We start from the raw sequence: 288,358 nt of genomic DNA, 5'->3' as shown, positions 1-288,358 counted from the left end.
CAGCACCACAGCCGATTTCCAGAGCCTCTGTCCATGGCGAAGCCAACGCTGACGGTCATTTCAATGGCAGGCTGCTGGGCTGAAGGAGCCTCTGGTTCACGTGAAATTTGGGTCAGAGGAAGGTTTCCCCCCAAAGCAAGGAAAATAACCGCAAATCAGTAAAGCTGCACACCTGGTTTCAGAGCAGTTCTTGTATCCTTCCAAGGTATGGAAATCACACTATCTGCTCTAGCCATAAGCTTTGACTTTAAGAGACAAAGGGGAATCTCATATCCACATGCAAATACTTATGGCCCCGATCCTGCAATTTATAATGCTCAGGCAGACCGCTGTGCTCAAGTGGAGCACCGTTAACTTCAATGTGGATTCCAGCCATGCATTTTAAATTGCCAGATCAGAGGCTGACATTACATGCACTCAGGGGCAGGTGTTGTCTACTGCATCTTCTACAATGCCGAGCAGATTGTGAGCATTTAACAAAGGATAATAAAAACATTCAAATATCATAATAATAACAATAACGACAGCAATAATAATGATGATGAAAAAGAGAATAGATTATAATGCTGTCTACAACATTCAGTTTCAATTTTCTTCAAGAACAAAAAACATACCACCTTAGATTGGAGAAACTAAGATTTGTGAGCCACGATGCAGCAAGTTGAGCCCAGTTTGAGAAAATTCTTCCTGAAATATTTAATTATTTTTCTGATTATGAAACAATTTTGCACAGAGTTTTTTAAATAAGAAACATTGTTATCCCTCATGCAGCTTTCAAATTGTGATTCATAGGTAAGTGAGGGCCTTTTTCAGGGTTGGAAGGAGTCAGCTCAGATTCACAGCTCTCTCCTCAGCACCTAAGCCTGGTCCATTCACCGTCCCCGGGACATCTGGATCAGCTTTGCCCAAACTCCAGGGGTACGTGGGCAGCCCTGGGTCAAATCCTTCCTCTAAACAATTGAGAAGCAAGAATTTGGAACCATCCCCCTCTGTTGTTAGCCATCCTTACTATTAAAATCAGAGAGTAATTTGAGTTCAGTTGGTTTCAGCATAACTGTATCTTTTTATTGGGTCTTTCTCTGGGAAACTTAAGTGACCTATAATATTCTATATTTTCTCCCCTGTAGGCATTTATACATTAAACCGAAGTAATTTTTCACTATTAAGTTTGGTAAGATAAATAGCTCAAGTTCTTGAAGTTTCTCACTGTACAACATTTCCTCTAAGCATTTTCTGGACCTATTGCGGTATCCAGTTTGCCAATGCTCTTCTCAGATGGATGCAGCTGGACCTCCATGCAGCCCCAGCAATGCCACACTCCAAGTTAGGTTTATCCTCCTGCTCTTATCTGATACTCCTACACTTGCATGTAAGGAACAGCTCAGGGTAAAAGACCTCTTTTTGTGACTGTCCTGGCCAGAGTTTTGTTTTTCACTAATTATTTTGCTTTCCACAAATTTTCGATCATTGTAATGCTACATTTATCTCCAGTTCACTGAGGAAAACATTCAATACATCAAGTATAATCCTGATGCCTGCAAAATTACCCTAGAAACTTTGAGGAAGCAAAGATCCAGAAACTTGTAGAGAACTGTTTTTTTCTGAAACAGCCATGTCCTTAAAAGAAGAACTGCTGTTTTTCAAAGCTGGTCTTAAATAAATTTTTTTCTGATAAAGATCTTAGGAAAAGATCCATAAATTTGTGTCCTCCAGTCTGAATGAATGTAATGTATTCATCTTTGGGCTTCAGAAGAATATCGCGTAGAAATATAAACTAAGACAAAATAGAGAAATCCCCTTTGGCCTGACCTAGTGTTTAAATCCAAAGAAATCTTTCCTTCTCCATCAATACATTTTAGCTTATATATTTACTGGAACTGCTAATAGGGATCACATCAAGTCTTCCAGATCAATTAAAATTTGAAATCCTGAAAGATCACTTTTCTAACCACATCCTATCACAGCAGATTGTGATACCTTATAAGAGACTCTAGATGTGATTGTATTAGGTCTTTCTCAAGTGTGGGATGTAAAAGGCTTCATGAGTCATTATGAAATACTAGAAATTACTTAAATCCCTTAATATTTTACCTGGAATTTCTATTCCCTGCTTGAGCGCTGGGGGCAGGTGTGAGGACTTATATGGAGAGGAATCAGCCAAAATGGGAGGTGGTTATAGTTAAAAAAAAAAAACAACACAGTAAGTGCTGTTAAGACTTCATATTCTTGGCAAAGACCGTGACTCAAGAAGCCACTTCCCCAAGGATGTGACAAGTGCCAGTGCTGCTCACTCTGGGGCAGCCCTCTCCAGCCACTCAGATTTTTGTTTCAGAGATGTCTGGGCTTGTTTTTGTTCTTACTGAGAACTTTAATCTCAGGTTGCCCACCAGTTCATGTTTTTGCAGCTTTCAGGAAAGCCAGGTGTATTCTGTGAAGCTGTTAAATGCTGCCTGGTTAGTATTAATGTGTTTAGTACATGCCAGTTGTTATAAATGTGAGAAAGAAAAACTTTTTTCTAAACTATCTGTAATTAGGGATAGATTATGCTTCATATATTACCTATGGGATTAAATTCCTTGAGGACTATCATTTTTAAATAATATATGGCATTTCCATAGGAACATGTTGCCCATTACATGTCTGTCTTTAAAAGCCATGACATCAAAAAGCCAGCCTAACTCCAGCATATGTCCTAACCTTTGAAGAGAGCAGCATGACCTTAAAGGATTGAAATTATATCTGCCTGCCATTAAACAGACTTCCATAAAAAAGCTGGTTTGATAAGGGCAAGCTACAAGGAAGAGTGCATTTCTATAAGCATAAAAGCAGCACAATAAATACAATGAAATTTCAAAAACAGTGAGGAGGTTGAAGGAGAAGAGAGAGACACCCCTTTCAGTTAGGAACTCAGTCTGCCTGGTAAGTGCTATAGTTTTATATACATCCCAGTGCAAGCATAGTTAGCTATAAGTTTTCCCCTTTACTTAATGACAGCTCTAATTTACAGAACGCGGGTCTGTATTTGGATTACTCCTTCCAAATCACTCAGAATCAATTACCCTCTGAAATACAGACTCTCCGCTCCCTCTCTACACGCTACGTGTTCTTTCCTCCAGATTACTAATGTAAAAGGAAAACAACATACTCTCATACTGATGCAATAGTTGTTTACTAGTAATGTACAGCCACATTATTATTTTCTTAATATTTAAAACCTTTTTACATTTTCTATCTTAAAGAATTGTTTACTGAGGTATGTAGCTGTATTGCCCTGCAACATATTGACTCGGTGAAGTAGTACATGTTAAGTATTGGGAAAGATATATCCATTGCTTTCCCTTAAATAGTTTGCAAATAGCTAGTGAAGGATTCTGCTCTGTTCAGAATTTCATTCTCAATGAAACTGAGTGAGAAATGAAATTTTTTCCATTCTAGACTGGGAACACATTAGTTAGCCAAACTATGACTTGTTTGATATATTACTGTGATTCCTTAGATTAACTCCTTTGTTCAGGGTCCCTGCCTACAACATTCCATTCATTCATTCATTTATTTAGATAATTTCCAGTCCAGTCTTTTCTGAGCCACTAACACTCTCGCAGGCATTGCATCATTGAGTGGGGAGAAAGGCATCAGTTTACAAAGACCATCTACTTCACCCCAGGAAATCTGTTTAGATTTTGCTAAAATACACACTGACAGAAGTCACCACTTCCCTTGTCTGGCTCATTTGGTTCAGGAAAATTTTGACAGCCTGACGAGATGATACTGAAGCAGAAACACAGTAAAAGGGCATAACAGCAAGCGAAATGAGACTGGGATGCCATGACCACCTCTTGGTCCAAACACATGTTCCCAGCAGCCAGCCAGCCCTTAAGGTAAGTGCCATCAGCTAGGAATGGCAAATCTGGTTGTTTCTGAAGAGTTCAAGAGCTTTTAAAAAGCTCTTTTACAGAGTGCCAGGAGCTCTTTGCTGAAAGCCTGTGGCCACACTGAGGAAAAGTGGCAGTGGTCCTGGTGTACTTCAGAGAATTTGTTTCCAGCCTCTTAGATAAAAAGGAAATTCCAAACAAAACGAATATGATTTAGATTTGTGAAGTCAAGTGGTTGAACTTTGTGAAATGTCTGACTTACTTAAGGTAGTCATGCAGTTGTATTCTTTGAGACAGGTGGTATGGAGAGGGGAGATGGTCAGCACATGGCTCCAGAGGTGGTGGTGTGTGCAGTGCTGGTGTGCCATGAGCAGGGCGCAACATTGCAGCGTACAGTGTTGCAGTGCCTGGTGTGTGGTGCATGGTGCCTGGTGTGCAGTGCCCGGTGTGAGGTGCATGGTACATGGCGTGCAGTGTGCGTTCCTGGCAGTGGAGGGAAGTCTCAGGGTGCAGACGGGGCTGCTGGGGCACTCTTCATCTGTCCCTAAATCTCTCTTGCCCTGCAGTGTGGGGTAGTAGACTTCGTCCCCCACCCTTGGGGCTATGTGATACAGGTACAATGGTGCCATATGAAGATTTTGATGCATGACCTGTAGGATCAAGATATGGGTGTTAAACCTATTCAAGTGATTTAAGAGCCTAGGCCTTGTTGACCATTTTTATCACCACTTTAAATTGTATGCCCAGATATAACCTTTCTGTCAGCTTACGCCCCATTGAGTGTACAGGAGGGATATACAAGCAGGGGTTTAAAGATCTTAGTGCTCTGAATGTTGCTGTTCCTATTTCTCATTTAACTTTACAAGCAAAGCAAAGGGCACAGTAGTGCAGAATAGGCATGATGATAGTTTTACTAGTAACCACAGCCTGCACCTTGCTTAGGGCTCCCTTGCATTAAGGGTTGTGCAGCCACAAAGATGGATACAGCCTCTGCTTATGAGGAATCATTAAATATGGCAATCTCAGAGGAGGAAGAATGTGTGAGTGTGATAAAAAGCAAGAGAGGAGAAAGGGACTGAAGTAACAGTAAAAAGGGCAGTGTTTTACCCAAATCCATGGTGTTCTTCCTTGAAATTGTTCCCTATGATTCACATGGCTGTGGCAGTGTGCTCCCTGCCCCACGCTCAACCTGACCTGTATTTCCTGTAATCCTGCTCAAGCCATAACCTCAATCATAATGGGTGCATCTGGTTGTGATGGCTGCATCACTCAACATGGTTTTGGGGAGGATAACAACACAATAGCCAAGGGCTAATTTGAACAACGCGACCACCTAACCACCATGCTGGTCAATGTCCGACTGAAGCCAAACTTGGAAGAAGCTAACACCTGTAGTCCGTATGTAAGTATGACTATGAGTCAGTTACCTTACTCCATTAACAGTGGACAGCCCAGGGCCCACTGAGCGCTCCTGCACGGCAGCGGGCTGCACACCAGGATCTCCCCTTGAATAGGGATGCCTCTCAAGGTTACTCCTTGAGGTTGAGAGATTCCTTATCATGTCAGATACTTGGTAAGTGATTGATAGCATGTTAAAGTTTTAAATCTTAGCTAAGTGATATAAAGGATAGATTGCACATATATAAACCTTTAGACATAAACCGTTGATCAAATCTGGGACTAAGTTTGGATCCAGCCGCACCAGAACTCCCCTCTGAGAAGGAGTTTAGAATGCAAAGGGATCCTTTCTGAACCTCAAGACTCAACGGGAGGGTCTCCCTGATAGTTTTGTCTGACCCTGTCCTCTATGCAGCAAATATCAAGTGAACCTTGCCATTGAATCTTGTTAAACCACTGTTGCATTTACTATCAAACTTTGTTAAATCGCTCTTTTACATCAATAAACATATTGTTACTCCTCTCTTAGGAGTGAAGTGCATCACTCCATCTATGACAATAGCATGATGACCTTTAAACATTGCTTGCTTATTCTGAGTTGAGCAGTGGTAAACCAAAATACCCATGTTTAACGTGTTCCTTTGTCTCTTCTAACAACATCATAAAAGCCCTTTATCTGGTGTACATCACCAGCCTTCCCAAAAATGAGCTGTATGACTACTGGAGACCTCTGGCTACCTGTTACCTCCTGAGCCTCCTTTTGTTTGTTTCAGCTACCACATCTTGCCTTATGCCAAGGTTATAAACCCTTTGGAGAAGAGGTTGTCTTTCCTTTTATGTCTGGATGTTGCCTCAGTCTACTAGAAACTTGAAGACACTGTATTAATGCAAATGAGAATGCTTATTTATTTGAATGTGTTTACTCAGAAAATATTCATCATTGAGCTATAATGTCCTTGACATACTTTTAACTGTACATGAACAAGAGGGATACAAAATAAAAGTTAACTAAAGCAGTAACACTTTATCCTCAGCCCCCACCACTTGGTTATTATCACAGTTTTAAAGGTCAGCCACAAATAGTACCACCCTGTTTTAATTTTAACTTAAAAACCCACTTTCAAGAATGTTAACTTTATCAACAGACAGTCACACAGCTGGGTGTTGCAAAATGTTTGGAAGTTAAACAGGTCATGGCACATCAGACAGTGCGAGAAGGCACAGCTGTTAAAAGGACAGTCATAAAACCCCGTCTGCAACCTCATCATTCTGAATCATTTGAAAACTCTAAAGTAAATAAACCTTATATCCCACTCCTACTGCTTCCCATGCAGCCATTGCAGGTGGCTTTGTTGTTTTGGGGGGGGGGTTGTTCTTGTTTCATGTGACTGAATTAGTTCTTGATCCATACATCTGCTATGCTTTCCTCTTTAATCTAAGGCAGCAGTTTGAGTACAAGAAGCAGTAGGGGGGGGGGAAGAAACCAGAGGTGCTTGTGAGTTACTGGGAAATTGGACTTTCAAAGCAATCATCACTGACACAATAAATATAAGGAAGATGCAAAACAAGAACTTTCGTGTGATGGTGAATAGGAGGGTAAGGAAAAGATTCACGGCAGGTGGGGAAAATAAGTTCGTCTGTTCTCTGAAAGCTGAAGGATGAGGCCATAATTTTGGGAAAGGCCAGGAGGAGGGTAGTGTCTCCAAGATGTATGCAGGTGATGATCTGTCTGGAATTGTTAAATAAGAAGATAGGAAGGACTACAGTCTAGAAAGTAATGGGAAGAAAGGCAAAAGGTAGATATACAGAGCAAGGGAGAAAGAAATGTTAAAACTTGCAGTCAGACTGTGAACTAGTGACAGAGAATGAAGTGCTGATGTGATCAGTGATTGAGAAAAGCATGGGAGTTGGCAAGGGATTGAAAGGAGATCAGTTTCGGCCAAGTTAAATTTAAGCTCATGATCGGATATCCAAAGAAGAAAGAAATACTGTATTCGGCCAAAGAAGACCAGTCATGGTCTCCTTTGTAACAGAATAGTTTAAAAGAAATGCATGTTTGAGGTTAAATATAGTAGTTAAAGCATATTAGGCAGACAATATCATCCAAAGAAATGTCATAGAGTGAGAGCAGTCAGGGACCAAGGGCCGTTCCCCAGAGGGGAAAAGGGGGATACCTGAAAGAAATCTTAAAGTGGTGCTATGGAGGAGTAATACACACAAGAGAAGACAGCACCACAAAAAGGAGGGTCAGCAAGACTTCAGATGTGGAGCTTATTCAGCGGCAGCATCAGAAGGAACAGAGATACAGGTAGGGGACAAGGTGTTTATCTCTGTGAGGTGGTGGTTATAGGCCTTGGTCAGAGGTAGGAAGAGCAGAATGAGGGCTGAGTTGAATCTAGGACATCTGGAGGAGAATGCTTCACAAGCCCAGGCAGGGAGCACATGTTCAGCAAGGTGGCAGCCAGTGGCAGGGAGATTGCAAAGCACTGAACGAGCAGTTCCTAGAACTAGCCTTCTGCTGACATCCTATGCTTTAGGCCTCTCTTTTCTTAAGCATGAAATACTGCACACGGGTACTGTGCTCATACTTTCAAAGTGTCTTTATAAGTGCATTTCCAGATGTATCTGCTACCTGTACCCTCCATGTTCTTATTCCTGCTGGCAGAACTGTGGACTGGACCCACCTGGTCCAGAACCCTCATGGCCTGACAGGTCCTCCATTGCCCAACATGGTCACGTACCATGTTTTGCCACTGATGTACTCTAAAAGTCACTCAAAGACCAAGGTTGTGTTTCGCTGGCTTCTTGATCCTATTTTGAAACATGCTGGGATGCTCACTCAGTCAGATCATTTAATTAACTGTACAAAATTTGACAACTTGAATAAGAAATATTGTAGTTTACATTATTTGAATTTACTGTTTGGTGGGAAATGTCCATATTCTTTTAACCTCTGTAATATATTTTCAATAGTATGAAATAATTTGGGGTACCATATTTATACACTAAGGAGTGTTTCTACAGAAGACATTCAATCTATGAAGGTGTCATCACACTGTCTGTTTGGAAGGTTTTGCTCCACAGGTTTTCTCATAAGCTGTTAATTGCAAACAGGGTTAATTTTCTTTTAAACTCTTTCTGTTGTCTCACAGTGCCCTTTTTTTCCTTATTGCCTCTGTCATCAGCTAGTGCTCTGCTTCACATTCCCCCGTTTTGCCCTGTTGCAAAAGGGGATGTCAATCGCATCAGATGTGTCACTTCCAAATTGAACAACTTTACTTTGTGAAGAGATTACTGATGCAAAGTGCAGGACATCTAACACGCAAGATGACACATTTGTCCATGGCTACGTGGACACATGGGCTACTCACAGATCAGTGAGTGAACAGCTAAAGCTGGTGCTGAAGAGATCCAGCCATGCTGTGAAAGGGACAAAGACTAAACTCGGACTGAGAAGCGTTTCTGAAAAGCTCAGAAACCTCTGACACTGGGAGGCTTGAATTTTAACACTCCAGAAAATGCTTTATTAAAGCGCAAGATTCCTCAGTTATGTACACGTGGCTCTGCTTTCTGAGTAGTCCTCTGTTCAGAGCAATAATTCAGAATATGAGACACAGAAAAGGCAGAGCTGAACAATGGATCTTGCTGAAATCGATAGGAAAACACCTGTTCAATTACAGAGAAGAGGACCTGCATTTCCAAACAAATTTATTGCTGACGTCAGCAATGGCATAGAGGAGAAAATTAATATACCTCGGAAACCGCTTTCCACTAATTTGCTGTTCTTTAGATGGGAGCACTTGTGTATCTTTATATGAAAAAAAAAGAGTTGGTGACCTAGAAAGTAATTAGCAGGAAAAAGTACCATATAGCAGAGTTTGCTTTACTCTTCATTGCTTCCTTCCTGCAATTTCTCCTTCTGTTCTCCCCAAAAATAAATTCCAAAACAATAATAGTGTATTTCAGATAAAAATTAAGCCGAAGAAGGAATTATGGGATAGTATCAATGCAAATGTGCCTCACAGTGGAATAAGATTGGAGAAAGATGAAAAAAGTCAGAAAAGCCAAGTATTTTGAAATCTGAATTTTGACAAGAGATATTACTGTTCTCTGTAATAAGAAATATTATCATATAAATATTTTGTGAAGAGATAAAGTAATTTACTGCTACATATTTCCAAAATTTATTTTTTAATATTTGTAATGCTTCTGTGGAAACACAGGTTCCACAATAGCGAAAGAATATATGAGATACAGATTGAGCCTACACCTTAGTATTCAGATGACTTATGGCAGATTTCTTACTGCAAAACAAATCACAAAAGCACTTTCTCTATTACATAAAAACCATTACTGTATGCCAGTTATCAGAATAATGATCAGGGAGAAAATCTTTAATTGGCTTAATTAGTTGCATTTATGTTTGACCAAACTCTCATTGTGAATATTTATCTGAGTTCAAGCTTTGTGTTTTAGACTAGAAGAATATGACAAGTTATTACCGTGATTCTCTTATATAGTAACCTGCACTTCATTTCAAAACATAAGTATTTTAAAAAAAAGAAAGTGCCTAACACTGTGCAAGCTTTCATGCAACATCAAAATTACACCATGCTCACAAATAAACATTGATTTTTTTTCTACCAAGTTATTATGTCATACTGTGAGGGAGGGAAATATCCTTATTCTGTAGAAGGCACTGGAAGCACTCAAGTGGATTTGCAAAAGCACTGGACTTTCACTCCACTCTTCTTCTTAGTATGCATGTGTTTAGCTGCCTGGAGGCTTTACATTGTCACCCACCACCTTTGTCTCCCAGTGCCTTCCAAATCAAATTTTAAACAAAAGTGAGATTCCTAAAGGGGACTTTGGAAACCTCAGCTTCAGTAAGACAAGAGTTAAGTCAAGTGTCTGTTTCTGAATGCCTCGATCTTATTACAGTACCACTGTGGTTTAGAAATATTTTTGTCCATAGCTGTTACTCTGTTGTGAGACAGTGTGCATTTGACCCCTGCTAAAGTTTATTAGAATTACTTGCAGTTCTCACACATGAGGAAGAAAATAAGCTTCCTTTCTCATTTTCTTATTCCTTGAGCTCTTTAACCTGTCCAAAAGAAACATATGGAATTAAATTCTCATTGGGTAAAAAATGGTGCATTCACATAGTATTGTTTTCTAGCTGCTGGATTAGTCAGAGACAGCTACATGACCTGCCTGTGTCCCACATCTGGAATTCAGCAACAACATTTAATTCAGTGCAACCAGCTTCTTTCCACTGTCTGCCTTGAAGGTCACTGCAAATGCCTTCAAAATAAAGCTTATCGTTACTATCCAAGGTAAAATATTTATAGCAAGAAATACCTTGACTAAAGACATTTCATTTAGAAGAGGGCATTTCATCTTAGTTCAAACACCAGCTTGTGAATTTACATTGAGGGCTTCAGAGCTTTTTGTCTTTTACATCCATCTTCTGTTATCTGCCTTTTTAATATCAGGTGCTTATATTCTGAAAAACTGGTAACACAAACTTGCACTAGGACCCACAAAGGTACAAATGTTGTATTCTTTAGCTGTCACCGGTGATCTTTATTATTTAATCCTACAGGAATACCATGTTTTTACACCTTATCTCTTTGCCAAACCAAATTAATGAAAAGATTACCCTAAAGTCAGAATACCTGGAAACACCACTGGAGAAATTTCATTTCCTCAGCATTTCATTTCTAGTAAAATTGGCTTGGTTGTATCACTCTGCAGCTGTGATTTGTGAAGTAAATGGCAAGGCTAAATGTGCTGAAAATATGACATGTTCCCTGAGCAACAAAGGGGCTGAAGGCAAATGTTACAGTATTACTCACAACACCAGTAGTGCTTGTTTAAGCATTTGCTTCATAAACAGTAAAAAGCAGCATTTAAAAAAAAAACAACCAAAAACCAAAAGAAATATCAAGCAGGCCTCTCTGCTTTTTCTTTCTTCTTTGATTAGCTTTCTTTTGCTGTTTCTCTTTATTGTCCTTTTAATTAAAAGCTCATCTGCAATAGCTGCTTATGAAGCTTGATATTCTCTTCAGTGACACTTCCTTCCACACACCCTTGCCCTTGAAGGTTTTCTCCTTGATATGAGGGAGATTTTTATTATTACTTACCTTGCAATATCACCTCCAGCTCTCAGTAACTGCACAATGAACAAACCATGGGGAAGTTTCTGCCCTGGAGACAGTACATTCTGTCCTGCTGCACCGCCGAAGAGGCACATTATTGGCAGGGAAGGCTGTTGGGTTTGTTTGCTCATGGGATTTTGTGGGGGTTTGTATTTTACCCAGTTCACTGGAGAACTCAGGCAAAGGGACCTGTGAGACCTGATGTCCCATGGCCAAAGTGACCTGACGTACAGCTTGCCCGGCTTCAGAAAATCTGGGAGGGACCTCAGATATCCAGACCCTTTGTCTCCTGGTCTAACCCCAGGGATTTCTTTTCAGATTAAATAGTTCTCTGATTTCTCATTTTCCTCACTTTATATTTTCCATTTGTTTGCATTGCTTCCAGACATTAAATCTTTTCACTTTAAGCAGTCTTCCTTCTCCCATACTTTGATAAGGAAGTGCTCTCCTCTTCTGCGTAAAATCATTACCTGTAATCAGTCCTGGAGGTCCTGCCCTCCAAATCCTTGCAGTGAAAGCACCAGGCACCCTCAGCCAAATCTTCTTGCATCTGCTTTGGTTCTAAATTAGGTTTCCTCTCCTTCTTTCTATCCCCTGTCTATTGTCTTTCCTGCAGTCCTTAATGGCACCCAAATCAAGAGAAGCTGTGACCGTAACTCAGATCTAGCACAATAACCCTATCTTCCCATTTCTCTGCTGTTCTGGTGACCCCTGCTTGCAGATGCCAGGCAAAATCCTCAGGTTTCATGGTATGACTCTGGAGTAGCTCAATCAACACCAGTGAATTTACAGTGTTGTGTTATAAAATTCTAGTAAAGTGAGAGACTTATCCATGTCAAGCATCCTCTGTTAGATTTTATACTGCTTCCATTTCCCATCAGTTCTGTTGATATTCTGTCTTCAGTATCCTTATAGATCTTAATCCAGCTGGGAGTCATGCAAGAGAACATGGGGGAAAGCCTGCTCTCTCCTAAGGAGTTGTAAGCCTGCTAAAATCTAGGGAGTTTTCCAAAGGTAACTGACAACAGAATTTTGACCATTATTTGAAATGACAGAAGGTAGATCTAGTCATTACAAAGTAGCTGTAGTGGCTAAACCTCAGACTGTCAACATTTTGTAAAGAAAGTATGACTACTTTTTCCCATGTGAGTTTTTAAATTTCATAATCAAGAAAAAGCAGTGGCAGCCAAGCATCCATTGGTGGCAACTGCGTACCTGCCTATTTGTACCCACGGGAATAATTAGACTAAGCTGGAACAGTAAACGTCAAGAGTGGGAAGAGATGTACAGAATTTCATTTGGCAATCCTAAGAAAAAAGTACGCTTGTTACCATGAAATAGATTTTTAATGCCCTAAAGGCTTCATAACCACAATGTCCATTTGAAGTGGGTGAAATACAAAAGAAAGAAAAGCTTATGTTTTAAAGCACAAGAAAATAAGGTGAAGGATAAGATATATAATCTTTGAGATGCACTGAGTCTCCAGGCTGGAAAACTGCATTAAGGAGTAGCAACTCTGCTCGGGGTTGGAGCCATGGCCCCACAGATGAGGTATCCTGGGGACACCCAGCGCCAGGCAGCATGGCTCACCCCATGCAATGCTCTGGGCTGGAGGCACCTCCAACAGCTTACAGCTGGCAGGAAAGTGATTTTCTTACTCTTTTTATCATTTTTTAAGAATAAAACTGAGGACTTCTTTTCTTTTCTAGCCACAAGGAGTATGTGTGAGCAAAAGGTTTTGATGGGCAGTGTTCACAAAGAGGGGAGGAAGCAGAAAGCAAAACATGGGCTTCACCCATTCCAGAATGTCCTTTCATAGCATCCTTCTTATATTTCTCTACCAATGGAGAAGTGGCTACAGCACTAATGCAAACAGTAATTGGAGTGGTACGGAGAGCATAAAGTTGACCAAATTAGGTATTATCCCCAAAATGTTAAACCCTAGGAAATCAGACATCCCACAGGTATAAAATGGCTAAATCGCCACAGCAAATCACTACCAAACATGCTGTGTGCACATGGGATTAACAAGTGGCAAAGGAAGGAAAGGCTCCCAGCACTTCCAGTTGCAGAATTCCAAAGCAAAATCAGGAAGAAAGACAGAAAGGCTGCTAGAAAGGCACCGGCCACCGTGTACCTCTCAGCATGCACCGCAAGACCCTGCTGGCCCATCTCAGTTATTTGACTCAATATTTAACAGTGTCCAGAGACACCAAAAGGTTATTCTGGTTTTGTTACAGGTGATAGTCTCTTCACCTCCAAAGACGTGGTTGATATGATATTCAGGATGACATACTGACAACTCAGCAAGCATGGCGCTGACTCTGGTGTGTGAAAGGAATTATCTAATACCAATAACAATAACATGTTTCATCAGTTTATACACCCTATAGACACAGTTGAGCTTCTGACTGGCAATGTTTGTGTGCATGGCCTGACAGTCAGCTCCAGTTCTCCTCCCTTCAGAAAGGACCCCTGGACTTTTATTCAGCAATGGTGAACTAGAAATCCCAGAAATGCTGAGAAAGGAAGGGGGACCAAACTGGACGAATTCAGGTAGTCACCCAAGCAGTAAGACAAAGCAAACAGGAGTCCTTTGTGAATCTCTAAATGTAGCACTTTTTTTTCTTTTGTGCTTGGTGAACATCAGATATGATGATCTCAGTTTGAAGCAACCTCTATTTAAAGATGTATGTGTTAATTTAGACTAATGAATGGAAAACCTACTGGGAATTACAGAATTTGTAAATAACATGACAGCAAAAGAAACAAACAGGTTTGGGGGTTTTTTTCACAGAATCTTAAAAGTTAGAGAAAGATAATACCTGTGTGCAGTAATCTTTCTCACTAACAGTGAAGATAGGATTGTTCCTTACTGAGGCTCTGAAGCATGATGGTAACAGACTAGTTTATATTGGGCTTCCAGTACATCCTGGTGGAGACTACTTAGTAATACTGCACGTTCATGAGGGCAGGGGTCCTTCCAATATTAGCCCAATTTCTAGTTCTGATTGCCACCACCACTCCCTATTTACATGTGTGTAACATGCAAAATTATTCTCACTATTCCCAATGACTGTACTTTTCACATGTTTTCATTTGTAATGATTGCCTAAGCAAACCGTACGTGTTTAGCTCTACTAATCTTGCCTGAAAATCTGCACCACCTTTGCCTGCATTTCTTTGCTTCTCAGGTTAGCCCTAATGATTTCAACTATTTGAAAGCATGCAGTAATATTCTGTAATACATTTTTGACTGTGGGAGCCCTAGTAATATAAAATCTCTGTACTGCCTCTGTTTTTACATTGGTTTCTGCAGATTGAGAGATATTTCTCTCAATATATTTCTTTATGTGTGCCATGCAAAAGCAGAGGCTGCAGTCCAGCTGAGGCCTTGCCAGAAGGGAAGGACTGCTTTGCGTGCCTGACATAGCCCTGGTTTTATATATCCCACCGTGAGATTTGCTTTTTTACAGCATCACGACACCGTTAATTTGTGTTCAGTTTCTGACCTGCTAAAAGCTGCAGATCCTTATCTGTGGTACTGCTGTCTCATTGCCCCACCTCACAGCACAGCAGTTCATTTCTTCAGTCAGTGGGTGGAGACTTCCACTTATCCTCACTGAATGGCAGCCTATTTATTTCAGTCCATTTATCTCTATTCACTGAGATCCTTTTGAATGCTAGGCCTGCCATCTAAAATATTTGCAATTCTTCCCAGCTTAGACTTACATGAAAATACAGCAGGCATTCTCTCTCCTTTATTAACCAAGTCCTTATTCAATAGTAGCCAACACAAGACTGATGCCGTGTCCTGTTTTCAGCTGGAATAGAGTTAATTGTCTTCCTAGTAGCTGGTATAGTGCTATGTTTTTGAGTTTGGTATGAGAAGAATGTTGATAACACACTGATGTTTTCAGTTGTTGCTAAGTAATGTTTAGTCTACAGTCAAGGGTTTTTCAGCTTCTCATGCCCTGCCAGCGAGGAGGCTGGAGGGGCACAAGAAGTTGGGAGGGCACACAGCCAGAGCAGCTGACCCAAACTGGCCAAAGGGGTATTCCATACCATGTGATGCCATGCCCAGTATACAAACTGGTGGTAGTGGAGGTGGGGGGATCGCTGCTCTGGGACTAACTGGGCGTCGATCGGCGGGTGGTGAGCAATTGCACTGTGCATCATTTGTATATTCCAATCCTTTTATTATTACTGTTGTCATTTTATTAGTGTTATCATTATCATTATTAGTTTCTTCTTTTCTGTTCTATCAAACCATTCTTATCTCAACCCACAAGTTTTACTTCTTTTCCTGATTTTCTCCCCCATCCCGCTGGGTGGGGGGGGAAGTGAGTGAGCGGCTGCGTGGTGCTTAGCTGCTGGCTGGGGTTAAACCACGACATGCCCATACAACCCCCCTGTTAAGTGTGGTCAAGCTGAAGGTGATCTGGTGATGGTTGTCCCCTAAGGATGGTTTTCTCAAGACCTGTGTCCTGGCTTTCCACAGTTTCCCCTGGACAACATTGCACTGGTATGCCTAAGAGCGTGTCATGGGAGAGAGTGCAAAAAGACACACTAAAGTCAAGATATATCACATCTCCAGTTTCTCCCTTTACCACAAAGACACTTATACTGTCATTGAAGGAAATTATACTGGTTTGACATGATCTGTTCTTGACAAAGTTACTTACCACTTTGTGAACTTCTCTGTACTTTCCTAGACGATGTACCTTAGGAAAACGCAGGTAGTGCAATCTGGCTGTATCTCAGTGGTAGTGAGTCAAGGGAGGACTTCCAGCATCCTTCTGTTTTCCTGCATTTGTCTTCGCTATCAATATCATCACTCAAAAAGGCCCTGTACCACATTCCTCCTCTCTGCTTGAAGAGGACCAAAGTGGTGTGGCCAAAAATTGTAGTGTGACTCCTCATTTCTCTTAGCTGAATGTGCTCACCCACACAAAGGGCACCTTTACCACTAAGGGCACCGCTATTCTGTGCGGAGAGACTTTTGTGTGTCACTGCTTCAGAAAAATTGCAGCCCACACTCTGATAATTTACAATGTTAATAGTTTGACCGACAACTTTATTTCACTTTACGTATGTTGGGATTGAACCCAGCTGTGCAAACCCTTTTCTGATGGCCTGGGAATACAGATGGGAATGAGGGGACATGAGAAGAAAGGACAGGGTAATAAAATGTTTAGGCACATGAATGTGACAGCAAAACACATGTGTAATGTTGTGCATCATTAACAGAGATATCACAAATGCCTATGGAGGGCACATGAGAAGATAAAAATGGCCAGACCTGTATGTGAAATGCAGAAGTGCAGTGACTGCACACAGCCATAACTCACACTCATATATTTCATGTTAATTTCTTTGCCTATTCAAAAAGACTTGGCCCCAAATGTCTGGCCTTTATCTTTCTGAAGAGAAGAGAAACAACTCCATCTGAACCCTTGTGGTCTTGTGTTTTAACTGTTAACGGCAGACAAACCAAAGTGGGTCTGGAGATGCTCGATCTGCCTTCTTCATTAAACAGAGTTCTGATCCCAGCAGCATAAATGCCAACATGTCAATGGCAGATTATATTATGCTGCAGCTAGTCAGTGAAAGTCCATGGGCACAACTTGCAGGGTTGTGGGCTTCTTAGGCACAATTTGTGTCTTCTTCCAGCTGAGCACAGCCTCAGTGCCACTGTGTGTACCAGCACACCAACAAGAATGAAACAGCATTGCCTCCTCCCCGCTGTCATTCCCCTCCCTAAAACTTAGTCTTGAAAGAGGTCATTTAAATGTGATCCTACTCCCTTAAATGAACATTCTGTCTCTTTTTTTCATCACACTACAGTGCTTTCAACTTCTTCCCATCATTAAGCCATTTGTGTGAAATACTGAACTGATTAATGTGGCATTTTCCACTAAACTGTTTCAGGAAATGCTGCACCTTACCAGTGGGATGCTTTTGAATAATGTAATCTCCTTAGTATAATTAAAACTAAGTTCTGAAGTTAGTACCTTTTTTCCCTGGAGACACTCATCAAAATGTCAAGTGTTCCTTCTAGTGGAACTGCAATCCCATAGTACAAACAAATATATTTATCCACCATTCCTTGTAGGCAGGAGACCTTTGCCTCTATTCTTTGTCACTTCATTTTTTAACGTGAGTAAATAGTGCATGAAATAATAAACAGCCTCTATGCACAGAATGACAGAGTGTTTAAAAAAGCTTGAAGAAATTAGTTACCATAGGTAACAATAGTAAGAAGTCCTTTTTTTGTTTTGCTAATTATTTCTTTCAAGTGTGACTCTTAAAATGAAGTTTAAATGCTAATTTACAAATAGAACAAACAATATGAAACAAAACATTTGCTTCCCTTAGACTTCTCAGGGCACTTTTTTTGCCTTAGAGAAAAACAGGGCTGGGGTGCCACCACCTGGAGAGCTGCAGCAATATTGTTCGCAGATTTCAAGTTCCTGAGAGTCGCTGGGGTCTCCACAGATCTACAGCTGAGTCTTGGGCAAAACTCCAGTTAAAAGGGTGGAAAATCAGTTCAAATTATGTTTGAGAAACTCCACGGGTAGGAAGATACATTTTAAAAATTGATCACATGTATTGTTACATTCACCCCTAAAAATCCTGACTCTGTGCCTTGTGTGCATAGCAGGTCAATGTTTTGCTTGATCTCCTCTCTCACATCACTGAGATGTTCTGAAAGTGAGGACTGGTCTATTGCTGTAACCCACAGCTCTGAGCCACATGACTATAATAACCTGTCCTGAAATGAGGAAGTACCAGGTACAACATAAGTTCACAACCACATTATTTTGCACAGTCTGCCAGATTTTACGGAACCTATTTGAAGTCGTTTGTACTTTTTTTATTTGCTTTTCTTAATTTAAATGAAAACCCAGCTAGAAGTTATGATATGTGTTTAGGAAACTGAATAAATTCCAGCTAAAAACCACATTGTATATGTAGGACTGGCTTCTCTCCAGCATTTTATTATTATTTAAAATTGCTCTTCTTATTAAAGTTGGATGTAGAGTACAGTACACTGTTAGCTAGAGATAAAGATAGGACAGTTAAATATCTGTTGTTAATTAGCTTCCTCCTTCTAAACTGTCACATATAAGTCATTGAAGTTATTATAGGAAACAACGTATGCTTGTGCAATAAGCACAACAAGATCAAAGCTTAAAATTCTCCTATCCTACTTAGGCCATCTGGGAGGTAGGCATCTAGTCTAAGCTACTCAGGTAAGATCCCTCTGTGATCACTGGAGGCAGAGAGACACTGCTAGGGTCCTTCCCCCTGCAACAATTTCCTAAACCTAGGGCACCAAACTACCTTCTGGAAAAGCCCATCTGTCCCCACCAACCCTAGAGACAGCCTGGACATCCCTGTAGGTGGCCAAATGCCTGGAAGTTGTTTTACCCTCACCCTGTTTCTAACATCATAAAAGGACTCACATAAGCCTAGTGGAAGTAATGTCTGGCTTATACATTGTTTAACAGAAATGAAATGAATGAGAGCTATCAGATACATCTTTGGAGGAGAACGTTTCTCCAACCAAATCCATAAACATGTTGGCTTTACCCTCAGTGGTGGCATTTACATATGCATGTATTAGAGACAGCTACTCTGCACTTCCTACAGCTAATCCTCCTGTTTATCACTTCACTTGCAACACTCCTGTTAAGATCACCAGATACTGGGGGATTGAATGTCTGACAACACTGATTAGCTTAATGCATAACATAAATTCATTAGAGTCTTGTAAGGACACTTGATGTTTAAACAGTCCCATTTCCTCATTTACAAACATTTCAAAGGTAGCACATCAATGCCATACAAGGTTAGTTGCTCTTACTAATCCACTAATGGGAACCTATTGCTTTTGTATATAATAGAAAACCACAATAAATTTATTTCTTTCATTTATTAGACCATTAGATCAAGTGTGCATAGTCTTCAATCTGGTAAGAAAATTTTAAGCTGAGCCTCCTTAAATCCTAAATGCTCTTACTTTGTATATGTCCATTACCTGTTAAGACTAAAAGCCACAGCATTCAGCAGTTGCATATGCACAGGTAGACAGACAGCAATGCAGCCACCCAGTCATCCCAAGGCTTCCTTTGGGAGACTGTGCCACCAATACGCACGAGCTTTCTGTCTTCCAGGAAAGCCAAAATTGTCAAGGATCAGTTTGCTGGGGCTTTTTTACCCTTTCTCTAGCTAAAAAATAAATTTCTATGTTTTTCATTGTTTAGATAATCTCGAGGGTGTCAGTCACCATATTGTGAACCATTACAGTGTCCAAGCACCCACAGATGGGACCGTTCTGAGCGGTGAGTTACATGGTTATGTCTGAATTCAGAACTACCACAAAACATCCTCAAAAGTGGAACATGGTCATCTGCAGTGATGAGCTGTTACAAGAGCCCCCAGTGCACTTCTGGCCTGGACCAGCCTGCATCCTCCTAAAGGGCTCCTGGGCAGGTTTGGGAGTCCCTGCAACCACCCTGCTGAACCCCTCAACTGCTCCTGCCCACCCGCACCTGAGCCAGCCCAGGGGTCCAGCCCTGGCTTGGGCATCACTGTCCCACATCTCTTCCCACCCAGAGTGGAGGGGGTGTCTGGGCTGGCGTGGTCCTTTGGGACCAGCCCAGCCAACCTGCCACCATGGGCAGATCACAAGACAACAACCCAAGTGGGGTAGTCCACTGAAATACAGACAAACGCAGAAGAGGCTCTTAATAGTGATTCTTTTCATTACCCAGTTTCACCAGAATGATATTAATGCTATCATTTGATAGCATTTTCTTTAGCTGTAGAATGAGGATTACAGTATATCATACTTACATAGCTTGTGTGGAGACCCAATATGATCAAATAGTGGACATTTGTAAACATATGGTGTGGAAATGATGAATCTGAATTCTGGGATAGGGAACTAGTTACTAAGTAGAATGTTTTCTTCTCTGTGTCTTTCAGCAGTTTGTCAATAGTAGCTGGGAACACTAATCTGTAGCAGGAAGGTTGAAATCCTTTGTCCCCTTTTAATACAAAATGAGTCTTAAGTTTAGAAAAGCCCAAAATAACAACATCACTGTCACTCCAAATTCATGAGGATGTCACTGAATGTGATGATTTAACTGTGATGGAAAATAGCCATCTGCAGTGGGTAGGAATGGAAATACTGATCACCTGCAGTAGTTACACTGCTTTCTCCAGCAGAAGAAATCTGCTTGTTTAAGATATGTCTACCATATTAATGTGAATGAATCTTATCCTTGGGTCTGTGGTGGAGTTTGTAACAGCTGATCCTGCCTATTTTTTTACAGGACTGTACACAAGCTATTAGACTTCTCAGCAGGTCAAATGTACAGGCTTACAGTATGTGAAAAAAAATTTGCTCAAATTGCAAAACTTAATACCAAAAGATCAAGCCAGAGGAAAGACATACCAAAATAAACTAACCATAATTAATTTCATAAATGGACAGTGTATAAAGTACTTTTGGATGTTTTTAGAGCTATTGCTAATATATATTTATAATCACTTAAGTTACAATATAGAATAAGGAATAACACAGGAATAGAAGAAGTTATAATGTAAAAATGCTGAAGGTAAAAATTATTTCTGTGGGTGCTGTGGCCAATATATCTTTAGTTTTTGTGTTGTAATCAAGAAGTATGATATGATAATATTCCTCAGAAAGGACACAGAGAAAGAGCTAGTCTTGACCTTTTCATTTTGAGGGAAAGAAAAAAAGAATTATGAATATTTTTATTAGTACCACTGAAATATATTTCCTCTAGAATCAGGTGAGTGCCTATTCAGCACTACGCAAAATTAATTTTTCATGTTTAAAATGATACTTAGCTTTCACCTGTTGCTTTTTTGTTGTTGGCTTTTTTTTTTTCTTACTGGTATTATTCATTTTTAAGTTTTTAATCTCCTGAGGCTAATTAATGGCCAATTTGCGCAGCCTGCTGGAATAAGCTATGCTGGGGAGCAGTAGGAGTGATGGCAGTGCTCTTGCAGCTGGGAAAAAGGAACATCACCACGGACATAATCCTACCCATGGCCAGACCAGAGAACTGGATTATCACAAAATCTGTACTGGCCAGTTAGGGAGTCACTTTTTATAGACCTTTCTTCACCACTTTGGCAGTCAGCAGCTGGTATATGGTTTGGAGAATGAGTATTTATATCTCATCCAGTTTTGAAACCTCTGTAATGTAGCAATAGATGCTCCCATCTAAGGAAATACTGAATACTTCTTAACTATCATGTTAGTCTTTTCACTGCAGTGGATGTGTGTGTTAAACTAGGGTCTTTTAAACTGGATAGAGGGAAGCAGAGACTTTTACCTCAAAAAGCTCACACATATAATTTGACATAACATTGTACATTTTTGGCATTTTTTTCCCTTGTTTTCTATCCTGGCTGCTTTGAAAAGGTGTTTCCTTTCACGTTGCAGCAACGTCTTCTATGTTGTTTCTTCCCTCCCAAAACATCCCCCTTGGCTTAGAGCTAAGCATGGATGAAGAGTTCAGTATCCCCTGTCCAGAGGACACTAACTCGGACTTGTTGAATCCCTCTCCCCATCATGGCTCCCACACATTGCTCTGTTTGCCTGGACATCCTCATGCTCTCCTCCCTGCCCTCGGCTGCTCTCACTTGCTCTGAGTCACCCATTAGACTTTCACCTGTGCTTAATCATTGCTCAAAGTCCTTTAATTTGAACTGGCTGCCCTTTGCACTGCCCGGCACAGATTTACCTGGGCACAGCCAATGCCAGGCAGCCGGGCTCCTGTACCTGGCACAGGCATGGCTGCTTGCCTGCCTCTATTTAAGTCAGCATTTGCCTTTACGTGCATGCGACAGTCTCCTTGTACTGCCTTGCCCTCCCCAGGGAAGCCTGCAGTCTTCCCATGGTATTAGGTTCTGCCTAAGGCTAGTGGTATGGCTTTGGTTTGTCCCAGAATAATTTTTCTTGTGAAGTTCCACATGGTATAAATCAGTGCTTAAATGCTGCATGGATGAACGCCATGAAAAAATCCCCAAATTAGCATTGAATTTGACGCATTATTTTTTACACATGACCTGCTGAAACTCAAAGCTTATATCTATTCCTGCACTAAAGTAAACATCTGCAGCATGTAAAAGTGCAGGTTTATTATAGCACTGCTCATGAGTGTTTAGACTGATGACATTTAAAAATATTTTTTAATTTATTTTAGGAAAAATAACTCTGAATTTGAGAAATGAAGCTCTGAAAATGAAATTAATTTTGCATGAATGTATTCATGTAAAAAAATGTATTTGGCTTTAACAAAATTAGTTTAATAAGGACATGTACGATTAGGTCATATATCAAGAAAAGAAAGCTGAATTACTTAATTGGCTTCTAAAACTCAACAAATTGTATGATCCTGAAACACTTAAGTTCCCACTGTGTTGCTTTTTTGAGATACAGCTAAAGAAATGCTTTCAACTGTCTATAAACCTAGCCTTCCAAATGTTGAATTTAGCTGTGAAAAATGGCTTTTCCTGAGAGGAATATAGAAGAGTTTCTGAAAGTTGAAATGAGTACCTTTCTCAGCTCCAAGTATAGAATACCATAAGCAAGCACATGTTTGCTTGAGTGCTTAACAACAGCCATCTCATTCCAAATATAAAGCTGAATCAAGAGAGGTCTGACACATGCTTTGACACCAGGTCTGTATGAAACAACTCAAACAGCTCTGAAACACACCTGTTTCCACTCATAGGAGTTTTCACTGGTTCGCCGTGGCTGTGCACCAGCATAACCAGAAATAGATCTTAGCCCCATAAAGTCTATTTTGATTGCAAGTACCGTCCTGTAAGAGGAAACAACTTGAAGTGCTTTTTGAACCAAATTTTTTGCTTGACTTACAAAAAGATTGTCAGATCTTGAGTTTAATTGGTATCATTCAATCTCTCTATGGCCCTATAACTCATTGGCTTAGATTATATCACCAAGGGAAAAAAAAGACCAAAAAGGGTTTATACAACTAGTTCCTGGAAAATTTATTTAAAGAAACACAAGAGAAAAACTGCTTAACTTACCAAGCTTGGACTTGCAGGGTTGGTTTGGATCAGAAAGTAACATAGGATTATAGAAATCAAAAAGGTTTATCTTGGTATATTGTCTTTTTATCTATAAATAGGCGTTATACTAATAAAGGCTAATAATTTTCAGAAGAAAATGCTATTAATAGAGTTGAAAACAAGAGATACAGGTGAATACTGACACAGGGGCTATTTTCAGCCTGGGCCACATAATGCCATCTTCCCTCCCATGAAGAGGAGCCTACACAGTGGGTGATACTACAGACCTGGTACCAGTCCGGCCATGTGCTCCTGCTCACCTGATGCCAGCCCTCATTTGGTTCCCACCCACCCCCTGCAGGGTGGCTGTGGAGTGTGCCTCCAGGAACCCCCCACCCCCCCAGAGCTAGAGACTGCCTGCCTACCAGCATCCCTAGCTCTGTGTGCATCGTCACAACCTGTCCCATGCTGCATAATTTCTCTGATCCAGGTGACAAATCTTGTCACCAGGACAGAGCACTCAGAACCTCATGAATCCACCTTGAAACCATCCCTACAGGCATCAGGGCTTCTGTGAGGGAAGACCATGCTTGGGACTAACTGTGTTTCCACTGCCCATGATTTCTGAGCCTACATGGCACAAGCATTGTTCCTCTGGATGGGTCTGCTCAAGCCCCCATGCGCTTCCCTCTCCCACAGCCTGTCCTTTTCCCTAACCTACTTTCAAAAGTTGTGCAATCTCACAATCCACAGCCAGTTTCTCTTCTTTCCCATACCGCAGGCCACCACTATGCCTTCCTACTGAACGTCTTGCCTCCGCAGTCCTTCTTCTGTAGGATGGCAAGACTGATATTGAGGGAAATGGTAACACTAAGGCCCCAGTAAGGTCTTGAGGGGCAAGAGGTCACCAATGATTCTGACATGAAAAATGTATTAATTCCTTCAGGAACATTACAAAACTGGCCATTTTTGGCCTACACCAAGAGACAAGCAATAAAGAAACTTTAAGGCAACATGCACGCTACAAGCCATCACAGCAAAGTAACAGCAACAAGATAAGGCCACAAGAGGCCAATGCCATCCCCGTAGGTATCTAGAAAACAAATATTTTCTAGGTCAATAAACCCCTCCACCTTTCCCTAAGGAGTCCACGATATAAAATGAAATGTTTTCAGGGCTAGGAGAGGCTGCGTATTGTCTACTATAGCAGAACAAGTCAGTAACGTGAACTTACGTGAGTAGTGCTAATTTGCCTTCAGTAGGTCAGATAAAATCAAACAGAGGCTCCTCACCTTTACACGAGACCAAACAAATCCAACAGTGGGCTCTTAGCCCTTGTTTAAATCCAAAGAAATCAAACAGAACAGGTTTCCAGCCTTTTTGATTTTGCAGATCCCTCTACAAGTTTCCCATGGCTCTGTATACCAATGTAAGATGCCTGGCAATAGCACTGCTTCTCTTAGTTACCTATCAGAGACAAACAGAAGTTACCCAGGGACCATGGACCCACATCACTGACACGTCTCACCCCTGCCCAAGTCCAAAGAAATCAAACAGAGCAGTCTTGTCCCAGATTCTCCTCCAACTTTTTCTAACAGACGTAGCTGACACAAAACTTCCCTTTTCCAGGGTCCTTGTTGGAGCAAGGCTCCGTGGGCTGATGTGATGTTGGGCAAGGTTCATGCTCCTTGGTGGTGTGCTGTTGGCCAGTTCCCTCTGCCCTGGATGCCAGAGAAGCCTGCACGCCATCAGAAAAAGGCCTGTGGCCTGGGAGGGCTGATTTAATTCTTCATCTTAAAGTGCATATCCTCATGCTTTTTCAGTGTCTTCTTGCCCTGGTCAGCCACTGCTGCTAGACACAACCCCTAATTTTCTCCACCATGGCACCTGATCAAGTGGTTGAGCCCCAAGTGTGCTTCTGCACAGAAGTCCTCAAGAGGCAAACTAACATGCCAGTCTCCCATAACTGAAGGAGCTCCTCCATACACCAGGCAGGGCATCAGAATTTCCCTCCTGTGAGACGAGTGTTCTGCACAAAAGTAAGGTTTTGAGCACTGAAGGGTGATTAGTATAGGCGTATAACAGAGCAGGAAGGAGGCTAGAAAGCCAGCCCCCTGCTACAACCAGGTTTCCTCACTGAGGGAGTCAGAGGGCTCACACTGTATCAGCTAAAACTGCAGACTTGTAAAACAATCAGTGATTATGGACTAAAGCAGGAGTTTGACGCAAGCAAAGGTGTGTTAATTGAAGATGTTGACTAAAACTGTGACCTTCTCCAAGTGCAGCTCTCCAAGCCAGACACAGCAACAGGAGCACTTCTGAAGAACCAGGAGGGCTATTTCACAGTTGAACATTGAAGCAGGTCTTGTCACTGCCTCTGAATGCCCAGCCATGGATCCCTGGGTCAGGCATAGAAGACCATCCAGTATTTATTCTCCTGTTCAGAAGGAAACAATTTGTTTCATTTTTCTTAAGATTTGCCACTGTAAATAGGGTGTTACCATGCTACTCCTAAACTGTAGGTGTGAAGAGAAGAAAAGAGTGACCACCTTAGTCATTTTCAGAAGAGACATGTCACTGGGAAGAATGGGTTCTCCAAGCAGGAGTAATTCATAAGCAGTGGAGTTGCTTTTAAGTGTCCATCAGTGATCTACCTTCTTTCTCATGCAATTGTACCATTCACTATAATTCACAGATTATTTTCTTTTTTCCTAACAGCATTAGAGAATGGATTTAAAGCACTAGGTCTTCTCTTCAAAGCAAAGGAATACACTTGGATGGTGTGATACATGTTATTAAAAAGTTTAAATCAAAATAGAACAGTACATTTTAAAGTGTGTGACTGGAGAAATCTTATTCTAGTAGGTGATTTTATTTGACTTTTTGTCCCATACAGAATGAATATATTTTGGAAATGTCTGCAGTTCCCACAAAATACAGACATTCCAGGGTCAGGCTCTCTGGTCCCAGAGTTGCTGTGGTCTGTGCTCACCATGAGATGGGAGTAGAGAGTCCCTGACACAGCATCAGTCTGGGAGGCTTAGATACTGAATGCTTAAACGCAAACACCACTTTTTAAAAATCCCTTTCTAATCTCTCTCTGATGAATATGAGCAATAAAAATCCTAGCTCACCCTATCCAGACGTACAGATATTTTCTTCATGCTGAGCAACAAACGTGCCCTAGGAATAAGCCTACTCCTGTGTACTTTATTTAAGCAATTTCCCATTAAACCAGTTCAGTCGACAAGTGCAGAGTGATAAATCTAACATTAAGTGACACTCAAACCAAATAATTCTGTTGTAATCACCAGCTCTTTTGAATTAATACTTTGTCAACGTTCTTTTGCTGGAAAGACCTTTCCTTGTTTATTTTAAAATCTTTGTTTAAATCAAAAGACAAATTAATCCAGGATTTTTAGTCAGCATCTGCCACTACTGCAGGTCCCATGAAAACACCTTAAAAAGCAACAGAGAACAACAACAGTGATGGGTTGTATTAACAGCTCAGTCAAGTTATTAAAGTTTCCTTGTGAGAAGGAATGCAAGCCTAGTAATAGAGTCAGTTATTTCTTGGAAGTAGGATTGTCCAAGACCCATTAGCCTGAATGTATCACTGAAAACAGAAACCGCTGCAGGAGTGATGGTCTCCTTCACAGGCTAATTTTACAGAAGTGACTATCAGTTTGAACTAACCAAGCTGCCTACACCTGGACCCAAGAAGGGCAGAAAGTCTTAGGTTCTAGATTTTGCTGCTTTTAAATCCTTCAGATCAGTGATTTCCAAGGTCTCTCAAGTTACGGAGCCCTGCCAACACTCAACATTTCTCAAGGAGCTTCAAGGTATTGACAGGAGTCTGTTGAACTTGAAAACTGAACTTCAGCTGTAGACCATTTTCTATGGCCTTCTGCCTGTCACCGTGTAGCCACCACTCTGAGCTCTTGGTATCCATCATAAAAGTGGCAGAGAGGAAAGAACTGTTGGTTTTCTGTCAAGCTAGCCAAGATGATATCTGTCCCTATAACAGTTCATAAATGAACAAAGCATGAAGCTAAACAATAAAAAGGCATTCCCGCAGATGTATGGAAGAAGAACTTGTGCTAGCTGACGCTTAAGGCCTGATAAGTTGAGGTAACATTTTCTGAAAAAAATTCTTGCACTTAATTCACACACATCTGGGACTCATCTCAGCAAGAATAGCAGAACACTTCGTTTATTTAAAAGAAAAGAGTTTAATTACCAAAAAAAATGGATATGCGTCTATATTTGCCCCACTGAGTACACAAGGAAAATGATGGGCACTTTTAAAAGCAATGAGGAGGAAACTGGGCTAGCAGGATTTTCCTGTTAGTCACGCATCTGTTTTTACCAATCCCATGATGTTTCCAGGTGTTTGGCTGAGTTGTTTGGTTGGCCATACAGATGCCAAACACATGTCAAGCGACCTGATTAAGCTTCTTTAAAGAATCCTGCCTGCAGAGCCACGGCCACAGTTTCTCATGCCCTGCTGCTGCTGCTGCTGCGTGGGATTACAGACAGCTCTTTATTATCCGTGAATCACGTCATGATGGGCTAATTGTACAAATGCAGCCAATGTATTGTGCAGTGCAAGTGGATCCAGCTCAACACTCCTTTGTTCTGTGCTCACTGCCAGGGCTGTTGTCCCATCTCTTGGGTGGTCAGCATTGCATACAAATACCTTGCTTTTTCCCACAAACTCCGCAGCTGAATTGCTAAAAACGAGTGCTGAAATCTCAGCTCCCTACAAGTCAATGGGGCTTTTGTTACCACTTTCAAAGGGGTCAGGTGCACTGCCGGATGCTTGTTCCCTACCAGGCAAAAGTAGATTTGTAAAAGTTGCTGTTTGTCAGCTGTCAGTTTCTGGAAGTACCAGTCTTTGTATTTCTGTAACTGTTATTAGCACCTCAAGCATCATTCCTCTATTTCAGAGACCTGCAAGTTGGTCACTGAGACTTCAGAGCATTTGAGAGAACAGGAATGGATTTTTACCAGCAGCAGAGTACCTGAGGGGCTTGGGAGAGGAAACACGGTCAGAGGGAATGGGAACAGACTTCATTTATTAACAGGTAATGTGCTTTGTCCACTGCCTGGTGGCCTTTAACAGAGTCCCTGGAGTCACAGACAGTCCCTGGAGTAAGTTATTTTTTAAAAAGGCACCATTTATTTTCAGTAAAGCTACAAAGAGTTGCTGTAGGGCCTCTGGGTCCCTCTTTCCCAGTGACAGTACTGATGCTGTCCAGTAAAATTGCGCAGGTAGAGCCCTTAAGAGAATTTTTAGGTCCCTTTTTTAATGAAATTTTTATACGCCCATATTAAAGCTGAGTCTTGTTACTTCCAAATCAAGTATATGCTTCACATATATATAAAGCTGCGTCATCCCAATGCAGATATTGGCCCATCCCCAGGGAGATGCCCAACGCCTGGGGAGGGGGCTGCCTCGCCATCCCCTGACCCTGCGCAGCTCCTTGGCTGGGAGGTGGGACAGCCCTGGCTGCGAGGTCCTGCCCTGCTGCCCCAGGAAGTCCCTGTGGTCCCAGCCCCCCAGGGAGATGCCAGCCCCTACAGTGCCCTGCCATGGGCAGGGCACAAGAAAGAAAACCCTCCAGAAAAGCAGCTGTCCATCATTGACCCGTGCCCAGCATTTCCACGCCAGCTTTCTAGCAGCTGAGGTATGAAGAGGCCCATGTGCCATTCAGTGAGGCCAAGCAAAGCACACTGAAAGGAGAGGAGGACCCACCGCTCCAAAATGGATGACGTACTATACAAAACATCATGTCCCCAGCACTGCTGCTCACTCCTGAAGCACGACTAGATCCTCAGTAGGTCAAAGCAGGAAACAGGCATGGGGAAAATGCTGCTCAGGACACAGGGGAAAGGGCTGGAGGCACCTCCCATCTGAGACAGGAGGTGGCATGTGCCCTTCCATCAGTGGTGTCCAAACCCATCCACGCACAGCTACCTCACTACCTGTCCAAGGACAACAGCGGAATCCCAGCCACAGGCCAGTGTCACACTTAAAGAAGGATGGCTAAGGGCAGCCTTCCCAAATTGGCAGAGCCATCCAGAGAAGCGTCACAGAGCCGGAGGATGGGGGGAAAGCCCTTCGGCTCGAGCCCTGCAATGGGCAGGAGCCACACTGTCCTTCACACACACTTGTCCAGCTCCTTCTCAAAGGAGATTTCACAGCACCCAGAGACAGCCCATGTCGGTGTTCCACTGCCATGACTGATGACCTGCAATGGGTTACCTAGTGCCAGGTGGTACTTAGAGATGGATTAAGAAAATTATGGGTTAATTAAAGCCCCTTACTCATCTCTTCTCTTTCTCCTTCCATAACTTGGATGACAAGTGAACAGAAAAGAATTACTCTTGGTCCTTTATTATTGCTTATCCCAAGCAGAGCCTTCTGCAAAGGATTCAGGACACCCGCACATCTTTCAGATGTAGAACTATTGAACAATATTGCCCAATTTAGCTTCACAGATTTTCACCCTTGTTTTAAATGGTGGTAGCGCTCTGACAAAGCTTCTATGAATGCTATAAAATATGGATTTGTTAGACAGGGAAATAAATTATTTACCATTCCTTTCTCATTACTGACAAATCACAACAAGAAGGAAAGCAAGCATTTCGCAGACTTATATTCTCAAAACTCAGACAGAAATAAACCTCCATGAGAAAATATCAGAAAACTTCAAAAAGATTCCACTTCGGGCCTTAAAAAAATCTTACAACCTACCTGGAGTTGCAGTGCACATTTTGCTTTTATGCTTCTGAAGAATGGCTGTTGTTTAAGTTTTTATCAAGGGACTAGACCCTTCTCAAAGGAATGGGCAATCTCTGAAGTAGTAGTGTTACGCAGCACACCAGGAAGGTTTGACATCAGTACAGAGGAGTAAAAGGAGACTGATTCCAGTCACTGGCTCCTCAAGCCTTACATCTTACAGTATGACAACAGAGGACCTCACTATGGCTTTTCACATAGAATCAGCACTGGGGAGTGACGTAGGGGAACAGGTCCCCCTCACTCAGCTGCTGATGCCAGTTCAAGGAAGATGCATGTGATCCATCCCACAGCTGTTGAACTCCAGTGGTGACCAGTAGTGACCAAGTACAGCCCTGCTCTTGCATCTTTCTTCATTAGGAAGTAGACAGGAGAGCTAATAGGCATTGCTGTCCTGCTGTTTCATGTAGCTGTTTTGGACCCTTGCAAGAAGGCATAACCCAACAGGCAGAGCTTTCCTGCCCAGACCCACCAACAGACTTCTACTGACTACAGTGAGTGCTGAATCACAGGCAGGTGTGCTCAGGCACTAGGACTTCACCTCTTCTGGCTGGGGCTGAGTCTGGGGAAAGTAAGCTGGACATCAGACTTTCTTAATGACTGGTTCTCTCCCAACCAACGTACAGAACAATGCAGCAGCCTTACACAATTACTGCCGACACTGGGAATACAGCAGTGAACCACGGAGGAATGAGTTAAATCTTTTTCCCACATAGAACTAAAAAGTCAAGCGGTAAACTCATAGTTTAATCCTCTCTCTACCACAAAACCAGTCCCTCAGCTACAGTTTTGGAGTCCTTTTACCTTTGTGATAAAATGGCTGTTGTTTTTTTGGCATTTGCCAAAAAGATATTGTTACTTTATACCCCCTCTTCAGAAATTAAGTCTTCATTTACAACAAAAGACTCTGACTATGCCTGTGGTAATAAACAGGATTTCCTGCATCATTAATGTCTCCTTCTAACAGATTGCCTCAACTACCAGGTAACAGCTGGTAGTAATAGGCCAGGAGAGGCAACAGTAGTACTCATATAGATTAAACATCATAGATCTCTTCTTCATTCTCTTATACTTATTCATGATTGTGGAGTTTTTCCATATTAATCCCAAATCTGTACAAGTTTTACTTTGAACTTTGTCAGAAAAAAAAAGACAGCACATCAGCAAATAGAATAAAAGACATAAGCAAATAATCAGCTTCATTAAAAAATAAAAAAAAGACAACTGAGGCAAGCTGGAAATAAAACTGTGTGCTGGACCATGTTATTTAAAAAGTCCTAAGAGAGCAAAAACTGTTAATTTGGCAGCAAATTTCAGTGAATCTGAATAGTAAATAAGCTTTAGATAACACTAATTATGAAGATGCTTCGAATGTTACTGCTGCAGCTGCCAAAACACCTTCTATAGCTCTATTCTGTGACAACATTTTTATCAAGCATTTGAAATGAATAGTGTCATTTCAACAGGCTGACTTCAATGTTCATGTGGCTATATTTAAACAGATTTTGTCAAGCTTCATTCCCATAGAAAGTCAAGAATACTACAGAATTCTGAGTTAAAAAATGGAACACATAACAAAAATCATAATCATGGTAGAAAATAAAGACCTTTTTATTGAAAGATACTTGGTAAACAAAGATCCACTGAGATACAAGCATATGGGCATATTTTTGTAATTCTTGGCCTAAAGAATATCTGCCAGGTTAAAATATTCTAACTGAATGCACGTGAAACAAAAAGGTCACTGTAAAAATCCATCTGGGCAACTGGGGCCAATTCTATACTCCATCCACCCAGAAGTTAAATCACCGCTTTATGCAGGTGCTTAACAGCAAAACATGCGTGCAAATCTGTACTTAGAATTTAATGCCCTCTCGTTATATAGAAAATGAACATCTGTCGTTTCTTCCAGTACTCTTTTTCTTGCCGTGTACCAGGTGAGTCAGAAATCACATGCGTTGAGAACAATGAAAGTGAATTCCAAGTTCTTCCTGTCTCAACGGTATTCCAGCAGCTACAGGGAGGTCCTACTTCCTTTGTGCATAAGGTTTGAAGGTTTTAGATTTGATATTTTAAAATAATATAATATAATTTCTGAAGTTGAAACTGATATAGTAGCATTTAAAAAAAAATTATCAAAAGTTCCGCATTATTGACACTAATCTGTCGCTGTAATTATTTCTTTCACTAAACAGTCACTTGCATCAAAACACATTGGAATAACTCAGTGGCCTCCACCATTTACTGTATGGACTCCTGCCATGGTCTAAAGAGAACACTCTCATCCTAAAAGGCTCCAGAATAATGGCAGCACATCCATCTTTCTGCAGAAAATCATCCCTGGATGTTTCAAAATCTATGGACTGACATTGTGTAACTCCTAATTAGCTCTGACAAGGGTAAATGTTTGTATTTTTCTCATATCCTACAGAAAGATTGGGTTTTGACTAATATCATACCTGTAGTAACATAGGAAAACCAACTCAACCACAGTGACATTTTTATTAGACTGATACTTGGTTTGAGTATCTTTTTCACTTGCTATGAAATTGCTGTGCCCACTGAGTTGTTATCTACAGAGCTTTAGAAAAGAAGGGACAGGGAAGCTTTCAAAGTGTTCTTCTTCCTCTGTTTTTATAGGCTTCTGGTTCATTTTTCCTCATATACTCTAAGAAAAGACAGTAATAAAATCAAGTTTCTTAAAAAAAATCTTTATTATACTTAAACAAAATATAATTTCTGGAATGTAAATTCCTGGTATATTTGGGAGCTAGTTATTTAACCACAAGTTTTATTTATTATTATGAGACAGCTAACCAAGGGCAGAAAGCAGGAAATGGAACTTCCAGGCTTCACTTTGAAGATTTTTCTCCTAATATTGTACAAAACAAATTAGCTTCATTCTAACAGAAACAGAAATAGACTCTTGACTATAGCAACCTCATTGTGCTGTGCTTTCAGGGAAGCTTGTCAGCAGCTGTCTGATCAACTCTGATCTTATTTCCCACTGTAAACATCAAAGATGCTTTTTGTGGCTTACCATAAAAATAAGCATCAGACACCAGCATGGGCTCTTTTTGGTTGCCGTCTTCTGGGGATGACAAACTGCAGAAATGCTTTCTGCAGGAGTGCTAGAAGAGATCCAAATAGTTCCTACAGTTTCTGCTTACCTTGTTCCAAGAACGCTTCTTTGCTCCTCTTGTTTCTTTTACCGAAGTTGTACCATTTAGTCTTCTACACGGGCAAATTTATCTCAAAACCTGTATAGTGGCTTGAGTGCCAGACTTGAAAATTTAATATTAGACACGTCAGCACCAGTCCATCTTTGTTTTTATAAACAGTAGACCAGATCTTCAACAGACCCCAGCAGTGCAATGGCTCTAAGGATTTTGTGTCAAATTCCGTACTCAGTTACACTGGTAATGTTCACGATGTTAATCCACCAACATTACAGAGTAAGATTTGCGCTGCTGAGAACGGAATACTTTCCACAACAAAACACCATTTTTAGAATTTCTTGAAGGCTAACAGCTTCCTTGAACATCTCTTTAGCAAAGAATAATTTTACTCCTATGCTTGATCTAGGCAATAGTCTCAGTCCCTACTGTTGACATTTGATTCAGCCCTCAGAGAAGTCAATTAGAAACCTACTTTAGCAACAGTAGAATTGTATCTCTGTTGAAAGGTCTATCTGCAAATACTTGTCTAGGATGTGACTTGCCCTCTCGGCAGGCACCAGGAAGACATCAAGGCCCATTACCTATGTGCAGAACCTTTAGAACAATACATAACTTAACATCATTAGGTTGTTCTCAAAGTAATAGGAAAGCTGTCAGCATCACAGAACATCAAAAGCTTTTTGAAAAGATTAATGGTATCTGTACTCCAAAGACCTGCTCCAAACATGTTGAAGGCCAGTAAAAAGGAATTTAAGAAGGGATTATCCTTTTTTTTTTTATGTGCACTTATGCATAATTGATTTATTATTTTGATACAATTGTCACTTGGGTTAAAGAATCACATTCTGTGTTAAACAAATGGAATATTATATATTATAGAATTTTGTGCAAATTTGTTGAAAAAGTAGTGACTGGCACTTGGCTGGTATATGGTGAGTTGTGACAGTGACATACAAATACAAGTGCGTTTTACACACACAGTGACTTTGCCAAGTTCATTTGTATTCTTGTAAAACATTTAAAAATTAAGAAGATCCATAAATAAATGGCATAGACTTTAGGTATTAGTGAGCATAAACATCTTTAAAACAGACAGAATCCACACATAAAGTGGACAGGCTAGTCAGTGCTGGTGGATTAAAAGTCAATACACCTTTTTGGTACAGTGATCATTTTAGATAACGTGATCCAGATACCCACCATGACCCAAAAATGTAGATGCTCTGAGGGGTTCTGTGAGCAAGCATCTCCATGAAAATCTTGCATTGAGACCAGTCTTGCACTGCAGTGATGGAGCAGTTTAAACATACTCCCTCTGCCTTAGAGAGGATGGCTGTCAGCCAGGTTCCCTCCTAAACCCCGGAGTAACGGGGTGCTCTCCAGCGTGCCTGCCAGAAACACCGCTGGCAGAACAACTTAGCCCAGGAAGCTCCCTGCTCAGCAAGCGGTGGGTTTAGACACTGTCCTGAGCCAGAAACCTTGTGATGACTTTCTGAAGTAAGCAGGAAAAAATGGGTGGCTAGCACAGGTGTCCCTGTTGGGCCAAGTCCCTCAAAGACAGATACAGCAACGACTAATTTCTAGGCACCAATAATTATGCCTTATATACGCATACCATGCTTGTAGGGAAGTAAACAAAACAAAGCCTGTAGCCCATTATCAGACAAAATAATAAGGCAAAATGCAAAGGGAAGAAAGGAATCTTCTTCTGTACCCTTCATGGTATTTTTTCCTGTGTTTTTTAATAGTTTTTGATGTTTGGAGCTCAAAAGTACTGCCGAAACTAGTGCAATTACATTCTATGAAGATATTGCAGCTACATTCATTATTTCTGATTATCAAAAAGAACAACTTTAATCTCAAAACATGTACTGAGTGTTGAGGAAAAATCTAGGGCACAAGAATATTCAGAATAAGTTTAAGCTATGAGGCAATGACAGTTTCTTCTTCATCTACGAAAGAGGATTTCTTTTCATGTATCCAAGATGATACCATACTGTTCAGCTTTAAAATTCAACAGCTTTTTCTTCTCAAAAAAGAATAAAACTCTCAAATCCTTCCCTAAAATATTAACTAGTAAGTGGACTGTCTTAAGGTTCTCTGAATCACCTCTTGGGAGATGCCATGTCTTCCTAAGCTACACTGATTCCAAATATATTTGCCACATGAAAGGGGAACTGGCATCCACACTCAGTAGTGGTATTTCATCAAAATTTATCGCAGCAGCAGTAAATGTTATTCCTTCGGTCAAGCCAGTGTATTGCAATTTAAACATTTCAAACTTTTAAAATGTTAAAACCCACTAATTTTTGAAGATGCTGAATTTTCACTTATTTCCTTAAACTACTTAGAAATACATTCTATAAACTCTTCTTCTACATCTCTCACTTACTTATGCCTCTTATATTGAAGCCATCACTATATCACCTCTCTACTAAACAAAATTCTCTGCCATAGATTGTGTGAACAAGGACCATAATTCTGTACTTTCTACGAATTATTTTTCTTCCTCTTCCAGCCACTGCCATGTTCCTTTCATGATTCTTGCCTGTTAGTGACACCAAAATGGTATGCAACACAGAGATAAATTGTCCTCAATGAGTGCGATTACAGATTTCATAGTATTCAGAAGTCAAATCTAAACACTTCTTTTCAGTGTAGAAAAATGATGCTCAAGGAATGCTGATTATGAGTGCGTTACTCTTTTAAATTGGGCATGTGGAGAACTGCACCAATTTATCCTTCATCTCTCCTTATGCATGGAAATCGCTGTTGATTTTAAACATGAAACTATTGGTATGGTTTGAGTTTAACTCTATATTGGAGTAAAAAGATGCTATTCAGCTTGCCAAAATTTCTGTTATTTTCATATCAAAGGATAAGTTTTCTTTTTTTAATTCAGATTTTTTTTGCTTTAATAGTGCTTAGACTTTGCCTTGCAAGTACTATCAAATTCTTTAAAAGACAGAATTAGCACACTTCAAGGATTAAGTTTGAATTTAAATATTTAGCACTTCTCATAAAAGTGACCCAGTTTCAAAAATATTATCAGTAAAATTCCACATATGGCCACAAAGCTGGCATCATTTTCAATGTATGATTACTTATATCATGAGCATTTTCAGGTCTAATTCGAGAGAATCCATGAGAAAAACTAGAAACATGTTTCTCCACATAAAGCTTTTAGGAACCAATTTAGGGAATTTCAGAACTGCGTAATAATACAGGAAACCTGTCTTTAAAAAGCTTATGAATTCTGATTGATCCTGGGGACTAGACATCTCCATCTGACTGCAGACTCCATTTTGAATGTGGTTTGTGATCCTTTCAAGGACTTACATTTCAGAGGATAGTGATACGTGGTTATCATCACCATGTATCACTAACTGGTTAGAGGTTAACCAGGAAGTATCCCATTCCAAAAAAAGCATCTTTGATGGTGGTCTGGCTGAAGCTAATAAAAACAATTTTCAATTTGAGTATCTAGATTTGAGATTGAAAAATTCTCAAATGACAGGAAATAGAAATCATTGCTCCAGTCTTTAAAAATGAAAATACTGAAGAACATCACGGAACTGTAGTTTTAGGAAAGTACGTATTACATTTACAATGGATTTTGACAAGCACTATTGCCAGGGTCTTCAAAGGGGCTCGTCTGGGCAATGGCTGGAACTGCACCACAGAAGATGGGATGGGATGCCATCCAGAGGGACCTGGACAAGCTCAAGAAGTGGGCCCATGTGAACTTCATGAGGTTCAACAAGGCCAAGTGCAATGTTCTGCACCTGGGTCAGGGCAACCCCCAGTACCAATACAGGCTGGGCAAATGAAGAAGAGATTGAGCCAGCCCTGCAAAGAAGGACTTGGGGGCACTGGTGGATGAAAAACTGGACACCAGCAATGTGTGTGCTCACAGCCCAGAAAGCTAACTGTATCCTGGGCTGCATCAAAAGAAGCGTGGCCAGCAGTCGAGGGAGGTGATTCTGCCCCTCTACTCCCCTCTGGTGAGACCCCACCTGCAGTACTGCGTCCAGCTCTGGGGTCCTCAGTAGAGGAAAGGCATGGACCTGTTGGAGCGGGTCCAGAGGAGGGCCACAAAAATGATCAGAGGGATGGAACATCTCTCCTGTGAGGACAGGCTGAGAGAGTTGGGGTTGTTCAGCCTGGAGAAGAGAAGGCTCCAGGGAGAACTTAGAGCAGCCTTTCAGTACTTAAAGGGGGCTTATAAGAAAGATGGGACAGATTTTTTAGGAGGGCCTGTAGTGATAGGACAAGGGGTAATGGTTTTAAACTGATAGAGGGTAGGTTTAGATTAGTTATAAAGAAGAAATTTTTTATGATGAGGGTGGTGAAACACTGAAACAGGTTGCCCAAAGAGGTGGTGGATGCCCCATCTCTGGAAACATTCAAGGTCATGTTGGACGAGGATCTGAGCAACCTGATCTAGTTGAAGATGTCCCTGCTTATTGCAGGGGCATTGGACTAGATGACCTTTAAAGGTCCCTTCCAACCCAAACCATTCTATGACTCTATGATTCTTTGAAGACAGTGGAACAGACAGTGCTACAGCCCTACCAGAACAAGCTTTGTTGAACGCAGGTCCAGCAAACAGGGATCCAAAGCCGCCAGTCTGGTAAATGCTGGAAATGGGGAGCTCAACTGCTGTGGTGGAAACCTGTGAGCTGGCCTACAACCTGTATGCACAGTATGCACACTAGTCATCCCAGCAGGGTTCCTGGAAAAAGTATGTTTGAGGATTTGGCAAATCACTGTGTTTCCTCAACTAATGCAAAATTGCCTGGAGAGGACAATAATAAGGTGATATGGTATGTTATTGAAAGGACAGGTTGCCAGATCTCAGTCACGCTTTTTCAGGGAAGGAAAAGGCTCTAAATGCACATGAAATAATGACAGACTATAGGGAGGGTAAAATGAATAGGCAAAGAGTTGCTCCTGGTGAGCATCACAGAAAAGGATTGGGGTGACTTCCTGACAGGACATTTCAGGACACTTCAGGACAAGGGTGAGCCTACCATACTTAACGCTGCAGAGGGACTTGTAAGCTGAAAGAAGTGGAGCTAAGAGCTGAGAAGTCATATGTACTGAATCTCTGATCATTTGCTTTCATCTGTTAGGAGCATATCATTAATTTCTATATTTTCCAGTTTTATTACTGATATTCCATAGATCATTTGTTCTCCCATCTAATACCAGTGGCTTTGTAAGGGTTGATAAATGTTTGTACTGTACTTTGGATACTTACGATCCTATAAAATACTAAGTACTAGTACAAATATATCAAATCAGGGGAGCAACATGTGTTATTTTAAAATTATTTTTCCTCTAAATACGTAAGTCCAGGAAATGAGTTTATAAGGAAAATCCTATATATGATAGCAGACATAATTAAAAGAAAATTGAAAAGTTGACAGCCCTGAAGTTATTAATTTACTCTTGAGATTGTTTAAGCAGAAAATGTAAAGAAAGATGTGAGAAGGAAGATCGAGTTCCTTTAAGACTGTTTTAGAACATTTCCTAGAAAAGGATACAGTCCCTTTTAGGAGTAAACCAGGTACATATAAAGATGAAGTAGTGGCAAAGATAATAGCATTCTGATAAGTCCCTTCTTTTTCCTTGGGAAAAAAAATCAAGCTTGTGATTCTTTACTCTTCAGATGACGACAGCTCCTTCTGTTATCTTCCCTGCAGTGGTCTTATGTACATCAGTGATTTTTACATATCTGTTCCTGAGCCAGCTGTGCAGGTATATTCCTGTCCTCTTCATGCCTCCTGCTGTGTTAGTAACTGAGCTATGGGGTAAAGTAGAGGCTTGTAGAGCAAGACCAGAGAGCTTCTTGCAAGGGAAGAGTCTTTTTTTTTTTTTTTTTCCTATCATCTGGTTGAAATCTAAATTTTCTACAGAAAAGTGTCATCATTTGGAAATGCATTCCTGGTGATACACTCTAGTAGCAGTAAGAGAAATGAAAGCCACAAAGAACAAGCTTAGATGAGGATCAAGCTGAAGGTTTACATTCTCAAAGAGACTCAGAAGGAATGTCAGAAAATGCAATTTGTCTGACAGAAATAAATTTTTCAGAGAAATCTTTGAAATGTGGATAGAATTTCAGTTAAAAGGAAGGATCCTATCTTACCTAAATGATACAATATGGCAATGCTCAGTACAAAATGCTGAGCCTTGAAAATGGCATCTCTTGATAAGGAAGAGATAGAAAATGTGAAAAAGCTCTCAGATAATAAATCACAGCCTTGAATCAATAGAGTTTCTGTGTTTATGAACTGGGGCTAGTGACATTCCTTAGTAAAACACAAGCCTATGATGTGTGAGTATTTATCTCAGCAAACAGTGCTGCACTGTACTGTTTCTGTTACTGACGGCACAATACTAGGTTATATCATCACCAGGACAATCACTGTTTTTAACACACACCTTCCTATGTAACAAAGATTCCACACTGAAGGACATATCAACTGGTAGATGAAATTCTATGGCTGCTCAATCCTCAGGACAAACCCATGTAGCATAAGGAATATGTGAAATGCTGGCCTCCTGCATGTACTTGTATTTTCTTCTTATTTGGTGTATTTAGATTGGAGGACTCCTCATGCCTCAGGTTTCCTGGCATATGAGAAACAAATTTGGACCACAGAAACAAATTTAATAATTAGCTTCATTTTTCCAAATGCCAGTTTCCATTAGAAAGGCAAGTTTCTTCTAGCAGAAATAGGACAGCAGAGATAACATGGACGTCTGCTGAATGTGGATGCTCTAGTTGGGGGGCATAACTCTGCACCATCCTGATGTCCTAACACCAGTTAGGATCACTAGTCTAAGTGTCATCAGTCTAAGTGACAATCAACTTGTAGAGGATGTCTTAATTTCATATTTTATCCAGGCCTAGTGAGCACTCTCTTTCCACAGAGCAACAATATTTAACTAGGCTTATCTACCAGGCAGCTTCCTGGATCTGGTGGTGTTGAGCCATCCCTTTGCTGCAACTTGCTTCAAGCTGCCATTTTGTTGCTTATTTGAAATAAGCTTTTCCCATAGTCCTACACTGTTATTATCACAGTCTTCCAGTGTGGCAAGTACTTTGCAGTAATGCAGGTTTTCTCCACAAATTATTCCAATGCCACTGCTTTATGCTTCTGTGTGCAGTGAGAGGTCATTATAAAGGACTATTAAAAATAAACTATATTTGTGTGAACACACTGAAACTTCATGCAAAAAAAGCTGTACATTGTTGACCATGGGTCTGGTAAGTGCCATCATCATCCAGAGTCATTCTGTTTGCCTCCTGTTTGGTGAACACCGGGACATTGTGGAAAGATGTCTTAATAAAGATGTGACAAGCTATAAGATACAATGGAGTTATGAGATAATTTTTTAACTCTGGGGCACATAAAATTAAATATCTAACTATAAGCCCTCATTCTCAGAGTGTTTAGTGCCCACAGTTACCTTAATTAGATCTATAAGAATTAAATACTTCAAAGATATTTTTCCTTCTTTTTTTTTAAAGCAGGATTTTTTTAATAAGTTATCACAGCTGAGAACAAAAAGTTACAGTTCCTGCAAGCTAACACCTGTGAATTAAACACCATTCTCTAAAATGTGTGGCAACTTTGTGGGTTGTAACCTGCAGAGTGGAAGCCTGTATGTCCCCCATTTCATCATTTCTCAGCATGTTGGGTTTTTTCACTAATTCATTCTTCTGTGAGGATGAACAATTTGTGGAAAACTTCATCTCTTCATGTAAATCACTTTTAGAAGGTTGTTAATATAAAGAATTTATAAGTTATGAAGGGAGGAAACTTACAGGATAAGGATTTTATTCTCATCCTAACGGGGTCCTGTTGTTTTCCTATTCACTTTGTATTGATGGCTTTTGTCCTGTGAGCAACAAAAAACAACCTGTCAGGAAAGTTTCTGATATAGGTGTACATGTACTGCCTACCCTGGAATTGCCTGGGTTTGTCTGTTGTTTCTTGTTTCCTTAGTTGAGGTTATAACCTCAGAATTAGAGATGAAAAATGATAGTAACTGTAACAACCTCGGTAATTACTAAGTAACTTCATTTTAATTCCCCTGAAGGGCACTTCAGTGGTTTTGTATATAATTATTCAGAAAAAAAAGCTTCCACCTCTTCTGCCAACATATTGAAAGGCAGGGATTCTCTCTTCAGATGCCTTAGTATGGCACGCCCAAGTTACCACGTAAATCTTATGGGTGGTGGTTGAACACGCAGTATTAAACTCATCGCTAAAATTGGAACAGCCATGAAGTTCAAATGAAATCTGTTAATGCAGGTGGGGGAGAGGGTTTAGGCAGGAGAAAAAGGATTTGTCATAAATACAATAGAAATGTAAGGTTGTGAGGATCTGAAAGAGGTCATATAGCCCATTCTCCTGCTCAGAGACAGGGTATACACCATCTCTAAGACATATTTAATCTCTTCTTGAATCACCTTCACCGGAGAATTATGACAAACGCCCTGTATAATCTGATCCAGGGCTTAACTATGCTTAAACTATGCTTAAACAGAAAGTTTTTTCCTATAATGTACCCCACAATACTCTTCATGAACACATCCAGCCTGCACCAGCTGCTGCTTCTGCAAGAATGTGACACTGGTTTGTATTCAGCATGGTTGTTGTATAAACCAGGGGAATTTTCAAAGCACTGTTATCGCATCCTAGAGTAGTACATTTGAATATCTGACTTCTCATTTGGAAGTATAACATTGTCATTATCACATTTAATCTTGTATTAATTTGGGGGAACTGTAACTTTCTTCCACATGCCCATTATATCAACAGGCTGTTTGTGCTAGACTAGCCTGCCTGCCAGGCCAGCTGACACCATCCAAGTACCCTCATTTCAGCTCCTGTAAGTAGTTGTTTGTGACAAAGTTCCTCAAGTTTGGACAAAGCTGCTCTTTGAGTTTACATTTCTGAGGTAATCACAATACTATCCACACTTGTGTGACTCTTTGAACCGCTCCCTCTTTTCTAACAGCAAGTTAAGGAGAAGAAAACATGGCACTTTTAAAATGAAACTTGGAAAAAAATATGTCTTGTGGATGGGCTCTTCAAGGCACTCTACAGAGTATCGTTATGAGCAAGTCCAAAGGGGATAAAATGAAACTTGCATATCTTTCACAAGCCTTTCTACCATTTGCCTGAATTTTCATCAATGATGCACTAAAAAAGAGAAATATAGTTATAGCTTTGCCAGAGGAAATAAGAAAAGTAAGAAATTACCTTCCTTAGGGAAGGCTCTGGGACTGAGATGACACTCTACAAGTATAGATCCAGAAGTTTAGTAACCAGAAATTAATATGAATACATTTCTTTAAGCTGAAAGAACAACCTCAAAACATTGCCTACACACTTTCAGAGCTAAACATAAAAAGCAGTTTTCTCCCCAATAAACTTTCACTACATGTCTACTACTTAGTACAAGTGTAAAAAGCTTAAATATACTTAAATATATTCCAGTAGTTGGATCCAAAATATTCTAGCCTCATTTCTTCCTTCATGCACTTGATCTAGTGAGCTTGGAAACATTTGAATTCAGTTATGAACATTCAAGTGGAAGAACTTTACACTAGATTCACAGTGTATCAAGGTGTGCTGGTATTTCCAAATAACTCCTCTCCTTTGCCACCAGCAGCTGTCTCTGACCATAGCCATGCCATGTCTTTCAGCCAGGCACCACATCTTCTTCAAAGGCACCTCCATCCACAACTCAGTATGACAGCTTTTGTGCCTGCTCCTTCAGAGAGACCCAGAGTTCCTGACACCTCCTCTGAGCAGAAAAGGACTTGGCCAAGCACTGATGCCTGCTGCAGCCCTTCCACACTGAAGTGCAATCTCAGCCCACTTATATTTTGACCCTGACAGATGTCTATGCCACAGAATCCATTCCAATGCAGCTGATTTCTTAGAAATGGGTAGGATTTCAGTGTTTATCCATGTCACTGGTCATAAAGAGCCTGGGTTCTTTCAGTGAGTTGCCTTCCTACACATCGAATGTAAAGGAACCCTTGATTTCAAATAATCTGAAAGCAGCAGTTCAGCTGAAACTGTACTGACGTTAACATCTGCTTTGACAGGGAAGTTACTACAGTAATTTCTACCAATCACAATATTTCCTTCTCATTGCTTTGGCAAAGTAAGAAGCAGTAAGACATTTGCCTAGGGACTGGAAGGCAGTAGGGTTATTCAATTTTATAAGCTTCACCATTTCTGAAAAACAGGAAAAAGGAACACAGTTTGACTATACCCCCTTGTTTATTATATGTATGGCTGGCTTACAATAGAAGACAGAGCATTAATAACTTTTGGCTTTTCTGGTTATTACAATAAGTAATCACAATGTCGGGGATTTTTTTTACTTTAAGGGCGAAACATTAGGTTTGTGTGCTCATAACACATAAGAGCTCCCTAAACATAAATAGCATTTGTTATGATACTTTTAAAAACCTTTATGCAACTTAATTTGTCAAATGCACAGCTGATTAGAATAGTCTATACATATAATTTCTGACTAGTTTCCAAGGTGAATGGATAGGAAATGCAGTGAGATTTGCAAGGGTATAAAAGCTGATAAATCTTCGAAGGTTTTTTTATTCCTCTGACATTAATGAAGATTAAAAAATGCATGAAATCATTTGCAAGCAAATTTCTTAATTTTTCCAAGGAATCAGTCAAGAAAGAATAAACATCCATTTTAATCAAATTACTAGACAACAAATGCATTTTAAGAAAATAATTTTATTTAGTAGTGATTTTTATTTTAATAAAGCAACTTTTACTATTTCTTTTTGTTTTAGAAGATTCAATGCAAGTTTGTTATATGGAAAAACACAGGGAACAAAAAAGCACCTGACTGCACCAAATTCGCTCTTGTAGGAGCGTAAGGATGAAAAGCACAGTTTTAATTACTTTGATTTAAAAAAAAAAATTGCCTCACTATTTTTACTTCATGAAAGCATGCATCATTATAGTTACAAGTGTGCTCCAGTTGCACAGTCAGGGTACTAGCAGAAGGATATCTACTATCAGAGGTCTGTGCTGGGGCTTAGAAGGAAGCTTGGGTTTGCTGTATCATCATGCTTATTTCAATGCTTTCTATCTTCCAGGATACATGGAATAAAATCCACTGACTGTCTAGAATATCCTTTTAGGTTGAATTTAGGCCCTGACTGCCTCATGACTGAGAAACTGCAAATAGCTCTTTTTGTATTTTTTTTACCTCTGTGTTGTGTGTTGAGGAACAGGCATATTCAGGACTGAGTTCCATGTCTTCTGGGTGCATTACCAAGCACAGTGCCTGTTTGGGTGTTGCGACAGTATTACGCAACGCAGTTTTAGCTAATTACACACACATTACACCACATTTATGAAAGGGCATTAAAAGGGGGAAAATCATAAACAAGCACGTTGACTATCTACATATATTCAAATGTCACATAAAAATGTGTTAAAACACTGTGTGTTAAGACAAAAATACCTCAGGTATGAATGTCTGGTTTTGCTAATACAGTGTGCTAAGACGCAGAAATATATAGACAGCTACAAAATAACTTCTCATAACAAGTAAAGAAACCATTCAATTTTTACAAGGCAGAATACGTCTACATGACTTGCTACAGAAGCCTTACTGGTGATGCAAAGATGGGATGTGATTATTAGATTTAGCTACAAGGTGGATGCATTCATTTTAAATTATTTTCACAGGTAATATGACACAGGATATTTCCTTCTGATAGAAATGTTACATTGGATAGCAGAAGCATGTAGGAAATGTGCATTTGTCACTCAGCTGAATAGCCTGACCGGAACGCTGTTTTATCACAATCCCTCTGAGATTTCCCTTGAAGATTTGGCGAGGAGAGAAAAGGGAGAAAAGAAAGAAGGAAGAGGAAGATGAAGACGAAATATAAATATCCACAGTATAGTAGTTCTGGGCTTACCTGTAGGCAGCAAGAGGTTTGGAGAGAGGTTCATCTTCTTTTGCTTGTTTTTTCTGAAGCTGTTTGCTATCTAGCAGGAGTTCTGTCTGTGTTTCATACAATCAATAGGAAAGCATAATGAAATATGACCCCAGATACATAGCTGCCTTGGGCCAGACACTCAGCAGCAGCATATGGAATGAGTAAGAGAGCACATAATGTACGTGCCAGAACCATAATGACCACACCGCTGTCTACTGCAATAAGCACATCCAGCTTTGTTATTCTTCAGTGGTTCTACCATTTTGTGACTTTTGAACTAGTGTAGTTTTTCTGGACTGCCATTTTAACCTTAGCCACATGTTATGACTAATCCAGCCAATGTGCACAAGTAGCTATGAATACAGGGAAGAGCAAAAGATGTTGTCACTGTGGCGACAAATGCAGAGCTGGAGTGAAGGGCATGGTAATAGAGGGAGGAGTGCTTTTCCCACATGTACTTTGTTTCTCCCATCTCTTCTGCTTTGAAGAGACCAGAATACATTCACGCTCTTCTTCACTTTTGATTCTTCACCTAGTATCTAGCAATGCCGCACTTTTCTGCATGCAAAAGTTCTTTAGGAGTGCAGGTCATTCTGGAATTATAAAGCAATAAGTGAAATAACAATTTTATTTGTATACTTGCATTTGCTTTAGGGCCAAACTTGCTCAATAATTACTTTTCTCCACATTTTTGGCTGGCCGTCCAAACCAGTAGAACTGTACCAAAACTGCTATATGTGGAGTGATGTTCTTCACAACAGCAGAGTTCAGTGAGCCTCACATTTTCTTACTATATTTGGCCTGATCATGCACCCTTATGCCAGCCCTATGCATGTTGCTAGAAGGATTCTTACAGGAGAATCCACATGAAAATAAAGTAATAAAAGTAGCTAGAACTGCAAAAACATACAAACAGACCTCTTTAGCCCTGTTCATGCAGATGAGAGGCTTTTAGAAAACCTGACCTCCTTAGGGAGCATACAGACAAGTGACCAGAAAAGCCATGTGAGGGGTTATCAGAGTGCTGTGGGATGACACTGATGACCAACAAAGCAATTATAAACTTTTGCTTAAATTTGCCCTTTAGCAAAACACTGCTGAAGAACAACTTAACGTTTCCAATTATCATGATGGCATGAGTACCAGTAGCTCACTGACAGCTCTACTAAGGTGGACGTTATGACAAGTATGTTTGAGTTTTACAGCAATAGTTTCAGCATCTGCATTCTCTAATACAAAGAAAGCTATTGTGCTTAGAAATATTTGTTCAAATCAGAAAACCTAACCATCTATGGTTTTTCTAATGTATAATAAGATAATTATAATCCCAAAAGTACTGTCACTCAAATGAGTCATCAGTTCACTTGTTGAAGATAACCAGCAGAATTTGTAGACATTTAATGCAATGGAATCTAGAACACATTTGTGGAAGACAAAAGGTTGGTTATGAAGCTTTGAGTGCCCAGCTTAAAACATTTTGAGTCTCAGATAAGGCAGCTACACAAAGTTATGAATAACACAATAATTTATTATACAGAGGTAGTTACATAAAAATCAGATTTTTATATCTAATAAATCAGTGGGAAATACATTAAAATATTTTATGTCTATAAGTAAGGCGGTTCTCCTCTTTTTATCACTTTCTGATACTATTGTATAGTGCTGCTACTCACGAAGTGCTGTGTCCAGCAGGGGGTAGTTTTAAATAGCCTTACAATACAGATGAAGAGATGCTTAAAAGGAAAAAAGAGCAGGAAAGGATCTGTGAGACAGCTCAGCCATTGCTGTTTTCACAAAGGTACTGAACTGGACAAGAAGAGTCTATCAGTGTAAGTGGGCAACTGGGATCTCAAACTACTTCAGGCACTTCTTGCATATTTACTGATTCTTAAGTGAAAGAAATCATCTATTATTAATTTTGCAAGTTTTTGTATACTGCAACAGGTACTCATGATGACATGAGAAGCTACAGTATTACAGTGGCTCCTTTTAAAATTTTTTTCTATGTAATAAAGACGTTGACTATTTCTTTTAATCTTACAAGTAACCACGTGTTCCTTTAACCTGACTGTTGACTGACCTGCATGCACATTTAATACCAGTTGCATTCATGGAACTCCAAAAGTGTTTTCTGAGTTGAGCTTTAAAAAGAATATATTTCATATCAGTATGATTACAAACATGTACTATGATTAATCATTTGTTCACTAGTGCTGTGAAATAATTCAAATACATAATAATCAATGAATTTTAAGTTATCAAGGTGGTAGGCTGCGATTCACAACTTGATTTTGACGTCAAAATACAGTGAATTAAGAATTTTAATCAATATGATTGCGTCTGTGTGAAATGCAAGCAGATACTAGTGTTTGTTGAAAACTGAAGAATTCCTGCTAACAGTTGAAAAACAAATGGTGCATGATCATTTCCCACTATTTTTGACATCTTACTAATGCAAAAGCAGCCAAAGTTTTGAACTGAATGCCAAAGCTTCAGTAATTGTATTATTTGTCTGTATTGTCAAGAACACCATGTACTGATACATAAAAGTAGACACATAACGTTCTGGGAATTTTGCAAACATTATTTTAGAAAGCACAAATATACTTTCTAAAAAATGGTCAGAGAAAGTCTATGTTAGTGGGCCAATAAAATGGAATACTCTATATAATAAAATTTTCCAGCACCTCAATTAAATAATGTATAGCAAAATTTTGGACTTTAAAGCTTTGTTCTTCTGTTTAATGCTGGATTGAACATGTATTGTTAACCAAAACTGTGAAAAGAGACATATATTTAGAATATTAGGTAAGAAAGACCTGATACTCAGGAGTACAGTTTTGAGTGCTTTTTCATTAAAAAAAGCAACGCTTGCTTAAAAAACCCCCAAACTATTAGAGATCTTTATTTGCGTAAGAAAACTTCCTATAATGCTTTTCCATATTTTAAAAATATTTGAATTTATTTACTGCTACTGGTGTTTATTTTCTAGACACACACAAGTGATTTTCTGGCCTTTGCTGACTTGCTCTATGAAAGCCTCCATGTGTGCTTCATGACAGTAACAAAAATCTCTGTTGTCACAGAGCATAAAACAAAATAATAATCTGGGGTCTTATTTTCATGACTCAACTTCAAATTCATATTTAAAGTTTAGAACAGTGTTAAACAATTTTCTGTACTAAGGCCTAAGTATTTCAAAGACTTCAGGATTAACTCCAGATTGATATGTATTCAAGTTCTATTTTAGAGTAGCACCTGATTTTGTAAATACTTACAGTTGTGTACATGTTTCTAAGATATACCCTCTTTCCTCAGTGGGATGATTTATGTGTAAAAGTAATCACCTATTCCTGCAACAACAGGACTCAAATATTTTTCCAGAAAATTATATATAATTCACCTCTCAAATTTTTCAGTTTAACCTTTATGGAATAGACAGAGCAAATAGTATGAAAAATAATTTACCGTTTCTGATTTAACTATTTCAAATGAGATGCTTTTCAATTACTCTGCACCTAATCTTAGAATCTGATTGTTTTTATTTTTACACTACATAAAAACATCAGAAAAGATTTAATCAAATTGATCATAAATATAACAGTTAAACAGAGATCAAGCAATGGCTATCCAAGTCTATCATGGGTACTTCTCTAAAACAAAGCTGAACTCTAAAAGGTATGTCTATGCATAAGAATTTGTGTAAAAAGAATATTACAAAACATTCAGTTCGAGTCATTGAAATGCCGTGGAATTACAGTGGGTAGAAGAAACTTTTTTTTTAAATTCAAAGCTAGTCCCTGCCTAACACTTATGTAAGTCTAAAACATTGGTTGCATTTTGGTTTTATTTCAAAAACATCTGCAAGTTAAAAAGAGCATATCTTTAATTCCGTTATATTTAGAAGAGGCCTTCTTAAGAGCACTGGACTCTTCATGGTATTTCTTGCATAAGATCTTTTTCAAAGAGATATTTCTTCCTAGTGTTTGTCAGTAGTCTAAATTAAACAGACAGTGACTAAACTAAAAAGCCAAAGTAGTTTTGCTGGACATATCTTGATACCTGTAATATTGTAATTCCACCGTAACCATAGTAAGCAATGCCTTCCATGAATAACATGATTCAGAGCTAAATTTCTCATGTCAAAAACGAAGGTGGGCAAGGATAAGAGAGTAAGACCCAGTTTTTGAAAGCGTTAAACTTTTACTCTATTAATTTTTCCTTAACACTTCATCAAAAGGGTGATTTATACCAGTTAGAGCCAATACAAGTGCAACCAAGTTGCACAAGATGGTTGTTGCTGTTTAACTTTCTGTCAGTTCCACTTCTGGCTCTTTTGTGTGTGTGTATATAGAATCTCAGAATGGTTTGGGTTGGAAGGGACCTTAAAGACCACCTAGTTCCAACCCCCCTGCCATGGGCAGGGACACCTTCCGCTAGACCAGGTTGCTCAAAGCCCCATCCAACCTGGCCTTGAACACTTCCAGGGATGGGGCATCCGTTGTGGCAACCTGTTCCAGTGTCGCACCACCCTTATCATAAAACACTTAGAATCATAGAATCATAGAACCATTTTAAGATCATTGAGTCCAACCGTCAACCATGCCTACTAAACCATGTCTCAAAGTGCTTTGTCTACACGCTTTTTGAATGCCTCTAGGGATGGTGACTCCACCACTTCCCTGGGCAGCCTGTTCCAATGCCTGACAACATTTTCAGTAACGAAATTTTTCCTAATACCCAATCTAAACCTCCCCTGCCGCAACTTGAGGCCTTTTCCTCTCGTCCTCACCAGCTCCAGGCCCCTCACTAGCTTTGTTGCCCTTCTTTCTTATTTCTAATCTAAACCTACCCTCTATCAGTATAAAACCATTACCCCTTGTCCTATCACTACAGGCCCTACTAAAATATCTGTCCCATCTTTCTTATAAGCCCCCTTTAAGTACTGAAAGGCTGCTCTAAGTTCTCCCTGGAGCCTTCTCTTCTCCAGGCTGAACAACCCCAACTCTCTCAGCCTGTCCTCACAGGAGAGGTGCTCCAGCCCTCTGATCATTTTTGTGGCCCTCCTCTGGACCCGCTCCAACAGGTCCATGTCTTTCCTGTACTGAGGACCCCAGAGCTGGACGCAGTACTGCAGGTGGGGTCTCACCAGTGGGGAGTAGAGGGGCAGAATCACCTCCCTCGACTGCTGGCCACGCTTCTTTTGATGCAGCCCAGGACACGGTTGGCTTTCTGGGCTGTGAGCGCACGTTGCCAGCTCATGTCCAGCTTTTCGTCCACCAGCACCCCCAAGTCCTTCTCCACAGGGCTGATCTTTCTCTCTCCCTGCTCCCCCATCCCCTGGAGGAATTGGGAGCCATAATTTCTTGACTCTGAATTGCCGGTATCATACTGATTTCAGTATGAAACCGACAGCGGAGGCAGGGAGAGGACATGAGGCAAGGAGGGTGACAGGCTGGCTGGGAGGGCGCAGCTCTCGGAGGGCTGGCACGGTGTCAGCTGTCATTACGTATTACCCTTTGAAGCATGGATTGGGGGATTATTTTTAATAGGCTGGCTTTGCTGGGCAAGAAGAGGCTGCGTGTTTAGGGTATTTATTGTGATGCTGCTCAAAGTGACCAGGAAGCCATGCAGGAAGAACAATATTAAACTGATGGTGGCTTCATCATGTCAGGAACCGCCCTTGGAGGAGAAACCCAAGGGACAATGCTTAATGAAGCGGCTTGCCTGAGGTACAGGAGTCATTATAGGGAAATGAGAAGCACGAAGTGTGTTTTGGTTTTTATTTAGGCTGTATAAAGGAATGGGGCAGCCACGAGGCGAAGATTGATGGACGCTGTGTGTTGCCAGCGTGGCCTTCCTCGGACCCAAGAGCTGCCGGCAGGTTGGGGAGCGTGAAGATTGCTTCTAAGCTGCTCTACTTGGCACAGAGGAGCCGTATGAGCAGATAGGAGGTAGATAAGGCCATTACATTAAAACTTCAGAGCAGCTCAGTCACCATCTGGTGCCAAAGAGGCGCGCGTGTGCGTTTCCAAGCCGGGGAGATGTCCGCGAGGCAAAGCCTCGCACAGGCCGCCTGCGGCTAGGACGAGCCTCTCCCGGCCCGGGTAGGCGGCAGGGCGGCCAGGAGCAGGGCTTTCCCGCGGGCCGCCGGCCCCAGGGCAGCGGGGGCGCCCATCTTGTGCCAGTCCGGCCGCGGCGCCGCGAAGGGCGGCTGGGAGGGAACAGCTGCGGCGCCGGGGGCCGAGGGGGGGCGAGGGCGAGGCGAGGCGGGCCTCCCGAGGGCTGCGGGGTAAGAACACCGAGCGCCCCCGTGACGTGGGACCCGCCCGGGCCCCCTTCCACCGAGGCAGGAGGAGGAGGAGGAGGAGGAGGAGGAGACCGCAGGCTGCTGACGAAGGCCGCGGCGGCGCCTCCCCCGTGAGCCCGTCCTGCCGTGACGCCGCGGCCAGCCGCGCAGGCGCGTCAGCGCCCAGCGCCTGTTGTATCCGGCCGGCGCCTTTTCTCTCTTCCCCCTCCTCCCTCTCCCCGTCCGTCCCTCCCTCCCTGCCTCCCTCCCTCCCTGCCCGAGCTGCCGCGGTCGGTGCCGCCGCTGCCAGCGCAGCTGTGCGCGCCCTCCCCTCCCCTCCCTTCCCCTCCCCTCCCCGCCGCCTGTGTGCCCGGCCGGCAGCGATCTCCGCGGCTGCCCCATGACGCGATGGCAGCGGCCAACTTCGGCAAGATCCAGATAGGGATCTACGTGGAGATCAAGCGCAGCGATGGTCAGTGGGGCAGGGGCGGCGGCAGGGGCCGGCCCGGCGGAGCGGCCGCAGACCCCGGCCGGGCGCCGCCGCCGCCCCGGCGCGCGGCGCGGGGGAGGGGGTGGGGCGGGGAGGGGGCTGCTCGCGGGGCCCATTGTGTGCGCGGGGCCGGGGAGTGGCCGGGCCTGGCGCGCGCTGCGGTTGTCAGGGGAGCGCTCGCGCTTGGCGGCGCAGGGCGGTTGCGCGGGGCGCGAGCGGCGGCGGCGGCGGCCGCCGCCGCTGGGGACGGGGAGGCTGCGGCAGGGCTGGGAGGGACGGGCGGCGGCGGCGGGGTGGGGGCTGAGCGGGGGGGAGCGGGCGTGTGCGGGCGTGGGGGTCGGCTCGTGGGGGAGGGGAGGGATAAAGGGGAGAGGTGGCTGTGGATGGGGGCGATGGGGGGATGCTGGGGGGAGGGGGCGCGGCTGGGGAGGAGAGCCTGGGGAGGTTTGGGCATGGGGGGTGGGAGGGCCTGTGGGGGGGAGCGGGGAGATGAGGCGATGGAGGGATGAGAGGCCTTTAACGTCAAGAAATAACTTCTTGTTCGCTCTGGTGTACCAGCGGTGCTCTGAAAAAATGGCACAACAGTGTGCCCTGACGGAAACGCTTGATGTTACTATTTCGGACGTTCTTTATGATTAAAATGTGAGAAGAGCGCTTGCTATTTATGCCCACGAGTTCTTACTTCTCCGTTGCGGATCCGGTGTGTCTCATCCTGCCCAGCATCTCCTGGCTGGAGGATGTGTGGTGCTGTCTAGAGATACACATGAATAAAGGAGGCGTGTGTGACGACAGGTTTAGGGTGCTCACTCTTCATATTCGTCTGGTAGGAAGGAACTGAAATGGGAAGTTCACTGGCTGAATCAATCGCAGGTCACCCCTGACTTCAGCTCTTTAATTTGAGTGGGAATATGTCATCTGTTCTTGGCCTCTGTGAGGTCTGTGAAGCCTGCTAAACCAGGGTGGGGTTCTGCTCGGATTTTCTGGAAAGTCTTTTTTTTTTTTTTTTGCCTTTTTTCTTTTTTTCTCTGGGGTTCAGGAGCTTGCTAAAGAATAAGCAGATGTTTCTAAGGGAAGAAGGATCTGGAGGTCAAAGCACTGAAGTTAGCTTGGTTTTGTCGTGGGGCAGGAAACAAGCAGCTGACAAGCTTTATGCAGCTTGTCTTTCTTGTGTCCCATACTGCAGTTCAACCCTGCAATAAAATAATGGTTGGTGTTGGCTGGACACTGTATTATACCTAACCCCTCAATTTGTGCTTAATGGTTTGTGTGTCTCTTGAAGAATCTGATAGGTCTGGCAGTTATTTGCATAACTCCTGCAGATCTCTGTCTCGGGTTTCAGAAAACCTCACTGTAGCAACTTGTAAAACTGTTTTTCTGAGGTCTGTGTGAACTTCTAATAAATGTTATTGTTTGGTTTGTCTGCCTTCGGAAAATAAGGCATGAGAATGCTTTGCTGCTTTCCCCTCCCTCCGCCCGCAGGGTTCTGCTCATTTCTAATGTCAGAAGTGAGGACAGTAACTCTTGAACCTAACAATACTTACTTTCATTACTGTTAATGGTTCACATATATTGCTGTATTGCTTACACATGTGATGCAGCACATTAAATATATGACACATCAGTAATATACCAGGGGGATGCCTTCACAGCAGTTGCTCAGACTATAGGGTTTTGAGCGTTTGTGTTAACTTGGTCCCTGTGTGAGCAACCAGACTGCAGTGTCATACCAGAGTTAGTGGGTCCTGGTTATTGTGAGGTTTGCTTGTTTGTCGTTGGGACTGGAGGAGGAGGTGCCCTCGTTCTGGCTCTGGCTGTTGCAGCTTTGTGTCATTCTCTTCCCATTAAGGTGTAGGAGAAACTGTCCTAGGTATGTGGAAGGGAGCATTTTGAGAAAGATACCGAAGGACAGCCAGTGCTAGATTGCATTGCCTTTCAGAAGGTAGGTTTCCAACATGAGCTGTGGTTGCACTGGCAGTGGAAATTGATCTAGCTGCTCCTGACAAGGGGAGGGTCTTGCTTGCCTGTGCCTCTGTCAGCTGTGTTGTTCCTACAAACTCTCCCATCCACTGTGGCCAATGATTTTTTTTCTTCTGATGATTTAATAAATTAATGGATGATTGGATTCACTAAACACAGTAGGAGACTTTTGGATATGCTAGTTTTCTACTCGATTTGTGAGTTCCAATAGCTCACAGAGGGATCTGTGACCCCGGCAGTATTGGTGTGTAGGAAATGCATGGCCAGGGTGAAGTGGAAGTCTTCACATATGATCTTCTGGTTCAGTAACAGGGAGCTACCTGGATCTGCTCTACCCAGAACGGTGTCCTAGGTAGAATCAGGGCTGTGTATCATACCATCTACCCTTGACTGAAAGCACAATTAAAACTGTTGAAGCAACTTTTGGAGAAAGTGGAGAAAGCAGTGTTGGTCTGGGCTTTTTTTTGCATGTTGTCTTGTCTGTAGGGGGTTCTTTTTTAAAATGAAATACTATTTTGAGAGGTATGTATAGTAGTTCTTCAAAATTTCCTTATTTAGCTGTTTATTTGCTGAATTCGGAGAAGAATAAAGTTTTACTTTGTTGATGGGGTCATTTGAAAAAGTATGCATTTTTTCCCATCTGTCCACCAGTATGTTAAACGCTTTTCTGAATACAGAGTTTTATTCATTCCAGGTAACTCTGTTTTTCTTTAAATAAAAAGAAAACCTAACAGAAAAGCGTTTTTTTGGTTAAACATCAATGTTACAAGTCATACTTGTTCACTACAACAAAATTGCAAAGACAAGCAAAACACAATAAATGTGAGAATGAGACCAGAACATTCTGGAAAGAAAAGTTACATAGTCTGTCATTTTGACAAGTTCTATTTAGGCTTCAAGTGTTTCATGAGAGATTTTTTACAGGACTGAATAGAAAATAGATGTTGTACAAACAAAAGGCATTGTTAGAAATCATGGCCAAAAACACATGAAAACCAGTGTTTGGATAAACCCCAAGATTTTCGAGGACTGGTGCTGCAGAGCTGCTTGCTGTGTATCTGTTTTTTCTCAGTGGGTAAACATTGATATAAATGTTGTCTACAGTCGCGGATAATATTTCCAGTTATAATTGGAATAACTAGTTATGTTCATGTAAGAGCATACTAAGTGGTCAGCTCGCTTGGCTTTTTATAATAATTTCTGATACTGAAATTTACTGTTTATTTCAGCGTAATTTATGCGTGTTGCTTGAAATACGCCTTGGTAATCTGTCTTGGAAATGGGAAGGAAATCCTTCATTTTAGGTTGTGAATTGCTAAGAATGGAGTGCATTTCCAGTTTTGAAAAACGTGCCTTATGACACAGAAGCTTGGGGAAGTGCGGAGGGAGCCAGATGGTACCCGCGAGACCTGCTGGAGTGCTCCTGTCCAGAAGATGCTCCTTGTTGAGGTCTAAATATGGGCATTTGTCTGTTGACAAATTCCCTTTACTCAAATAATAATAGCCCACCGCTTTACACATGAATTTATACCCGTATCTGCACTTCTTGTGAATTATCCCATTAATGATGACAAAGACCCGTATAACTACTTGGAGAAAGAACATCTCACATTTTTTTCCCTATAAATTCAGTCTTTTGCTGAAATAGGATAAATCTCTCATGCCCTGCAGTGCTTTAGTAGGCTGATTGGTGTTTTTCCTTTAGTTTTTCAGTCCAATTGTGTGCTGTCCATTTCCTCCTCAGGCTGTTCCTATTCTCTCTGTCTTTGCAGATCTGAAATACTACTTAGAAAGACAGAGAAATTAATTATATATTTGCTCATTTTGGAAGCGCGGGAGGGGAATACAATTCTGATCTCACTGTGTCAGAAATAATGTAACAGGCATGAGGAGAAAGGACGTTCTTGTAATTGGAAGAGTGACTGAAGATTTGACTGAACTTCCCGGAAAGGAAGAATACGGAATTTTTAGGGGTTAACTATCAAATGGCGTAAAAAAGAAAGATCATGAGTTTGTGCCCATTTTTTCATAATACAAGAACAGGAGAACTGTCTGAGTTTGAAAGACACAACTTAAAACCGATAAAGGAGAGTAGACTAGGTACAGTTATCATGTGGATCTTGTTACCAGAGCAGATGGAGGCTAGAAGCATAACAGAATTTTAAGAAGAATGGTAGGAATATCCAGTTTTACACTAAAAATTAAAAAAATACAACAGCAACTCTAAAAGGTAGTTTCTGATCTTCCTGAGTCTGTAGTTTAAATAATCTCTAACTGACGGGAGGTAGGAAGAAATCTTGCCTGTGGCTGTGTTTTTTTTAATTGCCTACTTAAGAATTTTCTTCACTTGTCTCTGAAGCAGCTGGAACTGGTCATGGTCAAAGATAATCCATCTAGTCGAAAAACCTACTGGCAGCTCCTCTCTCCTTAGGCTTGCCAAAACATCATGGTAACTGTTTCACCTTCAAACACAAATGAGACTAAATTTTTGTAACGGTCAGGGCTGTAATTTTTTTCTTTAACACCCAACTTCTGTGCAATTGATGTTTTTCAGAGTTGAGAGGTCTGTAGCATCCTCTGTCTTCTGGGTGATCCTGTACGATGATCTTGATCTTTACGTACAACTCCCAATAGCAGCAATGATTTTATAGCAGGATAGAAGGTATAATGACGCTATAAAAATTCTGTGCAGGTTTGGGTAGTAACCCTATTTTACAAGCTCTCAAGGATAGATTTAAACGGTAATGTGCTTTTACCCTTTCCTTTGGTGACATACATCTATTGGTTCCCTGTGATTAAGACTTTTTTGTAACCACATTTAAATCATTTGACTCAATTACCTAATCCTTGTATAAGCCATATGGACACAATGTGTCTTTGTCCTTCCATCCTGGCCAGATCACAAGTAGGGTTTCAAGTCTGCTGTTGCTGGTCGAGCTAATGGGTCCAACATTTAGGCTTACTTATCCGGTGTAGATTTTCATATTGTTACATCCAGAGTTTCTGGGCATTGTTCCTACAAAAGTGTTGACCAGGAGGATGTGTTAAATTTTGTGTCCTTTTTGAAATCACTTTTTAAGCATTCAGCTTTTGTTACCCCGTAAGGGGATTTTCACTGTAACTCACAGATTCTCAGATATTTATGTATAATAATAATATGTGTTTTGTATAAATAGCTTTCGAATAATCTTCAGAGAATCTTCTCATCTTTGTTCCCTAAGTGTGTTTAATACAACATTACATGCTGGCAATAATGTCTTTAGAGCTAAATGTGGCTACTAGGATTACACAGCTTGTATTGCATGTTTTTTCCTGTCTAATCATGTTGTGGGGGAATCTATCCTTTGTTTCTGTTTGATAGGTAAAGTTACTGCTCTTTCCACCCACTCTGTGATGGCCTGTTGCCTGGCCCAGTTTTACTTGTCTTTTCTTCTGATGGCTTTATGAACTGAAGACTTCGCCGGGCTGCTGTGGCACCAAGCACGGCTTCCCACCTTGTCGAGGTGGGAAGAGATGATAAATCATTGGGAAGAGGTCATGCCTAACTGAAGAGTAATGTCATTGCAGAAGTATCTCTTTCTGTTTGCTCTAGAAGATAAATTAGCCTTTTGAGTTCTTTTAATACACCCACTTACCATAGTACAATATAGACAAATGAGTATGAAGTATTTACCGGGTGAGCTCCTTTCCTGGAGCACAAAATCTGTAGCATATTTGTTGGCTTGACCTGTGGAATGTGCCGCTGTTAATTTTTTTGTGCTTGAGGAGTAAGTAACAGAATGGGGTAAAGTCGCTTCATTGCTTTGTTCTTGTTTAAGTTCTTCCTTTCTAAATGTTTACTGCTTATATCATAAACTGTGATTTTATTTTTTTTAAAAAACTTTTTTCCCATCTTATTGTTTGTTGAGTTATCTTGTCTTCCTTACCATACTGTATGACTAGACTCAGGATCAGGAAGAGAATGCTGTGGTCAGCCCATGGTGAACACTAAAATGTGGTGTTCACTCAAATTGTTCACAGTAGGTTTAGTCCATAGAGTAAAACAATTCAATAACTTTTGATACATTAAAGGTTTATGTTAATTTTTCAGAGTTAAGTTAAATTACTAATGTAGTGCAGAAAGTAAGATATGGAAGTCAACAGTAAGGACTACCAAGCAGTCTTGACTTTGTCCATTAGTGAGAATGTGTTGTAAACAAAATACATAGTCAAGCATTATGGTGTTTGTAATTTAAAATTGAAGAGTTTTGAAGAAGACATTGGCTTTTAATAGTCAGTTTCTCATTATGCCTCTGTAGCATAGTTAAAATTATTTGGAAGTGTAGATGCTTTCAGTGTGTATTTCCAGATGCAGGGTAGAAGGTTTTTATGGAGCTGTAATACGTTCTTTGTTTTATCTGTTCATCTATTTCAAAAACACGAACAAGCTTTCAGGTATATGAACAATTCTTTTTGCTTGCTTGAAAGCTTATGTATGCTTTCCAGTTTTACCACTTGTGTATTTTCAGAAGTCTTTCTATGTTTTTGAAGGGAATAGTTATAGTTCCTTCTAATGTAATTTTTTAAAATTTGCTTGCAATTGTATATTCCAAACCTCCGGCTTTTATTGTGACTTGGTATTTGGGGTTTTATTTAAATTGTTCTCAATGCTGAACTGAACATAGACACTAAAACAAATGTTCCTAGCTGTATTGTTTGAATGAATTTTTCCTGGGTTTTGGTAGAGATTTTTATACTTACGTAGGACTGTTAAGATGGTTATCATAATTAAGTTAGCTACAGTTAATTTTGACTATTGGTGTGATTCCACAGCTGTTTAAGAGGTTTAATTCTGCGCTGCTGTTGCCTGTCCACTGCATTGGTGTTAGTTTGTAGTTAGATGTGTTGTAGGGAAGTCAGGGAGGGAGGGCAGGGAACTAAAACTGTGGTAATCCAGGTGTAGATTGTCTTAAACCGCTGTTAGCTGTATCGTCAAACCTGTTCATATTGTGTATGTACAGGCACATGTGCTCTTCCTTCTTTTTCTGTCCTTGTTCCTTTCCTTAAAATGTTCACAGTTTTATATTGCTGTTTGAGTAGCATTTTTTAATTTTCACTCAAAAAATTAAAAAGCCTTTAGTTTCCTATAGTGTTCCCAATATAGAGATAGACAGGTGATAGACATGATTTTCCTCCACCTTTGTCCTCTGTACAGGGATGCTTTAAATTCTGTAGTAAGTGTTTAGCTATGAGACAGTACTGACTGTGTCTGATACCCTGGAAATGCATTTTGTTCATGCCCTCAGAAGGTATTTTGGTATAGATTGGTATATATTGCCATTTCCCTGTTAAAAAGTGTTCTATGGAATTAGTTTTGCTGTCTTCGAATTTGGTCATTGCTAAATCTGTAAAACTAGATTTTACATCTGTTAGACAAAAGGTAATAAAGCAGTATGAAAAATTACTTTAGAATTACCTTTTCTGGAAAAGAGAATGAATTTATCAGGCTTATGCTTATTTTTTTTTAATGTGTGTAGTGCACTGAATCATTTACATGAGCAGAACATGCCTGGAAGACTTTTGATAACTCTACTATTACAGTCTAAATTCAGTTGATTCATGTTGCTAGGATCCCAAGTTAATTTTAGAATTGCTTAGTTAAAAGGAGTAGGCAGAGGTTCTGGAAGATAACTGTAAAACTATGTGTCTAACCAAAACTTTAAGTGACATTTAAAAAAATGTGCATTATTAGTTAGATTTAGTAATTAAGCCACTTGATCAATTATTTCTTTTTTTTTCTTTGTTTTTGGTTTGTTTTTTTTTTTTTTGGAATGGAATCTTGTGTAGCAACACTGAGTCTGATCTTATATTTGACTCTTGAGAAAGAAGAATGAGGGACTTTGCTGCTTAAAGGCTTAAATGTGGTAGTAGCGTTTTTTATTTTGCTTTATTCAAATAATATGCTTTCAGTGTAGCTTATTGGTTTTACCTAGTGGCAGTTCTGATTGTATCAGGCATAAGCTGCTTTTAAGTTTCCCAGACTTGTAAAGGGAACAGTTTGCTGCATTCCTTGCCACTTCTGCAACACTGACACTGTAAAAGCAACTGTCCAGTCCCAAGCAGTAACAAAGTGACTTCAGATAACTTGCAGATAACAACAAACCTTTTACTTTGGTTTCATTTTTATCAGTGGGTGGTCATGCTTTTCACTTACAGGAATGTTACTTGCTTTCAAGTTACCAGTAATGCTGTTTGTTTTGGGTTTGTGTGGTGGGGTTTTGGTAGCAGGGGAGGGGCTGCAGGGGTGGCCCCTGTGAGAAGCTACTAGAAGCTTCCCTGGATCCAAGTCCGGCCTGCCTCTGGCCAAGGCTGAGCCCATCAGCGATAGCGGTAGCACCTCTGGGGGAACAGATTTAAGAAGGCGAACCTGCAGGGTGGGAGGAGAATGGAATGTGAGAGAACCCCTCTGCAGACAGCAAGGTCAGTGAAGAAGGAGGGGGATGAGGAGCGGGGGAGGAGGGGATGCCCCTGCAGACCGTGGTGAGACGGCAGGCTGTCCCCCCCCAGCCCATGTGGGGGAGCGGGGGAGCAGATGCCCACCTGCAGCCCCTGGAGGACCCCACGCCGGAGCAGGGGGATGTCCCCAAAGATGGCCGTGACTCCATGGGAAAGCCCGCACTGGAGCAGTCTGTGACTGAAGGACTGCAGCCCGTGGAAAAGACCCACGCTGGAGCAGTTCATGGAGAACTGCAGCCCGTGGGAAGGACCCACGTTGGAGAAGTTCGCGAAGAACTGTCTTCTGTGGGAGGGACCCCACGCTGGAGCAGGGAAAGAGTGAGGAGTCCTCTCCCTGGGGAGGAAGGAGCGGCAGAGACAATGTGTGATGAACTGACCCCAACCCCCATTCCCCATCCCCTTGTACTGCTGGTGGGGAGGAGGTAGAGAAAGTTGGGAGTGGAGTTGAGCCTGGGAAGGAGAGCGGGGTGATGAGAAGGTGTTTTAAAGTTTGGTTTTACTTCCCATTATCCTTGGTTTGATTTGATTTTTAGTAAATGAAATTGATCTTTTTTCTTCCCCAAGTTGAGTCTGGTTTTTGCCCGTGACCATAACTGGTGAGTGATCCCTCCCCGTCCTTGTCTCGACCCATGAGCTTTTCTTTATATTTTCTCCTCCTCATCCCACTGAGGGGGGAGATGTGAGCAAGTGGCTTCATGGTGTTTAGTTGCTGGCTGGGCTTAAACCATGACACTATTGAAGCTTTGTCAAGTGCAAGTTTGAGTGTCTCATGGCTCCCATCAGGCATTGGCAGTTCTGTGTAATCCCAGGTATCAAAAGTGTGAGTATTTTCAGTCTCTTCTTTTACTTACAGCATAGTATGTTAAGAGTTGCCTTCAATGGATGAACACACCGAATGTGTGAGTGAAGGGTGGTGGAGTGTGGGCTTTGTTTAAAACTTTCTCTTTGGAAGCAAGGTGCGTAGTATACTTGTGCCCTTGCTGAGTTTGGCTCTAGAATTTTTGTTGCACAGTGCCGCACATTTTGCAGTCACTAAAACGTCTTACTTTCCCCTTGTGGCTGAACTACATATGGAGTTTGAAGTGTATTTCCAACCGATCTATAAAAGTGTTTGCTAGAGAAGCAGGCATGCATAATGATGTGTTGATGAGGATCTCTGGCTCTAGAAAGAGGGCAGTGGAAATGAATTCAGTTTGAAAAGCACATGCATGCTTAGATTTTGGAACACTCCAAGTTTCTGATTCAATTTTGGGTTATGTTTGCATGTTCTTCTATACTTTTGACGTTTTAATAGGATAGGAATTCAGGTGGTGATAAATGAGGGGAATATAAATCACAACCTGATGATTTTTAAGTTACAGCAAGCTTTCTTCAAACACAGAGAAGACTTAAAATATTACTTAAACTTTTCTTGTTGGTTTGAGCTTTTAGAACCTGACTAAGATAAGGGAAAAATACAAGCTTTAAACTTGTATGAGAATGAAGGCTTCTGACTTCTGACAAGGAGCAACAGTTGGCAGCTCCGTAATAAATTAAGTAATGGTAAATATTCTTGCTAAAGGTAATATTGTAAAGTAAGGGAAATGAAAAAAAACTCACCCAAACAACAAAACACTATTTGACACTGTAGGTCATGAAAGGCAAATGGTACCATTTGAAAACATCTACAGAAAGTGCTGGTAGAAATTTTCTGTGTCATGTGGGCAGCTATTGTTTCTAGGCAGCTACTGTCAGCTTCAGAGAAAGTAGAGGAAATCATGAAAAGGAGGTCTCTGACATTTATTCAAGGAACAAACAAAATGAGAAAGGGGGAAGGGAGAGAGAAGGCTGGCCAAGTCATCTCAATCTTTTGGCAGAGGGTATTTACCACACTGTTTGAATCCACCACAGTCTTAAATCCTGTTGCGAAAAAAATTTAAGCAACCACTAACCCCAATGCTGTTTGAAAGAGATACTTGACTGAATCAATTTTACTCCTACATACCATAACTACATTGAAATGTATACTGAACACAGAGGACTTTGATCTGCAAAAGTATATAGCAAAGTGTTGTAGAGAGGAACTTTCAGAAGCAGTTTTAAAAGATTTTAAAGAAGCTGCCTGCAAGATTGTCCTAAAGGACTCCAGGGAACTGCTGACTAAATACACAAAAAGATGTCAAATTCTGTTCAGTTTTACAAAACTAAAAAAAAATATATATAAGAAGACATTGAACTATTCCTGCAACTTGTTTACAACTTGTCAACTCATAGGAAAGATGTGAATGTCATTACTAGGAACTGAATGAAAACCTTCACTTATGCAGTGGCAGTAAAAGAAAAATGTGGTAGAGGACAGAAAATACTATCATGGCATACATTAATGTCTTGTTCTCATTTGAATAAAGTTTGCAGCTCTGATGGGTTAATCTTCTTTAAATCCGAGAACTGGAGGGGGTTCATATGGGCCATGAAAAGGACCAGCGTTGGAAAACCTTGCAGGAATTTTGAAAATGGGTGGATTATTGTTGTTTTGATTTGGGCTTTTTATACACTTTGGAAGGGAGATTGCTATGTGAATATATGACAAAATGAAGATTACTTTATGAAAAGCAAACAAAAACTTTTTTCCCCCCTCTCTTTATAAGACTTCTGCTGAAATTCAGGTACCCCAGTGGATCAGACCAGTGGTTCATCTAGCCTAACAGCGGTAGGAGAGGTTATTTAGGGAAAGCAGGTCAGCCTTGCCACTGTCTGCAGTCTTTGTCTTCCCCCAGCATCCAGAATTACATCTGGGATATTAAAAGTATGAGTCTGCCTAGTCCTATTAAATATCCATTTATGGACCTATTGTCTGTGAATTTATTGAATTCATTTCTGACCCAACTTACACTGTCTGCCCCCACAACCTCTTGTGGAAGCAAGATTGGAAAGTTCCCTGCTTGCTGTATAGAAAAGTACATTACTACTTTTATCTGCCTGAAACTAATGTGCCTTAAGAGACTGCTTCCAGCTTTAGTGTTGCAGGATTTGGTGGATAACAGTTTCTGCTCATTTTGTCCTTTTATGGTTGTAAAGCGCAACCAAATCCACCTGCAGTATTTTCCTCAAAAGTGAGCAGTCTTACCCACCTTAATATCTTCATTCTCTTCTTTGTCTTCTTAGCTGTCTTTCTTTTTACCCCCTCTAATTCTGCTACATCTTTTTTGAGTTGTGAAGACTAGTGCCACAGTACTTGAGGTGTGGGTGTACCAAAGTTTTATTTATAGTTTGAAAATGACACTTGCTTTTATGTTTTACTGGCTTTTTTTGTTGTTGCAGCTGCATGTTGAGTTGATGTTTTTAGGGAACTGTAAGCGTTAGCTTAAGGATCTCTTACTTGACTTGTAACTTCTAGTTCCAGTTTCAGCATTCTGTACCCGTAATATAGATTATTTTTCTCTGGGTGCATTATCTTTCTTTTGTCTAAGTTTAAGATCATCTGCCACCTTTTTGTGTACTCCCTTATGAGAGGCCCTTTTGAAGTCATGGCATCTGACTACCCAAAAAGCTGTCTTGCCAAAGGATCAGACCCCAGATTCGGTGTAATTCAGAGTGTACTGAACACCAGGCTGGAAGATGATGTGTAAGTTTCTAGCTAATGATTTGAAAGGCCTATATCATAAATGAAAACAGTGCTTCACTTTCCTAGTGACCTCCTTCATTAGCACTTCTTTGTATGTAATCTTCCTGTACAGAGGATTAGAGTATTTCACGGTTTGGACTGTTCTGATTGTGAATTTATCTTGCACCTCATTTTAGTCTAGCGTCCCAGTACCATGAGCATTCTCACTGCACATGTGCTAGCTCACTTTTCCAGGCTTTTATCTGGAGTGAACCAGATGACCTGCCTCCTACAGAGAACCTAAAACTCCTTGACTGGTTCTTGAGGAGAGACCTGAACTGCATTATTTTGGCTATCACTGCTCAGACAGTCCTTCTGCATTTTAGTAAGCATCACACTTTCATATTCTCGTGCTTGTCTCTGGGCATGCAGTTCATGCTCTAAAAACATCGTAGTGGGAGGCTGCAATGTGGTTTTCTCACTTTTGCGTAGGTTAAGGTGAATAACCATAAAAAAAAATTAAGAGGTCTTAGGGCTCTAGGCTTGCAACTTGGGACCACAGGGGTGCACCTGTAGAAGGATTTCAGTTCAGATCAAAAATGGACTTTGGATGTGTCTTCTGCTCATCCCTTATGTCCTCGTGCTTTGCTTTAGTTTGCTTTGAAAGTGGCCTCAGAGCGCACTAAATTCCTTTAGGATGAAATTTAGCTGGAGGGTACACTCCAGATATGTACATGATACTGTCCAACAAGGGGTGTTCAGTCTGTAGCACTGACCCCCACCAGTCCCCTCCAAAATATGGGCTATGAATGTCTGATCCCCAGCACCACCTGCTTTGCTCTGCAGATCTGCTCCTGTTGCAGTATGCTACTTGCTACCATAGGCACAGCTGAGGGACCAGGGTTGAGCACTAAGTGCTGTAGTTGTGAGCAATGTGCCATGAAAGGTGCTGTCTCAGGGCTGTTGTGTACATGAACCCACCTGTACCAGTTGTCTTAGGGTTTCTGTCCATGGTGTGGTCTGGAAAAAACGCACGGTGGTGATCTTCAGGACTTGAGGTTTTTCTATTACAACTTTGTACTGCCTGCTGCTTGGGAATCAGGAGGTTTGTCATGGGTTATGCCATATTTCAGTAACAGCATGACACAATCTAACTTGACAGCAAGTGATAGATCCTATGATCTGTCACACATAGTTGCCTTCCCTTCCCATCAAAAAAAGAAAGACTGTTGCCATACCCCAACCACAAAACCAGCATAACTGAATAAGAGGATTTTAGGTCATGGAGCTGTTAGCCATCACGTTAACATCGATTTCGGAAGTGATTACAGCTCATCCTGCTTGATTTTGCACTAAAACAAGGGGAAAAATTACAAATCTAATCAAAGCATTCTAGGAATGTAAAGTGCCTCGACTAAAATTAGTAGTGAACAGTGGAGGACAGATGCTGAAGTGCTTCTAGTCTCTGTGTCCCAAACTAGTGTCCTAGAGATGGAGCCGGTAAATGCGGCACTGAATCCTGGAGCTGAGCGTGGGCTGACCTGACCTGAGCTTGGCCCTGGTGGGGCGTCAGTATGGAAGAAACTTTGTGCAGCATTACTGGTATTGACCCCTTATGAAGGTCAGCCATAAGTTTCTCTGAATTTCAGTAAAATGTTTCATAGAGTATGAAAAATGAGTCAGATGAAGTTTAATACAAGAATGGTGCTGTATTTAAGACAGGTGATGATAGCGTACCTAGTAATTTCTACCTAATAGTGTGCCTTCTGCAATCAGTTTTGGGACTGGCTGGCTGTTTTTTCCCATCCATTACAGTTATTCATTCCTGGTCATAACACAGAAAGTAACATTGTTTTTGGGAAACTTCATTACTATGCTAGAGTGGGAGTATCATCTCTGTGGAGATGTGTATCATGCAGGAACACTAGGAAGTACAGAATGAAACAGTTGGGGTAAAACATGGCACAAAGTAAATGTGCTTTTGCTATAGATTGGGAGATCATAAACTGTAAATGGCAGGAGAAAAACCTTGATATTCTAGTTAATCACAAAATAAGTGTGGACTACCAGGGTGAAGTGACATGGGGAAAAGTGAGTGCAGTTTCAGAATTACTGTTACTTGGCAGTGAGTGCTCCTGTGGAAGGCAGTCTGGAGCTTCTGTGGGATATTGCACCTTGTCCTGGTTCACAGTGTTGGAAAAGGAGATACTCCTAAAATACTGAAACATGTAGAGATAGGCTCACTCTCCTTGTACAGGTGTGTTTGTACAAGCCATAAAAGAAAACACAGAGTACTAAATGAGTGTGAACACATGTAATCTGTAAATAGTTGGTATATGTTGACAGCAAGGTGCTAGTGCAGCTTTCTGGGGTGAATAGCAGAGGCAGACCGCTTAGTAACATAAAGGTAAAATGTGTTCAGTTTATTGAAGGGTTTCTAGGGGACTTAACAGTAGTGTGTATTAGATATGATTAGACAGGTGCTTCCTTCCAAATACCTCTTTCTGTGGCTAAGTTATATGTGGAGGACTTATCCACTCTTAAAAGTGATAGGATGACTGTACAGCACGGTACAGCTGAGATAACTTGCTGATAAATATCTAAATATCAGTGCATCTGTTGGCCATCATGATGTGATACTTCTGCATGAATTGAGCTGCTTTAGAAACAAGTCTCCTCTCTTGCTCTGACACCTCCAGATGCAATAGGTAGCTGTAGCTTCCAAATGCTGTGGTGGTGAGATGCTGTTGACAACCTTTTGTGAAGCCAGTGGGATGACTGCCATTGATTTCACTGGCAACTGAAGCTTCTGAAAGCAAATAAAGGGAAGATGTTTTAGGAGGAGCTCACTAATGTAAAATAATGCCCTTTGAAATGTGCTTAAAAGAGTATTAGCTCCCCACCCCCAAAAGAAACTGGACATGCCTTGAAGGGAAGTAAGAAACCAAAGTGTTCCTCTAACTGGGGAAACCACAGGAAACGTGTTTTGAATGTGAAGGGAAATTTCGGAGATTCACTTGCATAATGAAAGGTCAGCAGAAAAACCCAATGAATCGCAATGTGAAAGGATTAGAGATTTGGCAATTATTAGAGAAGCAAAAACTGTGACAGCAGTGCTGGGATGCAGCTTTAGGTAACTGCTTTAGAGAAGGTTCATCAGTATGGACAGTTAACAAGTTCAGCTAGACTAAGCATGGCAAATTATAATGTAGTGGCAAGTTCAGAGGATGTAACATAAGCTGTGAGTTTCCTTTACTGAAAGTTGGGTCTGTTAACATTGCTATAGCCTGGACCTGCTAAAAATAATTGCCTGGGTTTGAGCTGACAAGGCTTTGTCGTGGTTTAAGCCCAGCCAGCAGCTAAACACCAGGCAGCTGCTCGCTCACTCCTTCTACCTCGGTGGGATGAGGAGGAGAAAATATAAAGAAAAGCTCATGGGTCGAGACAAGGACGGGGAGGGATCACTCACCAGTTATGGTCACGGGCAAAAACCAGACTCAACTTGGGGAAGAAAAAAAATCAATTTCATTTACTAAAAATCAAATCAAACCAAGGATAATGGGAAGTAAAACCAAACTTTAAAACACCTTCTCATCACCCCGCTCTCCTTCCCAGGCTCAACTCCACTCCCAACTTTCTCTACCTCCTCCCCACCAGCAGTACAAGGGGATGGGGAATGGGGGTTGGGGTCAGTTCATCACACATTGTCTCTGCCGCTCCTTCCTCCCCAGGGAGAGGACTCCTCACTCTTTCCCTGCTCCAGCGTGGGGTCCCTCCCACAGAAGACAGTTCTTCGCGAACTTCTCCAACGTGGGTCCTTCCCACGGGCTGCAGTTCTCCATGAACTGCTCCAGCGTGGGTCTTTTCCACGGGCTGCAGTCCTTCAGTCACAGACTGCTCCAGTGCGGGCTTTCCCATGGAGTCACGGCCATCTTTGGGGACATCCCCCTGCTCCGGCGTGGGGTCCTCCAGGGGCTGCAGGTGGGCATCTGCTCCCCCGCTCCCCCACATGGGCTGGGGGGGGACAGCCTGCCGTCTCACCACGGTCTGCAGGGGCATCCCCTCCTCCCCCGCTCCTCATCCCCCTCCTTCTTCACTGACCTTGCTGTCTGCAGAGGGGTTCTCTCACATTCCATTCTCCTCCCACCCTGCAGATTTCCCTTCTTAAATCTGTTCTCCCAGAGGCACTACCACTGTCACTGATGGGCTCAGCCTTGGTCGGACTTGGATCCAGGGAAGCTTCTAGCAGCTTCTCACAGGACCCACCCCTGCAGCCCCTCCCCTGCTACCAAAACCCTACCACACAAACCCAAACCAGACTTAAACAACTGTACACTGGTCGTAGCGTAATGCTGCCAGGCAGGGTCCTGCTACATTTTTTTGGGGGGAGGAATGAGAGGGTCATAGTGGAAATTATGAACCTTTTTTCTCCATAGCCTGATCCAGAGCCTATGTGTAAATTTTTATTTATTACGGCTCAAAGGTATTTCTAAGACTTAACAAAACTTTTGCGTGAGATGTGTGAGTACAGTGTCTGTTGGGGCGGGTGCACTTGTAATTATGTGGAAGGGTGGGGAATACTGTGGTCTTTTTCCAGCTTTATTTCTTGAGTCACTTGGGAGAGCGCAAAGGGGTTTGAGTCACATGTCAGCAAGTCTGTCAGGCCAGACTGTAATTTTAGAAAACACCACCCATATTTAATACTGATAACTTACGTTTCTGAAAATATTAAGAAGGTGAAAATAACATGGTTTTAGTACTGTCATTGATCACTGCTTCAGAGTTGTGGTGGTTTGGAGAAGTTTTGCAGGTAAGTAATGTTTGGTTTGCTTAGAGGTAAAGATCTAAGTACAGCTTGGTATTTGCGATCAGTTGGCACTGCTACCTAGATTGAGGATTAGTAAAATGTTTAATTTAGCCCTGGTTATTTGCTTTTGCTGCTGCTTCCTGAACCTTGTTCTGCACCAACAGCTACCCTAAGAACTCTTACAATAGAGGGGATTTATCTGCTATTTCTGCAGGTATTTATGCTTGCTTTCTTCTGTTTGTCAAATGTTCATCAGATGACTAGGAAGAGAGGGATTGGAGAATTGATGTTCTTCACTTGTATCAATTAGGGTGAGAATATTGTAATGTGTATTTAAGGTAATGGTAAAGTATTGGCTTCACATACGTTCGTGTTATTTTCCTGTATTTGCAGCAATAGTTTCTGCATGCTTTAGTCAGTAGGAGATAAGCCAGATGCCACTTGTTGTGTGACAGAACATCTTTACACAAATAATAGCCATTTCAAATAACTTCTCCATTAGTTTTGAGCCGTATAGCAACGGAACGACTTCCCAGGAAAAGTTTTGCCTGTGATGTGAATTCTAATCATGTAAGGAGAGGCACTAGAAATTAAAGAAACGCCAAGTGAAGAGTTGGTGTATCAGCACTATGGCTCTACTTTCTTCTTTTGTTTTTGAGATGTGTGCAAAGATAGTCTTTCTTGAATCACTTGTTCCTTTTTCAGTTTGTTGTAATGCACGTTTGTGTTTACATGGACATGTTTGCATTTCAGATTTTGATACCAGCTCTAGAAAATGCACCAGAAATCAGGGACATTGCCTTCAACCATTCTCTGCAGATTGATTTGGCTCTTATGCTTTAGCATTTGCAGCTTGGTCTTGCTTTATATGCTAGACGAAGTTTATGCCAGCCTAATTGGTTGCTGGCATTCCTGAATTTCACAGCTGCTGTATTCAGCTGTGTACTAGAAAAATATAATGGAATACTGTTTGCAGAGAGCAAGAGGCAATTGTAAAGATGTAAATGTGCTTTCTGGCACTTCAATAGCATGTAAACTTTCAGTAACACAAAGAATTTTTAGGAACAAATTGTATGGGTACATTGCCAGTTTAAACGTTATATTATACATTTTCTATTTAAGCTGAGAATATTTGGAAGATGGATGTAACTTTTATTTTTGTTAGTGTTCTTTTTTATTCAGTCCTGACTTTCTTGGCCAGGGAACAGATGAAATCTGGCACGGAGATGGAAGGTTTATTGTGATTCTTTTGTTATGGCATACTGGCTTACTGTGCTTGTGAGAGTGTTCAGTATTTTCTATTCATTCATCAGCCTGCTTTGATCTCCTTTCACTTGTTATGGCAAAGATTAAAACTTTTTAAATTATTATTTGTTCTCTGTCATAAGTAATAGAGCACAGGAGCAGGTAATAGGATTTATATGATGGCTCTGTGACTAATACAGTGCCATAGGTTTCAGCTGTGAATAGTGCTTTTCTTCAAAATATATAGAATTTGGTAACTTACTAAAGATTATCATAATATTGTATAGAATATGTTTCACTAAACTTACATTTTTCATGTACTGTTTTTCTCTTGATTTTGGATTGACAGCTGGGCCAAGCCTTCAAATAGCAGAAGATTATACCAATGTAAGCTTGAGGAATCTTCCAGTTCCCACAGTTTCTGTGTTCTTGTGGTCCTGTCCGGGTTTTGTCTGGAATAGAGTTAGTTTTCTTTCTCGTAGCTGGTATAGTGTTAAGTTTTGGGTTCAGTATGAGAATAATGTTGATAACACACTGATGTTTTAGTTGTTGTTGAGCAGTGCTTACACTAAGTCAAGGGCTTTTCAGCTTCTCATGGTGCCCTGCCAGCGAGGAGGCTGGAGGGGCACAAGAAGTGGGAGGGGGGACACAGCCAGGACAGCTGACCCAAATGGGCCAAAGGGGTATTCCATACCATGTGGTGTCATGCCCAGTATATAAATTGGGGGGAGTTGGCCTGGGTAGGGGGGGGGGGGGGGTTGTGCAAATTGTTGCTTGGGAAGTAACTGGGCATCGGTCAGTGAGTGGTGCACAATTGTGTTGGGCATCACTTGTTTTGTATATTCCAATTCTTTTATTTTAGTTATTGTCATTTTATTATCATTATTATTTTCTTCCTTTCTGTCCTATTAAACTGCTCTTATCTCAACCCATGAGTTTTACTTTTTTTCCCAATTCTCTCTCTTCCATCCCACTGGGTGGGTGGGGAGTGAGTGAGCGGCTGTGTGGTGCTTAGTTGCTGGCTGGGGTTAAACTATGACAGGTCCCAGCATGCTCTTTGTAGAAGTGGCAGGAGTGGCACTGCTACAGGAAGACAGTGGCATCTGTTGCTACTTTGCTGATGGACCAGACAGCTAACTGGAACAGTTCTACAAAGGAGTGTTCTTGCACAAAATTAAGTCCCTAGAGGTTATTAAATGCAGAAAAATTAATGGAGAGTTGTATTGAGGACCTTGCACAAAGAAAGCTTGCACAAAAATGCTTATCCAAGGAAATAAGGTACGAGAGCATCGTGCTCAGTGGGTCTGCTTCAGCCCAGCGACCAGCAGAATTTGGGCAGGGTCCTGAGGGCAGGATGCGTGCCTACATAACGTCCTTTGGGCAAGGGGAAGTGGAGGAGCGCCCATGCATGGAGGGGAGAGTATAGTGGTGGTCCCTGCCCGCACATCTCCTGGCAGCGCCTTGGTGGGGAATGCAGGCCGGACTGTCCCTGCAGAGCACACAGCTGGAGTGCCTGGGAGATTGATGCTCGGGAAGCACAAATGGAAGGGTTTCTTCAGGCAAAACACGGGCCAGGGAAATAAAACCTAGCGAATGCTGGAGGGAAGGAACAAGTGAAGAAAAGGGGGAGGCTTTTTTTTTTTTTTTTTTTTTTTCAGTAAAAAGACTACTTAATCTTCCTTAGTGGTGGAGTGAGTTTTACGCTTTGGGCAAGGACAAGCGTGGAGCTTGTAAATGCGTACATAATGTACGTTGCCGGCAAGGTGAGCACCACGGATGTGAAAGCAGTGCTGCCCAGGGGTGCTGGCTGCTCTGTGAGCCCCCAAGTGCTACGCTTTGCCTGAATTTCAGTTAGTCTCTTCCTCTGCAATTTATATTAGAGTACACAGATTTGCTGTGTGCATGATGCTTCCCCATAGTCTCTCTTCTTGCTTAATTTTAACTAGATGTGAATAAAAGAAATATTAACAGTATACATTTGTTACTTGTGCCATTGGGTGAGATAATTTGGAATACCAGTCAAGGTTTTTCTTCCTTTCTGTCCCTCAGTAGGCCCTAGGAGGCTTAGACTGTGTAAAAACATTAACTTTGGAAAACTCAAATGATGACTGAAATGGCTAAAACAGAAGTTTGAAACAATCAGTGGAGGAGAAAACTGGAGTGAATTTGGGGAGCTGGGAGCTTTAGGAAAGGAGAAGAGAAGGTGCAAGGTGGAGGAGACCCAGACCAGAGCAGAGGGATGTGTAAGGACTGCGGTGTGTTTTGCCCCTAGCAGGTGCCCTAGCAGCAGCATATGCACAGACTGCTCCAGGACAGCTGCTCACACTTTGGGAGCTGCACGTGGCCCTTGGGCACCTGGAGGGTGGTGGCTGGGGGGTTTGTGGAGTGAGGGATTGCTTGTTTGTGCTATGGCTTGTTAAAGGAGGGTGTTAGAGGAGCAGTTGCGTTGGACTCTTCTTTAGAAATCCCAATTCTGGGTATTCTTTCGGCAAAGCACAGATGTGAAATCAGTGTGACACCTGGGTCTTGGTCCTTTTGTGTCATTGCACGGCTGCTCTGCTCTTCCAATTGCTCCTTGCTACTGTGCATAGGAAATAAGACACAAAAAAATTGTGGTAAACTATTATTTAAGAAGAAAAATCCTTATTCCTACTGAAAATTTACTGGTTTTGTGGTACTTTATGGGGCCTTGCTGGCTTTGGGTCTTTCACTGGAGAAGTCAAAGCAATGGCACCTTAACTCCAGCTCAGCTGTCTGTGTAAGCAGGTGTTTTTAAAATGATGATTTGTGTTATTTTAGCAGGCAGTTTAATTTTAGTTGAATTACCAACTGATTGGATGCCTATAAGAAATGGATATCAGAATACAATTTCAGAGGGCTTCACTCCTGTGTTGGGACATGTAATGTTGTATCAGCCTACAGAAGGGGGGCAAACAAGCCTTTGTGGAGCACATCTCAGGAGACTTTACTGCCCATTGGAGACTTGTGGTTTTGGGGTTTTCTTCTCTCAAGAGAAGAGAGTCTAAGTGGTGTGGCTTTCACGTGGTGTTTTGTTTACTTACCTCTCGGTTTTCTGTTCCTTGAGCTTTTCACTTGTATGCTGACTGTCCCATTAGGGTCTCCGCTGGCAGATCAGGTCTGAGCCACTTCACACTGTGTGGCCAGGCATCTTCTATTTATCACCTCATTTTTTTTAACCCTCTTCTTCCTGCCTCTCTCTGCATGTCTCAGTGCAGGGATGAAAATAACTTCTGGAAAATTTTTCCACCAGTTAGTAAATGATCATTTGTGTTTGCATTCTAGGCCGAATTCACCAGGCTATGGTAACATCCCTAAATGAAGATAATGAAAGTGTAACTGTTGAATGGATTGAAAATGGAGATACTAAAGGCAAAGAGGTAAAATTAATAATTTTAGAACTTTTCTATTTTAAAAAATGTGTAATCTGCATGAATATTACTTTGGAATTTGCACTGGAAACAAAAAGAATATATAAATCTTAATTTACTTGATTTTTTAGTTACAGACTGTTTTGCATGGGAGCTGTTGGGCAGATGCTCATTTCTGTTGTATTATATTTGACTTCCTGAGCTCTGTGTTATAACTTTTAAATAGTTCTTTTCATCAATTGATTTTGAACCAGATTACAAAGGCTGACCTTGTTATCCTCTTTTTACAAGTAGAAGAATGAAATTTTTGAGAGGGAGAATGACCTGCAGTTGAGACAGGAAACTAGTGGGAGAACTAGATTAGAATTCTTTTTGTGTTTGTATTATTGAGGAGTTGAACAGCTAGTTTGTTTGCTTATTTATTTATTTTTGCAAATATTTTTCCAGCCTTGCTTTGCTTGAGAAATTGTGTCTTTGTGTAATGCTTCGCTATCCTCTCTTTCTTTAAATTTTGGACCATGTTAGCCATTTGCAGCTGAGATTTGGAGAAGCATCTCAGAAATAATAACACTTCATCGGTTTTGTGAAAACACAGGAAAAAGAAAAAAAAATTGCGAGAAAGTTCTGGTGATCTCATCCCTCTGGACACACAGAATCCATACAGTAGTGAGGTCTTTGAAGATCCAGCCAGGGGAAATCATAGAATCATAGAATCATTCTGGATGGAGAAGACCTTTAAGATCATCGAGTCCAACCATCAACCATGCCCACTAAACCATGTCCTGAAGTGCCTTGTCTACGGACTTTTTGAATACCTCCAGGGATGGTGACTCCACCACTTCCCTGGGCAGCCTGTTCCAATACCTGACAACCCTCTCAGTAAAGAAATTTTTCCTAATATCTAACCTAAATCTCCCTTGCTGCAACTTGAGGCCATTTCCTCTCATCCCATCACTAGTTACTTGATAGAAGAGACCAGCACCCACCTCACTACAACCCCTTTTCAGGCAGTTGTAGAGAGCGATAAGGTCTCCCCTCAGCCTCCTCTTCTCCAGGCTAAACAACCCCAGTTCCCTCAGCCGCTCCTCATAAGACTTGTGCTCCAGGCCCCTCACCAACTTGGTTGCCCTTCTCTGGATGCACTTCGACACCCCAATATCTTTCCTGTAGTGAGGGGCTCAAAACTGAACACAGTACTTGAGGTGTGGCCTCACCAGTGTCAAGTAGAGGGGGACGATCACTTCCCTGCTCCTGCTGGCCACGCTATTTCTGATACAGGCCAGGATGCCGTTGGCCTTCTTGGCCACCTGGGCACACTGCTGGCTCATATTCAGCCGGCTGTTGACCAGCACGCCCAGGTCTTTCTCTGCCGGGCAGCTTTCCAGCCACTCTTCCCCAAGCCTGTAGCATTGCATGGGCTTGTTGTGACTGAAGCGCAGGATCTGGCACTTGGCCTTGTTGAACCTCATACAACTGGCCTCGGCCCATCGATCCAGCCTGTCCAGATCCCTCTGCAGAGCGTTCCTACCCTCGAGCAGATCAACACTCGTGCCCAACTTGGTGTTATCTGCAAAGTTACTGAGGGTGCACTTGATCCCCTCGTCCAGATCATTGATAAAGATATTAAAGAGAACCGGCCCCAAAACTGAGCCCTGAGGAACACCACTTGTGACCGGCCGCCAACTGGATTTAACTCCATTCACCACAACTCTCTGGGCTCATCCATCCAGCCAGTTTTTTACCCAGTGAAGAGTACGCTTGTCCAAGCCATGAGACGCCAGCTTCTCAAGGAGTATGCCATGAGAGACAGTGTCAAAGGCCTTGCTGAAGTCAAGGAAAATAACATCCACAGCCTTTCCCTCATCCACTAGGCGGGTCACCTGGTCATAGAAGGAGATCAGGTTGGTCAAGCAGGACCTGCCTTTCATGAACCCATGCTGGCTGGGCCTGATCCCTTGGTTGTCCTGCATATGCCATGTGAGCGCTCTCAAGACAAACTGTTCCATAATCTTCCCGGTACCGCGGTCAGGCTGACAGGCCTGTAGTTCCCCGGATCCTCCCTCCGACCCTTCTTGTAAATGGGCATCACACTGGCAAGCCTCCAGTCATCTGGAACCTCCCCCATTGACCAGGATTGCTCATAAATGATGGAGGGTGGCTTGGCAAGCTCCTCCACCAGCTCCCTCATGGCAGTATGTAGATAGCAAAGCTCTTTAGGATTTTTAGGAAACCAAGTTACAATAGACCTGAGGCCAGCTATTTTTAAGGTCCTGTCCCTCCCCCCTTACATTCTGCAGCATTATGAATGAGGAACACTTAAAAGAAAAAAATATAGCATGATAAATTCAACATGGTTTCAACTGTGCTTTTATTTTTTGGGTGGTTGTAATTCGTCTGTTTCTTTTGCAGTGTTTGGGAAATTTCAAATAATTGAGACCTCTTTATGTTACAGAATGTCTTTCATATTTTGCAGTAATTGTCAAGTTACTGCAGTAATACTAACTACTTCTGTTTTAATTTAATCACTTTACAAAATTATGAATATCTATTGGTCATTTTTAATTCATCCCTTTTGAAGGGTGTGTTTTCAACTTATACAAAGACCAAAGCTTATGCTGTTTTTAGTGAACACAAAACAAGACAATTCCAGTTTTAGAATTAACAAATTGTAGGGTAAAAACCCTAAATATATTTACTGTTTATTCTCAGACGTAACAGGAGAAATGGAGAGGGTGAATACTGTTTTAAGACTCATAAATGTGTTTTATATTTTTTTACACAGATTGACCTGGAGAGCATATTTTCACTTAACCCAGATCTTGCACCTGATGAAGATATTGAACCTAGTCCAGAGACACCACCACCACCTACCCCATCAGCCAAAGTAAACAAAATTGTGAAGGTTGGTAATATCTATGCAACATGTTCATGTTAAACTTAAATACTCCTATACATGTCGTTATGCTTGAATTCTGAGCTTTAACTTTTGCGTCTGTGGAGCTATTCGATAAGTGTGTTCCTTTATTTTTCCTATGGTGAATAGTGGTTTTCAAACATTTTTTAAGAACAGGTTTGGCAGAGAGGGATTTGGGAACTAAGGTACCTAAATATATCTCAAGGAAAAATATTGAAGAGGTTTTGGAGGTTGTTTTGAAAGAGTATGTATAGTTCAAGCAGTCTTCACCCTAGGCTCTTCAGGGAGAGATTTGGCAGCAATCACCGCTGTATTGCTGATGTCGTGTTATTTTCATTCACTGGAAAGAAGCAGAGGTGGGGCTGCAGTTTTTTTGTTCAATAATATGGTCATCAAATAACAGGGATTTCTTTCTTTATAGAGTCGACGAACTGTGGCATCTATTAAGAATGACACCCCTGCCAGAGATAACAGAGGTAAATGTTATCTCTTTCCATTTCAAGGAAGTTAAAAATATGGGAACATGGTAACCTCCTGCTCATCTAACATTCCTTAATAGTTCTGCATTTCTCATTCGGTATGTATGCATGTGACATGTAAAAGACATGGTATGTCATTCCTAGAATTGTTCCTGTGTATATTTAGGAATTCATACTGTACAAATAGTCTTTATATGCAAGTTTAAGCAATACAGCATTAGGAAAGTTAAGCTGAATGAACTGAAGGTGCAAAAATTTGAAGTTAATTAATTATGCTACATTAAGTCTTGTGTGGATTTTTCCAAGTTAAAGCATCCTCAATTTGCTTCAGGTTAATTTACTGTTTAAATATACACCAAATAGTGTGCTTAAAATTCTTACGCTTTCAATCTTTTGACTTAGGTTTGTAACAGTCTGTGTGTAAACATTCATTCAAAGAGTACTTAAGCCCTATGGGTTAATTCTCACTCTACAGATAATAGTGAAAAATCTACAAAAAATACTGAAACACCACAGGAGGATAGGTGAAAAGTATGTATTGGATGAATACAGATGTAATGTATTTATAACATAAGAAAGAATAGTTACTGCTTATTGTTTTCATTTTCTCTCCTGCATTAAACTTAACTAACTTGTACAGATGATGGTGATGAACTTGAAAAACAAGTGGGCTTGCATATCTTTGCAAGTATTCAGACTCTTCTGGTGGATGATTGGGACCACTTTCACCCTTCTGCCATTTGCCGCTGGAGGTGTTAAACAAATTGAAAATCTCATAAGGCGGGGATAAGTTTTTTCAAACTAGTATGGTTTAAATTTGAGACATTGCACTGATGGGCTTTCCTCGCATCCATACATGTTGTTGTTTGTAGTAAATGGTCTGTTTGGTATGGAATAGCCCCGTAACTTGTATTTTAGTAGGTCTTATGCATCTTACTATTCACAGTCGGCCTAAGTATTTGTTCTTTGTTGGCCTTGTAATTAAGCTTTTCTCAGCACACTGTCTTATTTTCTGTAGTCAATTTGTGCTATAAACTAGAGCTCCTATCATATTTGGAATGATGTGGGTATTTGTGTTGTCTGTCTGTTCCGTTCGATAACTGTTTCCATAGTTGTTTCCTTGTTGCACAGTGAGCTTGCCTTCGTTTGGAGTGTTATTTCTGGCTGCTCATCAAAGCTGATACCTTCACTTTCATACTCTTCTGGCAGATTCTGTTAGGAGTGTATGCAGGAAATGGGCCAGCTGAAGCAGAGCTGCTTGAAGTAACTCTTTGAAAAACAGTTTAAAGCATTCAGCTCTACCAGAGAGGCTTGCATGGTCACTACTCCCACTGCATTCACTAGGAACAGACATCACTGCATCTTCAGAAATTGGCATCCTTAGCACATATAGAATCAATGCATAAGTTTAGACATATTGATATTATCTGTATAACTTCCAGTATAGTGTCAAAAAGGTTTGTTTCTTCCACTCACAGATTGAGCTGCACTTTACTGTCTTTCATTTGTATCCCCTTGCTCCTCCAGAGATCCTAGGCTTAATGGGGTGGGACTATTTTATAACATCTAGAAAATGTGAAACAGCCTTCTTTTCTTACTTGGTTTTTGGGTATAATCACAATATAAATAAAATTTCAGCACTTTAAGCTTCAGGACTGCATATCCCCAAGTCCACACTTTGTTCTATGCACATAATAAGTTGTACTAACTCTGCAGCAGAGCGTTTAAAAATATGCACGTGCAGCATTGGTACTTAATAATTATGTTGTGTTGGTATATAACACTAGGATAAAAAAGGCTGCATACCAAATGTCTTTATTAATAGACTTTCTACATGTATGGCTCCCTCTCACCTCCAATAAATTGCTGTGTCTGGAAATGGGCCTTGTTTTATCTCGTAATAACAAAGCATTTCAGAATCAGATAGAAATGTTAATCTTCTGTGTCCAGATAAGCTTTGTGCTTTTCCTTTGCAGTGGTTGGTTCTGCACGTGCGCGACCTACTCAGCTTCCTGAGCAGTCTTCCTCCTCTCAACAGAATGGTAGTGTTTCAGATATATCTCCAGTTCAAGCTGCAAAAAAGGAATTTGGACCCCCTTGTATGTAAACCGTGTATCAAGGATTCATTTATTCTGGGCGTTACATGTACATTCTCTTGGATTATGTTGTTGTCCGTAAATGACAAATGGTCCACATGCACAGTTGTCTGTGGGCTTCCTTGAGGAGCTTTGTCAGAGAGCTGTGGCTAAACAAATGTACACTTTTGTCATAGTTGTGTTAGTATTTGGAATTTGTTTTTCCTTTATCTTTTTTTAACCATGGCAGTGTTGTTTGTTTTATTTTTTTTTAATTTGCCTGGGCTTTCTTTTAATTCAAACCAAGAGATCACATGTATCTGTCCCAATATTTTTTGAGGGTCAGTGTCCTTATATTTTTGGTCGTGTAATTATTGTCCCATTCCCATTATTGTTTTCTAATTAATTCATTTTATGAATTTTAGAAATAAAATTGCCATAATTATTCTGTTTCTGATCATAATACTGATTTGCTTGAAAAGATAGTTGATATAAATGCATTCTAAGTATTGATAAATTAATATAATTGAAATGTTACAGTGTATACTAAATAAATATACTAAATATACTAAATTCATGCAACACTGAAAATATAAAATTATATCATTTTCTTTAAGCACGTAGAAAATCTAATTGTGTAAAAGAGGTTGAAAAATTGCAAGAGAAACGTGAAAAAAGACGGTTACAGCAGCAGGAACTTAGAGAAAAAAGAGCTCAGGTTAGTATTTTTAGCTTGAATGGAAAATGTATGTCAGCAAGAGAAGAAGTTTGTAAAATAGTTGTGCTTTTTTCAGTCTTTAATAATTTTTATGAACTGTAATAATCTTGAAATTAAATGTTTTCATCCTGTATACAAGTTTGATAAATATTTTGGTGCTTGGTAGCATTGCTCTCATAGCTGTTACTTTAGACAGCTTTCCCCCTCTTTTTCTTCCTACAGACATAACTGCTTACAATTGCTTATCTTGCTGTATGTTCTTTAAAGATCAGGTACTGATGATAGCTATTTCTTAGGGAAGGTATATTGTTGAAAATAATCAAACCTTTGGCTTTTAGATAGGTCTGTTATTCTACAAGAGGTATTATAGCATTATGATAAATTGTTCTTTATGATCTTTGATGCTTTGTAGGAGATTCATTTGAGGCTCAAGTTTGAACAGTGACTTTAGTTTTTGTCTTTAAACCAGTCTGTGCATTTATAATTTAGCTTTGCATCATGCAAGCAGCTTGGGAGCAAATTGTTAGAAACCTGTGTGAAAGAAATGAAGTTGCTAATCCTGTGAGAAAAGTCTCTTAATATTAAATGACTTTCTGTCACAGTAGTGTAAAAGCTTTAGCAAAACTAGTAGTGTAATCTTGTTGGCAGCCCTGTGCGTACGTGTTAGTCTTTAAAGAGATACTACCAATTCGCTACTGACATGAGAAGTACAACCACAAAGTAAATAATTCAGGCAATTTGCTTCCTGGTTTAATGATGTTTCTAAGTTGACCTAAAATCACCTATGTTGAATTAATGTTCTCTAATTTCCATCCATTTAAACAAATGCAAAACATTACTATGTCTTTTTGTGTGAGGAACAAATATTTTTTGGCTTCATATTTTAAGATACTTTGATGTGGTACTACAGCTAAAATTTTCTTTTTATTGCTCCTGTGAAAACTGCCTTTGCATCTGAGTCTTAAAACTTCTGTATGAGGAAGCTCTGTTTGTCTTGTTGACCTGTATGTACCTGTGCTTCATGTTGCTTTGTGTATTCTGTTGTTGTTGTTATGAAATGCAGCAATAATTAGCCAAGCACTGCCTTTAGTGGGCAAGACCTTTAAACAAGGTTTGAAGAATATTAGGCAAACACTTTTTCCATAATAAGCAATACTGCTTTCTGAGTGTTAGAAGGAAAGGTTTCAGCAGGAATGCATTTTGTGTGGACTTACTGTCAGCAGTTTTTAGTTCACGGTAGTCAGGGTGAACAACAGCAAGGTACAGTCAACTTCTGATTACCAGGACGCAATTTTATCTGAGGTGAGGATTGGCTGTGTCACAAGTGCAGACACATGAGCTGGCTCCCTTTCAGCTGGTTAACCCCAATGCAGTGCTTTCTGAGAGTGCCTACACTGTTTCCACAGCCAGCTGTGATCCAGAGGGCGTTTTGTATCATTTGGGGGGAGCCATGCAAAACTTCATAAGGTCTGACCACCAGGGCTGGCTATGTGTGGCATCAGCAGCATGTCCTGAAATGGTGTAAAAACTGACAGTTGCAGGGAGAAGTGACAGGAAGGACACTTGATCAGTTCTGCAGAGAACCAGCTTAGCTCACAGTAGGCTCAGGCTTAGCAAGGCTTGAAGGGGCTCCGTGCATGGCCTCTTACATGTCCATTCACTCTGGTACTGATGGCTCCAGGTTTAGGGATGGGAGGTCTTCTGAGCCTGGATGTAGCCTACTGTGTATGCTTGGGATTGCTTCTGCTTTTTGGGGGGGTCTAGGAGTGTTAGAAGAGTTTCCAATGCATCCAAGTAACTGTAGGAGTTAACTCAGGACCAGGAGTAGGTTCAAGCTCCTTTAAGAGACTTGGATCCAGCAGGGTTGTGTTTAGAGCAGCTGGGGTGCCTGCACTATCCTCTGCAGTGCGTGTTGTACCTGTGTAATGGAGTGTATCCATTCGTCCATTGGACCGCCTTATCTCAGATTGAGAAGCATTGACTGTATAAGCTATCTGGTGTTGTGCAGTGTTCGGAGGTGTTTCTTTAGTGTGAAGATTCTGGCAAAGGCGGGAGTAATTTCTCTTTCTTGAGTAGACTGTTAATGAGTCCTCAATTGAAAAATATTTTCTATTACATGCCAACCAAAAACATGAAGTAGAAAGCATATAATTGTTTTGCTTTGTGATCAGTAAATTAGCTACATCAGAATGGAAAAAGGCATTCAACTTGCATTTGAGACATTTCTGGCGTTTTGGAGAAAAAATAAGATTTCAGTTAATGTGTATTTTTTCTTATAAATAAATGCAGAATATGCTGAAGTTAGTCCATTTCAGGAAGAAAAGTATATTAGAAATTCTGTTGCTTTCTTCCCTAGGATGTTGATGCTACAAACCCAAATTATGAAATTATGTGTATGATAAGAGATTTCAGGGGAAGTTTGGATTATAGACCACTGACAACTGCAGATCCTGTAAGTACTCCAGCAACATGGAAGTTTTTTATCCTTCTGTATTTTTCCTGTGTTTTCAATTTTTTCAATGTATACTGCTGTCTGTAAACATGAAAAATAAGTAGTTTGATATGTATTAGTATTCATTATAATATGGGTTTATTTTTTCAGTAATTTGATGACATTTAAATTAGTAGGTGTTGAAAGTCCTAGGTTACTAAATTATTGTTAATTATGTTATGTCATTTAAATACCTTTTTACTAAAAAATAATACCAATATGTACTAAGTAGTCACTCAGTCTCTATATTGTAAATTTTTCTGGGATGCTAGGGGATGTGCACACAAAACATTAAGGTTCTCTGAAGAACGCTGTTAAGTATAAAGATTAATATTTGATCTTTGAAGGTGATGAGGGCCTTGGTTTGCAGGTAACTCAGAGGAGCAGAATCCTTAAATGATAAAGATTATTAGATCTCTGTGGAAGTCAGAGATTGTGAGGATTTCTGTCAATAGCGTATCTACCCTGTTAGAGCTGGATTTGCTTGCAATACTCCAAGATGTACCTGCTACTCTACAGGATTAGATCACTGTCTGCAGGGAGTTTTGTTAATTATGGTTCCCCCTTTTGGGTTCTTGGCTATTGTGCAGATGCAAGGGGCTTTTACATGTTCAGATGACTCGCTGTCTTGGAAATTTCTCTTTGTTTAAATGATTGGTTAATTAATTCAAGAATAGAAGTAAAATAAAGTAAAATATCATATAACTGGAATTGGGGTATAGTTTACTGAAAGATAGTTTCCTTTGCAGATTGATGAGCACAGGATATGTGTTTGTGTACGAAAACGACCACTCAATAAAAAAGGTATGACCATTGAAGATTTTGCTGAATTTTTTCTCTGAAAAGTTGCTTCTGATAGCGATATAATTTGTCTTAAAGACATCTAGAAATACTGATCAAAGGTGGAACTGTTATACTAGACTATATGTGTGACAGACCCAGAAAATTCATAGACTCATCATAAGCTGGATAAAGATGGGGAAAAGAATAGTGTTAAACTAAAAATGTCACCATTTTATGGATTGGAAGCTGAGGCACAGAGAGACTGCAGGTTTTTTCCAAGGTCATCTAGGATTTATTTAGTTGATCTGGGTATTAATTCTACTGTAATTCTTCAGTATTCTTACATTGCATTAGGATCACCATTCTTTTAAACTATCCTTCAAGTTACCTCCTGAGCTACCCAGTGAAAACTTTCATACGCATTCTTTGTACATGTATTTTTATACTTTCAAGTGGTCTTGAATCAGACATCAAGGGAGCAATTCAGTTGCCTAAATGCTGATGACATTTTAGATGCCCAAACATGTCCGAGACATCCTCACGGGGCTAGTGGATTACAGATAAACTGGAGACTTGTATCCCCTGGAGTTGCAGCTCAGAGCTGGGCAAGATACCCTAGGGCATATGAAACGTCGCTAAAAAACTGTTAGGTACTGGAATGACTCCCTAGTAACTTTTTTTATATGTGATTAGTATTACAACTTTTTTTCTTACTGCCTGCTTATAAGACTGCAGTCTGTACTAAAAAAAAAAAAAAAAGTTCAGGTTTTCAACTCCAGTTAAATCCCAATCTTCCCATGAAGTTCTTTACTTTCAGCAGGAAGTTACAAACGCAAATGCTTCTGGATTGCAGCCTGTCTGAATCCAGTGCTTAAGTAAGCTGCCTTTTGTTTTGAAAGATGTTTCCTTCCTTCTCCTTCTATTATAATTTGTTTAGCTAAAGGAGTCAAAGAGCATCACTCTGACTCTGAAACAACATGGGATGCATTTATTATTTTTGTACTGTCAGAACTACATGCTGAGGATTATCTGCAGCGTATCCATAGGAAAATGGGAGAATTGCATGAGAAAGGGGAATGATATGTTGATACCGGTATATAGTTAGTTTTCGTCTTATTTTTTTCCCTTCACGTTGCTGCTTCCCCTACCTTATTTTTCTCTCCATTTTTACTTTTACTGTTTTCTTATTCCTGTATTTTTTTCTTTTATTGATCTGAAAGCAATGCATAATCTCAAAACCTGGTTAATTGAAACTATTTTCCACAACCTATTTAATAAGGGCATTCAACGTAGAAGTCTGGTAGCAGCTGAACTTCTGTTTCAGCATTGGAGGTTATCTTTAATAAAATATGACTTAGAAATCTGATACATTTGGGGGAAACGTCACTTTCTACCTGTGCTGAAGGTGGACAAAGTGAAATTACAGTAAATGAGAGCAAGTTGTCATGGGACATGAGTTGGGAATCAGAAGTAGGATTTGATTTTGTGGAAGTTGCATATCTGGGGTATTAGTGGTTTGGAGCTATTAAAAAAAAAAATTCAGAGGTGTTTGTAGGAAGACAAGTGTCTTAAGTAAAAATGAAGTTGGCACTAAAGTTATTTTGCATTTTTAAGAATAAACTATAGTAAAAAGGTATTAATGAAATAATTTATGTAGGGGATGAACCATAGAGATAATCTAGTACCCATGATACAATCTTCTGAAAACACACACTTCATAAGGAACAGTATTTCTCATGCCATGTTTCAACATTGAAGAGTATAAGAGAATCAAAGATACTAGTGTGTAACCCCCTGAAGAGGAAAAATAAAATTAGTTTGTTTTGTCAGTCTCACAAACACAATCACCAAAATCTTTAGGTATTCTCAGCACCAATCATTCTGTGGATTGACTTTGCAGGAAGTAGGTGTTCAGATTGACATTTTAAGATTTTATTTCAGTGATGTATATTTATAATTGAGAAATTGTATGGTGGGTTTCAGAGACACTATTTTTTATCAGCAAGGAATACAGGTTGTCATAACAAATAGCTGGGAGCAGGTAAATGTCTTATTCCAAACAATTGTTTAAGGAAAATCAGCTTTTGACTGCTTAAACTAAAAGGCTTTCGCTGCAAAGAATTGACCATGATACATCTCTTTTCATCACTGTTCCTTATTTCTTCTCTGTGATTACTGCAGAATAATTGCATTTTATTTTATTGCAGTGCAGTTGAAAAATTGATTATATAGTGACTTGAATGCATATTTCTGTTGGTGCGTAATGTCATGCAATGTTAAACATTTTACTGTTTGATCAGTATGTTAACCGATGAAAAGATTTCTATCTAATTGTATAAAGCCACATCATATTCTTGAGCTGCATGCCTTAAGAAATTTTACATAGAAATGCAGGTAGGACACATTAGTGATCCTGACTGTACACACAAAGGATCTTTATTTTTGTGCGTATTATGGATCACTGGGTTCTCTGTTTTGCTGACTCATATCTCATACAACAATTAGCAGTAAATTGTAGTGCTGTGTAGTAACTATAACCTGGGATCTCACTGTTGAAATTGCATCTAGATGGTTTTTGTTCATTCCCAGTGATAGGAAGGATCATTAGAATTTTCAGCTTTTTTCTGCTTTCAAGGTAATTTTTAAGAAGGATTATACTTTAGAGAAATTCTATGTATACTTTAGGTTCTAGGAGGAATACACAAATGAAAATGTCTGTGTAGAATGAAAGCAAAATTTTTCCGTTTGAAAGCTGTGAACATATGACTGTAATGTTAAGGATTTGGGGAAAAATGAAAAGATAAAATTTTAAAATAAAGCGAGTTATCATAAGGATATTGATTTCTTTGTATTTTTAAGTTTGACAGTGCAAGCAGTATAGGGCTTTCAGCATCCAGTTTCTCCAGTAGAGAAGTTAGTTATAAAAACTCAAAGGATATGGCAGTAATCTGTAAAACAGTATAGAAGCCCTGAGGAAAAAGAACTCAAATCCATGAAAAGTGTTATTATAGAATACATAACAAGCTACAATGATAGTGCTATAATTACTGATCTTAGTTTTTCTAATCAGCTTTGTACAACCTCTCTTTAATTTCTTGCAATTGGTAGGATAGGACAACTAGACTTCCAAAAGGGAATCTCTTACCTAGCAGATTACTATCTAGGCACCAGAAGCCCAAATCCATTGCAGTGTTGTTACTTGGAGGAGCTGTGTTATCTGAGATGTTATAAGAGTGTAAACAATGAAAAAATGTAAAAAAATAATGATGTGTTGCTAGTTAAATATATATTTCACTTATTTTATAGAAACTTTAATGAAAGACCTTGATGTAATAACAATTCCTAGTAAAGATGTTGTGATGGTACATGAACCAAAACAAAAGGTGGATTTAACAAGGTACCTAGAAAACCAAACTTTTCGTTTTGATTATGCCTTTGATGACACGGCTCCTAATGAAATGGTTTACAGGTATGTGTATATGCTTTTTTTTGTGAATCTTTTTTCTCATGTATCTCTCATGTCAATAACTGTGGGCTTACCTTGGTCATGGACTTTACTCCTATTCTCTGTGTTACCAATTATGTATATTGCTACCTCCATTCTTCTGCCTGTTTACTTTTGTTTTAACTCTTTATTCTGAATTCTTCACCTGCAATGTCATCTCCACTTCCGTTGACCTCAGTCCTGCTCTCAGTCCTCCTTCAAGCCCTGCTGGTGTCCAGGCTCTAGCGTGTATTGCCTGCCTTCTCAGCTGCTGAATATTTGAACAACTTCATGAGCTCTCCATTTGCCTCAGGGTTATTGTCTTATTAATTAGTGTGCATGCAGCACCTGAGGAAGCTGATTCATGGCTTTTGGTCTTCAGGAAACTTGGAAGAAAAGGACAGCCCCGGCCCCAAGGAGCTTGCAGTTTGAATATAAGATAATTAAGAGATGGAAAGTAATCAGGAGAGGGCGGGGAAAGAGTACAAAGAAAGGGAGAAAGGTTATATTGCTGTATTGCTGATATACCTGAGCTAGCTTGGCTGCTGGAAGCAGTCTGGCTGATGTAACACGGAGGTGCATGGAGTGAAGTTATCTTGCTCAAAATGCTGAATCTTTGTGATTTAAAAAAACAGCAGCAATAAAGACACACATCCACTTTCAGCCCCAAGGTATTTGGATCTCCATTTTCTCCTTTATCCTTCTGTTCCACTTCCACAGCTGGCACAGAATAATGCACACAGCACTTTTAAAAACATGTTTAGAAGTAGCTATTTACCTTGTACAAGTCACTAAATGGAGTAGATACAGTAGCAGGCAAAGTTAGACACCATGACAGGTCACATCTTGGTACCCAGTCTAAACTGTGAAGCTTTTTACAGGGAATATTGACACTAGAAAGGAATTCGATTAAGATAATTTTCCTTATGCTTGAAAAGTGCTTCCCATAGCCTTGAGGAGTAGTGACAGAGAAATATCTTAATTTTTGTTTTTAATCCAACAATAAGGAAGGAAAATTTAGCATTGTGTCCTGACTGATGTTGGATGCTAACATCCTGTCAGTGGATAACAGAAAAATCATAGTAAAAGAATTATTAAAAGGCCTTGAAAACTAAAACTTCTGTCTTATGCTTGAGATAATTAGAAGGAGAAGGGTGGTGAAAGGAAAATCTGTATAGTCTGTTAGTTTACACTAACAAAAGACTTCTAAACAGCACAAAATCTACCCTTGGAGATTTCTATCTCTAATGGTTGTCTACTGGTAGCATCTTTCCTTTGTCAATAATGAAGAGCTGCGGGAGAGCAATCTGGCTGGTGATCTGTGCCTCTTGCAATAGTTGTCCTCCTGCTTAACAAGCAGTTCTTCTAATCTCCCTCCTTCCTGTTATTTATCTTTGTGAGCATAGTCTTTAAATGTGAGGGATGTTTGTGGCATACAGTGTTGTATTTTTGTATTGAGTTTTCTCCAGACAATTTTTATTAGTGACATAACACATTAATGGTAATACGGGAAATTATTGAAAGATGATTGTATTCATACTGAAACAGTAAATCTCTAGTCTGCCTAGCAATACAGGCTTTCTCCTTCTCCCTCATATGGCACAATAATGATTATTACTTGAAGGGCAATCTGCTTTGAGGCCTCCTGTAATAACAGAAGAGCAAAATAGGTATCGTCATCTGTTCTCACCAGAACTTCAGGGTCACACTGGGGAAAAAAATAGTGTGGCAAGTTACTCCAGTTTTCTCCAGTACGCTAAAATTACTCACTGTATTTCTATACTGAAAAACATTCTTCAGCTTGAGGGAGAAAAGTAGTACTCTTTTATTATTATTATTCTTTTGCTTAAGCTGTATTTTAAGTATTTTTGAATCCATGAGCCACAACACTGAGTTGCAAGTTTTCATTAATATTAAAAAACCCGCACTAGTTCAAATGGGTATACCTTTTGAGGTTTAAAGGAGAACCAGAGTTTACGTTTCTGAAAGATCAAGTTTGCAAATAAAGGTTCTAGTAAAAGTAAAGTTGGACTTTTTTGGCATGGTATCATTTGGAGTTGTGTAATGCTTTATGAAAACTTCTCTAGATATGTTTGTATTTTGCCTTACTTAAAAAATAGATAATTAAGTCCCTTTTTTATAAATCAGCAAAATCATTTCAAACTCAGTTAAAGAGAGATAATGGAGTGTGCTGCTTAGGTTGATAGGCTTTGTGAAATTTCGTGTTTTATATATAAAAAGAATAAACATCAAAATATGGGAATATCCTCTTGAAGACAAAGGAGGTATATGTTCAGAAGAAGCAAAAAAAGACTGAGGCTGATCAGGAATCATCTGGTATATTTTTGATGAAAATTCATTATTCGGTTAAACTTGAGATTTTTGCAGAACCCTTGGTTGCCAAATGGCTCAGTCTTGCCCATATTATTTTTGTAAGTGATCTTGTGTTTGTTCTAAAGTGAAATGAAAGAAGGTTGTAACACCTCCGTGTTTCTGTAAACAATTGTTCCTGTTTCTGTGTCTGTCACTTAAAGGTATTTCATGTGTTAATACTTGGAAAAAAGTTTAGAAAGAGAGACTTTTGCAGAGAGCCTCTTACGTCCATTGGTAACCCTCCATTAGTTTACCCTTTGCTTTTGGAGTTTTTAATGAAATAATGGTAATAAGCAGCTGAAGTAGGAACAATAACTCTATGTTTTTTGAAGTAAAAATTAATTCTCTAAAATAGAAAAATGATACTTTGGATAATATTTTTTGACACATCAAATAATACTTCAGGGATAACTAGATTTTTCCATTTGAAGAGCTTGGGTATCCATTTTCTTGAGCCTTTTCTCAGTGTATGTACATTCTCAAAATATTAAGATAGGCAATGTAGTTTTGGCCACTTGTCTTCTAAATTTAACCTTGGAAGCTGATCTGGGGAGAAAAAAACAAACCCAAAACTATAGCAGCATTTTAGTATTGGCAAAACCTAGGTATTTATCTGCTCCACTGTTCTACTTTGATGTCTTCTAATTTTGTCTACTTTAGGGAGCTCCAAACGCCATGTAGTAAGCTGTGCTATGTTGCACCATTGAAACAAGGAATTTTTTTTTCTTAGGGTTTAATAGAGGATAATATTGTTGTAAAATAAGTGGGAGAGACCTTGTAGCTTTTATGTGATTGTTTGAGATATTTTAATGCCTTAGAGCTGGTAGTCTCTTTAGTTCAGGAATTAAGGTAAAGAAGTCCTTTGGCCTCTCAAAGAACGGGACCAGTTTTGTCACTTCCGGCCTTAAAATTTGTAGCATCCTTGTGGTAATGGCATCTTAAAGTAATTCAGTTTCTTAAGTACTGTTGTTTTTTGCGTTTAAGGTTTACAGCTCGACCATTAGTGGAGACCATATTTGAAAGGGGAATGGCCACTTGTTTTGCATATGGGCAAACAGGCAGTGGAAAAACTCATGTAAGTATTTCTTCTACATGTCAGCAATACACTTCTTTTTATGTATGATATACTTACCTAAGTCCTAATAAGTAACAAATACCTAAGTAACAGTTCTGTGATTTTTATAGTGTATTTTTTGGTCTTTTTTTTTTTTTTTTTTAATTTAAATTTAGACTATGGGTGGTGACTTTTCAGGAAAGAACCAAGATTGTTCTAAAGGAATATATGCACTTGCAGGTGAGATTTTATTGGTCTTTTGGGTTTTTACAGATTAGTTGAGATCAATAAATTTTCTACTCCCTGTCATACAAACGTAGTGGTCTACATATTTTACATTACAGTGGAGCTTTGGTAACATCAAAGTAGTTCCTAGGTGTGTAGTCTTTACAGAGTAAAGTAAATGTATATATAGATTACTTAAAAAATGTAATAAATATAATGGATGATTAATTAAGTTTATAATTTTGGGGTCTTCTGCATCTTCCATTGTAATGTGGCAGTTTAAACTGCAATGTTTCAGACTTGGTTGACTGACCCTTTCTATTACACTTGCAAAATTTGAGTGATGCTGTAAAATAGACTGTTATGCATTAGTGAGTCTTCACTAAATGAAAATACATAATAAGGTTTCTTTTTATTGTGGAAATGTATTCACAGCTCGAGATGTCTTTTTAATGCTAAAGAAACCAAACTATAAGAAGTTAGAACTTCAAGTATATGCAACATTTTTTGAGATCTACAGTGGTAAGGTAAGTACCTGATCTTTCTCTGAGGAAGGGGCAATTTCTTTTTCACAAACAAGAATTTGAGCTTGTCACATACAAGATTGTTTTCCTCTTTGTACTAAAAGCTTTATTTCAAATAATTCTTTACACTTCCCTTCCAGTCATGTTTTTCCGTGGAATGATTTGCATATTTTTATACAGCATTTGAAACAAAAGTGTCTTTTAAAGCTCCTCTTTAACTGTTCTGTTTTTTCCCTTCTCCCTAAGGTTTTTGACTTGTTGAACAGGAAGACAAAATTAAGAGTGTTAGAAGATGGTAAACAGCAAGTCCAGGTGGTGGGATTACAGGAACGGGAAGTCAAATGTGTTGAAGATGTTCTTAAGCTTATTGAAATAGGCAACAGCTGCAGGTATCTCCCATAGCTTACACCAGTTTTTCATTGTACATTAAAGAATCAGAACAAGATTTTTTTTGGGTGTCTTCATAGTGATAGCTTTTTAATATGCAGTGGGTTTTTGATAATGTTGGCTGCAAGTAAGGAGTCTGCCTACCTTTTAAATAAAGATATTGAGGGTTTGTCTCCTAGAGAGAAATAACTGATTTTTCTACAGGATGTGAACTGCATGCATTATGTAAGCAGTTTACTGACTTAAATTCACATGATTTATAATCTGGAATACTGCCAGATTCTTCAGCTCTAAAAGGCCTCGATACATAGTGACAGAGGTTAAGCATAAAATTTTATTTTTTTTAAAAATCCAGCTTCATTGTTTTTAAAATTAGCCCTGTGCATAGACTGCTGCCTGATCAGATAAAAATGCCATCAGCATTTTACATGTAAGCTCTCTGATAATCTGAAATCTCTGAAGATCTGATTTTTCTTGCTTTTAAAAGGGAGGTAAAATGTTACTAATCTTCCATTCCTGTTTGAAGAGGTGGAAAAAGAGGTATAATTATACTGTGTACATCCAGTTATTAAGGTTGTATCTCTGGTGTCCACAGGAACGTTAGACATGCTGTCAATACGTGTAAGAAAATACAGCACTCTGCTTTGAAAAAACTAACATTTTGAGGTTAGTGTGTTTAACACGTATGGTCCTTCGCCTGTTCATATGTCCTTCCCTTCTCTCCTTTTGTTTAAAGGACATCTGGCCAGACATCTGCAAATGCACACTCATCTCGAAGCCATGCAGTGTTTCAGATTATTCTCAGAAGGAAAGGGAAATTGCATGGTAAATTTTCTCTGATTGATCTGGCTGGCAATGAAAGAGGAGCAGATACTTCTAGTGCAGATAGGCAGACGCGACTGGAAGGTGCGGAAATAAACAAGAGCCTTTTAGCACTCAAGGTAACTGAAATGTTTCCATTGCCTTTGAGTAGGTGGAAGCCTTCTACATATGATAGCAATGACTATTAAAACGAGTGTTTTTTCAGGCTTTGCTTGTCTACATTGTCTACTGATGTGCCAGGTAAAATAATGTATTGATTTGTCCTCTAAATGCCTGAAGAAACACTTGGTAATTACCAAGTAGAAACATTGCAGAAACATTGTGCTATCAACTTGCATGTAGTTTAAAAAAAAAAAAACAAAAAACCCTCAACAAAAAGTTCCCAGTGGTTGAATTTGAAGACTTTTCTGATATATATCTAAAGTGGGAGGACAGATGACTGACTTTGGTACTCAAGGTCTGAAATACTAACTGGAAATATTATTACTGATATCAGAATTTATTTATTTATTTGTTTGTTTATTAAATAAAAACAAAGTTACCTTTACAACATATTTATTTAGTGCTGTTAATTAATTCACTAAAGCAACACAACAGCAACATATCCAGAAAGAACTAACAAATAGATTAAAATAACCCTTGAAAGCTGGAATCTATTTTTGACTAGTCTTCTTCATAGTAAATTGTCTGATACAGTCACTTTACAGATTATCATACATTAATCCAGGACACATCAAGAGAGCTAAGAAATATTATTTAAATATTCATATGCCTTTTTTTTGTTTGTTTTATAATGCTTGAAAGAGGTTCAGTCTAAATAGGGAAAGTAAATTTTTGTCTCAGCTGGGGAAACAGTAGTTTTGAGTGTCTCAACTTATCTCTGTTGTTGGTTCATTTTGCTTAGGCTTACTATTCTCAGCACCAGTTTATATAAAACTGTAGTTTTATATAAAGAATCTGAACTCCAAAATCACTCTGCTTGCTTTTTTATCCCCAGTCTAAACTTGGGAGAAGACTTGTATCTGACTCTAAGCAGATCTCACAAAACACCACGAAACTGTAACATACAATGTGTCATTACAAATTTGTATGGCATGTTGAAAAATTGGAAGCAGCAGTTCCAAAACTGGCCTGTTTTGATTTAGCATCAAAGTAAATAATGCAGGCACCATTGTGTTGATGTTATCACTTGTTTCCAAATGTAATTGAATAAAGCTGGTTTGGTTTGGGGGTTTTTTTTTCAGTTTACTTGTTGATTTTGTACTGGCGTGCCTTCATTGCAGTACCTATAAAACATACTTAGTTCATTTTCATACAACTTGTCTTTTTAATTATAGTGAAAGGTTCTGCTGCTGCTGTACTAGTGGTTGTGATCTAAATTATATGGGGAAGGGGCAATAAAAATAAATGGAGGTCTTGCAGAGGTCTAAACAGCAGTACAAGAAGATTTAAGTTTCTTAATGCTATGTTAGTTTTCCATTTTTCATCTATCCCCCAAAACATTACACAGCTTTTTCCATTTGTATTCAAGACTCTTGAAGTTACTGTCAAGTTTGAATTAAACTAGTATGTTCTGACGAGTGGTCTTTGGTGCTAATCCAAGATTTGCTACTTGCGTCTGGGTATCAGTCCTGTCTTAACCTCTTCATGTTCTTGGTACAGGAAGTTATTTCTGTAATGTCTCTACATGGAAGTAGTGTTGTCATTTTGTTACCTGGTTTTCTGAGCTGTGATGAAAAGCAAAAGTAGTTTAAAAACTCCCTTAATTTAGAAGTTGGCAGCGTCCTCCTATAATCCCTTTACTAATAAGGAGATAATCCAATTCTAATTTTTCAGGAGTAAGCAAACTAAAAATCATTATAGTAAATTAAAATACCTTAATTAAACTTGCTGGTTGCCATAGCAGTAATTCCACATATACTTCTGTTACTGTTTTTAATGTCCCTTGTTGAAAATCTGTTGCCCCTCTTCCTGTCTAATCTGCTTTTCTCCTTATGTAAGTATAGTATTAATGTACAAATTCAAAAAGTTCAGGGAATGCACTGCCTTGCTCACCTATAAATATTGAGTCCTTTTTAGCATTTGCATGTGAAGTTCATATTCAACAAGCTTCAGTTTTTCTGTTTATCTGAGCTATGTCCATTCTATAAAATTCAGCTGTTGAGTTTTTTTAAATAATCACTTTAGTTAAAACCAACTTGCCCTTGTGTTTTTTCTGTTCTGTATCATGGAAGTTTTATTCTGAGCCCATTTTTAGTTCTGTTTTATGCTGTTTCACAGTTGCTTTCTTGGATTATCATCTCACAGTTTCTAGCCTGGCTTTTGGAAGAAGCTGTTTCTAGGAAATTTCAAAAGGCCATAAGGATATGGCTGCAGCCAGAGGATTAGCTGAACTGCTGTAGAACTATTCATGTAATACAAAAGCCATTCCATCTGTTAGTGCTGCTAAAAGCAAAGCTCTAATTTGAAGAGCTTTTGAAGTATGATTGTTTGAAGAAGTTCGGTGTGTAGATGTGTTAAAAGTGTACCAAGGCAGCCATGCGTCTGAAGAGATGCCTGTACACAAAGTGTTAAGGCAAAGGCAGAAACTGGAATTAATGATCAAAATATGATGATGACAACACCACCACAGAAATTTAAATTTAAACTTTCTTTGTGTAAGAAGTAATTTATTAGCTGATATTTAGAGGTCTGGTTGGGCAGGAGTGATGTTTAGATTAGTGCAATCTTGGTTAGCACTGTTGTACCTTGTTGCTGCTGTAACTTCTATAGTAAATTCACATTATTTACATCTGTACAGTATTTCTCACTGGAACTCTCCAACCAATTGCAAATATTAGTTTAGCCCCATACCCTTGTGAGTGAAAGAGGAGACCTTATCCCTGTTTTTTCAGGATGAAGAATGTTTTAAAACAGGGGATGACTTACGTTTGCAAGCGTATTCCAATATTGAGTACATCAATAGAGAGCTATGCTTAATACGTTTGTGACCTGTGGAAGCTTTCAGAAAGTTTGATTTCTTCTGAACTGTAAAGAAAGTCAGTGGTAGAGCCAGAATCAAAGCTACTGCTTTTAACTGATAGAGTTAACGTGTGCCCCTGTCCACACTGCTTCTGCTGGCGGAGGTTGTAGATCATTGAGACTTTTGGAGCTGATAATCAGAAACAGTTGTTAGTCTGGACATTTAACATCAACACTGATGTTTTTGTTTTGTTTTGTTGTTGTTGTTGTTGTTGTTGTATACAATAGATGTAAACATTTTGGCTGAGATTCAGGAATTTTTTAGGCTCCTAAGTCCTTTTTAAGTTCCTGCCTCTCTGCTGAACTTAATGAGAGGTAAAAGCCTAACACTTCTTGAATCCAAGCTTTAAAGGTAAATTTTAATGATACTTTAGGTGACAACAACATAACTAAGGCATGCATTTTCTGACTTTGAATTGCATTTGTGTTATATTTATTCAGCCCATGTTAAAGAAAAATGCATAAACCTGTTTGTTCTTTCAGGAGTGCATTAGAGCCTTAGGCCGAAATAAACCTCATACACCCTTCAGAGCAAGTAAACTTACTCAGGTGCTAAGAGATTCATTCATAGGAGAAAACTCCCGTACCTGTATGGTAAGTTGATTTGGTTAACTGTTTGTTCTAACAATTACAAAGAGAAAAGATGCTGGGAATTTAGGCTTTTATGTTTAAGATTTGTCGCTTGTGGCAATGTGTTGGACTTAAGTTTATCCACTAACTGACACTATATGTGGAGTGAGACTTTCAGCAGAGACATTTCAGATAACTTGCTCCCTTCTCACTTTTTATTGGCCTTTCTTATTGCTTGTTCTAGTTTTCTAGCTAGGCACCTAGCTAGAAACACTTCTAGCTTGAGAAGTTTGTTTGTTTGTTTGTTTGTTTGTAATAATGTCTTAATTATATGAGAGTATTCTTTGTTGACTCACAACTTTGGAAAAGGTGGTGTAGACTGGAAGTACAGTGGTGAGTTACAATCTTTAAGTGAGAAAGACAAATTTAAAGTTCGTATCAAAGGCACCAGAATATGCTCTAGGCTGTTAAAGGGGCAAGTAGTTGGGATAGATGGGGTGAGTAGTTTTGTGTTGTATACATGTGCATTTGCATCAGTCTGAAAAACAGAATTATTCTGTCAGATGGTGGACAGGGCAGATAAAAGCACTGATGTCCAGTCGTTTTATTTGTGCATCCTTAACATACCTCCTTATGGTGATGCAAACTCTCTGCAGTGGACACCGATTGCTAGGCTTGTTTGTGTTGATTAGTTTTCACAGACTTCTTGGAATTAATTAGTCTAGAGGCCAGAGAAGTCTGCAGACCACAACATGAAAACCATGGTGTTAGGGCAGCCTAGTTCTTCCCTTTAGCTGTTAGGTATGGTTCTAATTTGAAAATGGTGGTAAAATTGCATTTTTTTTATTAATCTTCTTTTCTCCTTCAGTTTTCTGATGAAAAGACAGGTTTGTTTTCTTTCGCACTGAGACATACCTGATCTAGTTGAAGATGTCCCTGCTCGTTGCAGAGGGGTTGGACTAGGTGGCCTTTAAAGGTCCCTTCCAACCCTGTCCTGGTTTCAGCTGCGATAGAGTTAATTGTCTTCCTAGTAGCTGGTACAGCTTGGGGAAGAGTGGCTGGAAAGCTGCCCGGCAGAGAAAGACCTGGGCGTGCTGGTTGACAGCCGGCTGAGTATGAGCCAGCAGTGTGCCCAGGTGGCCAAGAAGGCCAACGGCATCCTGGCCTGTATCAGGAACAGTGTGGCCAGCAGGAGCAGGGAGGTGATTGTTCCCCTGTATTCAGCACTGGTGAGGCTGCACCTCGAGTACTGTGTTCAGTTTTGGGCCCCTCACTACAGGAAAGACATTGAGGTGCTGGAACGTGTCCAGAGAAGAGCAACCAAGTTGGTGAGGGGCCTGGAGTACAAGTCTTATGAGGAGCGGCTGAGGGAACTGGGGTTGTTTAGCCTGGAGAAAAGGAGGCTGAGGGGAGACCTTATCGCTCTCTACAACTGCCTGAAGGGGGGTTGTAGTGAGGTGGGTGCTGGTCTCTTGTGTCAGGTGACTGGAGATAGGATGAGAGGAAATGGCCCCAAGTTGAGGCAAGGGAGATTTACGTTAGATATTAGGAAAAATTTTTTTACTGAGAGGGTTGTCAGACATTGGAATAGGCTGCCCAGGGAAGTGGTTGAGTCACCATCCCTGGAGGTATTCAAAAAGTGAGTAGACGGGGTACTTCAGGGCGTGGTTTAGTGGGCATGGTTGGTGGTTGGACTCAATGATCTTGAAGGTCTTTTCCAGCCTAAATGATTCTATGATTCTATGATACAGGGCTATGGTTTTGAGTTTGGTGTAAGAAGAATGTTGATAACACACTGATGTTTTCAGTTGTTGCTAAGTAATGTTTAGTCTAAAGTCAAGACTTTTTGAGCTTCTCATGCCCAGCTAGCAAGAAGGCTGGAGGGGCACAAGAAGTTGGGAGGGGACACAGCCAGGGCAGCTGAGCCAAACTGGCCAAAGGGGTAGTCCATACCATGTGACGTCATGCCTAGTATATAAACCGGGGGGAATTGGCTGGAGGGGCGAGTCATTGTTTGGGAGCTAACTGTGCATCAGTCAGCTAGTGGTGAGCAATTGCATTGTGCATCACTTGTTTTGATATTCCAATTCTTTTATTCTAATTATTGTCATTTTAGTACTGTTATTATTTTCTTCATTTCTGTCCTATTAAACTGTTCTTACCCTCAACCCTTACTTTTTTTCCCAGATTCCATCCCACGGCGGGGGGTGCGGGGGAAGTAAGCGAGCAGCTGTGTGGTGCTTAGTTGCTGGCTGGGGTTAAATCATGATGCAGTCAAAATAATGCGTTTGCAACATAGAAATATTATTCAGTTGGAAAACATTATTTATTGAACATGTAAGACCTCTTTTAAGATGCTGGTTTTCCTTGTCAGTGAAGAGACATTTATCGTAAAGGGATTCCTCAGCAAGATAAAGATTTGATCCAGTGTTCTAATGTGCTGTTAGAGAGTAAGACATTTTGCAAATATGTGGTGCTTTTCAATATGGAATGCATATAAAATGATGTGATTTTAACTTGGTAAGAGATTCTTGAAATGTGCTGGTATAAAATACCTGCTAGGCCTTTCCCACTTGCTTTCTGACATACTAACCTGTAAGTGGGATATTGGAGTCAAATTTATTTGGTAATTTCTACACTTCATTTTTATTTTACTTTTCCTTTTATCGTTTATGGACTTCCTGCTGGAATTTTAAAAGTTATATCTTTAGGGGTGGAGCACTCTGTTCTGTATGTAATGTTAAACTATGATTTGGAAACTTGATTTTTTTCAATTTCAGAAAAATATTTTGAAAATAACTTCATAACATTGACAGTTATGACTAGGCTCTGTTTCATTCTAAAGAAATCCAGAGACATACAGTCAGCATAAATAGGTTTTGAATTTTGTTAGTCATTGCAGTTTTACTGAAGTTCTTGGCCTTAAATAGTTTCAAAAAACATTTAAAGTTGAGAAGAAAAAAATTCTTTACTTAGGAAAACAGTTAAACAGATGCTTATCTGTAATATTATTAAGTACAGTTTTGGACTGTGGCCAAAATAGATCTCTCAAATCAGTATACAGTCTGCTTGAATGGAGAACAGCCTACAAACAGGTGTATATATATATATTTTTATATATATATATAAAAATCTGGTAATTGTTTGCAGGATATATTAGACTTGCTTTCTACTGTGTTGTGTATTTCCCTTTTTGAGGAGTCTTTATTTTTTCAGTTAGGGTTTTGCATTTACATATTATGTTACCAAGACAGTGAGATGGGGGAAGTTGACTGAATTTCTATGAATTCTTAATGTTCCAGGTATGGTTAAAAAACTTAAATTGAAGCTTTGACTTGACATCTGTCTCCTTGAGATGTCATTGTATAAGGACAGTTGTAAATAGTAGACAGTTTTTGTAGATGATCTCTAATGAAACTGGAGATTAAAAAAAAAATACAGTTAATTTGAATTCATCTACCCTTTCATCTGTACAAAGTGACTTATTAATGTGTGGCTTGTTTTCTCCAGATCGCTACCATTTCTCCAGGCATGGCATCATGTGAAAACACTCTAAATACGCTGAGATATGCAAATAGGTATGGAAAATGTTATTGCTTATAGCTATACTGGCTGTTGATTACTGACATTTGGAATAGCGTTGTTCCATGATGTATAATTATTTTAGCTACTTGAATAATTTTATCATACTTTCATTTCTTAACAAGATTAAAACCAAATTACTGATCCAGGCTGACTTTTAATTTAAATTGTCACTTTTTAGAGCCATTACAATAGAATCAATAGAACTGCATTTAAGCCATTATCCAGAGATGGATAATGTAGATTGCCAGGAATGTGGGAGATGCCACTATTAGTCTTGCCCCTGCTCTGGAGGCACCATTTCTTGCATTAGGGATAGTCGGTATTCATGGTGATTCCCTGGTGTGTTAGCTGAAATACCTTTTTGCAATGTGGTTTGTTTTTTTTTCATCCCCTGGATAGAATTGCATGGAGTTGCCAGTCTGTTTCGTACGTACATATGAAATTTTACACTTCCCAACCTCAGGGAAATATCTGAGACCCCTAAGTAAAGAGTCAGTTAATCCAACAGTGACTCTGTCATCAGTGCAGAGAAATTAGCACCTCCAGAGGCTGATGAAGCGCTTCTGAGACCTGTACTGCTCCCTGAAACTGTTCGTCTCTCTTCAGTGAGTGTGAAAGGAGCCTTCCCCTGCTGCAGTTCTCCTTCGTTTAATGTCTGAGGAGATGGGGTGATCAGGTTCTGTGTGTCCCTGCAGTCAGACCTGTGACCCAGAGACCCCGCCGCGCTTTGCTGCTAGTAAAGGAGGCAAACACGCCTCCGGGCCATCGGAAACCCTGTTTTGCTAGAAGAGGCTACCATCTAGTGGCCTGCTTGCCCCAGTGAAGGATAGGGCAGAACCCTGTCTGCTCCTGCTTGGCTGGGCACCCGGCCAGTCACTAATTGGGCACACAGGGCTGCTAGGAAGGCTTACCACCCACTCCTCTCGATATCCAAACGTCTCTGCGTCTGGATCAAGGGAGCTAGTAGCAAATCTGCCTGGCTTGGACCAGTCTGTGTGATTTCCTTCCTGGTGAGAAGGAGGCATCTACTCCCCTGCTTACAGTAACATAATGAAGTTGCACATTCATGGAGGCTTGTTGGATCTTTAACCCCTTATAGAATACATGTTGCTGAAGTGACTCCAGAAAAAGACACTGCAAAACTAATTAAACGCCTATTTCTAGTATACTAAATAGTTGCGCTGACACTGTTTCTTCCCCTTGGTGTTAAATTTGTACATTGTTATGGAGTAAATGCCTGTCACTGTAAAGTTGCTTCATGTGTTTTGTGTAGTATTTTTGTTTTTTCTAGCAATATAGCTTTTTCATAGTACAATTAGTTTTTAGGTGCTGGACACCAATGTGTGCAGAGTGTAAGATGGGGCAGAATAGAATTTAAAGTTTAGTAGCTGTAATGGTTTGATATTTTAAAAGGAGCCAGTTAGTGGAATACTGAATGTAGAGCAAATTTTATTAACTGCACCAACTGAAATTTGGAATTACCCTTCTGAAAACGCTGCTGTTATAGTCCCCTGAAAATTAGCAGCACTGGTTTTGTTCAATGTTGTTAGTGATCTGTAACTCTGTTTGCAGAAGGTTTAAATATGTTGGCACACTTGCGTTTTAATACAAAAATAATTTTATCGTTAAACTATTAAAGAAGTATGCTAAACAAAGAGTTGTCATTGTAACTGTGTTTATGAGAACATTTTCTTTTAATTTGCTGCTGTATTTTGCTGCTGCAGAGTAAAGGAATTTGGAATTAGTCCTTCGGACATTCCCTTCTCACAGGGTAGTGGCAGTCGCTCTGATCTCTCTCCTTCCTATGAGTATGACGACTTTTCTCCTTCAATCACCAGGTCTACTTCATTCTATACATGGAATCTTTATTTTTAAGTTTTCTTTTTGGCTATGTAATTTTACAGACCAACCTTTCATTAGTCCCCTTGCCTTGAGTCACACATACTTTGTTTTTATTTTGTTTTTATTTTGTTTGGCAGGTGATGGTTCTGCATGATCTGCAATCATCTTCCCAGTATTTTGTTCACCCTCCTGAAACATCCACACTCTGTATCCAGGCTTGCTAGTTTCCTTCATACATTTTAAAACAAAATGGTGACGTCACTTTCGTACATTTAGTGGACCAAATCTGACAAGTCTGTGCTTAGGCTAATCTGAATATCTCAATCAAAAAAGAAAACAATTTTCATACATACATGTTTTTAAAACTTTTCATCACTCTGAAGAGGAATGAAAAACAGTTTCCATTGTAGTAAATAAGTGCTACTTGAAAAAATGTTTTTCCTTTTAAAAAAACGAAGAATATGTTCTAAAACTTGTTATACTTGCAGACTTTGATGTGTCTGTTTCATAAATTTGCTTTTAAATAGGCGCTTTTTTTTGACAGAATCATTATCAATCTTTTAAACTATTTTCATGCTGCAGGAGCCTAAAATTTTAATATTTTCACCTTTGAAATTTTTTTAATGGATCTAGTCATTCGCTGAGATACTTGGTTGCAAATTGTTATTTTCTTCAGAATTCTTGATGGATTTGCTTATAACAGCTAGTGGGGCACGGATTGACTAACTTTTTTAAAGCACAATTGTGTGCACAGAAGAAGAAAGATGGTCAGGTTTAGCGTGCTGAATGAACTTTTCTTTCAAGTATTACTCATTTTTAAGGAGTTAATATTGAGTGTTTGGAGATTTTTGCCCTCTTAACTGTTAATGAGTAGTAAGTTTTCAATCAGAAAATGCCTCTTGCTGGAAGATGGACTGTAATCCACCTGCAAGTAGTTGAAATTCAATGGTCCATGCTTTCCAGGAGTTGGACTAACATCTTTTTGTCACTGAAAGTACATTAAATTTGTGAAGCTGACATCATCATCCTTATTAAATGAATTAATTGCGCATAAACCCATAGAGCTTTATTTTTGGTTGTGACTCTTTTGCACGGGAAGTTTACTAATTTACAAATGAAACATTTTCTGCTCGTAGGGTGAAGGAGCTGACAGTTGATCCTAATGCCACAGGAGATACCCGTCCCATTATACACCATGCTCCCAATCAGATGGATGACTTGGACACACAGTGGGGTATGGGGAGCTCTCCTCAGAGGGATGATCTCAAACTGCTTTGTGAGCAAAATGTGAGTGGTTTACAGCATTACATGGAAAGAGATGATGACAAATACAGTGGCAGAACAAATCCAGAGTAATGTGTATTATAGCCTGTTAGCAAGATCAAGTAAATACAGCATGTCTCTTCACCTTTTCACTTTATGGTATTATGTTCATTCCCATACAAAAAAAAAACCAAAACCAAAACCCCAAACCCAAACCAAAAACATTTCTCGAAGGGTGAGAGGAGAATGTTCTACTTTTCTTTATCTTCCTTGCTGATCAGGGCTTTTAATGTCCAGGCAGGGTCTGCTCTAGGCTCTGGTGTTCTTTAGTGTGCATTTTTTTCAGTATAACTTCATCTTTTTTTAGGCAGTTAGAAGTATCCTGGGACATTCATCTGTTTTATTTAACACTCCCGTGGTTTTGAGCATTATTTTCCCTGCATGCAATACCCATTTCAAGTGAGTTTGTCTTTCTCTGCATTTAGAAATCTGGCTACAGATCGTTCCTCTTCCCGACATCCTGATTTTCATGGAGTGAAACCCCAGTGCACTGTTTGGGAGAGAGCCATGTCATGTTCCTAGCATGTCTCCCTGGGCTCCAGGAGTGGGGAGCTCAGAGGCATCTTCCAAAGCACATTTTCACCTCATTGCTGATTATCAGCTCTAGTTCTGGTTCCTTACATGTTCAACAGGGATTAAAACTCAATTTGTGAAAATGCTGATGAAAGAAAAGAGAAATCCTTACTATCCTAACTTATTTTTTGCAAGATTCTCTGCCTTCTCAGACAGCAGAGAATGTGGTGTCTGCTGTATTTCTCATTTTAGTAACTTGCTCTTCATCCAGGACTCTATTTTATAAGAACATGCTAGTGATTCCTAGAGCTTCCCACTAGACAGTCCTTCCAGCCAGGTATCCTTTCGTATCATAATTTTTCATTGTTCATGCTTAATCATAAATTAAGCTTTACAATTTGTTTTTAAAAAGATTTCAAGGCATCATATAAGGAACTATGCTGCCTTGCTAAAGCATTAATTACAACCTACATAGCGCTTTCCCCTTTGTTAACTATTCATTTCTAAAGAAGCCCCATTTGCCCTAGTTTGTAAATCCAGGTTGTGCATTCTTCTAATATATTAATCACTGGGTACGTTTTAGGTTTCTCACTTCACATTTATTCCACTTTTTTTCCAAAGCATTAATTTAATTTTCATTTCCTGAACTGTTTTGAATGTAATTGCTGTTCTCTTTATTTGAAAATTGTTTGTCTGTTGTGATATGCATAACGAAAAGTCCTGACAGAAAACCAGAGTTTTCTGTAGGCATTAAAACCTACTAGAAATAAGCATTCTTCCCTTGTGACTTCCTCTTCCCACTATTTTAACTTGCTTTTTTAATGTGGAGTATTCTGTTTTCTGGTATTCACTAGAATTAGTGGCTGGAAATTCTTAGTGAGTATGAATTAAATTTAACTCTGAACATTTTGAATTTACTGCCCTCTCCACTCATTTCTGGAGATTTTCTTGTTAGAAGTATTAAATTCTATTTTTGACAGTGTGCGAGCCAACACAGGCAGGAGGCAGGAACAACCACAAAACCACAGAAGAAATGCAAAGAGTAAATTTATTTTCATTATCTCGCAAGCCAGGCGATCCCTGAAGCAGCACCTGGGCAGAGGCGCCAAGTGGGAACGCAGGCACTGTGGAGCTCAGTCCTTGCTACAGGATCTCTGAACCTGCTGTTTCTGCCTGTTTTTCAAGGGTTCGTGCAGGCATAGTTGACCACTGTGCTTTGATCTTTCCCACAGCAGGGCAGGAGTCTCAAGAATGTTTGATAGGGTGCCTCTGAGTCTATCACAGGCCTATGTTATCTAAACAGAGGTGTTCTACCTGTCAAGCAGACAAGACTAAACAACAATTAGTATGATATATGTTTTTCAACAGCCCAGCTGCAAGTGACTTGGTGGGGTTTACAATCCTCCTCACCAGTCTTCCGTTATTTTCCCACAGACAGGTTCTGCCTTCTGCGTATTTCTTTTCGTGTTCTGTGGTAAGATGGGTATCCTATAGCCACAGTTCTTTCCAGACTAACAAGCTTAACTATTGTTTTTAGGAAGAAGAAGTTTCTCCGCAGTTGTTTACTTTCCATGAAGCTGTGTCACAAATCGTAGAAATGGAGGAGCAAGTAGTAGAAGACCACAGGGCTGTCTTCCAGGTAAAAGATGGAGCTCTGCTTTGTTTTATCCTAATCCAGGAATTCAGGTTTTCCCAATGAAAGTGCATACTCCTGAAGATGTAGGATATCATCTGGTCATTCTGCTACTGTCAGAGATTTCTAAATTGTTTTATTATGCTGAGCCCGTTGTAGCAAACAAATAGGGGCAGATCCTATAACCACTAATCTTTGTCCCCATGATGAAAGAGAAGCATATTTTTGTATCATCCCAGAAATTTAGTAAAATTTTCCTTTTCTTCTCAACAAACATTCCTAAATAGACTGTTCATCCTAAGAAGAGTTGCTGTTTTCTTTTTATTATTTTTACTATTCACTATATTTTCTCTTGTAGTCCTTTTCCAGCACTAGTGACTGTAGTTTTTTTCTACTTGCAGGGAGTTTATTCAGATTGGCCTTGAAATTTTCAGTTTCACTGTCAATATTCCTATGCCAGAGCTGGCAATTAATAGCAATGTCTCTAACAGCACCATTTCTGTTTCGTCATTTCCATCTAAGACACTGCAATACTCCCTCCAAGTATCTCAACTGAGTATCCTTTTGTAACATCTCCCTCTGAGATACTGAGAACCAGAAGAGACCCGTATATTTCTAACTGCCTGTTTGCTTCCTTTTTGCAGATACATAAAGGTTTTCACTTGCTATTAGTCAGGATCTTTGGAAGGAATAGTGCCTGTGCGGTGTAATGCTGGTCAGCGCCACGGAGCCTTTTGCATTCAGAAAATAAATTGTAGTAATAAGTATGAGTTACTAGTTTTGAGAAGGAAATGTGAGTTGCTTGTTCATAAGCATAGAGTCTTTAGGGAGGCTGTCCATTTGATACATCTGCTGCAAGAGAACAGCAGAGCATTAAACCTGTGGGGAATACACACATCTCCTCAGTTTAGGTATCTAACTTAGTGGAACATTGATGTGTGTTCATAATACAGTAGGATGCTAAATAACACATTTTACAACAGATGTAGAGATTTAGTTGTTATGAAACTTTAGCCCTGAAGTAAAACATGCAGAAGTGTGAAAGTCATATGCCATATGCCGTAGCTGTGTCCTAATGCTTGCGACTTCTGGAAGAGACAAGCTCCATTAGTTTAAGATTCTGCTTCTGTGTGTCCATCTGGCCTTCTGCTGGAGATTACTGCTCCTCCCAGCAGTCACTGGAAGGAAATGTGTCCAAGCCTCATCTCCTTTTGTTTGCAGCACGGCTTGTTAGTTTATGCCGTGGGTGGAGGTGGGCTGCAGCAATACAAAATCTACCAGCTGTACTAGGCAGAAGTTGTCTTCTGTCAGCTTTCTCCTGGAAGCTACTGATACAAAACATCCTTTCCTTACAAAAATGTCTAAAATAGATCAACGGAATGAATCGTGCTCTAGAGCTGTTGGTCTTCCTTTCTCTCATGGATGTATGAGTTTACCTTCTATGAGATGAATCCTGTCCCAATGTGAGCTCCATCTGTCCTGCAAGCCAAAAAACATACATGGGGTTTGCACTATGCTTTCAATTTTACTTGGGCTACTGAGCACAGAGGGTAAGGCTTAATTTTAGTATTTCAGGCCCAGCATGCCTAGAACTGTCAGCTGCTTTCTTTTTTTTAATCAAAGCATTTCCAATGGGATCAGTTCTCCTGATCACAGCTTTGCATAGTTCTGTAAGCTTTAAGCTCCTGATTGCACTCTTCTTTGCTGCAAGACTTTTTTTTTTTTCCTCTTTTTTTGTAATATTCGGAGTGCAAAGTTGCTGAAGAGCTGCTCTAACCAACCTTCACTGTACTCTTATCTATCTGGGGAGTTAACTCATGCAATAGTGAGCTTAAAATAGCTCTTCTTTTATACAGCTTCTCTCAAAACTGGTTTTGATTATGGACAGAATTATCTTGGCTCCTTGACTGTAGTAATGACACTACAATTATAGTCAGTGGCAACCTGCCCATCCTTGAAATTGAAGCCTGACTTCAAAGTTTGATACCTGCCTAAGGGGACATAACTGTGACAAAGTTCTGTTCTCTGAGTTTCTTAGCTTTACAACCACCTAATGTTCTGAATTTGAAGAGAACTGGGGTAGCTGGGGTTTACCTGTTGCTGGTGTGACAACTGGAATTGAGAAACAATGTAGAAAACATACAATTTTGCTGAATTAGGAATAAGGTTTTCTTTTAGGATTGAAATCTGTTATATTGAGGTGACTAGACAGTAAAAGTGCAGTCACCTTGAGAAAAGGTCTAATTCACCTCTTATGTCTGAAAACCTGTCTTGAAACTTTCCTAATGTATTTAGTTAGGTTTATTTAACTTTCATCTAGGAATCTATTAGATGGCTGGAGGATGAAAAAGCTCTTCTCGATATGACAGAAGAAGTGGACTATGATGTGGATGCTTACGCTACCCAACTTGAAGCAATTCTAGAACACAAAATTGATGTTCTGACCGAACTTAGAGGTAGATGGCTTTTAATCACTTTTGTGTGCATTATTAGCAGTGTGTTTTCATGGACGCTTGCAGTAATAATGAGGAGAAAAAAAGAGTGTGGTTATGTTTTAGTCTTTTTGTCCCTTATGATGCCCAGCAATGCCCTGTGGAAGGAACATTTATTCTGCTGCCTAAGAACAAGTTCACATCTGTGCTTAGTTCATCCTAGTTTAAAGGAAAAATCTCTGTTTTACCTCCAGGAAGTGTAACTGTCAATCCTGCAACTTTCCTTTTCTTTTCCTTTGTTCCAAAACAATGAAGGAAGGAAAAAGAAAATCCAAACAAACTGTACAAAAAAAGAAGGTAATGCAATGAGGAAAAAGTAGTAGGAACTCCCAGTTCCTGCTTTGTTACATTCCGTAGCGTAGCAGGGAGCCTTCTTGTTGTTTTTAAGACTGTGCTTAAGAGTGGCGTCGAGCTCCGAGTAGCTTGGTTGTTAGCTTACTTTTTCTTCAGCAGCCTTCCTGTCTGAATTTTGTCAGCCTCTCTTTGTTGAAAAACAAACTGCAGATAATTCTTAGTGCCCAAAATTGATTCTTCCATTTGTCTTCTAAAATCATCTTGTCAGGTTGGTACCTCATGGAGATGAATTTTTCATTTTAGTTTCTGTAACTATTTGAACTCCAGGAAAGATGCTATACTGGTAAAAATTCAAGGGTGGGGTTTGGGACTAGAGAGGTGGGGGGTTTATCTGTGTTAGAAAAATCTTACTTTTTACTCAGTCTGAGTATCTGCTGCAAGTTAGAAGAATACATCAAGCAAATCAGATGTGGCCTGCTTGCCTTGGAAGCATGCATTGGCACCAGTATACTTTAGCAAAGAATGGGAGGTACATTGCTTTACTTCTTATGGGTGATAGCTTCCTCTTCAGAAGACAATTTGAGACACCAGCAGTGAAAAAACATAGTTTAGGTGACTCCCTGTTCTTTGAAAACTTATTAAGACACTGCTTTTGAAACAAGGTACCAGAGGTAGAGGCTAGCTAAGAGATCTTTGCATCTTTACAGGCAGCATGATATATGTATAACTTTGCAGGAAGGAAGGACTATTAAGTCAAAAATTCTTTCTCCCAGTAATTCTTTCTGTGTTCTGCTCATGGCACATAACAGTTACTGATTATTTCAGCTTTTATTCCTGTCACTCTGGGACTGACATATTTATATTGTTGGTTTGGTTTCCTTCTTCCCATTCTTGGGCATATTACTGGGGAATGGAGTGGGACAGGAATAGAAATATGAAAGGATGCTACAAATCCTTTCTCAGATTTCTCCCATTCTTGTTACAGTTATGATGAAACAAATGAATGATGCATTTATCCATTTACTGTGAACAATTTCCAAAATTTAATCACAAACGCTTTTCACATTCATAGATAAACAGGGGGGAGTAGAATTTACTCTTGCCAAGTTTTAGAATGTACAGAAGTGACTGGTTGTATGGTAAATACAATTTCATATGCCTCTAAGGATGGTTTGGGAGGTGCTGGGAGGGAAAAAGATGTATGTGGTGTGTATCTGCCTATACTCTGTAAGTTAGAAGCAGAATTTAAGTGTGAAGAGGTTACATACTGGGAATGCAATTCTGCAGTTTCCAAACCTATCCTGCCTAGAGACAGGGGTAGCATCTAGGAAGGGACTAAGTTGCTAAGCAACTTGTTTGTATGGCGAGTATTGAATTTAAGCTTATCTCAATTCTCTTGTAGCTTGTAGCGTCAGCTGTTTTTGTGGAGGAATGTTCTTTGTTGTGCATTAGGATGTGGAGTATCAGGGCTTAGTTTCAAGATCTGTGTTGAGCACAGGCACATCAGTACTTATTCTCTCTTTTTCATTAAAGATAAAGTGAAATCTTTCCGGGCAGCTCTACAAGAGGAAGAACAAGCCAGTAAGCAGATCAACCCGAAAAGACCACGTGCCCTTTGAAATGGGCCTTTGCTGTTAAAGGAGTCCACGAACCCCTACTGCTGTAGCACACATTTGTTAGAAAACCCAGTGGCCGTTAGAACTCAACTACTTGAAAGTGTAAAAACATTAGAAATGTCTGTGGAAATGTCCTGTTTCTTATTCACCTGAATGACATTTTCAGTTTTGTGTGAAATGCTCCTATGATGTCTACAAAATGCTTCTAGACCAGACAGCACAACCATGCAGGGTTCAGATCTGTGAAGCACTTTGTTTAAAATATTTCATTTATTCAAATGGTGAATTTTACATTTGGAAATATTTGCCATGTTTTACATAATGAAGTAAAGCTGTGGCCATTAAAAAGTCACAGTATTTCCTTTTGACTATGTTCCGTTTTGTTACAAAGACCAGCTGTGCAGTTTTAAATTGTGCTTGTGTGCATGCACACCGCACTAGTGGTTGTACGTAACTTCTACAGACAGCTGTGCTTACCTCTTCCCATTCTGTGCCTTGATGAAGGCTACTTAACCCTAAACATACTTTCTGAAGCACAGCCTTAATAAACAACATTCCTTATTTGTCAGTATGAATTACCTTTAGCGTGTGTACATTTTTAATGTGCTTTGAGACTTTTTTTATTTGGTGGCTAGTTCCATTTCACAGGATGTGCCATATCATTTGAACAGGAACTGCAAGAGCTGTTAGAGTGGACAAACAGCTGGACATTCCATCCTCCTTGTAAAAATCTGGAATCCAGATTTATCTGAATTCCATAAAGAATGGGTATATTAATTCTAACATTTTTCTCTGTAATAAAAAAACACACAGCAAAAAAACCCACAAAAATATAAATTAGTTGATGTATAATAAAGAGTAATGTTCAAGTACTGAGGAGAGTTGTATCTTAGGCTAATGCAGATACACAGTATGTGGTATGGTGTGATAATGCTGTCAGAGTAAAGGTACAATCTGACTTCTGTGTATGGATAGGATAACTGTGGACGTTCAGGGATCCAGCTAAATACATACATATTGGCCTTTCACATACTGTTAAAATTTGGCTTTTGATGCATGACAAACTTACATGTACATTAACCGTAGTTTGCAGGTAGTTTGAGTAGCTCTGTTGCTTTAAAAAAAAGTAGCTAATACCTATTTTTCCCTTTGTACAGTGCCAGCAGCTGAAAAGTGCAGTGAAACTGCATCATTTGAGGATTTTGCACAATACCTCTACCTAGTGCTAACAAAAATCCCATAAGTACCTGAATTCTCACAAATGGCGCCATGTGTATCAGCACTTTTTAGGTGGTGGCACTCAAGTTTATTTTTGCAAGTCAGTATCCAAAAAAGATTGACCTTTCATGTAAGAACTTCTTGTCAAATGAAGAATTGTAGACCTCTCTAGGAGTTCTCCCTGTTTCCAGCAGACTCTGCCTTGGAGCTGCTTAAAAATTACTTTGGGGATACAAGCCTGGTTGTTTGTGCCAGGCCTGGAATAAAGGGAAGGAAATGAAAAGAGAGTTAAATGAGCCAGGAATTCTTGTAGTGTTTAATGTTTGTATCTATCTCCCATAGAAAGGTAGGCCACGGGAAGCTCTTGTCGCATCATGGTTAAAAATAATTAAAAAAAAAAAACAAAAAAAACCTCCTGTGTGTAAACATGAAAACTGAAACAACAATGTAGATTTTGCATAATGTGTTTAATAAATTAAGCTATTAAATGAATTACAGATGAGAATTTACTTCTGTGAAAGTTCTGTTGTGCTTTGGGCAGGGTTTCACTTTGTAAGCAACTCAGTTACACTTTTGAAAAGGCCTGATTTCAGAATGAGTATTTACCTCTGGAACTAACGCTTCTGTACAAATTTGTCATACATGATTAAGTTCCCCAGAGCACTGTCCTGACTTTAGTTTTCCAGCATGTCTTAAAAGAAACATCATGCATCTTTCTCAGCATTTGTTAAGAATGTCATCCATCACAGTTAAAAGTAAAACCCAGTGAAATAGAAGGCAGCAGCTTTTGTTAGCAGGTGACAGTACAGGTTATCATATCATACTAGAGGGCTTCTTTGAAGCTGCTCTAGAGAAATCTTGCTTTCTAAAAAGCCTCTGAAGATTGAGACATCCTACATGAGAAACAGTGGCTTTCCTACTATTCTTCCATGCAAGCCTAGAGCCACAAGCAGGCTGTGCTTTACAGTGCATACCAAAGAGGACAGGAAGGGCAGAGGCAGTTACAATTTCAGCAGCTTTTTACTAAGCCTTGTAAGTGACATGTGTCCTCTCAGGTAGCAGATGCAAGCTCAAATTGTGTCTGTGTGGGGGGACTGTTCAGAGAGTCTTTAACAGAGCCTGCTGTAAAGGTCAGATGTACACTGATGCTGAAGTAGTCAGAATCAAGATAAACTGATACAGCTGGTTACGGCACTTGAATTCCTGTAACCTATTGCTGTGATGGACTGGTATCACTTGAACACGACTCGGACAAGCTTATCTTGATTCCTGTCCTGTAAAACGAAAGCATTTAGGAAGCGTGACACAAATCTCCAGCACTTGTTCCTTCTGAGCATATTGCTGTGGGTACCTACCTCACTCATAAATTGGTTCTATATGAAGTGAAGTGGCATTAGAATCATTAAATTACAAAATAAATGAGCAATTCAGTTTTCCAAGACAGCTTCTCAGGAAGCCTGCACATTCAAGTGCATATTTCTGTACATGCTTCCAAGTCAATGACTTTTAAAGAACTGACATTGCATGTGTATAAAATGAAGTTACATCTTAGTTTTTACTAATCTGCCTCTTCTCCACTTACTGTGGTCTTATACACTATACATGAAAAAGTGACATACGATAGTTAATGCACAGTCACGCCTTCACCCTTGCATGATGCTATAGAGTTAATAGTTACTGTTTTCCTGAATCATAAGGCAGGCCAAAGTGGATTTTTCTTTTGACAGCTGTTATGCACTTAATGCAGACCTCCTTGGGAAAACTTTGCCTTGTCCTTAATAACAAATACATATAATCCAAACTATATTAAGACACTTCAGTAAGTCTTTCTGTCAGGACACAGGCATGCATTGCTCTAAGACTCACTGAAAGCTTTGATCTATGCTAAAACTCCTGCTTGCCTTGAAGGCTGAATTAGTTTTCTTATAAAAATAGCTGCTTGAATTTACACTTGACAAAACCCACCTTCTGTCTGTGCATATGAGCACTTGTCCTTTGGTAGTTTTCTGCTGGTTCCTACAGTGGTTTGATGGCAGTAAGGAGGGGGTAAAGGAGATGACACTGGTAGTTTCAGGTACCTCAATAACATTATTGTAAATGATACCAAGCCCACAAGATAAATGCTCTTGTTTCTGAGAAACAGTTACTGGGATTTCTCCACGAGTACTAACAGACCTGGAATGTGGGTAGCTACCAGAGAACGAATGGAAGAGACAGGCATTCCAAATCAAAACAAAGTGTTTAAATACACTTTAAAACAAACAACAAAATCCCGAACAAATGGAACGACTGCAACTCTGGTTTTGTTGCCCATACCAGGCTTACAGGTTGTACTGTTGAGGACTGTGCAAGAATATACTGAGATGAAGTCCATGATCAGAGAATGCAGATTTCAATTACGGCAGCATCAATCCATGTTATCTGATGTAGTTAAAAATACACTGTCACATGGGAGTCCAGCACTTTGCTTCAGTCATGAAAGAATTTATCGCTTTTAAAATACAGAGCAGCAGCTTCTTGCCTACTACCTGTGATAAAATTGCACGTAAGGCTTTAATAAGAACGAGAGTGCGCGCACTCTATTCTGTTCATGGCTTTTGTGAGAAGAGCTTGTCCTGTTGCAGTCACTCTGGCTTAGGTAAGACTTCTGTGACAAAATACAGAACATCTTTTATTCTTCTAGTAGAATCTATGAGAAATGGATGCCTTCTGAATTGAAGCCATGCAGCAGTCTGAAAGAGCAAAATATTCATGTTACAATTTCTACTTCAGCTTAAGGTATTTCTAAGACTTGCTGGCTGGCAAAGGACATAGGAAAATAGCATGAAAGCTGCCATCACTGTTCAACTGCCATAAAGAATTGTTACAAATCTTAAACTAGAAGTTATTAGCAAATTTGCCATTTTAGAGATGCAGGTGTATTTTCAGTGCTGTTAGTTATATTGCATGCTACCAGGTTTATTACATTTCCTTAAAAGAGCAGTAGCTGTATTAACTATCACACTGAGAAACAACTAGGAATTTTTATCTTAAATTACGAGAGGATTCATGTTGCCACTTAAATTAACTGACCAGAAGTAAGAGCGGAATGTAGCAGTTAGTTAATTACTCAAATTTCCAAATTACGCTATAGACTATGTCCTAATCCTCAAGACAGAGAAGGGCTATGTAAGTCTCCAGGGAAATTATAATAACCGATTCCATTATTAAAGCCATTCTTAGAGGAGACATAGAAGGGTCTAGTACACAAATACCAGAAATAGGGATCTTTAGCTAGTTGCTTCTCAATACTGTAAGCAGCAGTTAAAATACATATAGGGATTAAGTGTTTGTTCATGTCCAGGACTGGAAGCAAGGAGTGTCTGGTATTGAAAGGAAAATGCGAGTTAGTACTATTCCTGTGTAACCCAATACTAATCTGTGCTGCACAGGTACAGATGCAGATAGAATTTGAAGAAGCTTAAAGAGGAAAAAAAAATACCTAATGAAATCATCTATATCCATTGAACGGGCTCGTTTTTCAGAGTAACCTGTATTTTTTAGGACCATCTGTATTTTCTCTGCAATTTTGAAGTTTTCAGGTATTTCCTGTCAATGGAAAATAGGATACAAATTCATTTTCTATTCGTAGCATAGAAAAACATTCACTGAAATCATCTATTATTTTCCTGCTTTTAGAATAGTTCTTGTTCCAAGTGATAGAAGTAAGTTGCATTTTTTCTTGTATGGATTATTGTATTCTTCTATTCTTGTATCTGGATTTTTATACCTCAGCTCATTCACTATAAATGAATCACAACAGTATTGCTAAGCAGGCACAAAGAGTTTTCTTACTAGATTCTTACTAGATTAGTAGAAGTCCTTGAGACACGTACAGCCAATATGTTAGTAACATACTCAGCTTTCAGCTTTTTCACTGTAATTTAGTGGCCTTTTTAGATTTTTCTCTAAGAGAAGAGGTAAGTTCCTCCCTCCCCCCAACTCTCTTGGAAAAACTCTTAACATGTTAAACTTTTCAATGTTAATTTTTCACTCTTACAAAAGTCAGTATGTAGGTCACAGTACACAAAAATAGTATTTAATATATTAAAAAGGAACTTACTGTATTATGTAAGGAACAATGAATTCGGTAATTATGATCCAGCAACTGCTCCACAGCACTTGACCTGAAAGAAATACAAGTTTAGAATGAAAATTGAGCTTTCACTAGTTTTTTTTTTTTTTTTTTTTTACTTGATTGGTTGTAAACCTTTACTATAAAAAACTGTAACAACCACACAGAGCTGTTCTTTTTTTAACAGCTGCCTAGTTTTCTTTTAAAAGAAAAAGCTTGTGACCTCAGTATAAATCTTCCATCATTGGTTTATCCCTGACTGTGCTGGCATGCATATAACACTGCTATGCATTTGCACAAAAGAAATGGTTAACTCGATGGGCTCTCAAACTTTGAAAAGATTGTGTTCAATAGAAGTTACTTACTTAAATGCTGCAGAGAGTGTCTTGTTTTTCCTAACAAAGGCTATCCTTACCAGACCATCCCACTCCTGAAATTAAAAATTGCAGAATTTACAAAAGGGAACATACAACATACAGCTACTACAAACAAGAACAGCCACTACTGGCAGTTTCACAATAATATTGACACAAAGAGAAATCTTTCAGGAAAATAATCTTTCTCAACAATACAAAACCAGTCGTGTCTTGGACAAAGCAATACAAATAGAGGAGAAAATACTTCACCCACAAAACCCTTTGAATTGTCCTTTTTCGTGGCTAGGCACTGTTGGCCAAGATCTTATGTGCTGACAAGGGAGATACCTGAAGAAAATCCAGCTAACCTTGGGCAAGGCTGAAATGGTCTTGAAGATCAAAGCATTTTAAAAATGAACTTTAAGAAGACTACCCTGTAACATCTGTCTTCTGAGATAATACACACTCATCTGAAGATAAAGACTTCTCATAGCTACTCCTTTAATCATAAGCAACAAAGTCATCAGCCCAGACTGGTCTCTGGGAGATAAAAACCATGATGAAAGGGAAGGGACATCATTACTAGCAACTCTCCAACTGATAATGGAGGTGGTACCTCAGTCTTGTCAGAAACACTGTAAATGAAACTACCAAAATTGATGGTGGCACGTTCAGGTAACATCCTAAAGCAAGCCTGATCAATACAGGAATAAGTATTTTGGAATTACGTAAATGCCAATGAATAGCTGGTACTTAGTAGTGAAAACAGCACATGGAACTGAGTAATAAGTAAAGAGAAAAATGAAATTAAGTACTATCACTAGTATGTTACATTGTTATTAGAGTATACGATGCTCACCTGGAAGTTGATAGGTGGTGGTGGGTTCTTTGGTTCTATTCTGACAACACTGGATTCAACTTTGGGAGGAGGCCTGAAGTTGTTCTTTCCAACCTGTTAGTCAGGGGAAGTCAGGCAGCTGTATGAATAAGCAGCAAGTCCTCACATTTCTAGAAACATTCTTGTATCTTTGATAGCTCTGTTAGCTAACGCAGAATGACGTACCTTCATCAGATGGTCCACTCGAGCTAATAACTGAGTATTAATGGAGAGTCTGCAGTACAGTTTAGTTCCTGGTTTTGCAACCAAACGAAGTGCAAATTCCCTTTGAAACATGAGTATCGCACACCTGAGAATAACAGAAATGAGGAAATGAATTCTAAGTAATCAACTTTTACATCAAAAGCCAACTAACACACTTGGAAAACACAGGATTTGCCCCAGTGCTTAGAAGCAATAACGGTTTGTCATAAACAAACTCTGCCTTAATTAGTTCAGAGTGCGTTAAAAAACACCAAAACACAAAACTTGGTGAAACGATCTAAATCTCCTTAAAGCTACAACAGAGTTTGATTCTTTACACCGCTAAATGGATCGGGATCAGAAAGACGGAGGCTACTCTCAGAGTTTTGTGCCTGACTGTAACAAATCATACTGAATAATTCTACGATGAGTCCTTGAAATCCAAACTCCAAAAGCTGACCAGTAATGTCACTAACACTAGCCCTTCAGTGAGAGAAATCAAGAACTGCTGACACGTTGAACAACACACAGAAGTACCTGCACAGTTATATTTTTAAAGCAGACAACAGGAAGTGTCTTGGCTTCGATCCTGCCCTTTCCACCCTTTCTTTCTCAGGTAGGAAGGCATTTGAAATGCCACGATGCCCTGCTTATCCCTGGAATAACAGTTATAATAATAGTGTAAAGAGGTGCAACTGCTGTTTTCATCAGCTGGACACTCGCTGATGTCAAGACTAAATCTTCTGCTCGCGCTTAATACATCGACATAAACTAATTCCCAGGCACTGGCAGTTTTCATATTACACAAAAATCTTGGTGCGGCTCTGATCCATCAAACTGGTATTTTAAGAACTAAAAAAATTTGATTTGGGAATATTTTTTAAATTATTTTTTTTCTATCGGGTAATACAGAGCTCCGTTCTTCCACATACCTGAAAAAAGGTCTATGAAGCAACAGCTTGAAAACAAAAGGTGAAGAAATCTGAGGAAAAGAGCGATAGCGTTAGTAAAATTTCTGGGCAATTATCATTTAAAGAGGAAAAAGTTTTGCCATGTTGTTTAGCCCATACCTGGTAAGGCAAGTTAGCCACACATGCATCAAAAAATGGCAACTCTGTTTTCAAGACATCTCCAACCTTGATTTCAAGTTTGTTTGCCAGACACCTGGGGGAGAATACACTGTGGTTATCCTCAGAGAAGCATGTTGCCAAAGTTTTTGCCAAAGCCAGCTCCACTGCTTTAAGTGCTCGCTATTTTCACATTTGATACTTACGTGCCCTGGACTCTCTTCTGAAGTTCCCCAACAAGCCTAGGGTCAATTTCACAAGCAATAACCTGAAAACAAAGTACTTATTTGCAACTTTATACAACTCCTCCTAACTGAGATTAAAATTTCAATTGCTAAAACCCTCTGTATCTATTGCTACAGGGTATTTAAATAATTCTTAAAAACCCCCTATTAGGCTACGCACCTTCCTCCCTTCCTCCAAACATGCAAGCCTTACCACGTAAATGGGTAACAGCAACACAGTTTGATAAAACCATGCAAGATTTACATGAGCAGCTAAAACCTCACTGGAATTACGCAAATGTTAAGAAAAAATATCCATAGCGTAATTCTGCTTATTTGAATCAAAGAGATGAAGATCCTTCTGTTTGCTATAACCTAAGCCACAATGTGGTTACGGCTTGGGGGGTGGGGTGGGAAATTCGCACTTACTTTTTTTACTTTCTCTAACATTTTTACCGTCATGTTCCCGGTTCCCGGGCCTACTTCCAGAATGACATCGGTGCGTCGCAGGGCAGCCTAAGAACACACGGCGCTTCGGTTATTCTTCTACAACCGATTTCAAGCAACCATTTGATTTTAAAACGAAAGGCACATGCAGCTCAGGAACGAGCCGAAATCAGCCGGCAGAGGAGCGCGAACGTCGTTTAGAAAGGGACGAGGGGAAAACGCTGAGAACGGGAATGTCTTAAAGCTAGTCTACGAGAGATCTTTGTTCCGAGGGTTGAAAAACAGGCATGCGGCCGCCTTAGGAAAAAAAAAAGGAAAAGGAGAGAAAAAAAAAAAAGGCAAGCAGTACCAAGGCCAGGAGGACAGTACCAAGGCCAGGAGGGCACACTAAAGAAGGAAGGTCCCCCCAGAGCCGCAGAACGGCCGGAGTCACGCCAGAGGGCCGTGCCTCAGGACACGCTTCCCCAGGGAACTCTGGGCCGGCCCGCCCCGGCCCACGGCCGCAGGGCAGCCCCCGGGCAGCCGCCCCCCGCCCCGCTCCCCCGGCTCGGCCACCTTCTCGATGATGCTGTTGACGACGAGGGGGTTCTTCAGGATGTGCTGGCCGGCCCCGGTGTTGAAGCGGATGCCTAGGGCAGAGAGCGGCGTTACGCCAGCTGCAAGCGCACCCCGTCGAAACGGGCTTCCCTCCCCACCCCCCCGGGGCCGCTCCCAGCACGGCGGCGTTACCCCTCCCCCCCTCCCCGCGAACGAGGGCAGGCCCGCCCCCGGCCCCACCGCTCGCGGGAGCGCCGCCGCTCCGCCCGGCCCCCACGCACCGGTAGCGCGGCCCTCCCGGCGCTCCTGCCGCGGCCGCTTCCCCGCCCGCGCCTTGGGCATGGCGGCCACCACCCGGCCGCGGCCCCGCTCCCCGCGCACGTGCCGCGCGGGACTACCGCTCCCCAGCAGGCCCGGGCGGCCCGGCGCCGGCGGCGCGCGTCACGGCGGGCGGGGCGCGTCACGGCGGGGCGGGCCGGCGGGCGGGGCGGCCGAGCGGCCGGCGTGAGGCGCGGGGTGCCGTCTTGCCGAGGGCAGCGGGAGCTTCCCGCGCGAACCGAGCTGGGAGCAGCCCCGCCCGGGCACGGGGCGCCAGATCTGCTTTTGCTCTGAGCAGCTGAGGGAGAACAGCTCCTCCGGGGCGGGGGGTCGGCGGGCAGAGCCCCGGCGCGTGGGAAGGTTCGCGGCGCCGGTGTCGTGCGGCATGGCGGCACGCCGCCCCAGCTAGGTGCGCCTTCCTTCGTCAAGAGGGGAGTCGGTTGCGCCGGCCGTTCCGGCGCGGCTTTGTGGCCGTGCGGCCAGGGGCGACGCGGAGGGAGAGGTGTGAACGAGGGCCAGTGACGCCCGTGGCGGGCAGCTGGGGGCGGGAGAGCCGATCCCCGGGGGAGAGGGGCAGTCGTGTGCGTTCGTGGGCAACGGAGGATGCTCTGCGGCCCAGAGCGTTCGGCGCCAGGCTGCTGTGCCCCGGCCGCTGGGACCGCTCCTTCCCCCGCCAGTCCCGGAGGGACCTGTCGTGTAACAGCGGCCGCAGGCCTTGCGCTTCGACCTTCAATAAACGGTTTAAAAGGCGAGTCCTAGCTGCTTCCCCTGCTCAAGCAGCAGGGCCCGCCCGCTCTCTCCCTCCCTGAAGCACAAGGGGCCTCTCGGCTCTCGCCCCGCCACGCCGGCGTGTGGCGCAATCGCGCTCTGCCGCCGGCGCCTGGGAGGGGCGGGCCCTCCCGGCCCCGCAGCCGTCACGGGGGAAGGGCGGGGCGGGGCTGCCGCCGGCGGCTTCAGCCAGGGGTGCGTTTCCAGCACCCGTCCCTCCCCCAAAAGCCCGCGAGCGAGCAGAAACGGAGTCAGTCAGCGCCGGCCGCCCGTAAAACTGTGTACGGCTGCTGCCGGTGCCCTGCGCGCCTCTCCGCGTCGTCGCAGCCCTTCAGAGCAACCACCGCGCCCGGCAGCGACGCTCTGCCGGGCGGCCTCGTCTTCCTCGGCTGCTCCTAGCCGCTGTCGCCCGCCTCCGGTGGCAGGCAGCGGCGCACCACGGCTGCCGGAGACGCCCTCCCGCAGCCCGCCACCGCGGTCGGCCGCCCGCGCCGCTGCCGCCTGCCGGCGGGCCCCGGGGACCACCATTGGGCAGCCACGAACCCCAGCCCGCCGCCGCCGCGGGCTCCCCCGGCGAGGAGGGGGAGGGGCCGGCTGCGGGCCCGCCCCTCGCGGGGAAGCCGCCGACGTCAGGCGACGCCCGGCGCCCCGCCCGCTGCGGTGGGAGGGGAGGCGCGGCGGCGGCGGCGGCCCCGCCCGCCGCCCCACGGCCCCACGGGCGCGCCGCGGGGAGAGCCGGCCGCCTGCCCGCCCGCCCGCGTGTCGCCGGCCGTTGACGTCAGGGCGGCGCGCCGTGGGAGGCGGGGTGCCGCAGCGGCTGGTGGCGGCTCGTGGCGCGAGCTTCGGAAGAGGCGCGGGGTCCCGCGTGCCAGGCCCCGTCCCGCGCGCGGCGCCGGCAGCCGCCAGCGGTGAGCTGCGCGCGGGGTCGTCGTCCCCGCCCCCCCTCCCCCCCCGCCGCCGGCGGGGCCCGGGGGGCGGCGGCAGCAGCAGCAGCAGCAAGCTGCCGCCCCGGCGTGGCGGGCGGCCTCCCGCCTCGCTCGGCGTGGCGGGCGGGCGGGTAGCGCGGCGCGGAGGCGGGCCGCCGGGGCGGGTTGGGCCGCGGGAAGGGTCCAGCGGCCGCGGCGTAGGGCTCGGCGGCCCCGGGGGAAGGAGCCGCGGGGCCGCAGCGCCGCGGGCGGTGCCGCTCTTCGTCCCCCGCGCCGGCTGCCGCTGCAGCGCCCGGGTGGCCGTTTGCCCAGCCCGGCGCTGTGCCGCGCCGGTGCAGCCCGGCGTCAGCGTCGTGTGTCACCTTCCGGGCTGGCCGCTGCAGGCCGCCGGGGGCGAGGCGGCTCAGCCTGACGTACTGTGTGGCTGAGCGACGGCAGGCTGCTTTCTCGGAGTCGGAAGTCGCGAACCGCTGCCCGGTTCCTGGGAACTGCGCCCCGGCTTCTCCTCGGAAGAGTTTTCCGCCGGGGTAGAGTCTGACCGGAAGGCATCGAAAGAGTACGAGGCGTTAAGCCGCGCGGCTTGTTGACACAAGCTGTTTTTCGTAGGAGAGGGCAAGTGTTGGCCCTTGTTAAAGGTGGTTCTTTACTTCCTGCAGGTTGCGGAGCAGCCGTTGAAGTTTTACGGTAAAGCAGATTCTTCCCTAAATCAAAGGCAGGGTCAGTGCAGCAGTGGTGAGTCGTTTCTTCAGTTTGTTACCGTAGCAGACGACAACGTGTGTAAAACGTGAGAGCGTGGCCCTAAATACGATACTGGTGCTGCTTCCAACTTCTGCTTCTATGTACCTTGCTTTCCGTGTCTCATCGATGTAGTGACGTCTGTAATGTATTTGCCGCGGCGTTCAAATTAGTGTTTGTAGCATGCGAGAACCACCTCGGTCTTCCCAAATAGCATGTTCCCTATGGGTTTTGGTTTCTTGAAACTTCAGCGCCCATTTTTTTTTCGTGAGAACTACCTCAGTCTTCACAAATAGCGTGTTCCCTATGGGCTTTGGTTTCTTGAAACTTCAACGCCAGTTTTTCTTCATCGCGCTTAGCTTTTCTTCTCTCATTCCTTCATTCTACCCTTCTGTGGATGGGTATGTATAAATGACATAATAAAGGTTTTTGTTACCCAAGCTTTACATATAAAACTTTAAAACTGCATCGTCAGAAGCAAGTTTTGACTGCAGCTGAACTGAAATGGTTTCAAGACATTTCAGAGCATGAGGGCGGACTGAAACTTGCTTTTCTGTTTCAGCTGTTGCATGCTAGTTTGTTGTAAAGTGTTCTGTGGTACCTTTTGGAAGATCTGTTAAAATGAGGTGAACTGGGAAGAAGGCCAAGGGATGAGATTGGTCATCCTATAAGCTTACTGTTAAACATCAGAAATACTCCGTTGTCTCTGTGTATCTGTAAAGTTTTTTCTCTGTCATCAATACTGAACCCATGACAGAGTTTCTTGTAAGTTACATCCAACAAATCCTTGGAATAGTCCCACTCATTTTTTTTTTTTTTTTTTTACTGCCTGTTTTTTCTGTTAGGGGTTTTTGGTCAGTCTGGTGCTTTCCCTTTAACCTGAAAGGCCATTCCTCTCCTCAAGATTTTCAATGTAATCTGACTGACTTCCCTTAATATTATTGTCAGGCTTGCTCACTGTTGTCCTTTATTCCTGTGTTCCTCCTTGATCTTTGTTCTCTTATACCTTGTGTCTTCTGCATGCTGACTTTTTTTCATACCTAGGTTTTAGCTTCACTGATGTGTTTTTGTAAAAATAGATTTGTGGAAGTTCTATTCCTCTATTTCTGTCAGTATGGGGAAAACCCCCCCCTGTAACTCTTTCCTACTTAGACATTTTTATTTGTCTTCTTTACTGTCGCTTGAATTGGGCAGAGTGTAGACAGCCTTGTTCATTTAGGTAAAGAAAAATTAATCTCTTGGTTTTGATAAATCTTGGTAATGCCTAATGGTAGTGGTTGTAGTGACTGTGGTCACTAGTGTAGTTGTTAGTGGTTTTAAGTCGTGCCTTCAATAGCCAGGACGGGATGATTGATACAGGTACTATAATGTTAGAAAAGAGACTCATGGGAAAGTTTATAGAAGGCTGTAGAGAGATTGGTTTAACTACCAACTGTTCCTGAAATTTATGATATCCTTAAAAGCATTGCTAATATATCATAACATCACTGCGAATGCTAGCTTTCATGTTACTCGTTTCAGGTGACCCGTAAGTGGTTCTTGTGGCTTTTCCGTATGGAAACTTCGTTTCTCCTGTTTTCATTAAAACAAATGTGCTGGAAAAGACAGTCTTAAGCTTCTACTTGAACCTCCCAAGCTGCAGTTTGTAGCTTTTTAGTTATTTATTAGTTATATAATCTGCTGACAAGAAGTGTTTGGCTCTGTCCTCATTGTAAGCACCCTTCAGGAAGTTAGTTGCAAGTGACTACGGAGTCTTCCCTTAGCTTCCACTTTACTAAACAAGTCCTCAACCTCTCCTTGTGGGTAATTTGCTTTAGGCCCCAGACCATCTTGGTAGCTCTGGCCTCTCTCCAGTTTCTACCCTTCCTGCTTGAGCTGGGGAGAGGGAGAACTGTGATGACAAAACTGACGACTGTATTCTAGAAGCAGCCTCAGATACTGCTGAGTGAAGGAGGTTAACGACATCCCTAGAGCTGCTTGCCTTGTTCCTCTTAAAGTAGCCCAGTATGTATTTGTGTTGTTATCAGTGAGAACGCAGTGGTTTTTAGGTGATATATTTACCACTTTGTCTCCTTCTGAATTCATAGAACCTTAACTGAATCCATTCTTGCACCTCATTACAGTGGAAAAGAATTTATTGAATTCTTAACAAAAGATAACAAAAAATTGTATTCAATTAATTGCTTGGATATGAGTGAGTTGTTACACTGCGTTCTCTGAAGTCCAGAAAAAATGAAGTGTGGAGGTGTTTACTGATGAAATCCTTTGGGTTGTTCCCTTGCAGTTGTACAGCAGTCCTTGATTTATTTTCATAGCTGACGTGATTTTAAAATTTGGTTGTATTTCAGTGTTATGGGAGAAGTACCTGGATACTCTTTTGCCTGTATCAAAAGGATATACTGCTCTGGAAAAACATTAAACCAGCATGGCAGAACATTTAAGAGACTTGGCATATTCTCTAAAGTAAACTGTGTATGCAGATACTTCCTTAGAAAGGGAATTAAAGGATGAAGAGTAGAACAGAAGTGAGTCTTGGATTTTTGCCAGTGAAAGGAGATGAAGGCATTCATGAGTGGGAATGGAAGTGCAGGACATTTGATGGTAACCATGAGGAAATGGTGTTGGTACTTGTGGTTTCTGAAGATGCCATCTCATTGTGCTGAGCTGTGGCATTTGATGTGTTGCTTATCTTTCAGGTGTAACAGAGTTCTGTTTTTTTCCTGTCAACTGAGACTTGAGAATATGCTGTTGTCTCAGTTCTGTGCACGTTTAGGGGGATCTTGGAGAGCAGCTTTTCCTTGTTGTGTGTGATTAGGCTCTTTTCCCTCATACAAGAAGAAATTCGGGCATGGGAGTAGAGCCATGCTTGGGTTTGCAGCTGACAGTATTGAACATTTTCTAATGGAAAGGCTTTCTTTCCCTTCCTCCTCAACCTGATGTGTGCTACCTAGTTACGATAGCAATGAGCATGAACCACAGAAAAGCAGCAGAAAGCAAGCAACATTCCTGAAATTGCTCAGTGTTTATTGTGAAGACACAGTCTGAGATTAGAAAGTAAAGATGGGAAACGCTAACCTTACCTGATGATCGGACTTGGAAATTCTGGCTGTTGTGACTCAAAGTGCAGACCCTGCCTTCCTTCTAAGAAAGTGTTGCTCTTAAGGTTAACAGATTCTATCAGCATTTCTATACATGCCTCATGGCTGTGAAGGTACCCAAAAGATGGCAGCTATTTAATTCTCATGTCCTCCATTTCATCTCTAGGACAGTCTTGTAGAACTTGTTCAACAGTGAGTTAAGCTCTAGAAGTACCCAGCAGACTGTGGAGAAAATTCTTGTCCCTGTGATGTAACCCATCTATGGTCTAGCCCATGTCCCTCTGCCTTTGCTGTGCAACAGCAAAGCCTGCTGTGTGAGAGGTGAAAATTGTCTTTATCCTTCAATATTAGAGGCAATATTCATGGGCCTTTGCTGTTCTGTGGGATCTAAGATCATCTGTATGTCCTCTACATAAATTATCTGAAGAGGCCCCTATGCATCAGATAAAAAAAAAAAAAAAGAAAAAAAAAAAGAAAAAAAGGAGGGTAGTGGGGGGTGGGGGGGCAGTCACAACAAATTAAAATTGGAGAGATCTGGATTTAAAATCCTAAAGTACAGCTGTGTTCTGTCTGCTGGAATTGATTTCACAAAGGCATCTGTACACAGCAGTAGTTAAAACTGTGTTTTGGGAGGATCCCATTAACACGAGTTATGAGCTGAAGCCCTCATTAAGTCAGTCATCTTCACAGAGTGCCTGCAGAGGTTAAGTTCCTAATAGAAATCCTGTTGGTGAGAAGGGAATGTAAGGAGAGACTTTCAGAGTTGAAATTGCCTGTTAGGACCTGAGCCTGTAATGGCTTGACACAGTTGGAAGTCCCGTATTCCTCCTTCCCATAGCCACTTCTGGTGTCTGTGGAACAGTGTGTTCAGATGGCTTGACTTTTTGGCTTGTTTTTTTGGTTCCCTGAGTGCCCCCTGCCCTTTGGCCTTTTGGGGGCAATCATGAAGTTGGCTCTGTCATAATCTGTAAGTTTGTTCTGAGTTCAGATTTTGTTAAGACAGAAACAAAAGATTGATTAGATTAGATTTTATCTTCAATTTTGTTATTTTGCTTGTGACAGCCACATCCAATGTTGTGTGCAGACTGTTGTGTACATGGGGTCAAAAAGCAACCGTGCAAATTCATGGAAGACTAAATCTGTTGAGGGCTATTAAATTTAAATTCCCTGCCTCTTACTAGGAAATCCTTGAACCACAGTTTTCTGGAGGATGGGATAGCATTATTCAGAAATACCACTGGAAGATTGTCCTGACCTGGGCATCTACTATAGTTTTTGACAGAGACAGAACACTGGGTTAAATGAATTTTTGTTCTGACCTGCTAAGGTTGGTTTGGTTCTTCTTGGTGTTTTGGAGCAGGCAGTTGCTCCAGTTTTTAAACAAAAATAAAAACCTTTTCAAGAACGAGAAGCATTAATAAAAAAGAAGCTTTGCGAATATTTCTCTTTTTTTGGTGGTTGTTATCTTTCGATCTGCCAGCTAATTATTTTGAAATAAGAAAATGAGAAAAGCCTCATGGTTTTTGTGTTTGTACTGTATTATTCAAAAAGTAAGACTTCCGATAAGAAGTGTTCTAGGTGAAGTATATGAATTTTTAGTACAAGGACTGTTCCCTTGGGGGGAAACTCTCCTTTTCTGCATCAGATTTGAATGTAGCTGAGAAATAATTTAATTTCGCTGACATGATCTAAGTTTTGTAGTGCAAAATCAATTGTTACATGAATGCTCTATAACCCATTTTTTTCCCTCTCAAACGAACATGTCCTTGCAATGAATCTTTAGCAAATATCTGGGTATGTGCTGCAGATTCACTGTTGCTACACGTGCAGTTTTCCTATGGCAGCTCATTATTTGGAGAACACTGCTCAGCAAAAGGCCTAAAATCAGCTTCTCTGAAGTTGAGGAAGTTAGTTACCATTTTGTTTATACACACATGCTCTGCCAACTTCCTAACTTTCAGAAGTTCTCTCTCTTTGGTTTTCATATGATAATCGAACTGATGGTACACTATTTTTTTAGTTGAGTAGGCGCTTCAGAATTACACATTTTCAGGTCTTGTTTGATAGTGTAAGATAAGACTATTTCTTTTGAAAGTAATTTGACTTTTGAATGGAAATAAATGAAATCACTTCATAACATGAAGTGTAGTTTTGATTTGGCAGGAATTGAGGTATGATATCCTCCTTACTGCAAACTCTACACCTACTTCTGTTATGTTTTTTCTCATATCCTTCTTTTCCTTTCTCGCTTTCCTTTACTAGCATTTTTAGGTGCTCTGAAATTGTTATCTATACTAGGTACTTCAGTGCTACAGTGTTTATGCCAGAAAAATCTGAATGTATCTTTTATTGCTGCTTTTCTTGTGTGTGCTTATTTTACTCAGGTTCTTTATGCTGTGAATATGGAGTTCCTATTGTGATCCTTACAAGTTAACCCAGTGTTTTCCAGTGTTATCATTACATTGCTCCTTCCTGGCTGATTTTGGCTGTGCAATGATGAAGGCAGCCTAAGGTACTCAAGATGTCAAAATATCTGCAAAAAGGAGAAAGTTAAAGATATTGCACCTAAAGACCTCTTTTTACTGCCTCTCCTGTCAACAACATTGTGTACCAATTTATTATTTCGTGGTTATTTTTGATGGAAAAATGAAGCTAGCAGGACTTTTAGCCTAACATCAAAGTCTTGCCTTGACATCGATTCTTTGTGCTGGGCACTATTCCACATAGGGTGGACCGCTACCGATTGGATTTTACAGTCTAAATCAGGATCTTGGTTCCCTGGAAATTAATGGTATTCTGAGAAGTGACCTGAGAATTTGAATGTTTAAGTTTGTTATGCAAAAGTCTCATAATTGCAGGAAGATTTTAGAGAATCAGCAAATTGATAAAGGTTGAAATGACTGACACAAGTAGATATGAAGAAGTAGGAGGTAAATTGGTTCTGTAGGGTGAGGTGGGTTGACCTTGGCTGGCCACAGCTGCCCATAGAGCCACTCTATCACTCCTGGCTTCTTTACCTCCTCTGGAGCAGCAAAGGGGATGGGGAATGGGGGTTGTGGTCAGGCCATCATGTGGTGTCTCTGCCACTCCTTCCTCCTCATGTTTTTTCCCTGTTCCAGCATGGGATCCCTACCACGGGAGACAGTCCTCCACGAACTTCTCCAACATGGGTTCTTCCCACAGACTGCAGTTCTTCATGAACTGCTCCAGTATGGGTCCCTTCCATTTGTCCCTTCCACTGGCTGCAGTCCCTCAGACACAGACTGCTCCAGTGTGGGTCCCCCGCAGGGTCACGAGTCCTGCCGGCAAACCTGTTCCAGCGTGGGCTCCTCTCTCCACAGGGCTGCAGGTCCTGCCAGAAGCCTGTTCCAGCGTGGGCTTCCCACGAGGTCACAGCCTCCTTCGGGAACCCACCTGCTTCGGCGTGGGGTCCTCCCCAGGCTGCAGGTGGATATCTGCTCCACGGTGGACCTCCCTGGGCTGCAGGGGGACAGCCCGCCTCACCATGGTCTTCCTCACGGGCTGCAGGGGAATCTCTGCTCCGGTGCCTGGAGCATCTCCTCCCCCTCCTTCTTCACTGACCTGGGGGTCTGCAGGGCTGTTTCTCTCCCATGTTCTCACTCCTTTCTCTGGCTGCTGTTGCCATTGTGCAGGGTTTTTTTTCCCTTTCTTAAATACATTATCCCAGAGGCACTACTGCCGTTGCTGGTGGGCTCGGCCTTGGCCAGCGGCGGGTCTGTCTTGGAGCTGGCTGGCATTGGCTCTGTCAGACGTGGGAGAAGCTTCTAGCAGCTTCTCACAGAAGCCACCCCTGTAACTCCCCTGCTAGCAACCTTGCCATGTAAACCCCATACATGGGGTGGTTAAAGCAGAGAGATAAAAAGATGCAAGTATAAAGCAGAGATTGAGTTACTTGTTCTTTTCAGTTATTGCTGTGAGGAGATCTGATTTAGCCGTTCATATTTTTGAAAGTACACTTTCTTTAACCTTAGGACCTTCAATTTTTAGTCTGTTTTCGTTGAGGGTGATCGGAGACTTACAGATTGACCATTCTTAGATTGGTTGGTTTTGGGTTTTTTTTTTTTTTTTTAGTTTTTTTTCCAAATTCTGCAGGGTCCTTGATGGTATAAAAGGTCTTTAATCTTGTTGCTAGTTTTGTTAAGGTGGTTTTCTCAAAATCAAAATTTTAAACCTATGTCAAAGTAAGATTTCATTTCTCTAGCTTTCTTACCATCACCATAACAATTTTACACCTCAGTTTTTTTTTCCTGAAGGTTGGAAAAATAAACTTTTTTAGGTTTAAACAAAAGCAAATCATCAAGCCTGTTTGTTGAAGAGAAACTGTGCTTGGTTGTTAATTTAGAAAACTTAAGTATATAAATACTTAATATGTATCCGTATTAGAAAAGTTTACGTAGGTTGTAAACAGAAGTTTTTATAGACAGAAAACCAGTTTTAATTGTCAGAGACTACAGTTGCTTTTATACATGTTTCTCTTTAATTTATTGTAATGCTGTTTCTGTGGTCATTATAAATGTCATCTCTGTGTCATCTGGAGAGCAATGTTTTGTTTTGTCTTTATACAGAGGACAGGAATGTATTTATATTGGAAATTAGGCAATTGGCATTCTTAGTTCAGCTGATTAGCATTTTGTGTGCTAAATAGATAAGGAATACAAATGTGTTGGGGAAAATTCAGTTTCATTTAGGACTCTGGTTGTGAAACTTTCACATCTTTTAATCAATATAAAATGTCTAGATCAATTTGAATTGTAGAATTTAACTATCTGAAATTGGTCATTTTCTCTTTTGGGGAAAAACTGTTCAGAAAATACAAATATGTTAATACTCTGCATCTTTGCCTCTTTAAGACAACCCCATGGTTTACTCTGGCTACAGCTGAAGTCATCCCTAGTTGTGGGTTTGCTCGTAGTTTGCTGTGCTTCACAGGAGAGGTAACTGGTTTAAAATAAAAATATTTTCTGTAATTCCTCCAATCTAGTAAACGGGCTTGTAATGATAGACTTAATGCTTGCTTTTTCTGCTGAGAGGTTTCTGAAAGCAAAGTAGTTTAATCACTGTACCTTGACACTGCGTGTGAGTGGGTGTAATGCTGTCTTACACAGTGTAGACTAATGAAAAATTAGCGTGGGGTGTTTAGATAATATGAATGGAAAATACCTGTCTATATTTGCTGTCTTTTTTTTCTTAAGTGTTTTCCTTCTTTTTTTTAAATATTCTCAGATTTTCATGGATCTCAATAGTGCTAGCACTATTGTTTTGCAAGTCTTGACCCAAGCTACTAGTCAAGATACTGCAGTGCTGAAGCCAGCTGAGGAACAACTGAAGCAGTGGGAGACACAGCCAGGTTTTTATTCAGTCTTGTTGGTAAGATACAGTGGAAAAGTGCTATTAAGTAAACTTTGATTAATTTTGAATGTGGCTCTCTAGAATACTGTTGAACCATGACCTCTGGCTGAGAGAAGCCTTGAGTCATCATGGTTCAGCTACTAGTATCCTTATGCTGTGCTGAGGTAGGCATTGTCATCACTGTGTCTCAAAGCAGGCTCTTTTCCCAGGCATCCAGGAGAAGGAGGAAATCCAGTTTCTGGCAGCATGAGGGGGTGAGCTCTAGCGCTAAACCTGTTTTTGGCCTGTTGTGAATTGTAGATAGTAGAAGGCCAAGAAGACCCTTGTCAAAGGAATTATGTTTACTACCCCATGAGGCAGGAACACTTGTATATACCAAGGCAGTAACCACCTTTTCTTTATTGAGGAGATGATGAATTATGACCATATTCATAGAAGTTCCCTCATGCTTTTCACTGCACCAAGTTTGATACCTGGCTGGGATTGCTTGCTTTCTTGTCAGTGGAGAGACTCTCCCAGGGAGATTAGCTGACCAGGCTGGTGGTAGGAAGGTTCCGGAAATGGGAAAGGTGAATACTTCTAAAGGTACTATGACTGTTGATGAAATAGATGCATTAATGTGTGCAAGGTGATGAAAACATAAAGAAGGAGACGTAATTGTTTTAGAGAAGATGCCAAGAAGTTGACAGTGTTGTTATTCTCCAGTGCCTATGTGTATGTTTGTAATAGTCTTAAAAACACAGATAAACTGCTTTTCCTACAAACATCTGTCTTCAGTGTATAGGATGAATGATTCAGAGTTGTGGAGTGACCTGTTCTCTGTAGACCCTCTGTTTCATTTGTTTGGAAAGATGAAGGCAAGTCGGGATTTAGGGAAAGGGGTAGAAGAAAAATCTGGCTTTTGAGGTGTCAAATTGTATTTTACCCACTGCCTTTGCCATGGTGTTTCTGTGGTAAACGATCTTCATAGAAAACACTGGAAATTGCCACTGACTGGGCATTCTTTATTTTCTGGATGTTTGCTGTGAGAGCTTACAGCTCAGGTTGTAGACAAGTTGAGCACTGACAGGTGTAACTGAAGCTGATGTGAGTTGATTTTAAATATAAGGGCTAAAAAATGCAGGGTTTAAAAGGATCAAATGCTGTTAATTCTGTTAGTGTGGTTAAGTAGCCCTGTTTGGGGACACATCAGCCTTTCTTCAAGTGTGAAATATAAACAGTAATCTTCCAAACTAAATAGAAGTAGAGAATCTCTACTTCTTTGTTTAACTTGATTATGACAGGGGGGCTGCCTGGGAGGGAAGATAGTTGGCACCTCCTTGGTGGAGCAGAAAAGGGTGGGGGGAAGCAGGTGATTGTAAATGGAGAGTTGGTAAGACAGTTAATCTCTGTGGGATGTGGGAAGTATTATATTACTTACTGTCAGGTACATTTGCCTATGGGATGATCAGGATAGAGAAAATTACAAGGAACCATGAAACATGCATCTTCGAACCTACAATTTTTAGTACCTAGTGGAGTTAACATTAGTTTCTCTGCTTCTCTTTTGAAGGTGTTACGTACCTCTCTTGAAGAAGAGAGCTGAAAAGTCAGAGTGGCTATTTTTGAAAAGAAACTCTGTCCTTTACCAGTTGTATCAGTTTAATTATTGTTTAGCTTCATTCCTGTTATTTCTATGACAGCATTAGTGTGTTACATGAAATACTTTATTTTGGGAAGCTCATAATATAGATACAGAGTATACAGAGAGGTTTTGGTTGTTCTTGTCCTTTGCCTTTTTTTGGATTTCTTATCCAGGCCCAGTCTAGTTTTACGGTACTTTGATGTGAGGAACCTTTGCTTCTGATAGATATTTTGGCAAGGAGGGCAATGGTAATTTGAAGGCTCAATGGGATTTTCAGAACACGTAGTTTTCTTTTTCCATGTTTCCTTTGTTTTGCAACACTTTTCATGGATATGAGGCTAAAGTGAGATTTGAAGTTTCCTCTTCATATTGTAAAATGCCTAAGTTGCATTTGGGAAAGGTCAGATCTTTCTGAGATTCAATCCCTCTTCCTAAATGAGCTTCGGGAAAGGAACATGTATTATATAGAGATCCTTTTCATGTTGTGTGGTGTTTATCAGTGGGCTACAACTTTTTTGATGTTTTTCTAAAAGTTGCTAGTTTTGGAGTCGATACCTTTGTTGGCATGTAAGTCTGTTTGCTTTCTAGTGATTGGATTTTGTGAGGGTTTTTTCATGTTGACCATTACATCTAGAAAGCTGTTGTTATTATAGAAATAGAGTTTGAGAGACGGTTAAGTTTTGAATTCATAGTGAAAATGCTTGATGAGGTCGCAGGTTTCTGTAGTGCTGAGTTATTTGAAGTGTTTGTTACAGTTCTTCAGACATGGCAATGAAAAGTAGCAGATGCTCTTGACCTGAATCCCTGGGTTTTTCATGTCCCTTCTTAGTGTGCTTCTAAAAGCAATTGATGCAAGTGGTGCACTCTATAGTGCACTTTATAATAACGCTGTATAATAAGACCACTGAGCTCACACCTATTTGCTCGCTAAAGGAGGGAGTAGTGCCTCACCTCCTCGAGAAGGATCCATTTGATACAGAGGAAAACAGGAGGAGAGCTGCTGTTCAGAGTAGTACCTGTTCTAAGATTCAATAGCCTACCTTTATTTTAGCTTTTCCTAGTTGGTAAATTTTACAATGTTACTATATAAAATAATCTCTCTGTGTTTGTCTGTATATACATATATGTAGGTAAAAGTGTATATAGATAGATACAGATATATGTGTAGATATATAGCTTTCTGGTAGTAGAAACTAATTTCCTAGAATAAGCGTAGGCAAGTTTGAGACTTGGTGTCCTACCAGGTCGCTGTTTTGCAATCAACGTTGGTAGTCAGGACGTTTCTTGGCAAATGTCAAGATAATGACGAAATCTCCTGAAAGCTGAATTCTGACTAGAATAAGAAATTATTCTGTGTCGTACAGTGCCACAGACTTCTGAGAGCTATGTTACTGAAGAGTGTAATAACTGGCTGGTGCTAGTAATTATTACCCTTTTATTCCCTGCTCAGCTGGATGAGATTGGAAATACATTTGCCCTATATGTTGGGCGCTTTTTAATAAATAAGTATTAGGGCTAGTGCTAAACACTTTTTTAATCTTTAAAAATTGTTTAACACATTTTTTCACTTGTCTGTCAAATGCTGACTAATGCATTTTGTTTATATACACCTGTACATAGGAGGTGTGTGTATTTATACATATGCCAGTGCATGGGTTGATACAGTTTTTATCCTGTCTGTGGTGTATTGAGCAGTTTTTAACTCAATCTTTTTTTTAAACAGAATATCTTTACAAATCATACCCTGGATGTGAATGTAAGATGGTTAGCTGTGCTGTATTTTAAAAATGGAATTGATCGCTACTGGAGACGGGTTGCACCGCAGTAAGTTGTGATTTTCTTCCACTTAACAAAACCTACTGTAGAAGGTTACACTTGCCAATCCGGAAAACAGCAAATTCCTTGGCTGATAAAAGTTACTGTAGAATTCATGGTGAAACTGATAAAATGTTTCAACATTAGGAGTCACTAATGAACCATTTTGTCTTCATATTACTTCTTACTTTGGAAATTACATATAATTACATATTTACTTTTGAAAACTGAGTTAGGCTGTTTCATAGATACCAGATTTTAAAGTAATGTCATAAGTATTATAATGTTAACACCTGGACTTTCTGATAGTGGCAGACATGAAAGGTTGGAAGTCTCTTGGAGAGATTATTAGGGAGACATTTTATTTAAGCTGATTCATAATTCATATTGAATATGTACATGAGAGAGAGGCAGTAGCTATCATGATAGCAAGTTCTGGTCTTCATTTTTTGTTCTTCTGATATGTGGGTTCTGATCTGTGGGTTCTGATAATGCACGACAAAAAGTTCTCCAAAGAAGCTAAAAATCTAACCAGTATTCTTGAGCACCACATCATTTACTTAAGTAACAAACAGTGCCATTATAGTTTGTAATACCTACACAATTATATACTTCTCAGTGTTCTGTGTGAAGTTTTTTCTTTTTGCTTTAAAAGGTAGGTATAATTTCAAAAAGTTTCAATTTTCCTTCACTGTTTTCAGGAACTGAAAGACCTGGAAGTGTTCAGTCTGTCTCTTAAATGCTAGTAATATAAATACATGGGATGTCACTGTCAGGTCGTATAGGGTGTAAATTGGAATTCCAGGTCCAGTTTTTATGGATTATGAATCTGAGCTAGTTCACAAAGTATGGCATGATTTTCATTGTGTTCTTTGTTTGAGATAGTTTAATGTATTTTGCCTTGCATTAGCTTTTCCAAAGGCCCAGCAAAAGAGGGAAAAGTGAAATTCTGCATCTGCAGCACATTTTAAGTAGCACAGTACTCCTTCATTATTACTTAAAGCACTAGAGTTTTTCTATGTGTGGATTAGTATACAATTGTGAAACATCTGCAAGTGTTCCGATTCTCTTTTACGTGAGACTAAAAAAACATCTTTTGCATGGAAAATGGTATATATTTTTGACCTTTTTGGTTAAAGTGATGAGGTAATGCTGCTGACATTATTGGTGCTTGGCAAGCATTATTCGAAGCAGTTAAAATACATTGTTCCAATTTGTTAATATTTTTAGATATTAGTAGCACTTCTGGTGAAAAAAACATGGTTCATTTCCTACAGAAGTAATGACTACAATTTTAGTGTTTGAACCAAGGTAAAAATGGAGTAACAGTCTTTCAATGTACTTTTCCTGTTGCAAATTTAATGCGATTAAAAAAAATAAAAAATCATTGGCTATTATTAAAGATTCCATTGGGTAACTCTATATTGAATTTCCATTACAACTCCAGTTTTTCCCCATTTCTAATTTTTCTGCTGCGAATTTAATGCAATTAAAGTATAAAATTTAAAAAATTACTGGCTGCTATTAAAGATTCCATGGGGTAAATATGTATTACATTTCCATTCTATGTCCAATTGTTTCTCCATTTCTAATTTTCTTTCTGAATTTCTCATATGTCACATATCTTGTCATATTTTACACTCACCCAGATAATTTTTCTTTTAGCAGAACACGTTGAAGGCATTTTGAGGAATGCCGCTTTTAAACTGTAGTTTCTCAGTCAATTGTTTTGTGAACCAGTCATGTTTTGGATATCGTGATTTTTGAAGGTTTCATTGTACAGGCTGCATTTTTTGTGGTCCTTGCAAAAGTCTCGTCTTTCATCTTGTCTCTCACATCAACAGCTGTCCCATATCCATCCATGGTATTACCTCAAAGCTTGGTCTCATCTACGCAGCCTGTTTGGTAGAGCAGATGTTGGATTTGGAGGTGACTGGTTTCTGCTGCCTCTTGAAGGAAAGGACTGGTTTTTATACCTGCGTTTTTCTCAGTGGGATATTAACTCAGGTCTATCTGCTTTACTCAGCTGTTGATTTTCACAAAATCTAGGGAAAAAAAATCAAACCGCTGACATTTCTGCTCTTTGCCAAATGTGGTTGAAATTTGATAGGTAGTTTGAAGAATTATGAGAATTAGAGGAGGGTTCATGCAGACACATAATATGTTCATATAGCTGTAATTCCCTAGTAAATCAGAGCTAAATATAGTTTCTTTTAGAACTATTTGTCTTGAATATTTATGTATTTGTGTAGACCTTTCAATATCCAAGAACTTTCCCAGTAAGTTAAATGCCTCTGTTGTACAAGTGTGCTGAAGTTATTTTCAGTTGAATCAAGCAGGACTAGCTTTACCCTTCTGCTGAGCATTCGTGGTTTCTCAGCTGCTACCACTACAAAGCAGGAAAATGTTGAGATCATGAATTCTTTGGACAGTACTGTAGTTGAGTGTGTCATGCTAAAATACATAGCATACAAGCAACTTTTTTAAGAAAAAGTGATCCTTCTGAAATATTTTGCTCTTTGCACATGTTTACTTATGCTGTCTGACCTATTCATGCTACTTATTATCCACCTGCCTTGGACTTAAAGCAGCACTTTCCAGTAAGAGTGATTTTAGAGAAGGGCCTATGAACTTTGTCCCTCCTGCTTTCTCAGGCAGCTTTCCAGATTGCTGTGGAGAAGAGCCTAGGGTTGTCATAGCCTCTTTTCAGGCACAGTTTGGCCTATTTTTTTGAAATTTGTTGTCAGCTTCCTCAAAAGGTGGTCTCACTTTATGTGTTTTTATTTTGTTCAGAAATGGCTTTTCTTGAATTTGTGTGTTACTAGTTCCTTTTCTTGGACATGTTTTTGATTTTACAGATAATTACTGTTAAATCCTGTCTTTTGTGGACTTTGTTCTCTGATCTGATAACTGTGTTGGCAATTTTAATAATACTTCTCACATCCATGTTTTTATGTGTTTGAATGATAACTATAAATAACACTTGCAGATTTGGATTTCTGGTTTATGAAAAATAGACTTTTTTAAAAAGCTCCAAAATAACTTTTTAAATATTTGGATACATGTTTCCCCATACCACAAACACAGAAAAAGATCAGAAACTTTGAAATTGCAAATTGTGAAAGACTACAACATAAATACTTAGAAGTTCATCTCTAGAAGAACTTGGTTTAATTTTCGATCTGGTGTAATTCAGTGCTGAAGGGAAATAACTTGTTGAATGATACACATTCTTCTGAACTCCTAGCCTGCCTATAACTTTTCCATAGAGTTGTGTGCCTTTCTTGCAATGTATTAGAGGAGGGTAAAGATACTGCTGTCTGTGGCTATGTCTGACTCGTGCAGAGAGTGAGTGTGTAGCAAGGGATCCGGTCTCCAGTGGATGTCACTGTCGTATTACCTATATGGTAAATTCCTCCATCTGCTCTCTGAACTGTTAGAGATCCCGTCTCATCATGCAGTATACCGCTTGCATCTGCGTTGATTGCTTAGATTTCCCTTTTTCATTACTCTTTGCCAACTTTGCTTATCATAAGTGTCTGAATTTGAGGTGTTCATCCTCATGAGTATTTTTTTTCCTACCTTTGTTTTGTTTGTAATGGCAAAAGCTTAAATTACAGTATATTTATTTATAGTAAGTAACAAATTGAATGCTTGCTGCTCTGGGAATATGCGTATGATGTGATTAATTACAATTATGAAAAAGTAATTAAGGCAAGGGGCTTCATGAGCTCACAAACAGGGTGAATGAAATAATATAGTAGAACAGTATTTTTCTTTATAAACCAGGTTTTAGGTGCTTTCTGTTATGCCTGAAAGTGAGTTATTGTACAAGGTACACTTAATTGAGATTAGATTTCTTAATTGTGTTAATAGCTTTCAAGTTTTAGAAATCACTTAGAGTATGCCTGTATGTGTGGAAATTACATACTGCATTTTTGTATTAAAAAACCAAAAGGACCACGGAAATTTATTTCCCTAAAATGTTGTCTAGTGGCTTTAGATTAATAACTGAAATAGTTCCCTGCATAAAAACTTCTACTGTTGCAGAAATCTTTGAAAACTTTACCCAAAATTTTTTAGGCATAATTTAATTTTATGTAAAAATATCTTAAAGCCTAAGTTTTGATAAAAAGTCATTTAAATGTGGTTCCTGAGTGCTATAAATTACCTTTTGAAAATAAGACTTAGTGTGCAGTTCTGAGTCACCAGCGAAACAATAAATTGCACCCCTTGTATACTATACTTAGAATGATAGGTCTTTGATTTAGGAAATAGTGAATACTTTTGTTATATACAGAGGGGGGAAAAGTGAAAACTAGAATATTGTTGCAAACATTTGATCTCTGTGTGTTTTGTTATTTTGAGATTAATATTTACTATTTGTCTAGATTAGTGTAAAAAGCTGTGTTTTAGGGAGCTTCAGGCATAATTTTAAATCTCACTATATAAAACTAGTAGGTTAGTATCTGTACGTGACATCAGACAACAGGAAGTGGTTGTGTTGGTATGTTTCATCTTTTTAATTTCCAGCCATGAGACTTCGTTGAGATGTGATGATTGCATGCATGCTTCTAAATCATTACAATGTTAGGTGAAACAGTTTCATCTAAACAACCTAGTGTAGTAAGTCTTTTTATGTACAAGAGACAGCTTTCTAGGTGCTATCAGTAAATGAAAATGGTTTGTTTTGGGTTTTTTTTTTTTTCTGATTGTATGATCTATAAATACCAACAAAGCATTTTTAAAAGCAGTTTATGTTTCCTGCCTGGAACTTAGAAGAAAATTACATGGGTCATATAAAGTCTGAAGTAGTACAGGAGTAGTATGATGCTGTAACTGGTAGTCTTAAACTGATAGACGTCACTTAAAAGGAAGTCTAAACATAGCATAAAGCTTCACTTGAATGAAAATTAACCTTTATGGCTTAGAATTTATCCTTCTTACTAGTTCTCCCTGCATTTTTGAAGACTATATCAACATATTTTTCACTCAAAGGTATAATTTTCAAAGTATCCATTTTTTTTTTTTAAGTGTAGCTATATGACTTGCTTGTAGAAAAAGATTTGTAGCAAAAAAAAAAAGATTGTAGGATTATTGCTTTTGCAAAAAGAGCTGTCATCTGATACCATGGTTACCTTATACTGAGCACCTTTTTGTCATTTTCCATTAGTGTATATGGGCAAAGTCATGCTCAAGTCATCATTCCCCACAGTAATTGTATAATAACCGTCTAATAACAATTAATTTATAGTTTGTATGGTTTTCCTTCATTTTCATAATATATCTGTGAACTTTCTCTTTTGCCATTTGTGTTTAGAAAGGTCATGTCAAAATCTGAGGTTAAAAGGCCTCAAATATTTGTCTGTTTCGCTGTTCCCTCTCTTTTTAAGTATCTTTGAGATAGTGGAAAAACAAGGGATGTTCTCTTGATAGTTTATCAAAGTGACATACATCAGTTTCAAGAAAATGGTCTATAAAAGTAATCTTCATCCTGTCAAACACTGCACAAATGGAAATATCATTTAACTTCTGTGTCTAGTAGTAGTGAGAAAATTCTAAATATGAATTAGTAGTTGTTTTTTATTGAAAATTAAATAATAATCTAGCGAATATATCCTGACAGTGCTCTTTCTGAAGAAGAAAAAACTACATTGCGTGCTGGACTTATCACCAACTTCAATGAGCCAGTGAATCAGGTTAGTGGTGAATGATGATTACTCTCCCATCAGATGCTTGTATTGGTATATAATTTGGTTTCTCTTTTTACAGTGTTTAATAATAATAATAAAGTTGACAAGTTGCAAGTTACATGTTGCCTTTCAGACAGATCTTTATGTTGAAGTGAGATCTTTTTCCATAGATCATAATTCATAGAATCATAGAATCACTGAGGTTAGAAACACTATGGGTTTTTTAGTTTGGTTTGTTTTTTTCTTGCAGAGGCAGTTCATCTTGCCCCTTGCTGTTTGTGCAACCATTTGGTGAAATGGTTCAGGGAATGGGTGTAGCTCAAAAATAACCTCCTTTCCCTGAGCGATTTTTCTTTTTTCAGCTGTATCCGTTCTATTATCTGGCTCCCAGTATAGCCATACAAGGAGGTGTGGTGGTGGTGGTGGTGTAGCAGGAATGAGCTGTTGAGAATGCTGCTGCATAAACCCACCTAAGCAGTATTGCTGTCACATGTCTAATCACAGCATTGATGAATTTAAATAGGCGTAATAAAGCTTCAGTATGATAGTGTCTTGTCTTACATAGTGACTAATTTTAAGCTACTGTTTTGATTGGAATAAGGATTTATTGTTAAGTTGAGCACAGAGCTAATGTTAGGGGCTCAGAATATGCATATGCTAGATGAATCAGTCTTCCTTCTGCTAACTTATTCTTGCTTAGGAATGTGATTCTGCGAGGAAGTATTTGCTAATATTTTAAGGTAGGTCTTAAAGAACTCTGTCAAGAAAATGCAGAAATTATTTGCGTAAGGTAAAGCTTAAAAAAAAGGAGGTATAGCAAACAGACTTCCATTCTGCAGACAGTTCAGTTTCAACTTTTCAGGATTACTTGATGGGATTAATATTATTTTGTAGGATTAGAGCAATGTGTCAAAATTAGGGTAATTTAGTCTTTGTAGAAGACCTTTGTGCAATGACAATTTTGACTAGAATTTAAAGTTTTTATTTCAAATGCAATTTTTAAAATGCACGTAGACATAAAGTATCTTTAAATTTGTACTGCAGGCATTGTTTCAATGTAAAAAATATGACCAAATATTAATACTTTCTTTATTTCAACCAAAAAGAACTATGAAATATGTCATGTTGGACCATAAAGTGTGTGTCATTTATGCTGCTACTAAGTAGGATAAAATTTATCAAATATTTAATTTTGGAGGGGCTGCAAGATATTTACATTTCTAAAAATCTAATGTTAACTGCATTGTACATATAACAATTCAAACTTTTTATCAATGATTTTTCCATACCTCCATTAGTATTTAATCAGTTTGCCTGCTAAGACAATAGTATGATATATTTTATACTTACAAATTCCACTGCTGATGAACAGTTCTGCAGTTCTGAGGCTATAGTTGCAGGCCGAGATAGGAACCTTTTTAAATGACATTTTAAAGACTAGCAGCTTTATGTGTTTATTTGTGTGTCCTTATGATATTTTTGGGATGGTAGTCTTTTAAGATGTGGCGGATTTTATTTTATTTTATGCCAGCAGCCTGCTTCTAAATGATTGCCCAAACAATTGTGATATGAAGTATGTTTACAGAGTCCATCTCCCCTTCTTTCTCCCTTGTTCCCCAATGTGTTGTACATGTCTTGAGGCTTCCTTTCAGAAGCACCTTTCAGTTAGTCCCCAGTCTGCTTGATATGCCTGAGTTTTGCTAGCTTGGGTTCCTGATGAATGTTCTTTTCCAGTCACAGATACTTCATAACACAGTTGCTGTCTGCTTGTGCTTTCTGCATCATTGAAGGTAGAAAAATTATGACTCTAGTATGTATAAAAAGAAAAAAGGCAACCCAAAAATACAAGATTTAGACATAGTATTGAGATGTGATGATACGAGCTGACTTCCAGGGGAGGGGAAGAAGAAAAAGAGAACATACCACATGTTGGGAGCATAATTTCCATGCCCTCTGAAGTTATTTACCATATGGAGGGAACGCAGAAACAAAATACTCCTTGGAATGTATGACAGCAGATTTTTTTTCACTTAAAAAACAGTCCTAAAGGATGCCTCTTGGCGTCCCTGGAGAGGTTGCTTCTTGTATCACATATGGAGAAGAGTTTATTTGCTCCCCCCTGCCAGTTGACATCACTTGATCTGAAAATAAGACTCTCAGCTCTTCTCGCAAACATCGATGTCAGTTTTCTGACACAATTCTTCTCCCTAAGTCAGTGGATAGGAATGAGTGTTGTAGGAAGTTTTGTGGTGTGGTCAGACTTCAAATGAAACAGCTAAGGAAGCAGTAAAGGAGAGCATGGCTATTCCCTCTTACGCCCATAAGTTGCTTGGATTCCTTCTGATAGCATAAGAAGGTGCCTTCTTCCCTAGGCTGGAAGTGTGGTGATAGTTGTGAGGGTATGTTGAAGGTGAAAGCATCTGCTTCGTTAATCCAATCAAGGACCTTTTCAATGCGAATGGGATAAGAATGGGGAAACAAGAACATGAAGCTCTTGGATATCTGAGGTGGGGTTATGAAGGACTACACAAAATTCATTGAGGTATGTTTAGGGGAAGGGAGTTGTGGAGCAGGAAAGTGGGGAATAGACAGAAAGAGGGTATAAAAAGGGCCAGTTGTGTAAACCATGGCTGGTCAGTACCTGTGTCTGAACAAACCCTGTGCCTAATCATCAGTCTGTCCTGTCTTCTGATTGAATCCCTTAACTTTATCTTTCTGTATAATGTCACTCTGTTTATCGTGTGTGTGTGCTGCAAGGACTAGGTGCCAGCTACTGGCAAGACTGGTGTGAGTGGGATTTGGTGCCAGCAACCAAAGTCAGATGGTGGGGGTGGTGCAGGTGCCCCTGGCCCATGGTGTAAGGATCTGGAGCAAGTGAGAGTCTTGGCTTCAGCCACTGGGATGGGACTGTGGCTTACAAGCATGTGTGCCTGGGGTGATGGAATGTCTCCCTCTAAAAACTAAAACTCAGGTATAGCAGCAATAAGGGTAATATGTATTGAGCAGTCTATATTTGTAGAAAGCAATAGAAAAGATCACCAAGTAAAAAGTGGTTCCCAAATACCTGTTTCTTCTTTTATGTGATTTCTAGAACAAATAAATTTAGTGGTCTTTATGTAAAAGCTAAACAAGGTAGCCAGCTTAGCATTTTATATAAACATCTACCATAAACATAAAATAGAAGACTTTTCTCCACATTTATTTGCATTTAGCAAACTGAAAAATAGTTTGAGAAAAAACACACAAAAATCTAGCAATCCTTACTAGGTTTTTTGATTCAGATTTTATTTGGCTGTTAATTTCTGCATTGTACATTTCCTAAATGATCTTTGACTTTTTGGTGTCTGTGTTTTGTTTTGGTTTTTTTGCAGATAGCAACTCAGATCTCTGTACTGATTGCTAAAGTTGCCAGGGTGGACTGCCCAAGGCAATGGCCAGAACTTATACCTACTCTTCTGGAATCTGTGAAGGTCCAGGATGATCTTCGACAACACAGAGCACTACTTACCTTTTATCATGTTACAAAGACCCTGGCATCTAAACGGCTTGCTGCAGATAGGAAGCTTTTCTATGATGTAAGTAATGTGATGCAATATTGTAGAGCAGGCAAACCATGTATTGTACATGCTTGCCACTTCCTGCGGTTAGCTGGCAGTGCATTAATTGCAGGTACGTTGACTTTAATGTCTGCCATTGAAATAGAAGTGCTCTTACTTTGGTGGGTATATGTACAATATGAAATAACTGGAAGTCAGTTTCTAGGTGAAATGTTTTTGAGATCTTTATTAATTTTGCATGCATCTTGAGTGTTGTTATAATAACTTGAGTTAAGAAGCAGAGGTTCATCTACAGAACAATATCTGTGTATCAGTCTTAGGCTATACAGCAGATCTTGTTATCTGTGAATTTGCAGTGGGTTTAAAAGTGTGCTCTGGATTCGTAATTCAATATAGTCTTTAAAAAATACTGGGGTTTAGGCTTCCATACCACAGTATTTTTTGGCTTTTATTGTCAGTGGGAATGTTTTTTGGGGTTTTCCAGGTCAACTTCTTTCTCGAGGTTAAATAAAAGGCAAGATGTTAATTAAAAGACAAATGCCAAATCTTGTCTCATGCAGCTTACATTCTCCAATTTAAGAATCCACTGATGAGAACACAGATTTACCTTTGGCTGTAGGCTGTTGCATCTCCAATCCCATTTGGAGTTAGGCAATGATGTAGTACAGTTAACTGAATTTAGTGAGTTAAACGTCTTTTCCAAATGTTACATTTGAATTTTCAAAATTTTATTTTATTCCTCCATTTTAAAGAAAATATTATAGTGCAGATAATGAAGACTGTTTCTGAAGGTTTACCTATTTATCTATGTAGAAAAAATTTTCTGGCTGTGTAATCATTAAGGTGAAATTTTAATTATCAGGAGTCCGAGGAACTGAAGGCTGGCTCTTGTAGTAGGACAGGACTGAAATGATGTGTTGCTATAAGATGTGTATGTAGAATAAGTGTTTTCTCTCTCTGCCATGTATAGATAGGATGGATATAATCTCTGTATAGGAAATATTTGTTTATATTTTGAAATTTATTAGGCCATTATACATAATCTGGATAATTGAACAATACAGGTTTTAGTATATTCACAAATACTAATTCCAAAGCAATAAAGAGTGAACGAGATAATGACTTCTTTTCTAGAGCTCTCCTAAATCAAGGTATTGCTTATACAGCCTGGTTATGCAGCTGAAAATACTGTTAATGCTCAAGGATATAGCAAAAAAATCAAAACCCAATTGCAAAGCCCCACCTTCATAAAATAGCCAAATCCCTACCATCTCAACAGAGGGACAGAAAGGAATTTATAGGTTGTAAGGTCTGGTATTTGCTGTTAAAGTTGTCGTGTCTAACAGTACCTTTGCTGTATTTCCACCATCTTACCAGGTTTAAAAAGAGCTCAGTTACCTTCAGTCATTTTTGTGTTTCCAAGAAACTCATTAAATTTGTATGAGTGTTTTTCCTTATGGAATGTCATTTTTTCGGCATGGTATTTTCTTAGTATGTTCTTCTATTTGTAGAGTGAGACAACTTCAGACATGCGAAGAAAATGCTTATAACAATTTTTTTTTTATTTGTAAGGCAGTTCTTGTCAAAAGTATAGTTGAAATTTCATTTTAAAAAGCATACTCTTTAAGCAGCCTTTTTATGCTTAAATGTTGGTTTTTAACTTGTGGATATGTTCAGTATCCAAAGTTCCTCTATCATCTGATTTGATGTGAATAAAAATTTTCAGCGCATCCAGTTTCACTGTGTTGGGAACACTGTATGTTCACAGTTTTTTGAACTTTAGGTGGGAAAAGGAAATTTTCTGACCATCTGGCACTATAGGGTTCACATTTAAGGTTTCATTTTTTTTTAATAATGGCAAAATTGGACAACTTTGAAGTCTGCTTATTCTGTCCCCTGGTAAAGGGAATTCACATCCGTCGGATGGCATGTGACTTGGACAGTCAAAACCATTCTTATGGAATGGAGCCATTTGAAGCTAAAAGTTGTAAAAGCTTAAGTAACAGATTGCAAACTTTCTTGATACTTTCAGATAAGTAGTTACAGTTTCAACATTTTTTTTAGTACAGCTTTGGAAACACTTGATAAATTTTTAGTATAATGTGGTACTTGAAGATTGCAAGGTCGTTCTTACAGATAAAGCATCCCTTACTGAACTCTGTTACCTGAGGTTTAAAAAGAAAAATGTTAGATGACTGTTGTGGTTTAACCCCAGCCAGCAACTAAACACCACGCAGCCGCTCACTCACTCCCCCCCACCCAGTGGGATGGGGGAGAAAATTGGGAAAAGAAGCAAAACCCGTGGGTTGAGATAAGAACGGCTTAATAGAACAGAAAAGAAGAAACTAATAATGATAACACTAATAAAATGACAACAGCAATAATGAAAGGATTGGAATGTACAAATGATGCGCAGTGCGATTGCTCACCACCCGCCGACCGACACCCAGCCAGTCCCCCAAGCGGCGATTCCCCGTCCCCACTTCCCCGTTCCTATACTAGATGGGACGTCCCATGGTATGGAATACACTGTTGGCCACTTTGGGTCAGGTGCCCTGGCTGTGTCCTGTGCCAACTTCTTGTGCCCCTCCAGCTTTCTCGCTGGCTGGGCATGAGAAGCTGAAAAATCCTTGACTTTAGTCTAAACACTACTGAGCAACAACTGAAGACATCAGTGTTATCAACATTCTTCGCATACTGAACTCAAAACATAGCACTGTACCAGCTATTAGGAAGACAGTTGACTCTATCCCAGCTGAAACCAGGACAATGACGTACAGATTGTGATACACTAACTTGTAAATGCAGCTTATTTATAACTTCATCTTTCTGGTGAATAGTACAGTTATAACTACATTAATGATCTTCAAGGCAGAATCAGCTGCTTTAGTACAAATAGAAAAATGTAATATCTGGTTATATACCATTGGTGGTTATAAACATCTATTTTCTTTTGAGCCTATTTTTCTGGACTTAGTCTAGATGGTGGTTCTTAGAAGTAAAACCAGTGATTTGTATTTTTGTATGTAATAAAAATGTACTACTGCTTTTAGGAAGAAATTGATTGCGTGGGTTAAAACCTGTAGTATTTGGATTTTTTTTTTTTTTTATAATAGCACATAGCTATACAGCACGTATTGGTGAAGTGATATCATGAATTCACTGCAAATCAGTGAAAATAGCAGTTACAGTTTTTTTCCCCAATTCATTTGACATTAAGCTTTCGAGTCTTCCTGTTGCTGCTTGGCCCTGGTTTTGAAAGAATGCTGTTATATTTCTACAGTTTATCTGAAAAACTTCTTTTTTTCTGAAACTGTGAAGTTCTGCAGAACTTCTAGCTTAAACTAGAAGCACTTGTCCTTACAGTCCTACCATAAAGTACAACATGGTTTTGGGTACTTTCTCTGCTACTCGGTACACACCATTCAGTTTAGTCTCTCTGTTGAACTTCAGTAAGGGTTTTTATGGTTGTTCTGATTTCTTTCCTGCTTTGGAGATTGCTGAATCTTTGAAGTATGGTCATAAATAGGAATCTTGAATAAGAATTCTCATGATCATTGGCAGCCTATGAAATCCAACATTGAACAGGTTTGCCATCTTTGCTTTTACTGTTACTATTCATCATGAGCAGTTTTCATTTATGAAGACATTTTGTATTTATTCTTTAGCTTGGGTATCTTTTTCCCACCACCAGCATGCTTTGCCTCTTTTACTGACTACAGGGATTTGAGACAGCCTAGCCCCATGACTAGGTCCTGCAGTAATACGAATTATAATTGCTAGTTGAATGACTTCAAATGTAAAAATGTGGTGGGTCCTCCTAATGGATACTGTGTATATTTGTGGTTCTGTCCCCCCTAATTTTTAATAAAGCAATTATTGTTTTAAATTTTTTTAGTACTAAGGTACACTGATTGCATGACAAACGGGTTTATCTGGAGTATATTCTACTATTAGGACTATTATTGCTGCTTTGAATTGGGTTTTTTGGTTTTTGTTTTTTTTTATCTGAGTTGTTACTGCTTACTATTATGGTTAGTATTAGCATATTCTATTTAAGAGACACCCCCCCCCCCAATACCCAGAATCAACCCCCTAAGCATGAGTAGGTTGAAGCTATTGATAATTATTCAGTGCTGTGTTTTTTGCAACTCCATGAATACATTATTGAATAATTATCAAGAGTTTCTGCTGTCTCACCTTTACTCAAATGAACCAAACAAACAGGTCATATGTGCTTTTGATTCCATTGATGGAATGTGTAGCAGACTAAGTGCAGTTTCATCCTTAACTATGAAGCTGTCAAGGGCTACCATAACTGAATGAGAAATTCTTTATCTTCTGTTTATACTTCACATATCTTTATCAGGTAAGCACTATTTGGAAACTGTAATGTGAATTAAGTTTGAGATTTGCTCAGTGCTAGCTGATTAGAAACTATTTGTCATTCTGCATTTTAAATAATTTGAGGGAAAAGTCAGGGTTTGCAGCTATCAACAAAATAAAGTTGGTTTCAGTGTAGGCATTGGTCAATGCTATTTTTATTAGAGATAGGCATATAACTGCTGTGTCCCAGAGTAAGCTAATTCAGATACTAACTATGCTGTAAGACAAAGTCTAAGTCTTGTCAGAGAGGAGGTGATGAGGAGAGCTGATAGTTTTTTGAAGCCTCATACTGTATTATAGACCTGTGGCTGTATTTAATGAAAATCGGATAAGAAAGGAGGCCTAAATAGTTATCTTTAAAGTGGTAGAGTCACAGACCAAGTAGCCAGGGAAGCAGGTGAGTCTATCATAACATCTTCAAATTAAGACAAGATATTTTTCTGGAAAACATCTTTGGACCAGTACAACTCAGTACAGCAAAGAAGCCAGTGAACGCTGTGGCCTGTGATATACAAGAAGATGGATAAATTAATTTAACAGTCTAAACTGGCCTTTAAAATTTAGGAATTTATTATGCTATAGCCAAATTCAGGAAATCCAATATATTGTTGGTCTTTCTTCCTTTTGCAGCTTGCATCAGGTATTTATAGCTTTGCATGTTCCTTGTGGAATCATCATACCGATACGTTCCTACAGCAAGTTTGTACAGGGGATGAAGCTGCAGCCTCAAATTCACTAGAAAGAACCTTGTTGTCATTGAAAGGTAATAATATAGAATGATATTAAATATAAGGAATCAAAAAAGTTTCTTCACAGTGGTTGAGTAAGACTTCTTTGGTAAAGAGTTAGCATTCTCTAACAACACCATGCCCACTGGGAAAACCAGTAATCTTGGTTTATTTTACCTGTGCCTTTTGCAAGGCAGAAGGAGGATTGTTCACACGGAAGAGGGAGAAGGTACTCTTGTTTCTCAATATGCACCCTTCTGATATGCATGTTTTAAGAAGTCAAAGTCTAAGAGGTGGGAAAGTTGAGGGCATAACAGGATGGTTTTTTATCTCTATTGTAATTTAGGCTTGCATCTATCTTTAGAAACTTAACTGAGGAAGCTGTGAGCTATGAATTTTGTTGTTAAGTTCACCTTGTGTTCAGTGAAGAGGTAGCCTTAGCAGTCAGTTTAGATTTTAGGTTGATGCTCAAGTACTTATCAGTGGGATGAATACATATCCTTACTGTACTTTGCTGCTTTGAAGAATTGAGATGTTTGTGTGCAGTGCTTGCAATGTAGATGATACCTGTCTTGAATTGTTTCAGAAGGTACAGCATGCCACTTGTCTGGGTTACTGGCAGTGATAAACCTGAGAAAATTCATAAGATGGCTTATGAGCCCTTGTTGACTGTACTTGGTCCTTTTCCTGCTGCAGAACCTTTCAGAGGTTGAATACTTACAGCTTTTGCAGAATTCTTGATTCAGTAATTCTTGGAGTTCTCTTCCTTATTTTACACGTAATGTACTCAATTTTAAAGTAATTTCAACAAAATTAGATTCATGTTAGGTATGGCTGAGGCATCCAAAGGCCCAAAATTAAACGTATTTTTTAATATGGAGAATTGGAAGAAGGGCAGAGCAACTGTAATTGTAATCCTGTTCTGAAATCTGTTGGAACAAGGGCTGAGAAATACCTACACAAGTAACCTTTTTTTTTTCCTAGTGCTTCGTAAACTGACAGTCCATGGGTTTGTAGAACCTCATTGGAGTGTAGAGGTGATGGTAAGTGACATATATCTGTTTCTAGTTCTGGATTAGAAATCTTTTGTGATGATTTCAGGTGGTCTTACACCTATGTTTAAAGATGGTTGAAAGGCACACATTTGTGTTATGTAAAGGAAGATCAAGCAATACTCTGTCAAAGGTGTCCTCCCATCAGTTAAGAACTGTCAGGTCCTAGAAAGATCCTGAACACTGTGATACTAATGGCATGATGTTTAAAAAAAAGAGCAGGTACCCCTTCCAATTTACATGTCACATGGTAGTGAGACCCTTGTTGCCTACTGAAAGATGTCTTACATGTACTCTCCCCCCATCATTTGAAGACTATGTTTTCATTTAATAATGAATGTAATGGCATATTCTCCTATCAAATTCTATTGATAGAATTTGTCTGAGATGAAATTCTGTGGTAGGCAGCCTACCGGGGGGGCAGGGGGAGAAGAAATCTAAACATCTCCCTTAACCCTGAACAACGCCTGCGTTACTGGAGGAATTGGGTACCTACGACCTACATCCTAAACTAGGAAGTTGAGAACAGGAAAGAACTGGATAAGGAGATTGTAAAGCAGATAACTATATTTACCTATACTTCCTGTTAGAGATGCTATGCTGTTTGTGTGGTACTAATAAGGTCAGTTTGGATCATCTGTGCAGTCTGCTAGCTAATTATTTGTTTCATGAGGAAATTGTTTGTCCAAGATAATCAGTTCAGTTAAAAGTGATAAAGTGATGTCTGAGCTAGTAACACATCTGACCTGACTTCGGTTTGACCCAACTTTCTTCTCATAATACAGTGCATAATAAGCTTCATCTTTAAAAGACACATATACTTTTATAATTTTCAGGGTTTTCTACATGCAGTGTTTGAACGGCTAAAACAGTTTCTGGAGTGTAGTAAGTATCTGGATATTTTTCACTGTATTGGTTGTTAAATATTAGAAGCTGGATGAAAACGTAATACAGTTTAGTGCATCATCAATAATCATTTAGGTGCAAGGTATTTTTTATAAGTGCAAAGCTATTACTTTAAATGCTGCCGAAACTGTCAGAAAAGATTTCAGTAAAAATGTCCTTTTATATCAACAGACTAAAATGTGACCAAAATTATACTTGGTGTGATAATGCCAAGGAAAAAAAAAATAATTAAGCAATGGGTTGACAAAGTATCCATATTAAAATATGCAGATGCTACTAAAACCCATATCATCTTGAGTCTTCTTCTTTGGGAAAGTTTTATGTTTTTTCTTTTTCCTGGAGTTTCCCATATATTTTGGTACATGTAAAATGGAAAATAAAGACCACATTCAGCTATATGTACTTTATAACTGGAAGAGTAGTAGTCTGAGGCAGGCAACCATAGGTTAACACAGTCAACAAATATCAGCATAATTGGCAGGTGTTAGTGCTTTTGCAGGGCAGTTACCTGAAGCAAAGCAGAAAGATGTTTAGCAGTGTTGCATCTGAACTCACTCTTCTTTTCTCGCTTGTACACTTGTAGTAGACCTGGTGCAAGCCATTCATTCATTTGAAGCCTGTCAGGTCATTCTTTTAGGATTCAGTGCTTTTTCTGAGAATAGATGTCTACACGGAGTAGAAAGAATTTTTTGATATAAATGAAGGTACTTGGGTAAGAGGGGCTAATCTGGGCCCTGAGCCTCATTTCTAGAAAAGATGGAAACTGCCACTGTGTTCAATGACAGAATAAAATACTTTTTTTGCTCTTCTAAAATGCAGGCGTCTTTGCATGCAACTGTTTGCCCCTTCTACTATACTGCAGTCACGCACTTTCTGGCCCTTCTTTCATTTTTGGCAAGATAGTTGCCTAGCTTCAATTAACTGTATTGAAAGCCATCCCATCCTGAAGCTTGGTGTTTATCATAGTCCCCTAGAACATGAGAACTGTGGGGTTTGAATGTCCTAAGGTAGAACTGAGCTGAACCTTCCCATTTCCACTTTTCTAATCAAAGTTGGTTTGCAAAAGCAGGCATGACTACCTTACAAGATTAGTGTTTACATTTATTGTATCATGCTTTTTGCCTGTATGCCTTCATTATGGCTCTATGTTTTTCTCTTTTTTATAAGAGCTTTATCTGTTTTTTGTAAATTCAGAATGTTTTCCAGTGTCCATAATCAATTATATTTTTAAGGTGGAGTTTCTAGAAAAGTACATAATACTATGTAGTGAGGATATGCCATAGCTTTAATAAAAGGGCACTTTCATCTTTTCAATGATTTTTTATTTCTTCTTTATGCTAGCATTTGCTTGCATTATTTTAACTGTCTTTTATCATTGACTTGTCTGTAATGGTGTCCCAGTTGTTTTATTCTGATCAGTTACAGTGAATTTCACTGCAGCTGAGAAATGGTTAAAGATTCCACATGCCCCCTCCCCCTAGTACTCATTACCTTGAATTTGACTTTGAATTTATTCTGCCATAGAACTTTTTTCTGGCTGCTGTAATCCCTGAACTACAGATAAAACAAGTTGTTCTCCAGTGTTATTTTTCAAAACTTAGCTATCCAGAAAGAAAAGGAAAGTCTGAAAAAATGATAGTTGTTAAATATCTGATTTACCAGGTAGAAGTATAAGAGCAGAAAACGTATGCAGAGATCGTCTAGAAAAGACTGTAATTCTGTTCACTAAAGTGGTAAGTAAATTCTCCATTCAGTTACTGAATAGTTTACCATTCTGGAGGAGCAGTCCCCATTCAGATATGTATGTGCTTTAAAGCCAATAGGTTTCAGATCTTTTAATAAATGGGAGGTAATGCAACTTAAAACTTCTTTGTTATGAAATATATTTTTTAAATTTTTTTGAAGAAAAGGGCATCTGTTTACTCATGCTGGCAGAAGTTGTAGGAGTGAAGAATACATTTCCTTAGCTCAAACAATTAAATGCATTTCATAAGTAAATAATTTAGCTAGGATTTTGCTCAAAAAAGAATACTGGAATTTTTGCTAAAACAAATCCTAGCATCAGCATTGATGAATAAAGAAGAGAGAAACTTGTCATCCTGTCTTTTATAAGTAGTTAGATTGCTGTTTCTAAGGCCCTGTTAGTTCTACTGGATAACTGGCCATTTTTAGTTTATTGAAAGAAAATGTAACAAAAAAACTCTCTTACCCTCTGTCTTTTGTATTATATAATACATTTGGAGTTGTCAGCTAATTCTGTGCAACCCTTAGTTGCATATATTATCAGAAGGTAATTTTAGCATTGTCACTTGCTGTGTTTTTAAAAGATGTAAAACCTACAGAATTCCTGTTGTTTTCAGATTCTATTTTGGAGCCATGGGTCTTATTTAAATATTCAGCCTAATTATAAAAAGTGGGAGGCACCTGTCAGTTTCACCAAAATTGAACTGAAGGTGCTCTGACCCAATATTTTTAGTCTTTGTCATAGCACTTCTTACTTTGAACTAATAAGCAAAGTATGTGAGGCATGTGCATCTTTTTTCATACACCTGAAAATAAAATACACTTTAATAGATAATCTACCACCTGTAGAAATTCAGATGCAAGAATTTAGGCATTTTTGCAGTAGTAGAGGAGACTAAAGGAGTTGACAAGTGTATTCTAGGCTACTAGTAGGAAAAGCTAAGCTGAAGAAGCAAATGCTCATACTGCAGTAGAGGGGGAGAAAAAAAGAATAAAAAGTTATTTCCCTCATGCCTCTTTTACTTACAATAATTCTAATGGGGATGAATTACGTGCTAAAATGTTCAGAGTTTTAAGTGTGGCTGATGCTTTATATGCTCTGTTGCTAGCAAGCTGGTCTAGTTTAAAATGGGTGTTGTTCCTTAAACATAAAAAAAGGTAATTTTGAACATGAATCAAGAATTTCAGGGCAAAATAATGCTTCATTAACCATTGATACTGATCCCTTCCTAATTTCCTGTCTGTGTTCAGTTTTCTTTTCTACAATTTTATGTAAATTGGCACTTGTTTTTGATAACTAGTTTATGAAAGCATTTAATAAGACTTGCACAAAAAGTGATTTTATTTCTCTTTCTTGCTCTTCTACTTCTCTAATTTTAGCTTTTGGACTTCCTGGATCAACATCCTTTTTCATTCACCCCTTTGATTCAGAGGTCATTGGAGTTTGCTGTAAGCTATGTTTTCACTGAGGCTGGTGAAGGAATTGTATTTGAGCGGTTTATTGTACAGTGCATGAATCTCATTAAGATGATTGTAAAAAATTATGCATACAAGCCATCCAAAAATATTGAAGGTACTGCTGCTATTTACTAAAACCATTTTTATATCTTGAGAAACATTTTGCTAGTTGTTCCAAACAGTAAAACTCCTTTAAGACATTCTTTTGAAGCACTTAATGTTTTAATAGTTAGTAATGTATGCTTCTGTCTCTATAATGATAATTCTTATTTTGATGGTTAAAGCATTAATATATATAGACATTGGCTTGCTAAAGTAGTTTTAAATACACAAGGAACATGAATATCTCTTTGTTGATTGTTTTAGTTTTCATCGAACCAATTTTAAAAAATATTGAGGTATGGAATTTGGTTTATTTTCATCAAATGGTTTGATGCATCTTTCCCTTGAGAAATATTTGGTAAAATGTTTTTTTTTTTTTTCTGTAATTAACTAATACCAGTACTCTGAAATACAGAAACACAGTGAATTTGACATGCAGTTGAATATAAAGCAGTTTATATGTTCTGCTTTGTCGTACTGTTTATTCTGAATCTTCATACACTGCTCTGTGTACGGATAATGAAAAATAGACTTGAACTGTATTAAAAAAAATAACCTTCCACTTTAGTTTGGCATTTGGCAATGACTAGATAACAATAAGCATTGGAAAAAAAAAATTTCATGAGCATACTGGTATGTGTCACGAAGATTACACAAACCCAGCATTTAAAATTCTTCAAAATATTGTTATATTTCAATGTTACTCCATTATTTTATAATACATTAGAATGTCCTAAATCCACTGATTGTTAACAGCAATTTCTACTTGCAAAAGTTCATAGTTGTGTTTGAATTTTTGAAATAGAAATGTGGTTACTTGAGACAAGAAGAATATAGCACATTCTGATAAAAGCTGTAGCACTTTTTGAGAACTGGGTGATTAAAGAAAAATTAAAATAGAAAATTTATTTTTCTTAATTTCTGATATACAGCGTTTGTGTTGGTTGTGTAGCATATAGTACTTGGTTTTATTGCTGCTTTCCTTAACCAATATTAACTCCTAAAAAATCCATGTTATTTTTAAGATCGTATTTGGATAAACATTCTGAATAGGTATAAATGAAACTTTCTTTGAGTTCTGTGTGTTTTTAAATTGAGTAATGCTAAATAAAAACCCCAATCAACAAAACCAGCAGGTAAACAGTTTTTCTTTTAATCTACATAGTAGCTGAAAAGCATTATAAATACTTTGTGAAGCCCTAATGACCCTTCAGTCTAATTGTGCTGTTAGAGAACTCTCTTAAAAGTAAATTAATTTGGGAATTCACCTTGCTTAAAAAAAGTATACTACCTGAAAGTCTGTTATGAAAATTTGCCATGAAAATGTATTTGTTTTTCTCTGAGGAGAAGAATTTCTTATCTATTGATTTCTTTCTAATTTTACTAGACTACTGTTTGATCATTAAGCCACTTAATTGGAATTTTCTGTGTTTTATTTCAGATAGCAGTCCTGAAACTCTTGAAGCACATAAGATAAAGACAGCATTTTTCACATATCCAACACTAATGGAAATATGTAGGAGATTAGTCACCCACTATTTCCTGCTGACAAAGGAAGAATTAACCATGTGGGAAGAGGACCCAGAAGGCTTCAGTAAGAAACATGTTGTATAGTTGGTTGCACTTTATTTAGATATTGATAGTAGAGGTTCATATCTGCATTGCCTCTACAAATTGCTTACTGCAATATTGGCTGTTTTATTTTCTGCAGTCTTGTTACATGGACAAATATTCCCTCTAGAGATTGTTTTCATAACAAGAGATTTCTCAGTACCCTGATACCCACATATCTAAATACTAAACTTTATTCAAAACATGGTTGAAATAATACTTTTTCCTTTTCTTTGTGAAATAATAGCTGTAGAAGAGTCAGGAGGAGATTCTTGGAAGTACAGTCTCAGAGTAAGTCTTTCAATTTGAAACAAAATCATTCAACATTTCTGGATGCATTTCTTGATAGTCTTGTAACCAAGAGATGATATTTGGTAGAAAGATAGGCTTGTGCTTTTCAAAAAAATCTTTAAAGAAATTTCATTAGAATTAGTATAGGTTAACTTTGTTCCTTTATCAATGTTCAAACATGCTGAAATACACTGGAAACTATACAATTCATATTTTAGGAGGGAGGGAAAAGGAGTTTGCTTCAGCATTTGTGTTGTGTAGTATCTGATGGTGATTAAACCCAGTAGAAGTTGTCTCTTCTTTAAACAGGTAACTGGTATTATCACTTATGACTTTGTTAGTAGACATGATGAATGAAGAAAGTTTCAGGTGCATCTATATTAGCATTTTAGTTCAGATCAAAAGTATGCTGTTGTAATGAGTCTCCCAGTTATCACTGCGGTGGTTTGCTTTGCAGGGAGATCTCAAAATTTATTTGCTGGATTACTTTCATTCTAAAACTAAAAAACCCAATCCTGTGCATCTAGTGTGTTCCAAGTGCAAATGGGTATTCAAAATCTAATCAAATCCAAGAGCTAATCCAAAAAGAAACCGTGACATGCCTACAGTGTGGTCACTGGCTCCTCAACACCAGCTATATCGCTCCACAAATCCATTGTCCTACTGCAGAACTGGCTGATATAGATACAGCCATCAAACTCTGGCAAGAGTTAAGCATACTGTATAGTAGTAAGAGTGGTATAATAGTAATTTTGCTACAGTACATTGCATTTTAAATTATGAACTTTGGTGCGAGGTATTCAGCACTTAAAATCTTAGTGTAAAATGTGTTTTAATTGCCTTCATTTTGATAGGTTCTAAAACAGATGTTTTAATTTTTCAGCCATGCACAGAAGTTCTTTTTATTGATATTTTCCATGAATATAATCAGACTCTTATCCCTGTGCTTTTAGAAATGGTTCACAGTCTACAAGGTAAGTTCTTTAAAAAAAAAAGGAACTGTAAAATGTAGAATTCTTTACGTTTGCTTTTGTCAACCGTTACAACAATTTTACCTTGTTTCATATAGTGCATTCACTCTGTGTTTTTGAAAGGATATGTTAATATTTTAAAATTATTTCTAAACCTACCATAAGGAAAATGCAATGTTTACCTAGGAAGAGGAATTCCTAAGGATTCTTTACTTTGTCATAACTATTTTAGATGACTAACAAAGGTGGGGGCATTTTTACTTTCATGAGGTTTCAGGCTTTCTTGAGAATGGTCGACAAGCTTTATAAATTCTGTAGGTTGTGTTTTACTGGGAACTTCCTGTTCAAATGTTCCAAGGCAGTTTATGGTAATTCTGCTGTTTCTCTGCAAAAATCCTGGGGAAAGAAAAAATGTTAGAAGAAAAAGTTCAAGTTACGCTGTCACTTTGGAGAGTCTAGAGGACTTTCCAAATCTGAAGAATCTGCTTTAAAAATTTAGTGGTTTTCTGTATGAAGACTGCAGTCTTCATAGACTGAGGAATGATTCAAGTTTTCATTCTGTTCTGTGATTCTCTGCCCCCAAACTAAGTTTTATACTGGCCTTGAAAGACAGTGAGTGGTAGCTGCTGCTTTGTTTTCCCTGTTATTTCAGCTTAGGTTGTTTCACCAGGTTGTATCTTACCTGACTTACAATATTTTACATTTGAACTTACCAGAACTGATCAGTACGTCCTATTAAATAGAAATAAATACTCATTTTCTGAGAGTGGCTTCTGACTTCACAGAATCTCTTCATAAAGTACTTTGTGTACATAAGTTTCTGGATGGCTTGCTGTGCTGTGATACTGGGAATGGTAAAAGGTTCCTTACAACAGGGTTGACAGTTATTTTGTTTTCCTAGAATTATGGAAGTTAGTACCTCCATGCTAAAAGGTACATGTACACTTTTCTTTTCTCCTGAAGCCCCTAGTAGCCATTTCTGGATGTTTTCAACCTGAGAGTTACTGTTGGAAGTACTAGATGATATTAAGAATTCATTAATTCTTAAGATTTTTAGAAAATCTTTACTTAACGCATTGTAAGTACACATGCACGCATGTAAGGTATATAGGAACTAGGTCTAGGACTCTCGGAAATAGTATCATGTGGTTGACATCAGCAATTTGCAGGTTTTGAGTCTGTTCATTTAAAATACATGCTTCTGACTTGCATGTTGCTGTTAAAAATGTTCAGCTCTGAAGTCTTCAGTCAAAAATGGGATATGAAAGCAGAGATTTGATTTTAGTATATTCAACTGAAGAAAGTATCAAAACTGAAATAACTGAACTTGTGAATAAAACAAAAATAGCAAAGCGGTCTTAATTCACAGCATACTATTTAAAGTGTGTAAGTGCAAAGTTGCTTGTGTTCTTTGTTTTAATTATACTTTTTTCTTTATTTTAACTTTGTCTTGTAGGATCTACCAACATGGAAGATACCAGTGCCATACTGATTAAAGATGCTGGTAAATTAAATTTTACTTTACCTTTGAAGTAACAGAGCTGCTTTTGTGTATGTGCTTGACTTCTTAAAAATTATATGAAGAATTTGCAAGATTTTTTTAAGACATTTGGGAATTAAGATCTGAACCCTGTTTCTTCTTTCACTTGATGTCAGTCTTCACTTTTTGAAATGCTTTTGTAAACATATGGCACTTTTTCCAAATTTTTTATGAAACAAACCCTTAGACAATCTCCCATATTGTCCTGTACTTTCCTGTCTGCAAATAAATGAGCTACAGTGCTTCCATGGAGATACTGTCCATTTTACAAGTGAGGAGATTTTATGGCAAAAGAAAAGAATTGTCTAAGACCTCTAATGGAACCGTTCTTGATGTTAGAATAAAATCTTCATTGTTCTTACGGCTTTTAACTATTTTCAAGAGTTTGAATTTTCTTCTGCAATACCTTTTTTACTAAAATTTCTTCCAGAGTTCCCTTCACCGTGGTCTGATAATATCTTTCTTCAGAAAGATGTGCTTTAGTTTCGTTTTGTTTATTATGTTCAGGTTATCAAAAATGTTTTTTGAAACTTAGTCTGATCATTTAGTATTAAAAGTTGAACATTTAAGCAAACAATAAGCATAACTATTGTTTTTCCCCAGTGTATAATGCGGTTGGACTGGCTGCTTATGAACTATTTGATAGTGTGGATTTTGATCAGTGGTTTAAAAATCAACTATTAGCAGAACTACAGGTTTCTCATAGCAGGTAAACATCTTGGTTTGTTATGCCTTTATCCTTTAAATATGAACTGTTGATACAAATCTGATGATATACAATGTCTAATAATTGCAGACTTGAAAAATACTCAATACAATAAAGATACCCACTAAATGAGCAGAGGTATGAAATACATATAGATAACTGATACAGTTGCAGAAGTGACAGTGTTCCTGACAGTTTCTGTATATGTTTAAATTACAGTGTGGTAGATACTTCCAGGGTTCTGTAAAAATACTATAAGTCTGCATATATTTGAGTTGACTAAACTTACTCAGGACATTCACCTTTGCTTATTTAAAGAAGGATGTTTAGGCCTCCTGAGACCCCAGAGCCCTTTAGGCAGCAAAGTTCAACTGAAATCTGTGGGAATAATCTCTGTAAAACTGTAGCTTAGCCAAAATAGTGCTTAGTTCTTCTCTACTAGTTTAAATACAAGCCCTCTAGCACTCTTCAGTTAATTTTGCCAGCAATAAAGTGGGGAAGTAAGGATTTGGGTTGTGTTGTAAAATGTGAATGATTGGAGGCTGGTTCTACATAAAGAGCCCATCTGCTGTGGGTTTTCCTTCTCACCAAGGTCCCTGTCACTTGGATGGCCTTCACATGAGTAGCTTTTTTGTTTAGCAGCTATCAGAGTATTTTGAAAGATCAGTTTTGGCATCTTGCCACAGACTGTCCATCTCTACAGCTGACTAGAAGACAGTGTTCCTCTCTGTTCCTCAAACTGTCCCACTTCCCTCAGGGGAAGTAGTGACTGCTATTGTACATGCTAATCCTCATCAGATGAGTTCCAAATCACCCTTTGACTCTGAATAAGCATGTCTTATTTTTCTCATCAGAGTCATTAGCAGTGACCCTAATGTCCTTTGAAGAATTTTACTACTTTTTCTTTCACATTTGCAGTTCATCTTACCAGACATAATGGTGTTTGAAATATAAACTAATTTGTTTGCTAATACCCTTCAGAGCTACTATAAGTTGTAGTTGATTTTCCATAATCAGTTGCTAGCCAATTTCTTTAATTCCCAAATGCCAATTATGAACACTTTTTTTACAAATACAGTTCAATTTCATGTAGAGTAGAAGATCCTGCTAAATTTACAAATACTAGAATGCTTCTTTTATTACAATATACGTTTTAAAAAATTAATTATTTACTTTTGGTTGTATAACCTTTCTTCAGAGTCACAGAATAATTGCCACAGTTGTTTACCTGGTGTTTCCTAATGTTTTTATTCTTTATCATTAGTCTTTTTTCCCCCCCATAAGATCTCAACTTCATCTTGCTACCTATCAGTGGCCAAGTATTCTAATGGTTAGGCTAAATGTCAGAAGAGCAGGAAAAAATGAAAGATCTTGTATATATTATTGATCCTTTGTTGTGCTGTACCAGCACCAATCTCTGAATAAAGCTGCCATGGTATTCGTAGCACATGCTGGCTTTTGGCATTTTTATGCTATTCATCCATATAGCATAAGTAAAACTGACAAAAGTCTTCTACAGTTGAAATAGTTGTATTTACAGTTGGTAAGACAGCTACCTGATCATTTGGTTGGCATTTGTGATGTCCCAGGATGAAATTCCTGTGGGGACAGAAGCTTGCAGTAGAAGTTGTCCAGAAGTTTGAAGCCTTTTTTGCTTGAACTGCTTCTACTGCCAGCACCATTGGAGACCACCATTGCAATAAGGGAGATGGTGTTAGTAGTTTGAATGGAGTGCTGCTTTAATGATGCTTCAGGAATACATATGCAGTTCAGATAAAGCAGATTGGAGGGTATGATCTGCTGTCCTGCAGAATGTCCCATGGTGATTAGCATGCTTATTCACAAACTGGTTCATGTTTGGGAACACAAACCTTTGTGTTGTCAACATTGACATAGTTTGGTGTGTTTTGTTTTCTTTGAATGTTTCATTGTCTGTTGATAAGTGAGTCTGTCAACCATGACCATACCAGTAGGAGAAATACAGAATTAATGAAAAATATTCTTAAAGACTTTTAGAAACATTGCATTGCCAAATTTATCACTTGCCATAATATTTAGTTTTGTACTGATTAAGGAGAAACTTTTCCGTAATATGAAAATAGTTTACTGAGTACAATTTTTTTGCATTAATTCAATCTTAAAACAATTTTTCCTGCTGAGAGAGAACGTATCGATGTGACACTTAGTACTTTGGTATCAAGTAAGATACTTTTGTCTTGAATGTCTGAATGCTGTCCAGACTACTTAAAGCTACTGTCCCATGACTATTGCAATAGAAGCTACCTCATTCTGGAACATGGTCACTTTTCCCATGTGAGCTTTAGGTCCAGGAGGCTCAATCTGCTTGTATTGAGTCAGTGTGTGCTCTTAGTGTAAAAGTTAATGATGTTCTAAGAGGTGAGCTTTTCCCACAAGTAGTGTCAGCAGATGGATATGTACTTATGTCATGTCATTTAAAACTTTTCTTTATGTGATAGTGGTTTGAAAACTGTCCAATGCCAACCACAAGAAAAGCCTCTTAGTTTTGTAGTATTCTGATTTTTCCAAGGTTATCTATCAGACACGAGCATTCAAAGAATAGCAAAAGTTGTATCATCACAGCTTCTGAAATAGAACGATGTGTTAGTAAGGCAAGGTCTTGTGCACATCATGCTTCAGCATGGATTGTTCATGCTTCACTGCCAGTCAATAAATCTCAAGCAATACTGGAATGTTACTCCTCATTAGCTTTGTGTTCCAGTTTAATTAACTGCTGTATACATGCTACTTCCACAGCTTTCATGTTTTCTGAAGGTGTGCTTTGTTAATTATCTCATGGTTATGGGAATGTTTAATAAATCACATTTATTAAATGTAAAGAAACCTCAGTAACTTCAGTTTAAATTGCTGTCTTGGTGGCTTGCACGGCAGAAGTTCATCAAATGAAAAATACATTTAGGATAAGGCAAAATAATTCATTAGTTAAAATTCTGTGAATAGGGTTCCTCTTCCCTAACATTATATGTTTGCAAGTTAAACAATTAAATCTGAGCTACTCTTCCTGATCAGCTTTTATAATCAATGGAGAAGAATAGCAGCTCTGTGGAATGCTTTTCTCAATCATTATGTTAGGCAATTCAGCTCGTTGTTCTGGTTCTTGCTTCTTCCCATGGACGCTAAAGCTGTTTGATTTGTGCTCTTGTTGCTGCAGTGGTGCAAGATTAGGCGGTATCAGTTCTTCCTAATAATAGTTTTAGACTGGTGACATGAAATAATCTGGCAGTTGCTGTAATGCAGTACTTAAGTTTGCATTTTTAAATTGTATCTGACCTAAAATTTTGAGCATAAAAGGAATGTCAAGAAAAATGCTGGAAACAATGGTGAAAGCAGTAGACACCATGATGGCAGTAATAAATGTGAGATTGATTTTTAGTTTCTTTTATTGGTGTGGTATGTGCAGAATAAACTGTATCTCTAGAGAGACCTTCAAGATACAGTCATTTAGGATGAAAGTCATCTTTTTCAGACTGAGTTGGTGTTCAGAATTTTGATGAAAAAGCTTTCTGTACCAAAGTTCTAAAGTTGGTCTTAAACTACATCTTTTAATAATTGTTTTGGGGAATAATGTTTTCCTAGTGATTCTTTGATTGCTTTTTCATCAAAGTAGTCTAGAACAGCAAGTATAATTAGTTAATGAGTACAATTTTTTTTCTCCCTACTTTTAAAGATACAAACCAATACGCAGACGAGTAATCTGGCTGATTGGACAGTGGGTTTCTGTAAAATTCAAATCAGACTTGAGACCTGTGTTGTATGAGGCAATCTGTAACTTGCTTCAAGACCAGGACTTAGTGGTAAGTATAAATAAGTAATGTTTTGGATTACTTATTTGTTCTGTAAACACAGGTGAAACATCAATACCATACCTTGTGTGAACTTGATTGAGAATTTCATAACATCACATCTTAAAGTCTGTTGTGTCTTGCAAAAGATAACCTGTTGCGAATTGTGGGGGTGTTTAATTATGGAGATGTTGAACAATAAGGTCAAAGACATGAAACAAGCTGTTAAGATGTTCACTAGTGATGACTTTGGTGGGAAAATGAATGGCAATAGGAATAGTCTGGTTTTTGTAAGAAAGTTGTGAAGTGTCTTGAGATAAATAATTTATAAACAAATGAACACTTTGTGTAGATAAAACAGGGTTATTCTGTGACTAGTCCCTGCAGTATACAGTATTACTTAAGTATCAACATACTTATCTGCTAGCAGAGTATGATAAATGGCATTGGTTGCCAAGCTGATTGAGTACAATTCTGTGGTTTTAAGCTACAATTTCAGCTTACCAGCAGGTGAGGTTGAGTTGAGAAGCTGGTTTTGCAATTGCTTCTTTTGTTTTTATTTTTAAACAGACCTAGCAGCCAACAAATAAAACAAACCTAGCTAGTTTGTTAGTTAAATATTAGTAATTGGCAGTCATCAGTTATTTCTGTGATTCCAGACAGCTTTAGCAGAGCAGGATGTGTTTCTGTGTCAATGTTGTGACTGTTTTCACTTAATGCTTTCTGAGTATTTGAATACCTACAAGGGAAGTACATGCTAACTTGTTGAGTTTATTTGATTCTGTGCCTTTTGGGTGACAGCAAGCCATGAGATAATCCCAAGTTAAACTCCTCTATTGCAAGAGTTTTTATCACAGGCTAGATATCTTCCTGTTTAATTCTTTCTTGACCTTCATGAAGGTTTTGCTGGAGTAGTTTCTCCAGATGGTACCACTTTAGCAATGCCAAATAAAATGTAAAGGATACTAAAATGAAAGCAATTGAAAATGTTTGAATTGAACTAACTACATTTCTTAGAGGATGACAGAACTCATAGAACGATGCAGTTGCAAAAACAGCAACTGATTTGATATTGTCAGAAATTATGTTGATAATCAAAATATTTAATGGACATATGCGTGATGCTTCTTGACTTTTGTCTTTCAGGTCCGTATTGAGACAGCTACAACACTGAAGTTAAATATCCTTTTATTGGCAAAGCTGTTTGATTAGTTCTTAATTCAGAGTTACTGGAAAATAAACAATTTTAAACTTACTACCAAATTCTTCATTATAATTTTTGTGTATCCATGGTATATTTGCTCATTTGAGTCTCGTATCCATCTGCAATCTGTATTATTTTTTCTTAATGGTTGTCTACCTGTTGATGACTTCGAGTTCAGAACTGACCAGTTCTTACCGGTAAGAGCATCTTATCTGATGAGCAGATAGATCCATAGAGGAAAGCAGGAAAAAAATATTTTCCACTTTAATTTTAAACCAGGAGAAAATAATTTCCAATTTCATTTTAAATCACACTATTTAGTAATCAGTGTGTGTATGTTTGGGTTTTTTTTTTGTCTTCATAGGCCAAAACATGTAAAAACTCATACAGCTGCTGTTAAGGTTGCTAAAGTGCAATATACAGGCAGACAATTCAAAATTATGACTATTACAACTTTCTAGTGTTGTGTTTAGTACTATATATACTATGTATTACCAGATGCTAAGTTTCTTCATGCTAAGACAACATGAATGATGTCTTTAACAAATACGTCTCTACATCAATGTGACTTTCCAGTATGCCTGTTTCACACAGTACTTTCCAACCTGCTGTTTCACACACATATTAAATATAAGTGTGTGGTTAAAATAGTGCCTTAAAAACATAGACTTTCTTGGTCTCCTATATTTGTGTTCTTTACAGTGGTCACTACTGTTGTCATTAAGTAAACAATGAAATATTAGGTATAAATGCAGCAAAGATTTATTTTGATCATTCAAATCTAGCAGGTGCTTTTTCTTCTCATTTCATTATGACTTCCGTGTTAATTGCAACTTTCTTGAGAACAAACAAAACAAAAATGTAGACTGCATCTACACTGTAAACGTTGGAATTAAGATGTCTTTTTCAGTTCAATATATAAATTTTATCTACTGAACTAAAAGCTGGAAGATGGTACCTGTGCTTTGACCCTAACAAAGTGCTCCTTCTGGAGAGATGGCTTTCAGCTTTATAGTATTTTATCTGTGAAGCCATGTTTAACACTTACCAAAACATGCAAATGATTTATGTTCAAACTGATCATGTTTGAACTGTTACATAAAAGCATATCTGAATTTTTTTTATCTTGTTTAGGCAGTGATTGGCTAGTGCGTGTTTTTCCAAATGAAAGTGTAACATTTTGCACACTTCATAAGTGTCTTTCAAAGTTCATAAATGTCTTAGAGTTGTAAGCATACAGGAGAATAACCAATTCTTGTCACCAGTTGTATTTTGGATGGTCTAATCTGTAGTTGTTTATTTTTCTTTTAGTATCTGGAATCCATGTTTACACTGCTCTTTCAGCTGCTGCAGGAAGTAACACAATGTGACACCAAAATGCATGTTCTTCACGTTCTGTCTTGTGTGATTGAAAGAGTCAATATGCAGGTATTTCTTTACAGATTTCAGTGTTAGCTTTGTACTAAGAACACAGAGGAGGATTTGATGTTTTTGGCTTATATAAAAATAGTAGAAAAATGTCATTGATTAATAGACTGGTTATTATGGTAGGTGCCTGCATTGTTTGCAGTACTTGGTTCTCTAACTTGTCAGGTCTCATTTATCTTTTGTGTAAAATGTTCTTGCTCAGTTACTATTCTTTATTTACTGTGTATTTTTTGTATTGACTCATCTTTTAGAGTACAGAAAGATTTTCACTGCTTATCTTACTACATTTCTTGCAATTGTCTTTTTTAATTGTAATTTATTCTACTTATATCTGAACTAGTATTTTATTAAATCTTAATATTAAAAGAGATGTTTTGGGGGACAAAATGCGTCACACTCCTACAGACTGTGCAGTTAAACTTGTAATCTCTCATTGGCACTGATACGGATCACAATTGCCTATACAGCACTCTGCTAACTGCATGAAAAGTTTCAAGTTCCCATTATGAATTTTCACTACTTCCTTCTTAGTGTTAAAGTATATTCTTCAGCTTATACATAAAGAAATTGAAGATGTTTTTGCAGAATTAAAAAAAGAATTGTTGACTGCTTTTGTCTCAGGTTTTTTTTGCGGTATTACTGTATTAAGGACAGAGATAATGCATGGTTTTGACTTTATCTCCTCTTTCTACAAGTAATCCTGTCTGAGAGCCAAATTAAGCTTTCCTAATTGGCCCGTGTAGGAAAAGTCAACATGGCAGCAGATTTCCCTGCATTTTAGATCAGCTAGAGAAGCAGCAGAAAAAACAAATTAACAAAGAACCTTTGAGTCTGTTTAGGTTAATTCCTAATTAAATACTATAGAAGACAGATTAACCTTTTAGTATTGTAGAGTATCATAGAAAAAATTTAGGTTGGGACAAACCTCTGGAGGTTATGTAGTCCAACCCCTGCTCAAAGGGTGAGTAACTTCAGAGGTTATTCAGCATTATTTTTTTTTATGGGAACTATTTTTGGTTATCTTAAAGGATGCCATTATTTAGGAATCCTGTTTAAGTGAAGAATATATTAATATGAAAGTATCTCTGATTATCAAAATAAGTATTTTTTTCTATTTACTACTTAAGCCTGATTGCCATGCACAAACATTACCATAAGTAGTGTATTCTTTTCAAACCACTGTCAGAAGTTACTTTAGCCACAGAGTATGGAATATGGTGTTTTAGGAAGAGGGAAAGAGGAGTAAATTAAAGCAAACCCTATTTTTACTGTGACAAAAGCAGCTCTTAAATATTTCAGAAATTATGCTTGGGATAAATTAATGGCCTTGTTTTTCACACATTAAGAAACAAATTTGTGTTCTGAACCTCAGATACGACCATATGTAGGATGTTTGGTTCAGTATTTACCACTCCTTTGGAAACAGAGTGAGGAGCACAATATGCTACGATGTGCCATTCTAACCACCCTAATCCATCTCGTCCAGGTAAGGGGTCAGAATCATAAATGTTGCCAGTATCTCCTACAGTACTTTCTCAGACATGCCTACATGTTCTCTGTGTGTCTGTGTTTATATATATATAGAGAGAGAGAGAGGTAAAATTACGGTACGTTTTGGTTTTATAGGCTATTTCTAAATGTTTTTCAGTCTTACAGTAAAGGCATGGTTTTCTGATAGTGGAGGTAAACATGGCTGATGTTAAGCACTTAACTGTTTTGTTTCCAGGGGCTTGTTCAGTAAAAGCAGTTCTTTAGGCAGATTTGCTTGTGTTCTGGAGGGTTTTGGTTTTGTAATCTTGGAATTGAGCCTGCTTTAGTGACTTTATAGTCTGCGTGAAAGAGCTTGTTCTGGCTTCCTGTATTTCCCAGCTGACATTAGGAGTGTCGGTCTCTTCTTGCAATCATTGTGTATGATTCAGACTTGATTCTGCAGTGTAGCACATCTGTTTCCCCGTTGCTTGCCATTCAACTCCCAGGGATGTGGAATTTCTTTTGGTTGCAAACTTTCTGTGAAGACAAGTCATTTTTAAATCATAGCCCAAGATATGGGCCACCACAACAAGTTTCACTTTGCCTGTTCTTTAAATTTGCATTTTAATTCAGATTAGTGTCAAATGTTCCTTGTTTAAATCATAACTTAAGGTTAATGTCTCCAGGGTGTTGTTGGCATTGACTAATTGTGATGAGTCATCTTTTTTATTTAGAATTCCAACCCTTTTATTGTTACCATTTTCACCATTACCTTTCTACTGCATAACCTCTGGTACCTATTATGTCCTCTTGCAATGATTTCTGCAACCTTTTTATATAACATAACGGAAAAAATAGCTTATTTCATCCCTTCTTAAATTTCCTAGCTTTTCTGATATTGGCTTCTGCTTTGTTCGTGTGTTACATGAAACAGATAATAGCAGCTCTGAGCTGCCTGCTTTGTTATGTAGCTGATTTGCATCACATGCTGTTATTTGTATGTCAGTCTCCTTCATTTTTTTCTTCTTTTGCGAATTTACTGTGCTCATGATTTTCTTTTTAGCTATACTTGAATATCTCTGCTTTTTAATGTCTGTTTTAAAATGGAATGGTCAGAACTATTAAAATATCTGTGAGCCAGGGACTACTATCACCTTACCTTTGTTTGTGACTGTGGCTTCTAAGTGCCATAAGTGATAGTAATACCAAGAATAGATGTGAGCATAGTGATTCTCAGCCTGTTGTTTTTCTGTGGATTTTTGTAGGGTTTTTTTTATATCTGTGTGTTGTAGGGAACTTTTCCTTTCCAGAATATATTGCTTGCATTTATCAACATTAGGTTTCATTTGCCTATAGTTGTTTATTTAGCCAAGTTTGGTTAGTTCACTTAGTATCTTGCAGTTCTCAAAACTGAAGAAATCTGGATAACTTCTGATCTCAAATTTTGCCATATAACATTAATAGCTATGTTGACCAACTTCGTATCTAAAAAGAAGTTGCAGGTAATCTGTAGTCAGATAAATGACTTTTGACCTTTTAGAATCATAGAATCGTAGAATCATTTAGGTTGGAAAAGACTCTTAAGGTCGAGTTCAGCCATTAACACTGCCAAGTCCACCACTAAACCATGTCCTGAAATGCCACATCTATGTGTCTTTTAAATACGTCCAGGGATGGTGACTCATGCACTTCCCTGGGCAGCCTGTTCCAATGCTTGATAACCCTTCCTGTGAAGAAATTTTTCCTAATATCCAATGTAAACCTCCCCTGGGGAGAAGAGACGGACACCTACCTCACTACAACCTCCTTTCAGGTAGTTGTAGAGAGCGATAAGGTCTCCCCTCAACCTCCTTTTCTCCAGACTAAACAACCCTAGTTCCCTCAGCTGCTGCTCATAAGACTTGTGCTCTAGACCCTTCACCAGCCTCATTGCTCTTCTTTGGATGTGCTCCAGCACCTCAATGTCTTTCTTGTAGTATTTGGGGTGCAGTCTCACCAGTGCCGAGTACAGGGGGACAATCAGTTCCCTGCTCCTGCTGGCCACGCTATTTCTGATACAGGCCAGGATGCCGTTGGCCTTCTTGGCCACCTGGGCTCACTGCTGGCTCATATTCAGCCGGCTGTCGACCAGCACCCCCAGGTCTTTCTCTGCCGGGCAGCTTTCCAGCCACTCTTCCCCCATCCTGTAGCGCTGCATGGGGTTGTTGTGACCGAAGTGCAGGACCTGGCACTTGGCCTTGTTGAACCTCATACAACTGGCCTCAGCCCATCAATCCAGCCTGTCCAGATCCCTCTGTAGAGCCTTCCTACCCTCAAGCAGATCAACCCTCCCGCCCAACTTGGTGTTATCTGCAAAGTTACTGAGGGTGCACTCGATCCCCTTGTCCAGATCACTGATAAAGATACTAAACAGAACTGGCCCCAGTGCTGGGCTCTTGGGAACACCACTTGTGACTGGCCACCAACTGGACTTAACTCCATTCACCACCACTCTTTGGGCTTGGCCATCCAGCCAACTTTTCACCCAGTGAAGAGTACACCCTTCCAAGCCATGAGCAGCCAGGTTCTCCAGAAGAACGCTGTGTGGAAACTGTGTCAAAGGCCTTACTGAAGTCGAGGTAGACAACATCCACAGCCTTTCCCTCATCCACTAGGCAGGTCACCTGGTCACAGAAGGAGATCACGTTGGTCAAGCAGGACTGGCCTTTCATGAAACCATGCTGGCTGGGCGTGATCACCTGGTTGTCCTATACATGCCACTTGATGGCACTCAGGATGAGCTGCTTGAGTGGTTTTGATTCTTGATGGTAACTTGCATCTCTTCCCTATTTTTCCCTAATTCCTCTAGAGGCTTACTGTAATATCTTGGCAGAGAATTTTGAAAGCCTATAGAAATTATTAGCTGCTTGCTTTATCCAGAGTTTGTTAAAATTGACTGAATTTCTTATCAGTGAAGGAAAAGATCTTGGTATAATTAAATAATCCTTGAACTTGAAATATCTAGAAATATCTGCTGTTGTCAGTAAAAAGGCTAATAAAATGCAGTATGTTCCTGAGAAAAGATTGACAAATAGAACAATATATGGTTATATTGCCTGCAGAATCCATGCTATTAAGTACTTCTTTAATAAGGACTATATGCCATCCCACCTTCTTCAACCCCTACTACATCTCAAAAAGATGTAGTAAGACTAGCAAAGATCAAGATGAGTGCTCCTAGGATATAGGGCAGTATCCATACAGGAACAGACTGAATATGTAGGCAGTCTTGAACTTGTGGAAACGCATGGCTGAGAGGATAGTATTGTAGAGGTTAACAGTGGAAGGAAAGTGGAAGGGGAATGACTAGACATTACAAATACAGGGAAAATTAGGGTTCTTTTAAAAGTGGAGTTAGTTCAAACAAAGACAAATTATATTTTCACAATAAACAAATTTGGAACTTCTTGTTACTGGCCCACGTAGATGCCAAAAATATAGGTGGACACAAAGACATTGGACAAATTTATGGAGGATTCCATTTCTTTTAAGGCAAGTTTGTTTAAATAAACAAATAATTCCACAAAGAAGCCTTAACTTAGAAACATCATGTAATTTTAAACATAACATTTTCCAAATACAGTAATTATGCAAAAGCAGCATTCAACTAGCTTCAGTTCTCTTAAGTAGTAATATTACAAAATAGTTCCCAATTTAAGAATTCCATTCCTTTTAGGATTAGTTTTAATTTATAATTTGTTTTGAAAATAGTTATCTTTAGGTCATTTGTAAAAATTGGGTTTTCTTATTAAATGATTGCTGAAAAAATTGTTTACTCTGCATTCTTGGGAAGATATCTTTGTGTATGGCTCATGGATCATTTAAAAAAATAAATCACTGTCATCAGTCTCTGAATATTTGTGTAGCAACAAAAACAAACCCTTCTCTTGGTTCTTTAGAATATATCAAAAGATTTAGTATGTGGTAAGTTCCAAAGAGTAATTCTTTTCCTGATGTTTAAAACACTTTTTTCAGCATTTAATCATTTAGTATTTGTTAGAGCTGTGACTTTTCCCAGAAAGAGAATAACCAGTGAATGTTTTTAGGAATGTGTATTGTTTATAACTTTTTCTTGCAGACCCATTTATAAGCTGCTTTTTTTCAAAAAAACTTATGTAATTTTCTCAAGACATGTTGAGAGAAAGCTCAGGAGTGTCAGACTATTTTGTTGTATGAATTGGATGCAAGTTCAGCCTTTGATATCTTGAATGCATGTTTACAGTATGCAAATAGAACAGCATCACAGATCTCTTTCAATGCTATTCTTGAAATGTTTGATTTGCAATTTTTAAAGTATTTTACACTTTTTATTTACTTTCATAGGGACTGGGAGCAGAGAGCAAAAATCTCTATCCTTTTCTACTTCCAGTTATTCAGCTAAGTACAGATGTTTCTCAGCCTCCACATGTCTATCTTCTGGAAGATGGTTTAGAGTTATGGTAATGTTCTTTATAAGTTTCTAATTTTTAAAGTGTTATTTTTGTATCCCTGGATGAAAAAAAAAATATTTAAAAAGATTTGACTGTAGTAAGAATTTATATGTTGTTGTTATCTTACTTTGAGATCATCTATATCATACCTTTTTTCAGAAAAGATGAGGTTAGGAAGTTAATGAAAGAAACAAAAATAACTGAGTAGGTAATCCATTTTTGGGCAGTTCATAGTGAGATACAGTTCTGTTGTGATAAGGAACAGCAAGACAAAAAGTCTAGACTCACAATAATGCGCATGCTAAACTAACAATTTTATGTGCTTGACTTTGGGAGCACAATAACCTAATGATTTTCAGAGCTGGTTGCTGGAAGAGATGGCAAGTTTACAAGTGTAAAATGCAGAAGTTATCTTCCAGATCTCAAGCTATTTGGTGACTGAACATAAAACAAGAAGTGGCACTGTGATCAGTTTGCCATGAGCCTAATTTGTTTGGTTTTGGGGCAGCTGTCACCCTGTGAGGAGGAAACTGTTACCTGGACCAAATTCAGCACATCTTTCCTGCATAATAGGCATATATTGAGTTTGCCTTGAAATAGTGAGGGATTCCTTTGATCTAAATTGTAGATGGGCATTTGAATTACAAACACTTAACCTATAAATGATCTGTTCTATGTGCAGCAAAACTAAGATTTATAATGCTGGTGGGGCAGCAAGTTGAAGTGCAAGATCTTCACAGAATTTAAAACAGGGGCCTCTTTAATGTATCAGTTTAGTACCTTTATATCTTCTTAATAATACTGATCTTGAAGTTGTTATTCTGATGCCTACGCAGAAGAATGGTATATTAAGATGTCCTAGAGCATCAGAGGAATCTGGATGGAGCTGGCAGAGACAGCTTGGACTCTAACGGCTTTTGAACCAAGGGCAGGAGAACAGCTAAGATGTTTTACATAATCAGAAAATTTAAAGACAGTAATCCCACACCTATGATCTAGGAACAAACTGGAATGTGTTGCGGTGGCTTTAAGTATGAATTTAATTTATAGCTACTGTTTTCAAACCTCAGGAATTTTAAATTGTTACAAACAATGTTGAGCATATAGTTATGCTTTTATGTATGGTAATCAATGCATCATTTCAGAACTCAAAAAAAAAAAAAAAGTAAAGGTTTGAGCTGGTTGCCATCACAGCTGCTCCTCTGAGCTGTAGAACACTATATGCGTTGTCCTTACACCATGAATATCCCTCTCTACCCACCTTCTCTGAGTTCAAGTTGTGTACTTAGACATTCTCATCGCTGCATTTTGGAGGTTACGTTGTCTTTATAAAAAGCCAGTAGCATGTTTTTCTTTTCCTACCTTAGCCAGACCCATGCCTATACTGATGGGTGTCTTGTAAGGACTACTGCTGCACTTGAAATATGCTTCAAGTAATTGTTACACATTATTTAAGGATCATATAGATGGTTACTAGAAGTTACAATGTTTTACATCTGTCAGAATGATTGCTCAATGTTATTCGTAGATTATATGAAATATTTTGCTTAATCTATTCTTAGGTTAGTGACATTGGAGAATAGTCCATGTCTTACACCTGAGCTCCTGAGAATATTTCAGAACATGTCTGCACTTCTTGGTAAGTCTTTAACTAATAAAATTTCTGGGGTTTTTTTTTCTACTGCTTGTGTTCATGCATTAAGTAATGCTGCTGTGGCTACAGGACCTAAGAGGGCTTGCAAAATTGTAACTATTAAAAAATGAAAGGCAGGTTTTTATTGTTTCACTTTCTCATCTTTAATATTTATCATCTACTTACCCTGGTTCTCTTTTTTTAATAAGTTGAAGCTGCTTTGTACCCAAAAGATAAGACGAATTTCAGTTTATAATTTCAGAGGGTTTTTTAAGAAGTTTCTGAAATTTAACACCAAATGTGCTGAATTTTAGCGATACTGATTATATGGAATATTTGCCTGTTCTGCTTGCAACCAGAATGATGATTTGTAGTCTGAAGAGTTGAAGGTTCCATTATTAGCTTTTCCATTATTCAGTTAGTAACTATGTAGGATGTTTTCAAACTACCTAAATATGTCTCTATCAGTCAAGCAGCACTGAAATTAAAAGCAGTAGTTTTGCCTGAGTTGTTGACAAAATATGAACTTATTAATGAGGTTTAAGATTCAGTGCTTAGGAAATACTGATATTTGGGGTGCTTTTGCTTTTTTCATAATTAAAAGGATTATAAAAATTTTGTGGTTTAATTTTATTATGTAAAGATGTTTGTTTAATGAAATCTTTTGCAGGTTGTGGAGCTAATTCAGCAAATGGATTCGGTTTTTAGAGGAACACGCTTATGAAATTACAGAAGTTAGCTTTGAAATTGTTTTCAGCATTTAATGTTTTATTTTGACTAAAGGTCAATAGAAAGTTACATCACAGTGGGTAGGTGCAAGATCACGCCTTCTGTTACTCCTCTGTGTATACTAGATCTCTAATGACAAAACTGCTCAGGAAAGTAGTGTTTTGTAGTGGTTTTAGTATTTAACTCCAGAGCTACCTCTTAAGTTTTGTAGCTACCAAATACTTACTATTTCTCTTCATTCATGTCTACACACCTACCCTTCCTCCTTGTTCTGTGTTAGCAGTAGATAGTATTGGCTACAGGAAGCTTGCACTATACAAATGGTTGTGACTTTCGTAGTTGTGTCATACTGCCAATCTGTTTGAGTTAAATTCAGAAATACTGTGTATTTATGGCTTGTTTACGTTTGCTACTGCTATTTTCTCCCCACCCTCTCCTCCCTAGTCCTCATATGGTACTTTTCAGGGAAGAGATGAGGATGAATGGAAACCTTGGCATACACTTTGTCGTGGTTTAACCCCAGCAGCAACTAAGTACCATGCAGCCGCTCACTCTCTCCCCACCCACCCAGTGGGATGGGGGAGAAAATCGGGAAAAGAAGTAAAACTCGTGTGTTGAGATAAGAACGGTTGAATAGAACAGAAAAGAAGAAACTAATAATGATAATGATAACACTAATAAAATGACAACAGTAATAATAAAAGGATTGGAATATACAAATGATGCACAGTGCAATTGCTCACCCCCTGCTGATCGATGCCCCTGCTGATCAATACCCACTTAGTCCCCGAGCGGCGATCCCCCCAGTTTATATACTGGACATGATGTCACATGGTATGGAATACCCTGTTAGCCAGTTTGGGTCAGCTGCCCTGGCTGTGTCCCCTCCCAACTTCTTGTGCCCCTCCAGCCTTCTTGCTGGCTGGGCATGAGAAGCTGAAAAATCCTTGACTTTAGACTAAACACTACTGAGCAACAACTGAAAACATCAGTGTGTTATCAACATTCTTCTTACACCAAACTCAAAACCATAGCCCTGTACCAGCTACTAAGAAGACAATTAACTCTATCCCAGCTGAAACCAGGACAGTATCCACCCCTTATTCTATACCATTGATGTCATGCTCAGTTTCCATACCTTCAGTTACAGCCCAGTCAATCATCATCACCTTTTCTGTCCCTTTGAGATATATAAATGATATATATATTTATATGTGTGTATGTATACACACACACAGATATCATTGCTTGAGTTTATGGGTCATGCTCATAAAATGTTTGTTGAGTTCATTTAGTTCCCGACTTTGGGCTCCATCTGTCATACCAGTTTTTCTGGGCAGGAGGGATGGTGCAAAGTCCTCAGTCGGCAGAGCAGGACTGGGCTTCAGTGCGGTGTGACAAGCAGGTGACATTGAACACAGCAGGAGGATAGTGTGCACCGTTGGATTGTTGCATGCTGGAGTCAGTTCTGGTTCCATCACTACTGTGCTTCACTGAGTTTTATCACAGTTCATTCTTGCTTGATCTAGGTGATTCTTACTGTAGTACTATGGATATAGCGTATAACAATTATAGTAATGATAACATACAGTAGCAGGGTTATATAGCAACTAATATCATACAGTTTAATTCTGGCTATTCTTACCTAAAATCAAATCCCCTTGAGGCACACATCGGACTTCCCCATCTTTTTGCATCACCCAAGTGCACCCAGGTTTTTGAGCAAAAGCAATCCCACGAATGAGTTTACCTTTGCCTGAGGCAGCAGTAACCCAGACTGTCTTCCCTAACATATTTTTTATGTGCACTACAGGGACTTTATCCCCTTCTACAGTACATAAAAGTTCTCACTGGGCAGGCCCTGCTGGCAGATCCTCTGGTGTTGACTAACCAGGTGGCTTTTGCTAAATGTGTATCCCAGTGTTTGAAGGTTCCACCCCCCATTGCTCTCAATGTAGTCTTTAACAGTCCATTGTATCGCTCAATTTTCCCAGAGGCTGGTGCATGATAGGGGATATGATACACCCACTGAATGACATGCTCTTTGGCCCAGGTGTCTGAGGTTCTTTCAGAAATGAGTCCCGTTGTCTGACTCAATTCTTTCTGGGGTGCCATGTCGCCACAAGACCTGTTTTTCAAGGCCCAGGATAGTGTTCTGGGCAGTCGCATGAGGCATGAGATATGTTTCCAGCCATCCAGTGGTTGCTTCCACCATTGTAAGCACATGGCACTTGCCTTGGTGAGTTTGTGGGAGTGTGATATAGGCAATCTGCCAGGCTTCCCCATATTTATATTTCAGCCATCATCCTCCATACCACAGGGGCTTTAACAGCTTGGCTTGCTTAATTGCAGCACATGTTTCACATTCATGGATAACCTGTGCGATCGTATCCATGGTCAAGTCCGCCCCTCGATTGCAAGCCCATCTATATGTTGCATCTCTTCCCTGATGGCCTGAAGTATCATGGGCCCACTGAGCCATAAATAGCTCACCCTTACATTACCAGTCCAGATCCACCTGAGACACTTCAATCTTGGCAGCCTGATCCACCTGTTGGTTGTTTTGATGTTCTTCAGTGGCCTGACTCTTGGGTACATGAGCATCTACATGACGTACTTTTACAACCAGATTCTCTAGCCGGGATGCAATATCTTGCCACAGTGCGGCAGCCCAAATGGGTTTACCTCTGCGCTGCCAGTTGCTCTGCTTCCATTGCTGTAACTGCACCCACAGGGCATTTGCCACCATACATGAATCAGTAGAGAGAGAGAGCACTGGCCACTTTTCTTTTTCAGCAGTGTCTAACGCTAGCTGTATGGCTTTCACCTCTGCAGACTGACTCGATTCACCTTCTCCTTCAGCAGTTTCTGCGACTTGTCGTGTAGGACTCCATACAGCAGCCTTCCACCTCCGATGTTTTCCCACAATGTGACAGGACCCATCAGTGAACAGGGCATATTGCCTCTCATTTTCTGGCAGTTTATTATACAGCAGGGCCTCTTCAGCCCGTGTCACCTCCTCCTCTGGCAACATTCCAAAATCTTTGCCTTCTGGCTAGTCCATGATCACTTCCACAATTCCTGGGCGACTGGGGTTTCCTATGCGAGCTCGTTGTGTGATCAGTGCGGCCCACTTACTCCACGTGGCATCAGTTGCACGATGTGTAGAGGAGACTTTCCCTTTGAACATCCAGCCCAGCACTGGCAGTCAGGGTGCTAAGAGGAGCTGTGTTTCAGTACCAACCACTTCTGAGGCAGCTCGAACTCCTTTATATGCTGCCAATCTCTCTTTCTTCAGTTGGAGTATAGCGAGCCTCGGATCCTCTGTATCCCCGACTCCAAAACCCCAGGGGTTGGCCTTGGGTCTCCCCAGGTGCTTCTGCCAGAGACTCCAGGTTGGGCCATTGTCCCTGGCTGTGGTATAGAGCACATTTTTAACATCTTGTCCTGCCTGTACTGGTCCAAGGGCTACTGCTTGAGCAATCTCCCGTTTAATTTGTTCAAAAGCTTGTTGTTTCTCAGGGCCCCATTTAAAATCATTCTTCTTCCAGGTCACTTGTTAGAGAGGGCTTACAATCAGACTGTAATTTGGAATGTGCATTCTCCAAAAACTCACGACACCTAAGAAGGCCTGTGTTTCCTTTTTATTAGTCAGACACATAGCTGCTATTTTGTTGATCACATCCATTGGGATCTGACAATGTCCATCTTGCCATTTTACTCCTAAGAACTGGATCTCCTGTGCAGGTCCTTTGACCTTACTTTCTTTTATGGCAAAACCAGCTTTTAGAAGGATTTCAATTATTTTCTTCCCCTTCTCAAAGACTTCTTCTGCTGTGTTGCCCCATACGATGATGTCATCAATGTATTGCAGGTGTTCCGAAGCTTCACCTTTTTCCAGTGCAGTCTGGATTAGTCCATGGCAAATGGTGGGGCTGTGTTTCCACCCCTGGGGCAATCGATTCCAAGTGTACTGGACACCCCTCCAAGTAAAGGCAAATTGTGGACGACACTCTGCTGCCAGAGGGATTGAGAAAAACGCATTAGCAATGTCAATTGTAGCATACCACTTAGCTGCCTTTGACTCTAGTTCGTATTGAAGTTCTAGCATATCTGGAACGGCAGCACTCAGCGGTGGCGTAACTTCATTCAGGCCACGATAGTCAACTGTTAGTCTCCACTCCCCATTAGACTTTCGCACTGGCCATATGGGACTATTAAAGGGTGAGCGAGTTTTGCTGATCACTCCTTGGCTTTCCAGTTGACAAATCAACTTATGGATGGGAATCAGCCTCGGTTGGTGCGATATTGCCGCCAGTGCACCGTTGTGGTAGAAATTGGTGCCTGTTGTTCTTCAACCCTCAGCAACCCCACAATCGAAGGGTCTTGAGAGAGACCAGGCAGGGTAGACAGCTGTTCAGTGCCCTCCGTCTCCAAGTCAGCTATACCAAAAGCCCATCGATACCCCTTTGTGTCCTTAAAATACCCTCCCCTGAGACAGTCTATGCCAAGGATACATGGAGCCTCTGGACCAGTCACAATGGGGTGTTTCTGCCATTCATTCCCAGTTAGGCTTACTTCAGCTTTCAGTAGAGTTAACTCTTGGGATCCCCCTGTCACACCAGAAATACAAATGGGTTCTGCCCCTTTATAACTTGACGGCATTAGAGTACACTGTGTGCTGGTGTCTACTAGAGCCTGATACTCCTGTGCGTCTAACGTGCCAGGCCATCAAATCCACACAGTCCAATAGACCCGGTTGTCCCTTTCCTCCACCTGGCTGGAGGCAGGGCCCCTCTAATTCTGGTCAGAGTATCCAGTACTCCTCATAAAATTGGCTCAGAAGTCCCTTCAAGAGGATCAGAAATAAGATCAGCCCTTCTACTCTGTTTGGAAACTGGAGTAGCATTTTTCCTGGTAGAATCCCCTTTTGTGGTGGTTTTTCCTTGCAACTCACGTACCCGTGCATTAAGGACCGAGGTGGATTTTCCATCCCATTTCCTCATGCCCTCTCCATGGTCACATAGGTAAAACCACAAGGCACCTCACGGTGTTGTCCTGGTTTCAGCTGGGATAGAGTCAACTGTCTTCCTAGTAGCTGGTACAGTGCTATGTTTTGAGTTCAGTATGCGAAGAATGTTGATAACACTGATGTCTTCAGTTGTTGCTCAGTAGCGTTTAGACTAAAGTCAAGGATTTTTCAGCTTCTCATGCCCAGCCAGCGAGAAAGCTGGAGGGGCACAAGAAGTTGGCACAGGACACAGCCAGGGCACCTGACCCAAAGTGGCCAACAGTGTATTCTATACCGTGTGACGTCCCATCTAGTATAGGAACGCGGAAGTGGGGGCTGGGAATCGCCACTCGGGGGACTGGCTGGGTGTCGGTCGGCGGGTGGTGAGCGGTTGCGCTGCACATCATTTGTACATTCCAGTCCTTTCATTGTTACTGTTGTCGTTTTGTTAGTGTTGTCATTGTTGTTGTTGGTTTCTTCTTTTCTGTTCTATTGAACCGTTCTTGTCTCAGCCCACGGGTTTTGCTTCTTTTTCCTGATTTTCTCCCCCATCCCACTGGGTGGGGGGGGAGTGAGTGGGTGGCTGCGTGGTGTTTAGTTGCTGGCTGGGGTTAAACCACAACAGGTGTGTACCTTCTCTATTCTGTCTCTCAGGCAGAGGAATGCTCACTCCTAATAGCTGTGACATTGGTCCTTACAAGTGGGGAGTAGGATGTGTCCTCTTTGATTTGCTGGACATCCTGGGACAGCTTCTCCATAGCTGAAATGCAAGCTTGTAGGGAGGAGGAAAGATTTTCTTCATATTGCCGGAGACGGCGAGCCACTTCATCCACTGTTGGTGCCTCTTTGTCTTTCCAGGTCATTATTGCCAGTCAGTTGGCATAGGACGATGGTGCGCTCTGTACAAACTTCTGCCACATGGGTTGTGTGCAAAGATCCACTTCGTTTGGATCTTTGGGTAATTGTGGGTTGTCCGGGTCATAATGAATCGTCTCTAGTATGGCTAATTCCCTCAGATATTGGATACCTCTCTCCATGGTGGTCCACTTGCTTGATTGACATATAACATCTTCCTTAAAGGGGTACCTTTCCTTCACACTTGACAGGAGTCGCCTCCAGAGGCTGATGGCTTGTGTCCCTTTTCCAATTGCCTTGTCAATGCCACCTTCCCTGGCAAGCGATCCCAGCTGCTTGGCTTCCCTACCTTCTAATTCCAAGCTATTAGCCCCATTGTCCCAGCATCAGAGGAGCCAGGTGATAATATGCTCACCTATACGGCGTCCGAAATCTTTTCACATATCCCACAGCTCACTCAAGGATGGGGATCGGGTGATTACTTCTGGTTCTGCCTCTTCCTCCTGTTCCCGTGATGACCCTGGCTCATTTTCCTCCTTCGCTAAGCGAACTGATTTTTTTGTATATTTCTTCTTCTGTACGGGGGCAACTGATACTGGTGCAGGTTGGTCCACTGGTTCAGTTGCAGTACCGCTTGCTGAGGTTTGGGTAGCTACAGTGCTTGTCGCTGGGGCTGGAGGGATCACAGTGCCTGTTGCCGAGGTTTGGGTAGCCGCAGTGCCTGTCGTCTTGTTAGATGCAGAGACCTTCTCTTCCCCTTGAGGGTACAGAGTGGTGTTGAACAGGGCTCTATAGGCATGGGCCAGGCCCCAGCACGTTGCAGTGATTTGTATCTCTCTGGAGTTGCCAGGGCGACAGCATACCTTTTCCAAATATTTTACTAGTTCTTCCGGATTCTGCACTTGTTCAAAGGTGAATTTCCAAAACATCGGAGGTGCCCACTGTTCTAGGTACTTGCCCATACTACCCCACACACTCTGCCACTCATAATTATCTAGCCTTGGGGAAGATCTCTTGAGTGATCTTCTTAAATAGTTATTTAACCTTAAACAAGAGCTGAACCACATTCAGGAGCATGCTAATTCCTAGCAGTAGGGCTAGGACTGTGCTGGTCTCAACATCCCAAGGGTATTCAAATTTTTCAAAATTCTCAAACACCATTGTAACTGGACTGAAGGAGAAGGGAAAAGGGAAGAAGGGTACCCCACCCATAGATTGGCTCTCCGAGGAGGAAAGGTAAATGGTGTAATTATTAATAGTTTCCCACGGATGGCTCCCAAAGTATAGACGTCACAATGCTGAATGCAAATACCAGATTAATCCCACAACTAATAACTTTATTATACCATAAACCAGTGTTGCCCAATACATCAAAGCGAAAACCTTAATCCACCTCCCATGGATGGTAAGCAGCAGCACAGGGACTACATACAGCAAGTAAGGTGATACATAACAGAACTTTAAAAACAAGAGCAACAACTCTAAGAACACATAAATCGAACACATAAATCAATATGGTGACCAGCAACTATTAGACCAATATAATGAAAGCTTGTAACAAATTTGTTTTAACAAGCTGTGGGCAGGTTTGTCATTATCTCAACCCTTCGTGCCCCACGTTGAGTGCCAAAAAGGACTGTTACGGTTTAACCCCAGCCAGCAACTAAGCACCATGCAGCTGCTCACTCACTCCCCCACCTACCCAGTGGGATGGGGGAGAAAATCAGGAAAAGAAGTAAAACTCGTGGGTTAGGAGCTGTTTAATAGAACAGAAAAGAAGAAACTAATAATGATAATGATAACACTAATAAAATGACAACAGTAATAATAAAAGGATTGGAATGTACAAATGATGCACAGTGCAATTGCTCACCACCCAGTTAGTCAATTGATCAACACCCAGTTAGTCCCTGAGCGGCGATCCCCCCACTCCCCCCAGTTTATATACTAGACATGACATCACATGGTATGGAATATCCCTTTGGCCAGGTTGGGTCAGCTGCCCTGGCTGTGTCCTGTGCCAACTTCTTGTGCCCCTCCAGCCTTCTTGCTGGCTGGGCATGAGAAGCTGAAAAATCCTTGACTTTAGTCTAAACACTACTGAGCAACAACTGAAAACATCAGTGTGTTATCAACATTCTTCTTAAACCAGACTCAAAACCATAGCCTTCTACTAGCTACTAGGAAGACAGTTAACTCTATCCCAGCTGAAACCAGGATACTCTTCTAACAAAAGGTGGAGGTATTCAGGAATATTTTACACTTGTAGAAATTTCCTTATTTTGTGAATTAATCCTGGAGAATAATGATGCACTCCTTTGGAAAAAATGAATCCTCAAGAGAATGTTTCTTGTTCTGAAAAATGGAAGCTGCTGTATGATGCTGGTAGAGCAAGTAGTACAGTTAAGCTAGGTAGGTTTTCCTTAAGGTGAGGCTTCAACCACACTTATGTCAAATTGTTCTGGGTTTGTTTTTTTTTAAATCAGGGATGGGGGTGAGTGGCAAAACCAGCAGCTGATGTGTAATCATAGTTGGATTTCCTCATGCGGACTTCTGATACTACTTTACTTCCTGAGCATTTTTCTGAGAAACTTGAGTATCATTTCAGTCAAAAATTTTGATTGCTGTAGGCCAGAATGATGTGCATTTTGCCAGAAAGTGGAAACCATTCTGGTATGCTCTTTGCCTGCAATTCCCTTCTGTTTACATCAGGAGAATCTAGCTGGACAGCCTCCACATGACATGGCCACGGCACTATGATGTTGAAATAGAGCTTGAATCTTGGATTAGTGCTAACCTTATTATAAAACTTGGTAGTTATAAGAACAGTACAATACTGCTATCCAGTACACCTCAGGCAGCCAACTTCACTCCTTCAGTATACTTGAAGAAAGGATACTTCGCTTAAATCCAGTGCAACAGCACATATTAAGCTGCAGTCACTTGCAGAGGAAAATGTATTGATCAATGAAGATTAACTGTGCAAGTTAATTAATCGTTCAGTCTTAGTTCTGTAGTACAGTTTCTCCTGTATACAAGAGGCAGTATTCACCTGAAAGTTCCAGCACTTAAGAACAAATGCTTCCTATCCTCACCACAGTGACGTAGTTGTCAGGACAAGGTGTTTTAACTGGAAAGTCTGCCATTTTCAGTTGGACAAATGCAGAGATCCATTCAAATTTTGAGATCTTCAAATTTAAAGTTTCAGAATTGCAAAGTCTTGTGTGCCTTAACTGTCTGAGATAAGGCAAAACAGAAAATCTCTCTAAGACTGATTCTCAATTCAGTCTGAAGTTACCAAAGTGGAAGCCAAAGGGCAGATATGGTGAAGGGAAGTTCTGAATAGATGGCTGCCTTGCTTATGTCTTCTGGAGCAGAGTGGAGAACTAGCAACAGGGTGCTCCAGAAAATTACTTTGTTGAAAATACAGTGTAAGGAATATGAACATCCTGACATTTAGTTTCTGAATTTATTCTTACTGAATGGAATGACTCTTAATACACAGGTAATGTAACTATTTTTCTGGTGTGTTTAACTGCTCCATCAGCATTTAAGTCCTTCAGAAAAAGTGTCCTATTAGAGGGTAACGTTATTGAACTAAAAGAGCTGGAAGGGAGGGAGAGAAGAAGTTCATATGTGAGATTTTTGGACATTAAAGGTGTATAGCAGACTGTGTCCTGCTGAAGAGGAGGAAACAGATGTGGCAAGAAGTCATCAAACTAGAGAGGGAGAGAAGATGTTTAATTATCTTCATAGCCAAATTATATCATTTTTAAGCATTATTTTATCTCGTATAAGTGTTACTTCTTAGAAGTATTCATATACAATAATAGGGGATAAATTTCTGTGGTAATTGAACAGTGTATGTTAATAGATACAGTACAGCTTTAATAACTCAGACCTAAAGGGACTGTAGAAAATAATATTGATAACCTTTATATAAAAGTAGACAGTTTGGTTATGTTTAAGGAGGTATGGACAAGCTGGATTGTGTATTATTCAGGTTGTTGGTTATTCATTGTGTTGTAGCTTTTGCTTTGTGTTAATGGCCTTTGTGGGCAAGGTCCTGTGGGACTTGGTTGTGACTGTACACAATATTTTTTCAGAAGATTCTGGAGGTGTGCAGTGATAGATTGCTGGTTCTGATTCAGAACCTTTAAGAGCTATTTGAGCGTCTAGTGTTTCCCATTGGATTTGGGAGTTTAGCTTAACCATCAAAGTACAAACTTGATTTATGATTTCTGTATTATAACAGAACATTTTCTTCAGCAAAGTGATATAAAACTGAGTGAGATATACTGTGTGCAAATTATGTCTGGGAGTTTTTGAAGTGTGCTATGGATATCACTTAATAGAAAGGTGTTGCTGTGGGGTTTTTTCCTGTTGGTGAATACATATTTAGATTACTGCAAATGAATATATAATCTGTTGCACAGGTTTTTTTAAGTGCTCTTAAGATGCTTGCCAAGACTATGTACTGCACAAGCACTTGTCTATCACTGCTTCCTGGCCCACCAGTAATACCTTAAAAACCTGAACTTTGAAGGCCTCTATGCTACCTCCTCTCGTGCTTTCTCTGCCGGAGCCGATTGTCTTATTGACAAGAATATACCTTCAGTCTTCTTTGACTTTCATTCCTAACTTAAATTTACAGCCTAGAGAAGTAATTGCTTGCCATTGGATTTCCTGCATCTTTTAGGAGATTTTTTTTAAACATGCTTATCTGTTGGCAAGCAATTCCAATGTGTGATATGTAAAAAATTGGTTTGAGATTTAGTTAAATTTTTGAGATTTGGTCATTGATACTAGGTTTTTCATTATTTGAACATGCCTTTGCCGTGGCCATATCACAGGCCTGTGCCGTATGTCACCATAGGTATATGTCAGTGCAATGACTTCTCTTTAATTTTTAAGTCAACCGAAAGGGGAAAAATATAGAAATGTTTTTGAGTTTTCTTTTTTAACTAATCTGAAAGTAGCATGTAGTTGTTCCTTTCCAGATGTATTGGTCCTTCTTGAAAGAGCTTTTCATAACCATTTCAGGATACTACTGCTGTTGGAGCTGGATGTCAGAGTTGTACAAATCAATTAGATTTGCCTTTTAAAGTAAACAATGCTATCCTTAAATCTTAAAAATACAGGAGTAGAATGTTGCATTTGATATGAAGGCTGGATTTCACTTGCATAACTGACATTCCTTCAAAGATTGTGGTGCTATCACTGACATACAGTAATCGTTCATAGCATAATTATCATATTTGGTTTTCACATCAGCACTGCTGCTAATGTTTAAATTCTGTTGAAATATAATTGCCCTACAGAAGGGGTTGCAGAGGCTTTTTAATCCATCTCTCGGTGCAGCAGATTGAATAATGTGGAATGGAGGAATACATCAATTCTCTGAGAATGGATGCATTTCTGCAAAGTGACTGCTTAAAATGACAGCTGAAGCTGATACAATTTCAGGTTGCGAATATGGTCAAAGTCAAGACATAACCGTTTCAAGAAGCATCAGATTTAATGTGCCTGTGCTGTACTTCTAAAGGTAATGGCAAAAAGCAGGTTACTGGAATAATTACTCTGATCCCCAAGAAAACCAGGAGAAGCGCACTAGTTAATTCAGAAAAAGGTATGTTTGATACAGGAAAAGGTGGCAAGAGAATTGATGCATAATTGGTTTTTAAATATAATCAGTTGAAGGTAGTGTCTTTCTAGAAAAATGTTTTTACTAAACATTGAGCTTTAGGCACAGATGAGTGACTGAAATTCTGTTGTTTCCATGACATCTATCTTACCTGTTTTTTTCCTTCTGACCTCAAGTAAGTTAGTTCTTGCAATTTTGCTACTCATGCTTTATTACCTTTGTATCAGTTATCACAGATTCACAGAATGGAAAGTTATAGAAAGCTTGATAGCCCTTCATGTTTATGTGACCATTTCTTTACAATTTGTCTACTGCATCAGGGTCTGAAACTTAAAATATGGTTGTATCCAGTAAGAAGAAAAAAACCTGCAGACCTCTAAGGAGAATGCAGTAACTTCAAGAAATGTGTAACACTAGTAATATGCTACTAAAGCTTATTTATAGATGCATTTGGAATCTTTTGATGAGGATATTGGAAGGATAGGTGAAAAAATAATCTCTTTGCAAGTCAAGATATGTTAATATTCAAAATAAGTGATAACAGGACCTGACCTGTTCAAGCACTGAGATATGAAAGTAGTCATGCATTCAAAGCTGTCTGATGGCCATGTCAGATAACAGGAGCATTAGTCTGTCTGATGGGAGGGAAAAGAAGAGAAACTGCTAAAACTCCCCAGAACTTTTCAGATGTTATAATGGAAAACCAGCCATAGTTTCTGTCATGTGATATTTTTTGTGGAATTTTTTGTATATAAGCATAACTAGGTGTAAGCCACACTTTCATACAGGCTGTGTTCATGTAAGCTATGGAAGACATACCAGCTCTTAGCCAGCTGCTGGTGTTAGTTTAATCTGGTAAGGAATTTTATTTAAAGCTTACATAAAAGTATTTTCCTGTTGGCTTTCCATGATGATTTTATTGGAATATTAATTAAAGGTGGTGGAGCAGAAGTCCACTTACTGTACCAAGAATAGTCTGTCTCCCAAACTGCTTTTAAGAAAATTTAGCAATTCCTTTGAGGGTTTTTTGGTCCTCTGTTTTGTTTTCACACAACAGGCTGTTGGCTTTCTGCACTAGTATCATCCTCCACGTGAAACTTTGAAACCTTTTTGTTTTGCTGTGAATTGTGTTTATAGATGTTCTGGGGTGATTTTTTTTAAAACAGTCTTACAGGTACTGCCTGAGGACATGTCTTTTTTCTCTCTTCAAACTGTTGCTGTATACCATCTTCTGTGTGTATCTGTCTCCTTAATGGATATGCTTTCCTTCCTGAAATACTCAAGGTATGGGCTAGAGCTCAGCATGTTTCAGTCCAAAAGTGCAATGTTATTTGATGTGGTACCTGGGTCAGAAGAGCAGAGCTCCAATCTTTATTTCACTCTTTCTACCCAGCATTTACTGACTCAAATGTGAGATAAATCATTTATCAGTAATTGCAGGTCTCTTAAGTATGTGTTTCATTTGTTCCATCTTCAGTATCTTCTTAGTCCGCTATCACATCTAAAACTTGACTTATTTTCTTAGCATTGGCTTTTGAGGTCATAGGATTTCTTGTGCTTCCATTTGAGAACATGAAAGTTGTTATCATCCCTCTTTTGTTATTGTCTCTGGCAGGGAGACAGAACCTGAATGGTACTGCATTTAAAATAACTTTTTTTCTATTTGTAGGCATCTGGCACTTAAAAGCTGTGTGAGGAGAAAGACTTTTAGAAGTAAATCGTTTTAGTTGTACTTCAGTTTGGTGATGAGGTTCTGAATTGTGACTTCTTTTTTTCCAGACCTGAGTTCAGAAAACCTCAAAAATTTCTTTAAGATCATCAATGCTTATATTTTCTTGTCATCATCTGAATTTTTACAGGTATGTTACCATTATATATTCATATTAGCACCTTAGTTCCCTACTGGCAAACTATTTTTTCTGTCATGTTGGAAAACTTTGTACACACAAACATTTATACTCTTATTTATGTGTATACAAGCATATTGTTCTAATGTTAGCTTTTTATGGCACATGGTAGACACTCGATCAAATCAGATTTGATAAAGATTATTATTTAGAATTAACATTTTGTGGATTGATTTAGTACTCTGGTACCTGAAAAGGTCCTATGTAGGGTAGTAATAGTTACTCTAATTATCCTACCAGATTAAAATTATGATCATAAATTCTAGCAAAAATTGAACTACAGATAATATACTTTGTTCTCACATCTTCATTAGAAAATTCATTGAGACTGGTTGTTTAAAAAACCAGCAAAGTTAAAAAATCAACAAAATGCTTAGATTAGATTTTAATTAGTTCAGGAAAGATGAGCATTTTTAGCAGATATGATCTTTGAAGAGAAGATCTGTCTTTGGACATATATAGTCCCTCATGTGTTGTGTTTTGAAATATATACATAGATACAAAATGTCTTTGCATAATACCTTCTTCATTTCATTTCAGATGTATGCTGCTGACTTATGCCGGTCATTTTGTGAACTTTTGAAGGACATAACTACTGAAGGTCAAGTTCAAGTTTTAAAGGTAGAGTGTAATAAAAATTATACCTGGATATTCAGCTCTGTACATCGATTATTTTTGCTAGTGTTTTGTCAGGTTAGAGTAATATTTTCAAGAATGATGAATGTAGAACATGTAGAAGAAAACAGCTTATTTAGCACACATTGACATTGGAGTCAGTGGTGTTTTAAACTACATATTTAAAGTGTGTGTGTGTGTATAGAGATTGTGTATATACACACATGTATTTTTTTAAAATACTACTTTTCCCAAAAGAATGTTAGTATAGCCTTAAATAGAGCACCCTGAGAGATAATTACCTAACACACTCTTCCTGTACCCTCTCTGCAGTGCTTTCGTTACTTCATGTGATTCCAAAGTGTTGTCCTTAGGTAAATCAGTTCTAAGCTAGTTTGAGTCCTCTTCGTATAGATAGATTTAGATTAAGAGTCCCTGATATCTTTCTCATATGATTATTTTCTAGATTACTAGAGAAGGGTGGTTAGTGAGGGCTTGGATCTTCATGAAAATAGTTTGTTCTACAGCCTGGCAATAGCACACTTAAACAGCTAGATGACCAGTCACTGCATTGCGAAGATAATGCTATGTATAGAAAATCTCAAGACCACTGAGTTGCAAAGCAAGGGGCTTGGGTGAAAGTAACTTTATTTAATCTTTGTCTATCAGTGGACTCATGGAAGTTGTAGAAAGCTGATCAAAGTTGTTTATTTCTAATTGAATTTTAGAATGGAGAAGAGTGCCACAGTATAAAACAGAAGATACTTACACTTCTAATTAAAAAATAAAAGGGCAAAATCAATCTCATTAATGAGTTTTAAGAGTTGTCCTAAATCAGTTTTCAGCTTGGTTCAGAATTCAGAAAAAATTTCATTGTTGGGACAAAAATGCAACATTAAGAAATGATTCAACTGTAAAATCAAAATCATGCTTGTGTGTTAACCTGTGTTCATTTGGAGTGTTCCTAATAAAAATGTGCAAAGATAATTATCTAATTGCTCTATCTAGCCATCCAAATCTGAGTTTTGTCTGTACCCTATCAACCAGTATTGATCCCTTTGCTAATACAAACATTAATAATGTTATATCTACTAATTCTTTTAATATTAGTTTTCCTTGTCAGTATTCAATACCAGTAAGAAAAATAATCATAGTTCAATTTTTGTAATGGCACATTTGAAAAACTGGCAAGATAAGGGTTAAGTAGTAAGTCTGCATATGTATGTGTATTATTATAAAAACTGTTAAGGTGATTTTATGATAAAATAAGCACCAAATGATCAGGGTTCACTTTCTATTTTTTCTGCATTTCTGTATGACTGCTAGAACCTAATAGGTGTAGAGCCAAGCTTTTCCAATCTTTATTGAATGTTGGACGTACGTGCTCTCTATCACAGTCCTTTGTGTAGCGTACTTGCACTTGTACCATGACACAGTATTCAAAGAGTCTTTGCTTTTGGCATAAATTGCTATTGTAATGGCAACAACTGCTTTAGTAGAGTTTTTCAAAGTACTCAGTACTTTCAAAGTACTAAGAAACTGTTTTCACATAAACTTCAAATGGTATTATGAAAGAGATGGTATGAAATTCCTAAGCTTTTGAAATATTAAGCATGATACTTTAAATGTGCCTTTTGAAGAATTTCAGGAAATAAAGTTGGAGTATGCACTGAAAGATACTTGAGTAGTAACTGTAGTGTGTTATTAGTTATGTTTCCATTGGCTGCACTGACTGGAAACTCTGTTGTTTATAAAATTTGGACTTGAATTCAGTACATTATAAACACAACGGAGGAAAAAAATTAGATCCTACCTACCTCTTTGGCGGGTTGCACAACTGCTTGCGGAATCCCAGGACAGAAAACAACAGGAGAAGTTGATAGTCCTCCTCGTTTGTAGTTCCTACTGTGAGGAGCTTAAGGACTCTAGTTCTGGAATTTAACATGTCAATTCCCCTCTATCAATACTATTATTTAGAGTCTATAGTTGGGCAAATGTTTGATGCAGCAGCTTTTAATCAGATCTCTAAAGTGGAATGATGCTGCTAATATAGTATTATTTATCCATTTGGCTCCCAGTGTGGCCTTGCATTAGCCACAAGATTTGTCCAGTATACTTTGCTAGTATACACCTTCCTAGTATCCCTGCTTGCGTCCAGAGGGGTAACTGAGCTATAATCCATGCAAGTATTTTTACAAAAAGGAAAATATTTTGTCAGGCGTCACTATGCTGACTTGTTAAACAAAAAACCCCTAAGATAAATATTGGGAACAGAAACACCCGGGAGTGTTCTCTGAAATATTTTCCTACAAACAGTTTTGGCTGGATTGAAAATAAATATTAGAACAGTAAATAAATGGATAAGGTTGAAAAACGCTAATTTGCACTGGTAAGATGATTTATTGCAAGATTGCTGAGGCTTGATGTGGCTTGATTGTCTAATTATCTAAGACAGACAGTATAAGGTTTGAAAAGACTCTGTACAAGGACAAATGAGTTAGCAAGAACTTCCAGCACCTGGAAAGGATGAGTGAGGGAAAAGTTATGTTAACATCTATATAACAGTATATTAAAGGTCTACAAAATTGGGAGGCATTGAAAGGGGTTAACTGCTGAACATCTGTCTCAAGGCAAGAAGTAGGTGGCATTAAATGAAGCCAGTAGGAACAAAGATCAAAAAGAAAAAAAAGATTTAGGGGAGACTGGACAAGAGCACAGAAGAGTAGTTCCTTGTCAAAGTCCCTCTGAGCTGAAAGTAGGTGGAAACTGAGAAGAGTGTTTAAGGGAGGTACCTTTATGGTATCTTTATATGCTTTATACGATGAGTGTATAGATGTGTGGTCTCTGTTTTTACTTACCTGTAGGAGTGAACAGGTATTAGCCCATTATTCTCACAGCCTCTTCCCCTCTTCATCTTGGTACAAGGGGAGAGCCCAAACAGCTGGGTGAAAGAAAGCCTGAAGAACATGGAAAAAAAATTACTTCAGGGAACAGCTCATGGGGGAAGAGAAGAGCTGAGAAGCAAAGGGTAAAGAATGTAAAAACTGGGAACCAGAGCAGGGTATCAGGAGTATCACATCTGAGAGCACTTGTGGTTACTTGATTCGCTGCAAAGAGGTGGTAGGTCCTAATCTTCAAAAAAGTGGCAGGACAAAGATATGGAAATAAGCCTTAAACTGTTGGTATTCCTCCCTGCCAACCCATGTCATCCAGCTGCTTTTCCTGGAGCCTTATCAAGGTCCTTCCTTCCAACCCACCTCATCAACTTTGCTGGGGCCAGGAGGAGGCTGATGAGGAGGAGGTGCTTGGCTAGGTGGGTTTCTCTTGGCATATCAGTTTTCATCAAGTCTGTTATGCAGATCAGGTTTGCAAAGTACTTCACTAGAATATGCTTTTAGCAATCCTGGTGTTTGCTGGTATTTAATGGTAAATATCCTACCAGGACTTTATGTATAGACCAGTATATGTAGTTTTAAAACTTCAGGTAAGATTTTAAAATGTACTTTACTAATTGTCTAATTTGCTTTTGTTCTTAAGGTTGTGGAAAATGTCCTAAAAGTAAACCCTGTTTTGGGTCCTCAAATGTTTCAACCCCTTCTGCCATCAATAGTCAGGGGGATTATAGATGGGGAGGTAAGAGTTACTTTTTAACTACTCTCTACTTTTCTTTTTGAACAGGAAAGTACCTTCTGTAATCTGGCCTAGTTTTTTTGTGTTGATGTTCCATTTTCTCTTGCTTTAACAGCATCTGATAGAACTTTGACAGCTATTTTAAAAGTCTGTAAGAGTAGCACAAGAGTTAAAGCAACATATCCACCACTTATTTTGTCATCTAGTGTTTATTTTAATAAAACAACACAAATTTTATTCTGCCATTCCTACACTATTAACACTGATGCTTAGTTAGATCCTTTGTAGGTGTTGGGAGTTTTTTGTTGGGGTTTTTTTTAAAGACACTTATGCTACTCCTTTTTAAGTGTACCTGCACCAGAGAAAAGCAAAGTGGACAAGGAGAAGACTGACCTCTTTTTTCAAATTGACTTATCTAATATGAAGAGCTGAAGGATGTGAAAATGCTTTGTGTGAGATAGAAAAGGCTTTAAGATTTTGCTTGCTTACATGTCTTAAGTTCTCATATTTGTCTCTTTGCCTTCTACAAATCTCCATGTTGGATAAAAAGGAGTAAGATCAAATATGCTTTAACTGTGTTGAACCTTGCAGCACTAGCAGAGAAACAAATACGTTAATCAGCAGAATCAGTGGGTGGAATTCTCTACACTTTTGATTTTTTTGATCAAAACCTTTGTTTTTTTCAGAGCTGAAGACTTTCAGATATCAATATTTGACTCCCATTATTATTCAGTTAAATAAGATATTTCCAAGATTAAGTCAAGTAATATTGCTTAGCAATTTGTACAGAACACAAAAAAGACTGTTTGAACAGTTTGCAGTTTAAGAAGACACAAAACTGGAGAGTGGATTATTAAAATGTCTTCTGATTTAAGACTGTAACAAATTCATTGCTCCCTATTCAAAAAGGTATTAATCTGTGTTAATGTTCTAGGGTAAATGTTGGCATTTTGTTTTCCAAGTAGGCAATTCTACAAAATACATACTGTTAAATTGTTAGATGCTGAATTTAATGCAAAGAAATCTGTAGCTTATTTGAAAATTAAAAGTAATAACAAAGGATAATAAACTAATGAGCTTATTACTGTATCCAGTTAATTTTGAGACACTTGCAAGTTATTGGCAAAGGTATTATAGTTTCAGTGAAATAAGTAACAACTTCAGAAATACTAAGCACTTCTTAATGTTACTAAAATTGTAAATAGTAATTTTAAACCATAATCAATTTTGAAAGTAATTTTTTAACAGTACAATATACTGTTTATTCCTTAAGATGCAGGTTTTTAAATTTAAAGTAGAATCACCTTGCAAGTTGTCTTGGCTGTTTGGAGGAAACTGACTTTGAGATTTCCATAGTTTTCCTATTGTAAGAATCGAGAAACTCTGGTAATGATTGCTCGCTCTGTCTTGTGTTCTTAGAGGCTTTAAATTACAACCTGTAATTTCAAATTTAATAAAATACATAAAGGATGCATGCAAGTATTTTCCATGTATTTCTGCTCTATATGTTAAGTATTTTTCTCTTAATTAAACTAAGCCCTCTTGGTTTACTTTTGTTTCAGAGATATCCAGTGGTAATGTCTACTTATCTGGGGATCATGGGTAGAGTTCTACTACAAAATGCAAGGTTTTTTTCATTACTTCTGAACCAGGTGGCTTGTGAATTGGGTCAGGAGGTAAGGATTTTTTTCTTGGTGTTTCAGCTGGATTGCATGTGGAAGTCTTGCATTCTTTTGACCTGAAAGAACTTCTCCCTCTGTTTTCCATGCTTTTTTCTCCCCAGTCCACCTTGGAAAGGGGTCCTTTCCCCTCCTTCATGTTCTCACAACTACCCTAAAACATCTCATTAGAAGTTTTATATAATCTCTAAATTCTCTTCCCGCCGCATCCCACAATAAGCCAGATAAACCCCATTAGTTTGCATGGTATTGCAGGGTGTTTCTTTCCTTGTGCCATCTTGATGGGTCTTGCACCAGGGATAATGGTCTAATCATTCTCTGAGTTCCTGGGCGTATCAGGTTCAGTAGTGTTCTGCTATAAGTGTTCTACTATGTCTTTAAGTGAAATTTTAGTAATTTTCTTAGGTATACTAGAGTTTTCAAACAGGTAAAGACAAGTCTTTTTTTTTACTTGTCACCAGTGAAAGTAAAACAGAGTAAGTTCACATGCTTTCTATGTATTAGACAGTTACAGGAAAACTGTTTGGGTAATTCACCGTTCTGAATCAGTTCTCTGTCCATGAATTAAATGCATTTCTAACTTCTAGGTTCTAATTAATGGTGAGGTTGTTCAGGGTCTAGAAGCACTGTCATAGAAAATTTAACAAATACCTGTTGCTTGCTGCTTCTGTCAGGTATATGTAACTGTATGGTATCTTTTCCAGATGAATAATGTATTCAGTTGGTAGAAAAATTAATATAAATTATTTTCTAAATATGCTGAAGTACTTATGAAAAGGAACGTTCTGTTTCCCATTGCAGTTGGACCAAATTCTCGGTAACATAATTGAAATGTGGGTTGATCGGATGGATAACATCACTCAGCCAGAAAGACGAAAACTTTCTGCTTTGGCATTGCTTTCACTTCTGCCATCATTGAATAGGTAAGCAAACATACAATGCCTTAAATAAGAATGCTTCAAAGGCCCTTAAGATGGTTTCTAAGGTATTTCACAATTCCGCACATAAATATTCCAATATAAGTAGTTTTGTTGCCTCTTTTTTTGCCAAGAGAAACTTAAAAATGTAGAATTTTCATGCTACATTATATTAACTTATTATGTGGCTTCATAGCAATATAGTCACTTTTCTGCTATTTCATGGAAAATGTCATTTAATAAAAGTGAGAAAACAGCACTGCATATTTTATTGTCCATTCTCATATTAATATTGAACTAGCTGCTTCTCTTATCTATGATTAAGTAGTTGCTTTAGTTGGCTTGTTAGTAGTTCGGTGTCCCTTCAAGGGAACAATGTTCATTCAGTTTTCTTTCCTGTTGTGGGTAGATCTGAACTTTCATCCTGGTTTTTCCCTTTGACGTTAAGTGGAAGAGGCTGTGAGAGACTGAAACAGTTTTTGCACTGTAGATTTCTATAGCAAGCAGCTTTTACTATTGTCCTTTCTCTAGCCGTTGTCATTGCTGAGTATACATACAAAATGAAAGTTTTTAATGAAAATGCTGAAGAGTGTTACATGGACTTCTAAATTGTCTCTACTAGAATTCATGTGTAACACATGTTTAGGCGAGAGTTCAGTCCATATTTACCTTCAGATTATTCTTGTCTCTTTGAAAGTCAGGAAGACAAGACTGCATGAGTTTGTTTAGTTTGCCGGATTTCCTGGGAAGTCTTAAGTATTGTCCAATGGGAATTTAGATGTTGCTCACAAATCCTAAAGCTATGTTAGTATCTGTAAAACTGTAGAATATGTAGTCACTACCTAAAAAATCAGGGAACTCTTATACATAAAACTTAGAGGCTTCATTCCTTTTAATGTGCACAGAAGCTTTCCTTTTTTGTCCTGGATCATCAGGACAAACATCTAGCCAAAGGTGAACCGAGCAGCTGCTTTATGAGAAAGCTTTTGGTTCTTTTAGTAAATGTGACAATGTTATATTACTTATGAGTATATTTGAAATGTTCTTAAAGAGGTGTTATCTAAAATTTAAGGTGCTGAACTACAGGTCTGTCTTACTGTGAAGTTTCTTTTAAAGAGAGGAAGGAAAAAAGAAATTGCTTTAGGTAACCGCGTTATTTTGAACTGCCTTCAGCTGCTCCAAACTTCCTGCTGTAAAAGCCAATTACTTCTGGCAGTCCTTATCATAATAAAACCTCCTGCAAATGACAGCTTTATGTTTCAAATAATCAAATCATTTAAGAAAGCCGCTTCTCAAATAAAAAGCCTCTCTTTAGTGGACGTATTTATGTCAAAGCTATGAAAATTTTATTATACAACTGATAGACTGCCAGGGCCAAACATACCTTCAGACAGAATGTGTGAAATTGATTGAAAGTGATTGTTCCTTATACTACCAAACAATGTGAGTCACTCTGGTTTTTCCATTTCATAGGGATTATATTACATATGCTTGCTGCATGCCACATCTGAAAGTTTTGTTACACATAAAATTTTTCAAAAGCAGGCTTCTCGTGCAAGTCCATTTGCAAAGCTTAAGCAAAAATGTTTTAAACATCATACAGTATTTAAACAAAATATTTTGATTCATATAAAGAACATTTTCAAGAAAAGCTGAAGTATTTTTTCCTGTTGGAGTACCTTGCCAACCGGGTTCCTGATTAGGTATTACTTTGGACATCCAAAGCCAGTTCAAGATTTCTCAGCTGCACAGACAGAGCAGAATTATGTCTCCTGAGGATGGACATGAGATGGGCTTGCTTGGGAAGGCCAAGCTGAGGGTGAGGTTCTACCCTCAGCTTGCTCCTGTACAACGGTCAAGGGTGGTACCAGTGGCAAGCTCAGGTTTTCAAGATTCAGCTATAGGGAAAACAGGCATCTGCTCTGTGTCTAGCACTTCCTGAAGATTTTGCTCTTTTTGCCAGTTGCTTCCTCTAGCCTGTAGCTGGAGCTGTCCCAAGAGCATCAGGTTATTTTAGAGAGGAAAGGGTGGGAATAGACAAAAGTACTGGAGGAAAAATGAAGATAACGTGTTCTTATTCTTCCCTCAGAGTTGCTTTATGGATAAAATGTTGGGGAAAATATTAAGGAGTGACTTTTTTTATTCTCCCTCTAAACTCCATACTATTACTTCGCTGCCTTTAGGTACTTTTCTAGTTAGTGGTCATGTTTATAATTGCGGACTTGGGAGTTTCTGCTTTTTAGGGGAAGCCAAAGCTTCCATCATTATTCATTTAAAACCACTATGGCAAAAATATTTTCCTGGTTCAAATATAGTGCCTTTGACAGTGTTGTGAGTGAAGGATTTTAGAGCAGATAAGACAGGAATCACTGCAGAGCAGTTGTAGTTCACAGTTGCTCTCAGGCCAATTAGTTGGACTAAGCAGGTTATAAAGTGACAGTTTATTAGCCAAACTATAGCTTTCTTGTCTAGGCAGTATCATCCACAGGTACATGCAATGACATATCTTCAGTACTAACAGTACCGTTGCATTTTTATCATGTATGCCTATAGTCCTTCGATCCAGCATCCTGTTTATCTTCCAACACACAGCTGCACATTGTATTAGTCTTTAGAAGTTCACATTAAAAAAATGCAAACAATAGCTGCTTCTTTCCTGATTAGTGTGTTGCAGCACCTTTTCACTTAGCAGTAATTTCCTGGTATTACTTGGTTTTTTTGCATAAACTAAATACCGTGTAATTATCTGCATTTGCTATCTGAGTCTGGCCATTCAATGTTAGCATTTTTTGTGTCTGATATATGCATCTGTATTACGTTCCACATTTTGTACTTTCACTGCCTGTTTGCCACTCATATGTATCCACATGCATCTTCATTCATTAAAAGCTCTTGATACTTCATAAAATGAAGACCTTTGTTTTTAAACTGATGTGTATAACAGTAGGGTCCAGTAACAAGATTGAGGCAGTAAGGATACGCTTATGGATAAATGGTGTCTTCATGTTCAGCACAGAAGGGAAGTATGCATAGATGCACAATAGCTACAACAGTGAGGGTTTTTTGAAAAACTTGAAAGGACTTGAAGTTTAGTGGAGGAGAATCATATCTGAGCTAGGGTGTGAGACATGAGAGGCAACAGCAACCTGGATGTGCACATTCACAAATGTCATAATTTCCTGGTCTAGTTCAGTCATATTCCAGTTTGTCTACAAACTTAATGGCTTGTTTGTGAACCTACAGCTTCAAGAGTACTCTTCTAGAACAGTACAGTAGATGTAGTTGGGTTTTATTAGATGTGCTCTTGGTCCCCAAAATAGTGAACATGGTCAGGAGCGGCAGCCTAACTTGTCTTTAGGCCACTGTGGAAAGGATACGCCCCCCCACCCCCACTATCTCAAGTGCTACATTTTGAGATACACATCTTCAGCATTTGTATTTCCTGACACCAAAGTGGCTAAAATTGTACCTCTTCCCCTTCTCGTTACCTATATATATCTGGAAATAAGCAGTTTGTTTTCTGCACTTTTGTCACTTTGTATAATGTCAGCATTACAATGTTCTGCAATGTCCTTATTCTGGCATATTGAAAGCTTTCAATGATTTATTTAGCAAAGTAGATTTCTTTTTTACTCTTCCAGTTCTTATCTGTGTATCTTGGTAGAACACAATACTGAAAGATGCTTAAGAGTAATAGGAATACTTTAGTCTCTAATAGGAAATGTAAAGAGAATTTTTGTGTCAATGATTAGCTTAGGTTGGTGTGGTACACAACTGTAAGTACAGGTAGCATTTGACACCATTTTGAAAGCTAAGCACTCCCGTTTTGCTGGTAAGTGTTATTAATGCTATGCCTATCATTCCTGAATGGGAGATTGCCAAGTTTGCTTTTACTCAAAGTCAGTGCTTTCCAAAACAGTCCACTGTTGGTGGACTTTGTTCCATTTTGGTGCTTGAGTTTGGTTCATTCCTGGTGGACCTCCCAGGGTAGAGTGGTACCACTCCAATTTAGAGGAGACTCTACTGAGTTGAAGTATGAACCATTTTAACTGATCTTGTCTTTTTCCTTTTTAATTTGTGATACACAAGTATTTCCAGTTGCCAGTGTTAATTTTTCCCCTTTGAGTCAAATGTGTTTGTCTGGAAAATCTATTGTGAGGAAAAGGCTAAGAGCCTAAGAGTTTCTCCAAGGTTGCTCTGCTCATTTCTAATTGTTATGTAAATGAATGTCTGCTTTTCCTCACCATGTGTCAAATCTGCTATGTCAGCCAGTATGAGTTCTGCCAATGAGATAATTGGCATTCTGTGAGTATAAGTACTTACAGTATCCAATTATAAATCTTCATTTATAAGGTTATTACAGAAGTTTTTCCTCTGTCATTTGTTAAAGTTACTTTGTTAGAAATTTAATTTTCCTCTCAAGAAGTTGTCTATATGTAATGTTAGGAAATGGCAAGAAAGTGCCTAATAACATGTCATGTTCTCCTTCAGGGTAGTTATGTCCTCATTTATAAAGACAGAATTTGTTACACAGCTAACTTGAACATCCCCCTTTCTTTATAGTGATGATCGTCTGAAGCCATTTCCCTATCTTCCCCTCCTTTTTTTTTTTAATTCTTCCTCTAGTCAAAGGTGTGCTCACCCACGCATCTAATAGACTACTAGTATTAAAAGGAGCTCTTTAAATTATGATTTTGCAGTTATCATCCATGTTTGGCCTTGGATTTGTTTAGTTTGCCTGCCAGGTAACAATGCAGTTTTAATAATATCAGTGAAAAATGTGGCTTTGGTCTTAGTCTGAGTATCAGAGTCTGCATAATTCAGAGTGTTACATATAGTACCACGACGTCCTTAATTGTATGTTACATCATAGCATTGGCAAGAGGATGCACTCTTTAAACCTTCCTTGTTCACAATCTCCATTAATTTTTCTCCAATACATGATTGTTAGTATGGACTGGTCAGGAACAAATTATCATTTCCCATAAGACCCATAAGGCTTGTTTACAAGGGAAAATGTACCAAGTGATGGCAAGGGATGAATGTCACTAAAGGCAGCAGAACTGCTACAAAAACCAAACTGCAGTCATAAGGGATTGATTGCTGCTGATATCTTGCTTTTGTTTGTGGCCTATATAAAGAATTTCAGAATTCTTTCCTAAAGAAATTCAGAACTCTTCTAAATATAATCTACCCTAAAATTGAATGTTTTAATTATATAAAAGACAGCAAAAGATGATAATGGACTAAATAGCTTTCTTCAAACTTTCTATCTTTGCCCTTTGTAACATGCAGTTTACATGTTTGCAACTTAGTTATTGAATAAGCAGTGACTAAAGTATAGCATATTATTAATAATGTGTAAAAACCACAAGATTGTTACAAACTTAAAAAAAAAAAATTAATACAGTTTTGTAGCTGGTTTTCCACCTGAGTTTGTTCTGAGCTGTTTTGGTACACCTAGTTACCTCTCTGCCCTATACTCTAAAATTTGAGACTGCCTGAGAGTAGCTGAGATTTTTGATGACTTCTCTTAACAGTGCCAGACTGTTATGATAAGATACCAAAAGTGGTTAACACACAACCCATGTCACTACAAGAACTTCTGCAAAAAAGTATTGTCTTAATTAACATTTCATATTCAGTCAATTTAATGAGAAAGTGAGGGTTTAAAACAAAACATCAGGTTTTGATATTAAGGAAATGCCTAGTGTAAAGAATGTTTGTATTTTTAAGGAAGAAGTAGCTTTTGTATTGTGTGTGGGGGTTTTCTCTGTAGTACTTTTCAAGAAATGCGCTAATTGTTTGTTTTCTCTCTTTGTAAAATTTTTAGAAGCTTATCAGTTGCTAATGCCAAGTGCATGCCCATCCTGTCTCCTAAACTAGGAGGCAGTGTGCTGCTGAAAGCTGTACAATTGGATTTGGTTTTGAATCAATTTCTAGAAGGTGAATTAGTTATTCTGGTTGAAATTTAGGAAATTGCTTTGCATTCTTTAAACCTTTTGGTTTGAATTGCATTCATATTGAGTACATTTCTTACTGCTTTTATAGTTTGAGCAGTTTACTAAATATTGCAGTGAATGTGTCCTGGTTTCAGCTGAGATAGTTAACTGTCTTCCTAGTAGCTGGTATGGTGCTATGTTTTGAGTTTAGTATGTGAAGAATGTTGATAACACTGATGTTTTCAGTTGTTGCTAAGTAGTGTTTAGTCTAAAGGCAAGGATTTTTCAGCTTCTCATGCCCAGCCAGCGAGAAGGCTGGAGGGGCACAAGAAGCTGAGAGGGGGCACAGCCAGGGCAGCTGACCCAAACTGCTCAACGGGGTATTCCATACTGTGTGATGCCACATCTAGTGTATAAACTGGGGGGAGTGGGGGCAGGGGATCGCCGCTCAGGGACTAGCTGGGTGTCGATCGGTGGGTGGTGAGCAATTGCACTGTGCATCATTTGTACATTCCAATCCTTTCATTATTGCGGTTGTCATTTTATTAGTGTTATCATTATCATTACTAGTTTCTTCTTTACTGTTCTATCAAACCGTTCTTATCTCAAACCACGAGTTTTACTTCTTTTCCTGATTTTCTCCCCCATCCCATTGGGTGGGTGGGGAGTGAGCGAGCGGCTGCGTGGTGCTTAGGTGCTGGCTGGGGTTAAACCACGACAGAATGGTAAAGGCTAAAGCTTTAAATATAGTTACTTTCAGCATATCACATCTGTGGCTTTCATTGATGGCCAACCTTTTTATGTTATTGTTTTGTGACTTACTGCTCACTCCATAGAAGACTTTATCTTTTTGTCAGTTTGCATGACAAATGCAGTTAATTGGTGCAATAATTATGTATTACTAGGTGAGAAATTTAACAATTTCTCAAAGTGAGCTCTTAGTTTCATAAGAACTTTCTGTCATATTATTTTAATAGAGTCTATAGCCAAATAAGATTTATAGAAGGGAACTTACTTATCCTCAATGGGGAAAAATAATTCTATAGTTTTCACTTCTTACTGTTTCTCAGCATGTTGTAAAATCTGCTTGATAATTTAATCAAAAATAATAAATGCCAAAGTTAAAAAGGAAAGCAAGTTACAAAGCTTCATCATTTTGAAATAGATTTTGTGATGTATGTTTACATATACAAATGTTTAGTACTGTGGGTTTATTAAACAGGAATGTTTTTGCTCATTTATTAATCTGATATTACAATTTCTCTGTCTGTGTCTCCCCTTTGTAACTATCACTGTTGCTATTAGGAGAGTGTGGTGGGTCGACCCTGGCTAGGTGCCAGGTGCCCACCAAAGCTGTTCTATCACTCCCACTCCTCAGCTGGCTGGGGGAGAGAAAATATAACAAAAGGCTTGTGGGTCAAGATAAGGACAGCTTAATAAAGAAAGTCACGTGTGAAAGCAAAGGAAAACAAAAGATTTTGTTCTCTACTTCCCATCAGCAGGTGATGTCTGGCCACTTCCTGGGAAGCAGGGCTTTAGTACGTGTAGTGATTGCTCTGAAGACAAACATAAAAAACAAATGCCCCCACTTCCTCCCCCCTTTACTTAGCTTTTATCACTGACCTGACATCATATGGTATGGAATATCCCTTTGGCCAGTTTGGGTCACCTGTCCTGGCTGGGTCCCCTCCCAAGATCTTGCCCAGCCCCAGCCTGCTGGTGAGGTGGGGAGTGTTGGAGAGACAGCCTTGGTGCTGTGCGAGCACTGCTCAGCAGTAGCCAAAACACCGATGTGTTATCAACACCCTTCTAGCTACCAATACAGAGCACAGCACTCTGAGGGCTGCTGTGGGGAAAACTAGCTCCGTCTCAGCCAGACCCGATACAGAGAGTGGAATAGCACTCTGTGGAACACAGAAATTTTCAGTAACTGAAGCAGCAAATCAAGATTTTTTTACTTACGCAGGAATATTCATTAGAAAGAATCTGCAATATTTGAGTTAATCAGAAATTTTGAGATGATGATAATGAGAAAAACAAAAAAGGGTTTTGAGGTCTGATAACATGAATAAGGTGTCTATGGCAGGTGTTACTGGATGTAGGGAGGTGAAATGAGATTAAATGTTGATGCGTATGCTACCCAAGCAGTAGATTAGTAGCTGAATTACTTTGACTTGCAGTCATATCTGGAGAATGATGTGAGCAGAAGGTGGTAGGTATTTGAAAACAAAACAAGAAAGTTGTATCATAGGCCACCTGCAGAGAATAAAAGCGGAGGGAAGGAAGACCTGCAAGAGGAGGTACTTGCTAAATACACAGTGCGAGGGCAACAGACAGTTTCACTCTTACAAGCTCAAAAGAATAATTACAGTGCTAAAAATTGACTTTTCTCTATTTTGTGAGCTTTAACGTAATTTTGCAGTGATTATGAGAATGAAATCTCTCTTCAAAAATGGGCTTTAATACATTTTAAAAATGGGTAGCTTTAGAACCTGTTTTTGAACTTGGTGCATGTTTGTCTGCTGTACAGAAATTGGAGTTGGATGACTATTTTATGCTAGCTAATATTTATAACCTGAATTATATTGGCTTTAATATAACATGGATCAGTGAGAAAATAGAGGTGGTTTGGAAAGACTGCACTGGGTGCAGTGCTTGCATGTTCTTTCAACTACTTTGACCTGTCATTTTATGCACAATTTGACAAATTGCTGTTGCTCAGACTTTCATACTTGTATTGACAAGGAGTCATTGTTGAACTAGATTTTAATATGTTAAAAAGCAATGGCATTAGTAACCTTACCAGTGCTAGCATATTAAAATAAGATTCACTTCAGGATTCAAAAATAATTTTCTCTGTTGCCATGTGAAGTTGTATTCAGATATAAACCTGGTGTTTCTATCACTGGAGAACAAAATTTGCAGTGAATAAAATATACCACTATTGGAGCTGCCTAAACTTGTTTGAAAGAAATGTTTGGGGTTTTCCTGTTTAAGTGTTTTCCTTAGTTTTCGATTAGTAATGAATTTTATTGTTTTAAGTACAAGCCAGCTTGAGAAATGCTGATCCAAGTTGTATGTGTATCCCAGTCTTTTTTATGGTTTTCCCCCAAATGGTATCAGTTATGTGGCATTTTGCCTCGCATTCTTAACAGATACTGCCTTCAGATACTTAAACAGTGTGTGCTATTGATGGAGCAGTACCTGGAAATTACAATCCAGTCTGCTTTACAGGCCTCCAGGTGCTGTATTTACAAAGTGCAAGACAGGACTTTCTCCACATTTCCTAGTGCAAATTGAAAGGAGCCATGACCTGGATTAAGATTTTTCTTCTTCATTTTGTACATAGGATCTGAGAATCGGAAAGGTCAGCAATGCACTCAGAACCACAGTGGCAGCTAGGGTTTGAGCAAAATTGTTATGAATATTGATAAAGTACCTTTAGTACAAGGCCACAGAGACATTCAGCCACTTAACTGGGCACCAGCTGTCATTTATCTGGTCACTATTCTATTGATTTCTCTAAATTTCCGTGTTATCTGATATCCCATAGAGCTTCAGCAATTCCTTCAGTCTTTCTAAATATGTTAATTTGGGCATTTTGCAAAAAGGGATATCTATTAACATTTGTCTCTTAAAACTCTTTTTTTTAGATTTGGACTTGCTTCTTTTAGCCCTGTGGGGCTGTTTCACACAGCATATCTTGGAAGAAATAATTTTTAATGATTTCTTTACCCACGTAAATATCAGCATGAACAGGCTATAGGTAGTGAAGCTTAGGTTGGAGATAATTTCCTGTTCAAAGTATTTTTTGATTTTCGGTCAATCTCTGTTTTTCTCCTCACGTAACTCTATTTGACCTGGATAATCTTTTTCAATTACTCTTACTATTCTCTCCCCCATATCTGGGGTACTTCCCTAATCATCCTGGGAACTGTTCAAAACTATGCAGTGTTTGCCCTTTAAGGAAATGACATGCCATTTTATTTTACTTTACTTTATATCAATGATTATATTAAGTACTGTGAAAAAATAAAATGTGAAAATAAATAGTTAAATCTAAAGAACAATTAATTTTCCTATTGGTTTAATAGTCTCAGAAAAAAGAACCAAATGCAGCTCAAATTCTGGGTTGTAACTGTTAGAGGCTTTGTCTAAAGTGGCACATGGACCAATTTTGCTGGTCCTGCTGATTTCTTACTTTAGACTAGATATTATAAGAGGTATTGACTCTTATAGAATTAAAGGCTTTTAACTTTTGTCTTTTTTTTAAAAAAAAACATTCCCCTGCATCCCACCTCTAGGTAATTTTGGCCAGCTCAAGTTGAAAAATTGAAGGAGTATATCTCTTGATACTGAATGTTTTGCAGATTTCAAACATAAAAAGCCAGTTACATATGGTCAAAAACATTTTTTTTAAAACTTCAGAAATTTAAGTTTCTTTTGGCAGAATTTGGAAGAAAGCCTCTTCAGAAGCACGTCCTTGTCTATTCTGCTTCCTTTGCTCATGTGCTTCATGCATTTCAGCTTGGATTATTATAGACAAAGATATTTGGGTGGTATTTTGCCCCTTACGTGAACTTGTGCTTCCTGTGTGAGACCATTGTGGCCGAAGTGACTTGATGATTCTTGTGCTGTTGTGTCTCTTACTTGGCTATGGCTACTGATGGGCTTTGTCATTTTCATTTTGCTGAGCAGAAGGTCTTGTTACAGTACAAATCATGATTTTATAGTTACCTTGCTATTTGTAGGCTTAGTCTCTAATTTACTATCTCATTTTGTTGTTTCCTGTTTTCCCCTTTGATGATGTGACTGGATTTAGCAGGTATTTAGTCCCTGTGATGGATAAACTGAGGATGTATCTCCGGTACTTAAGCAAGGGAGATATTTATAGCACACATCTGCACTGAGTGTTTATCTGCACAAGGGACACTGCAGGAAACAAAAGCTGTGGACCAGAGGTGTGTGGTTGTCAGAATATACCTAGTCCTCTGTGGATAAATCGGCTTTAAAAAAAAGTGGCCTAAAGTGCGACTTAGCAGAGTGCCTGGATCAAGTCTGAAATACAACAAATACGCAGCAGCGAAGTACCACATCAAGTGTTGCTCATCTCTCAGATTTCCTGGGCCTCTGTGGGATTGCTGGCAGGGTGTGCCTTGCTGAAGTGCCAGAGACACAGGGGCTCTGCCCTCCAGACCTCCCTCCCTCTTCTCCCTCTCTGCTGGGCTGCTGGAGTGTGTGCGTGTGTGCTGGCAGCCGTTTGGCTCTGCAGACAGAGAGAGAACAGTGTAAGTGTTGCTACTGATGTAATAGAACATTTCAGATCCCGGCTGAAAGATAAAGGATTTACAGGTAATGCAATAGTGCTGTTACAAATACGTATGCTTTATTCCAAAAGTTATACCTAACTTAGGTAAAGCTCTTTTGAGCTCTCCTAGTTAAAAACGATAGTTTAAAAAAAAAACAAAACAGCAACAGGTACAAATTAAGATAGTTCTTGGTTTTCTAGAAACAAATCATTGAGATTTCCTTTCCAACAATACTTCTGAAGCACAGATAAAATGGCTTCCTGTCCCAGGGTTTCCTGTATCCATGGCAACCTCACTTTAACCACTTCTTTCTTAGTTTCCTGAGCAAACAGTTGCAAATCCTGGGGCAAAATGTGAGGGCTCTAGTACGTGGCAATACTGCCTTTACAAAGGTTTCACAGATGAGTATAGTTGGTAAGCTTGTACTGAGTGAACTGCAAAACGGCAAAGTAACAGAAATAATGAACTTCAGATTTGGGGTAAGGCATTGTTTTTTATTTATTTTGAATGTAACTCAGCTGTACAGAAGTAAAATTCAAATTATAAATGAGCTGCCAGTGAAAGGAAACTTGTTTCCAGTTGGCATTTCTACTTGAATGCTATTGAAACATTTCCTAGTCATTCTTAAGTATAAAAAATAGTTAATAAGCAGTATTTTGAATTTACTAGAAGCCATTATTTTGGCAGCTTAGTTGTTTTTATGCTGCAACCAATTAAATATTTTCTGGCTAGATTAGCAGTACATTTGTTTCATTGTTCATTTATTTTGAAAATTCTTTCAGTGTAGTTCAAACTTACACTTAAGTTTTATTTTTAAACTGCTTATTTGGCATCAAAGGAGAATATATAAAATACCAATCTTGAAAGCAATGCTTATATTTTAAAGACTGTACAAGCAGAATCTTTAAACTTTCGAATTAATATTTATAAACTTCTTTTTATCTCTACTAGCGAAGTGAGAGATGAGTGAGAAGGCCAAAGACAGGGATATGTGTGGTCTGCAAAGTTCTCCACCCTGCCCGGGAGCATTCCTGTATATCCTTAATTGTTTTCTTTTGCTGCTGCTCCAGAAGGAGGCTCTTGGCTGTCCAGCTGCTTGCCAGCTCTGCACAGGGAGACAAGTTAGCTGTCGTAATTTAGGGCTTTCGAGCATCCCGCAGAACTTTCCAAAAACAACAATTCTTGTGTACCTCAGTGGGAATAATATATCGCGTGTCACTCCAAATGAACTAAGAGGCTTTCAGAAGCTTGCTGCACTCTACATGGATAACTCCGGTATTTCGTATGTACACCCGAAAGCTTTTGTGGAACTCCCCAAACTGTGCTACTTGCATCTAAATAACAATAATATTAAACGCCTAGATCCAGGAATCTTTGAAGGTCTTTCCAATCTTCATTGTTTATACCTTCAGAATAATCAAATAGCTTTTGTTCCCAGAGGATTATTTAGTGATCTCCTTTCTGTTAGATATTTAACACTTCAAAGAAATCGTCTCAGTGTCGTTGGAAGTGGGACTTTCTTAGGAATGATAAGTCTCCAAACACTTAACCTAGCTGATAATAAGATTTCACGGATATCAGATTCAGCATTTCATCATCTTGAAAACCTTGCATATTTGTTCCTTGAAGGTAACAACTTGACACTTGTGCCATCGAATGCTATTGGAAGGCTCAAAAATCTTGAAAGACTTTCCTTGTCTCACAATCCCATTGGATCAATACATCCTTTTGCATTTAAAGGACTTAACAAGCTTAGATATCTTTCTTTAAAAGATGTAAAGCTAAAATGTATTGCTGTAAATGGATTTTTTGGATTAAACAACCTTAGCCAGTTAATCTTAAGTTATAATGACTTAGAAAATATAGATTCCAGCACTTTTACTTTATTGAACAATTTAATGTATCTGCAGCTAGACAGAAATAAAATAACCAGTATTGGCGATGGTACCTTTGAAAAAATGGGGCAGTCACTTAAAATACTCAGTTTAGCATTTAATAATATTACAGAGTTGCAACCTGAAGTGCTCAAGCCCTTAGTGTCTTTAACTGATCTACAGGTAAATTATAATCCTTGGAACTGCAGCTGCAAAATGCTTGGGTTACTTAATTGGCTAGCATCGTCTCCTATTTCTGTAAAAATTCATTGTCAGAGTCCCCTGAGTATGCGTGGTAGACCTTTGCATTACATTAAGTGGACTCAGTTTGCAAACTGCAGTAGCCCTACTGCCAGCCCAGAAACAGCACGGAGTCTAGGATCCGTAGGTGTCCATCACAGCTCTACCACTTTGCTGATGGCGTGGCATAAGGGAAACAGGCACAACACATTTGAACAGTTTGTCAGTGCAGAAACTAAATATATTGCTTTCTCAGAAGGAACTACAGCTACATCTGCTCACCTGCTGCCCTATGGAGAAAACGCCACTGAAATTCCATCACAGACAACTACAGTATTATCAACATTACCGGTGCAAATACCAGCACAGATTATACCTGTTAACAGAACTGTAGAAGAAAAAGGCTTAACTCCAACAGATGCTGCTCCTGTATCATTAAAAACATCCCTATTTTGTACACAACAGGTTGAAAAGCTGAATCAGGCTTTTGACATTTTACTAGGCTTTTTCGTTCTGGCTTGTGCTGTGATCCTGTTCTTAACCTGTAAGATTATTCAATTTAGGCAGAAACTAAAGGTGCTGGAAAACTCAGGGGAAAAGAGAATAGAATATTACGGGTTTTATCAGCCTGGCAGATACAACATAACTGACCCAGTGCAGTCTCTGACTCAGAATTCAATGGGGCATTCGGAACTGGACCAAATCAGGCTGCTCAAGCGAACAGCATCTGAAAGTCAGGCGCAGGTCATATTGTTTGAACATTCATCATTGTAATTTATCTCATTTGATTTGATATTAACTTTACTGTGATCTGAAATGTCAAGAAATCAAGAACTCAATTTTCTAAAAATACCTTCACTGATTAAAATCAAGTGGTTGATAGAATTGTGGAAAAATGGTATAATTTGGGTTCTGCATCATCATTTGCTTCCTGCCTGTTTTGAAGTTTATTGATTTTTATTAGATGTCATTTAAATCTGACATGGATAGGTATATTATTGTGTCCCTGTTGTAGGAATCTTTTGCCTATAACTGAAGTATATGTGCAATATAAACTACACATACATTTATTTTTATTTTGCAGTACTTAATGGTATAAGTTTCTATAGAAATTCCATAGCAAGCTTGATGCAAGCAAAACATCAGTTTTTAGCAGATCATGAAGCCAAGAAATCTGGGGGAATGAGAAAAAAAGCAATGTTTCTTTTATTTATTGTAATGCAGTTTCTACTCTGCCTCTATTGATCATTATATTGGAAAAAAAAGTGAGCATATTTACATCTAGCATGTTCAAACTCTCGAGAAAAGAAAAATTTAAAATATACAAATTTTATTCATACCTATGACATTTTTTAATATACAACGTTGTGTATTCAGTCTGTATAATGAATATATTAAAGTGAATTTTTTGCTAGTGTGGATCTGTATCATTTTATGATAAAACCTGAAACTGGGGTTAATAAGGAAACTAAATTTCTATCAAATTGAAAAATTGACCAAGCTTATTACGTCTTAAGGTGGTAGACCTGGTTATTGTCAATAAAAGGTATTTTGTCATCTATATAGTAATAGTTTAAGGGGGGGTTGGCTAGATAAGAGGTATAAACTGAAGAAATATACTACACTTTAAAAACATAATTCTAGATTAGTTACTGAAGATATTTACATATTTGTGTTGTATATTTGGAAGTGTCAGGTCAAAGTATGTTTTCTTAGCGAAGACCTAATTTTAGGCTTCATCTTCAAAAGATGGATATTTTACTATATAGTTTGCATTTGGTTTAACTTTTTATTTCTATTTCAAATATTGATGTCTGTTTACATTATTTTCAGGTTATGTCTACTGTGTTGTAGCTGTATTTTCGAACTGAATTTCTGATACTTTTTTTTCTCGTTGTTACTCCAGTAATTCAAACTTTAATCAGGAGAAAGTCATTAAAATATGTTCCAAATAGTCCAATCTTGTAAAATTTTCAGCTAGCTGAATGGGACTTCTGTAGATGCTGTTTGTTTTCTACAGGCCTGTGCCCTAGAGACTTCAACCACTTCATTTATAAGCAACACAATTTACAGTTAGATCACTTTGCTCAAGGAAGAATGGAGAACACAGTTTTGATAGTCTGTCCTCCATGGGCTTGATTTAAGTTGTGTAGAAGTATCTTGCTGTTCCAGGATCCAGCCTGGAGACCGGGGCATTTTCCAGATGAACCAGAACTGCTCTCCAGGTTCTTGTTCTAGCCTGCCTGCTTTCTGCTGGTGTAACTCACGTGTGTGGCTGTGTTGGGCTGCTCCCTAATGTTCTGTTTGTCTGTCTCCAGTTCATTTCCAGTAATGACACATACTATTTGCTACCAGTACATACATAGACCTTGACTGCACTGTGTGGGTGTGAATGTGCAAGTATGCCTTTGTTGTTCCTTGTTATATGTTTCTATTGAATGTAATGAAATAGCAATTTACTGTATCATAATACTATATTTTACTGTAATTTACTGTATAATAGATCAAATACTTTTATGGAACACTGAAGTCAGCTACTTGGGCAAAAGCTCTAACTATTTTGGATTGCTCGAGTAGAAGCTATTTTTTTAATAATTTTCTACTTGTAGATCAGATGTTAAATGTAATGGGTAAATATTTTTAAGGAGGGAAAGCATTGACTCTAATTCATGCTTAATTATTTTTTGGGTGGCTAATCCATTACAGACTCTTCCTCTTTAACCCATTTTTGTTACTTTCTGTCTTTCCTACATAATTCCTCATGATGAGTGTTAAATTTGTTTTCATTTAGCAACAGCTGCACAGTGATTGCACAGTAGTAGGTTCTGCAGTTTTATGTGCTGTATTTCTAAATTTGCAATTTTATATGGATGTCTTCAGAAATAATGGACTTGAAATTGAGTGGAAGCTAGTTAACCAAGTTTTCATTGCTGGAAATGCTGCTGTGCTTTTGTTAGAAAGGAGTTTTGGGAGTGGGAAAAGGTTGAGAGTGAACAAACCTAGTTCTTGAGGAAATCTGAGAGAGGACAGCTCTGTTGTTTTAGGCTCTGATTTCCACAGCTGCTCTCTACAGAAGAGCACAAGAGGTTCCCTCTGAAGTTGTGTCCTTCCCGCTGACAAGCTGCTGTAGGAGTTGTTTGCCAGGTATGAGTCTCACCATTTGTAGTGATGGAACATGAAAGGAAACCGATGCTGTCAGAGCTGTTTGTGCAAGCAAAGAGTTGGAGCAGTTGGACCGCATCCTTTGGAGTGGAGTCATCCTCAAATATCCAGCTTGCCAACATTTTGGATTAGACTAACAAGGAATTGAGAGATTCATTATGCAGTTGTGGGGGAATGCCTTTTGCAGTTAGTAGCTTTTGTGTTTAAAAGTTGACACTAGGAAACAGATCCTTTCATGTGCACGTGTGGTTCATAATGTCTAACTATTAAAATCATTAGAGAATACATTAGAAGACTTGGTTGAATCTGCCCTCATGAAGCAAAATGGCGCTTTATGGTCATCAAGTTTATGGTCAGCCATAGGACTCCCCTGGAAATGTTTTCTTAGCTGCTACATTACTGTTTTAGCAGCTCGTTAGCACGGCGCAGCTCCTGAGGAGGAGGGGGTGTGTGGAATAATCATTTACATTGCTCACAGTATGTGCAAAGTAATCTTTATTTGTCCCACTCCACCTCTTTCTTTGGCTAATGAGATAAGAATAGAGAATTAATCTTTCTCAAATCCACTGTACACTAGTAAAGATAAGAAATTAAGCTTTTCCCTTTTTTGGTGTTTACTGCTTCATCCTGGTGAATGTAGAAAAGCAGAAAAGATTTTCTCCTCTTCCTTTTAATCTCTAAAAAAGTATGTTTTCCCATGCAGAATTTTTCCTCCCTTTCTGATAGGCTGAGGAAGATGGCAGACATGGGGACCATTTTATTTAAGTACCCCTAAAAATTTATCATAATATATGTTTTACTAAGATGATGATAAAGCTTTATTTACAGTAGCTATCTATGTAATTGAAATCCAGATTCTGAGTTTTTGCATGAAACCTCAGGATAATAAAAATGTTGAATAGACAGCTGAGTGTATTAGATGTGATAGGCAGAACAAGAAAAAACTAATACTACTTTTTTCAGAACAGATGTAGTCTGTTTTTTCCTTTGCAAAGCTTTTATTCTTTTGTCTGACAAATTATGCAAACTTTGAAATAAAAGGTTTGAGATTATTCATGTACAAGCTGCCCTAAATGTTTTCTACATTTTGTTTTCATTATAGGCAAGGTGAATTTTATTTACAGACAGCATAAAAGATCCTATCTGTAATAAAAAATAATGTTAATATGTGTTAATTGCATCTTTGAAACAGGGTTCTGGAGTGGTTTAGATCCTAACAAGTTTATAGAAATTGTAATCCTCTAATTCTGGGCTTGTCTTTTGATAAATTTTTTGCTGCATACCAAATTAGGTTTTGTCCTGATAACTTAGGGAAGCTGAGTAGTTATAAAACCAGTTATAACTTGATGCTGTTGTTTGTTCCATTGCTGATCTGGATTATATGCAATTCAAGGGCAGAACTGCTTAAATGGTGCCTTCCTCCTGAACTAAGATTTTTGTATGGACAGAATTAACTGTTTGGTTTTGAAAGTTCATCTACATACAGTGTGCCTGTGTTTTCTAAATGTACTCACATGACTTTCTAATGTATTTCTTGAAACAAGCAGACTAATTTTAGTCTCTTTAAAAAAGGTATTATGTTGATTTGCATGGCTCGCTCTCCTACAAAAATAAGGCCTGATGCATTTTAATATTGCCATTGAACTTTAATTGAGGTTTCTCTTTTTCAAAGCACTATGAGCCTATGCCGTCTTTATTTTTCACCAGCATGTGTCTTGTATTCTAAAAATAGTTGCATTGTTTAATGATTCCGTACTTGGTAAACATTTCAGTGAGTCTTTGGTAGGAAGAAACTTCATGTCCCATTTAAAGGGAAAAAGAAGGGGGAGAAAAGAGAAGGTATTATCTTTACTGAAAGCTGCAGGCAATGGTTACTGTATTTTGAAAGGTCTTCTACATTGGTTAGCTTTGCTTTCCTCAAAAAAAGAAAAATTACCATGAAATTTCTATTTTCCACTGGAGAAAGAAGTAAAATATCATTCCTTATTTGTGCCATAAAGTAAAAATTTCCTCTCCAAGTAAAGAAATTAGTGATTTTTCTATGGGCTTTGGAGCTAACTATCAAGAACAGTATTTTGGGTCTTCGACTACTATGCTCAATTTTTTCTGGAAATATCACAGATCCTTGGAAACACAAGTTACTGAAATGGGCCTCCCCATGTGCTCCTCCTATCAATCTGCAAGCTTGGAAAAAACCATAAAGTTAATGACCACTATACCTACAGTATTTATTTACATGTTGGTTAATTAAAGTAACCTCCCTGAATAGATTGACCATAATGAGCCCTGAAGCTGATGGAAAGGCAGTGCCTTCATTAGGTCAAACACCTTTCTCTTCCCTCCCACTATAAAATTTCTGTGGCAGTTAGGGATTCTTCATGCAGCTTGGAAAGAAAAAATGTAACTATCAGGAAATGGGTAGCAACCTGTATTATTAATTAAATAGTGCATACGTACAGGCCATAATTTACTTCTCCAAGGTGTGAAGTGTTTGCATTTGTTCTCTGTTGAATGCCCCTTGTCCTCTGTTGACATGAAGCTGAGGACAGCTGTTTCCTTTCCCATGTTGGAAAATATTAACCACATTAATGGCATTTTCCTAGAGTTGTGTTTCAAAAAAAGCATGAGGCAAAAGAGCTTTAATGGGAGGTGTGCTAGGTAGGAACCTCTGACTCCAGTGAAGAAACCTGCTCTGTCTCTGAGGGCTCGTTCTGCAGGCTGCTAAGCAGGCAGTGCTCCCTTGCTCAGTGGTGCTGTGTGGTCAGTAGGCTGTTTGCTTGCTGTCTGCGGAACCCCACAGAGGTTCAGTCTCACAACAATTAATACTTTGCTGTTCTGAATGAGATGGGGAAGCTTTTTGGCAAGGGAGAAGGTCTCTTAAAATGTGTACTTGACAATGATAATAAGAATAAGCCAGACTGAATGAAAATGTCAATTTTCATTTTGTGGAATTCAGGACTTTCAAGTTTCATTATACAAAGTACAGTTCAGATCCCAGTATTTGACAGTAGCTGAATAAAAAAGGGAACAAAAATAAACCTTTGGAAACAAAATGATTGTGAGTTGAATCAATATTATAAAAACAAATTAAAAAGAAATATTTTATATGCTTAGTATTCTAACTTGATATGCATTTTTTCCAAAGCATCCATTGCTATATAAAGTCTGTTTGTCATATACATAAAATTTTTTTTGAATGTCTGACAAGAAGTTTTTCAAATGCAATAACTAATGTACAAGGAGCTACAGTTTATCCAGTTTTTCAGTTTTCATCCCAAATAAGAAAAGGAAATGAAAGAATCTTAAGAAATAGATTTGTCTATGTTAAAACATAAAGGATCAAAATAACAATGCATGAACTTAGTATTCAGTACCTTTAAACAAATATAGAACATGTCTGCTTCTGCCTACTAGACGGCAGCAGAATCTTTTGGGGAAAATTAAACCTGAAATTCCAAACGGGGTAATAAAGTGCTTCAGTCAATGGCAGTCCCAGGAAGAGAGTTGTAGTTTACCATCATCAGTTAGGCCATTTCTGTTTCTTTGCTGTTTGTAGCTGGAACTTTTGCAGTCTTCCCAAGTTGAACATCTTCTCACTTGCAGTATGTCTTCATCCTTTTGTAGTTCACAGAGTAGGATTCCATGCACCAAAGTCTCACAATAGCACATCTCTGGCATTAGTGCTACAGTAGCAGGAAATTCGGCAGAAACAGCAGTGACAGCTGCCTTCCATTAACTAGGAGCTGGTGGCACCTACATTATCAGTCATGAGGAGCTCATGTTTCTATGCCCTTGCCCTACAGGCACATCAATGCTCAAGGCAAGGGCAAGTGTCTAAACGTGTTTAGTATCATTTTGGGTGTTGTGAGGGTATCCAGTCTGGCCTTCAGCTCATGGTGGGGAAAGGTGCTTATCTCTTTTAAGTCCCAACTGATACCTACCAGCCCTTTGCAGTTGTCTTAAGTAGCCTAGTGTTTCAAGTGGCAGGAGGTGCCTGTGTTAAAGCAGAGAAATCCTACCCCACCTTTCCCTCTGTAGTCAGGGAAGTGGCATTTGTGCAGAACTGGGTGCAGATATTTTGCACCCCTTATGGGGAGTGATTCAGCTGGCTAGAAGGGGGAAGAAATACTCATAAGGCTGGACAGAGAAAAAAATAGGGGAGTGTGCTATCTTTACAAGATGCCCTTTTCTCAAGGGTTTGTGTGTAGATTTTGCATTGAATAGTGATGGGAGAAAATGTGTAAATGTGTTAAGAATAGAAGCCAGTACTCTGACCTCCCTGCTAGCAGGAGCATGCCCTCTCCACTCAGTTCTTGAGTCCTGTGCTAATGTATTTTTTCTTTTATTCCATTTGCAATTATTTCCAGGTTTTCAACAGTGGCACATAAGGTTTTATTCTATTTAAGAATAATGTTTCTTGTGCTTTTTTGAAGTCTTTGTGTAATTAAAAAAAATATTGAATTAGCTGCTTGACTGCATGCTCAGCTAAGCAGTAAGCAATGAAAATACTGCTTAGTAAATGTGCTCTACAGTGACTGAGCAAATTTCCTGTTTAGGTCCTTCAGCTAAGTCACTTTCCTGTTGTTTTCCAAAGTTATCCAAGATAAATTTTGTTCTTTTCCAGTGTTATCCAAGATAAATTTTGTGGTATCATCAACATTTCAGTGGAAGGGCTGCATGATGTTATGACTGAAGATCCTGAAACAGGAACATACAAAGAGTAAGTGGAAAATCTAATTAATTTTTGTGGGTCTAACAGTAGTAGTACTGTTTTATATGTAGTGTTTTGATTGGAAAAATCTGTAGGCAGTTAAGACATGCTCGTAAGAGTTCCATTTTCACAAGAATGAATGTTTTAGTAAGATAGGAAATTTTTGGTCTTAAAAAATAATTGTAATGGGGGGAGGGAGGGCTTAAAATGTCGGTCAATATAATTTTACATTGTTCATTAAGCTATCTACTAAATGATGTCTTAAAATGTTCACATGCTTAGACCTGCTTTTTGCTCACTTGACTATTATATCTAAAATTACAATTCAACAAGCTTGTATATTGATAGGGTGGTAGCTCAGAGTTTCTTTGAGTGTGACATCTGGAGTTTAACCAAGATCTTTTCATAAATGCCTCAGCCTCATTGAGTGGACCTAATGTACAATACTTTATGGCCTGGAGAACTTGAAAATCTGTCCCACAAGGATAATTTTCCCCCTTCAGTTGTTCCACAGGGCATACCTCAAAAGACAGTTTCCAGAGCTGGGACCAAGAGTTCATTTGTGACAGGAAGGTGGTGTCAGGGGTGCTCAGAGTGCGCTGCCACCCAGCATCACACTCATTCATCTCCTACTGACTCCCAGGCTGCTGGTGGTATTCCATCAAAGCTGGAAAAGTAAAAAAACCTCACTGAATAATAAGGATTTTTTATGACAGATCTTAATGTTGGGGTTTTTTCTGTAATGATTACATATTTTTAGAATGATGGAGAGTTGTAAGACATTAAAAACAGGTGCTCTGCAAGATGTCCTTACAAGATACTATATTCTAATAACAGTGTTTAGTGAATGCTAAGAACCAAACATTTTCTAACTTTCAGATAATTACCTGGTGATGGAACAGACTGTATCTGAACTAATTAATTAATTGCTTAAGGGGATGTTTGCTGGCACTGAAGCCAGCTGGCACACAAAAGCCTGCATGCAATCTATTAAGTTTTTTTCCACTTAAACCAGGTGGTATGCACACAAGTGTGCCCTGAGAATGGTCCACACTCATCCTGAGCCTCAACTATGCCCAAGAATTGCTTGCAAAAGTACTTCCCCCCCCCCCCCCCCCAACTCTCTGTGTAGAAGATGTAACTCCAAAGTCTGGGAATGTGCTTTGGTGCTGTGTTCTATTACTATCAGAGACAATGTTACAGAGTCACTTTATTTCTAAACATGTTGCTTTGTCAGCACTTGTTGAAAGGAGTTCTGACACAGAAATAAATAAAACTTTGTCCTAGTTCATTTCATATTTTAACCTTGAAAGCCTGTAGAACTTGTCACTGTACTTTTCCAAACTCTGGACATTATTTTTGCTTTATAAAATACAGGCACACTGAACCAAGGACATATTTCTATTGACAGATACTGGATGAGCTGTTTGACAGATTCTGACATTTGTGTTATACATTTGGACATCATCTGAAAGTAAATAGTGAGAGCACTCATCTGGAGGGTGTGTGCACTATTCTGGTTCTCCAGGTTGAAGAAGAATAATTTAAGCCTGAACTACTTCAGAAAAAAAATTGTATACTCCACTGATTATCATAATATCTAATTACTGTAGTGCAGAGACTATAACAACATGCATGTTTAGCATAGGAAAATCAAGTCTGAAGCAATATAGAACTGCAGCCATTAAAGGATGAAGAGCAGGTAGACATGCACAGGGAAGACTACAAATTAAATGATAGTGTTGGCTGAAGCATAAACTGACCGTGAATACATTTAAACTGGAAATTTGAAGAAACTGTTGTAGTTAGATTAGTGAGTTTTTGGAAGAGGCTTTCCAAATACAAATGCAAAGATAAAGGTCTTACCAGTTTTTAGATGGAATTTTGATCAGGTTATGAAAATGATTACGCAGTGCCCTGGTTTACGATACAAAGGAATTACACTCAGCCAGGTTTCCTAGCATCTATGTTTTGCATTGTAGTGATAACTACAAGAAAGCTTTACAGACCTCAGATTTTCTGGAAGGGGGAGTATTCCATTGCTCTAGTCTTGTCTCAACAATATTTACATTTTTCCCAATTTTACCATCTTCTCTTTTTTTATTCGCTCCTCTCTTAGTTTTTTTAATTACTCTTTGTGGTTCCTAAAATTTATCAAGGTCTGAAAAAGTTAATTCAATCTTGTATGTTTTTGCAATTGATAAATTTTTGCCTCCTTTTTTTTTTAATAAACTGAGTTGTGAGAAATCATGCCATTTGTGAGGAGAGGAGACATGAGATTTGCTGTACTATTTTGAAGTAACTAATCCCTTCGTTGGAAATCACTTCTGTGTTAGCATTTGACTCTTCCGCCATGCTGTTTAGCAAGTGTTTCATACAGCTCTAAATACACATTAATAGAAAACTGAATATATAAACAGAGTAAGTCTGAACATTTTCCCATAAAATCACAACTTTTTTTCATTTTAGTAACTTCAAGTTATTCAGCGTAGCTGCAGGAACATTTGACCTGCTAGTGGAATGCAGCAATTAAAAATGCACAGTAGTACAGGGCTGAAAATGAGCAATAATGTTCATCTGTCTTGGTGCTTTGTAATATCTGGATTGTGTGTCCTTCCTGCCATAAAACATACCTAATACATGGTGGCAAGTTGTTGTCACCTGAGTGATTTTTAAATCCTTTTGGTTTTTAAAGCAGGTTTTCCAGGAAAAATTTGGTAAAGTTGTAGAATATTTGTGTATTCTTTCAACTCGGACAATGTAAAGTGAATGGAAAGCATGTTTGCTATAGGATAACGTTCATCAATGTCTTTACAAAGTCCATTCAAACTGTTTCAAGACACAGAAAAATGTCTGGCATTTAATTGTTTTTTCATATTTTCTGGTTTATACTTACTACAAAAATAATAGTTAAAATATGGCTGTTACTTGTGTGTATTGGTACCTACCAGTTGAGGGTGGAGCAAAACAAAATATAAGAAGTTTAAAAGCTTTGCTTTGCCTGCCTAGAAAAAACTCTTTATATAAATGACTGCAGAAGCTGACTCATTTCTGTCCACCTAAAACATTATTGTTCAGTGTCTTGGAGATTTTAGTCTCTAGAACCAGGACCATTGACCATATTAGTTTTCAGGTCCTCTTGTTAAAGTTCTCATGAATTCAGTGAGAAATCTTTGCTAGTTTTGCATATATGCCACTTTGATTTTCATGTTGATAGGATACAGAGTGCTTATATTGCATTTCGTTGGAAAGATTGGGAAATTCTAGTTAAGAACAGTAGGTTTTTCCATATTAGTTTTTTAAACCCACATAGTCTGTTTTCCATATGCAGAAATGCATTTTTAAGCCACAACTTGAGCTAAAATATGCATGTTAATAATGTGTGTTAAAACTGTTCTTATTCCTATTCTTAGCTGCATGTTGATGTCTCATTTTGAAGAGCCCAAAGTTACAGAAGATGAGGAACCTCCCACAGAGCAAGACAAAAGGAAAAAAATGGTAAGTTTTAGATCAGTTGTTCAATTATAGAACTGATTATGTGATTCACTTATGTCAGACTAAATTCTTTACCTTTGGATTTGGTTCATCTATTGTTCTTGGAAAATTCATCTCTTGAATCAAAAAAGGAAAATGCTTTGATGACAAACTTTGCAGCCACGACACTTATGTTTCTGCTTTCCTTTTGCGTCTTGGAAAATGTTGCCAAAATAAACATCATCTGTTCACAAATCTGGACACTACAATACTCAGACACTGTAAAAAGGGTTATTGAAAAACACAGGGAGCTAAAACTTACCGAAATGACATGGCAGGCCAAATTTCTTGTATTTAAAACAATCTTTACTGTATTAGAATATGTGTCTTACCTGAACAGCTATTGATCCGTATGCTTGCATAGAACCTTTTTCCAATGTAAAGAACTCTTATTAAGGAGTATTGATTTAGATGAAGATATCTGGATTAGGTACCATGCAACAGTGCTATTTTTGTCCAACCTCATCTGTCAATGTTTCATGATTTAATTTATTTTTGTAAGAGTTCAGGGAAACTGGTTCCTCACACAGAAAACTACAGTGTACAAATGCTGTGGAAATAGTCTGAACTGCTTGGCACTGAGTAATTGCAAAATGTGGAATTGGGTAATTGAGTATATGTGTGTAGCCCTGTCACACATTTGCTTTAAATGACGACATCTATCCAAAAGAATACTTGCAGACAGTCCTTTGGTACTTTATTTCTTCTTGTAAGAGTGGAAAATAATTTGGATGGCTTTTGGTAGTTTGTTCTAATTTGGGGGGGGGAGTTAAGCCACCGCATGCTTTTGGTTTGTTAGTAGGCTTTTCTTTTAAATACTAATCAATATATGGCTCCTTTTTAAAAAAAAGAAAATTACTCAAAAACGTTTGCATATTCTTTTTCTATTAGTAAGGCCTTAATAGAAATTCCTAGTGTCTTGCAATTTCAGATTTAAACAAAACACGGAAATATTATTTTCTATAGTCCTTAAAAATGTATTAGATAGTTCTATAATTCAGTTACACTTAAAAGCATCTCTAGATTCTGTTAAATTTGGCTAAATTATCTTCCAGCTTGTGGGCTTAAATTAAATTCCAGGTGTTTATTGCAGGATGATAATATTTATAAGCAGTTTTAGATAATCTCTTGACATATATAGATAGATACCTATATATCTTTATCAATAGGGATCAATGTATCTCTCTCCCTATTGATAGATAGATACGTTTGGTTTGTTAATCAGATTTAAAAAACATAAAGTGAATTTAAATCTACAGTCCTTTCATTTTCTTAGTTTTCTTTGAATATACTCAAATTTTATTTCTGGCTGGCTGGCTAAAGTTTTAGTAACTTTCTTGCAGAAATTCTCTTAATTTTTCAGTTACAGGTTGACTTTAACAGTTTGGATATGTATTTAGAAATTTAGACTTGTTAATTTGCTGTGGACTACCTTCAATGCGGATATATCAGGCAAAATAAAAAGTAGGGCGCGTTGGTTTATAACCTGTGTCATTCTTCCCTCCTAAATAGTACAATGCTGTACAAACCAGTACAGTGTTGATGAACAGTCATTATGAGGGAGCAGTTCTGGTGTCACGTGCAATATGGAGTCAGTGGCCATCTGATTAAAGAGAAATGGCTGTGCTTTGGTAAGGAGAAGCCAGAACTGATAAGGACATGACAGGGCAGGTTTTGATTTACATGGGAAATATATCTTCCCTTGCATGTCACTTTCCTTTTTTCTCTAAGGAATTGCTTGTGATTTGTTCCTCAACTGGTTTTTAGCATTCAGCTTAAACACCTTTACAGCTTCTGTTTCCTTGGAAGGTTTGCACAGAATAAATTGTCATACACGAACATTGAAGCTTCGTTTTCATTTTGGATCTCATAATCTACACATAACTATTTCCACGGTTACTGTGTTTTCTAGATTCCTAAGCATTATGAAAATCCTTTGGTTTTCTCCTTTCAATCCTCTTTTGTAAGAATAGCTGTCTGTTTCACTCTTCTCATTCCCATATTTAGCCGATTATACCTGATATATTTCAGACTTGTGCCTTCTATACCGTCATTTTTTCAGCTAACTTTAGTATTCACTGTATTCTTATTCCTTTCCATGCAATTTCTCACAGCTGTTAAAGTGAGCAAAGTAGTTGTTATAAATGTCTATAAATTCATTCTGAATCCCATCTGAAATTGCTAAGTATAAATTTTTGTGGATGGTGCAGAAATTGAGACTTGCCACTTCTCATGGCTGTTTATTTCAAAATGATACAGGTCATTTGGGTAGGTCACTAGTAGTAGAAGTGTCAAATAATAATCAGGATTTTTAATCGTGGCTTTGAAAGCACAGCAAGCATTTGATTTGAAAAACTGGATTAAAAACAACACATCACCTGAGTCCACTCCTACCCACCTGTACTGGAAGTTTCTTCTTCTCTGTAGGATCATCAGTGCACACACTCAATTGATGTGACAGTTAGAACAACTGCAGTAGCAGATACCTCTGGTGAAATAAAAGTGGGAACAAATATTTGAAGTGAGAAGAGGAAAATCAAGAATAACTTCAGGGGAATCTGCAATTGATTTAAGAAAGTTTCTAGTCTCCTGTCCCACTTCATTCCTGCAAGAAGTTTCTACCCTCATATATATTTCATTGCTGAATCAGCAGCTTGTATCAGGGCTTAGAATTTAAATCTCATAAAACAATAATGAAAAGATAAATGGGATTCTCTCTTTGAAAATAATAATGCTTTGCAACTTTTAAGGCCATTAATATAAAAAAAAGATAAACTGTCATGGTCCATGCTAAGTATCACTTCCCGATGTTTGAGGAGGGTCTAGATATTTTTCTTTGATCTATCCCTTTATCCTGTCATTGGTACCTTTCTTTATTATTATGCATAGGTCATAATTACTAAAGAGAGTTTTAGCTAGAACAGTGCTTTATAAGTTTATGATAATTTTATGTAATCAACATTTCCAGATACTGCTGTATTTTAGACTCATAGCAAATATATTGAGGAAAGTGTAAATAGGTGGAGAGTGATTCATGACCTTGCATTGCACATAGTGTCACCTTAGGTGACTTATTTATATATGCCCTTAATATATGTTTTTAAGAACTCTGGTATCATTGTTCAAAAAGGGAGTTAAGTGTTTTCAAGTCTTATTTGAAACTGTGGAGAGGAAAAGTGAAGTAAAGTATTTTCCAGTAAAAATCTATCTTATTTAAACCTGAATTATCCATGCTGGTACATGTTTTAGATGATGCTTATATGTAAATATAGAAGGCTTGGGAGGTTGTTTTTTTTACCGCAGTATGGGCAGAAACTAGATGAATTGTGACTTTATATCTTCAGGAAAATAAATAAATGAGTTAGTGTAATAACCAAAATTATCAAGTGTTATGTAATAATGTGGTTTACTAAAAGTAATACTTTCACTTCATTGTTTGGCGTATAATTTGTCCTTATACATTTAATGTACAACTTAGCCACAGATATAATGCGAGTCCCACTGAAATCTGTTTAAAAACTTTGATATTAGGAGCCTTTCATATTGTCTGGCTCCCGTTTCATAATCACTATTAAAAGTAAAGGATACACTCCCTCCTTTAAATTATTTTTCCAGTCTTTCCCAGAGGCTCACAGTTACAAGATACTAACCATCATGGTAAATATGTATCATTTTTTGTCCCACATTCTTGCTCCCTCTTCAGTTTATGACACTAAAGAGAATCTCTCAAGTTCTGGAAAACTTTTAAATAATTTAATTCAGATATCACCAACACAGTTTTTTGAGTTTTATTAGACTTTTATTACCTGTTCTTGCATTATAATGCCATTCCATTGGCTTGTATTATCGCTTGTAGTGAGTGATTAGATCACTGTTTTAGTACAGAACAATATATAATTGTTTACTGAAAACAGTGTAATTTTTTTGTCTGTTTAAAAATGTTGAGGAAAGATCCACCTAACAAACACTGGTTCAAACAACTGATAATTCTGCAGAATGCCATTGATGCTGGCAAGCAGAGGTTGGAGGGATGAGAAATAGTTGTTTTGTAAAACCTCTGTACCATTTTTGATTCAAACTGCCGTTCACAACCAGTGAGGTGGAAGATTAGCTTCGTGAGTCCAGCCCCAAGATAGGCACATGTGTCCAGTTTCAAGATCAATTTGTAAAGTAACTACATTCAAAAGCTAGTCAAATCAGGTTTTCACTGAGCAGTGTAACGCACATTTCAATGTGTGTATTTCCTTGCCAAACTTCTGCTTCCTGTCTGTAGCTGTTTTGATTAAGAAGCTGTTGGAATTTTCTCAGATTTTTTTTTTTTTTAACTGGAAAATAGGTGTGTTTTGCTCTTATCAGAATCAGGAGCATTTCAATTAAAAAAAACCTCTGGCCACACACCTAGGAACTCAGCATACATACTTACATTCAAAAATATGGTCCCTGACCCAGTGTTTACAGACTAAGTAGCCAGTGTTAATATTGATATGGTTGTGTTCCGTGCTGGACTGATGTTGGATGCTCAGGGCTTAGCAAGCTGGAGACTCAATTTTCAAGAGGGTAATTTTTCCTCCAAAAACCAAATAGAATAATCTGAAAACATCTTATGGGTCCTGTCTTAAACCACATACTATTTTAATTTTGTCATAACAGAAATACAGTGAGTAAAGAACAGTGCTTACTGCTATTCTAAACTTAGGATTTTGCTTGCTTACTCAGCTAAGACTGCAGCTGATTGTCTAATATTGTTGACAAACTAATTATACCAAGCTATTTAATTTGTTTTGTTAGTTCTGAATACAAGTTCCAAAAACGTAGAGTGAAAGGAAAGCAAATTTATTGTTGTTGCAGGAATCTCTTTAATTTACTCAAAATATTTTTGACATGACTAACTAAATGAAAGCAAATTAGTGTATTAACTGTTTAATTAAGTCTGAAGACGCTTAAGTCTCATTTGGCTCACAGACACTGGATGCTGCTTCTAGCAGCAAGCATTAATCATTCTACAAAAGTCCCTACTGGCTTACAGTGCTGCTGCTTTGAACTGTAAGGGATAGCTTTATGCTTGTTGCAATAAACTAAGCAGAGTTTTTTTATAGGGTTTGCATGGAAGGATTTGCTAACAGGGGGGCTGCACGGGTGGCTTCTGTGAGAAGCTGCTAGAAGCTTCCCCTGTGTCTGACAGAGCCAATGCCAGCCAGCTCCAAGACAGACCCGCTGCTGGCCAAGGCTGAGCCCATCAGCAATGGTGGTAGTGCCTCTGGGATAACGTATTTAAGAAAGGGTGAAAACTGCTGTGCAACAGCAGCTGGGAGAGAGGAGTGAGAATATGTGAGAGAAAAGACCCTGCAGACCCCCAGGTCAGTGAAGAAGGAGGGGGAGGAGATGCTCCAGGCACCGGAGCAGAGATTCCCCTGCAGCCCATGGGGAAGACCATGGTGAGGCAGGCTGTCCCCCTGCAGCCCAGGGAGGTCCACTGTGGAGCAGATATCCACCTGCAGCCCGGGGAGGACCCCACGCCGGAGCAGGTGGGTGCCCGAAGGAGGCTGTGACCTCGTGGGAAGCCCGTGCTGGAGCAGGCTTCTGGCAGGACCCGTGGCCCTGTGGAGAGAGGAGCCCACACTGGAGCAGGTTTTCTGGCAGGACTTGTGACCCCACAGGGGACCCACTCTGGAGCAGTCTGTGCCTGAGGGACTGCAGCCAGTGGAAGGGACCCATGCTGGAGCAGTTTGTGAAGAACTGCAGCCCATGGGAAGGACTCACATTGGAGAAGTTCATGGAGGACTGTCTCCCGTGGGAGGGACCCCACGCTGCAGCAGGGGAAAAGTGAGGAGTCCTCCCCTTGAGGAGGAAGGAGTGGCAGAGACAACATGTGATGAACTGACCACAACCCCCATTCCCTGTCCCCCTGTGCTGCTGGTGGGGACAAGGTAGAGAAAATTGGGAGTGGAGTTGAGCCTGGGAAGAAGGGAGGGGTGGGGGGGAAGGTGTTTTTAAGATTTGGTTTTTATTTCTCATTACCCTACTCTGATTTGATTGGTAATAAATTAAGCTAATTTCCCCAAGCCAAGTCTGTTCTGCCCGTGATAGTAATTGGTGAGTGATCTCTCCCTGTCCTTATCTCAACCCACAAGCTTTTCATTATATTTTCTCTCCCCTGTCCAGCTGAGGAGGGGAGCGGTAGAGGGGCTTTGGTGGGTACCTGGCATCCAGCCAGGGTTGACCCACTGCAGTTTCATACAATTTCTTGCTTGTCCTGATAGAATATATGTTGGTAAATAGGCAGCAGAAGTGTTTCAGTTACTTTCCTATGTAATGGAAAGTCTATATATAAAGTTGACTAGCTTCACTGAAGTTTTATGAAAAAGAAAATGTGGAATCACAATACTTCTAGAATCATAGTAATTACATACCAAAGTTGCAGTGCATATGGTAGCGTATTCCTGTAATTCCCAGCATTGAGCAAATCTGTCAGCTCCATTAGGAATAAAAAAGTATTAACTTTGAATTCTGTAATGTATTAAGTTTTGTCATCTTCTTCACTTCGGTTGTTTTTTCGAGATTAATTACTTCTCAGTAGTATTGCAGAGATGATTCAGAGGATTATTTGGAAACCCATCGTCACCTGCCATGAGGCAGGTGCTAGAGGGTTAGCACCTCAATGAGATGCAAGAGAGCATCTCTATTATAAGAGATGACAGAGATAACTCAGACTTGAAGTTCCAGCAAGCTTTGCATATGCGCAAGGATTCAAACCCTTTATTTTCAAAACAATGCAGCACTTTTGTTCAGAATTTGAAAACCACCATTGGGGTGCTAGAACAGCATTACACACACACTGGTATTCTAGTAGCTTGGTAAAATTGGGAAAAAAATTGGGCTTAACTTGAGGCTTATTAGTGAACATGGACATATGAGAAATGAGAGGTTTATTTACCATGGACTTAAGTCTGGTTTTCTTTATTTCTTTTTCGTTTGTTTGGTTTTGGGGTTTTTTTAGGTATCAGGAGAATAAACTTTGTAATACGAAATTGCTGGTTAGATGAATTTGTCTTGGTAGAGTAGAAAGAAAAATTACCTGAAGCTGATGTTTTAAGGCAAATTTTTCTGACTTCCCATTCTGAGTACTTTAACAAGAGTTTATGATAGGGTCACATAAATCATATGGTTAACTAAATATGTAGATTAATTGGTTTGTGGGTTAAAAGGTTGTTAAAGAATGGCTTTTTGGCCGTGCTTCCCAAGGTGACTTTGTAATGGATGCCATTCATCTAGTTGCTGCTGTGTCGGGGTCACCGGGAGGAGAACACTTGTCTATGGCAATTTTAATACTTGTTTTCTGTGCAGAATTCTCTACAGTCATTTTATACATGACTGTTTAGACCTATGAACTTACTGAAACAAACTAAGGAGAAATGTGTTATATGTCCCAAATTACAGTTGTTGGTTAACAAATGCATATTGTTCAGAAACTGGTAGGTTCTTTGCTTGGCAAGACAGTCTTATTTTTTTTACTCTGTAGATGTGCTAATGCTGTTACAAAAGGATATCACTAACCTTGGCAAATCTTGATTAGAGTAGCTGCAGTTTAGAAATTTTGTTAGAAAGACCTGTTTATATTCTAGAGACCAGATTACATTTATTAAGAAGAATTATTACAGAATACTCAACTATTATTGCAATTACTCCCCTTTTCAAAAGAGTGTAATGTTAGGATTAAGTAACTAAAAGATTGTATTTTACCTTTGAAATGTAAAATAGCTGGATAGTAGAAGATGGTGAAGGATCTAAGGCTAAAAAGCCAATATTAGGAATACTGAGGGAATGATTAAGAGATTTACAATATGAAAGGTGGGGTGACCATAATAAGAAAGAAGAGCTTGAAAGCACTGATGGAAAAGGCTAAAAAGCAGCCTACTTTGTCACTAGAGTACTTCATAAGAAATAAGACTAACTTCTCTTTTGTGGCAATTGCAGTGTTTTTGGATGTTTTACTTTGTCTCATGTTTATGTGGCTGTTTCAATCAGTATTTCCCCCTCATTTAGGTATAACATTGTTTAATAAATAAGTAAATTATCTTAAGGTTTAATGTCTTCCAATCCATATTAAAATTCAAGTATTTCTTTTTTTGTATCATGCCAAAAGAGTAGTTGTGCAAGTTTAATATGCCTCATTTTTTTGGAAATAGCAGTATAGCAGGGTATTACAAGCTCAGAAGTCTCCTATTTCAGTGGGCTTTGAGATCTAGCATTATATTTTGTTTCCTGACCTTCCAGCACAAATAGTAGCCTGTTTTTGATACTAAGATGAACAGATCAGGTCTGCGGTAATTGCCCATTTATTTCAACATCCTACTTTTTAGGATGTGGCAAGCTCCAGGTGTCCCCATGTCCCATCCTCTTTCATCCAGCCTGATGGACTGAGGGACAAATGCTGCATAACTGTCCGTGTCCTTAGCCTGGCCACACTTTTCTTGTGATTCTGAAATTAAGAATAGGTCCTGTCAATGTAGCCACTTTATTTACCTCTTTTTGCTTTCATTAAGAAGCAGTTAACGTGTGGAAAATAATCACAAATTCTCTGTCCTTCCCTGCCCGAAAGAAAATTGTATAACCCAGCTGGACTAATGAGGTTGTACAGGTACTACCACTGAAGAAGTATGTATTCTTTATGCATTTGGACTTTATGCATTTATTTTAGCTGTTGTTTGTCATATAATCTAAACTAGTTCAACTTTTCCAGTGTTTTGTTTCCTTACTAATAAAATGTAACTGACCATAGTTCATGCCATCTCTAAAGTGCTTATCGTGGTAACATCTGATGTGTCTTTTAAGAGTTATGGGAAGCTCATTCAGCAGTAATTAACAAAGCAGCTTTGAAATTGTTTTATCTTCTAGAAGGGTGAAATCTTACAGCAGACTGGGTCCATGATTTGAGACTGTTTCAAATGGTTTTAAACTGATACTTGCTTTTGATAGTAATTAATTTGATCTTTGCTTTACAGGAGTTTTTCCTCTTGTTTCTAAATTAAGTACAAAGAAAAGCAGATTTCTTTCTTGAGCTGAGGTTATAAAAGAGATGAGTAAGTCGCAGAGTATTTTTTAGTGCATTATTATATATTTTTCTCTTACATGTTTCCACAGCTTGCACTGAAGGACCCTGTACACACTGTGTCATTGCAGCAGTTCATCTATGAGAAGCTAAAGGCACAGCAGGAATTACTCGGAGAACAAGGTTTTCAGGCACTTATGGAAACCGTGGATACAGAAATAGTTGCACAACTACAAGAATTTTTACAAGGCTTCTAAATAAGCAGAAACAAGATTTTTTATGTCCAATTTCCCTTTCAAAAAAAAAGGAAAGAACTCTAGCCTTCCATCTTGTACGGAAGAGCCTACTAAAAGCTGAAAATAACTTGTGTTAAAAAAATAAATAAGTTTCTGTTGTGGCTATTAAACTAACTTTGGTAACGCTTTATGTTATTTTTTTAATAATGTACTTAGGGTTTTATCATCAGAGTAGCACTTCCATGATTCCTAACATGGTATATGCAGTCCTAGATAGTACCACTTTTTTGGTACCATTACTGGCTTTTTGGTTCACAAAGCTTTGTCATAAACTGAGAGGTCTGAAGGAACTTAGTAATGTATATTAATGAGAAGTGTCTATTAATCCAGCAGTATAATTCAGTATCAGGAGCTGCTTGTCTTGATACTGTTTACCTATAAATTTCTCCCCTTCCTATTACCATTTCTTGACTGTCCGTTCAACTGTACAAGCAGAAGGCGTTAGGGAGGCAGCAAGACTGAGCAGAAATATTCCTTCATGAGAGAAAGATAATTCCCGTTTGAATTGCCTCAGAGAAAAAGAAACTTAGATTGTAATGCTTAAAATGTATTTGAAGAGGAGTTAGAGAATATCAATGTATATCTCTATCTGAAGATGTGGGATTTCATTTGTATCACCAATTGCTTTATTTCTATTATGAAAAATTTCTTGCTTTCTTGAGTTCCTTCTATCTCACTTCTAGCTGTCATAACACAGAGAAACTCACCAGAGTTAGATGAGTAATTAATTCCAGTTAATTCTTGGCTGTACCTGGGCTACTTAAAATTTCTGTTGTTCAGTATCTTAATTCTTTGCTTTTTTTCATCAAAGGCATATCATCAGGATACTTCATGATTGTCACTGAACAGTTTGAGCCCAGATGGTCACAATTGAAATAATTATTTGCAAATGTGAGGCTCACTTTGACTTTTAATTATTTACTAGTTACCTGGACAGCTGCAGGAATGACAGGGTAAAGCTGCTCCTTTCTGTGTGCCTTTGTCTTTCATACCTTGCAGGTGGGAGGGGAGAGAGAAGGCTCTTTTCCATTTTGAGATTTTCCTTCTAAGTTCTGATCTTCCACCTTCAAAGCTGAAGTGAACTTTGTTTGCTTCACTAAGGGATAATCACGCTATTAAGACAGGTTTGTTTTGTTTTTTTTCCAGAGGGTATTAGCTGTTTAAAGACACCTACATGCTTTTGATAATCTTAGCAGATGCTTTTAAAAATCTGAGCCTTTTTCTTTACTGACCCTTTGGGGAGTGATTGTTTCTGAAACTTTCCTTCCGTTTGCCTAACTGTTCCCTCCTCCTCCTTTGGCTTCGGTGGCAGAGGCTGCTGTGGCTCTTGCACTTCTGAATGCAAAACCTCCCCTGTACCCAGCTGCCAGCATCTGCCTGCAGAAGTTGTTTGATAACTCATTGTTTCCTGCTTTTTACCTTGGTGTAGGGAGGTTTGTTAGAAGAATTGTTACAATTTGTCTGTACGTTACCTGTGTGTCATTTTCTCAATCATCCACCAACACCAATTCTTACAATTAAGAGGTTTGGCTGGTTATGTTTGGTACTTGAAAGGGAGGGGACTCAATGTGCTAATGGTCCCTTTCAGCTGTGAACCAGGGATACCAGAACCTGGTGGCATTTGACTGCAGTTGCATTTGTTGCATAATTAATCTGCAGAGACCCTCAGCTTTTGGCTCAGTGTAAAATTAGGACAGGTCTGGTCGGCCTTGCTAGCTTTGACCATGCACAGCATGACTGCATGGCGCGCAGAAAAACCTCAGGTCGGAAAGCAATACCTTTCTATCACCATTTGGTAAAATCACTTGCATGGTGCTGAATGGTGCTCCCTGATGTTTCAGAGGGAGGGAGATCCCACCTACTGTAGTCCAGCCCTGGCCAAAAGGCTGCTCTCTGCATTTCTGCTGCATGGCCAAGCCTCCAAGCTCCCTGTGCAGCATCTTGTGGTCAGGTCAAACTTGTCAGCGCAGCTGTGTGCTGCTAAGCCAGACCTGCCTGCCTGCATCATTCTCTGTGATATTCCAGCACCCATTACCTCATGTGGTGGAGTGTTAATTCCAGTTTATTTTAGTGCATGGTAACTGATGTTGGCACAGACTCTGTCAGGAATGATGCACATACTTTTGGCTAATAATGGCATGATAACATTGTGATTAACTTTCTGAGTAATGTCTCTGAATAACTGTATGTATTCATTTTCATATGCATTAGGCAACGAATTTGTCACTAGGTGTTTAGCTTTTCATCTTGGAAGATTTTACTCCAAGGCTTGGACTATAAATGAAAACAATTATCATCACAATTATCTGACACCCGCTGTCAGTTAGCACACTGCAAAACAAGCGTCTGTGCTTCTGCAGTGGTCTAGTACTGAGAAAGTGGAGAAATTTCAGCTTAAAACAGCAGAAAAACTTTATATAATATCCTTATATATTGAATCCTTATGTATAGGATTAAATTTTCATTGGAAGGTTGAGGAGGATTAGGACTGCAGCAAGCTTTAGCCCTTTTTGTGGTTGTTGTTGAAATTTCTGACTTCAGCCCCTTGGGGAAGAAGGGAAACTGAATATAACAAATTGCCTGACACCAAAGCAGTAAAATACAGTTTCTGAAATTCTCATGAGGAAGGATCTTGGATCCTGTTGCCCTTTGAGCTTTGTTTTTCAAGGCAAAAAATAATTTAAATCAGGATTTTTTTTTTTTCTACAGCACAACTAAACTCCTGAGGCTGACAAATTTTATCAGTTTACCTTTCAGAGGAGGCAAGGACCGTGAGTTGAACACAAACTTTTTACATCTCTGATAAGAGTTAAATGTCTTTGAAGGTATGTGCTGAAAGAAACTGAGAGGACTAATTCTGCTGCTTCCATCTTCAGAAAATTAACCTCGGTGTATCAATGAAATGACCATTTTTAGGCCTTTGGCCTAACTGGATTCTTAATAACCCATCTAATCTCATTGCATTTTGTTGAATTTTTTTTCAGCTTCTAAAGGTAACTTTATCCACACTATAACTTAATCCTGTTGGATAGTCCAGGTGTTTGTCTCATACAAAACAATTAATGGACTAATTTTACTTCTACAAATGGTTTCAGCTTAGATACCCTGAAGTGTGATAGATAACCTTAAGTAAGTTAAAGCTCTGGATTTATGAAGTAAGAGAAATCGGTCTATATAGGTATGTGTCTAATACATGCATTTAGATAGATGTATATCGTGTACACACGGGGCCGGGAGGTGACATGCACTGGTGCTTCACCATGGCCACCCTTTTCCAGCGGGGCCAGTTGCGTTGCTGCCCCGGCGGCCAGGACGGCCAGCGGCTGCTGCCACAGGGATGCTCCCTCGGCCTCCCTCCTCATGGCAGGCACCCCGCTGCTGTGGCGAGGCTGACTAACCCTCCTGCCACGCTTAAAGTGGGTGGGGGAAGCGGTCTCGTGCTGTCGCAGCGTTCCCTGCCTGGCCGGGAGGGAGGTTGTGGCCTCCCGCCTTCACTCTGAGTCCTTTGTGCACAAGTCCAAGGGCCAGGCCGTTTCCCAGTAACCTCCATGCTGTGGTGGCCCGGGAGGGTGCAGGGAGAATGCACGGTGCGGCGGGTGCCTGTAGCTCCGCAACACCACGTGCCATCCCGGGAGCCCTTGCGGGCAGCGCTGTTGGAGAAAACTCGGCTTCTTGTCGGGTAACTGAGTGCTCGCAGCATCACTGACGGATTGGCGGGAGGCGTTCCGCCAGCCATGCCTCAATTGACAAGTGACATGGCGGTTCCAGGGAAACCTCAGGATTTGCAGGAGGGAAACCCAGCTCCTGCGGTGCTCTAGTGTCTCGCTGAGGAAGAGCTGTTGCAGTTGCTCTGCAAGTTGCATTATTTAAGCAAATACTGCCCTGAAGAAAAGGATGTTAGAGCGCTAAGGTTTCATCCTTCCTCTTGTGAAGTTGTCTGTTTTCCAAGGTTTGAACCACAATTTTTGTTTGGAAAGGTACCACTGTATAGTGTGTACTCCTTAGCAAAGCTGCTCATGAAGATCCTCTTTGCTTTCTTGTTGGTCCCAACGGGTGTTCAGACATCTTCTCCCAGGGAACCAGCAGTGACAGCTGAAGTCCTAAGCAGAGTCACAGCTTGTAACTGCAAATTGTAACAAACGGACTCATTTCGCTGATCGTTCAGCAATGATAAAATCACTCTACAGATCATATTAACACAGGCATGCTATCAGATTTACAGTCAGTATCATTCAATAATGTTTAGTATGCTTGACTTTTTTAATTTTTATTTAGTTCCAAACTCTTGTGATACTCCTAAATTGCAGTTCATGGTGTTCTTTGAACTGCTGAACATGCCACATCTTCACTTAGCAAAAGCAGCACCTTTGTAATTAAGGTACATGTTTTGAAGGCTGTCCAAACTCATTTACTTGCCGTGTTTCAATGCTGCTGCTTAAAAAATAAATGATTACGAATTCTAAAATGTTCATAATTTCCATCTTACCACTAGCTATGATTAATAATGATGACTAATCATCAGATAATCAGATTTGACTAGTTCTGTAGAAACTTTTCATAAGGCCTAATAGCTTGTTCATACCAGATTTTGCTGACTGGGGGAAATGAAATCAAATTAACTGGAGCCAACCCCTTTTAAAAATTTATTGGGGATTGATAAGGAATGCTTAAAAAAGTTACATCCTCTGTTCTCCACACTGGCTGGGCACCATTTTGTTAGGCTGAGTGCATGCTACTGCACTGACCAGTATACACGACTTGCTTAAAAATACTGATCGTGTAGGAATTTGTTTTCAAGTTTACACAAAATGGGTGATCAGTTTCCACAGAGTGGTCTAAAATGAAGTGAGAAGGAGCAAAAGTGAATTTGCTGCAAACTAGCAAATTCCACCACCAATACATAAATGTAACTGAAGCATGCCCTTTAAAAGTTGATTATACAGAATAAAATCACATCCCACATCAAGGTACGTGTTGTTTCTGAAGTCAGCAGTGGCTGTCAGCGGGTGACAAAGCATGTCTCCTGGGCTGGAGCTGTGCACGTAATTGACTTTTTCATTCTCTTTCTGAAGAAGGGAAAAATGGTGGGTTGGCAAAAGTATTTTACTTGACCCAAGGCTTAATGTTGTATTTCTTTCTTTGGATGTCTTAACTTGCTGTTAATAAAATACAAACCAATTTTGAAGTCAAGCTGTCACTTCTAAACGTGTCAAAAGCCCAGAACATTTACAATAAATATTCGTAGGTAACACAGTTTGCTGAACTTGCCTATTGTTTCAGGTGATAAGAAACTAGTTTTGAGTTTCTGCATTTTATTAACCTGGAAAGCTTATCCAATTCTATTATGGAATGTAGTGCTAATAAAGGGACACATTGGTGTTTAAAACAACAACAAAAAATTAGTCATGTTGACTGTGATTGTGGGTTGTCATCACTTCCCACAGCAATTTTAACTGCTTCCTAGCAAGAAAGATTATTAAAGCAGCATTTAAAAATAGACAGAAAATGTTTAAATGAAGCAAATGTTTGACCCAAAAGTTACATGTGTTTTTCCAGTATTTGCACCAGCAAAATCTTTGGTGTTACTCAGGGAAAGTAACAGAATACTGCAGCGCCTGTCTGGTGGTCCGTGGTTGTGGTTTAAGCTGAGAATGTTTCACGTTATTCAGGAAACCAACTGAATCAGTCTTACAACGTAGACAAATATTATCTATTAACTTACCAACTTGAGAAAATTGGAATTGCTGATAGGTAAATTCTGAGCAGAGTAAGTGTAAATCTGGTTATTTTTCTGCATGGCAATGTTTCAAAAACACACCATGGATAATTTCTGAAGTTGTTCTTCAAGCATTTTAAACCAAATAGGCTTTCTTTCAATGGGAAATATTCTATTTATGGTAGTTATCATTTGATTTTCTTCCCTTTTTTTTTTTTTAACAAAATTGACAGAGGTATCTTGCAGATCTTTTTCCCCATTTTTCCAGGATACTGAGGAAAACTAGAAACTCATCCAGCAGGAATGTGGGAATTTGTACATGCATACAGAGCTTATGATGCCTGATTCACTGAGCTTGCAAGGGAAACTAGACCTAAAAACATTACCTTCACCCTGACGGTTCACCCACCCGATCTTTAACCATCAGGCAGGTGTGCAAGGAAGCACACAGGCATGAACTGTACATGCAGCAAAACGTTTTAGTCTTGTTCGGCTGCTGAAATGCTTTGCCCTGTGTTTTCCCACTCTGTACTACCAGAAGTTGCTTTTTGTTTTACTACATCTGTAGCAAGAGCCTGCAGGTTCACTAGCACTTGTGTTTTTCAGTTTTTAAATACATAAATGAAATCCTTGTACGCTGGCCACTGAGCACTCTGATCAGGGATAAAACAAGGCAGGTGATGGATTAATCCAACAGCTGTGGGTGTAGGAAGCAGTGAGAGTCCTATGTTCTCCTGTCTGCCTTCAAGGCTATTTATGCACTTTATTCAATGATACTGTAATGCACCATGTGTCAATAGTCCCCAGATTCCAAGAGTCCTAGCTTTTTGCTGCTAGCTGTGCTCATTTGTTGAAGCATTCTTATATGTTGTCTCACTTTTGAAATCAGGCCCAGAGCCCTGAAAGCAGAATTGTTCTGCTCCACAACAGTTCCTTTCCCTCCTCCACCTCCTAAAATACCTGTGCAGAAATGAACGAGTTTATTTGTGCCTCTTTCTTGACATTCTGCAAGCACAATGTCAAAAGCATGGCTGAATAAGAGGAGCTGGGCTTTCAGAAGGCTGTGTCACAGAGGCTAGGAAGGAGGCTGTGGGGTTGTGCAGTCAGAGATGAAATTTTAACGTCTAAGTAAATGAGAGGTAGAAAACAGGAAGGTGAATAAGCAATTTTCAACCCAGCAAATGTTAATAGCAAGATGCCACAAGGTTCTGTATTAGGACTGATTCTTTTCAAACTTGATTAATGGTTTGGAAGCGTTGATGAATAGTGAACTGGCAAAAATAGCCAGTGAAATAGGAACTGCAAGGAACATAACTGAGTGGGGTGGTGTAGCGACGCAAAGGCAGATGAAGCTTCAGTACTGGGAAATGTTGATCAGCCTTGCAATAAATGTTCAGAGTCAGTCCTGGTGCATCATGTTTTCCTTGGGGCTGGTGAAATGGAAATCTAGAAGGTCCAGTTGCTGATGGAGAGAGAGAATTTGAACAAGCTCATGCAGCTGGAAATGAGATTTCACAGAATCATTTTGGTTGGAAGGGACCTCTTGAGTTCATTTAGTCCACCCCCCTGCTCAAGCAGGGTCAGCTACAGCAGGTTGGCTGGAACCCTGTCTGGTTGCGTTTTGAGTGTCTCCACAGAAGGAGACTCCACAGCCTCTGTGAGCAACATGTTTGACCACCCTCACAGTGAAAGAATGTTGTGTTCAGGTGGAATTTCATGTATTTCAATTTGTGCTCACTGCCTCTTGTCCTGCCAGTGGGCACTACTGAGAAAAGTCTGTCTCCCTCTTCATTCCTTCCCATCAGGTATTTATACATGCTGCTAAGATCCCTCAAGATTGAGAATCTCTTACTGTGGAGAAGTTTCAGGGGAAAAATTGCAGAGTAAATGATAGGCTGGAGAAATCCTCCCTCTAAGGAAGGTGAAATGGTGAAACTCAGTGGATCTTAAGGTCATTTGCTGTGGAAAAGAAACATGATTGTTTGTAGGTTAGAACAGAGAACTGCTCAGTGTTAGGGTATGGAGACTGGGTGGACCCATAGTAACAAGAGGATATGGATTTTGGCAAACTGGAGGGGTCTCACAGAAATTCTGTAATGAGCAAGTAGAAATATCCGAACCTTGATAAAGGTGATATTTCAGGAGCAAGACCAGAAGGAGGTAAGGACCTCTTCAGGAAAGGTGAGGTAGTTATTTTATTTGGATCCCTTGTAAAGAGATGACTTCTGATTTGAGGAAAAACGGAATGGAATTTGGAGAAGACTTTCAGCCTTGAGGCCTACAGCTGGCAAATTAATTGTGGAAGGAATGATTTGATCTCCTGGTGTTTAAGGCTGAATTTGTTCACAAAGTCTGTGCTGAGACTGGAGAGTGAAAGACAGAATTGTTTTTTCCTTTTTTGTATGTGAACTTGCACAAATGGAGACAGATGAACCCCAGGTCTGTTGTTTAGTTTGGAGGCATGTCCTATGCACCCAGCCATGTGCATACTTGCATTACAACACAAAACCAGCAGTGTTGGCTCGGACCATTTGTAAAACAGTAAGGAAGATATTTACCTTAATTTGAGATAAGCGTACTGACTATTTTTTCATGACGGCATGAGCACCCCTATGGATCTCGCTATCTCTGGAGTTCAAGGCCCTTATTTTAATATGTAGGGATATAAGTGTGAGTTAAACACTGAAGACATACCGAAATGTTTAATGTCTTATTGCCCACAGGCATTAAGTAGAATAATCTTGTTTAATTTGCATTTTGTGTAAAATCTGTTTGTAAACAGTGAAATAATGATATAAACTGGCTTTAGAAATTTACCGATGTTACTCTGTTCTGTCATTTTCTCACTATTTCGAAGTAACATTAGAGTGGTACAGAACACTTAAACCTAGCAGACCATATCAGAGGCTGTTATATTTTTATATTTTATTTTGAACGTCTGTTGTAATTTATTGTGAAGGATTCCAGGATGATGCTTCTGGTTGACCACTGTGTTAGACTGGCATTTTCCTATTTTTTTTTTTAAACAGAGCTATGCGTATTCAGTGCATATTTCTTAGGCCATTGTTAATATGCTTCATTACCTTTACAGATATGTAGAATAAGCAAGTTAGCCAAAAGCTGCAACTAAACAAAAAACAGCGGTGTTAGAGAATCCTGCTGGCCCTAGATCTTGGGAAACTTTGGACTAGTAGTTAGAAATTGAGAAGATTTTCTTAGGCTTTCAGAAATATTCTATGTTTGCTTCTGTTGGCACTTGAGAATTATTTCAGGTGCGCCTTCTTATTTACTGTATTTTTAAACTAGTTCTTTCTGGCCTGGAGATTGGGATGATAGCATGGACCTCACAGTGTCACTCCTGCAGATTAATTTTGTCTGAATTGCATGTTGCTGCCAGTGACTCCTCAGCAGAGTTTGAACACAACCAGGTTATGTTCTCTGCTGTGTGGTTTCTCTGTGCAGCTCAGGGTAGCACAGTTTCAACTGTTGAAGAGAAATGGACCATCTTGGGGAGGAAGAGGATAGAAAAAGTGTGTTCTGAAGGAAAAGTATAGTGGAAAAGAAAAGGAAAGAGGAAGGTGATAAGAGTTGACATGGGAACAGAGGCAAGAAGTGAATGGTACCAAACTATGAAAATGATAAATATGAAAGGATGGAAGACAGGAAAAACACAGGCAATGGTGTCAGACTAAATGTTATGTTCAGTACATGTTAGTATGCATGCGTGCACTCACCTGTGTTTCTGTGACTGTTACCAGGATTATCATATTTTTGAGAGTTCCCTCAGTGAACTAAGTCCTTGAAGCTTGCATCTGAGCACATTCAGAAGTTTGCCAAAACTTCTCCAGTTTTGGAGAAAGAAGCTGTTTGATGATTAGAGCCATATTCATACAGTAGCAATAAAAATCATGGTGTATCAAGTTACCACTTCACAGAGTTGGTATGCTGTTTGCGTATGATCCCCTCCTGTTTTAAATAAGAAGTACAATGCATTTGCTTAAACCACTATGAACTCACACCAAAGGTGCATGGGACTGGAGCTTCAGAGCTTAACAGCAGCAAATCAGTGGTAGGTCACCAAGTGACAATAACACAATTGTTCTTGATCATTTTTGCATGCCCTAAATATGGATGTAAAGCCTTACTGTAGGCATCACAAGTGAAAAACGTGGCTTTGAAGTATGGGTTTGATTAAGAAAAAACAAAACAAACTGCAGGAGGATACTTGCCTCCACATTCAGAGGGTGAGTGTTTTGTTTGATCTTATCTCTGGAGTTGTCAGTCTACCAAATACTAAATTCACTCAAAGTTACTTTAACATTTCTTTCAGTTAGAAATGATAATGAAATCTGTATTATTTCCCTGTGCCCACAGTTACATTTGTACTTCAAAGTCAATAAAATCTGTAAGATATTGTTAAGAACTGTAGTAGAGGTAAATGATACCTAAGCCAGAGAACCATTCCTCTTCAGTCTGTCTTTCATGATGTGAAATTGCAAAGCGTAGGTCATGAATAGACAAATTATTTGTGCTTGGGGTAAGGGATGGGAGGATTATTTTTTTTCCCCATTGAGTTTTTTTGGGGCCCATACAGCAGAACAATTATAGTTCACTGCATGGATAATGTCAGTATTAGAGAACATAGTGAGAAATGCTGCAAAGATCTCAGTCATACAAAGTGGAGCCTTAGTGGGGTTTTAAGCCTCCATGTCAGAGCTGGCTGTCATTGCTCCTGCAGAGCTGCTGAGTGTTCTGTGCTTCCAGGACTTGACTTCTGGGGTTCTGCTACCTCCGTGCCGGTGCTGGACACAGCCTGCTGCTTTGTGCTTTCCCAGAATCTGGCTCATGGGTAGCAGGCTCTGCAAGAACCAGCTCAGCTCTAGCAAAGTCCATGCTGAGCCAAAACTGATGATCTTTGTTGCCCCAGAGCTGGCTTTCCTACAGATGTCCTTGAGCTATTGTATCTAGCATTCCCAAGTCAAGAAAGGCGACCAGAAACACCATGCTTGGATCTGCATGTGTTAGGGTAGGTTCAAACAAGGCCTATTAGTTATGGCCCCCTCATAGCACTGAAGCAGCATTAGTGCTTATCTGACTGAATTAGCCTGGAATTTATAAGTTACGTTCAAATTACTTCATATCTGAGCTAAGAAACATTGCCACACCAAGCTCAATCAACAGGATGGCAATTTGGATGTTTCTATACCTGCTGTTGTCTTAATCTGCAGCCTGGATATTCTAATGCATCACTGAAAATGGTGTCTCAGCAACACTAAAGCCCAGTTAAAAGTACCTTGATGGATCTAACTTGTCCACAGTTGGCCTGCACTGGTAGAAGTGCAAAGGGAACAGGGGTGTAGATAACACGAAGTGTCGTCCCTTAATTTGTAGTTCACCTAGTTCTGTTTGGGCTCATCTCGTTTTCAGAAAATATACTGAAGCTTAGAAGTCCAGCTCAATACCGTGGCTGCTTGAGTGTGTGAGCTGGATAAGAGGTGTGTGAAGAGCAACCACAATTCAGCTCCTAAGGTGGGAGGCTCTTACTGGAGCAGTACAAGCCCTGTGGATCAGATGAACAGTGAAAAGAATTAGAAAACTGCTTCATGCTCACTCCTACTGGCTCTGTGTGGAGCTCTGACTATACATATCATTTATATAGCTGCAGTCTGAGTACTTTACTCATTGTTTCAGCCCTCAGGACAGGCAGGTGTTGGGCATTGTGGGCTCCTGCTAAGTAGCATCAAGGGCTACTGTGGATGTTGTATCACAGTGTGGTGCACTCCCATTGCAGTGGCAGAGGTGGTGGTTAAGACACTGCAGACAGAAATGCTGCTCTTCTCATCTTTTACTTTGGCTCCAGATTCTTCTTGGACCTTGTTACTGTTCCTAGGCATAGCATGTTGTGTTCCTCTGTGTGTCATACTTTACAAGTAAGAGTTGTTACTGCTCTAGTAAAATGGCTTAGCTAAAACTACAAGACTCTTCTCTATTTGATTATGCTTTTGCTTTATATCACATTAAACTGACAAGCAAAAATGAACAGGTGTGTGCTAACTCAAGAGCTATTAAATGATGTGGCACTAATGATCTCTACCAAAAATACCAGAAGTACCAAGGCAAATTCCTCTGTTGGGTAAATTGCTATAATTTGGAGCAGACTGTAAATTACAATGTGTCTGAGTTAAGAAGCAACATATGCATTAGTCCTGGGTTTAGCTAGTTGCTGTAAAATTTGCTGAAAGTGTATGTTTGCCTAGTGACACTGTGCATAAGCAGAGAACAACCTCTGTAGTAGGAGAGTCTCACTTGAACAAAACTTCCTGGTTAGGGACTTGAAGAAAGGAAGAACAAAAGCAATATAAATGGGATAATGGCAATTCTTAATGGTAGTACACAGGAGGAGGGGGTATAAACCTGTATTGAGTTTAATTATCATGACAGATGATAGCACACCCTAACAGCATGATACTGTTTTCTGTCCCTGTGACTGATGAATGCAAAGACACAACTAGAAGCTCTCTTTTGAGATGGAATGTTTCTGAATACAGAATGACAATCATACCTGAGAGGTTATTGCTTTTGACGTTCAGGAAGGACCAAAGGGGATAAATCTATTGGACTTGCTTACATTAGCAGGCTTTACCAGACCTCTTTATTCAGCTCTACAGCTGAATATGGGCAATGCCATTAACCCCAAGTATTGCCAGTCGATCATATCTTGTGTTCCTTTGCACTACTGCTGTGGTGCTTCTGTACTAACATAGAGGCTGTTAGCACAGCAGAAGTTCTGCTGGTTAAACAAACACACACCACCAGTCCCTGCAAAACAGCAATGTAGAAACCTATACATACTTTCCTCTAACTAATACTTTGTTTCATAAATCAGTAATTTTTTCATATATGGGAAAAATATATGATGGCAAATTGCCTCATGAAGATTTCATAGGTAGGAGTTTAGGTTGTCCCTATTATTTAAAAGTAACAAAACAACTGCTTTTCCTGAGGTTATTTTTTTTAAACAGGCTAGTAGGATGCAGAATATATGTACTTATTATTTTCTTTTACTTTTATCGAGAAGGTCATGTATATTAGTTACTATAACTTCAACTCTCCAGAATATATAATTTTTTTTGTTTTAAAGTTTCTGCAAGTGACTTCTAATTCCTTTTCTTTCTGTAGTGTTGTAATGACCTCAGGAATTGATGTTTCAGGACTAAAAGTAAGTTCTGTGTTTCACATGAAGAATCATAGTTTGGGTTTTTAATTCCAAACAAATTGTGAGGCACTGAATTTTAAATTTGTCTCTCTTGCAAGACTAAATTGTGTGAGTTCCACATATATCCTCGGGCAAGAGTTACATGCAATAAAAAATGTCTGCTGTGAGCAATGACAGAGGGATTGCAGAGATATATATCTATAATATATATAAGCTTGCAACACGGTTGTATTACCTGAGGTAGGATGAGCCATGTAATCAAAGAAACAACAAATGCAACTTAAGTTTCTAAGTTTAATGCTACCCTTGCTCCAGCCCTCCTGCAGTGTCTGAAGTGGATCTCAAGTTATTGCAGGATCACTGTGGATCCCAGAACTTTGGTCAGAATATACAAAGAGTATACAGTTGTTCTTGACGGCAACTTTTGAAACCCTTGGTATATTTACAAATCTCCTTTTTAATCTTTAATTCCTGTCATCAGAGATTTCCTGTCTCATTGAGTTGCACAGCCTCTTTGCACACAGTGTGAAAAAACAAACTATGAAAACTATGTAAAAGATACTCAGCTGTCTTCTCTAGTGGTATGAGATGTTTCAGCACACAAGGAGAATGCAGCTCTGAGTTTTTCAAAGGAAGATTTCAGCAATTCATTTACTGGACTGCTTGCAAATGTCAGTCCTCTGAGCATCAATGAAGCAACACATAGGTTGAGAACAAAGCTTCTGGTAATTCTGGTGATATGTTTGAGGTAAATATGAGGGCCATGATGGGTAGGAGTAAGAGATTTTTTTCTCTGGGGCAAATATTTGTATCAGAAAAAGCATCAGGCAGTGTGAACTAAGCTGTTCACCAGCTGCATGTGCTTTTGAGCAGCATACTTAAAAACAATAACCTGAAAATAGAAGACGGTATCCCACAGGATATGGTGGGCATTTTGTGAGCCTCTGCAAAGTTCGGGGGGATCTGTTTTGTGCAGCCTTATTGACAAAGCCTAGATGAAGACTGAATACCTGGTTAAGTCTACAGCTGTCACAGATCAAAGAGATGGTGTTTATTAGGCAAAATGTTTTAAACCAAGTTGTCAGGCTTTTTTTTTTTTTTTTTCTTCACTGTGCACTCAGGAGTTCACGATGATTGGGGAGAAGGCTGTCGCAATGAAGAGTGAGTTGTTTTGCATTTTTAGAGAATCATTACTCAGAAACCTGGGACAATATGTGTGTATTCGAACAGCTTTAGCACCAGTATGTGGCATGTCTGAAAATAGTTTTACTTTGCATAGTATTTTTCCCATCATAAGCTTAACAGTATGCAGTATTCAAACAAGACCTGTCTTAGTTTACTTGATTTTGGCTATGACGCATCAGGCCAGCCTTTTGAAATGCATGAACAGTTTTCATGTATACAAATACCTGTGACATTTCATAATTCTTAATCCAGGCACAAAGAGTGAGATGACCCTTGTGAAGTGTAAATGCCCCAGAGTATTTATATTTCATACATCAGAGTTGGTCATCTTAGCTGCTAAGAAAGGGACAGTCTGAAATAATTCAGATAAGTCAGGTGCAAAAGCAGTGGTTTCTCTGCATTAGTAGTACAGCAGCCTAGATGTAGGTATATTTGCTCCATGGGGGAATGGACTATTTGTACTTAGGGGAATGTGAACTAGCTTTTTGCACATTATAAAATATGTGAAAAGTCTGCAGTAGACTTCTTTATAGTTTATTGTTCCTGATGTCTCTCCTGAAGTTGTTTAAACTTCTTTGACACTCCCCTATGGCTGGTGAACTCTCTGAAATGAGGGATCAAGCCAGGTAGCTTCAGCCCCTATTGACTGTATTCCACTGATTTACGCTCTGGCCCTTAACATGTATGGATATAGTTTTTCATTCTCATTTTACTATTAATACTAATTCTACATTTGCAAATCTGTTGTTGTATAGGCAGAAGTAGAACTTGCTATCATTTGTATCTGCCAGACCTGGAACTAAAAATTAGGCCTCCAAATATTTGTCAATAAGGGGAAATTGATAATAAACTTGTTCCAGGTATATATTTTGCTATACAGTTTTCTTAAATCCTTCTTTCCTGTGTGTGAATCTTAGTGTTGTTCTTCATAATTGTATCTTACCTCAAAACAGCCCAGTCAGTTTTGGGTTGACCTGTAGTTCTTACCATGCAGAAACTGGGATTTCCTAGGGCCAGTGCCTCTGCAACCTGTGCAAATCTTAAGGTACTAATATAATAACAGCAGGCACTCACACTGATGAAGCGTATTTAACCAATGAGCCAAACCTGAGGCTCAAATAAAACCAACTTCTGTTAGTATAGACTTCTGCAGCAACTTTACTATACTTTGGCTGCTTTACCTTATTTTCTTTTTCTTTTCTGTTTCCTTTGCTTTGAGTCTTCTTCTTTGCAAGGCTTTTTGCTGTAAAACAGAGAGAGGTAATCTGTATGCTGGTGGCAGGACTGATGACATAAAGGGGTTTAGGAGGCTTTTAATCTTCTTGAGTGAACAAAAGCTGACCTTCATATGTAGTAACTGGTTTTCTTGATAGGTTTTTAGTGAGAATATGATAGTATTACAGAAGATTGTGTAATGATGACAAAGCTTAATACGAAGTGCTCATGAAGATACAAAGATAATGCAATGGTTTATTGAGAATGCTGTGGTTTGAGTGTGCTTGTGAACAAAGTCGAGACAGAAATGAAATGTCCTTTTTAAAAAAAAAAAAAATCAACAGAAAATTCCCCTTGAGATGGTGGAATTTGTCATCAGCTATTTATCTGGGCTGTTGCATTAAAGGGTAAAGAAGTTTGGCAGAAAATAAACCCCCTTACATTTCAGCTTGTCCTCAGGTATGACAGGGGCTGGGGGTGGCTAGACTTAGATTCTCAGTAATGCCCAATTCAATGCTATAAGTCCTGTCACATTCAATATATATTGAACTATCACGATTACGGATGCACTAAAGCATAATATACTTTCAATCTAGTTGCATCCAATGAACCATCACAGCTAGATTTTAATGAACCGTACTTTCAATCTAGTTGCGTTCAACGAACTATCATGGCCAGACTTAAGGAGTTTGGTCACATTCGATGAACTATCGTGGCTAGATTTTAATGAACTGTACAGTTTATTACAGTAACAGGAGTACAGGTTCTTTTGGATTACCAGTGATAAATACACTGTCTACAAAGCATGTGCAGGTACCAAGACTATGAAAAATACAGTTGACTACAAACACGTTGAATTATGGAAAAACTCTAGAGAGTTCTAAGTTTCTTGGGGAAGCACTGGGTATAACTGAGGGTTTGAATCTTACACAATAGGCATCCCTATGGGGAGGAAGAGAGGTTCAGTCTGTCAAGTGATCCCAGAAGTCAGCAATGTCCTCCCAACTTGTCTATGATGGTATCTTCCCTAGTATTCCCCCTCTCTTAAGCCCTTTTATACTATTTTCTTATTTTTAGGTGGAGCTTGAGTGACTCTAGTCATACATACCTTTATTATGATTGGTGTAAAATCTCCTCGCTTTACTTTTAAAGGTATATGCTAGAGAAAATTGAGGGCACGTGCTCAGTGAGGGGTGGTCGCACCTCGGAGGCGGGTAGCTTTTGGGATGGAGGTGTGTTTTGGTATTACAATGAGATTATAATGAGCGAAGTTCACCCAGAGAACATGATTTAGTGTGTCACTACTCCAGAACTGGGCACTTATGATATAAATCAGAAGTAAGACAAGAGCGTTGACAGAACCCCATTGCGTCACCTCCTTGCTTCAGTGGACTCAATGCAGGGACCTACCGTTCTTGTTCCAGTAGTTCCAGTTCCCCATCCCTGCAGTGATATCGCAGAGCCTGGCCGCAGTGTCTCCACTCCACTCCACGCTCTGTGTTGTTTCTCTTAGAGTCAGCATACCAAGCTCCCCTGGTGTTGCTAACATCTAAGGTTGCAGGTTATGTTGCTTAGGGAATTGTTATGGAACAGATTCCTTGCATATCCGCTGCATTCCACCCTGGAGGTTTACCTTCCCTTAAGGCAGAGGGGGACATAGCAATAAGTCATCTGCAGCAATCATTCCACATAGGTCAGTGTATTAGTGTAATTCTTAAAAAAGGATAAGCAGGAGAATTTTTGAAGATTTGGAAGTTCAGCTCTTGTGTTCCTCTAGAACCTCTTGATAGGATGATTCTTGTCAAGGGCCAATCCTTTAAAAATAAAAAACAGTAAACACTTTGGACTTCTTACCATTTGCAGCTTTTCTATAATAATTGCAGTGTATGCATGCATGCGCACATGTTGAGTGGGAGGTTCGTAGCTGTTCCTCAGTTACCTATTATGGACACTCCTATTTTTATAGTATTGCATTTATTTGCAATAAGATAATTCTGCAAGTTTCTAAGCCATTGTCGGTGCCTTCCCTTTATTCTGATGATTTTTATATTATGCAGGTTAGAACAGGAGGCAGAGAGCCTTAATGAACTACATCTTGGTCTCATTTTTGGTTATCAAACCTTAGGAAAGTCCTACTCATCATCTGCAGTGTCTAGTGAATGGCATTAATGGCTGCATAGGTTATATCATGTTCTGAGGTTAATATAGTTAGTGCTGATGATATTGTTTAAAAAGATCACAATAACCTCATTTTGACTAAAGTTTCAAAAGGCAATATAAGGTCTGATGGAACCAGAATCAACTTTGTTGTTGTTGAACTTACTGTTCACACTGAGCAAAAATTGCAATGGGCTGATAAAATAGTAAAAGATACATACAGATAAAATAAGTACTGGTGCCCTTCTGTATTCTTTTTGTAGGGTGGGAGTTCTGGAGTGAGAAAAAAGATGTTAAAATGGGGAGAAAAAAAGGTAGGTGTGCTGCTTTAGTCCAGTTAATGTGGGATAGAAGGCGGCAGGAATTTGTATGTTGCATCTGAGTCAAGGCAAAAAAGAATTTTTATTACAGCAAATTCTGGTGGGACTTCAGTCCTGTTTCGCAAGCCAGTTTGGTTGTGTTGAATTTTAGGTAAGCATCCAAACTTTGGGATCTTTGTCTGGGTGCATTTCCTAAGCCACTTTAAGCTCACTATGTAAAACCTTGTGCTTTTTTGAAATATGGGAGCTGAATAATGAACATTTGTCTCTTTGACAGACCAGTTTAGGTCAGCAGGACTCAGGATTTAGCACCAAAACTTTCTGGGAAAGCCACAAAGTATGCACAAGTGCTGTTTCTCGTAGTTTTTTCTTAAGCAGGAACTACTTTCACAGCCTCTTAGCTTATGATGTGGGGTAACTTTCATTCATGGTTACTTCTACTCTCTGTAATGCTTTTGTCTTGATAACATTTTATTTTCTTGCAATGCTTTTTCATACCAAATAATGCCTTAAAGCTTAAAGCTGCAAGAAATTGTTATTATGCTCCCTAGAGCCATACCAAGAAACATTTCAGTTGGTTGAGTCATATATATAGAGATATACACATATGTAGATTGATATATATAAAATTTTCTTGACTTTAAAAACAATGTTCTATGAGTTAAAGGTATACAAAAAATCATTACAGAGATCAAATGCTTTTCTACTATCTGGTTTATTTGTTGTCAGAACATATGGGGGGAATTTGGGGAACGAGAATTCTACAGGCCAGAGGTGAATCCTCTGTGTTTCCCTGTATTTGTTTGGGCTGCTGGCCTCTGGTCATATTCTGTCAAAAGCCATTCTGGTTTGCAGCCGGCAAAGAATAGGTAGGTGTGAGACTGCCAAACTAAATCTAGATGTTACAGATATTAGCACTGCAGATGGTACACCCCCTTATGAATGCTTTGGCTTCTTTATGTTGAAGAGGCACCTGTGCATGGGGGAATGGAGGTAGAAAGTGTGAGGGTGGCAATGCAGTTGTCTAGGAAACAGAGGTCATAAAGCTGGCAAGCATGGGGAAAGAGCCAGGATGATCCTGCCGTACTATCTGTGCCTCTATATTGTCACCCTGGTTCAGCTGAAAGCTCACTTAATTGATCTGTGATTTGGGGGTTTTTTGCAAATGTGTTTGCTCCTGCAGTGCTGCTGGTACAAGGGAGGGAGCAGGAAGGTGTGGGGTGGGACAGACGCCAGCTGGGGTTTTGCTGTCCGCGTGCTTTCAATGGCCCTTCTAAATTTTCCTCTCTGGGTTAGCGTGGCTTAAGGAGCAGTCCCAAAGCTTGGGAGACTTTCCTGCTCCTGCTGAGATAGCTAACATCCCAGACTGATTGCCCTTCCTCCAGGTGCTGTGTTGCTGTCCATGGGAGAAGTGAAGGCTTGTGTCTTTTGTGGCAGGGAGAGCTCCCGGAGCAGCCATCCCAGAAGTGGAGGAGGGCGATTTTGGCTCTTGGGTGGGGTTGTGGGGTCGGCACAAGAGCTTCCTCTGGTGCTGAAACTACATCTGGAGGGCAGTGATTGTCCAAAAATACAGACTAAACAGGACTTTCCTGCCTTGTTAATACCATGCACAATTTTGCTAATGCTTTAAGATGGTTGGGAGGCCAAAGTTCTGGATACACAGAGAGAGAAACATTGCTCACAGTTAGGTTTCCTGTTTGTTTTCTTACTTCGCAAAGGCAATTTCTGTTCTGGGGCTGAATCTACCCCTGTTCCTGTATCCAGGAGTCACTTGCTCTCCCTATCCCCTGTTTTGCTCCCAAATACAGTCTGGTAGTGGGAAGTTGTCTGTTGCAAAGAATGGTGCTTTCTCCATGCACATCTGACCATCAACACATCTGAAGCTTATGTCACGCTTGAAGAATTTAGTTGCAACAAAACTTAAGTTTTTCTCCCCAAAAAATAAATCTGGAAAACACCAGCTGTCATTCCTTCATATCATTGTTTTTGGAGAGAGCTAACGAGAAACTTTTGTTAGAGATGAATGATTTTTGTTGTTGCCAATGTGAAACTAGTTAGCGTGAAATGTGTTTCTATTCAGCAGTTTGTTTGTGGGTTAATTGATTCTATATTTCAACTCAAGAAGTGGTGGTTCTTTGTTGTACGCCCAGGTACCAGTTCTAACTTTCTTGCTCTCAGAAATCAAGCATCTGCATTCATTAGGCATTTGAAGTGTTATGTTGACTTTTCAGAAGACCCTTTTGAAATGCAAAATCATGCTCAGAGTTGTGTCTTTGGTTTCGTTTGAGAATTGCATCTTTGGTTTTATGAGGGTTGACTCAGATCAAACCTAGAAACTTCCCACCAGGCATTTCTTAGTTTTGTTGATGCCTGCCTTAACAGCCTCCATTCAGTTTAATTTTCTGTAATTTTAACATATCTGCATTGTCTGAATAACAAATTTGTTAGGTATTCTATGTCACTAAGTCCCTTCATTTTGAAGGTACATTTCTGCTGACATACCTTACCATCTAATGTTTCCTATAATAAATATGCAGATTAAGTTATTAATAAGTGAAAACAAGATTAAATATATAAACCACAAACCTGAATAAAATACAAAAGATTGGAAGTGTCTGAAGCAGTTACACCTCATCTCTTTTCCAAACGACTGGTTTAAAGGACAGAAGGTATCAGCACAGAAGAATTCAGGTTCACTCAAAGGAGCTTTGATTTTTTTTTTCATTCAGCTCAGAAATATAAACTGTAGCAATCATTTTAAAAGATGAAAATGCTACGAGACAATCACTTGTCCTTTCCTTAACATTTTTGTGATAAACTGAGGTTATGATTATAAGAGAGAGCAGATAGTTCTCTCAGATAAAGTACAAATAGGTTTTACTCTTCCAAGCCATTTCTCCTCAGTGTGTTTCTGACCCTAAAGGTGAAGGAAGAAGCTGCAACAATTAAAATAGCGTGAGGGAATTGCACAAAGCACTGGCAAGAATATTGAGTTTTCAGGGGAATTAGCTGGGATGAATGAATAGGGCAATATAGTTCTAATCTCTATGATTGTGAGCTTCTGGCTGCTGTTGCTTTGCTAGCAGACTCTGGATGAGGTGTTTGGTTCAGAGGTTTAGCACTTCTTGACCCTTCATTGCTCACAGACGAATGTATTCTTTACCCACCTGCCACTTCTTGCAAGTGCTAACGGGAATCAATTTATATCTTGACCACCTTTTACTGGCAAGATATATATATATATTTACAATGTTACCTGTGTGCACGTATGCACATATAAATTTCTCAGTTTTCTGTAAATTTTTTACTTTTAGCCAATGTTTATTTCATCATGGCATTACCCTTTATGACATGTGTCACTAATGGTCTCTTTCCTGGCAAAGTAAAGTAGAGGTGTGAGACTCTTTGGTTTATTTTCATTGCCCAGTGGCCTGAAATATCTCTGGTCAACAGTTTTGAATCTGGTCATTCAGCTGACTTTTTCTCTTGACCTGTAGATCTAGAAGAAGAATTACTACAAGCTTCAGAAACAGAACACTGAATTAAAAAAATCAAATGGATGTGATCAATGGTCAATTTAGTATACCCTTTGTATTAATGGTTTCTCCTATTTTAGCTCTAGGTTATTTTTTCTTGCATATGTCAATATTCAGTGATATCCAGCCTTCACTGTGCAATACTTTTTGTGTTAGTGTTGGTCAAGGATGGATTCATTGTATAAGGCAGAATTTCTATTGCTTTCTTATCTGCAGCATGTTCTCTGACTGGCACAGTGAGGGAGAAGCAGTGCAGCTTTATCCAGCTGAGGGAGCAAAAGCACTGTTTACCCTCTTCTGGGTGCACCCTTAGAGTGATGGTAGCATCACCATTGCTGCAGTGATCATCTTTACTAAGAGTAGCAGAGCAGGCCCTGGGCATCTTGCTCTTGTTCTGCTGCAGCAACAGAAATGTGATGCTACGATCTGTCAAGTAAATGTTACCCAAGAGAACTGCCAGTGCTTACCACAGGGCTTCTGCATTCCTGCTGGCTGCTCTGGAGCTGCTCTTGAGGAAGACACAGGTGTCCTGCAGACACAAGCATCATACAAATCTACTCTGTGGCTGCAAGGAATGACTGTATGTTTATAAAAGGGTGACTTGGAGCCAGTTCAGTTTGAAGGGCAAGAATTGTTCACAGGTTTGTGATGAAGATTTTGTTTCAGTGAGTCCATCAGTTGTCCTCATATTACTCTGTCCAAAAGCATCGACTCCACTGATATTTCCTTGTCATGATTGTCCTTCTCTTCATTGATGAACTTGATGTGAAAACAAAAAAGGTTGACTTATTAGTCTGTGCTTTTAATAGTGCTCTTAAATTTAGGGTGTGTCCTGGAGCAGCACAGCCCTGAGCAGCCCTCCTGGAGAGCTTGCCTCTGTGGTGAGGAGCCCATTTCCCCAAACCATCCTAGTATGTGCTGTGGGTGTAAAGACTGATGTATGTCACTGGGCAGCCCTTATTGGCATAAGTTCATTTGCATTAGCAGGATTGATTGTACGTTTGCCACAGCAAAACACAAATACAAATCAGACTTGATGCAAGTGAACTAAAGTAGTTAATTAGGCTGAGTGGATGTTATGGTGGTGTTGCATTAAAGTGTAATGAAGTTTGGCAGAAAATAAACCCCCTTGCATTCCAGCTTGTCCTCAGATATCAGAAGGGCTGGGGGCGGCTAGGCTTAGATTCTGGGTGATGCCCATTTCAGCACTATGAGTCCCGTCACATTCAATATATTGAACTATGACAATTACTGATGCAGAAATAGCGCACTGTACTTTCAATTTAGTCATGTTCAATGAACTATCACAGCCAGACTTAAGGAGTTTGGTCATGTTCAACAAACTATCATAGCTAGATTATAATGAATAGTACCGTTTATTAAAGCAACAGGAGTACAGGTTCTTTTGGATTACCAGTGATAAATACACTGTCTACAAAGCATGTGCAAGTACCAAGACTATGAAAAATACAGTTGACTACAAACACGTTGAATTATGGAAAAACTCTAGAGAGTTCTAAGTTTCTTGGGGAAGCACTGGGTATAACTGAGGGTTTGAATCTTACACAATAGGCATCCCTATGGGGAGGAAGAGAGGTTCAGTCTGTCAAGTGATCCCAGAAGTCAGCAATGTCCTCCCAACTTGTCTATGATGGTATCTTCCCTAGTATTCCCCCTCTCTTAAGCCCTTTTATACTATTTTCTTATTTTTAGGTGGAGCTTGAGTGACTCTAGTCATACATACCTTTATTATGATTGGTGTAAAATCTCCTCGCTTTACTTTTAAAGGTATATGCTAGAGAAAATTGAGGGCACGTGCTCAGTGAGGGGTGGTCGCACCTCGGAGGCGGGTAGCTTTTGGGATGGAGGTGTGTTTTGGTATTACAATGAGATTATAATGAGCGAAGTTCACCCAGAGAACATGATTTAGTGTGTCACTACTCCAGAACTGGGCACTTATGATATAAATCAGAAGTAAGACAAGAGCGTTGACAGAACCCCATTGCGTCACCTCCTTGCTTCAGTGGACTCAATGCAGGGACCTACCGTTCTTGTTCCAGTAGTTCCAGTTCCCCATCCCTGCAGTGATATCGCAGAGCCTGGCCGCAGTGTCTCCACTCCACTCCACGCTCTGTGTTGTTTCTCTTAGAGTCAGCATACCAAGCTCCCCTGGTGTTGCTAACATCTAAGGTTGCAGGTTATGTTGCTTAGGGAATTGTTATGGAACAGATTCCTTGCATATCCGCTGCATTCCACCCTGGAGGTTTACCTTCCCTTAAGGCAGAGGGGGACATAGCAATAAGTCATCTGCAGCAATCTTTCCACGTGTGGCTTATTAGATAGAAATATTTTAGTTCACAATATATTTTTTATTTGTAATTATACAATCAATTTTGCTGTTATGGGAAAAAATTTTTAACTTAAGAAAATGGATAATGTACCTAAGAGTTAATCCATAACGCATATCTAAGGAGATAAATGTGTCCTGCTAGTTGTCAGCATTACTTCAGCTGTGATGAAGAAAAGGGTACTGAAAAGTTCTCTTGCATTTACGAAAACTATTGATTCTTAATATTCCCATCATAATTCTGGGATTTTATTAGTAATGCTTCATTATGTTTCAGTTGTGTTTGGAGAGTTTTCTCCAAGGATTGATCCAACACTGTTACTTTCCTGCTTTAAGGCAGGGCCCAGCTCAGGCTTTGCTCTGTTGGGAAAGAGGAATAAAAAAAGGGAAGAGATGCTGGTCAGGTGCAGGTGGCACTGGGCATTGACCCACTGCCTTGAGGGAGGAGGCAGGGAGAGGTGGAAGGAGTGAAAGCCCGTAGCCAGAGAGGATGATGTTAGCTCCACCCTGACTACTGCTGTTTTTGACATCCTGTGTCAGCCCCTTGGGGCCACAAAGTATCCATGTGATAATTTAAAATTATTTGCATTCAGGCCAGGGTTAGTGGAGTGTGCAAAATAAAGTTCTTAATTAGCTGCTTGCTAAGCTTTTTACACTTTACTCTCAAGTCTATCTCAAATGAACAACAGTGTATTCCACACTGGGCACTTAAATCCCCAGTGTTACCAAAATATAAAGGTTCTCCTTTGAGATTTTATCTCCAAAGGCTGTGATGTCTGTGAATTGAGCAAGCTTATCTGAGGAAGAGAGAAAAAAACCAAATATCTAATATGACACAACCAGAAGTTAGTCAGCTGCAAGACATTAAACCCATTTCCAACACCATTCTTCAGAGAGTCATAGAACAAACTGTATAGATACATGAGCTGGAAAAATTTTAATGCTGTTAACTTCTTAGATTTTGTGCTGCTTTTTTTTTCATCTTTTGCAAATTGCATCTTCTGTGACTGCTGTCAAGACAGCTGTCTTCTGTTCTTCAGCTGATGTCAGATCTACCAGCTCCTTTTTTTCCTATTTATAGCCTTTTGAAACTTAAAGATATAGAAGTAATGCTTAGAAATACCAGTGTTTGGACATGTAGAGCAGAAGCTTATCTAACTTATGATAACAAAGACCAAAATCTAAAAAATAATGCTTCTGAATGGGAAGAACATAAGTTGTGCAACCTCTTATTATGGTGCATGAACAATTTTTCAGGGCTTTAGAATTTATTTAAAAAAAAAAAAAAGAAAGCTTTAAGACCAGGACAGAAGAATTTGTGCAGAAAAGAGAAGTGAGAACAATGCTTTCATCATAGGCTGAAGGCTGCCCAGGTAGTCTGCCAGGGATTCTGGTGGTAAGCTGCTTCGGTACCAAATGAAAATTTGGTCTGGCAGTCTTCTCATTTTCAAAGTGCCAGGTTTTATCCTCCAGCTTTCTTCTACAGCCACTGAAGGGACTGCAGATTTACTGTTTCTCTTATAATCCTCCTTGCTTATGCACCTTTTTGGTGTGTAACACCTACATATTATACTCTGTGTTATTGACCCCTTGCTAGTTGTAGATAATAAAAGTGGTGCTAAGAATTGTTGGGCTAGGAAAAGACTGAGCTTGACATCTCCCTGCATACAACCAGTACAGGTCTTCTTCCTCAGCTTTTATGCTTATTTTCATGAGATTAATTCCTTTATACAGCTGCTGCCAGAGCCATGACTGGCAACCAGCACTGCAGTGTTAATGAGGTGCAGCAGCTGTCTTGGCATGAATAACCTGCCTGTGGTGATCAAGGTGATTGTGTTTGTAGTTAGCTGTGATTGTGCTTAGAATAAACATTAAAGAGTTTTGTATGTCCACTTGCCTTGACTTACTCTGCACAGGTGTCTTCACTGCAAGTTCTTCCAATACATACTGAGCAGCCTTCTACTCAAAACTGTGCTGTGTGGAAACTGATTAAAAATGTTACTGCTTCATATATTTAATCTGAAGTTCTTGCTAATCACACTGGACCTTCATTACATACTGAGTTTTTGAAATGCAGCACTTGTCTTCCCTATTCTGAACCTTCCATCAAACACACAATCTCTGGTATAAGTAGATTTATTAGCAGTTGTCGAGACTTCACCTTTAAAAGAGATAAAATTATCAGTAGGTAAATTAATTTTCATAGCTTCTGTCATTGATTTATTAATAGCAAGACCCATTGGCTTGGCAGAGCTTGCAAGACTATCTGTCTTTTTGTGCATATGTTCAGGTAAATGCTTTTCTGGAGTAAGAAATCAGACTTGGTCAAGTGAGCCAATACGTACGTTAATTTTTGTTTGAATGCTGAATAGGATAAGTCAGCTGTGGGTAGAGGTGATGTTCACCTACACTTTTGTAATGATTAGTAAAGAGGAAGGTGTGATGTTAAATCTGTCTTCAGAAACCGTTCACTGCTTGTGTGCTTGCTTCCTCTACCTGTTGGCCAGCTGTCCATGCCAGCAATGCCATCTCAGGCTATGTATGTGTTGAAAGTAAAATATCAAGGCCAAGTTATTAGGTACAACTTGGGTACCAGCAACTCTATTAACCTGTAGCATTGTGAAACTGAGTGCTGCCTACACTGGACAGAAATGTCTAAAGATGAATTTAATGATAAATACCCCTTTTCTGGTTTTAGATCCAGGAAAGACCTAGTATGCACAGAACTAAGTGTGTCGTAAGTCCTGCTGGCCTAAGAAGTGGGTTGTATTGGAAGAGTCTCAACAGGGAATCAGCACAGATGACTTCTAAAATTTCTTTGTGTTTTATATTACGTATAAATTGTACCTGAGTGATATATATATAACTCAGGTCCTTTCCTCATCTTTTCACGTATGTCAGCATTGAGGAAAAAGCTGTTTTTTATAGGAATTGAAACGCTCCTAGTAATTGTGCAACCAGTTATGATCATGGCTCAGGATAAGGCAGGATAAGCAAGGAGGCAGATGAGCTGGCAAAACAAGGTAAGTAAATGATCCATATATTGTACCTTCACCTCCAGAGCCCTGCGCAAAATGAAACAAATCAGATAAATTTATGTATACACATAAAACTCTGTATGAGGCAGTTATGAACAGTGTGTTCTATGCCTCAGTTTTATATGGTGGCAGTGGCACTTGAAAGGAAAACAGGTTCTAAAAATAAATGTTGGTGAGACCTTGAAATAAAAACCAAATCACAAGGGTGCCACTTGGTCACTTTGCTATTATTGGGGAACTTGGCCTATGTGGAAACTCATGGATTTCATACACTTGCCTTAAAGTAAAACCAGTTTGCATGATCTGATATCAGTGATTCCATAAAATTCATTTTGCCTGCAGACTGCTGGTCGGATGCCCCTAAATGAGCAGAACATAAGAACTTTCCTTTAACGCCCTGTGAGAGGTCTCAGACAGGCAGGTGTTACTAGTGCATCAGTCTGAACTTAATACCTTGGGGTGATGAGGTGGACCTGACGTTCCTGCCAGAAGTATTTTGTAAGACTGGTGAACCATGGTGAGTTACGGAGAACCATTTCACACTTAAAATGTGCCCCATCTCCTGCATATGGAAATGAGCTGAGACAGAGCAGATACCACACAGAAATCTTCATGTGTTTCATTTTTATGTGTTCCTGAGAGCCATAGGAGGAAAGAGTCACAGGTAGGAGAGGAAAATGATTTGATGATCTGTAAGGAAGGAGAACATCCATTCCCAACTATACAACTGCTTCTGTCCTTCCAGCTGGCATTTGTCTGGTCAATGAGAGGATTTGTGACAGAGCAATCCATTGCAGTGCGTTCCCCACAGTGTCGCAGTGCTCAACAAGTAATTACTATTGCCCTAAGCTCATGTACTTTACTGGCTCACCCTTTCCTTGATGAGGAAGAGATGCCAACTTGTGCTGGAGCAGTGCAGGGTAATGTATGTCACAGCTGTTCTGTTGCTGCTGGTGCAGGTACAGAAGGAAGGCCAGGAGCTGCAGTGGCAGACATGGCTGCAGCGGCTCCTGTCTCTGGATGAACATGTGCATTTCTATTTGAGCAGATTCGCCATGTGTCTGAAAAAGTCCTTGTATCTCATCCTGGTGACCAAACACGTCTTGCTTCAGATGCCTTCCAGTTCTCCTGAGAGCACCTTTTGGAAGACAGGCATGACTTCTGTCCCCTCACAAGGCTGAAAAGCTGCAGTCCAGTCACTGAGAGGAGACAGCAATGGAGTGCTGGAACACAGACCTGGGTCCAGGGTCCTGTGGGTTCTTGTTCATGGGAACAGGGCAAGCCCATATACTGATCCATTTTCTTCTTGCACCTATAGCATGTGTGGTGCATAACTTGAAATATTGATGATCAGTAGTTCAAAAATAGCTTATAAATGTACTATTTACTTGATTTGGGGTACATTGCAGATAAAGAAAAGATAAAACTATAAAAATCAACTTTATTTCCTATTTTATAAGACTTTTCTTTCATGTTGTGATAAACATTCGCTAGCCTTCTTCCTAGTGGAAGTTTCTGTCAATCTGCTCATCCTTTCCTGAACTGAACTCATCTCTTTACCTACTTATATTTTTTTTTCGTCAGGCTCTCAAGTTTAGCAAATCAGTCTGTCACTCTCTCTGGCACCTGGAAAATAGTGTTTCTCCTACCCACTGTGTTCTGACTTTTCTGAAGTTGTGAAACTGGTGTTTTACCTCTAGCAGTGGTTTGTTTTTCTTTTCTGCTGCTCTTCAACATGCTGCTTGGATGTAGTCAAATGGGATGGCATTGTACTGGTTATAGATAAAATATATTTGATAATAAAAAAGATACTAAAAAATTCTCAATTTTTTCCATCTTTATCCTTTAATCAGAGACTAAAATGCCACGGGGAGAGGCTTGGTCCTACTGAGTGGTCGTCCAAAGGCTGGAGCTCTGAAGAGTTAGAAAGTAAATGTTTTTCTCTAAGTAATTTTGGTTTTGTTGTGGGTGTACCTTTCTACTACTGTTATTTTTTATTAATGCATTTTAGAAGTGTGTACCTCCAGTGGATTTATGACATGACAAATCCCAATTCCAGACCTATGTTGACTGAACCTACCAATAAAATGCTGTAGAATCAATTATGAAAAATTCAGTGTGGGAGTTACAGGTAAAATACTTTGAAGGAGAATTAACCCTATAAATCAGTAAGTAATTCAGCAAGTAGCAATTTTGATGTGCTTGGCCACTTCTTCAAGGTGAGTCAAAGAAGAAAAGTATTTTTCTGTCTTCATGTGCACACCAGAAGATGATTAAAAATCAGAATGGAAAATAATTTGAAAGTGCAAGTATTTTCCAATTAACCTTTCAGAATTAGAAACAATTGGTAATATGAAGTTCTCAAAAACTCAGATTTCTAGACCTTTGAGAACTAGAGGAACATAGGAGGGGGCAAGCCTAAGGAACATTGGCTTCTCTGAAAAGACTTCCATGCTGTTTCCAGGTGTTTCAGAAATCATCTTTAAACAATGAGCTTGTCTTGTATCACAGTTATGTATTCCTGAACGTATTCCTCAACCTTTGCTGAGGAGCAGCAGACCTTTACATTTTAAACAGCTTCATAGCTTGGCTGCTTGTAGATTTGTTGTATTTGTTGTTTATACTTTTAAACTACTCCAATTTGATTTTTTTTTTTCTCTGCTGCTGTGGTTTTCAGAGCTGGAGCAGCTTTTATAATGTACAAAAGACAAGTTTCTTTTAGTTTTGCAAAATACATTTTTGTAGGAAAATCTGCACTTTGGAGATTGCTTCCTTGTTTAAGACCTTTTTACCAGAAGTGTTTTATGACAGTAAATATATATTAAATATTTATCCTTATTGTGTTACTCTGTCCAGTAATGTTTTTAGTCTTAAGACAACCCTCTTGTTGCTGCAGAGCAGTGCTGTAAACAGGGACTAGTTCCTACAGTCTCTAATTTTCAAAATATGTTGTCTTTTGTAATAAAGTTTAAGTTTGAAATAAGCAGAGGGCATGAGATGTCAGAAGTTACTGGTGGTTTTCAAGAAATCTTCTGACATTTCCTTTTAAGGAACATTCTCAAATTTTCTTTTTGTCCACCTCATAACTTCATATTGCTGTCTGGATTCTACTGAAAAGTTGATTCCAGATACAAGTGCTCTGGGCCCACTTTGCATCTAGCTTTTCCAGCAACAGATGGTTGAGTGGCAGGCAGGTAGAAGGATAGGTATGGAAGTGTAGCTGGCTGAGGCACAAAAAAGGCACATTTTGGCAGAAGGAACCCTGATTCTGAGTTTCCCCACTGAAAAACTGAGATGAGATGTTTTACAAGGGGAAAGAAGATTGACAGGGAAATGGAGGAGTAGAGAATTCTTATTCAAATTCTTACTACAGATTTCATAAAGTCAATTAGATTATTTAAAAAACCAAAAACAAAACAGGTGGCAAAGCTGTGACCTGGGATAAGTCATCTTACACCAATAGGTTGCTTGCTTAGTTTTCACAGGGATGTTTTGGACTTTGGAAGATTTTAAATGTGCAGCTTTTAAAAGCTGAACAGCACAGAGCAGGCAGGTTTTCAGTTGGATAGTTGCTGTGTCACTGGAAAAAATCCAGATGTATCATTTTATATACGAGGTAAGTGCATTTTTTTTCAAAGACTCCTTTCCTGACTGTTCTTTGCATTTGCATTATTGGCACCACTAGCCCCAGGTGTTCTCACCTGCTGCTCCCTCCTTTTCTGTTTTGGTTTCTATGCCATGAAAGCTTACTCTCCTAGTCCCAGCTTCCTCAGTTCTAAAGACTTGTGTAAGAATTATAAAGAGCTATAGTTTCCTTATATAAGACTTATGTAAGACTTATAAAGAATTATAAGGAATTTATAGTCTTGTTGGAACAATAAGGTTACGGAGGAATTAGCTGTTACTGGGCCTTTGATGTAGTACTACTAGCCTACAACACTGAGAAATATGGGGGGGTTATGGTTGCTTATTCGTAAGGCTAAATACAGATTGCTTGAAGCACTATGATTTAGTTTTTTCTTTAGTGCTAATGCAAAGGCAAAGTCTATGGGCTCAAAGGCTACCATCAGAGAGAAGCATGCAGATTTGACATCTGATTTCCATTTACTGTTGCCCCAAGGCTTTCTTGTTCAAAAATATTTTTCACATTCCCAGAACAAGAATGCATTGCAGCCATTTCAATTTGGATACTGGTTACTAAATAATTTATTTCCACTTACCCATTCATTCCCAGCATCAAGCTCTCCATTCTAGTCACTGTAGTGGGGCAAATTGTTTTTATTACAGACAGCTATACCATATGTCCAGGGAGTCAGCTGAAGGTGGTTAGATTTTTATTGGAAATGAAATAAAATTACACAGCTATGCTTTTTATAAAGGCCTCTAAAAGTTTGGTCTCAGTAGAGGCTGTTCAGGGGAAGTATAGATCTACAGAGATGTTTAACATAGTAATCAGAGGTTGATGGCTGTTGAGATTGTGAACAAAGAGAAAGATTTATTGCTTCTGGTTTTGTGTTTTGCCAGAAATATAGATGCCTTTTCCACAGAGATATTTCTCTAGGTATTTCACCTCTCTGTAAAGGGAAAAATAGAGAAAGTAAGAAAAGTTACAGTCCTGAAGAACTGAGTTAAACAATTCAAGTTAAAAAGTCTTCTTGCAGAAGGAAACACTAAGTAATGTCAGCATTTAGTATTAATGAATTATGTCAATGTTATGGTACTCAGTTAAAGCTGAAATGCTTTCACCGTTGCTCAATTTCCAGATAGTAAATGCTCTAAATCAGGAAACAGAAGTTCACACCAAAGTAGGTCCCATCTTGGTTCTCCTTCTTCCAGTTCTTTCTAGTCAGTCAGGCCATCATTTTGATTCTTCCTCTGGTCTTTTTTATTAGCAGAAAAGAGAAATTTCTGAACCATTGTTTTCATTGTCAACTGTATCAAACTATGATTTGCACAATAATTCTTTGTGATGCCATTTCATTTTCAGAGAGTTTGGGATCTTTTTTCATGATTTGGAGTAGCAATGTTTTTCTGTCTTATTCCATCTGTGGATGACTTTCCTTTATTAAAAAAAATAATTAAAATAAATAATTAAGTACTTGGAAAAATAGCAAGACACAGTTTTCTTTTTTTTCTATGGGAATATTGGTTTTGTTCAGAAACCTACTTATTTCCTCTTCAGTTAAGAAACCTTATTTGTAGAAAAAAGCTGATGATTTTTAGCTGGGTGCCTAAAGCAAGGGATTATCATTGATAGAGAAGAGGTGAAATTTTCAAAGATGTTCAGCTTTCTAGAGGCTTAATCAATAATGGCCAGCGAGTGCTTAGGACTCTGACTCTGTGTCTTATTTAAATTACTAAATAACATGTTTTAATGAGGGATGTATGTTTGATAATAGGTAATAAAGCTTATTGTGATGTCCTCTGACTGGAGCATTTGGCAAATATCAGCTTTCTTGTGTACCTGCTTTCAGAGGAACATTGTAAGTAGGTCTGCCAACGTAAGCAGAAATTCTTGCTGTATATTGAAATATCTACGTACCTTGTCAGTTCTTTTCTAAAAATGTTACTAAAAAGCTGGGGTTTGTATCACTGCTTGAGTTCTGCAAGAACGGACATGTAACACTGCAACTTATGTCACAACATCTGGCTGTGGTTCTTGGCCTCTGACAATATTACCGATGCTTTTTATGGTAAGGGAGTGTTCTCCTTCCAGTGGTCCCATAAAGACATTTGCCCATCTCCAGAGGAACAAGCCAGTGCCTGTATATTGTTCAAATCCCATCTCAGTCTTATAGAATGGATGTATTAGTAGCATTGTTACACATAATGATCCTCTAAACTTCGTTGCTACCAGACTTTGTCTCAGGCTAAGTAAAGTTGGCTTTATTTGAGTGTAAAATTGAATTGAATGGTGATATCTAAACCTGCCTGGAACTGAGCCAGATGGCAGAGCTACTACAGAGCCTATAATCCAGACTGCTCTTCTTCCATTAATTAAATTGTGTAAATAGCTGGTGTTTTTAAGAGACGAAAGTTGTTCATCCCAAAGGGTACCAAATAAAATGTAAAAATGTAGTTTGAGCACCAAGCCTTCTAATATAAATCATAGTTTTCTGTGTGTAAAGTATACCCTGGCAAAAAGCAACCTTTGAGGCAACATATAGTGAATGGTACTGCCACACTGGCATGTACTGTGCTGCTCAGAATTTCAGATGAGTGTCCAAACTTTTCTGATCATTCTTTTGCATATAAGAGGCAGAAAATGAATAAGAACTTGCAGCTAGGTAGCATTTCACAGGTTTGGAATCATGTTTCTTCCCCATAGCTTATATAAAGCATCAAGCTTCCTCTTGAATAAAATTTATTGGCATGCATTTCTAATGTGCATACCACAGCCCACGGCACATTCTTGGTTTAAGTTACATCCAAATGTAGGCAAGATATGTTCAGTAGAACTCTTTTTGTTCATATGCCCCCCATGCTGGTATGAAGAAATCTTTACACCTTTTCTCTATGTAAGTGAAACAAATCCACCTGACGTGGAGAGGTTGTTTAAAATGCTAAATATGAGTTATGGTGTGGACAACTCAGTACTCCATCAATATTTATTACTGATAGATTTGTATTAAACACATCATAACCACAGTTCTGGGTTCCATCATACTATGAACAATGCAGACGCACAGCAAAAAACCAAACCAACCTCTGTAAAAACATTTCCTTTTGTATAAAAGGGATTGACTTCTAAACACCTCATATGTGAGGGTTTTTTGATGGAGTGCTAAAGAAACCAGGTCATGTCTACTCTGTAGATGTGGCCAGTAATAACATTAAAAAAATCTACACATTTAAATTTTGCTTTGTATAGGAGAATTTTAAAATTATTTCCCAGGAAAATTGCTACCCTCTCTTGTAGAAGGAGAATAGAGTGGGCATAGTTGGAACTGCCAAGTTTTCAAATCTCTAAAGACCAGTCAAAATCTGTGTAAGTATCTTTTGGCAATGTGTGTTTCCCATTTACAGAAAAGTAAAAGCTTAAGGTATAAACTGCCTTGGACAGGGCACATAGATGGTAACCCTTGAATCATTGTTCTTTCTCTTGCCCTAGTGACACCAGGTTGTTGGACACTGTCTTTTGACAGTGCTGGCCTGTAGTGAAAGTAGCGCAGCTGAGGGAAACACCTGAGAGATACGGTTTGACTGAGGATGGCAAATTCCCCCTCCAGGGATGTTCAGAAGAAACTCTTACAAGGATGCAACCTTCTTCCAAATAGATATCTACTTAACTTGAGGCCAGAGAGGTTTCTTTCCTGGATGGCATTATGGTGGAGTAATTCCTTTGTTTTCTGTGAGGGGGTACAAAGCCTTGCATTGGTCTCACTGGCTTTCTGTGTTTGTTCACACACTCAAGGAATGAACCCTTGCCATAGTAGTCTCATGAAAAAATAGATCTTTTGTTGCTGGTTTTTTTTGAATGTTGCTGGAAAAATGTGCCCCTTCTTTTTCCTGTACAACCTTTTGACATGGCTTGCTTTATGTCTATGTGTTACACTATTGGAGAATATTTTAAATTATATTTTCATTGGATGTACAAACGTCAGCTTTTATGCTTAGCTGGTGCAAATTTGGCAAAGTAATAATATGCCAGAGGTTAGGAAAACCTCAAGTAATTCACAGTTGTGAGTCACTACTTACTGAGGAGATTGAAGCAGACGGACACCTGTAATCTTGAGAGCAGACAACAGACGACCCTTTATTGCTAAAACACACACATACTTATAGTCACATATTCTGCAAAGTCACTGTACACGCGCATAAACATAAGATATAATTGGTTATACTAACTCTGTACACGCGCATAAACATAGGACACAATTGGTTATACTAACTAAAACATGCGAAACTTGTCTCAGTTTAATTGGTCAAGATAAACTGCCGAATTGAGGTTCTTTGTGCCAGGTTCCCTTTATAGTGGAATGCACACCTGTGTTCTTCTAATTGACATTTTTTTTTTGTCGTCTTGTTTATTCTGTTCAAGGTCTTCTAAAGGCGTCTGGAATGCTCTTGCGACCATTAGCTAAATATGTGTCCACAACTTACATTGTCTATCTTCTTTGCAAACTAAGCATCTCTAAGTTATAGAGCAAGTTTGGATCTTAAGGAACCAAGATACCACCTGGCACCTGCAGTTAAATATCACATAGTTCTGTTATTGCCCAGTTGATCCTATGTAACTAAAATGGTCAAGACCAGCCTGTGCAGTAAGAATGTCTGCTAAATGTCAGTACAGGATATACGATACTCTATAAAAGGACGTACACGATACTGCCATTTAAAGGTAATTCTGAAATATGGCAGTGACTCTGTATCTGAAAATTATAGTGGCTAATGTTAACAAGAATGATAATACATACAGGAAAGATCAAAGCTTTTCAAAATTGAATATGTTTCTTCATTACTGAATATAATTTTGCATAAAAAGGGTCCTCCATATCCAGTTCATCTATGAACATCAATGCTTTTACTTCATTGCTGTTGCACTACAAAAGCTGTTAGGAGGAAACAGATGAGTCCATGGAAATGTGTCAGCTGTGTGATGAACTCTTGTTGCTTTTCAAGATAACACATACAATTGGTAGAATAAAATGCAGTTATTCCAGGGTTCAATTTATTTTCTTGCTTTTCTTGTATCATGCTTTATCCTCCTTCATTTCAAGGGTGATCTGCAAGGAAAAAGGTAACTGGTGTGACATAATTTTCAGTTCCTTTTTGATTTGCAGAGGAAAAGTAAATGTTCTTGATAATAAAAGTTTGGGGCTATTATCTGCTTGGTCCGAAATTCAGATTCTGTCTGGCTGAAAGATGAAGGTACTTGAAGAATGCCTGAAATTATGACAAGAATGAAACAAAACTTGAACAATTTCTAGGCTAGGGTAAAGGGTTTAGCAGTTTCTTCACAGGTTAAACTATTTAATACTCCCATTTGAAAAACATCAGGAAGAAAGATTAACTAAAAACAATATCTGAGGCATTCCATAATTGTATAAAACCTCCCTCCATATCTAACTGAAACATCATTCTTGGAGGCTTCTAAGATTTAGAGGCTCTTCTTGTAATCAGTGGGCCACAGTGTGAGTCAGTGAGAGATAAGGGATGTCAGCACAACTGAAAAATTCCTTGCAGGCTATTTGAACATCTAAGTGTTTTGTTGTGGAAAAAGAGGTCCACAACAAATGACTTCTATGTGAGAAGGAAAGACAGGAGGATAAAAATTAATTTCTTAATATACAGTTTTTATGTGTGGTACAGGCTTTTCAGAAAGCGATGCGTAATTATTTTAAACCTTTTGAGGGTTGCTTCTGGCCCCAGTTTCACAAGTGCAGCTTGTAAGTGAGGGCAAAATTATCTCCATTCTTCTAAATCAGGAGTTTGATCCCAAGTGCAGAAAACGTTTGAGTTGGCTCATTGACTTTAAGTGAGATTATTCACATACATAAATATAACACATAATATAATTATGCCAAATTAAACACAAGCCAAAAGCACTCACAGAATGGAGCTTCAAAGGAAGTACTTCATCAGAAGATGACTATATGTAGGAGATTTTTTAGAATTTTTTGGAGTCAGGATTCATGTCACTGAGAAAAATGAGAAGATGTCAGTGTCCTTCATAAGAAGATAATGAAAAGATTATTCCATTCTATATAGAGCATTTTTTGGCTGCATTATAAAAGACTTTAGCTTTCTTGAAAAACGATCATTGACATTTCATAGTCTTATGATCTATGCACTGAATAGAAATCTCTTCATGGGCTAGTACTCTTAATGAAGGTCATATATATATGGTAGTTGACTATATTAAAGAAGATTATTCTTATAATGGGGCATAAAAAAAGAACATGAACTTTTTAAAACTTGAATTGGTACATGACCTCTTGGTGGGAAAAGCACTGTTAGATAAGTGATTTGCCACCACTGAAATATACCACAGGAAAACACAAAAAGTAAAACTTCAGTATTTCTTCATCCTGGAAATGTGTGTGATTAAATCCTCAAAGACCTGAGCCTCCTCAACCTCGCCTATTTTCAGTGCAAATTGTGTCAGTTTTCTCTCTTGAGAGAGAGTTCCTCTGCACTGTGTAAGGTCAAGAAGTTGAAGCCCAAGGCTGTTTACGTCTATGTCACTAAACCTTAATGTTTCTTCGTAGTGATCTGCGGAGGCCAGGAGCATAGATATTAGATATTTGGTAACTGACAACTACAGAACTGCTCAAGTAAGTTCCATAAAGCCTAGAAATAAGTTCTTACAGTAGCATTCTCCCCATAAAAAACCCTTGAACCTGGTATTATAAACATCCTTGTTTGACAGTTTTTCAGAAAATTTTATTGATGCTGAATGCCTCCACTCCTAGAGTTTAGTGCCCCACACCTCTGAACACCATGCCTGCCATGCTAAGTGTGACCTCATTTGCAGAGACAAAGTTACTTTTTGCCAGATCTTTGTCATATCTGAGGGGAAAGGAAGTATTTCCTGTTTACAAATTGAAGTATTCTTAAAGCTGCTTTTCCATGTTCATCATCTTGCCAAAAATTCTTTTTTCATCAATTTGTAGGGTGAAAAGAAGTGAATTAATATTTTTCTTGCTTTCTGGCTTTCATGCACTTGCAACCCAGCAGTGCTGTGCGGCTGATGACTTGCTGGGACTCTGATGTGATCCACGCTTTGAGGAAGATGAGGGTTCTTAAGCTACATTCCCCCTGACACTGCTGAATCAGCACAAGCTGGCTTGTCTGTGGCCTTGCTAATTGGCCTTCTGATTCCTGAAGCAGCCAGCTGGCAAAACAGCATAGCTACTACCTGTTTGTATCAGGCTGAGGTATACTAGGCTGCTGTTTTCACTCCCTGAGGAAAATTTTAAAATCCAGTTGTATGGTAGCTAAGCCAGCAACTTTGGTTTCCAAGGACTGTAAAACCATTCCCTTTGAAAGTAGTTGTTGAAGAATAAAAATTCATGATGCAGTATTAAATTATTGCTCAGTTTCCTGTAATTTATTACAAATTATGTGTAATTATATCCCTCCAGAATTCACTTGAAAAGGAAATTAAATGTTATCTGACTGTTGGGCCAGGAACAGGTACAGCCAGTCTGAGATAAGTGAGAAAACTTTAAGAAATATGCTTTGTAGTTCTCTTTTGAATTTTGCAATTTTATTTATACTTGATTTAATCTGCTTATTTTAATTTGGAATTGAAAGCTAAATCAGACACTTTCTGCAGAACATAACACAGTAACAACCCAAGGAAGCATTGCTTTATTGTAGAATGGACAGAACAGTGCAGCCATGCTGTACTCTTTGCTGTGTTTTGCCTGGCCTTTGTGAAACGCATGCTGAAAAGGTGCACATTTTATTTTACGCAGTAGCTGCATATACAGTATGTATTGTTAAATCTGAGATACAAAGCAGTGTGGTGGGATGGGATTCTGCTCAGTGGAGTATACCTACAGGCCTGAAGGAAGCTGTCTAGAGCTAGTCATTACCTTGGGATGTGCATAAATTCAGTCATTGATTCTTGGGCGAAAAATTTTTATAAAAAGCCTACTAACCATTAATAAGCATTTATCTTCCCAAGGAGTCCATTTTCACTGATGTGAGGGATGATATTTCTTTAACACCATTTTGCTCTAGGGTACCTGAAGAGTTTGGGTAAGGAGAGGGTATGAACTGTATGGTGAGGAAGCAAGAGGTCTGTCTTGGTGGTGATGAGCAGGCACTGCTAGCTGAAAGGCTGCTGAGGTCAGTGGACAGCTGAAGTGGTCAGGAGATGGGGAAAATTTGCACTCCAGAAGACAATTTGCCTTCTTTCATTTGTCTGAAACAAAGTTAAGAAGCCTCTTTTAATATACCTTAAGTGATACAAATATATAGAAGTATTAAACAAACCTCTGCTTTTCCACGGATCTCCATGTGTGTGCTTTTAAAATAAATTACGACTTGTTGCTTTCAGTGAAGGTCCCCAGGAAAAGAAAAACACAATTATGTTCCAAAACTTTTTGCCAAAACCCAAGTCTAAACTTAAAAAAAGTAACAATTTCCTTGCAATTTCCTTCCTCAATGCTGAATATGGTCTAGCTGTTCCTGTGTTCATGGTACTTGTGGGACTTGTGCATAGGAATTCTTAAAGAAATTGAAAACGTGTTGACACTTACTCTTTGGTGAATAAATGTGCAAAAAGTCTCTGTAGAGTTTCAGGATGTATGTTGTCCTCAGAATAGCATGGATATGAATCAATATACAAAACCAAGCTGCATGTAGAGATAAGGAAAACTGAGTCTGAGTGGAATCTAATGACATTTCATAGTAATGACATCGCTTAGTACAGCCTCTACACTGCCTATTCAGAAATGCTTCTTAGCTGTTCTTTTCTTTATCTTTCTTTTCTCTTCCATTCCTCCAGGACTTTATTGCATCTCACCATTGATTAGACTATTAGATTATGAACTTTGTGTTAGAGAGTATGTCTCATTATATACTTGCATGGTATTTAGCACACTAGGACTTGAGCCCACATACTTTCTTGGAGAGCTGAGAACTTTTCACATCATGATTCAGCAGTACAAACATCTAATAAATGTGGCTTTGTTTTCAAGCATTAAGAATCACCATACATAGATATGTACAAATGTTTCATGTACATCTCGCATGCTTCAATCTGCACTGTGATTTGGGCAGATTCTGACTGATCAGAAACTGTTTAGGAGTGCAGGGAGTCCTGTCTACCTACTAAATGTAAACATGCCTATAGAATGTAACCTCTGAAATTATACAAGATCAAGCTAGCTAGGTTACAGAGTTTGTACAGAGTATTGCTTCTAGATTTTATGTCAAATTTCAGTTCAAATTCTCACAATTGAACTTTAAATTCCTGGAAATGCTCATGGACAGTTATCATTAGAACACTGTGTGTGTTGCCATGCTTACATTGATGTCAAGATTGTGTTAAATCCCTATATACAGGTATTACAGTCCTGAAATAGTTGATATTAAATCCCTCAGCTGTCAGCACCAGTCCTGCCTAACTGAAAAGAACACTTGGGATGATGGCTATTACCTTGAAAGGGCAAAGGGTGTGAATAGTAACGAACCCACGTTAAAAAACACAGACAATCTTGTAGCAAGTCACACTGGAGGTTCTGATGTTCCGTAAACTGTTGTCCTGGTACATGATCACTATTCATTTTTATCTGGTATGGCATGAGCAGTAAGTATATGGTGCTTGTGATGAAACTTTGTTTATAAGTACAGTGTAGCATAGAAGGAGGAGGTGCAGTTTCTGCTTCATTGTCCTGTCAGTATGGCTAATTTGTTTTCAAGGTATTAAAGCAATAACTTTCAAGAGCATGTTGCAAGGCCTGTTTCTGTAGAGAGAATGTTGGGAATAAGGGACAGCTGAGTGCGTTCAGGTCAGGGACCAGTATTTTTCAAGATTTTTTTGAGTCAACTTATCTTGTGATGTTTGTTCTAGCTTTCTTATTTTTAAGGGGAAAAAGGGGTAAGAGCTATCAGGAGACTGTAGGTTATCACTATGCTGGTCTTTCTTGTCTTCCTAAAAAGCCAATGGATATTAATGGCTCTCAATCCTATTGTAGAACAAAACAATGTTTTAACGTTTCATTACTGGTTCAAGTTTCTTAAGATTTTTATTTTAAATTTTATTATAATATTTAACATTATATATTATAATTGTTTATCCTATATAACAAGAGCTATCATGTTCTTATTCTGTAGTGCAGATGACTCAGTTCCTATATAGGGGTGATGCTTTAGACTGAAGTGTCATCTAGCAATGGAATATTGCAGGACTCTCAATTCCTGCCTTTTCTAATATGCCCTTTTGAAGGAATCCCTCAAAGTACTTCAGTCCACATTTGTCTGCAGTTGTGTTTGTATCTACTAATATAAAACGTTGTATTGTTTTCTACACTGTCTTTTAAGAGTTTCTTGATGTTACTGTGAACTGTTGGGAAGGAGTCATTTGAGATCAGAGATTTATCCAGATCCTTTCTCTCAACAATAGTATCTGCTTTAGTTTCTCTACTACAACAATTCACGTTAAATGGAGATGCTGAGATTTGATCCAGCTAGTGCTCAGCTGATGTATACCAGAGAAAAAACAACTAACTTGTTTCTGTGTTCAACATAATGTGGTCTAGGATTAAAAGATTGGAATAAAGATTTGAGAACAAGCTTTAGGGAGCTACTGGGAATTAAGTTCAGTATATGATCTCTGTTCTCTTTTTTATTGCGGAAATCATAAGACACTATTTTTTAAAAAAGTAAAAATTTATTTAATGAAATAAATCAATGGGTGATAGATCAATGAAAGGCTGCCACCTTAGAGTACCAGTTCTCAATTTATTTGCCTTGTTTTGTTCACAGATCTCTTCCTATACATGTATATGAGAATTATTAATGATTTGGGGTTCTTTGGGTTTTTTTTTTAATGTTGGCAGGAAAATATCTTCCTGAGAAAGAAGCTTTGATGCTGGAGCTATGTTCCTCTGGGAGTGCAGACCTGAAGCAGGTAAAATAGGGTGGTTGGGAGAAAGACTGGTAACATAACTACAGTGAAAAGAAGGCCCAGGGCATACTTGTTGATGGGTCTCATTGCTGTTAGACCTATGCCTTTACTTCTTAGGAGAGGTCCCAGGGTGATTGAAAATGATGGAGGGAGCCTGAGAGGCAGTGATATGGTGCCCAGGAGTCCTGGGCTCCTTACGCTCCTGCTCTTTATATTGCCTTCTCCTGAAATCCAGCCTGCCTCCCACTGAGATCCCCGAGCACCCTGGTACTGTTTGCCCTCCCAGGCTGAGAACTGTGGTCTCCTGGTGCAGTAATATTAATGGAAAGCACTTTACATGCTTGGCTTTCCACATTAGGGAAAAGAGATGTATAAGTGGAACCTTTCTCTGTCAGATGCTAATGACTCCTTAATTTTGTTTCGTCCCAAAGGATGGTCACTATTTGCTTTGTGTTGATTATCAGGAAATGAGTTGAATTACTAGTCCTAATGAGGGCGACAGTCATTATTTTAAGTGTATTTTTGTGTTTAATTTATAAACCCCAAGGAAAGTCAGATAATGAAGTGATCAAACATTTTCAAATAAAAATGCTTTCTTGGAAAAATGGCTAATCAGTGAAATCAGAGCACTAGGGGCTCCTTTTGCCAATAAAACCAGAATCCAAACCCATCATGACAACATCAGTTACGGTAAAAATGCACCACCATCTCCCCTCTGTCCCCCCGGCCCCCATCTCTCTCTCTTTTTGGCCATGATTTGATTGTAAATTTGGAATGAAAGCGCTTGAGTATGTAAGCACACGATCAGCTATAAACAATTCCTGGTTTTACTTACAATAATTTTATGTAGATTTCTGAATGTTTTATAGCAGGTTTTTGTTCTTATTTTATAAGCATTGGGAGTTGTGTTGATATTGGGGAAAAATGACAAAGGAATACATTAGAGTTACAGTTTTAATACCCACATATTTAAAACTTGATACAAACAAACAAATGCAAGTTCTGAAACAGAAGCTGTTGTATGTAGCAAGTTGGAAGCTGATTAACCTATTGCTAATTATGACCTTGTGAGCAATACAACATTAGGCTTTCAAAAAATGATGTTATTTAAATAATAACATGGGAAATAAGTTGCTATGAAACAGTGATGTATATTTGAGAAAAGTGAAGCAGAACATTTATTCTGATTCTTTGTTGATTCACAGAGTGAAATATGAAATTTTGTAGGAATCACTTTGTGTGCTTACAGATGTTTTGGAGAAAGGAAAAATAGAAGAAGAAAATGTGGGTGGTTTTCAGGGGACACTATAGGCACATGGGGTAGTGGCTGGGTAGAAATCTTCCCTTTGAATTTCTGGGTTTGTGCCAATGTCAACATGGAGATGTGTTTATCACTGTAGGAGTTTCATAGTTCAGATGCAAATATTTTAATGATCCACTGTAAATATTGCTGGGTTTAGTGATGCTTTTCCAGATAAAGATCAGTATACAAGTTAAGGAAATCAACAAAAATTTATATTATTATGAAGAAACTTCAGGCAAAGTGTTTTGTAAAACACCAGACCATCCTCCACAGATTTTTTCCTGCACTATGGATACTCTTTTCTGTTTGTTTCTGTAGGACTTTTTTCAAGGCTCAAGCCCTCCTTGGAACTTCATTTTAATGAAAGCATGTGCCAATAATTCTGAAGTTTCAATGTGGCTGCTGAATTTTATCAATGTGGGATATAAAACCTGAAGTCTGCGCTAAAGTGTTTGCATTGACAAAGCCCTTGCTGACACCTGTGAGAGTTTTGTCTGACTTAACACTTCAGAATGTGGTTCGAGAAAATGAGTGAAAAAACTCAACAACACAAGAGATAAGCAAGATGAAAAAGAAATGTATTATAGACAAAAAAGAAATTCTGCATATTCCACAGCAGAGAACTAGATTGGACCTGGCTTCCCGCAAATGAGCTTGAAGAAAGAAATGCCGAGACCATCTGGTCTCATTGTCCCTGTCCAAAGGCTATGCAGGAGTGTTTCAGTAGGCCTAGTGCTGCTTGAAAAAGCTGAGCTCCCACATATGTCATTTCATCCTTTCATGTCATATTTTAGCGCAAGTATAGGAGTAGTAATGCTGCAGTCTTTCAACACACAGGCAGCACGTATAGCAGTTCTCCATGTAGTAATACTTTTCTTCACTGCTTTTGGCTGAAGAGCAACAGCCTGGTCCTAATTCTAACTTTTTTTAAAAGACCAAATACAAATAATGCACAGAGCCCAAAGTTTCATGTGCATTCTGAGCTGAATGCTTGCATGTGCTCTGGTGATGTGCACCCAGTTATTATTCTCTGGAGAAGACCCTTTAAACAGATATGATATCAGCTAAAATGAAGGAATCAAAGCTCTTTTTTTCCATACAGATAAATCCTTACTGGCAAAAAATGTTACATGTTTTGCTGCATATCCGCATCTTTTGAAATGAAATCACCAGTGAAAAAATCTTCAAAAGCTTTCAATTGTTCATTTATAAAATAATAAATCTTTCTGGTAGTGTCTGAGACAGCCTAGTAAGGAGTGATGCCTAAAAATTAGCTTTGTGTCCATTCAGGATATGATATGATAATCCATTGAACTAACATGTGTGTGAATGAAAGGTTCAGGACCTCCAAAGCTTTGTTAATATGTGATTAATTCATGGAAATTCTGCCCAGCAGAATGTAGACTTGCACATGGCGTGTAGTATCTTCTGGAAATTTCTTTACATTTTGTACATTATATATTTTTCCTTTTTTTTTTTTTTCCCCAGTTAGAAAATCATAAAATTGAAATCTTCCTGGACTTCTCTTGTTCCTGATTATATACATATCATATATGAGGATTTCAGGAAAGAATCTGTGCTGTCAGACCCAGCAGCAGCAGTAGAACAGGTGGACAAAGGAGCAAGCTGCACTCTGTCCTCTGTGTCCCTCTGCAGTGACTACATAAAGTTTCAGGTCTGTCATTTCAGGGGGTCTGGCAGTGCATAGCAAGGAGTGAGATGGTGGGAAAAGGTTTCTTCCGGACTATGTGTTGTCTGTGTTGCATGGATCCTGGAATCATCCTCTATTCTGTGATGAACGGATGTACAGGCATGTATGGGATGTACAGTCTGGTCTTCTGACCCTAACATGGGAAAATGTTCAGGTAGACTATAGTTATGTGTAATATACTTCCCTTAAAAAGTTTTAAAATAGGTTTAATCTTACAGAAAGTAGGTAACTTTACAGTACCCTCCGTGTAAAATTAACAGGGGTGAAGAAATCTCAAATAGATTTGGATTGCATTTGCCCTTTTCCTTGCATGGGAGAACTTAGCATGCCATTTGGATGAAGGGGTGAGAACAGGAGCTTGAGTGTTACTACTGGTGGAAAACCTTTCTTGCAACATTTGCTGAAGATGCCCAGAGTTTTAAATTAACTTCTATGGTAATGCATAGCCTAATCTCCTTACTGAGAGTGTTCTCTTGCCCTTCTCTCATAAAATATAAAGGTAGAAAAGATTGTGCTCATGTGGATTGATCTCCCATATTGACAGAATATGTAGACCTTGCATAAATTGCTATTTGAGCTGGAGTAATTTTTTCAGAAAACTAGTGATGAAAGATTTTGTTGTTGACAGATTCCACTGCAACCTTTGGTAGGTTTTTGCAATCACCATTATTTGAAATGAAGCAAGCTACTTTTGCCTATTTCAAATGTAATGTGATTTATCCATGGCTTTGTTATCTTTATTGTCCTGACAGACTGCTGCTGCTGCAGTGTTTCACATAGCAAAAGTGGGTTCACTGATGTTCCTTGGATTTCATCAATTAATAGCAGTGAAAATGAGAGTTAAAAGATTTTGATGTCATCAGAATGTCGCTGGGGAGCAACAAGACCTCAAGCATGTGGTATCCACAGCTGGCTGGATCATGGGGAAGTCAGGCAGCCTCATCAGATTCCAGATGTTACACCTGCATCATCCTCATGTTCAGCTTCAGGGATGCAGGGTCACAGCAGCCCATGGTAGAGATAGAAATGCACTGTCCCCGTCCGAGAGGAGAGGGACAAAACCACAGAAACCATGGAAACAAAGTAAACCCAAGTATTTGGAACCTGATACTATTGCTGATACAATGTAGGTAGAAGTCCATCAGGTCTTCAGGGTTTTGCATAGTGCTGAGGAGTGGGGTTCCTGCCATCGCTCAATGTGGAGACAATACATTGACCTGGTCTTCTACAGCCATCAGCTTCAGCCTGCTGCTCATCATCCAAAGCCTGATCATTCCAAAGCCTGATCATTCCCAGGGCATTTAGTGATAGCTGAACCAAAGAAAATGTTATGAGAATTGTTATGAAAATTGTTAGCAGGTAAGAGGAAACAATCACGACTTCCATCTCTGCCAGACATCGTGTGCAAGTATTAAAAAAAAAAAAAAAGTAGATAACACTGGCTTCAGCTGGGACCAAAGACATCAAATGTTTTCCTCTGTGGTCACCTAGAAGGTCTCTGCTGTCTGGACAGTTGTCTGTCAGGTGAGGATATGTCAATCTTTATCAACCCTGAAACAGGCTGATCTTCAGCCTTGCTTAACTGTCATATTCTGTTTTCCTTTTCCTTCAGGTCTTCGCACCATCCATATTGTGTTTTTCTCCTCAGCCCTTGAGTTACTGTTACTGACTTAAGTTCTGGGGGTTTTTTTGGAGTTTTTTTATGTTTCCTATCTTGTCTGGCTTTAGCTTTATTACACTCTGTCACAGCTCAACAACTGTTTTTTTCAATAAAGCTAAACCAGGGATGCACAGCTGTGCTGTAGTGATCTGGGCCCTGGGTCATAGCAGCTGAACCCCAGACTAGGGATTGCAGTGGCATGACAATATTATTAGTTGCTTGAATTGTTTTTAGAAGCACCTCAGGTAAGCCTTCCAGAAAACTAAGAAAAATTATAAAAAGGCCCTATTCCCTGGTTGTTTTGTTGTATGTTATATGCACAGTAATGCATATGAAGTAATGCATAAAAAAAATCTGCATCTTAACATGAATGGTGCACAAGCAAACATATCAACTATCAAAACTTAATTATGATTTAGAAAAACAGATAAACCCTCTGACATAGGATTCCATTGCAGTTTTACTCTGATTTATTGATGAGTGCATTTGGGGAAGCTCAGCATTCCACTGCTCAGGTGAAATACGGCATTAGTACTTGGGAACAACATTTTTGAAGATTACAATTTGAAATTTCAAACCAGAAAAATCAACACTTGGAAAGGTGGAGTTCAAAACAAAAAATGTCAGCTCCCTCCTTATGCTTGATAGGATCTCTTGGAGTCTTAGAAATTATTTGTAGCCAGAATAATGAAACTGAGTTGCCATGAATATTTTTGTTTAAATGTTTACATAATTCCTTCCAACCTTATTCACTCCTTGTGGTATTTGTGAGCATTTTTGTGTATCAGGAATATTTGTAGATAGCAAATATCAGAATAAATTTTGCTGGAGGCAATGGAAATGCTTTTAGGCGTGCACAATCAGCCAATTTAAATTATGAAGTAATCGTCCCATGTCCTCTATATCACATGGGGTTGACAGACTATACAGATCACATATACATATGCATAAAAATATCATATGATTTAAAAAATGTGTAAGTTAGCTGTTAAACATTTCTATCTTCCTTACATTTCCAAGCAAAGAAGGTAAAGCCACAGTCCTCAAAAGCAGTTTGGGAAGTGCCAGCCTTCAGATGATTTTGTCAATCTTACTGGCTAAATGTGTGTTTCTGTAGGATCAGTGTACATGTTTGTCATTTACTTGCAGTTGGTACATGATGCTGAGGAATATGCTGCATCTCAGAAAGATGTAGCCGAAGGAAGGGAAATCATGCACATTGGCGTGAATCTGAAGAGCAGCAGAATGCAAGGCAGTGCAGACATGTGCCTCTAGAGAAATAATTTGTGACTATTTCTGCAGTTTGATGGGTTCCAAAACCAGCGCACAGCTGTAATGATTTTCAATGAAATGAAATATGGAGCAAAACTCTGAATTACTTCAGCTGGGCCAAGCTCTCACCTGTTACTGACATTTTTGCCTTAACTATAATCTGTTCAAAGCAGGGCACATCGTGTTTCCTGTGGTCATGGATGAGTGGAATGCACCTCACTCAAAAGAGAGAAGCAGCAACATGTTTTACTGAGGTAAAATAATTTGACAGAGTTCAATAAGTTTGATGGAATTTAACGAAGTTTAACAGTGGTTTGACAAGGTTCAATAAGTTTGATGGCAAGGTTATGAATTACCACATGGAAGAAACATACGAAGGAAAATTGAGTTAGAATCGAGTTAGGATAATTCACACAGAGACCAGAGACACACAGAGGAAGGACAACCCTCCTGCTCAATCACAAGGTTCAGAGTGGACCCCCTTGCTTTCAAAACTCCTTTTGGACCCTAGGTGTGGCTGAATCCAGTCTTAACCTTATTCATATTCATAAAGACTTGCTGCTCCCTGCATGTATCAGTGCAAGTGTAGCACTCCTCACTGAGCTGTATTGCTGCAGAGGTGTACAGTGACATAGGAGGTGTCAAATAGCCACGTAAATGCTCTGTGCTCCAGAAGAAAAACCAGAATTTGTGTAGAACATGGCCCTCTGCCTGCTAGGCATGAGAGCTGTGCTTTCCAGAATTAAGGATGATAAGTGTTTCTGCACTCGAGGATTTTGTACCATAAAGTTCAAGATATTTAATTGCTTTAACTTGTTCATGGATACTGCATGCTTTTCAGAATTAACATAGAGCATAATGCTGTAAGGAGGGAGTTGTCAGACTCAAGAAAAAGCAATTAGCCACATACAAACCAGCATAATTTTGTAAATTCAGATCCAGATAAATTTCAGTTTCACAAACATTGAAGAACCTATAACCAATACAATGTCATTCATTGACTATGCATGGAAAATATTTCAGTCATCCTCTCTGAGGAGTACTGTTGGTGCAGAGACACAAAATTTAATAACATTTCTGAAGCAGACAGTCTTTAATGCTCAGGTAAGCAACAAGATTTATTTTCTTGGAGATTATAGATTCCTAATTATAAGTGCAGTGCTATGAAATTAGTGAACCATTGTTATTTTTTTAACAATGGGTGACTATTAAATAAATGAAAAGTGGTTACTTCCCCTAATGGTTAAGAAAAGAATCTAAAAAAGATGCTTAATTATTTTAAAAATTGAAAACCAGTACAAATGTAGGGTTGGCTTGCTAATGAGGAATATAGTGTGGAGGTTCTAAACTGAATTTTAAAATGGTAACCCTTAAACTGTATCAATGTATGCCAGATGCCCAATTACACAGAGTTAAAATAGTATAGGTTTCATCAATAGTGTGTTCCTCTTTGTGTTCAGTCGGCTTTATTTCTGTGGCTGTGGGATAGCACTCAAAAAGACCACTGAGAATGGAGACAAATCAGAACATGCTGAACATCTTACATGGTCATAAGATGTAATTCCAGCTGGATTTGTTGTTTTTATAGTTAATTATTGTAGTTTTTAAAGTTAAAAAAAAAAAAAAAGATTACTTAATTAGAATAATTGTATATTTTCATTTTCTAATGAAAAGAAAAAAGGCCAGTGGAGAATAAGCAAATTTGAAACAATGAATAAGAAACAAGGAAAGGAAATTATGCTGAAATTAAGATTTGTTGTGTTCCTTATTTGTTCTGTGACTGTTTAATAATAGTAACTCTAATCTACAGCCCTGTACACATTAATAATGCTGTACACATCCATTGCCCAGTGCTAATTTACAAGGGAATAATTACAGAATGAACTAATGAAGGAAATGATAAATTAACTAAGATCTTGTTCTTACAATATAAGTCAACTAAATTGACTGCAGGCAGATCTTTGAAGCACTACTTCACTAAAATGCCATTACAAAAAGGTGGTGTCTATGAGAAGCACATCATTTTTCTTCCCCAAAATAAGTTCGGTGCAGTATTAACGTAATTCCTATTCCTCACTCACCTCAAGCTCGTTGTCGTTCTCGTTCAGCTAATGTTTCTAAAGGAAATGGAAAGAAGCAGGTATGCTCTGCTGAGTGGTATATCATGTGTAGTAACTCTTGTTTTTACTACAGTTTGTTCAGATGTTGCTGGTGCTGTACCATAATGTGTCTGACTAGTCAGCTGCCTTTGGACATTTATGCTGACTGTCCAGTGGGGTCTTCAACTGGCAGTGTTGACTGACAGGTGCTGAAGAATGTTGTACCACCCACCACTCTGATTTTAAGAGGAATAGGGCAAGTGATTCAGCTTCCTAATTAACAATTTCCCTTGGATGCCGGTGTTCCTTTTTCATCTGATTTGCTGGCTCTGAGATTTATGAATGCCACTGCACACAGCAGCTGCTGACGCAACATTGAGTTGCTCTAAAAGGCTGTGCAAGGGTACATCAAGAAACACGAGAGGAAATTGAAATGGTAAGACGTTGGAGATGGTTGATGAGGCTGGCTGATAACTCCCACTCCGGAGGGAACCATAGGGTGTGCTGTTGCAGTAGGGAAAAATGGGCAAGAAACCTGGAGAGAATACTGGTAATGGCAAACATATTTTCTTGCTGCTTATTAATATAGAACCATAGAATGGTTTGGGTTGGAAGGGACCCTAAAGATCATGTAGTTCCAACCCCCCTGCCATGGGCAGGGACACCTTCCACTAGACCAGGTTGCTCAAAGCCCCATCCAACCTGGCCTTGAACACTTCCAGGGATGTGGCATCCACGACCTCTCTGGGCAAAATATTCCAGTGCCTCACCCCACTCATAGTAAAGAATTTCTTCCTTGCATCTGATCTAAATCTACCCTCTTTCAGTTTAAAGCCATTACCTCTTGTCCTATCACTACATGTCCTTTTAAAAAGTCCTCTGGCTTTCTTGTAGGCCTCCTTTAGGTACTGGAAGGCTGCTGTAAGGTCTCTCCAGAGCCCTCTCTTCTCCAGGCTGAACAACCCCAACTATCTTGGCCTGTTTTCATAGGAGAGATTCTCCAGCCCTCTGATCAACTTCATGGCCCTCCTCTGGAGTTGCTGCAACAAGTCCATGTCTTTCTTACACTGGGGGCCCCACAGCTGAACACAGTACTGCAGGTGGGGTGTCATGAGAGCAGAGTAGAGGAGGGGAATCACCTCCCTCAACCTGCTGGTCATGCTTCTTTTGATGCAGCCCAGGATGCAATTGGCTTTCTGGGCTGTGAGCGCACATTGCTGGGTCATGTTGAGCTTCTCATCAACCAATACTCTCAAGTCCTTCTCTGCAGGGCTGCTCTCAATCCATTCTCTGCCCAGCCTGTATTTGTGCTTGGGATTGCCCTGGCCCATGTGCAGGACCTTGCACTTGGCCTTATTGAACTTCATGCGGTTCACACGGGCCCACCTCTCAAGCCTTTAGTGACATTTCAAGGAAATTGAAAAAAAACCCTTCTGTTGTAACCGAGGAAAAGTACGCCTAGGGGATTTCTGAAGTTTCAGGGTACCCAGCTACTGAGAGCAATCCAATACTCCTTTCAGCTGCCTGTCCACTGTATACATTGCAGCAAGGTTGCTTATGAGGGGTGGGCTCCGTAGGTGAGAGGTTTGCTGTGCAAACCCCTTGGATGGCTGCTTCTCCAAATGAGCTTTGCGGGCTGTGGATCAGAGGTTTCATGATGCATCAGGTCACTGCTGGGAAGGAGCTGTGACTTGCAGGGAGGAGGAGGAGACCTTTCCTTGGCCTTGTGGTTTGACTTCCCAGGTGACAGGCAAGACTGTCCACATCGGGCACCCACTACTGAGAGCTCAGCTGCCACCCTTTAGGTTCTGCTTAGGTGGCTTTGATCTCAGAAACTGGGATAAAAATGTAATCTCTCTCCCAAAAGGATCTGAATTCAAGATATGCCTGTTTCTCAGCAACACATACTCAAAGGTCCTTTGACAGGACTTTTGAAATACTTGTTTTGAAGGAAAAAGAGTGCAAGGCAGCAGGTCCATGTGTGGTGGGTGTGAGGTGTCGGGGAAAGGACTTCTGATGGAGCAGGTTGGTGGTGTGAGTCCCTGATGCAAGTGTTGTGAGGTACCAGGAAGGACAGTGTGTGGCGTGCCTGTGGGTTTTGCGGTAAGGCAGGCATGGTTTCTCCTCACTGTACCTCTGTCCTGCTAAACTGGTCCTCTTCAGCCAACACGTCTCACTTACTGCTGATGTGAAGTCCCTCCTCATCCTCTGTGAAAGATGGTTCCAAGAAGCAGCCAAGTGAATTGGTGTTGTGTAGCAGGATCCTTCCCTTAACACAGTTTTATGCACTATGTTATTTTTCAATTGAATTCCAGTACCATTAGTCTAATTTGAAGTCTTTTCAGACTTTTTTCTTCTGCTAAAAGATTGAAAATAATCAGAATGAAGCCATCAACAAGAAAATTTTCACTTTGATTCATGAAAAAATATTTTGGGAAATCTATTTTTGTCGTTCATTTAGAACAGACAGGATTATTTTACAGCTTTGCATATAAAATACATCAATTTACTGTATAAATGTAGTGGCAAGATGTGATTAAAGACATGGGTGAAAAGCTACAACTGAGCCAGTTATTTAACCATCTATTTTTAGCAAAAATTTTCTGATATAAGGAAAAGCACAATTTTTCACATATAAAATTGAAAGGGAAGTTTATAGGTAAGTGTAGTTGAACTGACAGTCTAAAAAATTATCTGATGATTACCTAAACCTTAACATTGAAAGAGAAAACGTAGGAGAAAAATTGAGCTTCTCTGAGGGTTATTCCTTTTCTCTCTAGTGCAAGTCTTATGCTGCGTGATTAGAAGTCAGCCATAATGAGGTATTTCATGCTCTCTTCAGGCACAGAAGTTTGGCCAGTTTACATAATATTATTATGACACTGAAAATAAGTTTACCCATGCCTGCTGTTGTTTCAGCTTGGCTTAAAGGCAGACTGGAGCCATCCAGATAAATATTTCTCAGAAGATCGTGTCTTCTCTCACATGATCAACTAGAAAAAAATAGTCCACCTATCATAATGATTAAAAAAACCCAAACAAAACCAGGGAGAACATCAGATGACTGTGTACAGTGATCTGACAAAAATGCATACAAGAATCCAGTCTTGTCACCAATGAGGTTGCCACACATGGCACCAAAAATAGAGTTTTAACCTTAACCTAAAGGTACATCAGCAAGTCACGTAGCTAAGTAAGCATGTTTCTCCCTTATAATGAGAATAGTAAGGGCAAAAAGTGGATTTGTGGTATCAGGCTGAATAGAGCGACGCTGTGATAGAGGAAGCAGAGTCTTGCAGTTTTAGTCAAGGGGTGAAATGGAAAGACTGCATGAATTAATACAAGGTGCCTGGTTTCATGTGCTGTCTTACAGACCATTCTGGTAAATCCTGTCACTTGAGGGAAAGTCCTACCGTTTCTTATACAGGTCATGGTTATTATCTCCACTGTCTTAAGCTCTTCTGGAGGTAGTCTGCAAATAAAACCCTATTTTCAGCTTTCTAAGTTGGAGAAATAGATTCCAGTTGACAAAAGTCATAAATTTAAGTGATATAGATAAGCCAGTATATTTGGAATAGCATCTCTTTCAATATTGTCTGTGACATCTCATTAACTTTGAGAACCACTTGCATATGTACAAATGTATCTGCTTCCTTACTTTCCAGTTAGAATGGATGTTGTTTAAAACTGTACATGCATTCTCTAAGCTAGCAATGATTCTCATATGTAATTTTACAATTAAGCAAGCTTTGTCTATTGTCCTTTCTCCTGGACACCTTAGGATTAATATTTTATGGGAAGAAATCATGTGGGCTTTTCTCTCAAATGTCTTTGCTCTGTATGCTTTACAAAGAGAGAAGAAAATACTGAAGAAATACAGGCATTCTTCAGTGATTTTAGGTTGTTTATAAAGGGCTTTTGATTCTGGGTGAGTATGTTATTTTGTTCAAGTTGTAGCTTTTTTGTGAAATTTCTGGGAAATTCACAAAAGACCTCCAAGCAAAAATATATTGAAATATAAGAAGAAGTATTGAAGCTTTCTTCATTTTCTAAAATGTGAAAATTGTTATTTTTTTGTTGGAAGTAGCTCAAGCCTATAAAAGCCTTCTTCTATGCTGTCACTGCTGCTGGCATGCAATGATTACATGCTCTAATTTTACTCTTGTAAAAGTTACCAAGAGCTGCCACTACCTAGTAATGAAATATGTTCTCTTCTGGATCAATGTTTCTCCTTTGTTTGCTGTAGTATCCCAGACTTTTATAGAAATGAACCTTAAAGTTAAAATTATGATAGCAAACATTCACAGAAAAAGTAAGTTTTTAACAATTATGTCATAATATGGTGGGCTAAGAAATGTTGGAAAAATTAAAAAATGGAAATTCTTTAAAACCATTTTGCATTTAATTTCAAACTGTGCAATTTAGATTTATAATTTTGACACAACATTTTGAAACTTCCAAACAAATCCTTTTCAAATCAATACAAACAATTCTGTTTCATCAGAAATGTTGAATATTTGTTTTCTGTTTCATTCAAAGCTGGTTTTTAAAATTTAATATGCTAACATTGTCAGTGAAATTAAACTGAAATAGGAGCAGTTTAAAGGGCCAGACTTTCCTAACACTTGATTTTAAATGGTTTGTGAAAGTCTGCCCTGTGCTGTCTGGCTGTGCTGTTGCAGTAGATCTGCTCAAGGGCTGAAGCAGGTGAAACATCAGGGATGGCAATTTTGGATCTGGTACGAGAGCTTGCAAAATCAGATTCTTGATGTATTACAAATAGTTATAAAGGCATTTAACAATTTTTTCACTTTACATGGTGTTAATTTTTCAAGCTGTGAGACTTGTCATTCATCACTATGAGCAAAATAAAAATATATTTTTCATCTTAGATGAGAATTTTCTTTTTTCTGGTCTCCAAATTCTAAATATAGTTAGAATCCCCCTAACAAGTCCTGCTTGTTAAGGGAATACGGACCTTGTCTCTGAATGAGTAGTATAATATTAAAAACAAAGTGATAAAGCATTTCCATCTGTTTGACCTCAGACTGCTTGTACTGGTCAGTTAGCACTGTTGTTGTCATCTACACGAGTTGGATTGTTGGACTGTTATCGTATCCCATGCTGTCCTGCTATATTCTTCATCTGCAAACTAGCTTGCACATCCCATGATTTTTCTGCACTGCTCAACAACTATTTGGCTGTGGTGCTTTGACTGCCTCTGACTGCAAGAAAGCAAACCTTATACCCTGTATAATTAATTTTCTCCTTTGATTTCCTCTCCTTCTTGCTCAGTAAATGAAACTGCTGGTCCAAAAGATATTGGTGAAAATTTAATATAGATTTGGGTTCTGATATTGCTAGGCAGAGCTGTCATTTATTCAAAATGGGTAAGGGAGAACTGCTTGCTTGTTTAATCTGGGCTGTTCTTTTCCTCACATTATACAGGAGATAATTTGAATGATAGGTTCAGTAGACTTGGGAAGGAAGGTACTGTGGATGACACTTTGTCATAGCAGCTGTCTCTGGAAAGGTACCTGGCAAATAACCAAGAACACACCGTGCCTGAGCTCTGCTGAGGAGTGAATCACCCCTTCTGTCCCTTCCTTACATCTCCCACATGACATGTGCTAGCCTCAACTTATTCTTAACCCATGGGTTAGTGGCTTATGTCCCTCTGGCACATCTTGGCACCTTTGTGCATATCCAGTGTGTCGCCAGCCTGTTTCTTTCCCACTTCCCAAAGTCTCCCCTTGTTTTGTGCATTCTTCATTACCTCAAAATGGGCTTGCTCCTCGTTTTCAGGAGAGCTTTCAAAAAAGTAAAGCTGAACTTTTTGGCAGGTTTTTAATCTCTGATAACTATTTTTAGCACTCTGAACTATTGGGAGAAGCACTGCACTGAGCAGTGAAAGTGGGAGAGTATACATTTAAAATGGGCTCACTGGGGAGATGCCTAAGGCTGGTATGTGCAGGGAGCAGGGCTTGTCACTGGACACTGTTGGCTGAATGTACAGGAATGACTAGGAAAGGATAAGGAGGATCATGCCTGCTCGCTCTGGGGGTTGTTCTGCATCTCTTCTTTTGTCTTGAATTGGCCTGTTCAGCTATCTTGCCACTGCTGCTGGAGGGGACATTGCCTGAGTTCCCTTTGAAGAGGCATGTTTTTTCATTATTATGGGGGCTGAGCTGCTATCACCCCATAATCCCTGCGTACTCAGGTACCTTGTGACATGCATAGCTTTGATAAAGCTCTTTGTAATTGAGGGATTGGTTGCTATGGGCTGCTTTAGGCTTGTAGTGCTCTGACATGAGGGAATACAGCACTGTTTAGCTAATGCTGCATGAAAACTTTCAAAATCCTTTTTATATTAAACTTTGAAATTTTATAGTTCAGATTATTAATCCACTTAACAAAGGAAGGATAGAGTTTAAAAAGCCTTTAGTAGTAAATCTACAGCATAAATCATAAGAATTTAGCTCTTATACATGACTGTGGTGTTGAGGTTAGCAGGAATTGCAGGTAAGATTTCTCTGAAATGTATTCCCCATGCCCTGATTCCTCAGTGTCTTACTGTGCTTCACTTCTCACTAGTATCTGTTAGGTGTAACCAGAATTGTTGGTGACCTGTACTTGAAGGGCTAAAAACTTGCCTTTTCTCACGTTATTGTGAAATGCAACATAGCCATGGGGCTCTGCTCTGCAGAGAAACCAATTTTTTGGAGCACGCCTGGATATCTGCAGTCCTGAGAGCACATGGAGTGGTGAGTGGGACCAGAGCAGTACAACCAGACCTGAAGAGGAACATGGCTGGTTCATACCACTGCCCATCTGCTACAGAACATTGCTAAAAACTTTCAGATGGTTGAAAAGGACTTAAATCTTTGGCAGACTTAGAGCTTAGAGACTGCAGCAGGCTGGATGAAAGCAAGGTAAAATATGGGGTTTTTTTAACATTGTTCTTGTTACTGGATAGGATTCAGCTGCTGCTAGGATATTTGGTTGCAACAGGGTCCTGTTTTGACTGTGGCTACACAGGTGCTTTGAAAAAATTCAAAGCAGCTTTTTCAGGCACTCGTGAAGTCACCTGAAGTTCCTGCATCCACAGCATCCTCTGGCAAGGTGCCCCACAAGTCTATGTACGACCAGTTTTGTAAGCAGCCTCCTTTTGCTGGTTTTGAGCCTGGCTCCAGCTGCCTTCATTTGATGGTCTCTGTTTATTTGTATTAGCAGAGGAAACACCCAGTCCCTATGCTCTCCTTCTATGATAATCATGGTCTTGTAAGCCTCTATCATTTCACTTAAGCATACTCCTTTTTCCAGGCTGTCTAAATTTCGTCTGCTCAACCATTGCTCTCATGAAAGCTACTCCATAGTTTTCAATATATTTGTTGCCTGCGTTCGAAAATTTTCCAGTTCTGATGCATATCCTTTGAAGCTGGGGTATCAGGACTGCTCAAAATAATCCAGGTATTGCATTCAATTAAAGGATTTGTACAGTGACGCAATTACATTTTATGTTTTGTTCTCTACTCTTATCGTAAAAACTCCCAATGCATGTCTTGTTTTTTTGGCTGCTGTTTAATTTGGAGCTGCTGGTTTTGTGCAAGAGTCTGTCACAACTGCAAGGTCTCACCAATGAGCACTAATGACCAGCTCAGGGCCCATCCTTTCCCAATGTGCAAACTTGGCATTTTTCTGCACTGAATTTCATCCGTTTTCTGCTTTGCCTAGTGCTCTGTAGCTTTATTATTCCTTCTGTTTCCTCTTACCAGGATTGTCCTAGCTCAAGAATGAGGGCCAGGCCAGCCCGGGCAAGGTGAAAAGCTTCTTTAGAAGATATACAACCCCATTTGTCACATTTGTGCAAAGCTTCATTGAGTCAAAGATGCAGTTTCCAGAAGTGTCTCATCTGACCTCCAGCTTGCTATGAAACTTGTCTTTCTTTCTCCCAAAAGGTCTCAGAAGGGTTTGCTGCAATTCACCCACCCTGAGGCTGACTGCAAAGGTGGTGAACATATCCTAGGTGGCACAGATCCAATTAATGGATCAAGTTTCAACTTGATATAAAAAAAGAATAAAAAGTGGACTGTAAGCCATTGTCACAGGTCAAACAACACAGGTCATAAAGCCTCAAGGTAAGTGCAGGGAAATTTATTTGTTGTCAGAGGGGTCCACCTATAAAGGAGTACTACTGTGGGTTGCCTCAATCTGGAATTTTGCACTTTTAGGGGATGCTTCTAAATGTTCCCTTTTGATTAATGCAAACAAAATACTAATACCACCTTCAGTTCAAGAAACCCAGCCATTTAATAAATCCATCAGTCCATCTTAAAAGCATTTTAGTATCAATGAATGTTACATATATTAAGTGATTATGCAGCACAGCATTCTTCTGTATGTATTTGAAATGTCAGATCCTGGGAAGTGAATTATATTTTAACTTACAAATAGTCCAATTAAAATGAGAGGGATTGCTTTTTGGAACCTGCTGCTCCAGTGAGAACAGCAGAATCTGTTTTGTTTTGTAGCAAGAACCAGCACTGGCCTTTCAAAACCTCAGGCACGCACGTGCACCTTTGTGAACTCTGCAGTTTTCTTACTTGCTTGTAAGAAAAAGGCAGCAAAGATTATTACTAGACATTCATGTGTACATACTCCTGATTCTCCTGTATAACTACAGGCAGAAGACCAAATTTTGGTAAAATCATGCCCTTCAGATGTCAGCGGCATTGATGCTACAGGAAAAGTAGTTATTTTTTCCTATTCTGCATTGCAGTTTGGGAGATTAGAGCTCTAGGAATGTTTTCATTGTTTTTGCAGTTAACACATTTTTCCATTATAAAATCAGAGAAGAAAATAATCGCTGTCCAGTTTCAAATGCTCAACATGTAAAACTACAGAAGGAGAAATAATGTAAAATGCTCATCAGCATCTCACACAATTTCTCATGCTTTGTGCTAAGGACAGAAAAGGCACGTCTGCTTCTTTTGGTCCCCACCTGTATTGGCCTAGGATGGGAAGAATTTCTTTTCATATTCTAAAAGGCCTACAAGGTCTTTTAGTCAATGTTATGTGAATTTTCCAATAAACTCTTCCTATTCTCTCTTTCTGCAGCTAGTGTGCCTCGTTTTCTCCCCATTTTGGATATCTTACACTTTTTTAGCTCTTTCTTAGGAAGACTATTAATTACATCCTTTTTCCTTATGGCAGGCAGATTATTTATTCATTCTGATTTTGCTAATTCTGTAACGTTTTCATCTGTGTTCCATTTATGCTTTTCCTTCTGTACTTCTTTCTCAGTTTTACAAGTACTTTTTCATCTTCTCTTTCAAGACCTTTCCTACGTAGATGTGTAAGATCTCTGATAATTAATGACAGCTCATCGTTCATTTTCGTTATACTACCGTACAAATCTTGTAAGAAAAGCCAGGGAAAACATAAAGTATCTCACCTTATAAACTTTGCAGCATGTCTGGTGATTGATATATCCCTTTGGCATTAATGATCCCTGAGGAAGTAATACAAAATTTGACCTAAAATAAGCTAGCAAGGAATAGGAGGAGTTTATTTTGTATTAACCCAGTCAGAAAGCCCTCAGAGCTAACAGACTGAGACGTTTGGTATAATAGTCTTGGAGACTTGTCCTGTTTCTTGGTAAAAGTTGAATTGTTTGTCTAGGCTTAATCTAATGCTGCAAAAGTCAATGAAGTGGATGGGCCTGGATGGTGCAGGTGTGCGTATGGTATGTGACCTGCATAAGAGACTGAATTGTTATCTTGAGCTGTTTGTCTCCAACATTGTTAGGTGTGAGGGACTGGACTGTCATCTCCAGGAACTGTGAACTGTTTATCTTGACCCCTTTGTCTCTGAGATGGCCTGTTTAAGCAGGACACTCCTCTGTTCATAAGGATGATTATGAGGCCATTGAGCCATCCAGGGGAGGAAACGGGGCTGGAGCTGATAAGATACTATTTTCTGGTGTGATAGACGAAACCTGCAGCATGTGACGTCATCGAAATATGCCCTATGAAAAACCATAGAGACAAGCTGTGGGGAGTCCCATCACAGAAGAATTGAAGACTGAGGACCAACAGGATGCCGCTGGATCCATGGTGGTGACTATCTTTGCAATTCTAACCCAACTGCTTGCTTGATTTCTGCCTTTTCTTCCATTCTATCCTATCACCACTATTTTTCCACTTTTGATACTTTTGATACTAAAAATTCTTTTGGGTATACGGCATTTGGCCTCATTTGTGTCTTAATCTTGCTCATGGGATCTATCGAGACCTTCCCCGACATTGGATTGGAACAATCTGGTGTATCTGTGCAGAAATAACTGTTGTGTGAAACAGGAAGATGGTTGAATAGTGTTACCTTTGAATCATATATAGAACAGACAATTTTGCAGTGTGTTAATATGTTTTAGTTTATAACATTACAGCATACATGTGATAGTATAAATATAGCCAATGGAAAAGCACTACTAAACTACATAGCTTCCCTTACATTGTACCTTAATTTGATGTAACTGTATCTCTGTTACACAGCATATACTGAATTCTGACTCGGTAGTGTGAAGAATAATTATCATTTCCATACCATGAAGCTCAGTAAGTCAATCTCCATGTACACCTCAGTTTTTACACCTGTAACAGCGCAGTTTTTCTGGCTTTGCCTGATCTTCAGTTCAAAAAAAATGAAATTTAAAACCTGCAATTTTCCTAGGGAGAACAAAGTCAACAGCAGTTTAAGATGCAGCTGTGAATTCTGGGCACTGGATTAATGGGAACCTGAGCAAGGGCTGAGTCCCTGAAGGAACCGAACTTGGCAGTTGCTGTGGATTGTGTGATAAATTAACAGTGCTATGAGACAGAACAGATTAAAATTTAATATTCTCTCTCTTGTAAATGGCTATATCTTTGGGAACGTAAGGATATGTGATAAATGAAGGACTTCAAAGGGCATTGTAACTGAATTTCTGACACATTTTGGCATGCTGTTTGTGAAGCACACTCCAAAAGAAGTGCCTGGGTACCCCTGCAGTATAGTGGAGGTCTGCAGATAGACAGGTTGAGGGGTACATTGCTCTGGAGGGACCTTGGCTAAATGTTTTTATCCCCTCTAATCACAACTTTACAAAACAAAGGTATGTTTCATTTTAAAATAGTTTCTGTGCCTTGACTGCATTGAGTTATAAGGAAAGTAATTAAAGTTTATGGATGGGAAAATGCTTTTGAACTTTAGGTGGAGATGAAGGGAAAATTGTTACAACTCTGAACTCCTCTGTGTTATTGCTCTATTAGAAATCATCTCTACTGTATGAAAATCTTTAAAATCTCATGAAGGTATGTACGTATAAATCCTCCCTAAACATGTTCTTTACAGCAAGGAAGGCTGGAAATCACATCTGGGGTCCCCCTGCTTCTTGCATTACACCTGCAATATTATGAAAAGTGTATGCAGTAAAGATGTCATTTTCTGGCAAAAAGTCACCTCAATATAAACCATGTTGGATCCTACTTGGTTTAGCCTCCCAGAAAATAGTCTCCAACTAAACCATATGCTCCAGAACCAAATAAGGCTCATGGCACTACGCAAAGTTTGTGTGGATCCTTGAATGTATAAAATGAACATATCTACTGCTGTATTCATAAGTTGTTGAGTCAGTGCATTCCTCTGAGCTAGCTTATGTAGAAGCTCTGCTTAGGTAGTGCCCAGAGATAAGTAGGTCATAGCCATGTTTCTTCTCCCCAGTTCTTTGGAGTGACTGCTGTGGAGGTTTTACATTCTGCAGAAATGCAGCATGCCTGTACAGGAGCAGATTGTACATGGATATTGGTTATTAAATCAGATAAATCTATTAAGATAGTACAAAATACTGAAAAGGTCAGGAACTGCCGTAGTGTTTGCACCGGCATGTTATCCAGTATGCAGTGAGCAGCAGAGGTAGTCAGCTGCTGGCTTGACTAAGGAACAGAAAATGTGTATGCAGTGTGATAAAGCTTTCTATGGAAGTAATCTTTTAATCTTATGTTTTTCTAATTTATTTTAAAAGTTTTGTATTTTCATACTTAAGCTAGCAGTTTTGAAGCAGTGCTGTGATAAGGGTATGAGAAAAGTAGGGCTGCTGGGAGAGGGAATATCTTTTGTAGATTGATGGTGCTGTTGGAAAAATTGGCTAATCTGTTTTACATGCAGGGCTGCTTCAGATTTGAAACAAGCAGCAAATTTCAAATTTTGTGGTTTTTTTTTTAAATAGACTAAACATCGTAGTATTGCAAATATTTATCTCTGAAAATCCCATTTGTTCTATTAATTCTTTCAGACAAAGGCACAATTTAATTCAGATCTTGCACAAGCCCATGTTTGGTTCCAGCAAGCAATTTTTCAGATAATTAAACTTTACAGAACTGC

The 288,358-nt window shown here is 39.2% G+C and overlaps 4 protein-coding genes across 10 annotated transcripts; 3 read left to right on the top strand and 1 right to left on the bottom strand.

Annotated features, from left to right (window-relative positions):
* Window positions 1–52,057: 52,057 nt before the first annotated feature.
* On the top strand, window positions 52,058–110,638 carry KIF2A (kinesin family member 2A). Of its 5 annotated transcripts, none has more exons than XM_052776024.1 (21): window positions 52,058–52,276; window positions 73,705–73,799; window positions 76,573–76,692; window positions 77,126–77,180; window positions 79,160–79,225; window positions 79,876–79,976; window positions 82,333–82,428; window positions 83,217–83,271; window positions 86,557–86,719; window positions 90,092–90,182; window positions 90,338–90,401; window positions 90,822–90,913; window positions 91,157–91,299; window positions 92,034–92,238; window positions 95,624–95,734; window positions 99,221–99,288; window positions 101,020–101,133; window positions 102,274–102,424; window positions 104,511–104,612; window positions 106,927–107,062; window positions 108,926–110,638. In XM_052776024.1, the coding sequence occupies exons 1-21, from the start codon at window positions 52,213–52,215 to the stop codon at window positions 109,009–109,011; spliced, it is 2,178 nt and encodes a 725-aa protein (XP_052631984.1). In that variant the 5' UTR covers window positions 52,058–52,212; the 3' UTR covers window positions 109,012–110,638. The 5 variants fall into 5 exon arrangements, with proteins under 5 accessions (XP_052631984.1, XP_052631983.1, XP_052631982.1 ...); XM_052776023.1 differs by having other exon boundaries at window positions 79,160–79,282; window positions 101,020–101,103; XM_052776022.1 differs by having other exon boundaries at window positions 79,160–79,282.
* Window positions 110,639–110,674: 36 nt separating this feature from the next.
* Window positions 110,675–118,466, bottom strand: DIMT1 (DIM1 rRNA methyltransferase and ribosome maturation factor). The gene is made up of 12 exons (XM_052776027.1): window positions 118,334–118,466; window positions 118,071–118,144; window positions 117,498–117,584; window positions 117,051–117,112; window positions 116,848–116,941; window positions 116,710–116,759; window positions 115,760–115,883; window positions 115,556–115,648; window positions 114,706–114,770; window positions 114,329–114,392; window positions 113,708–113,814; window positions 110,675–112,958 (listed from the first exon to the last, which is right to left on the bottom strand). The coding sequence occupies exons 1-12, from the start codon at window positions 118,392–118,394 to the stop codon at window positions 112,916–112,918; spliced, it is 924 nt and encodes a 307-aa protein (XP_052631987.1). The 5' UTR covers window positions 118,395–118,466; the 3' UTR covers window positions 110,675–112,915.
* Window positions 118,467–119,950: 1,484 nt separating this feature from the next.
* Window positions 119,951–226,693, top strand: IPO11 (importin 11). 3 transcript variants are annotated; one of them, XM_052776681.1, is made up of 33 exons: window positions 119,951–120,046; window positions 120,721–120,796; window positions 126,282–126,409; window positions 128,769–128,852; window positions 129,142–129,285; window positions 132,615–132,715; window positions 138,333–138,405; window positions 141,771–141,974; window positions 146,973–147,105; window positions 148,055–148,113; window positions 148,959–149,007; window positions 150,691–150,761; window positions 152,152–152,344; window positions 153,773–153,925; window positions 154,190–154,233; window positions 155,117–155,207; window positions 156,661–156,708; window positions 157,348–157,453; window positions 161,157–161,283; window positions 162,418–162,451; window positions 162,632–162,672; window positions 163,787–163,903; window positions 165,276–165,389; window positions 169,736–169,851; window positions 171,405–171,481; window positions 185,494–185,573; window positions 186,162–186,242; window positions 189,774–189,869; window positions 191,429–191,542; window positions 192,347–192,468; window positions 213,614–213,709; window positions 217,114–217,198; window positions 226,376–226,693. In XM_052776681.1, exons 5-33 carry the CDS (start codon window positions 129,148–129,150, stop codon window positions 226,538–226,540), a joined length of 2,928 nt encoding a protein of 975 aa, XP_052632641.1. In that variant the 5' UTR covers window positions 119,951–120,046; window positions 120,721–120,796; window positions 126,282–126,409; window positions 128,769–128,852; window positions 129,142–129,147; the 3' UTR covers window positions 226,541–226,693. The 3 variants fall into 3 exon arrangements, with proteins under 3 accessions (XP_052632641.1, XP_052632643.1, XP_052632642.1); XM_052776682.1 differs by lacking the exon at window positions 126,282–126,409 and having other exon boundaries at window positions 119,957–120,046; XM_052776683.1 differs by lacking the exons at window positions 148,959–149,007; window positions 150,691–150,761 and having other exon boundaries at window positions 119,956–120,046.
* On the top strand, window positions 202,864–208,422 carry LRRC70 (leucine rich repeat containing 70). The gene is made up of 2 exons (XM_052776684.1): window positions 202,864–204,192; window positions 204,665–208,422. The coding sequence occupies exon 2, from the start codon at window positions 204,676–204,678 to the stop codon at window positions 206,599–206,601; it is 1,926 nt and encodes a 641-aa protein (XP_052632644.1). The 5' UTR covers window positions 202,864–204,192; window positions 204,665–204,675; the 3' UTR covers window positions 206,602–208,422.
* Window positions 226,694–288,358: the final 61,665 nt, after the last annotated feature.

The sequence above is a fragment of the Harpia harpyja genome, chromosome Z, assembly GCF_026419915.1.
Source record: "Harpia harpyja isolate bHarHar1 chromosome Z, bHarHar1 primary haplotype, whole genome shotgun sequence".
In the NCBI taxonomy this organism is placed as follows: Eukaryota; Metazoa; Chordata; class Aves; order Accipitriformes; family Accipitridae; genus Harpia; species Harpia harpyja.
The sequence above is the reverse complement of the archived record's forward strand: the minus strand, read 5'-3'. Positions and strand labels throughout refer to the sequence as shown.

Bases quoted from the DNA above. Each gene is read 5' to 3' on its own strand.
- KIF2A (XM_052776022.1), top strand. From the start codon at position 52,213: ATGGCAGCGGCCAACTTCGGCAAGATCCAGATAGGGATCTACGTGGAG. The intron at 76,693-77,125 runs GTTGGTAATATC...CTTTCTTTATAG, and splicing joins AAGTAAACAAAATTGTGAAG to AGTCGACGAACTGTGGCATC. The intron at 77,181-79,159 runs GTAAATGTTATC...TTTCCTTTGCAG, and splicing joins CCCTGCCAGAGATAACAGAG to TGGTTGGTTCTGCACGTGCG.
- DIMT1 (XM_052776027.1), bottom strand. From the start codon at position 118,394: ATGCCCAAGGCGCGGGCGGGGAAGCGGCCGCGGCAGGAGCGCCGGGAG. The intron at 118,145-118,333 runs GTGCGTGGGGGC...TCTCTGCCCTAG, and splicing joins CCGGGAGGGCCGCGCTACCG to GCATCCGCTTCAACACCGGG. The intron at 116,942-117,050 runs GTAAGTATCAAA...ATTCTCCCCCAG, and splicing joins CAGAAGAGAGTCCAGGGCAC to GTGTCTGGCAAACAAACTTG.
- IPO11 (XM_052776681.1), top strand. From the start codon at position 129,148: ATGGATCTCAATAGTGCTAGCACTATTGTTTTGCAAGTCTTGACCCAA. The intron at 149,008-150,690 runs GTAAGTATCTGG...CTGATTTACCAG, and splicing joins AAAACAGTTTCTGGAGTGTA to GTAGAAGTATAAGAGCAGAA. The intron at 165,390-169,735 runs GTAAGGGGTCAG...TTACTTTCATAG, and splicing joins CCCTAATCCATCTCGTCCAG to GGACTGGGAGCAGAGAGCAA.
- LRRC70 (XM_052776684.1), top strand. From the start codon at position 204,676: ATGAGTGAGAAGGCCAAAGACAGGGATATGTGTGGTCTGCAAAGTTCT.